The sequence below is a fragment of the Brassica napus genome, chromosome C4, assembly GCF_020379485.1.
Source record: "Brassica napus cultivar Da-Ae chromosome C4, Da-Ae, whole genome shotgun sequence".
Lineage (NCBI taxonomy): Eukaryota > Viridiplantae > Streptophyta > Magnoliopsida > Brassicales > Brassicaceae > Brassica > Brassica napus.
Window position 1 is genome coordinate 41,860,068 of NC_063447.1, and position 263,731 is coordinate 42,123,798.

At 38.1% G+C, this 263,731-nt stretch overlaps 25 protein-coding genes, 3 long non-coding RNA genes, 1 other non-coding gene and 5 pseudogenes across 51 annotated transcripts; 13 read left to right on the forward strand and 21 right to left on the reverse strand.

The window, feature by feature from the left end:
• Nucleotides 1-24,135: 24,135 nt before the first annotated feature.
• On the forward strand, nt 24,136-27,834 carry LOC111205359 (cationic amino acid transporter 3, mitochondrial). Its single transcript, XM_022701050.2, has 15 exons — nt 24,136-24,397; nt 24,687-24,888; nt 24,978-25,062; nt 25,160-25,300; nt 25,390-25,508; nt 25,594-25,690; nt 25,786-25,958; nt 26,042-26,108; nt 26,258-26,416; nt 26,488-26,565; nt 26,660-26,822; nt 26,946-27,054; nt 27,131-27,243; nt 27,326-27,401; nt 27,492-27,834. Exons 1-15 carry the CDS (start codon nt 24,181-24,183, stop codon nt 27,646-27,648), a joined length of 1,956 nt encoding a protein of 651 aa, XP_022556771.2. The 5' UTR covers nt 24,136-24,180; the 3' UTR covers nt 27,649-27,834.
• Nucleotides 27,835-27,847: 13 nt separating this feature from the next.
• LOC111205360 lies at nt 27,848-31,063 on the reverse strand. 5 transcript variants are annotated; one of them, XR_002657904.2, is made up of 6 exons: nt 30,613-31,063; nt 28,957-29,971; nt 28,658-28,865; nt 28,395-28,457; nt 28,161-28,301; nt 27,848-28,056 (listed from the first exon to the last, which is right to left on the reverse strand). XR_002657904.2 is itself a non-coding variant. In XM_022701052.2 (6 exons), exons 1-5 carry the CDS (start codon nt 30,896-30,898, stop codon nt 28,236-28,238), a joined length of 1,638 nt encoding a protein of 545 aa, XP_022556773.1. In that variant the 5' UTR covers nt 30,899-31,063; the 3' UTR covers nt 27,848-28,046; nt 28,200-28,235. The 5 variants fall into 5 exon arrangements, 4 of the variants coding, with proteins under 4 accessions (XP_022556773.1, XP_022556772.1, XP_022556775.1 ...); XM_022701052.2 differs by having other exon boundaries at nt 27,848-28,046; nt 28,200-28,301; XM_022701051.2 differs by having other exon boundaries at nt 28,200-28,301.
• A 549-nt stretch (nt 31,064-31,612) lies between these two features.
• On the reverse strand, nt 31,613-33,457 carry LOC111205227 (polygalacturonase-like). The gene is made up of 3 exons (XM_022700750.2): nt 33,158-33,457; nt 32,346-32,574; nt 31,613-32,016 (listed from the first exon to the last, which is right to left on the reverse strand). The coding sequence occupies exons 1-3, from the start codon at nt 33,454-33,456 to the stop codon at nt 31,798-31,800; spliced, it is 747 nt and encodes a 248-aa protein (XP_022556471.2). The 5' UTR covers nt 33,457; the 3' UTR covers nt 31,613-31,797.
• A 437-nt stretch (nt 33,458-33,894) lies between these two features.
• Nucleotides 33,895-34,362, reverse strand: LOC125585517 (probable polygalacturonase At2g43860). The gene has a single exon (XM_048754748.1). The coding sequence runs from the start codon at nt 34,360-34,362 to the stop codon at nt 33,895-33,897; it is 468 nt and encodes a 155-aa protein (XP_048610705.1).
• Nucleotides 34,363-50,830: 16,468 nt separating this feature from the next.
• Nucleotides 50,831-52,714, forward strand: LOC106360198. 3 transcript variants are annotated; one of them, XR_007322486.1, is made up of 5 exons: nt 50,831-51,209; nt 51,318-51,764; nt 51,841-51,986; nt 52,063-52,111; nt 52,214-52,714. It is a non-coding gene; the product is annotated as an uncharacterized LOC106360198 (long non-coding RNA). The 3 variants fall into 3 exon arrangements; XR_007322484.1 differs by having other exon boundaries at nt 50,833-51,209; nt 52,069-52,111; XR_007322485.1 differs by lacking the exon at nt 52,063-52,111 and having other exon boundaries at nt 50,834-51,209.
• Nucleotides 52,715-56,618: 3,904 nt separating this feature from the next.
• LOC106424834 (protease Do-like 10, mitochondrial) lies at nt 56,619-59,370 on the forward strand. The gene is made up of 8 exons (XM_013865584.3): nt 56,619-57,074; nt 57,164-57,409; nt 57,490-57,685; nt 57,802-58,061; nt 58,152-58,279; nt 58,357-58,560; nt 58,713-58,763; nt 58,973-59,370. Exons 1-8 carry the CDS (start codon nt 56,672-56,674, stop codon nt 59,228-59,230), a joined length of 1,746 nt encoding a protein of 581 aa, XP_013721038.1. The 5' UTR covers nt 56,619-56,671; the 3' UTR covers nt 59,231-59,370.
• A 344-nt stretch (nt 59,371-59,714) lies between these two features.
• BNACNNG25330D lies at nt 59,715-62,084 on the forward strand. Its single transcript, XM_013865620.3, has 2 exons — nt 59,715-59,944; nt 61,752-62,084. Exons 1-2 carry the CDS (start codon nt 59,761-59,763, stop codon nt 61,973-61,975), a joined length of 408 nt encoding a protein of 135 aa, XP_013721074.1. The 5' UTR covers nt 59,715-59,760; the 3' UTR covers nt 61,976-62,084.
• An 87-nt stretch (nt 62,085-62,171) lies between these two features.
• LOC106424873 (NDR1/HIN1-like protein 6) lies at nt 62,172-64,509 on the reverse strand. The gene is made up of 2 exons (XM_013865618.3): nt 63,198-64,509; nt 62,172-62,638 (listed from the first exon to the last, which is right to left on the reverse strand). Exons 1-2 carry the CDS (start codon nt 63,667-63,669, stop codon nt 62,343-62,345), a joined length of 768 nt encoding a protein of 255 aa, XP_013721072.1. The 5' UTR covers nt 63,670-64,509; the 3' UTR covers nt 62,172-62,342.
• On the reverse strand, nt 64,115-65,405 carry LOC106424868. The gene is made up of 2 exons (XM_048755884.1): nt 65,145-65,405; nt 64,115-64,624 (listed from the first exon to the last, which is right to left on the reverse strand). The coding sequence occupies exons 1-2, from the start codon at nt 65,403-65,405 to the stop codon at nt 64,115-64,117; spliced, it is 771 nt and encodes a 256-aa protein (XP_048611841.1).
• A 6,076-nt stretch (nt 65,406-71,481) lies between these two features.
• LOC106424879 lies at nt 71,482-73,239 on the reverse strand (annotated as a pseudogene).
• Nucleotides 73,240-75,322: 2,083 nt separating this feature from the next.
• LOC106406047 (probable glycosyltransferase At5g03795) lies at nt 75,323-77,737 on the forward strand. Its single transcript, XM_048754751.1, has 4 exons — nt 75,323-76,173; nt 76,286-76,416; nt 76,505-76,850; nt 76,937-77,737. Exons 1-4 carry the CDS (start codon nt 75,688-75,690, stop codon nt 77,612-77,614), a joined length of 1,641 nt encoding a protein of 546 aa, XP_048610708.1. The 5' UTR covers nt 75,323-75,687; the 3' UTR covers nt 77,615-77,737.
• A 63-nt stretch (nt 77,738-77,800) lies between these two features.
• Nucleotides 77,801-79,239, reverse strand: LOC111197791 (probable transcription factor At1g66420). The gene has a single exon (XM_022701056.2). It carries the CDS (start codon nt 78,860-78,862, stop codon nt 77,924-77,926), a length of 939 nt encoding a protein of 312 aa, XP_022556777.2. The 5' UTR covers nt 78,863-79,239; the 3' UTR covers nt 77,801-77,923.
• A 41-nt stretch (nt 79,240-79,280) lies between these two features.
• Nucleotides 79,281-80,806, reverse strand: LOC106406045 (annotated as a pseudogene).
• Nucleotides 80,807-82,410: 1,604 nt separating this feature from the next.
• On the reverse strand, nt 82,411-83,913 carry LOC106406046 (probable transcription factor At1g66420). The gene has a single exon (XM_048754752.1). The coding sequence runs from the start codon at nt 83,515-83,517 to the stop codon at nt 82,567-82,569; it is 951 nt and encodes a 316-aa protein (XP_048610709.1). The 5' UTR covers nt 83,518-83,913; the 3' UTR covers nt 82,411-82,566.
• Nucleotides 83,914-87,317: 3,404 nt separating this feature from the next.
• Nucleotides 87,318-88,250, reverse strand: LOC111205362 (probable transcription factor At1g66420). The gene has a single exon (XM_048755885.1). It carries the CDS (start codon nt 88,248-88,250, stop codon nt 87,318-87,320), a length of 933 nt encoding a protein of 310 aa, XP_048611842.1.
• A 799-nt stretch (nt 88,251-89,049) lies between these two features.
• On the forward strand, nt 89,050-90,460 carry LOC106406048 (annotated as a pseudogene).
• A 13-nt stretch (nt 90,461-90,473) lies between these two features.
• On the reverse strand, nt 90,474-92,689 carry LOC106406043 (uncharacterized protein At1g65710-like). Of its 2 annotated transcripts, none has more exons than XM_048754750.1 (2): nt 91,461-92,689; nt 90,474-91,362 (listed from the first exon to the last, which is right to left on the reverse strand). In XM_048754750.1, the coding sequence occupies exons 1-2, from the start codon at nt 92,529-92,531 to the stop codon at nt 90,604-90,606; spliced, it is 1,830 nt and encodes a 609-aa protein (XP_048610707.1). In that variant the 5' UTR covers nt 92,532-92,689; the 3' UTR covers nt 90,474-90,603. The 2 variants fall into 2 exon arrangements, with proteins under 2 accessions (XP_048610707.1, XP_048610706.1); XM_048754749.1 differs by having other exon boundaries at nt 90,474-91,365; nt 91,461-92,669.
• A 4,304-nt stretch (nt 92,690-96,993) lies between these two features.
• LOC106435561 (auxin response factor 8) lies at nt 96,994-101,660 on the reverse strand. 2 transcript variants are annotated; one of them, XM_013876468.3, is made up of 14 exons: nt 101,012-101,651; nt 100,814-100,923; nt 100,561-100,659; nt 100,398-100,454; nt 100,157-100,312; nt 99,989-100,073; nt 99,692-99,782; nt 99,453-99,617; nt 99,259-99,381; nt 99,112-99,187; nt 98,884-99,031; nt 97,811-98,811; nt 97,536-97,726; nt 96,994-97,449 (listed from the first exon to the last, which is right to left on the reverse strand). In XM_013876468.3, exons 1-14 carry the CDS (start codon nt 101,052-101,054, stop codon nt 97,332-97,334), a joined length of 2,463 nt encoding a protein of 820 aa, XP_013731922.2. In that variant the 5' UTR covers nt 101,055-101,651; the 3' UTR covers nt 96,994-97,331. The 2 variants fall into 2 exon arrangements, with proteins under 2 accessions (XP_013731922.2, XP_013731921.2); XM_013876467.3 differs by having other exon boundaries at nt 97,811-99,031; nt 101,012-101,660.
• Nucleotides 101,661-110,976: 9,316 nt separating this feature from the next.
• Nucleotides 110,977-119,008, forward strand: LOC106435554 (annotated as a pseudogene).
• Nucleotides 119,009-123,870: 4,862 nt separating this feature from the next.
• LOC125586663 lies at nt 123,871-123,977 on the reverse strand. The gene has a single exon (XR_007323199.1). It is a non-coding gene; the product is annotated as a small nucleolar RNA R71 (small nucleolar RNA).
• Nucleotides 123,978-140,453: 16,476 nt separating this feature from the next.
• LOC125586083 (meiosis-specific protein ASY2-like) lies at nt 140,454-143,368 on the reverse strand. The gene is made up of 5 exons (XM_048755886.1): nt 142,534-143,368; nt 142,330-142,464; nt 142,123-142,252; nt 141,310-142,030; nt 140,454-141,233 (listed from the first exon to the last, which is right to left on the reverse strand). The coding sequence occupies exons 1-5, from the start codon at nt 143,366-143,368 to the stop codon at nt 140,454-140,456; spliced, it is 2,601 nt and encodes an 866-aa protein (XP_048611843.1).
• A 4,385-nt stretch (nt 143,369-147,753) lies between these two features.
• Nucleotides 147,754-151,140, forward strand: LOC106435498 (helicase sen1). The gene is made up of 5 exons (XM_048754753.1): nt 147,754-147,992; nt 148,095-148,628; nt 148,785-150,071; nt 150,166-150,490; nt 150,564-151,140. The coding sequence occupies exons 1-5, from the start codon at nt 147,870-147,872 to the stop codon at nt 151,031-151,033; spliced, it is 2,739 nt and encodes a 912-aa protein (XP_048610710.1). The 5' UTR covers nt 147,754-147,869; the 3' UTR covers nt 151,034-151,140.
• A 1,364-nt stretch (nt 151,141-152,504) lies between these two features.
• LOC106435496 (microsomal glutathione S-transferase 3-like) lies at nt 152,505-153,784 on the forward strand. The gene is made up of 4 exons (XM_013876393.3): nt 152,505-152,744; nt 152,924-152,999; nt 153,083-153,255; nt 153,573-153,784. The coding sequence occupies exons 1-4, from the start codon at nt 152,632-152,634 to the stop codon at nt 153,646-153,648; spliced, it is 438 nt and encodes a 145-aa protein (XP_013731847.2). The 5' UTR covers nt 152,505-152,631; the 3' UTR covers nt 153,649-153,784.
• Nucleotides 153,785-153,918: 134 nt separating this feature from the next.
• LOC106435495 lies at nt 153,919-155,890 on the reverse strand. The gene is made up of 9 exons (XM_013876392.3): nt 155,588-155,890; nt 155,449-155,508; nt 155,321-155,368; nt 154,987-155,119; nt 154,829-154,905; nt 154,588-154,686; nt 154,422-154,492; nt 154,246-154,336; nt 153,919-154,155 (listed from the first exon to the last, which is right to left on the reverse strand). The coding sequence occupies exons 1-9, from the start codon at nt 155,813-155,815 to the stop codon at nt 154,039-154,041; spliced, it is 924 nt and encodes a 307-aa protein (XP_013731846.2). The 5' UTR covers nt 155,816-155,890; the 3' UTR covers nt 153,919-154,038.
• Nucleotides 155,891-155,903: 13 nt separating this feature from the next.
• LOC106435494 (pre-mRNA splicing factor SR-like 1) lies at nt 155,904-159,043 on the reverse strand. Of its 12 annotated transcripts, none has more exons than XR_002657910.2 (7): nt 158,914-159,043; nt 158,196-158,543; nt 157,866-157,967; nt 157,523-157,575; nt 157,367-157,436; nt 157,120-157,191; nt 156,709-156,858 (listed from the first exon to the last, which is right to left on the reverse strand). XR_002657910.2 is itself a non-coding variant. In XM_013876390.3 (5 exons), the coding sequence occupies exons 2-5, from the start codon at nt 158,484-158,486 to the stop codon at nt 156,136-156,138; spliced, it is 1,167 nt and encodes a 388-aa protein (XP_013731844.2). In that variant the 5' UTR covers nt 158,487-158,543; nt 158,914-159,032; the 3' UTR covers nt 155,904-156,135. The 12 variants fall into 12 exon arrangements, 5 of the variants coding, with proteins under 5 accessions (XP_013731844.2, XP_013731845.2, XP_022556789.2 ...); XR_007322489.1 differs by having other exon boundaries at nt 157,859-157,967; XR_007322488.1 differs by lacking the exon at nt 157,367-157,436 and having other exon boundaries at nt 157,495-157,575; nt 157,859-157,967.
• A 15,315-nt stretch (nt 159,044-174,358) lies between these two features.
• Nucleotides 174,359-176,416, forward strand: LOC106435491. Its single transcript, XM_013876387.3, has one exon. It carries the CDS (start codon nt 174,495-174,497, stop codon nt 176,295-176,297), a length of 1,803 nt encoding a protein of 600 aa, XP_013731841.2. The 5' UTR covers nt 174,359-174,494; the 3' UTR covers nt 176,298-176,416.
• A 223-nt stretch (nt 176,417-176,639) lies between these two features.
• On the reverse strand, nt 176,640-182,255 carry LOC125585518 (annotated as a pseudogene).
• Nucleotides 182,256-182,280: 25 nt separating this feature from the next.
• On the forward strand, nt 182,281-184,723 carry LOC106435488. The gene has a single exon (XM_022702262.2). The coding sequence runs from the start codon at nt 182,701-182,703 to the stop codon at nt 184,558-184,560; it is 1,860 nt and encodes a 619-aa protein (XP_022557983.2). The 5' UTR covers nt 182,281-182,700; the 3' UTR covers nt 184,561-184,723.
• Nucleotides 184,724-189,849: 5,126 nt separating this feature from the next.
• On the forward strand, nt 189,850-197,190 carry LOC106435492. The gene is made up of 4 exons (XR_001286998.3): nt 189,850-192,136; nt 192,423-192,749; nt 192,856-196,577; nt 196,934-197,190. It is a non-coding gene; the product is annotated as an uncharacterized LOC106435492 (long non-coding RNA).
• Nucleotides 197,191-211,726: 14,536 nt separating this feature from the next.
• Nucleotides 211,727-213,300, reverse strand: LOC106435489 (eukaryotic translation initiation factor 3 subunit J). Of its 2 annotated transcripts, none has more exons than XM_013876385.3 (5): nt 213,051-213,300; nt 212,696-212,773; nt 212,435-212,550; nt 212,200-212,342; nt 211,727-212,110 (listed from the first exon to the last, which is right to left on the reverse strand). In XM_013876385.3, the coding sequence occupies exons 2-5, from the start codon at nt 212,706-212,708 to the stop codon at nt 211,960-211,962; spliced, it is 423 nt and encodes a 140-aa protein (XP_013731839.1). In that variant the 5' UTR covers nt 212,709-212,773; nt 213,051-213,300; the 3' UTR covers nt 211,727-211,959. The 2 variants fall into 2 exon arrangements, with proteins under 2 accessions (XP_013731839.1, XP_013731840.1); XM_013876386.3 differs by lacking the exon at nt 213,051-213,300 and adding an exon at nt 212,887-213,010.
• Nucleotides 213,301-214,253: 953 nt separating this feature from the next.
• On the reverse strand, nt 214,254-218,893 carry LOC106435497 (tubulin--tyrosine ligase-like protein 12). Of its 2 annotated transcripts, none has more exons than XM_048754756.1 (15): nt 218,542-218,893; nt 218,055-218,306; nt 217,847-217,971; nt 217,568-217,781; nt 217,287-217,412; nt 216,956-217,212; nt 216,589-216,696; nt 216,234-216,375; nt 215,974-216,139; nt 215,693-215,850; nt 215,253-215,576; nt 215,100-215,174; nt 214,935-215,004; nt 214,686-214,843; nt 214,254-214,590 (listed from the first exon to the last, which is right to left on the reverse strand). In XM_048754756.1, exons 1-15 carry the CDS (start codon nt 218,809-218,811, stop codon nt 214,444-214,446), a joined length of 2,592 nt encoding a protein of 863 aa, XP_048610713.1. In that variant the 5' UTR covers nt 218,812-218,893; the 3' UTR covers nt 214,254-214,443. The 2 variants fall into 2 exon arrangements, with proteins under 2 accessions (XP_048610713.1, XP_048610714.1); XM_048754757.1 differs by having other exon boundaries at nt 218,493-218,861.
• Nucleotides 218,894-225,772: 6,879 nt separating this feature from the next.
• LOC125585519 lies at nt 225,773-228,906 on the forward strand. The gene is made up of 2 exons (XR_007322491.1): nt 225,773-228,470; nt 228,562-228,906. It is a non-coding gene; the product is annotated as an uncharacterized LOC125585519 (long non-coding RNA).
• Nucleotides 228,907-230,424: 1,518 nt separating this feature from the next.
• On the reverse strand, nt 230,425-232,338 carry LOC106435493. The gene is made up of 9 exons (XM_013876388.3): nt 232,208-232,338; nt 231,870-232,132; nt 231,526-231,789; nt 231,292-231,437; nt 231,135-231,215; nt 230,946-231,044; nt 230,820-230,852; nt 230,657-230,740; nt 230,425-230,564 (listed from the first exon to the last, which is right to left on the reverse strand). The coding sequence occupies exons 3-9, from the start codon at nt 231,779-231,781 to the stop codon at nt 230,490-230,492; spliced, it is 774 nt and encodes a 257-aa protein (XP_013731842.1). The 5' UTR covers nt 231,782-231,789; nt 231,870-232,132; nt 232,208-232,338; the 3' UTR covers nt 230,425-230,489.
• Nucleotides 232,339-259,535: 27,197 nt separating this feature from the next.
• On the reverse strand, nt 259,536-261,384 carry LOC106436701. 2 transcript variants are annotated; one of them, XM_013877654.3, is made up of 7 exons: nt 261,152-261,384; nt 260,897-261,035; nt 260,518-260,817; nt 260,404-260,450; nt 260,136-260,189; nt 259,784-259,919; nt 259,536-259,704 (listed from the first exon to the last, which is right to left on the reverse strand). In XM_013877654.3, the coding sequence occupies exons 2-7, from the start codon at nt 260,997-260,999 to the stop codon at nt 259,691-259,693; spliced, it is 654 nt and encodes a 217-aa protein (XP_013733108.1). In that variant the 5' UTR covers nt 261,000-261,035; nt 261,152-261,384; the 3' UTR covers nt 259,536-259,690. The 2 variants fall into 2 exon arrangements, with proteins under 2 accessions (XP_013733108.1, XP_013733107.1); XM_013877653.3 differs by having other exon boundaries at nt 260,518-260,792; nt 260,863-261,035.
• Nucleotides 261,385-263,731: the final 2,347 nt, after the last annotated feature.

A 263,731-nucleotide genomic window follows, 5' to 3' on the forward strand; every position in this document is an offset into this window, starting at 1 on the left:
TATTTAGTAATTGTAATTTTATATTATCAATGGATCAGTGTTTATAAACACATATTATTATATTCTTCTATTGATTTGTGTTTTATTTTGAACCAATTCAATTAAAAATATAAAGCTTAAATTTTTCATACTTAATAATTTATGAATTATCTATATTTTACTGTAGATATTTTGTTACAACTTAATTACATTATTAATTTATGTGCTACCTACAATGCAATTAATAGACACCAGTTCTGAATGATCTTGCAAAGCCATTAGCATGTATGAAAAGCGAATCAAACAGCCGAAATATTATAAATTTTATAAGATTCATGCATTGTACATTTTAAATAAACTATTCAATTTTTATTCTTTGTCATTTTTGTTGAAATAATATTCTTTAACATTTTTTTGTTATTTTGTCTTCTTTGACAAATCGTTAATTCTTGTTGACTTAGGAGGAGGAGGAAGGCGGCATAGTCGCCAAATTCTGCCAGCCGGAAACCAGTGAGAGCTAATATCAGAGAGGGTGGAGTTACTATATGCACGTTAATACCTTGTAGTAATGATAAATGATCCATCTAGTTATCTCATTATTAAAATAAAGTTGGAAATAAAAGTAAACATTACTGCGTAATAATTAATAGTGTATATTATATTTTTGTAAGATGACCATATAATATTTAATTAGGTTTAGTTATATTCTTGAAGATGTTTCAAAAATCTTTCCATATGTAATTTTGTTATGTTGGCTGTCCAATTTAGGTTTCGATGTCTAGAACCACTTCTAGTTTACCTAATAGAATGATGGTTTGATGTCAAAAAATGTTGTGTTGAAAATATATTTGAAAATATTTTCTACAACTAAATTATTCGATGGTTGACGCAAATAGTGAATACGGTTTGTTTCAAGTTTACATTGTTGACTATTTGGGCCATAAAACAACAAAACAAAACCAATGTTGTTTTTTTTTAACGTGTTCATACATGACAAAAACAAAACAAAAACATGTGAAAGTCGTAACGCGGGAACAAAAAATCAAACAAGTGGCAAGTACATCAGTTAGCCGTTGGTTATAAATGTACATCAAATTATGAAAATTTATATATATATTTATAGTTATTTGAAACTAGAAGAGCGCAAGGCAGTTAGCATCAAGAAGTCAGATAGAGAGATGGACTCCACCAATACACGGCTCTATCAAGCGTAATATACATGCTAATTGGAAAAATGCAGTCCTCCATAGTGATGTTGCTTGGATTGCACGGGATAGTGATGGTCGAGTGAGATTCCACTCACGGGAAGCGTTTACGTGTTCGGCCAACAGAATGATCGCCGAATTGCGTTGTATCATTTGGTTATTGCAGAGCGTCAGGGACCTACATTTTGATCATGTCTTCATAGCTTCGGATCATAAAGATACTATCGCTGCCATTTTAGCTCCTAACCATTGGCCAAGGTATAGACATTTGCTTGAGGAAATACATCATCTCAGTTAATCCTTTTCTATGATAAGCTTTGAAGAGGAACGTGTAAGTGCAAACCTAATTGCAAGAGATGTAGCTAAGAGTGTCCTACGAGACGGACGGTTTCATTCATATCTAGCTATGGGTGGTCCGGCTTGGCTGCATGAGAGACTACGCAGAGAAGCTACGAGTGACATTTAGGTATAACGGATGTATGCTCTGAGGGCCAGGGCCTTTCCGTTTGGATTGCATGGAAGCTTGTTCGAGAAGCAGCAGAGTACGACGAAGATAGTCTTTCCCTTAAGATATTCGTTGTGGTTTTTACATTCCTCAGTTATGTTTAAGCAGTTGATACAACTTTCTCTTATGCAACACTTATTTCAGACGATAAAAATAAAAAAAGAGCGCAAGGCAATGAAGACATCAAATGTTCATTTCCTTCGTCTGCTTCTTTGTGTATTCTTTGTGATCGATCTTGCAGGAACAACAATACCAGGTGAGATCACATATGAAAATAATCTAGTTCATACAGTTGCATATTTTTCTCGGTTTTACATATTAGTAAAGTAAAATGAAATATCTCTCGATGTTGTGAATGGAGAGTTAATAAAATAAGTACAAGAGATTTAGGGAAATTTGATGCAGCCATAAAAAAATTATAAAAGTAATGATAGCAAACTGATGATATGATATAATACATATTATTGATATGAATATGATAGACGAAAATACCCTTTTATAAACGATTGACTACTCGCATCTAATACAATTCTCAGACATACTGAAAAAAGCAAATGCATGACGAAGAAAGCATAAGGAAGAGGCACGAGATTTTATTGAAAAATTTGATGGGTTAAAAGAAAATGGTTTATAATATATTTTTTTAGTTAGGGTTAAGTTTGTGTGATCTGGGTAAAGTTACAATCGCTTTTTGAGGGAGTAAGTATTTTGATCGTCGGTATAAAAAAGGAAATAATGATGAACAATTACCATTTTGTGTACTATTTTATTTTATTATGAGAAAAAACAAAAATAAAATTTCACAATAAAAGAATATGAGATATGTACTATGTCATGTACTATTCTATTTTATAATGAAAACATATAATAGATATATGATTTCACACTAATAGAATATGTGTTACTTTTTCTTCATTTACTTCCTTTGTTCTTTTTCATCTAATCTGAAAGTTTTCTATCCGTTAAAAATAATACATTTCCATTGAAAAATATATAAAAACTTATATACCAATTTTTGCATACGTTTATAGTATACTATTCTATTTTATGGTCATAGTATAGAATATTAAAACACTATCCTCCTCTCTTTCCCTCCTTCTCCTCTGTGAACAAAAACATCCTCTCCTCCTTATGTATTATTTTTTTTTTTGTTATATTACTAATGACACCGACATCACCACCACCACTGGCCTTTTCCTTTTCGACTCAATCACTTCTACGTGTAACTTCATCACCACTATCACTACAGGTTGTCCATCGTAACCACCATCTTCTCCTCCACCATTGTGGCCATTCATCGTTTCCTAACCTCCTCCAGTCATCTTATCTTCTCCTTCACCACTTCCCACCACATCCTTACCTCATCTCACCATTATATACTATTTGTACACGTGACAAAAAAAAAAATACTATTTGTACAAGGAGGTAATCTCATCAACTTTTAAGTGTCCTTTCCGAGGACAACAGTATGTTTCTTATAATTTTTCTATCTATTGATGTCATGAAAAAGACGTTAACAAATATCAAACTTTATATTCTATCGTTAAACAAAGGTAAAACAGAAACAGTCTGATGTACAAGTTCTTGTAGTCGTGTGACAACTTCCTCCTCTCTTTTTTCTATTTCATTATAGAACCATAGAAAACAAATAATTCCACGTTAATTTTGTTTATATATTTATGTGAACTAATTGTTTTTATTATTTATTTGATATATTATTCTATTTTACAGTTGAAATTTAAAAGAAACGTGTGCCAATTGTATTATGGTACGTTAATATCACGTCTACTCACGAACAAGGTCAAAAATGCCATTTTTAGATTCATATCACATCCCACCGTATGATCATTACATGGTTATTCTCTTTATTTCTTCTTTCAATATGTAATTCAATAAATTTACCCAAAGATTTAAGGTAGCATCGACTACTAAAAGAAAAGAAAAAATCAAAGAGAACTGCATAACGCCATTTTCTTCCCTACTCCCTAGATCTCTAATTTAGTTAAGAGAACAAGGTTATTTGATGAAGCAAAACTTTACATAACTTAACGATATTCTTGATATATCGGTTTTATATTGTATTCATGTCTATTACTATGATCAAGAAACCAGATTTTCAGATTCTCTGAACTATTGGTTGTCCAATTGAACTTCTAGTTTGATCCATTGAGTATCAAAGAATTAGATCCAGGATAATACTCTTGATATCAATCAAGTTAGGGATGTGAAAATATACCAAACATCTAATTTTGTCACATCTGTAATTGTGGGCATGAAATATATATAGGTGGTAAAATGGTTCCGGAAATAAGCACTCCGCCATCAGGATCATGTGGAGCTGCTATTGCCAAAGACGATTCACCACAAACACTAGCTAGAAGACCACCATGTAGACGTCCTCGATTGCAAAACTCAGAAGATGTAACCCACAGTACACTCCCTTGAACTTTTTTTTTTGATAAGTAACACTCCCTTGAACTATAAGAGAAATACTCGATCTGCATGACTGCATGAATTGTTGTTTAAGAACTCTTGAAGCAATACTTGTCGAACCGCAATTTTAACAATATGACAAAACTGAATAATTGTGTAATATAATAATATAAACAGAATAAAAGTTACAAGAACTGGTACCAAACTTCTTAAGAAGAACTATATGTGTGGTGGTAATTGTCCTTATTGTGACGGTTTTGATCCAGTCAAAATCATGACATACATCCATATTTTGACTATTATACAACACTCAATATAAAGGCTAACAAACAAACAAAAAACAAAGAAGGAGATTGTTTTTGATTTGTTGCAAGTGTGTATGAGAACTGAAGACCTTTTTCCTTACATCAATTAAAGGGAGAATGAGAATCCATTATCATAATAAACTAATAATAATTAACAATTTTCTGTTACAAAATCAAGTTGATAAATCACTTAATCGTTTATTAATTTATATAACCATCATAATTGGAGATATTATATCAACTTTTCAACAATAAAAATCAAAAGAATTTATCTTAAAAAGGTTTTTTATCAGTTGGAATATTTGCCAAATTCCGAAGCCGGAAATCTAAATCTGGGTCAGATATCTCTTCTTCGTAATATACTGATGTGTATTCAAAGGTTTGAGCTTTGTTATAATTCTCAACTTTATATACATGATGATGATAGTTGAAAAGAAAAATTACATGATGCCTTTACCACCCATTTCTAATATGGGACACAAATATTGTATTTTAAATTTTACAAGCAATCTATTTTTTATTTTCATTTTTCATTAAAACGAATTTCGTTTTTGATATATGAATAAACAATCTCAGTGTTCCCAACCAAAAAATCAAAGATCAGGGAATTCCAGCAACTAAGTTGCACGGAAAAACTACCAAATATTGACAAAAATTGTAACGGCCACTTCTCCTAAAAAACAACCAGGGTTCAGAGCGTGGTGTTAGAGACACATGTCTACGCCAAAAGACAAGTCATCGTGTCCCACCAATGGTCTGAGGATCACAGACATGTTTCCTTCTGTTTAAATCCACCAACCCAACTGATATCCAGCTCTTCTATTTACAAGGGAAATGAGGGCATGAGTAAATGTGTTACTCAGTGAGATAGCTTCTAGACCATTCTCCCTCATGAGCAACTATATGGCTCAGTGAAGAACGAGGACTGACTAGTCGTAGAGACAATAAGACTCGGATAAACATTCAACTACGACACTACACACGCACAACAATCACAATCACAATTTCAACTCATCACATTCCACACTTCCGATGTTGTCCCTTTCTAGGCAAACCGCCCGAACACACAACGGCCATTGTTGTCCCCCCAAGGCCGTTGCCCATACACACAGTGCCTCACCCTGCCCGACTGGCATTCACACATCTCTATACCACATTCCTTTTCTCCACCAATCAACACTTCACGACCAAAAACATACAACACATAGTCACGTCCTAGCAGTCGTTCATCTAATAGCTTATTCGTTCAATTCTCTCTATCAGACTAAGTCGCACACAGTTGGTAAACAATCATCACAGCAATCACATAGTCTCATCCTACTATCACAACAGTCACTAGAATTTTTACCTTTCTACTATAGCTTAAGGTAAAATCTAACTTCTGGGTAAGCCTCAGCTCGTGAAATCTCATCTTGTGGAATACAGTGAGCGCATAAAGAGAAAGGTCCTAACCCTAGATCCGCCGCCGGACGGCCTCACGCCGATCTGACGAGAACTCTCCCCCCTCCTCCTTTCTCTGTCTCCTGATAATGGCTCCCAACACTACAAGAAAACAGCGGTATTCTGACGGACATTCCGACGGAAAATGAAATCCTCGGAATATACCGAGGAATTTCTGAGGAAATTCCGAGGAAACAAAAAATTGGGGTTCCTCGGAATTTCCTCGAAATATACCGACGGAATTCCGAGGAAACCTCCGTCCGTCGGAATATTCCGAGGAAATTCCGAGGAACAATGTGTTCCTCGGAAAAAACCGATGAATTCCGAGGAAATATTGTAGCCGTTGGAGAGCCGTTGGGGGATTTTACAAAATTCCGAGGAAATTCCGACGAACTAGCATTTTCCGTCGGAATTCCGTCGGAATTTCCTCGGTATGTCGGCAGGATTTAATCTATATAAACAAGCACTCCTCTTCCTCTTCATTCACTCCATATCTTCATCCTCCCTCTTACTCTATTTACACACGAATTTGATTCATAAAAAATATGTCTTCTTCAAATTATTTTCGTTCTTGGATCGATCGACCTCATTTGGATCCGAACACGAGATTGCTTACGGAAGAATACCAACGAGGTATAACCGAATTCATGGGGTTAGTTCACCGACAACCGGAAGCAAAAACAGGTAAGTTAAGATGTCCTTGCTCTAATTGTAAAAATAGAAAGGTTATTAAAGAGTGGGATGTTTGGACTCATCTATATTTGAGTGGGTTTACACGAAGTTACAAAATTTGGTATCATCATGGGGAAACTGATTATGAACATGGTAGTACTAGCGAACCTCAGCCAGCGGTTAGATTAGAAGAACCAATTAGAACGGATGTAGATTATGGTGTAGGTACTGAGCAGATGGTAAATGATCATTTTAGAGGGGAAGATTTACCCAATGCAGAAGCTAGGAGATTTTATGATATGTTGGATGCTGGAAAGCAACCATTGTACGAAGGTTGCAGAGATGGTCATTCAGCTTTATCATCTGCTACAAGATTGATGGGCATTAAAACAGATTATAATTTGGCTGAAGACTGTGTGGATGCGATTGCTGATTTTGTAAAAGGTATTCTACCCGAGGATAATGTAGCTCCTGGTTCATACTACGAGGTTCAGAAACTCGTAGCTGGTCTTGGTTTATCGTATCAGGTAATAGATGTATGCAGCGACAACTGCATGATTTATTGGAGGGCGGATGAACAGCGGGTTACATGCAAATTTTGTGGAAAGCCTCGTTATAAAGATACGAGTGGAAGAGTTCCAGTGCCATATAAAAGGATGTGGTATTTACCTTTGACGGAAAGGTTGCAGAGGTTGTATCTGTCTGAACGCACAGCGCAACCAATGAGATGGCATGCGGAGCACTCAACAGATGGTGAGATCAGACATCCTTCAGATGCAAAAGCGTGGAAGCATTTCCAATCAAAGTATCCCGACTTTGCGTATGAGAGAAGAAATGTCTACCTTGGATTATGTACTGATGGTTTTAGTCCGTTTGGCAAGAGTGGAAGACAATATTCTCTATGGCCCGTCATTCTTACACCATACAACCTCCCCCCAAACTTGTGCTTGCGACGAGAGTTTTTGTTTCTCTCGATTCTCGTTCCCGGACCAGAGCATCCTAAGAGATCACTTGATGTGTTTCTTCAGCCACTAATATATGAGTTGCAACAACTATGGGCTCAAGGTGCTGAAACATACGATGTTTCGTGTAAAGAAAACTTTCAAATGCGGGCAGTACTAATGTGGACAATAAGTGATTTTCCAGCATATGGTATGTTGTCTGGATGGACAACGCATGGAAGGCTATCATGTCCATATTGTCAAGATAACACTGATGCTTTCCAACTAAAACACGGAAGGAAAACGTGTTGGTTTGACTGTCACAGGAGATTCCTACCACCTGATCATCCATATCGTAGGAGTAGGAATTTGTTTACGAAGAACAAGAGGGTGTTTGACAGTCCACCTCCGGAAATTTGTGGGAAAGATTTGAAGATACAACTAAGAGATTTTGGTGCAGAAAGGACGCCAGAAGTCGGTGGACATGAGCGTTTTCCGGTAGATGCTGTTGGAGAACTACATAACTGGCACAAAAAAAGTATTTTCTGGGATCTGCCATACTGGGAGGATCATCTGCTAAGGCATAATTTAGATGTCATGCATATTGAGAAGAACTTTTTTGACAATCTCATGAACACGATCCTTAATGTTCAAGGTAAAACAAAGGATAATTTGAAGTCAAGACTGGATTTAGTCGATATATGTGCTCGTTCAGAACTTCATGTTGATGAAAATGGTAGGGCTCCTTTTCCCATATACCGACTTGATGCAGCGGGAAAAGATGCGTTATTTGATTGGATTTCAAACGATGTGGAATTTCCAGACGGTTACGCATCAAATTTGCGTAACTGTATCGACAGAAAGGAAGGAAAGTTTACTGGCTTGAAAAGCCACGATTGCCATGTAATGATGCAGCGCCTCCTTCCGTTCGCCTTCAAGGAACTATTACCACGAAATGTTCATGAAGCAATTGCAGGGATAAGTGGTTTCTTCCGCGATTTATGCACGAGATCAGTGACTCTTGAAGGTATTGAAAATTTGAAGACTAACATAGCCGTGATTCAGTGCAACCTTGAGAAGATATTTCCTCCCTCATTTTTTGATGTTATGGAGCATCTTGTTATTCACCTGGCAAGAGAATTGGAACTTGGTGGTCCTGTGCAGTATAGATGGATGTATCTGTATGAGCGGTATATGTTCCATTTGAAGAAGATGGTGAAAAATTTAAGTAGGGTGGAAGGTTCTATAGTCGCACAGATGATCAATGAAGAAACTTCAAACTTTGCCGAGTACTACTTTCCAGCAGAAGTTCAGACCAAAAACAGAAGACCTGCTCGGCATGATGATAGAGGCGAACGGGCAGCATATCATGTTACGGTTCCAGACATTTTCACAGATGTTGGACGACTTAGCGGAAAACCAAAGGACCGTCGACTTACTGAGCAGGAGCGCAGTCATTTGCAAACATATTTGCTCACCAACTGCGAAGACGTTCTTCAATATGAGAGGTAAATAAATGAGCTTACAAATTTTTATTTTAACAAGTTGAAATTTAAATCTTAATTAATTACATTATTGTCATCATATACAGGATTTTCATGGCAGAAAAGCGGTTCGAGTATAGATACGCCACAGAGGACGAACTAGAAGAAATGAAGCAGAGAGAATTTAGTGGATGGATGTTTACTTATGTGAGTGCTTTAAACAAATTAAAATATATTTTATCACATATTTATACTAATTCACATTTATTGATATAATATATATATATGTGCTATTAATAGGTGTCTGCTGGTTTGGCCAGAGGTGAAACATTTGACGATTGGATACGTGAGATGGTCGTTGGACCAAACTTTGTTGTGAAGTCATATCCGAGATTTTGTACTCGAGGATATGCATTCACAACTCAGAAGAGGAGACGTTCGAGTACGACTTATGATGCTGGCGTTTGTTCTGCATCAGGAGATGATGTATACTACGGACACATACATGAGATTTTGGAAATTAAGTATTTGGGCATGGTTGGATTGCGCTGTACTGTTTTCTATTGTGATTGGCACGACAACACCCCAGATCGAGGTGTGAGAACAGATGCATTTGGTGTTACATCAGTAAATTCGAGGCGAAAGCTGCAATATTATGATCCTTTCATTCTTGCTTCTCAGGCCGATCAGGTAATTAAATGTTAATTATTCAGAATGATTCATCATCATGTGTATTAATTTATAATTTTTCTAAATGTTACAGGTTTGTTATATCAAGTACCCCCGGGTAAGAAACAGAGATGATCCATGGGTTACTGTTACAAGACTCAACCCGAGAGGCCGAGTTCAGGGAAGTTCTGAGCTGGAAGACCCACTACAACCAAGCACATCCGGCAACTTAAGTGCAGCAGAAGATTTAGCTGGAGTTGGCCTTGTAGTCGATTTAACCGACTTTGGAGAGGAAGCCGTCGTTCACGTAGAGGATGAACCAGTGATTGGAGAGTTTCACGAAGATCCAGATTCAGATTCATCTGGTGATGATGACTCGGAAACAGACTACCATTGAACTTATTTGTTTTTTTTTTAAAAGAAATACCGAGGAAATTCCGAGGAACACTTGATATAACCTCTTTCCTCGAATAATAGTTATTTGGTTTATCTAGCAAGGCAAAGCTGAATACGAATTAAAAACTACTCAGAACACAACCAAATAAAACGAAGAAACCATGTAAAAGAAATACGAACTCATAATTAAGAAACCCAAAAAAAAACTCAGTTCAAAATTAACAGAAAATAAGACCATAAAACGTTAGAATAGAAAAGAAAATAAAATAGATGGTGATAGCTCCTACTCCTCGTCTCCTGCTCCAGATGTTCCTGCATCGTTGGGTCTCTTGGACCTCTTTCTTACCCTGTGTGTACCACTCGAACCCGAACCAGAGGTGGATGGAGAGTTGTCCCGATGAACTACATCATCCTTTTGGCAACGACACGGCCTGATACGTGAAATGGCAGCCCAGATCTTGTGTAGCATGTCGTTGTTTGTCTTTATGCTCTGATCTCTCCAATGTTGTTGCTGGCGCGAAGTGGCGTTCGGTGGAAGCTCTTGCAGCTTGTACTGGCTGGAGTCTGATGGGAGTAGCTGATGGGGTTGTGAATCATCTGGAATGGCTTGTGCAGCCTCATCTTCTCCTTCTTCATCAACCACGCCCTTGCCTTTGGTCTGATATTTTGGCGTGAAGAAGGATGGCTTGTCTACTAGTGCGGTAGCAGGGGGTAGGAACTCAACTGCAGCCTCTGAAAGTAGAGAAGTGAGACCGATCTGAGGTAGGTGGCAGTAGAGTGTTTTCTTCGCTCGGTCCTGGAATACGTAGACGTAAGGACCATCCCGATGGATCCTCGAGTGGGGACCAGCTATGAACTCCTTACTTACTAGAGAAATGACATCCAGGTAGTTCCAAGCAATGTTGTTCGATCTGTCCAGTGCTACCTCCTGGTTCTTGCAGTCTACACCCACATGTCTAAGGATCCGAGTAATCACTGCACCAAATCCACATGCATTGCTCTTTTTTTTGGTTACTTTCCCCTTGTATCCTGCTAAGTTTGCGGCCAGCACCGCTCCCATGTTGAAGGCAGTAGCAGGTGGGAATGTAGAGTTTCCAAATGCCGGTAGCAAATGCCTCACACCTTGGTACAGGAGGCACAACTCCCATTGCGTGACTGATGCGGCTGTGGTTGTCCCGTATAGCAATGAGCCAATGAGGCGTGTGGCATATCTCAGTACTGGGCTCCGGATAAGTGACTCCTTTGCCTGAGAAGATCTATAAACCCCTGTGCCAATCGTTTCCCAGAAGTTCAACAGCTCTGAAGTCCAATAAAGACCAGATGTCCTCTCCCCTGCACTCAATCCAAATAGTCCGCAGAGGTCTGTGAAAGTTACCTCATAGTATACTTTCTGCACTACGAATGCCAGAAAACCTTCCTGATGCCTATCATCGGGACGGGTGACGTATGCGGATGCTATGAACTGGCGTACCAACTCCGGATAAGTGGGTTCGTTGAGGTTGCATAGTTGGCCTAGACCCATGTTCTGGAACAGTCCTTCAATGTCTGCTTGGATTCCCAATATTGTCATCGTCTCAGGACATGCTAGTTGTGTAGCCGGAACGGCTACCTTCTTCATGTTGTTGTAGTGGGTGGTATCAGACTTATCCCACTTCTTTGGCCTTTGCTTCTCCAGATGAGACGAACCCTCTTCTTGTGGGTTCTTCTTTGCTGACATTTTTGTGCGCTTCATTCTCTACAAAATAGAATCATTGCTCTCAACATGGTTATAATCAATTAAGAACTCAAAGCAACATGAAAATGAAAAGCGAAATCGAGTTGTGATAAAAAAAAACCAAATTCAAAAAAATTGTCAATCCGTAAATCATCTCTAATCCTGTTACAAACTCGTTGATCACAGACAATTGTGTTCTATTCCATGTTTAAACATCTGTTTCATGCATATTTGATCAAGGAATCAACACGGAAATAAGAAATACACAAAACCCAAAAAATTGCTCAAGAACACGATTTCAGAATGTGGAGATTCGCGGAGTATACCTGTCTTAGGGTGAAAACGAGTGTAGGAATCAGGTAGAGCTCGAAAAATCAAGGGGAATAGAGCCCAAAATTGTTCAAATCGGATGATTATAGAGAGAGAAAAAGGGGGGGGGGCGAATTATAGGGGAAATCGGAGGGGATGAGAGTTCTGAGGTTTAGATCCAAAAAGGTCGGGTTTTGCCTTATAATTCTGTTCGCACACCCATCGATCGATGCGTTTTTTCACATAAACGCATCGATCGATGCGTTTATAAAAAAACATACAAGATTTTCCGAGGATATTCCGAGGAAGGCTTCAGATTTTGTTCCATCGATCGATTGCTCATTCCAATCGATCGATCACATTCTTACGGCTTTCGTCCATCTGGTGATCGATCGATGAGTTTTTTCACATAAACGCATCGATCGATGCGTTTATAAAAAAACATACAAGATTTTCCGAGGATATTCCGAGGAAGGCTTCAGATTTGTTCCATCGATCGATTGCTCATTCCAATCGATCGATCACATTCTTACGGCTTTCGTCCATCTGGTGATCGATCGATGCGTTTTTTCACATAAACGCATCGATCGATGCGTTTATAAAAAACATACAAGATTTTCCGAGGATATTCCGAGGAAGGCTTCAGATTTGTTCCATCGATCGATTGTTCAATCCAATCGATCGATCACATTCTTACGGCTTTCGTCCATCTGGTGATCGATCGATGGGTTTATCTAAACAAACGCATCGATCGATGCGTTTATAAAAAAACATACAAGATTTTCCGAGGATATTCCGAGGAAGGCTTCAGATTTGTTCCATCGATCGATTGTTCAATCCAATCGATCGATCACATTCTTACGGCTTTCGTCCATCTGGTGATCGATCGATGCGTTTATAAAAAAACATACAAGATTGAAACCCCAAACACTAGTTCCTCGGAATTTCCTCGGAATATTCCGACGGAATTACGAGGAAGACAAGGGTTTCCTCGGAATAGTCTGAGGAAATTCCGAGGAAATAGGGGTTGTAAACCGAAAAAAACGTTTTGCGGTTTGAATAACACCTAGATAACCCTTATAAAGTGTCTTACGTTACTTATGAAGTCTAAAATTTGTTCCTTACCCCTTAATTAACACTTTTCCGATTGTATGAACGAAATCCCACAACATAAGAGAAACACTTATACGTTTTAATGAATGGTATAGGGAATACTTTCAATTAGTTTTGAAATTTGTTATTTCATGGTTTATGCTAATCTATACAAAGAATCCTCAATGGTATACATTACAATTGTATAACAAATGAAAAACCCCAAAAAAATTGATGTTTTGAAACCCCAAACAATTGTTCCTCGGTATTTCCTCGGAATATTCCGAGGAAATTCCGACGGATACTTTACTATCCGTCGGAATTTCCTCGGCATATATTTTCATTTTACCGGGCAAATATTTCGCGAAAATTGAAATTAAAATTCCGACGGAATTCCGACGGAAAATGTCCGTCGGACCCTAGGTTTTATAACCACGAGCCACTTCTTCTTCCCCATTTCTCTCTTCTTCCTCTGCGCGATTCCTCTCTTTTTTCCGGCGATTTCCCCCTGAAATCCGACGATATCTCCGGCGATCTCCCCCTTTTCTTACACAAATCATGTAAGGACCCTATCCCACTCTCTTAGATTCTATTTGTTAGGTTTTTGTGGAGTTTTGATAGATTTTTGTTAAGGTGATTGGTTAGGATTGTGATTTTTGGTTGTATAATAGGTTTAGAATTGTGATTTAGTTGAATAATTTGTTTTGTTGAATTGATTTATAATTTTTTATTATTTTTTTATTTTTTTGTATTTAGAAAATCGATTTTAGTATATAAAATCGATTTTTGTATTTTACAAAACGATTTTTCTATATAAATTCGATTTTTTGGATTTTACAAAAAAAATTTTGTATATAAATTCGATTTTTTGGATTTTACAAAACATTTTTTAATATCTATACAACTTTTTTTTGATTAAAAACTATTATTTGGGATTTAAAAATATTTTTAATATATATATATATATATTATTAAAACTATTTTTTGTAATTATTGAACTATTTTTTATTTATTAAAACTATTTTTTTATTAGAACTATTTTTATATATTTATTAAATATTTTTAATATCTATAAATATTTTTTTGTGATTAAATTATTTGAGACTTTTAAAAAAAAATAATAATTTATATATTTCTGTATTTATTAAATATATTTTTTTTAATTTACAGGTCTCATGATGATCAGATCCGGCCTCGACAGCGTCGTGGTCGTGGTGGTACGGGGAGCCAGTCTCGGGATTCCACCCATTTTCAGGATTCCCCTTCGCCCCACAGCTCCTACCATACATCTCCCTCTGCTGCACCCGCTCCTGCTCCTCTCGCTCCCGCTGCTGCACCTGCTCCTCTCGCTCCCGCTGCTGCACCCGCTCCTCCTCCTCCGGGTCCTCCAGGAGTGATGAGTGTTGCGGATTTGGTTCAACAGCCCGGTCGTGACCATCTTCCGTATCTCACTCCGTATCCACATGGACATGGTCAAACATGGTAATTAAACATTTTTTTTTCTTTAAATTTTGATTCATTATTAACCGTTTGTTCTTTTTATTAGGTTCAACCGATCCGGGAACGGGATCAGCGCATGGATCAACCGTATGATGTACTCGGCCCTCGACAAGGGACATCCGACTTTCACTCACTTCCCTACCGAAAAGCAGGTTCTGTGGTTTCGTCAGTTTGCGGTAAGTATTCTAATTTTTTACTTATATTTTTAATCTTTAATATTAATTTTTTACTAATTGTGTTTTTTTTTCAGCAAGAGTTCAACTGGAATTCCGATGAGACGCTCTTTATCTATCACCACTTCGTCCATAAAGTTATGGACAACTATGGGAAGCAGATCCACGAGTGGAAGAAAAAGTGGGAAATCAATAAGGTTCGATTTAATTTATTAAACAATTTTTTAATTTATTAAACTATTTTTAAATTTAATAAACTATTTTTTTTTATATTAAAAGGTACCAAAGTCGATGAACGACACGGTCTGGAAGGAGTTGTGTGCGCATTGGGATAAGGAAGAGACGAAAGAAACTTCTTCCACCAACTCCACCAACCGCAGGAGCGACCGTAAAGGGAAGGGCATCTACAAGCATAACTTGGGTGCTCAATCTATTGCCACTCTGGGAGATCGCATGGTAAGTTCAAATGTTTTTTCTTCAATTATTTGAGTTTCAGAAATTTAATTTATTGTGCATTTCTTCTAATTTCTAATGTTTCTTTAATTTATGTTTTTTTTCAAGGCGGAAGAAAATGATGGCGAGCCGGTTGATGATCTCGCCCTAATGAGGAGGGCGTATACCAACAAGAAGACCGGCCAGATTGATGACGGTCTTGTGAGGGACGTGGTCGACCTGGTCCAAACTCAGGTGGTAGACGAAGTGTCTCAGCTTCAAACCGAGGATGACGCTTCGACGGCTTCGACCAACTTGTCTCGGTGTCGAATCAACGAAATCGTTGAATCCGTAAGTTCTTTTTTTTTAAAGTTCAATTCATTTATTTTTTGTTTAAATTTGTAAATTTGGCTATTTTCTATTCAGTCGGTTCCAAAGAAAAAGGGACGTTTGGTCGGTTTGGGTCGTCGCACCCGGTCGGTTCCTCCTTCTTCTGCACCACCGCCCTTTGTTGATCCAGAAGTACTTACGGCTCAGTTGAAGGACAAAGATGATCGTATATCTTTGTTGGAGACCCAGATGGCGGCTCAACAGGCGGGCTATGAGGCACAGAGGAGGCTGAACCAGCAAATGATGGAGATGATGCAGAGGATGTACCCGAACGAGGTGTTCCCAGACGTGCCAGACCCGTAGATTATTTTTTTTTTCCCAAAAACTCGGAATGTTTTATTTTTATTTGTGAAACTTTGAATATTAATTAATATGATTTTAATTTTAATTTTAATTTCATATTTTCGAATTTAAATTTCAGAAATTTTATTTTTTTTAAAAATTAATATTTTTTACATTCCGAGGAAATTAATTATATTTTTCACGCGATCGATCGATGCGTTTTTGGACATAAATCCATCGATCGATCTGTTTAAAAAAAAAGTTCGAAATATACCGAGGGACATGTTCCCTCGGAATATACCGAGGAACTGTTCCCTCGGAATATTCCGAGGAACGTGTTCCTCGGAATATTCCGAGGAACGTGTTCCTCGGTATATTCCGAGGGAACATGTCCCTCGGAATAATCCGAGGGAACAGTTCCGTCGGTATATTCCTATCGATCGATGTATATATGTCTAAAACGCATCGATCGATGAACGTCCGAGGAAATATCCCGACGAAGTTCTCCCTCGGTATATTCCGAGGACATTTCCGACAAAATAATGGTCCTCGGAATATCCTCGGAAATTTGTTTCCTCGGAATTCCGTCGGAAAATTCCGAGGGATTTCCGACGAAAGAAGAAATTCCGAGGAATTATTTCCGACGACTTGTTTCGTCGGTATGTCGTCGGAATAACGGTATTCCGACGAAATTCCGACGATTTTTTCCCTCAGAATCTTTGATGTTTTCTTGTAGTGCAAGAAGAAACGCCGTAATGCCCTCCATGGCTCCTCGAAAATGGCGCGTCTTCAAGCCGTTTCTAAGCCGTCCATCTCCGTTAATTCGTTGAAGAAGAAGTGTCCAATCGCCGGTGCCTTAGGCTCCGTTGCTGAAGCTGTCACGGAAGTGGCTCTTGAGACGGTTCTTCCGACTATTACGGTGGTCGATGCTGGAAACCTTGCCGGCTCTATTTCTCAAAACCTTGATTCGTATGCCCAGTCTTCTGAAATTCAGACGATTGTGGAAGATTTTACTCCTGCTACATGTGGGGAGGAAGGTGTTGCTTGCTTGACACCAAATCATTCAATTTCGAACTCAGCGGAGACACCTACTCTGGTGGTGCCTGAGAAGACGAAAGAGACAAAAAGCTATGCTAGCCTACTGAAAGTGTCAGCTGAGCTAGAGGAGATTGGTACCCCGTCTGAACACGTTTCTGGTGTACCTTTCGTACTAATTCCGGACGAAAACATTGCGGCCGCGAAGGAGGAGTTTAAAGAATTCATATATGCAAGATTCCATGGGGACTGTCCAGCAATGGGTCGTATCATCGGAGTCGTTAATGCTTTATGGGCTAGGAACGGTCCAAGAATCTTTGTTCACAATGTGGGCGAAGGAGAGTTCTTATTGAGGGTTACTAACTCCAAAACTAGGGAGTTCTTACTCTCTAGAACATGCTGGAATGTAGCTGGATTTCCAATGTTCGTGGCTCCTTGGTCTCCAGACTTCACTCCGGATGAAGCCCCTATTACTCAGACGATTGTTCCGGTGGAGCTTAGGAATGTTCCGTATCTACTGTTCAACAAAGAAAGCTTGAGTAGGCTAGCAACGGCAGTGGGAAAACCTATCTCTATGTGTCCAGAAACTGAGAGGAAAGAAAATTTTAAGGTCGCCAAGCTTTATGTTAGGGTGGACCTTACAAAGCCATTACCTAGGAAGATCATCTCTAGTTTTTCTAATGGGAAGGAGACAACTATTGAGGTGTCCTATCCGTGGCTTCCATTGAAATGTGAGCTCTGTTTGAAGTACAGCCACTTGCAGGAAAAATGCAGAACTCATATTGCAAAGGTAAGCCCTCCAAGGAAGAGATCAGCCAGCCCCTCTACTCGCCGTAAGGCTCCAAATAACCCATCGCAAGATCGTGTGTTGGTAGCAGAAAAGGTGTTGCCTTTTTCTGACACAAGAAAATGGGCAGATATTGAGGAAGGGGAATTGGTTGAGGATCTCCCAGTGCCTGTTCAGAATGAAACCGATGTGGCCAAGGATTCTTCAACTAAGGAGGGCGTAGTAGAACCCCCTTGTGGCTTAGCTGGTGATAATGAAGATGCCCAAGAAATTGAGAAGACTAATTCTGCATCCGTAAGGGCTGCAACGCTTGGCAATGAGGCTGCTGGTTCAGAGACACATCCTTCTAACCAGTCGAGGAACAATGACGATCCAAAAAGCTCAGGCCGATATGCGAGGGGTCCTGATAATCCTTTCTTCCTGGTTAACCACGGGAAGAGCGGCCGCAAGGCCAAAAAATCCCAATAGTTATTATGTCAGTGTTTTTTGCGTGGAATGTCAGAGGACTAAACAGTGAGAGACGCCACACTTTTGTTAAAGATTGGATAACAACTCATAGACCCCTTTTTGGTGCTTTTCTTGAAACACATATTCAAAGTACTAATGTGGCAAGGATTCACAGTGCTATTCCAATAGGTTGGAAGTTTTTTGGGAACTATGATCATCACAATTCTGGACGGATAGTTGTTGTTTGGGACCCTTCGGTCTCGGTGTTTATCTACAAGGCTACAGAGCAAGCGGTTACTTGTGGAATTTATATTATGGCTGAGAACGTGAATCTCACCATTACTTTTGTTTACGGATTGAACGACGTTGGGGATAGGCATACCCTCTGGAACGATCTGGCACTAATCCAGAGAACACCAGCTATGATGAATTCTCCATGGGCAGTTGTAGGTGACTTCAATCAAATCATGAGATTATCACATCATTCGGGTTATCCTCAGAGGGTAGTAGACGATACTGGAATGGAGGACATGAATCTGGCACTACAAGACGTTGGTCTGTTTGAAGCTCCAGCGAAAGGGGTTCCTTTCACTTGGATGAATAATAATTATGCAGATCCGGTATCTAAGAGAATTGACCATGCACTCATTAATCAGGGGTGGGCTTCTCGGTTTCCTGACGCCTATGCTGACTTTGTGGAACCAGGGCAGTCTGATCATGCGGCTTGTATCTTTAAGGTTCCCTCTCTTAGAAGACGCTCTCGGAAGCCATTCAAATTTTATCATCACATCATAGATCACCCTGAGTACTCTACTGTGGTTTCGGAAGCTTGGAACCCTGGCGCGATCATTGGCACAAACCAATTCAAGCTTGTCAGGTCGATGAAGTTATTGAAGAAGGAGTTGAGAAAGATTAACACCAGGAACTTTAGTGGTATCTCCACGAGAGTCAAGGAGCAAACAGTCATAGTAGAGGCCCTGCAAAGAGTTCTTCTGACACGTCCTGATGTAGCAACTGCAGTGGAAGAACATAGGGAAAGAGGCAAGCTGAATGTTTTGTTGGATGCTGAGCAGAAGTTCTTTAGGCAAAGATCGCGGGTCAGATGGGCTGATGTGGGAGATAGGAACACTCCTTTCTTTCATAAAACTGTTATCCAACGGAATTCTAGGAATCACATCCATTACCTCAGAGATGAGAATGATACTTTCTTGGGTACTACATCAGCAATCAAGGCTCATGCTGCTGCTTATTTTCAAAATATTCTGGGCGAGACAGAGATGATTGACGCCCCAGTTTCAGTGGAAGCATTAAGGGAGTTGTTGCCTTTTAGGTGCTCAGATATCCAACAAGCTTACTTGAAGCGACAGGTTCTGGCTACTGAAATTAAAGGAACACTTGACACCATGCCTCTGAATAAAAGCCCTGGACCGGATGGGTATTGTGTTGAGTTTTTGCGTGCGTCATGGGACTATGTGGGGTCAGGTGTCATCGCGGCTATAGAAGAATTTTTTCGCAATGGTAGATTGCTAAGAGATCTCAACACTACCACCATCGTCTTAATTCCCAAATCCGATACTGCTACTACGCTTGGTGAGTTCCGCCCTATTAGCTGCTGCAACCTTGTCTACAAGATCATTACGAAAATCATAGCGAATAGGATGAAGCCAATCCTCCAGAAGAGCATATCAAACAATCAAGCGGCTTTCTTGAAAGGCAGGAGTCTTGGGGAGAATGTGCTACTTGCCTCAGAACTGATAAGGAACTATAGATCTTCTTCTTGCCCTAAGAGTTGTATGCTGAAGGTTGATATTCATAAAGCTTTTGATACTTTGTCCTGGGATTTTGTAATCAAGCTGTTGGAGGCTCAGGACTTTCCCCCTCTTTTTGTCACTTGGATAAAGGAGTGTATCACGTCACCAAGGTTCTCGGTTGCCATTAATGGAGAACTAGCGGGATTCTTCGCAGGAAAGAAAGGCCTACGACAAGGGGATTCAATATCCCCCTATCTCTTTATCCTCGCCATGGAAGCTCTAACTCGGTTGCTGGAGGAAGCTGTTGATGCAGGCCTGATCCGCCTACATCCCATGTGCCAGGAACCGAGAATCACACATCTACTCTTTGCAGATGACCTCCTGATATTCTCAGACGGCTCACGCCACTCGCTAACGGGCATTAAGAAGGTTCTGTCTGATTTTAAAGCGTTGACGGGTCTTGACATGAATGCTGCAAAGTCGGAAATTTTCTTTGGGGGTTACACAGAAATTCAGAGCTCTGTCTTGAGTGATATAGCTGGAGTCAAACTTGGAACCTTCCCTACAAGATATCTGGGCCTGCCTCTTAACCCGAGCAGAGTAAGCTATGCCACCTTGCAACCTTTTTTGGAAAGAATAACCTCAAAAATGCACTCTTGGACTGTAAAGAACTTATCTTTTGCTGGAAAGGTAAGAATGGTGGCTTCGGTGATTTATGGAATGGTGAATTTCTGGAGTTCGGTTTTTGCTTTGCCAAAAAGATTCTATGAGAAGGTGGATTCGTTGTGTGGTGCCTTTCTTTGGAAAAACAGGACTTCTTCAGCTGCTGGAACCAGAGTAAGCTGGTCTGACATTTGCAAACCAAAAAAGGAGGGTGGGCTGGGTCTGAGACGTCTGGAGGAATTTCAACAAGTCTTCAACCTTAAGAGGGTGTGGAACTTTTTCTCAGGGTCAGGGTCTTTATGGGTTGCGTGGTTGCATTCTAATGTGTTTTCTAGGCGATGCTATTGGACGACTGCGGACTCTCAAAGGCTCTCTCCGACTGTGCGGAGTATGATTAGAATAAAAGAGACTGTGGCAGAGTTTCTAAGATGTTCGATTGGTGACGGCAGAGCTGCTAGCTTTTGGTATGATTATTGGACACATATGGGACCTTTGATTGAAGGCTTTGGTCAGAGAGGACCGCGGGAACTCAGGATCACTCTTGAATCAGTTGTGGCTGATGCCACTATGAATGGGGAGTGGCAACTTCCACCTGCTAGATCTAATGTTGCCGAAACCTTGCAAATAGTTCTATCTACTATGACTCCTCCTGCTCCAACCCGAGGAGTTGATAGGTTTCTTTGGCGCAATGGGGCTGGTCATTTTGTTCCTAAGTTCTCTACCAAGGCAACATGGCACTCAATCCGTGAGACAGCTCCGACAGTCGAATGGTATTCTATGGTCTGGTTCAAGGAGGAGATACCGAGATGTTCTTTTGTTACATGGATGGCAATACTATCAAGACTCCCTACAAAGGACAGGCTAGCTTCTTGGGGTCTTTCTGTTCCTTTGCAGTGTGTGCTTTGCTCGGCAGGACAAGAGTTCCATCAACACTTGTTCTTCCAATGCTCATTCGTATCAAGGGTCTGGGGCCACTTCTGTGGACAATCCATCCCTTCTGCCCCGTCATCCTTTCTTGAGGTTGCTGGTTTATTATCAAATCATCAGGTTGCTTCTTCTTCAGTTCTATCAGGCGTTATCAAGTTGTTGCTGCAGTGCATCGTCTACTGCGTATGGCGTGAAAGAAATATGCGCATCTTCCAGCAAACATCTACTACCGAAGCCGGGATCTATTCACGTGTCGATCGCCTGATGCGTGATCGACTCATCTCCATTCCACCTTCTACCCCGTCGTCGCCGTCTCCTATGCTCGTCTACTTCCGCCTGCCACCTCCTGATCCGTAACATCTTTTTTAATCTTGTAACTGCTTGCTCTGTTATCTTCTTGTTGTAATAAGTGGTCTTCCACAACTATGTAAAAGAAAAGCCTGGTATAAATCTTTAACATTTACACCAAAAAAAAAAAAAAATCTAACTTCTTTTAATACAATAAAAAAAAAATGATTTACATAAAAAACAGAAGGTTTACGTTTGTAAGAGCATCATTATCCCTGAAACCCCAAATGGGGTTTCTTAATTTTTTATTTTTTTTTTATTTTTTCGAATTTAAAAAAAAAAACGAACCAATCGTGAGCCGCCACGTGTTAGTGGGACCCGCGAACAGTGTAAGAAACCCTTAAGAACCGACTACTATTTAGTAGTTTTTGTAACCGGTTTCTTAAAAAAATGTGGGTCATGCACGGGACCCACACGCTAAGAAACCCTCTAGTATCCCCGGATAAAGATGCTCTAAACTCAAGGAACTTTGCGCCAAATTCTTCTAACCCCCCCCCCCCCCCCCCATGGAAGGAGATCAAATTTTATAGCTCAAAGTAAAATCTTAGCTTCTGCTAACACAATGAAAAAATATTGTATATTAAATACCTTAGATGACAGACATGTTTCCTTCTGTTTAAATCCACAAACCCAACTGATATCCAGCTCTTCTATTTACAAGGGAAATGAGGGCATGAGTAAATGTGTTACTCAGTGAGATAGCTTCTAGACCATTCTCCCTCATGAGCAACTATATGGCTCAGTGAAGAACGAGGACTGACTAGTCGCAGAGACAATAAGACTCGATAACGATAAACATTCAACTACGACACTACACACGCACAACAATCACAATCACAATTTCAACTCATCACATTTCACACTTCCGATGTTGTCCCTTTCTAGGCAAACCGCCCGAACACACAACGGCCATTGTTGTCCCCCCAAGGCCGTTGCCCATACACACAGTGCCTCACCCTGCCCCGACTGGCATTCACACATCTCTATACCACATTCCTTTTCTCCACCAATCAACACTTCACGACCAAAAACTTACAACACATAGTCACGTCCTAGCAGTCGTTCATCTAATAGCTTATTCGTTCAATTCTCTCTATCAGACTAAGTCGCACACAGTTGGTAAACAATCATCACAACAATCACATAGTCTCATCCTACCATCACAACAGTCACTAGAATTTTTACCTTTGTACACTCATGGAGCTTTACGCCTAATTTGTCTAACCCCAACCCCACCCCCTCCCCCCCCCCCTTCCCCCCCCCCCTTACATTGATCGATAAAATCAAATTCTATAGCTCTAAGGTAAAATCTAACTTCTGTTAATACAATGAAAAAAATAAAATAGATGATTTACGTAAAAAACAGAAAGTTTACGTTTGTAAACTCATGGAACTTTGCGCCAAATTCTCCTCTCCCCCCCCCCCCCCCCCCCCCCCTGCAATGAATCGATAAATCAAATCGATAAAATCTTAGTTTCTGCTAGCACAATGAGAAGATAGAAAAAAATAAATGTTATAAGAAAGACTATAAGGTGTGCCTTTGTAAATTGATGAAGCTTTGCATCGAATTAGTGTGATCCCCCTCCCACGCTCTATATAGATTAATAAATCAAATTTTTTAGACTGATAAATCAAATTTTGTAGCTCAAAAGTAAAATCTTAACTTTTGCTATAACAATAGAAAAGAAAATTAAGTGATTTAGATGAAAGATTAGAAGGTTTATCTTTGTATACTTATTTTGCTTTGTGCCTAACCCCCTCCCCTTTACATGGATCGATAAATCAAATTTTTTAGTTCTGGCAAAATCTTAACTTCTACTTGCATAATAAAAAGTAAAATTAAATAATTTAGATGAAAACCTAGAAGGTTTACCTTTTAAAATTCATGGATTGATAAGTCTCAGCTACGGTACAAAATACATGACATCAAATACGTTCACGTCTTATCTCCTGAAAACTTGAAAAGTTGCTCTCCTGAAATAATAATGGACATTTGGCTAAGTTGGTTTTGCATAAATTAATTGATTTAGTGCCAACCACACAGTATTACTATTAAAGTTTATTGGGTGGTAAGCAAAATGTCCTTTTCGCATATAAGTGCTTAAAATATACTATAAAATGTCTTTTTAATCAACTCAGATATAAAAGTTGCCAAAAAAAAAAATCAACTCAAATATAAAACGGTAAGGAGGATATGCAAGTAGAAGACAAACTAGTCTTTTCTTTAAATCCAATATATATAATATACGGTTTAGATTAATTATTGATTTAGCCACTTAGATAAGGTTTACTAAGCAATGTATGTCATCAGCAAGAAAATATCTCCCAAGTGTTGTGTTAGTTATTACGATGGGCTTCATGGTGGACACGCAAAAGGAAGGTGGCGAGCATCAATGGAGTTGTATAAGAAATTTGGTGCGAAGGAAACAAGTCGACTCTTCAAATGGCAAAGCCGAGTCTCATCATAATCACCACCAACTGGCCAAAGCCTTGACCTTTCCTCACTTGATTGCAGTTGGTAACTCTTTTTTCTTTCTTTCTTTCTTTCTTATGAACTGGTGAATCTTCCCAGGGATACTGATTTTAGGAATCTGAGTTTCTTTCCAAGTTGATCTTGTTCTTGTCAATGATTTTAGGATACTGGTTTTATAGATTATTTTAAAAGGTTGAAGCTTTTTTGTTAGCTGTCAAAAGTTTGAAGCTTTCATTCATAATCTAATCTTTATGTAACTATGATATCTTTGAATATCTGAATTTGGTTATGTTCTTCACTAAAACTGAAAGAGTGCTGGTGGTAACAATTGTAGGTGTTGGATCAACAATTGGAGCAGGGGTTTACATTCTTGTGGGAACAGTGGCGAGAGAGCATTCAGGACCTGCACTCGCCTTTTCTTTTCTCATAGCTGGAGTTTCTGCAGCACTTTCGGCGTTTTGCTATGCAGAACTCTCGAGTCGCTTTCCCTCAGCTGGGAGTGCCTATCACTATTCTTACATTTGCATTGGTGAAGGGTAACGCTTCACTTTACTTTTTCAATTACTTACAAGTTTCTTGTGGTTTCACTCTCCACCACCCGTTGGATCTTGGGTTCCTCCTGCAGTGTTGCGTGGTTGATTGGCTGGGCACTGATTCTGGAATACACAATTGGTGGTTCAACGGTTGCTCGTGGCATATCTCCAAATCTTGTATTATATCTTCTTTTGCTTGCATTACATAAGGATGTTTTGTGTTGGTGAAAAAATCTCAGCTAATCATATCTTATTTTTTTTATGTGGTGGATAGGCAATGATTTTCGGTGGTGAAGATTGTCTGCCTGCAATATTAGCTCGTCATCAAATCCCGGGACTAGATATTGTTGTTGACCCATGTGCTGCTGTACTAGTCTTCACTGTTACAGGGCTCTTATGCATTGGAGTAAAGGAGGTTTACCTTTTAAAACGATAAAGATATGATTTTCATGGTTTGGACAAACTCAAACTGTGTTCTGAAAGTGAAATATATTTTGTATGCAGAGTACATTTGCTCAGGGAATTATAACAACAGTAAATGTATTTGTCATGATATTTGTAATCGTAGCTGGTAGCTATCTGTGTTTCAAGACAGGCTGGGCTGGTTATCAACTTCCATCAGGGTAAAATTGAGCATTCAATTATATTCTGCGCCACCATCATACTTTTAAGCTATATATGAAACATAGTATTGTTCGTGTTTCTTAGGTATTTTCCGTACGGTGTTGATGGAATGCTTGCTGGATCTGCTACAGTATTCTTTGCTTATATAGGATTTGATTCAGTTGCAAGTATGGCAGAAGAGGTCAGTCGAATGTAATATACTGTTGTAGTACCATCTCTTCAAAAAGGCTTTTAGTCACCGGTATATACTTACTACATTGATGCTTCATACGGCAGGTGAAAAATCCGCAGCGGGATTTACCGCTCGGAATTGGTCTTTCACTCCTGCTATGTTGTTTGCTGTACATGATGGTGTCTGTAGTTATTGTTGGTTTAGTGCCTTACTATGCTATGGACCCTGACACGCCAATCTCCTCTGCTTTTGCTACTCATGGAATTCAATGGGCTGCGTAAGTTGAGATGCAATAATGTTTTATCAATGACTTGTTCAAGAGAATCCATTTCTTCATTCTAACCTTATTGTCTTTGGTAGGTATTTGATAGCATTAGGCGCTGTCATGGCTCTCTGTTCTACTCTAATGGGCTCCATTCTTCCTCAGGTAAACTATTAAAGAATCAAATGTCAGATCTGTGGATATAACAATGAAATCTTCGTAGAATGTGGAGATGCTTTGTGGATTTCTCTTTCTACTGTACTTCTCGGAAGACCACCTTATTCACAAAAGAGCTTTATTTCATTTTTTTTCAGCCGCGGATTCTGATGGCAATGGCTAGGGATGGTTTGTTGCCTTCATTTTTCTCAGATGTGAATCAGCGCACGCAGGTTCCTGTTAAAGGAACCATTTCAACTGGTTTTTGTGCGGCACTCTTAGCTTTCTTTATGGATGTTTCACAACTGGCGGGAATGGTAACTAGGAGCACACTTAAATTAACCATTTTTGCCTGTAACTGGTATTTGACAAACTCTAGTTGGTGTAGGTGAGTGTTGGAACACTTGTTGCGTTTACGATGGTTGCAATATCAGTGTTGATACTCAGATATGTGCCTCCAGATGAGGTAATTAGTAGGAGAGATTTGATAAAAGAGAGACATCTCCTTTTAGTTTGATAGTTGCAATGCTTATGCACTAGACTAACAAGGGTTTTATCAGGTACCTCTTCCCTCCTCTCTGCAAGAGAGGATTTGTTCTGCTCCCTTTCTACGCTGTGCAGAGAACTCGTCCAGTCACGTCGGCACTTCCTTTAGTACCAAACAACCTTTACTTTGCGAACCTGATGATTCAACTGTGGAGAAGAAAGACGCTCGCTGGGGTTGTAAGTTACTCTTTTCATTCTTTTAGACAAGCTGCAGACCTTATGCTCACTGTTGCATGAACTTTATACATTAGCTGATCATCTCCAGTCTTGGCTATAAGTAAAACTTTCACAATTCTGTAGGGGTTCTTAGTAAAGAAAACAGAAGGAAATTTGCTGGCTGGAGCATTATGTTCATTTGTATTGGGAACTTCCTGATAAGCTATGCAGCGTCCAGCTTGCTCTTGCCAGGGTTAGTTCATCAAATTAGTATATGTACCTGAGGCTGTGTCTTCTACTGAGAATATTAAGTGTTCCATTTTATCCAGACTCCTCCGGTATTCTCTCTGCGGTGTTGGTGGATTGCTACTTCTTTCCGGTTTGATTGTGCTTAGTTGCATTGATCAGGATGATGCCAGACACAGTTTTGGGCATTCTGGAGGTACTTTTAAAACAAACAAAAAATTACCAAAAGCATCATCAGCCTGATGTTTTATTGGAACATGAACTCTCCTTTCTTACAGGTTTCATTTGCCCGCTTGTTCCACTTCTGCCTATTCTCTGCATTCTTATCAACATGTATCTCTTGGTAAACCTTGGGTAAGTATGCCTCATGACACCAGATTTGTGGATAGTACTAACCAGTGAGTTTACTTCATATATGACATTTTTTTCTTGCTGATGTCTTAGAGCTGGGACCTGGGCTCGTGTATCGGTGTGGCTGTTCATAGGAGTGCTTGTTTACGTTTTCTATGGGCGACGACACAGCTCTCTAGCGAATGCATTTTACGTCACCACTGCTCATGCCGACGAGATTGGTCGCAGTTCTGGATATTCTTTGGCTTAATGAAACCATCTGTGGGGGGACTTTGAGCTTCATTTTGTAAGTATGGATTTTCCTTGTTAAAATATGTTATACAATCTGTAAGATATTGTTTACAGTATTCAATAAAACCTGTAAAATATATTGTTTGAGATTGGTGTAAAATTAGTCCACCTTGTAATCAAAAGCTCAGTGTCATTATTCTACTTAGAGCTAATGTGTATAAACTATACAAAAAGGAATATAATTGATGAATCTAATGTTTCCAGAAATATAATGAATCCAACATATTTACAACAAGAAAAATACATAATCAAAACAAATCGGACAGAAAGCTTTAAAGTAAGATGCATTAACCCTTTTGAAGTGTCGAGGTGTTGGAGCTTCGTATAACTCGATACAACAGACGTTATCCCATCAGTCTGAAAGCACCTAAAGAAGAAACCCATCAGTCTTTGATTCTACAGAAACTAATGAGTTTGTTGGTTGCGGAAATGTTAAACCAAGACAAGGTAGGTAAGATATGTGAAAGGTACTTTATGAAAAAGAGCTTGAGTTTGTGGTATCCTACGTACGGGAGTCCCTATAAGGTGAAAAATGGCTTCAATTATTCACTTCTTCGCCTTCTTCTTTGGCGGTCGTTTCTTTCTGGACTTGTTAAATCCGCCTCCAGTCTCCTGTGGTACAAAATACAGTTCTGAGTTAGTTCACAGACAAGGTGTCTGCATAACACCATCAGATATTACAAACCAGCTTCAGTAGATGCTAACCTTTTTGTAGCATCTATATGCGCTTTGACCTGAGAACTCCTGTCCACCTTTAGAGATATAGACCTACAAGAGCAAGAAACAAAATCAGATATTACAATGTTTCAGTGACTTTCAGACGTCTCTTGTCATGTCTGGTTTTCTGTAACATATACTTTACTTCCCAATCCCATGCTTAAAAAACGTGCATGTGTGTTTAACAGCTCAATCCCATTCACATTCACATTTCTATGTAATTTTCTTTAGTTGTGGAAAGAGAAACAGACCTTCCTTCCTTCTGAGGATGTGAACCAGTGACCTGCATTACCAGTGTTGGCTGATACACGTCTTCTGCCAGCATCATTTGGAACTGCAGCAAATCTCGCTTTGGAGCTCTCTTGGTCCTTCGAGACCTTTGACTTTGTTTGCCTTCCTCTGCAGCTTTTACTGCTAGAAACTCCGGTTTTAGAACTCCCGTTGCTGCCAAATTGGTTCCTACAATGGCATTCGGAAATATATGTCAATTCCCTGTTAAAAAGAAGACTGTACGTATGAAAATTAGAAAGGGAATAGAAATATAACGGACATATAATCAATAAGGCACTCCTCTCGCCGGTTCTCTCTATCGTTGAAAATCCCCAAAGGCAAGAAGTTTGGTAACCGCTTCCGGGCTAAATTCTGGATCCTTGGATCACTGTGCAAGAAGAAACGATGAGATGGAGGAGTAGGGTTGGAAGAATCCGAGAAATGCCCATTTTGCTGAAACAATCCACTAGTGCTACTACTTGCCACAGCACTGCTTTGTTTCTGAGCTGTGCTTTTGTTGATCGAGCTAAAATAGTCCTGACAAACATCATCCAAAGCTGGTGTCTGAATCTTAGAAACTGCCGCTGGGGAAAAATCTTTCCACAGATCTCCAAGTTCCTTTCTCTTTGGTTTACTTGCAACAGATGGTTGAACCTTTGAGCATGAACCATTTGTTTTAGTTACTCGGCTTGAATCTCTTCTGGTGGATGGGCAATCATCTTCTGAATCTGAATCTAGTATCTGCAACCTTCGTAGTGGACTACGAGTTGGCATATATCCAGGCTCCTTTCTCTTTGAAGATGGATCATTGGTATTAGTTACTCCGCTTAAATCTCTGCTGCGGGTGGATGGGTGGTCGTCTTCAGAATCTGAATCTAGTAGCTGGAACCTTCGTTGAGCTGGTGTTTGAGTCTTTGAAACTCCCACCGGAGGAAAATCTTTCAACAGATCTCCAGTACATGGCAGAGATCCAGCTTCCTTTCTCTTTGAGGATGAATCATTAGTTTCCGTAACACGGATTGAATCTTTGCTGCGTTTGGATGGGTGGTCATCTTCAGAATCTGATTCCAGTAGCTGGAACCTTCGCAGAGGACTACGATCTGAACTCTGAAACAATGGTGCAACAGAAGTAATCCCAGAGCCAGGGCCAGTAGTTACTGGAACATCATCAAACCGCTTTCTTTTTTCCAGGCTCCGAGAGATAGAAGAAGGCTGGCTAGTAAAAATCCCAGAACCACGAAGTGAGACCCTTGAACTGCAACTAGAGAAATGACTTCTTGTTGATGCAGGTGCATCTGCATGTAAGCGAGCAACACAACTAGTAAATCAGGATGAAACCACAAAACATGGAGACTTTAGAAATATTACAAGGACTAGACTCGAGAGAGAGTTTTGTTAAAGCACTCATCCACAAAAGAAATCCTAAAGAAACAAGTTTGATTTATCAGCCTGAGATCTCCAAACCCACTATCTACCAGAGTTCAACAAATGCAATCATCAAGTTTTCATCTTTGAGCCACAACACATCAATCATCATGTTTTCCTCGTATAATATACCATTTCATTCATCAGGAATCATTATTACATAACATGTTATACAATCAAGCACACAAATTCAAGAACCACGACGTGAAACCCATTTCGATTTATCAGCTAGAAATGCTCCAAAACTAACTCTATCTACCAGAGTTCAACAGATGCAATAATAAAGTTTTCATCTTCTAATCATAACATATCATCGTCATCAAGCATCATCTAACAATCGTATACTATCCTATACCATTATTCACCATGCATCATTATCAAATAACATCTTCTATCATCAAGCACACAACCATCATACAGATCCATTCCAAGACTAAGAATCAACCTTAATCTCTAATAGCTCAGGGAGACTGACGGTTTTGCAACCTTAATCAAAAGAATCGTAAGTTACCTTCTGGAGAAGAGAACTCCTCGATGTCATCGTCATCATCCCGATCCTCCGTGCGACCTAACAACTCACTGGCACCATCTTCCGCAGAACACTTGCTGATATCATTGAATCCGCGTCGCAACCGCTTGAGAGCTGGGCCTGAACTACCAGGTCCAAGCTCCAGATCGGAATCTGAGACCGTAAGTCCCGGCTCAGGCTCGTCGTCTCCGGTTAAACCAGGCTTGGGATCCGATGCGGCGTCAAGGTCAAACCCTAGCGAAAACGAGGGTGCTTCAATCGAATCCATGAGAATGAAATTAGGGATTCTTTGCAGAGAGAAAGAGGAAGAGACTTTTTTATGTGCCAAAGAAGCTTCAAATTGAGATTTCCCTCGCCTCGCGCTCGCGGGACAATCCTCGATTTCAAACAAATTTCAGAGGTGATTTTTGATTTTATTGATATTAAGTTGAGAAAATGAATAGGATACCACTAACAATGTTTTTTTGTCACAAATATACTATTTCTAAGAATAAAAATGATAAAAATAATATTTAAAGTTTTATCAAAATAGATAAATATACACTTATACTATAATGATAAATTATTTTAGACATTAGGATCTAGAGTTAAGGGGTGAAGTTTAAGATTTAGGGTTTATGGTTTAGAGTTTAGGGTTTAGGGTTTAGAGTTTAAGGATGGGGTTTAGGGTTTAGGGTTTAGGGCTTAAAGTTAGAATTTAGGGTTTAGGATTTAGGGTTTAAGGTTTAGGATTTAGGGTTTAGAGTTTAGGTTTTACAGTTTAAAGTTAGTGAATAGGGTTTTGGGATAAGATTTCAAATTTAAAAAAAAAAAAAATTAAATTTTTCAAAAGATAAAATACTATTTTGGTCATTTTAGTTTTTGAGAGCTATTTTTGTGATATAAATTTAAAAATACGCTATTTTGGAGATTTGTGGTTTTAGTCGAAATAGCTTTTAAACTACTATAATAACCTTTTTAATGGTCCGTAAAAATTATCGTAATGGGCCGTTATCAGCATATATGCTGGCCCACCTACAAATATTAACAGAACACAATCAATACTACAAATATGAATTATTATTTTTTACAAATATGAACCTTTTTAAAAAACAAAAAAAAAATGATCTTTTATATACAAATATGCTATTATTTTGTCGCTTTTTTAAGATCTTCATAGAATGATTATCAGAAGCAGGTTTGATGTTTGACCAAACCAAGTGCATCTCCAAGGACATTGACACATGAAGATTGTGCAGCTTCATTAGCATATCTCAGACTAATGTCCTTCATTCTAATACGTGTGCATGGAGCTTTAGCACTGCAATCCAATTTTACCGCAATTTTTGTAGCTGATGTTCCTCTTATGCCTTGATATATCACATCGTTTATCCTCACTCCTGATTCCTATATCATTATTTCAAAATGTAATTAAATCCTTTAGAGCTATATGGCATCAATGTTGTTTCTTTAATTGATATGTATTGGTTATAAATTATGATCAGAGTGAAATTGACTTAAGCATTTCATCTTTATTTATCTATAGTAATTAAAAGTAAATAGTAAATAATACTCAATATACTTTTATATTGTTACTCTTAGTTTTAATGATTTCATAAAACACTTTATATACAGTATATATAGGTAATCCCCAGTCCAAATAAAGTAATGATTTCTAATTGTAATAAAATGTTTTTGATGCACTGACAAAAAAAAAATGTTTTTGATTATGTTACCTGAGAAGGACAGTTTATGTTATGAGGGCAATAGTGTTGGTCAATGATGAGAGGAAACTTGACATTGAACATAAGAGACTCTAAGAATCGAACCCTCTGAACAAAACCGGATGATGGGTTAGCCCATGACTTAATTCTTAATCCATTGTCTGTTCCTACAAAAACTGTTTTCTTCACCGTCACATTTTGTACCCCTTCCTCTTCTCTATCTTTTCCCAAGCTCCCAATGCTGCATCTCAGACAAACCATACTTTAAAGAATTATATATGACACACGATTCATATGCGTGCAAAAAAAAAACAGCGTGTATATACTTCATATCGTTAGCCAAACATATTTGTAAAAATGATTTTAAATAAAACAATAATTTACAATGAAACACATTCTCCAAAGAACCACGATTATATGACCAATAATTGTTGACCAAAAAAAAAATATGACCAATAATTTTATATAAAATTGATTGGTTTTTCCCAAATAATTCTTTTTGAAATCCATTTTTGAAAGGAATAACCTAAGGTTAAATTTTATTTAGATGAATCAAAGTTAATGACTTTAAAAGTAATATTTTTCTCGTGTTTTCCTATATGATTAATCAAACTAGATGTTTGAACTTACCAGTATAGTTAAGCCATTCAATTATTTTCTTACATATATATAGGTAATAGGTGCATATACACGACTTATTACACATATATGTCACGATCATTGGATGAATGTATTCCTCTTCTTTTTTCTAGATGAGTGTATATATATTCACATAGAACTGGAAATAAATAAAAATATTACGCGAAAACAAAACGTTGAATCACCTGATTCCATGACCAGGGCCACATGTGACTCGTTCGACCCACAAGTTCTTGGTTCCGGGGCCAATGGAGATACAGTCGTCACCAGTTTTGATGGAAGCGTTACGAATTTCAACATCAGTTGATAGTTGGACATGAATGCCATCTGTGTTCGGGCTTTTTCCATCCGCCACGATCCGAATATCGTTGATCTTAACATTACGGCATCGATTAATGACGATGTGGAACATTTGGCTGTTCAATGACAATAATCCCTTCACCTTGACTCTACTTGACTCCACAAAACTTATTGTCTGCATCATTACACTCAAAGAAAAACAATTAGAAAGAGATCTAAGGTTTTAGATATCGTTTAATATATTGTTTTGTTAAAAGGGCTTAATTATTTTCTACAAGATATTGTTTAATTCTCATATCACTACTGAAATGATTCCTAATGTAAAATAAAAAGGAAAAACACCATTACATTAATTTTCCATTGATTTTGAAGAAAAATTCTTAAGTTTTCAAAGTTGTTGTGTAGCCTAATTGACCTTTTAATCACTTTCTGGTTAGTAGTAGTTTTTATATCTCCTAAATCTGAAAAGACCATGTTAGAATCCGTAATATGAAATATAAACAATATGAATTATTCCACTTATTTTTAATTGGTTTTGAATTCCAAACATGGTCTAGTAAATGTTTTTGGTTCCGACCAATACGATAGCATATTAGTGATAGTCCTTTTACTAGCTAACTTATCATACCGTAGCACCAGCGGGACAGCTGTTGTTGGAGGAGGCCTTGCAAGCCCACAACGAAGGTCCCTTAGCGTCGAAAGAACCACCGATAACAGAAACTCCAGTGACTCTTTCAAAGCTGAACCATGTTTCTTCTCGCCCAAGAAAGTTATAGTCCCCCGAACCAACAAGAGTCCCATCGATCCTGAAAACAATATCAAGGCTCTTGCAACTTTCACCGCTGAAACGAACAGGGCTAACAAGATATCGTCCTTTGGATACGTATATAACCGCAGCCTCCGTCGAACTACACGCTGCATCCCATGCCTTGGCAAAAGCTGCAGCTGAGTCAACAATACCGTTAGGTTTAGCTCCGAAGCTCAGCACATTGAAGTGTTTTGTCGCGTGAGATTGTATTGGCAAAGACGAGAAGATTGTTGTTGACATAAGTAAATAAGCGAACATAATCGTACATTGGAACTTCTCCATCTTGCTTTTTGTGTTAGTATTTGATGTAACGAAATGAAAGAAACTCCTTATTGGGTACGTAAATTGAAGTTGAAAAGGGAATAAAATTGTGACACCCGTCACCTCCTATATGAAGGACAGCGTGTCACCCCCGACGCGTCATCATACAACAATGTGACACCCGTCTCCCTGACACTAAGGACGACGGGCCACCAACAATATCCCGTAATATAAAAGCCCATAAACCCGACAACTCTCACCCATGCCCAAATAAAATCCGAAAGAAAAGTCCAGTAGCACCAAGTCCGTCCAAATATCACATACTTGTTTGTCTCACCTGAAAGGGGGAAGAGTGAGGGGTGAGCGACAGGGGAATCGCTCAGTGAGGTATGGGATGCCACCCCGAAGTCCATGGACCCGGACATAGCACTCCGAATAAATATAATTTAATTCTAATGCATGTCAAACACAGTACCTAAAGTACTCAAGCAACAAACAATGGTCCTAGCGAGGTGCACACTCGCCGCCCACTAACAGGCCAAAACACTACCGAAAAGGTGCTCGGTTCATACACACACCGAAAAAGTGCTCGGTAACACACGCCCGTAGACGATTTATCGACACTTCCAGTCTACAGCTCAACCGGTCGACTAAAGTTGGCTGTGACCTCCATACAATCCGGCATACAGCAGTCCGACTCTGTATCCGTCTCCAAACAAAAACAATCCTAGCTAAGAATTTACATTAAGTGAAACAATCAATGTTGAATCCTCTAACCCCTAGTTCCGGTTTATGCAAAGAACCTAAAACTAAACAAGCAATGATAGACTCGATTTCACACAGACGGAACACATTAGAAATAAATTATACTTATTCGAGGTCCTAAGCCGAATAAGAGGAGTTCGGGAATAGACCCTCACCTTAGCAATAAGAAGTGGTATCTATGAACTCCAGCTGCTCAAATGGACTCCAAATCTGAAATCAGATCGAAATTTCGAGTCAGAACGCCTTTCGAACGGTTTTAAAACGGATATTTACGGAAAAGTCAACCCGCTGGTCAAAGATTAATTATTTAATTAATTAATTAATTAATTAATTAATCCGGTTTTTCCTAACCGATTTCCAATTGATTTTAACCGACCGGTTTAACCTAACCGAATTGAAATCAATTTAAACCGGCTAACCGATCGGTTAACCGAGTCAACCGAGTTGACTCACTGAGTTGACTCGGCCGAGTTGACCGAGTCGCCGGCGAGTCACCGGTGTCGGTCACCGGCGGCGACGGCGGATATTCCGGCGGCAGGGGACGGTGGTCCGGCGGTGGCAGAGGCGAAACTTCCGGAGGCGCGTGCGGCTTCGTCCGGACTCCGATTGAGGCGTTTTTGGTGGCTATGGATTCGTCTCGACAAGAGGAACACGATGGTGGTCTTTGGTTGCGGATGATGGTGGTGACGAGCTTGACGACGTCCTGGCGTGTGGTGGCTCCGGCGACGAGCTCAGGTGAGTTTTCTCCCCTTTCTTCTCTCTCTCTCTTCTCTCTCTCTCTCTCTCTCTCTCTCTCTCTCTCTCTCTTTCTTAATTTTAAAGAAGATGGAGGTGGTGGGGAAGAAGGTGGAGATGGTGGAGAAGAAGTTGGAAGTGGTGGGGTTGGAGAAAGAAGTGGAGATGGTGGGAGTGGTGGGTCATTACAATTCTCCCCCACTTATAAGGAATTCGTCCCCGAATTCATGTCATAAGCTGACGTGCCCAATGTCATCATAGCAAAACCTCGAATACTAATCTTCGCTCGACCTTTCAGGTCTCCTCCTGGGTCTTATCTCCCTCCCAACGAACTCGGACAAACACAGTCGATATTTCCCGAACTGTCTTCTCATGATGATCCAAAATCTCCTATAGATGATAAGGTTCATAAAATCTTTATGAACTCACTTGATGTCTACTGCAAAATAGTTATAGCGCCTTCTCAACTTTTGCAATGCTGTCATATGAACCAAGTACTAGAAGGCTGATATACTGCTGATAAAGTAACTGCAAGCAATTAATCCAATCCACTCCAGCGAAGGATACAATTCCATGTGTCTCGGTTTAAGCTCCTTTATCTTCTGAGTCTTAGGTCCCTCCTGAAATGTCCTTAATTTCAGGTATATTAGGTGCTCATATGTAGCTCCAAATCCTTACGGTGCTTAGCTGCATAAATTCTCTGACGTCATGGGCTTCCGAAAGCCAATCCTTGAGCATGTCGTTTGCTCTACCGTCTCTTAAACCATTAATATTTCTAACTCATATTGCTACCCCACTTTGGTCCAACAAAGTGGTATACTATAAGGTCTACCATAAATAACCCTCATATAAATTTTTTTTTTTTTTTTTTTTTTTTATTACTCAAAAGATAGCTGTCGATATAGGCAAACTCTGGTATAGGTAGATGGTTTCTGAAATTCCATCTCACGCAATCTCTGAACATATCCTTTAAGTTCTGAGTAGTCCTCTCTAACTGACAATATGTCAACGGGTGATAAGATGTACTCATATGATCTTTGTCCCAAGTGCCTTCCGAAAGGCTCTCTGAAATGTAGATGTGAACTTCGATTCCCAATCCGATACAATGTTGACATCCATGAAACTTCCCGAACTCAATAATGTAGGTTTTCTCCAATTGATTAGCCCTGATTATCTTCTTAATTACTTAGGAAATGGGCTGACTTGGTAAGTCTATCCATGACTACCCATGTGGCATCCTTTCCACATATGGTGATTTAAAATCCAATAACAATGTCCATAATCACCATGCCTCATTTCCATTCCGGCAAAAGCAAGCTCAAAAAATAACATAATAGATAACTGATCCTCTGTCATTGCCCTATAACATGTCTGGCACCGCGACGTAATGTAGTTACAAACATCTTCACACTACACCAATTATAGTTAACTCTTCATATCTTTGTACCCTTTGGTGTTCCCGATGGGTAGAGAAACACGAGTGATATGTTTGTTGTAAGATTCTTTTTCTTAACAACTTATCGTCCAACACACAAACTCGGTTTCGGTACAAGTATATCCTGCTCAAAGCTGTATGATATCCAATACTCTCAATCTCGATCTGTTCAACCAAATCCAATGCTAACTTGTGCTTGCGTATCCTCCATAGCAAAACTGCATGCTCCAATCCTCAAGGACATTTGTCTCTCCATTGATAGTAATGGCACCCAACCTGAGACTAGCAAATCTCCCAGTAAACTCATGAACCTTCTTGGTTCCTGAGATACAGCTCATACGCCTACCCAAGGCATTTATCACCTGGTTGTCCTTACCAGATAGTATGTGATATCCAAACTATAGCTTGCTACAAACTCAATCCAACTGCACTGTCCAAGTACAAGTTTTTAATAAATGAAGATAAATTTCACATTCTAATAATCCCAGAGAATCTGAACTTCCTTCCCGTACAATTACGATCTCCAAAACGATAACGCAAATACCACTACAGAATCTCTGGTGTCATGCATATGAATGACTTAATCCTCATACCTTAATTTAAATCCAATCCAGTATCTGACACATCACAGTAAGCCTCAGCCTCAGTAGAACCCAAAACTGGTGTCTTCATTAGTTGTGCTTCAATTCAGTGAAAATCCTCGAACAAAAATCTATCCAACCACACTTAACGTCTTTGCATGTAGACCGCGTCTTTAACATTACTATACCGGTGAAACCCTTGATGAACTTCCAGTAGTACACTATTAACCCAAAAAGAACGGCAGATCTTTGTAGCGCTCTTAGGTTTCGACCTTCCCGAAACGGTATTAATCTTCTTTGAATCCATCAAAATTCTGCTTCCAAAACCATGTTATCCAAAAATACAACATTCCTCTGCCAGAAGCTACACTTCTTCAACTTAGCGAACAGTTGATGCTCTCCAAGCTTATCCAACACCATCCGCGAAATGCTCACAAATCTCCTTTCTACTCCAAAATAAATCAGGATGTCATCGACGAATACAATCGCACACCTATCCAAATGTTCACGAAAACGTCATTCATATCTTCATGAATGCAACAGTGCCTTTATCGAGCCAAATGGTATCACTGCGTCCCATAATATCCATAATGTATACAAAAATTTACATTCAGTAGATACTCTTCAAATATAGTAATCTGATGGTGTTCTGATGCCATGTCAACCTTCAAGAACTATAAACTTCCTGTAAATAATCCAATAATTCATCAATGCGCGGAAGCGATACTTATCTTTAATGGTCACTTTGTTCAGACCTTTGTAGTCGATACAAAATTGAAACTCCCACCTTTCTTCTTTACAACAACAATGATGATGTTCCCCACGGTAAAGTATCCGGTCTGATAAAACCCTTGTCTGATGAATCTTCAACATGCTCTTTCAGCTTTGTCATCTCTGTTGGTGCTAATCGGTATAAAACTTGTGAAACTGGTGTTGTTTGCTCCAAACAAATCGCAAGAGTTTCTCATGTGTCATGTGGTGACCGTTCCAAAGGTCACAAATATATCCTCATACTCTGCAATAACCGGAAGATCCTGCAGCTCATGTTGTCCATCAGCCTTAACCATCGAGATGGTAGTCAAAAATCTCTATGTCCTTGTATCCCATAAAGTCAAAAATCTCTATGTCCTTGTATCCCATAACTCCTCAGTATGTAGCATGCATGCACTAACAACTTCCATCTGCTCCAGCAATCGGAACTCTTGCCCTCAGGCAATCCAACACTACTTGATGCCGTGACAATCAATCCGTCCCAAGGATAACATCGTAAAAATGTAGCTCCATCTCTGATGAATATCCGAACAAATCGGCCCTCCAAGCATAACTGGTACACTGCGATGGATATAAATAGCTCCCAATGTCCTATGTCAGTTGTCCAAACTGACACATCTCTGAAACGATCAACACTGCCAAAATTGGTAAACATACCAAAGTGTAACTCCAACACCTACACAACGCAAGCTGCTGCACCCCAATTCAAAAGCGATCTCCACGAGTTCACAAAACAAATATATCTCCAAAATAGTCAATATACTCGTACACACAACAACACATGCCAACCAATGGCTCATACCACACACCACATAATCTCCAGTAACAAAACTCGTGGAACGATTGCTTGAAGTGGGCTGGTGGCAGAAACGTCACATATCCACTCCTGGATAGCCTCGAAATCATGACCGAAGAAACTGATAACTCCCGAGAAAACTGACGAACTTGGACTTCACGCAACTGCTGAACATCTGTCGAGAACCTTGATAGTCGAAGGACGAATGACGATGATTTTACTCATCGTCATAGAAAGAGACATTTGAGTTAGTAATTACTGGACAGAATGGTGCTAAAAGAATTTCGAAATGTATAAATAAATATATAGTTTTTTTTTTTTAAGTTGAAAACCGATGAAAACCGAATCCCCTGACCGCCATCCCGGACGGAACCGGGATGGAACCTGGCTCTGATACCAAATTGTGACACCCGTCACCTCCTATATGAAGGACAGCGTGTCACCCCCGACGCGTCATCATACAACAATGTGACACCCGTCTCCCTGACACTAAGGACGACGGGCCACCAACAATATCCCGTAATATAAAAGCCCATAAACCCGACAACTCTCACCCATGCCCAAATAAAATCCGAAAGAAAAGTCCAGTAGCACCAAGTCCGTCCAAATATCACATACTTGTTTGTCTCACCTGAAAGGGGGAAGAGTGAGGGGTGAGCGACAGGGGAATCGCTCAGTGAGGTATGGGATGCCACCCCGAAGTCCATGGACCCGGACATAGCACTCCGAATAAATATAATTTAATTCTAATGCATGTCAAACACAGTACCTAAAGTACTCAAGCAACAAACAATGGTCCTAGCGAGGTGCACACTCGCCGCCCACTAACAGGCCAAAACACTACCGAAAAGGTGCTCGGTTCATACACACACCGAAAAAGTGCTCGGTAACACACGCCCGTAGACGATTTATCGACACTTCCAGTCTACAGCTCAACCGATCGACTAAAGTTGGCTGTGACCTCCATACAATCCGGCATACAGCAGTCCGACTCTGTATCCGTCTCCAAACAAAAACAATCCTAGCTAAGAATTTACATTAAGTGAAACAATCAATGTTGAATCCTCTAACCCCTAGTTCCGGTTTATGCAAAGAACCTAAAACTAAACAAGCAATGATAGACTCGATTTCACACAGACGGAACACATTAGAAATAAATTATACTTATTCGAGGTCCTAAGCCGAATAAGAGGAGTTCGGGAATAGACCCTCACCTTAGCAATAAGAAGTGGTATCTATGAACTCCAGCTGCTCAAATGGACTCCAAATCTGAAATCAGATCGAAATTTCGAGTCAGAACGCCTTTCGAACGGTTTAAAACGGATATTTACGGAAAAGTCAACCCGCTGGTCAAAGATTAATTATTTAATTAATTAATTAATTAATTAATTAATCCGGTTTTTCCTAACCGATTTCCAATTGATTTTAACCGACCGGTTTAACCTAACCGAATTGAAATCAATTTAAACCGGCTAACCGATCGGTTAACCGAGTCAACCGAGTTGACTCACTGAGTTGACTCGGCCGAGTTGACCGAGTCGCCGGCGAGTCACCGGTGTCGGTCACCGGCGGCGACGGCGGATATTCCGGCGGCAGGGGACGGTGGTCCGGCGGTGGCAGAGGCGAAACTTCCGGAGGCGCGTGCGGCTTCGTCCGGACTCCGATTGAGGCGTTTTTGGTGGCTATGGATTCGTCTCGACAAGAGGAACACGATGGTGGTCTTTGGTTGCGGATGATGGTGGTGACGAGCTTGACGACGTCCTGGCGTGTGGTGGCTCCGGCGACGAGCTCAGGTGAGTTTTCTCCCTTCTTCTTCTTCTTCTCTCTCTCTTTCTCTCTCTCTCTCTCTCTCTCTTTCTTAATTTTAAAGAAGATGGAGGTGGTGGGGAAGAAGGTGGAGATGGTGGAGAAGAAGTTGGAAGTGGTGGGGTTGGAGAAAGAAGTGGAGATGGTGGGAGTGGTGGGTCATTACAAAAATACTTGATGGCAATGAGTAGGTGTAGTAAGGTATATGTATATATATACACACACGGTTTAAAAAAAATATATTTTGCATTAGAGTATATTGTAATTATATTCGGATAAAAGGATAAAGGGTGTTGCGTTTAAAGCTCATATCAAATAGGGTGACAAAGACACAGCGCGTCTGCATGGATTACTTAAGTTACAAACTAGGCCAGTGTCGTCTTTACCTTGTTATTATAAGTATATAAATAACGTGTCATCGTTGCTCTTTGTTTTTCGTGTTTTCCCCTTTAGTCTTAAAAGATGATAAAAAATTGTTATTACAATGGTATCGGGATAGTGGGTTCAAATCTCCTTTTACGTTTGTTAACAAGAAAAACGGTAGAATATCGGAAGTTTCAAATAGACTATTGACAACACTTATGCAGACTAAAATTGTTCATTGCTAATATGATTATTTTAGACGAAAGTTGCCTACTATTTAGCAGTTTAAACTAAAATGGATATTTCTTCAAAAGGTATTGCCATCAAAGCAATTTAAACGACTTGAGCAGGCGCAGCTTTCTTTTTCTGGAATCAAACTACATTTTGTTTAGAATTACATTGAATCTTAATAAATCTTCTATTTGAAGATATCAATCGCCTTTTGTCACCTTCATCCTACGCTAGATTAAATCCACATTCATTTGATGACAATAAGCTATCTCATCTTTGACAACAAAAAAATCAACATATAGTCAATAAAGTGCATTTATCGATACACTGAATGTACGAAGTCTGAATATATATATATAATACACACACATATATACACATAAGTTTCTTTTCCTTTTTAACATGAAACAATGATTATATTAATCAAATTAAACGTGAACCGGATAATCAAATCGTACTAAAACAACCAACAAAGTACATATATCTATGAATCTGTGCTAATGAATTTTCTGCTCGGGGATGGTATCCCACTACAAGAAAACAGGGGGATTCTGATGGCCGAAATCGTCGGAAATTCGTCGGAATAGACCGATTCCGACGAATTTCTGACGAACCCGTCCGTCGGTATCGTTTCGTCGGAAAAAAAAATTCGTCGGAATTTCGTCAGAACTTCCGACGACTTTCTGACGAATACCGAGAAACGTCATTCTGACGAACTTCCGACGATATTACGATGCGGATACACGAGACCAGAGTTCATCGGAAAAACTATGTACCGACGGAGAACGTTCCTCGGACACTTCCGTGTTCCTCGGTGCATTCCGACGAACGAGGTTCGTCGGAAATTCCGACGAACAACGGTCGTCGGTAAATTCCGACGGATATATGTCCGTCGGTATATTCCGACGACCACTGTCCGTCGGTATATACCCATTTTTTTTTCAAATTAATTTTGCATTTTTATATATTTTTTGATATTAATAAATTTAAAAAATCAGAAATTTAAAACTAATAATATTATAAAATTTAAATTCATAAAAACCGAAATAGGAAAAAAACATTCATAAAGTTTAAAATTCATACAAACCGAAATAAAAAAAAAACATTCCGAAAGTTTTAAAAAGCCGAAATAAACTAAGATGAACTCGAAGACATCAAACGATCTAGCTTCTGCATAATCTCGGTGTTGAACTTCTTCTGGGATGCCAACTCAGCAAGGATAGTGGCATTCTCCGAACGGATAGTGGCATTCTCGAAAGGATAGTGGTGTTCTGCTCCTCCAATGCCCCAATCCGTTCATCTTTGTCATGTAGCTCCTCGAGAATCATGGGATCGGCATACGGAGCTTGTGAAGAAGATGCCGGATACGAAGAAGCACGACGGGCCAACCCAACTAAACGGCCTCCTTTCCTTTTAGGAACCGCCTACAAAAATATTTAAAGTAAGTAAATAGGGACAAGTAAGTAATCGACATTATAAAAAAATATAATAATAAAAAAAATTACCTTTTCAACCATCTCATTTATTTGCAATAGAGACAGGTTGGTTGAAGCTCCCGTGGAGTCGCCGTCATCAGAGAGAGGCTGAGATTGGGAAACTATTTCAGCTTCCACCAAATCAACTACACCTTTGATCACGGGGTCCTGAATTTGACCCGTCGTCTTGTTAGTGTGAGCCACCTTAATGAGTTGTAGACGATCAACGGGATTACCGTCATTTGCTTCGATCTAAAAAAACCGCCATTATTAGCCAAGAAATATATAAAATATTTATTTAAAAAATATAAAGATAAATAATAATAAAAAACTTACAAGTTCATCCTCCTTAGTAGACATAGAGCAAGCGCCGAGGTTGTGCACATACATACCTTTCCCGCCACGATCGCTCTTCCGGTTCCTGGAGTTCCTAGAAGACGTCTCTGCAGTTTCTTCCTTCTCCCAATGAGCTATCAACTGCTCCCACACCGACCCGTTGATGAACCGTGGCTTCTTGTTCTTCTGCCAAACTGTCTTCCACGAGTTTATCTGCTTTGTGTAAGAGTCCATGGCCTTTTCGTTGAATTTCTTACGGACTGTTTCCGTAAGATCGGAGTGCCAGTTGAACTCTTGCTACAAAACAAACACAATTTAATAAGTAAATATATTTAAAAAAATGTTCAAACTTTAAAAAAATGAAGAGTTACTATACCGCGAACTGACGAAACCACAACTCTCGTTCGTCGGAAGGGATCACACTCCACTTTGGATATCCAAAACGGAGCATGGAGTACATCATCTGGTTGATGCTCCGGCTAATGCCATTTTTCGACTTGGTGAACCTTTAAAAAAAATACAAGTTAGCAAGTTAATTAAAGGAAAAAATATAACGGTACAAATAAAAAAAATACTAACCAAGTGCTATGGCCTCGTCGTGGGTTGGTTTGGAGAAACGGGAGATGCTCTCGACCTGGTTGTTGAACCAATAGATGAACCGGCATGACCCCCGGATCCTGTTGAGCAGCAGCGTGAGGGGCAGCGTGAGGGGCTGAGGGAGCTGGAGCGGGAATATATGCGGGAACCGAGTCATGAGACGATCCCGATGCACGGGAACTGCTCACCGAACTACGTCGAAGACGGGCTGCGGGCGGGCTTCATCCTCGGCCCTAAAAAAAAAAAATTAACCCATCAAACATATTTTCAAATCATTTCTATTTTTAATGTTTTCATTTATATATTTACAAAAGGTTTTATAAACGTTTTAAAAAAAACTATAAAACCTTTTATATATTTTGATAAAAAAAAAAAAAAAAAAACCTTTTATATATATATATATATTATACAAAATTATAAAAAATTTATAAATATAGAAAAATGTTGTTAAAAATTTATAAATGAAGAAAAATGTTGTTAAATATTTATTTTTTTTAAAAAAAATGTTTTATTATACATAGTTTATTAGTAGAAACTTATAAAAAATTATAAAAAATTTTAAAATTTTTATTATACATGATTTACATATATATATATATATGTATACAAAATTATAAAAAAATTATAAATATAGAAAAATGTTGTTAAATATTTTTAAAAAAAATTAAAAACGTTTTATTATATATATTTCATTACTGGAAACTTGAAAAACGTTTTTAAAAATAAAAAAAACGTTTTAAAAAATCACAAAACGTTTTTAAAAATCAAAAAACGTTTTTAAAAATCACAAAACGTTTTAAAAAATCACAAAACGTTTTTAAAAATCAAAAAACGTTTTTAAAAATCAAAAAATGTTCCAAAAAAAACTAAAACAACAATCCAAACAACAATCCTAACTTATATATCCTAAACTATCCATTCAATCCTAAAATTTTCAATCAAACAACCTAAAATCCGAGATCAACTTCCAAAACCCTAAACAATTGATAAAAAAGAAGGTTTGGGATGATTCTTACATGATTTGGGGTTTGGGGAAGAGATATGAGGGTGAGGAGAGGATTCGCCGGTGAAGAGAGGTGGAGAAAGGCCGGAATCGCCAGAGAGGGGGAGAAATCGCCGGGTTGTGAGAGAGAGGCCGCGGAGAGGAGGAAGAAGGAAGAAGAAGGGTTTTTTTTATATCCGAGGATTCCGACGGACACGGGTTCGTCGGTATTCCGTCGGTATAATTAAAATATACCAAATGCCGATTCGCGAAAATTTTCAAGCGGTTTGGTTCTCCCGGGCTAATTGAAATTCCGACGGAATGTGTCCGTCAGTATTTTCCGACGGACACATTCCGTCGGTATATTCCGACGGAATTCCGACGACTTAGTGTTTAGGGTGTTGATTTCAAGTTTCTAAATGCAAAATCCAAATCTTTGATAATATATATAGTATTTGCATAAAGATTTAACAATAAAAATGTTTTATAACACGATTTTACACAACAACATTTTTTGTAGTGTAAGCTTATATAAATATGATTGTATAAGTATATAATGTTAAGATGAGATGTTATGAAAACAATGATATGCATACATAAATATTTTAATGAGTTGTTATATTTGAACGGTTGCGATCTAATACTATACTAAACACTTATTATGTGTTATTTTCATAGTTTTGGCATCTAAATTTATAGATTTTTATGATTGAAACTTTATAGAAAAACATGTCGTCGGTATTTTCCGACGAAAACCGACGAACTTTCCAATTTTCAATGAAACCCGTTGTCGTCGCTATGTCGTCGGTATATTGCGAGGGATTTCCGACGGACCATAAAAAAAAAAAACCATTAATCAGAATCTTCTGAATCTTCATCAAACTCCCCAACCTCGGCTTCCGGCTCTGAATGTACGACAGCATCATGTCCAAACACAGTCAAATTCTCAACGAGTTGAACATTTTCCAAATCTTCAACTGCCTGGGCGTTGCTGGTAGACTCTGGTTGCAATGGTTCATCATCATCAGAAGTTCCATCCACTCGTCCTCTTGGGTTGATTTGCGTTACAGTAACCCATGGATCGTCTCTGTACGTCACCCGAGGGTAACTGATGTAGCACACCTATACATATCAATTATACAAGTATTAGTAAAATATATAACATTAATTAATTATATTGGTAAAAAATTATGAATAGATTGACATACCTGATCAGCTTGCGAACCAAGAATGAAGGGATCATAATATTGAAGTTTCCGCCGCGAATGAACTGATGTAACACCAAACGCATCAATCTTCACTCCTCTATCTGGGGTGGTGTCATACCAATCACAATAGAATACTACACAACGCAATCCAACCATTCCAGGAAATTGGATTTCCAATATTTCTTTTATGTTGCCGTAGTAGACATCGTCACCAGAAGAAGATGAAACACCAGCATCATATGTTGTCTTAGAATGACCTTTCCTTGTGAATGCATATCCTCGCGTACAAAATTTAGGATATGATTTGACCACATAGTTTGGTCCCTGCACAAATTCGCGTATCCAATCATCGAACACAAGACCTCTGGCCAAACCATCATTCACCTATAAATTAAAAACATATATGATTGCAAAATTAATTAGTTTATATATATTAAATTTAAACTAATCATTTGCATAGGGTAATATGATATATGACTCACATAACTACGAAGCCACGCAGCAAATCCTTTATCTCTAAGTTGTCGAAGCTCATCTTCTGTTGCATGCCTGTGAGTCATACGCAACTCCGCCATATATACACTATATACAAAAATATTATCAATATGAAATAAAATTATTGAATATTAATCTAACAATAAATGAATAAATATTTTTACCTCTCATATTGTAGAACATCTTCACAGTTGGTGAGCAAATATGTTTGCAAATGAGCGTGCTCAGTGTCCGTAAGTCTCCGCTTCGTGAATTTTCCACTAAGTCGTCCTATTTCCTTGAACATGCTTGGGACAGTAACATGATATGTTGCTCTCTCCCCTCTATCATCATGCCGAGCAGGTCTTCGGTGTTTTGTATGCACTTCTGGTGGAAAATAATTTTCAGCAAAGATTGCAGTTTCTTCATTGATCACCTGTGCCACTATAGATCCTTCCACCCTGCTTTGATTTTTGACCATCTTCTTCAGATGATGCATATAACGCTCAAAAATATACATCCATCTGTACTGCACAGGACCACCAAGTTCCAATTCTCTTGCGAGATGAATAGCAAGATGTTCCATTACATCAAAGAATGATGGAGGAAATATCTTCTCAAGGTTGCACATGCTGACTGGTGCGTTTGTCTTCAAATTATTAATACCCTCTTCAGTCACTACTCTGCTGCATAAGTCGCGGAAGAAAACACTAATCCCTACATAGATAAAAGACATAATTTTCGTAAGTATTAAGTTTTTATAAGCATAATTGTTAAATATAAAAATAAATTAAATTGTAAAAATATAATATACCTGCAATTGCTTCATGAACATTACGTGGCAATAATGCTGAAAAAGCAAACGGAAGGAGGCGCTGCATAATTACATGACAATCATGACTCTTCAAGCCAGTAAACTTTCCTTCGCTTCTATCAACGCAGTTCCCCAAATTTGATGCATATCCGTCAGGAAATTTCACTTTATCTGTAATCCAATCAAAGAACTCTTCTTTTCTAGCACCATCTAGCCGATAAATGGGAAAAGGGGCCGTACCGTTCTCATCAACGTGAAGTTCAGAACGATCACAAATATCGACTAAATCCAACCTTGACTTCAAATTATCCTTCGTTTTACCTTGGATGTTAAGGACTGTGTTCATCAGATTATCGAAGAAGTTCTTCTCAATATGCATGACATCTAAATTATGCCGCAATAGATGACTCTCCCAATATGGCAGATCCCAGAAAATACTCTTTTTGTGCCAGTTATGTAGCTCTCCAACCGCATTGACTCGAATGTTTTCATGTCCACCTACATCTGGCGTCCTTTCTGCATCAAAATACCTAAACTGCTTCAACAAATCTTTCCCACTAACTTCCTCAGGTGGACCATCAAACACCTGCTTGTTCTTCGTAAACGAAGTCTTACTCCTGCGGTATGGATGATCAGGTGGTAGAAATCGTCTGTGACAGTCAAACCAACACGTTTTCCTTCCGTTCTTTAGTTGGAAAGCATCTGTGTCATCTTGACAATATGGACATGATAGCTTCCCATGTGTTGTCCATCCAGATAACATACCATATGCTGGAAAGTCACTTATTGTCCACATAAGTACTGCCCGCATCTGAAAGTTTTCTTTGCGCGAAACATCGTATGTCTCAAAACCATGCGCCCATAGTTGTTGCAACTCATATATTAGTGGTTGAAGAAACACATCTAGTGATCTTTTAGGATGATCTGGCCCGGGGACGAGAATTGAGAGAAACAAAAACTCTCGTCGCATGCACAAGCTCGGCCGTAAGTTGTACGGTGTCACAATAACTGGCCATAGAGAATACTGCCTTCCATGCTTTCCAAATGGGCTGAAACCATCAGTAGATAATCCAAGATAAACATTTCTTCTCTCTTCCGCAAATTCTGGATATGTTGACTGGAAATGTTTCCAAGCCTTTGCATCTGAAGGATGTCTAATCTCACCATTTGTGGAATGCTCTGCATGCCATCTCATTGCTTTTGCTGTGCGCTCACACTGATACAACCTCTTCAATCTTTCCGTCAAAGGCAAATACCACATTCTTTTGAATGGGATCGGAACTCTTCCCCTCGTCTCCTGATAACGAGGTTTCCCACAAAATTTGCATACATTCCGTGTCTCATCCGCTCTCCAGTAGATCATGCAGTTGTCAATACATACATCTATCACTTCATACGGTAGTTGAAGACCTGCAACAAGTTTCTGAACCTCGTAGTATGAACCCGGTGCAAGGTTATCCTCAGGTAGAATACCTTTGACAAAATCAGTAATCGCATCCATACATTCTTCAGCCAAATTATAGTCTGTCTTAATACCCATTAATCTAGTTGCAGATGATAAGACTGAATGACCATCTCTACAATTTTGATACAAAGGTTGTTTTCCTGCATCCAACATGTCAAAAAATCTCCTAGACTCGGGGTTTGGTTCTTCCCCTCTATAATGATCATGTACCATCTGCTCAGTACCTACACCATAATCTATATCCGTTCTAGATTCTTCTAACCTAATATCAGGCTGAGGTTCACTAACAGGCTGAGGTTCGCTAGTACTACCATATTCATAACCAGTTTCCCCATGAAGGTACCAAACTTTATAATTACGTGAAAACCCTTTCATATACAAATGAGTCCAAACATCAAATTCTTTTATAACCTTATTATTATTGCAAGAAGAGCAGGGACATCTTAACATACCACTTTTTGCATCCGGTTGCTGTTGAACAAGCCTCATGAATTCTCCAATCCCTTGAACGTATTCTTCCGTAAGCAAATTGGTGTTCGGATCCAAATGAGGTTTATCCATCCACGAACGATAATAAACTTCTGAAGACATGATTTTCACGGAATTGTTATGACTAAAGAGAATGAAGAGAGAATGAAGTGTGAATGAGTTGAATGAGGAGGGGTTGTATTTATAGGAAATTGCTTACGGACCTCCGACGACTTTCCGACGAAATTCCGACGGATGTAAAGCAGTCCGTCGGTATTCCGTCGGAATTGTCCAATCTCAAACGGCTATACAACGGTCATATATATTTGTCGGCAACGGTCACATGGTTCGTCGGAATTCCGTCGGAAAATACCGACGGAATTCCGACGACTTTGCTGTTAATCGGAATGTCGTCGGAAATTCGTCGGAATGTACCGACGAACTTCCGACGACTACAACGGTTACATTTTTTATCGGAATGTCGTCGAAAAGTCGTCGGAAAATTTCGACGACCCATGTTTCGTCGGAATTCCGTCGGAAATTGCAGACGAAATTCCGACGACTTAATTTTTTTGGATTTGGTCGGAAATTTGTCAGTATTCCGTCACAAATTTCCGACGATCTTGGTGTCCGTCGGAACCTCCGTCGAAATTCGGTGTGTTTTCTTGTAGTGTCCAAGTTAGAACTCCTAAGATTCTTGTTTCCAAATCGCTAGCTCCTTTAACTTTGTCAAAAATTTTAAACATGTTCTTGAATCTTGAATATTCCAGATCAAGTCTTTATAATCAACTTCAAAACTCTGACAATGTTGAGTGCTGCAATATACAATCTATTGTCCATAATAGTGTTGCTAGTTTTGCATGTAATGACGACAATCATCTCCTCTGATTTCTGGTTAATAGTTGAATCTTCCATGATAATCAATGTTTGTGTAAACACTAAAAAAGTAGAACAAGAACGGAATTACCGACTAAAAGCATTTCATCAGAAATTACCGAGGAATCACCAATGAAATGCCGGAAAATGTAAATAGAGCATTCGTCGGGATTCCGTCTGTAATTACCAACTAATTTTTTATGAAAGAAAAAATCGTTGGGAGTCACTGGCGAAATTCTTTCATATTTTCATACGATAAAATCAAATATTTTCATATCTAATCTAATTATATAAAAAGATGTTGTCTCACTCCTCCTTAGGCCACCTAGGCATCCACCAGGAAAGTCAAGCTTCATCAAGCTGACACGTGTCCAAAAATTGTGAAACTCACCGTTTCATTTATTCCTCATGGACATTGTGTTACACGGATTTTAGAATGCAGTTTTGAAAAAGCCCAACTTAAAATAGGTTAAGACGACTTGAAACGCATCGTTTTCTGCTTCCTGTTCTTCTCCACCATGGCGAAGAAGCTCCAACTCTAGGGTTTCGATTCATCTTCTTCCTCAAAGCCTGATTTTCACCGGTTATGCATTCATCTTCTTAAAGTCCTCCTTGATTTCATCATCCATGATCTCCATTTATTGTCTGTTTTGCTCTTGCAAGGCGGTGGAGAAATCTCAGTATAAAAAGGTTAGATCCATGCTCTCTCGAAATCATCCTGACGACCTATTCAAACATATATATCCCTTTATTTTCTGGAAAATGGCTAGCTCTCAAGTTTTCTTTTCTGATTTGAAGCCCGGCTGATGTTCCTACACGATTGAGGTGATGTCGCTTCGTTTCTGGGAGGCTAGGAATGTTAGGCAGGGTGATGAACTCAAAATGATGAAGATCAAGGCTTAAAATTAGGTGTAATCAGAATTTAGACTTTTAGACTCTCCTCTGTTGATACGGTTCAATGATTCGATCCGTTTTTATGAGAAATACAGTAATGTTCTATGAGTGAAATCAATTAAAACTGTTCGTTGAGAGACAATAATTTAAAAGTTTTACAAGGCTATGGCTTGACTGAGACGACGGCTATCGTTGCTTCTATGTTTACTGAAGAGGAGACTGAGAGGTACAGATCATCTGGTTTGCTTTCTCCAAATGTGGAGGCTAAGATTGTGGATCAGGATACGGGTCGTCTCTTGGGGTTTGATCAAACTGGCGAACTCAGGTTCCGGAGTCCTACTGTGATGAAAGGTGTTTGCTTCTTCTTTAAAACGTAATTCTTTTGTGTTTGGTGTTGGTATGAAACTGTGTTGAGTTGCTTTTAAAGGTTATTTCAAAAACGAAGAAAGCTACTGCTTCTACTATTGATTCAGAAGGATGGTTGAAGACCGGAGATGTGTGTTACAATAACAGTGAAGGTTTTGTCTTTGCTGTTGATAGATTAAAGGAGCTATCAAATGCAACGGTTATCAGGTAAGAAACAAAAAATTACATATAATCAACTTGTGTTTGATCTTCTTAATGTTTTAAGACTTATAAATTTGGTTAGAAGCAGTGTTGCTAGCTCATCCAGAGATTGCTGATGCAGCAGTAATACCGTGAGAACTTGCTTTTAAACATGACCCATCACTAAATTCTTCTCTTTAATGACCTTTTTTGAGGCTTTAGCTCTTACTTTTTTTATCTTATTGTTTTTGAAGTATCCTGACACGAAAGCTTGGCAATATCCAATGGCATATATCATCAGAACAGCTGGAATCAACTTATCCGAAAGTGAAATCATTATCTTAGTTGCAAAGCAGGTGTTTTCAACCATGCAGACCATGTTTTATAACTAATCCAGCCGTGGTTCCTTATATTTATTCTGAGTTTGTTTGGATTACGTAGGTATCTCCATACAAGAGGATATGTAAGGTCAGTCACGGTTTTGTCTTCGATCCCCGAGAATCCCACTGGCAAGATTTTAAGAAGAGAACTTATAAAGCTCACAACCACAAAGCTCTAGCAGGGAGCTGTGTCCACCAGCCTTATCTCAGACTTCACCATTAGTTAACTCATTTATTTGGTTAATTCCTCTATAGAAATCTCAGTCAAAACTGAAATATTGATATACAAACTTATCAATTCTCATACAGAATCTCTGTTTCTCTGTATATACAAACAGAATATATTACATAAATAAATAAAATCAAACGTTATAATAATTAAATAAATATAATATAACAAGATATTATAGGCCAATATTTAGCCAATATAGCTAGCAACCCCCGTACCAGTTGGCTAGGGAGAATCTATGAATTATCAAAACAACATAAATTAGCGGAAGTCTTATAAAATATGGGAAAACACTTGGCGATATTAATCGAATATAACTTGTGACGCAACCACGAAAATGAAACAATACGATAGTGTGTACAATAAATTATTGACACATACACAAAAAATATATAAATCACGCGCATCCGCGGTGCTCAAATTATTGTAGCACAATATAAACCAATATCCTACGCCTGATGTAGCATCCCTCTTAAATCAATACTACATAAAACATCAAACAAACTCATCTCCAAACTGACTAATATTTATATTGGGTTGTTTTTATCAAGATAACCATTAAAGTTATATAACAAGATTTATTTTAAAAACATACAAACTATCGTTACCATCCCAAAACAGAAAAACTACAATTAATCTCACAAAATATGAGGGTAACTATTTTATAGGATAATACATATTAGCAGATTTATGTTCATCACATAAAAAAATAACTCATTTTTATAATAATTCTTTTATGTCCTTTTCTTCAACATATATATATATATATATATATATATATATATATATATAAAAGATGTATTGTAATGTGCACATTTATATAATAATAAATAATGGTAGTATATATTATAAAACTAAACATCTGAAACTAAAATAAATATTAAAAATATAATGCTATTAAAAATATAATGGTATTATAAAATAAATATAAATATTATAGCATTTACTATATGCTAATATTATGATCTCATAATTCTTTCATTATTTGTTTGTTTATAATATTTTTTGATCTATAATAATTTTTAAATACTTTATAAATTAATATAAAATAACTTTTATTATAACTTCCCGCCCGTAGGGCGGGCCGACCCTAGTTTTATATATAAATATGTTAAAAATAGAAAAAATTTTAAATAAGGAAACTTTTGTAAATTAATATCTCTATAAATTAATAAAATTTCAAAGTCTCAATATTATTAATTTATAAAGGTTTTACTATATGTACATTGTCCACCTAGGTGTAATTATTAAAAAGCGTTCTAACTTATTTTCTTAATAAAATATTATTTTTAAAAGTTTTGAAAACGTGGGCAGTTTTCAAATGATAGAATCAAAGGTTCTTTTTTTTAGTGTAAGCTTTTTTAAAAAAAAATAAAACCCTACAAAGTACATAGACCGGATTGAGCCTGCAGGAAAAAAACAGGTCGGGTAAACCAAACCGATGTTTGTTAATCGTAGCAAAGAGACACACTAAAAACAAGGGAAAACCAAATAAACGGACTCTTGTTCTTTCCTAGGTATCCCCGATTCTTGCTAAAGGGTTCAGTTAAAAGTTTTCTACAGAAACCAAATCTCAATTTCTTGAATTTTCCCTAGTTTACTGAAAACCTCTAAGGTACTTGTTGGAGAAAAAAAAACATAACCCACACAAAAACTAGGTTTTAATTAGGATAGTGTGTTTAGATATTGTCAGGTTGAAGATCTAGGGTTGGTTATTTAGGAGTTGGGTTCAGCTAAAGTTTAGGTTCTTAAGAGACGGTTCCTTTGTAATACTGTGGATTTTTAAAGTGGGTATTATTGCAGCTATGGAGGCGCACATGCAGATGAAAATTCGGCTGTTTGATGGAGACGACCATGAGGTTGGATTATAAAGAAGAGGACTCTTTTGATGGCTCGTGACCTATAGGGTGTATTATAGTCTGTATAGTAAACCGTAGATTGATTTATTGGTTTAGTTGGTCAGGTCATGTATATAAACACATTTGTACATCTCATTTCACGGGTGTTATAGAGAGTGGAGTCTCGGAAGAAAACACAAACCACCAAATGATGGATTCTGTTACGAACCAAAAAGATCAGAGAATCAAGGATATGACGGCTCTTCATATACTGCAAATAGGCCTGGGCATAAACTCCAGAACCCGAAATCCAAACCGAACCTGAACCGAAAAACCCGATCCGTTATCCGACCCGAAACGTAAAAATACCCGAACGGGTCTTGTAGGGTGGTACAAAAAATATCCGAACCCGAAGTGTTATTAACCGAACCCGAACGAGTAACCCGAAAAATCCAAAATTAATAGTCAATATAAATATTTCGAAATATATATAAGTATTCCAATTATTAAATTCAATATTTGTGGTAATATTATATATAATAATAAATATTAAAATTTTAATAAATGCTTTAAGTACACAATTAATTATAAATAAGTATTTTATAATTTGCTCATTGAAATAAAAAGTCTACTCTCTATAAGGCAATACATATTGTTTACAAATGATGTTTGTTTTCATGCTTGATTTAACATTTTATTGTTATTTTATCAATTTTATATGTAATAGATTAATTTTTATTTAATTTAGATGTTTTTTCTTTATGTTTTACTTTAAAAAATTTGTTTTTTACTTTGGTTATATCCGAACCGAACCGATATAACCCGAATCTGTACGATATATGATTACTTTATGGATTTTATGATGCAATACAATTTTGAACCGAACCCGAAGTGTTATTATCCGAACCCGACCCGTACTAATAAAATTTTAGTATGGGACCTAGAAATGTAAACCCAAAAATCCGAAAACCCGAAAAACCCGATCAGAATGCCAACGGGTACCCGAACGGCCAAGCCTAACTGCAAATGTCAGTAACAGACTCGATCTTTCTTCGGATAGGTAGAGCAACATCGTCCAAGCAAGCATGGGAGATTCTCGAGGTGGAATTCGGAGAGACCAATGAGATTCATGATTTGAAACTAGCCTACCTTTGAGACCAAATGACGAAATGGTGATGGAGAAGGAAAAAAGCTTTGGGGAATATATTAAAAACCTGATGGAGCTTGTGAACCAGCTTAAATTCTCCGGGTCTAACATGTCTGATCAGGGTCGGCTCGTATGGGAGGACCAGCAGTGCACTCGTCCAGGGCCCACCTAAAATTAAGCAAATTTAATGATGTAAAAGGGCCTAATATTTTTCTTTTTCTCAACAACAATGGTCTAATTTTTTTTTTTGCACTTTCAATTTCATGTTTACATAATATTTTTACAAATATAATAGTCTGAATTTTTTATATTTACAAAATACAAACAAATTAATAAATTTAGATAAGTTTATATATATTATTTAATAATAATATATAATTTAATTAATTATAAGGGCCTAAAAATTATTTTCTGTCCAAAGACCCTTTATATTTTTAAGCCGGGCCTTGTGTCTGATCAACAAGTCATCCTTAAGATTCTTAGCAGCTTGCCCCCAAGGTTTAATGATAATATGAGCAACATGCGTGGTGAGAGGATTGCACTCACAAAAGTTGTTTACCTCTTGCCAGAGAACGAATGTCAACATGGGTTTAAGAAGCATGAAGAAACTTCGCACAACCACAAGAGAGGAAGACAATAGAGAGCTCTTTCTCTACCTATGCTGTTTGTTTCTTCTAATGAAAACATTTTAGGAAGAAGTAAGATTAAAATGTGTTGTTCATTTGATGTTGAACAAAACAACTCACGAAATATTCTATTTTGGTAGTTTTTTTGGCTTTCAAATCATAATATCAAACTTTAGAAAGGTTGTCTTCTTGAGTTATAAAATGTTTGAAATATCAAAACAGTGATTTAGACAGAGACTTGATATCAGTATTCGATTCTTGTAGTTGAGATAATTAAAAAAAAACAGAGAGAGAAAAGTCCCTTCGTTGGGAGTTAAATCACATAAAAGTACTTGTAAGTACAGTACGTAAATTACATATAAATTTAACCAAGATTAAACCGGTCGGTACGAATCGGCTAAACGAATCCTGTTAAAAAGGTATAAACCTAGCAGCTTAAAACCCTTTTCAGAAACCCCAAAGAAAAAAAGAGCATCGGAAAACAAAACAAAAATGCTGCTCCGGTCAATTCGCACCGTCGAGCACCTCCGCAGAATCTCAGCTTCTTCGGTTTCCGCGTACCTCACTTCTCCTTCCTTAGTAACCAGAGTATCACCGACGGAGAGTGCTCTTTCTTCTCCTATCTCTAGATTCTATTACTCGAATCCGCGAAATGAGAATCGACACACGACGACTACATCGTCACCGGTTTCTTCACGGTGGCGTATCAGCATAAGACATATGTCACGGCGGAGAAACGCCGCAAAAGGGTCGGCGGCAACGGCGGGGAGTGCAGCGTATTCTTCAGCGGTGGATTTGGCGATGGACTCGGTGGTGAAGATATTCACAGTTTCGACGAGTCCTAGTTACTTTCTTCCTTGGCAGAATAAGTCCCAGCGAGAATCCATGGGCTCTGGTAATACTCTCTCATTGCTAAAGATCATAACTTTTTGTTTGGTTTGGTTTCTTGTTTGCTGCTTTAACTTTGAATGGTTATGATGTAAGGATTCGTAATATCTGGAAGAAGGATAATAACGAACGCGCACGTGGTGGCTGATCACTCCTTCGTGCTAGTGAGGAAGCATGGGTCGCCTATAAAGCACAGAGCTAAAGTTGAGGCAATCGGACACGAGTGTGATTTAGCCGTTTTGGTGATTGATAGTGAAGTGTTTTGGGAAGGAATGAACTCTTTGGAGCTGGGAGATATACCGCTTCTAAGGGAAGAAGTGTTTGTAGTTGGCTATCCTCAAGGTATGTTTTCTAATTATCAACTGAAAGATTGAGTTGTGTTCTAGCTCCAAGTACAGTGGATAATCATATATCTAGTGCAGGTGGTGACAACATCTCTGTTACGAAAGGTGTTGTGTCTCGAGTTGAACCCACCCAATATGTTCACGGTGCTACCCAGCTAATGGCTATACAAATAGATGCTGCTATCAACCCAGGGAACAGCGGTGGCCCAGCAATCATGGGAAACAAAGTAGCTGGCGTTGCTTTTCAAAATCTTGCAGGTGGTGAGAACATTGGGTGAGTCTAATAAACTTTTGATACAAAGGCTAAGTGATCAGAAAAAGAGTGAAACAGAGTTTGTTTTCCTCACACTTGATTAAAGATTTAAACTAACTGGTGCTTTCAAACTGCAGTTATATCATTCCAACACCGGTAATAAAGCATTTCATAAACGGTGTTGAGGAATCTGGAAAATACACTGGTTTCTGCTCGATGGGTGTATCATGCCAGCCTATGGAGAATGCTCAGATCCGTAGCATCTATCAGATGAGTTCTGAAATGACAGGGGTTCTTATAAGCAAGATTAACCCTCTCTCGGATGCTCATAAAATTCTGAAGAAGGAAGATGTTATTCTCGCATTTGATGGTGTTCCCATTGGAAATGATGGCACCGGTAGATTTTTCTCTTTTATTTTCCATGAACCTCCTCAACGTTCCATTGTTTGCTGGTGAATAAAAAAGTGTGTTTTCATTTACTTTGCAGTTCCTCTCCGGAAGAAGGAGCGGATCACTTTTGATCATATGGTATCTATGAAAAAACCAAATGAAACAGCTCTTGTTAAAGTCTTGAGGGAAGGAAAAGAACATGAGTTTTGTATCACTCTCAGACCTGTAAGTCAATTTGTTACAAACTGTAGAACTGGACAATCTTCTTCTGATCTCAACAAATTTTTATTGCGTGCTTGCAGCTGCAACCGCTGGTTCCAGTGCATCAGTTCGACCAGCTTCCAAGTTATTATATATTTGCGGGCTTTGTATTCGTACCTCTCACTCAGCCATACCTACACGAATATGGAGAAGATTGGTACAACACTTGCCCCCGCAGATTGTGCGAGCGAGCTTTAAGAGATCTACCTGAAAAATCTAATCAACAACTTGTCATTATCTCTCAGGTTTGTGCTTTTCTTTTTCGTCGTACTTCTATTGTTGAGATTAAGAACGATTGACGATCACTTGAGTAACTATGATAGTATTTACAACACATAACAACGACGTCATTTGGTAATTTAGGCACCTGATTGATAATAAAGTATCTGTTTGATAGGTGTTAATGGATGATATCAACACAGGATTTGAGCGTCTTGCAGAGCTGCAAGTAAGTATGAAAACTATATCGTCTCTTTTTTAACCGTGTTTATATGATGATCCTTTTTTCATTCTCTGAATCCAAGCGCATCATGGTTCATTTGTTCATCTCATCATGGCATGCATTTTGTTTGGAATTAGTAATTAAGACAACATAACATCATCATAGGATTCTAATAAGGGCAAATATAAAATGAAACACTTTTTTATTACTACCAGGTGAAGAAAGTAAATGGAGTGGAAGTGGATAATCTGAGACATTTATGCCAGCTCATAGAGAACTGTGACGCAGAAAATCTGAAATTGGATTTAGACGATGGGAGAGTACTCGCCTTGAAGTACCAAGACGCAAGATTAGCCACTTCTCTGATTTTGAAACGGCACAGAATAGCGTCTGCCATGTCCAGCGATCTGCTGATTGAACAAAATAATCTAGCAACTGAGTTGGCTGCTTCTTGTTCTACTGCGGTCGTTTGAGCCAAAACGCCAATCGCATGTTGTATGTACACTTTCACATTCATTCATATTTTCAGACCACTGTGTTGTAATGTTCGTAAACAATTTAGGATTTTTTAAACCGGATTTTTTTCCTTTTATATTTTTCTGTGTTTTGAACATACAGCTCTTCAGACATTTTACTTGATTCGCTATTTAAAAAATATTAATAGAAAACTTAATTAATTTACCCCAAAAGTATTGATCAAATGTGGACACATCTAATGAGAATTCAATCCCAAATCTGGTTAGTGCGTAGGAACTAGAAGCCACAGACTTCTTGTCTTTTTCTCCTTTCATTACTACTTTTATGTTTTTATTTTGTCCATTAAAAGGAACAAAAATACCTTTCCGTGTCTTCTGCGACCTGTCACATCCGTACGTGCACCGTAAAAGACGAAACTACCCTCCGAGTCTTATGAGTGTCTCTCTTAACTGAGGTCTCTATCTCTTTGTTTAACTCACTCAGAATTGAAGAAGCAAAAAGCTTTTCATTATTCGTTTGTGTGAGGATGTCGTCTTCGTGGGAGATTCAACTAATGGAAACAGCTAAGGAGGAACTTGAGATTCTTCAGGCTCAATATCCCAACCGCTTCGCCTACCTCAAGTCCGACCTTCAGTCTTTCATCTCTAACCTCCGTGAAGACCACGCGCCTCCGTCACGTGCCTCCTCCTCCCCCCTCGTCCTCACTCAAGGTACTTGTACAGTCTTTCTCGTTTATGTGTCTCTGTCCCTTCGGCGATTGCTTGTCGTGTGTTTAGTGTATGGACTGCTAATAGAATCTGGTTGAAAAGGAAATGCTTCTTAAATGAGAGAAACAAAAAGCTTTGTTCCTTAATTATTTTTGGTTTTATTCTAAATTGCTAATAATTTCTGAATTATTTACATAACTATTAAGATTGTTTTTACTTTTTAGCCAGATTACTATTTTTTGACACAAACCTTTTCGGTCGTTTATTCATGTAATTATGGTGTTGCAATAAAAACAATTAAGTCGATTGAATTTCCCATGCCAAAATTAAATTTATTTGACAACACGTCTACAAAGATATTCGACAAGACAAAAATAGATTCTGTAAGAATTTTCTGGCCCTTGTATTTGGTTATACTTTCAAAAAATCTACACCCTTTGTTCATGTTGGATAAAAGTTAAAGTTGTACGGCTTTACAATTTCTCACTAGTGCATTGCGATTGAAGAATCTACTATAGCATGAAAATATTGATTTTGATTTTTACAACCGCAATAACGTTCGTTTCTTTTGAAATGATTTTTTTAAAATAAATTGATTTTTAATATAGTTTTAGGCGAGTTGTTAGCCTGATTAATTGACAATTTTTGTTGTGCTCGTTTTACACTATTATAACTACATACTACATATCGATCCGCGCAACCACACGGATTTCTTTTTATTTATTTTTATATAAATATTTTGTTTTCAATTCTAAATTGGTATATATTATAATATATATGTGTCTATCAATTTTTAAAACATAATAAGTTTATGGTATATATTATCAATTTTTAAAACACAATCTAGATTGTTTCAAACTTCCACATGTATTTGTATCTTCTTCTATATATATATTTTCGGATTATTATTTCATTATTAAAATCGTGACTATATATATATAAAGATTAGTAAAATATTGTTTTATTGTCATATTCAAAGATATTGTAACATTTCACAAACTTAGAAAGTTTTTAAAAAATTAAACTTTTCGCTTCATAGATTTATATTATCGAGTAAATAATTAAACATTTAGTTTTTGTTTAATTTTTAAAATAAACTACATAGTTTAAATTTTGTTTTCATTGGTTTAAGGTAGTAAAGATTAATCATTGTTAGATAATATGATTTTTGTTATTTTAAAATTTTTTTTTATAATTTTAAAAGTTAACATCCACAAATATTTAAATATTTAACATATATAGGTATAGTATTACAACATTAAATTATATATATTTAATTTATACTATCTATAAATTCAATGGATCATCTATTGTTTAAATTCAATTATTGATAGCCCAATAAAAATTTCTGTTAGACCCAAAATTTAAATGATAAGATTAGAGATTAAATGTAACATGACTTTCTAGGAATATGTCCATTAGATCCATTTTTAAAAAAATCGCACATGAATCAAGGTTGTGACTTCTGTTTTAATATATAAGATGGTTTGGTTTACCAAAAAAAAAGAAAGTACATATGGTTTCTTGTTTCTCAAATGATGTAAATGAACAAATAAATCAATAGACTCGTTATGGAAATGCATTACTCTCGAGTATAGCAACAAAGATGGCTAAGCAGTAAACGATAAACTATTTGTTACCTTATCATATTAACTATCATGACATTGTCTTCTATTATGTCACGAGTCATGACGCTAATTTTGGATATTAGCGTGGTTAGGAGGGGTCATCAAGTCAATTCTAATCTAGATTTCGTTTACACATGAAACTGTGTTAGCCGCATCTAAGTTGTTGTTAATGCGTTGGACAGAGTCATCAAACTGTAAGAATAAGCAGAAACACAAGAAGAGAAAGTACACAAATGAATTATTTGGAGATCAAGCATCGTCATCAACGGGAAAGATCCACAAGAACAATAATCATAAGATGGCTCAGAGAGTGGTCACAAAGAGAAAAACTAGAGTTGAAATGGTTCTTGAAAGGGCTCAACTTTGTCTCCAGAAGATAAGAGACGTGAAAGCCTCTTTGTGTTAGACTTTTATTTAACAACTTTTTCTTCTTCTTGGGGGTTGAAATGTAAGAATGATGTTATGCGGTCCAAGAAAATGTTTAACAAGCATTGAAAATTCAATGTTTCTAAGAACATCGGTTTAAATAGTTCAGCAGTATATATCAGTCTTTTCTTCTCGGTCAATGATAAGAAAAAAATCAACATTTATGAACAACAAGAGATAAAAATGGATATTTTATTAATTATTCACATGGTGTGAAACAGAATGTATCTTAAAAAAAACAAATAATGATAACGGAGACTCGGCGTAGAGCGGGTGAGGGGGACTCGGAACCCTCAACCCCTCATTATTAATGCAAATTTTGAATTAATAAAAACTTAAAAATGAAATTATAGTTTAAACCTGAATTTGCAGTTACTGTTCCTAACCCTAATAACACTGTTAGCAGCCAAGCTATCAACGAATACACCACACCTCACAAAGAATTTTACTTCCGGCAGCTTTAATTTCCCAAGCTTGATCCGAACCGGTTGGGTAACTCTGATCCGCAACGGTATGCTTCCAGTTAGCTGTTGCTGCTCTAGCAATGTCGCCATTAAACTAGTTGCATTCTGAGTATAACCAGTCATTTCTACGAATATAATGGTCGTATTCTCATGTCCTTGGTAAAATTTCGGCAACGACCCTGTAAATATTACAAAATACGACATCAAAATTTCGTCGAAAGATCTAACTAACTTTGTGAGTGAACAAAAAAAGGTTTTTGTTCGCTAAAAAAAATTAAACCCGGGTCTATTAAATATACAGACCTAATTCCTGGGTAAGAGGTGCAACCTACAGATGGATCCTTTCCCGGGTATTTAAATGGGCTGTAAGCATGGGTCCATATCCGCGTGGCCAGATGTGGAGCTAATAATTTCGCACTAGAAGAGAGTCGATCCCTGGCCTAGACCAACATGGCAACTCCTCTAGTGGAAACCACTAGACCACCACGATGTGGTTCTGAGTGGTTCTGAGTGAACAAAACTTTAAATAGGTAGTTTGGGTGAACCCTACACTAAAACATTAAGAACTCAAATCCAAGTGATCAAATGATCCACGAGGAGTGTTTATACACTGTGAAATGGAACTTGGTCTATAGCGAGTTTAAACCTTTGGTCTTAACTAATACCATCCGAGTTTGGTTTCTTTAGTGGAAAAGAAGGTAAAAGAGCTAGCTAGTTTTTCGAACATTTTTGACGTACCATTGCTAAGTCTAGTTTGCATGTACAAGACGCTAATTTTGCTTCCGTCTTCGTAGTAAATTCCGATCTTCTCGTTGGGGTTTTTGGCCGTAATGGTGACGTTAAACGCGGTCGACAAACTCGAATCTTGGTTATTGAGTATAGACCGCGTGAGCTGTAACCGGTCGATATTGTAATCCGGTAACTTTGGTCTAAAGACAAGGTAGAGTATACCAACGGCCGCTCCTACGACGACAATTAGGAGAAAGAGAACGAGGAGCGTATAACACACACACCTACACCAACAGCTTCTCCTTCCTTTCTTCTTCCTTTGAGGAGAATCCAACTGTGGTGGTTGCGTCACAGATTCTTTGGTTGTGTCACCGTGTTCCGATCTTGAGGAGCCACGTGAGACAAGAGGAACTGTTGGATGCGTCGGAGGTGGTGGAGCTTCCGGATCGCTCACTGGATGGATTTTCTGGTGTTCGGACATGTTTCACGTTTTTGAAGATTGGCTTACGTTTCGGGAATACAACTCAAGTAGTCTCCAACTTTTCGAGGTAAATAAAGATTGTTTTAATGGAAAGGGGATCTTCTTCACGTTTTCTTTTTGGTTAATTGTATTTATAAGCAGTATGTTAGGTGTTTTGTTTAAAAGTAGTGTATTCATGAGGAGAAAAGTAATTAAACATTTAAATTTTCACACAAAACGTGTCCTTTTGAATTACTTGTGCCTTTTTGGACCGTAATAGTTTTGGGTTAACCAAGACTAGTCAGTTGGGCGTCAATTCTGGGTTCCGCAGACGTAAAGATGAGCGTTCGTGCATGGTCCGCATATACAACGGGTCTACCAAGACATTTTAATAAATATATATTTGTTGCAACGATGTCCTTTTCTTAAAGTTTTTTTTTTTTGGGCAAACATTCGTTTATAAAGCTTAAGCTACAAGGTTCTCTCTTTCCAAAGAAGAGTTTGATTCAGAAAACAGAACCTCTTTAGCCAGACGATCAGCGATCGTGTTACAACGCCGAGGTACAAATTTAAAAGAGATAGACGACATGGAATTACTCAACACACTGATGTCATGGAGAATTCCTTGTAGTGCAATCACAGACGTGTTTCCTGTGATCAGATTGATCAAGCCTTTTGAGTCTGAGTGACAGACCAGGTCTTTGATGTTAAGGGAGATAGCGGCTTTGATTACCGCCTTAAGTGCCAACGCTTCTGCAACTAGCGCTGATGCCACTATGGGGCACGGTGAAGATCCTTGCAGGAGAGTAGCACCGGCAGAGTTCGAGCATGTCCAGCCCAATCCTCCTGCACTAGTAGCACTATTCCAAGCTGCATCTGAAAAGCAGAGAAACTCGTTCTCTCGGGGCTGAGATTGAGGCACACTCGCGGAGCAGTCTTTCCTCGAAACAGAGTGAGGCGAGGTGGTTAAGTTCGACTGTTGTAACAATTGTGAGAAGGAACAGATGCGAAAACAGATGAATAAAAGCGATGTAACAACGACACAGAGATTTAACGTGGTTCACCAACTTGGCTACGTCCACGGACAAAGAGAGATCTTATTATTGGAGGCGATATTGAGTTTACAGAGTGCAAGTTTAGAGTTACTTCGAGTACAAGATATATATAGTAACATCTCGCATCTAAAACCCTAGACTAAACGGACTCATGGGCTTAAGCCCACGATCAGATGTAACATCCATAATAACTTGATGCAACGCTCTTGATGCAACCGAGTCGGTATGATGTACATGATGTAACATCCATCGCCTAGATGTAACATCCAGATTCAAGGCATATCAACAATTCTCCACCTTGACTTGAATCCTCTCAATAACAGATGTACCAGATGCACCTTCAAGTGCCAAATGTACCAGATGCGCTTCTCTGCGCTAGATGTACCATCGCTCTCTTTGCCTCAGATGTCCCTTCGGACCAGATGTGCTGCTTAGACGAACCAAACGCCATTTAACGGCCAGATGCTCAACTAGAGCCAGACGTTCGTTATCAGCCAGATGTCCCAATAGACTAGACGTCCTTACGGACCAGATGTCCTTACAGACCAGATGCCCCGACGGGTCAGATGCCCCAACGGGCCAGATGCCCCAACGGGCCAGATGCCCTAACGGGCCAGATGTCCTTGCGGACCAGATGTCCTTGCGGACCAGATGTCCTTGCGGACCAGATGCCCCTTCGGGCCATATGCCCCTTAGGGCCATACTAACAGTTTGAGATGTTTAGCAAGTCTAAGCAATGCTTAAACTTGCTGTGAGGAACCGACTTTGTGAACATGTCAGCAGGATTATCTGCAGTTCCTACTTTCTTCACTTCAATTCGCTTCTCATCTCTCAAGAAGTGATACCTCACATCAATATGCTTCGTTCTCTCATGATGAACCTGATCCTTGGCTAAGCATATAGCGCTCAAACTGTCACAATACACAGTAGCCTGATCTTGATGCAAACCGAGATCATTAACCAATCCTCTAAGCCATATTCCTTCCTTCGCAGCTTCTGTTAGCGCCATATACTCTGCCTCAGTAGTAGACAATGTCACTGTAGACTGTAAAGTCGCCTTCCAGCTAACCACAGAGCCGCCTAAGGTGAACACATAACCGGTCATAGATCTTCTGCTGTCCACATCTCCAGCATAATCAGAATCAGAAAAGCCTGTTACCAATCGCGGATTGTCGCATCCATAGATGAGACCAACATCAGATGTACCCTTCAGATACCGGAAAATCCGCTTCACAGCTGCCCAATGCTCCTTCCTAGGTTGTCCCATAAACCTGCTAACCACACTGACTGCATGTGCCAGATCTGGTCTTGTGCAGACCATTGCATACATCAAGCTTCCTACAACGCTAGCATAAGGAACTCGAGACATATACTTTGTCTCTTCTTCAGACTGAACCTCATACATGGTAAGATGAAGATTTGATGCACACGGAGTACTAATAGGTTTACATGAAGACATTTCGAACCTTGTCAACACCTTATTAATGTAGGTCTTCTGTGACAAGAACAACTTCTTCTTCTCCCTATCTCTAAAGATCTCCATCCCTAGAATCTTCTTTGCTGCACCCAAATCCTTCATCTCAAATTCAGAACTCAGAAGCTCCTTCAGCTTCTTGATGTCACACATCTTCTCTGCAGCTATCAACATGTCATCCACATAGAGCACCAAATAGATGAATGTGTCATCTTTCAATTTTCTCATGTAGACACAACAATCATAAGGACTTTTGATGTAGCCCAACTTGATCATATAGCTGTCGAATCTTTTGTACCATTGTCTGGGAGACTGCTTAAGTCCATAAAGGGACTTCCGAAGTTTACACACATAGTCTTCTTTTCCACGAACTCGGAAACCATCCGGCTGAGTCATGTATATCTCCTCCTCAAGCTCTCCATGAAGAAACGCAGTCTTCACATCGAGTTGCTCAAGCTCCAAGTCCTGATGTGCTACCAGCGCTAGCAACACTCTGATGGAAGTATGTCTGACCACTGGTGAAAATATCTCATTGTAGTCTACTCCCTCTCTCTGACTAAAACCTCTTGCAACAACCCGAGATTTATACTTAACTCCTTCTGTCGGCGATGCTCCATCCTTAATCTTGTAGATCCACTTGCATGTAACAACTCTTCTCCCTGGTGGTAATGTGACCAAATCCCATGTATGATTCGTCTCATGAGACTCCATTTCGTCTCCCATTGCTGCATGCCATTTCTCATACTCGGGACAAGAAACAGCTTCCATGTAAGTGGATGGTTCATACGTATCCACTTCCTCTGCAACCTGAAGTGCATAACCCACCATATCATCAAAACGATATCTTTCTGGTGGCCTGACATCAACCCTTCTTGGTCGATCCTTCGCGATGCTACGCTTCGTAGCATCAGGCGGTTGAGTCTCCGTAGACTCCAACTGAACTTCTTCTACACGCTCCTCTTGATTTTCTGTGTGTTCATGCACATTGATCACGTCATGATCATCTCGCAGCTCCACCTGTTTATCAGTGCTACCTTTCTCTGCTTCAGAACTGGACCATGAGCTTCTAACCATAGATGCTTCATCGAAAACAACATTCCTGCTTAGAATCACTCGGTTTTCTGATGGAGACCAGACCCTGTATCCCTTGACTCCATCGCCGTAGCCCATAAAAACTCCCTTCCTTGCTCTCGGCTCTAGTTTACCTTCACTTACATGATAGTAAACAGTGCAACCGAGCACTCTTAGAAGTGAATAATCAGCAGATCTACCTGACCACACTTCAGAAGGTATCCTGCACTCGATGCCTGTGTGGGGACCGAGATTTATCAAGTAACAAGCCGTGTTGACTGCTTCAGCCTAAAACCGCTTCTCCAGACCAGCATTCGAGAGCATGCACCTTGCTCTCTCTAGCAATTTCTGGTTCATTCGTTCTGCTACACCATTTTGTTGTGGTGTTTCTCTGACTGTAAGATGCCTTGCAATCCCCGCATCCTTACAAAACTGATTGAACTCTGCTGAGCAGAATTCCAGACCGTTATCAGTACGAAGTCGCTTCACCTTCTTCTCTGTTTGATTCTCCACCAATATTTTCCACTCCTTGAAGCTACTGAACGCTTCACTTTTGTGCTTCATAAAAATTATCCAAGTCTTCCTCGAATAATCATCAATCATAGACACAAAATATCTGTGACCTTTCAGTGACTCTACTCTGGATGGACCCCAACAGTCTGAATGGATGTAATCGAGTGTGCCTTTTGTTCTATGAATTGCCTTGCGAAAGCTCTTTCGATGCAGCTTCCCAAATATGCAGTGCTCACAGAACTATAGACTCTTGGTCTTGTGACCACAGAGAAGACCTTGCTTCGACAGAAGTTGCATCCCACGTTCACCCATATGTCCAAGCCTCATATGCCACAACTTAGTCATATCTTCCTCTGATATCTCTGGTGATGCAACATATGCTGAACCTGTAACGGTAGTACCCTTCAGCAAATATAGAGTACCTTTCATGAAACCCTTCAGAACCACATCAGAACCCTTGCAGACATTCAGAACTCCATCACCACCAGAATATTTGAACCCTCTACTGTCCAGAAGACTCATGGATATCAAATTCTTCGTCATTGATGGAACATGCCTAACCTCGTTCAATGTGCAGAATCTACCACCATGTGTCCTGAGCTTGATTGAGCAGATCCCAGCAATCTTGCAGACAAAATCATTTGCCATCTTAATCTTGTCGTCAAGTACCTCTGTGTACTTCGAAAACCACTCTCTCCTTGGTGTCATATGGTAGGATGCTCCTGTATCCAGAACCCACACATCAGAAGAGTGTGTGTGTCCGTGCACAACAAGAGCGATGTCACTATCAGACTTGGCTTCATCCTCAGCTACTGCAGCAGATCCAGACTGTTGCTCCTTCTTCTTCTTGGGACAGTCTGACTTCCAATGTCCCTTCTCTTTGCAATAGTTGCAAGTATCAGTTGGCTTAGGACCTCTTGGAAACGATTTTCTGTCTTTCGACTTCCTTTTGTTCCCATGTTCCTTCACACCACCGACAAACAATCCCGAAGCTTGATTGTCTGTCCCTGAGCTGGATGCCCTATGGCGTAATTCCCGACTGTGAAGCGCCGACCTAACTTCTTCCAGTCTCACTGTATCTTTGCCAACAATGAACGATTGCACGAAGTTCTCGAAAGAGTTCGGCAAAGATACCAACAGGATTAGAGCAGCGTCTTCATCCTCCACCTTAACATCGATGTTACGCAACTCCAGTAATATCGAATTTAACTTGTCAAGATGGTCGCGAAGCTCAATACCTTCTTGCATACGCAAGGCAAAGAGGCGTTGCTTCAGAAGTAGCTTGTTCGTTAGAGATTTTGTCATGTACAAGCTCTCCAACTTCTGCCACAAACTAGCAGCAGTTTTCTCATCCGACACTTCGATGATGATCTCGTCTGCTAGACACAACAAAATTGTTGAGAACGCCTTCTCTTCTAGAGTCTCCAAATCAGCTGCTTCAGATTTCTTCTCTGACAATGGTCCCCAAATGCCTTGTTGCTTCAACAGCGCCTGCATCTTAATCTGCCAAAGACTGAAGCTATTTCTCCCATCAAACTTGTCGATCTTCGCTCTTATTCCAGACATCTTCTCACTAGATCACAACCCGAAGCTCTGATACCAGTTTGTTGTAACAATTGTGAGAAGGAACAGATGCAGAAACAGATGAATAAAAGCGATGTAACAACGACACAGAGATTTAACGTGGTTCACCAACTTGGCTACGTCCACGGGCAAAGAGAGATCTTATTATTGGAGGCGATATTGAGTTTACAGAGTGCAAGTTTAGAGTTACTTCGAATACAAGATATATATAGTAACATCTCGCATCTAAAACCCTAGACTAAACGGACTCATGGGCTTAAGCCCACGATCAGATGTAACATCCATAATAACTTGATGCAACGCTCTTGATGCAACCGAGTCGGTATGATGTACATGATGTAACATCCATCGCCTAGATGTAACATCCAGATTCAAGGCATATCAACATCGAGTTTTGCCACTCTCTTGCATGTTTCAATGCTTTTCCTAAGATCTCTGTTTCCGAGAAAGACTTATCCTCAAACACCAGCTGGTTTTTCTACTTGTCCATAGCACCCACAAGATCCACGGGTATAGAGGCGAAGATAATCCCACTGGGGGAAGATTAATCATCCTGGTACAAGCTTTCAATAAATCTTCCATTGATCTCACTTGCGAAGCACCAGGACTAATTTGATTTTGAACCATGATGTGTAGCAATCAATCCATATATATATTTTTTGTTAATACTTTTGGTAATCAACAAATGAGATTAAAATAGTTGATAGTTTCTTCACAGTAGCAAATGAGATTAAAAAGTAAAAATTGGGAGTTGAGTTTTTCAAAATACCATCCTTAGTCAACTGAGGAATATATATAAAATATACTGTGATAGGAAATATTGTTTGTCAGTAAAGAAATAAGCAGAGGAATTTTAAAAATCTTTAGTTTTTAAGATTACATCAATTTCAAAAGGAGAATTGCAGCGCATATACATAAGAAAAATAGAAATGAAGTTTATACCCATAACACTACTTTGGCTTTGATATTCTGTGTATATTCTGTATTAATTGCATTTTTACCCTTGATACCACACGCGTGCACCACATATTTTCTTCTTCTCTCTGTTTATAATATTGTCTATTTTATCTCTGATCATTTCACTTTCTTCCGCTTCAATCACCTCTGTCTGTAACATCACCACAATCGCTGTTACCAATTATTTCATTCTTCTACACCATCCGCGCTTCCACCATTTTTGCCATCATCTCCACTGTTTTTGCTTCCACTACCGCCGTTGTGGATTGTATGATCCTTCACCACCATCACCTCTTCCACCATTGTTGCCACCATCTCTATCGTTTTCTCTTCTACTACCGTCGCCGCTACTTGTGATCTCTTTACCTTTTCCCACCGTGTCTTTTGAATTAATAGTTGTAGTGGACATATCATCAGTGTCTAAGCAACCCGATCTGTTTGTGTGTTATCTGAAATCAAAACCACCGTTTAGTTTTCAGATCTGGTTAGAAGGGGTTAACGGCAAACGACGAAAAACATACTTTCTGAGAAAAGTTAAGAATAAAAGTTTTATCTCATATACTATATGAGAGCACTAAACAGTATAGTCACACGGAAGACGCACTTGAAGTTGCAGTTAGAACGAATGCAGTTGAAGACTCTACATTTAACCCAAACTAACGCCCGTAGTAACCTAGTTGTTGATTTCCCCTCTGTTTAATTTTGTTCAGCTTGTTTGGATAAAAACACTCAAATCTGATGTTACATACTATATTAAATATAGTATAGTCGTATGCCAGCCTTTTCCCATGCGTGCATATATGTTCTCTTCTTTGGTGAACATGCCAACTTTTTTGTAAACTTGGTTCCTAGTACGGTTGCTATGTATGTTACCACTATTCTTGATCCTCTCCTCCAAATTGGTAAAGTATTGTGGGTATACACAAAATTAACAAGCTTCTATGTTTTTGTCGAGTATTCTAAACTATGTCGTAAACATGTATAGTATAGTTACGTAATAGATGAAACTCAACCTTGTAACTGATTAAATCATTTATGTGCATATACTATATGATATGTAGTATAGTATGACAGCTTTAGCTTTATAGTGTCGATCGCGCACGCGTATGGAGGGAGATTTCGGTCAAATTTGTGTGTAAATTGTCTTATACGTCCTCAATTACTGTAGTATGGACATATTTTTCATTCTTATGCCTCTTATGAATATTCGGCAAATTCTCCTATTTCAAAACCCATAACTTTTTTTTTTCAATCATCATTTTACTTATTACATACATATCTAAAATATTATGTTCGATTTGTCACAACTGAAAAAAAAAACAAAACTGACATATTAAAAAAAAACATAGAACGATCATTCTTATGCGGTGTTTCTTATCAGTCCCTAGGCGTCGGTGACTGCGGCTTCTTGTGATTCAACAGCAGCCGCCTCCGTCTCTGCATTAGCTACTTCCTAAGGAGTCTTGCCATTGGTCACATGTGGCACCAAAGAGTCAAACTTGTCTGATTTCCCCAGCACAATCTCAATCTGCGTAAAACATAATGTAAAAATAAGAAGTCAAAATGTTACACAAAGGGGAGGATGATGCTAAAGTAGTGAAACTTGCCTTTGCTTTCTGAACCATGTTTCCTTTGGCCTCATCATTCATTCCCACAGTGGATGTCAACACTTCTGAACAATAAAAAAAAACAGACTTGAATTAGATTGAAAGCTTTTCTATACCATCATGAAAAAAAAAAAGAACTTACTCTTCTCTGTAGTCAATCCAGTGTTCTTCAAGATCTCAGAGATTGTTACCACCATTGTTATTGCTGTGTGCAAATTAAAACAGTTAAAAGTAAAATACACAAAGAAGAGAGAGACCAGTCCATGCTTTTTCGATAAGATTTTAAGTTATGATGAAAATGTGGTATATACCCGTTCAGAGTGCAGAGAGGTCGACCTCATTGTGTTGCTGAATGTACCTCTGCATCGAACGCAATGCATATCACACAAAATTGATTCAGAAACTTTTTCAAATTGCTCTATTTGGAATACAAACAAACACTTTGGTGGACATATAAAGGCCAGAGATCGTTCAGGAACTAAAACTAAATCAACCAAGCAGATCTCACGCTTCCACAAACGAAATATAAGAAGTAGATGCTCAAAAACCTAGATCCGGTGTGGAATTTTCGTCCCGATCAAAGAGATTTTAAAGTAACAATACCTTGGCGAGATTAACGTAGAAGAACAATGGTTTCTTCATGTTGGAGACTTGAACATGTTCTTCTTGTGAGTCTCCGTCTTTGCCGGCGAGAGGATGATGTTTATCTTCGGGGATGTGATCGGTGCAGGAGCCGGTGTTGCTATTTCCATCGCCATCTTCTTCTTCGATCACTCTCAGTTTCTTTCTGCGTAAACTTTCTCTTCTCTTCTCTTGTTGGTAGCGGGAAAAAAGTTAAATCGGGAATCAAAACCCATAATGTATCATTCATGATTATCACACAGATTTCATCATACGGGATTAAATATTTGATTTTGGCAAATTACATTTAAGTGATATGCGAAAACTCCAATGAAAGAATACAGAGTAGAGAAGATATACCTTTTCTTCGAACTCAGCTTCTTCCATGGCAAGAAAAATCTCTTCGTTCTGAGGCTGAGGCCACTGAATGGGTAGCAGATGCGACGCCGGATCGTCTTCGTCGACGACGGAAACTGGCTCATCAACGTCGATCTATATATATGATAGGATGATTTCGAGAGGAGGGATGCAAGCCTTTTTATACTTGAATTTCCATAGCTTTGCAAGAGCTAACCTCATTGAATGTAGATCGTGGATGATGGATCATGGAGCCATTTAACCGACCTTTTCAGGTTGTGAAAAGAAACACAATCGTCACCGCATCTCCGCCGTACGAAGAGGAGAGACGAAGACGAACCTCGTTTTATCACTTCACCCGTACTCCATCGGTCCAAAAAAATCTTCAATCTTCAGAGCCCAAGTACACAAATAAGCCAGAAAAACCCAACATACCAACGATTAAATGATATGCAGTCATGGGACACGTGACATCTCCTGATTAAACGACTTTCCTAGCTGGATGCTGAGGTGGCAGCACCAGGAGAGAAAAAACTCTTCTTTATATATAAATAGATTTGCCTAGTGCAGTTTTTCTTTTGTGTAAAATGTTGAATAATTTTCAATTTGTGACAGCAATCACAAACGTAATTAGTAATAGAATATGGAAAAAGAAACTAAACAACATATACAAAACGAAAATGATAAGAAACCTAATCAAGAAAGTAAGCCTAGTAACCAGCTAAGCAGCGACACAGGCTAAGACCAAAGCGAGCAGGAAAGACCAGAGAGGAGTAGGCGGCTGCCACAAGTTACCGAAGATAAACATCCTCAAACCTAGAAACTAGCGGTCATGTATCTTCCAATAACTAGTGACAGACCCACTAGAATTATTATTTAAAAATTTATGTAAATTGTACGTAAATTGTATCTTTGCTTAAAAATACATTGATTCTTAGAATAAAATGGTGAAAATTATGTTGAACCCATTAAATTAGTGATAAAATTTTATTCCGACACCGATCAAAAACAATCTTGGGTACGCCGTTGTCAACAACCCAGCCCAACACAAACAGACTCAGATAATCGACCACAAAACTACTTACAAACCCGACAAACAAAACCTTCAACAACATGAGAACCTCCACGCAACGATGCCATTGTTCAAAAAGCAGATCATAAGAATTCCTGGTGCAGTTTTATATCTCAATTCTTTGATATCATGCTGATTTCAATCTTTCCTATAGTTATTTCAAACAAAGTACTTATTAAGCTTGAGCCTAAATCAACAGTGAATCAAATGTTACACTTATAGTTGTGAGTTATTTTCCTCGGATAAGTCAATATCACAGAACATAATGTGATACATGAAATATTTTGCAATAGAAACAAAGGCATATAAAACAGATTATATCTGTTCTTACATTACATTTTGAATGAATCAAATCTTCGCAACTAGGATTATAACTCTAAAAAAATATTAGATACTTTTTATTCATATATGCTCTTGTGTTTTCAACTACACAAGTTTACTCAATTCCAATATTTTAAAATAGGTTGACTTTTTTATTATTAATTTTTACTATTTTATTGAAGAATAGAAATAATATAATAAGTTGGCGTATAAAAATATTTTCACACTAAAATTACGTTGGCCTTCTGATTTATCCATTATATCGGTTTTATGTAACTTAAATATATTAAATTATTTTTAGTGATGATTTACCATATTAAAAATAGTATATATTGATTGTTTTCGTTTCAGCATTAAGCTAAAAAGTACAAATAAAAACTAGTTAATTATAATGTATATAAGAATAATTTAACTATGTTTATTCTTTAAAATTTATTAATTATTTAGTGGAATAAATATAATATTTTATACAACCACCAATGATATTTGAGGCAAAATCACCAAAATAATTGTAACTTATTGTCATTATTTTTATATTTTATATATAAAATAATTATTTTAAATTTTAATTATTTTTACTTATTTTAGTCCAAAAAAATATTTTTACTTATTTATTAATAAATAAAAATAAAAATAGGTATCCCATCGCTTTTCACCTATAAATTACTTCATAATGTGACAATAAATAATTTAGTTAATAGTTTGAAGTTTTGAGTTTTGAACACCAAAATTTAAATTATTACTCTTTTAAACATTAAACAGTTTAAAATGCAATTTTGCTAATCGTGATTATCATTTCTAATACGAATTGAATTTATGAAAATGAACTACTTCATATAAATACTCAAAATATGTTTGAAAATATATTATAGTTAAAAGATATAAATCTATCGAAATTTTATGTTTATCATTGCATTAGTATTAAAAATGTGACAAAATTATTAAAAAAAATGGAATAATAATGTTAGCTAAGACTATGATTAAACCGGGATTCTTAAAGAGAAGTTTTTAAATAAAAAAAACTAGTTATTTAACACGGATGAGATGGGGTTTTATCCGACACTGAATTGAAAAGAAAAGAGTTGACCAAAAAAAGAGTGAAGAAGACGCAGTCGCTTCACTGAAGTTGGGTTTCTTCCACGGAACAGTGTCGGAATCCATTGCTATGTCTCTTCATTTCCAGGTTTTTCCATCTGGGCAAAAAAAGAAAGAAATTTACGATGACATTGTAGTTACAGTTATACTCTCTCCATAGCAAATCTGTAAGCTCCTCAATCCATCGATGCTTCGTCTAAACACCTTCTTGTATCTGTTTCTGGGTTTTGTCTCCATCCATCTAATGGAGACTGCGTCTGTATGAGAGAAAAAAAGTCAGTTCCTTTGCTGTTTTGAGTGATCCGAGCTGCAATGAGAATACTCAGTCGATTGGAGAGATTTGACATCCGCAGATTGCTGTCGGGCATGATCGTTACCGTTGGTTTAATTGTTCTACTTGTTCTGTGTTTCGGTATCCCCTGTCGCAATGCTTTTTGCTCGTCTCCGGTTAAGGTTTCAGGAATTGTAGCTAATCCCAGCGAAGTGGTTAAAACAAAGATGAATCACTCTAGTGAGTATGAAGAGGGGACAAGAAACAATGATTCCTCTAGAGAAAATGTTGTTGCAATCAGCAATGTAAAAGTAGAGCTTAATGCATCTCTTATCCCTTCACCAAATGTATCACTGGGGAAGCCTGAAATGGCGGTTGATAGTTCGGTTTTGGTTAGGAGTAATGATGATAGTAGAGAAAGTAATGTTTTGCCTATTATGAGAAGACATAAGCAAGTGGCTGCTACAGTCTCGATATCTCAGATGAACTCATTGCTGATCCAAAGTCTCCCTTCTTCTCATTCCCCTGTAAGAGTCTTCTTCATTGTTGACTTTTCTCATCTAAGGCTTTGTTTATTAGACAAGGTAAGTAATGTTTTCTCTAATGTGTTGATTTTTTTTTTTTTTTTTGGATATGCAGAAGCCTCGTTGGTCATCTGCTCGAGACTCTGAAATGCTCTCTGCCAAATCCGAGATTGAGAATGCTTCTGTTGTTCATGAGTCTCTTGGACTCGATGCTTCCATTTATCGAAATATCTCCAAGTTCCTAAGGTAAGCTGTTGAGACTTTGGTATGTTTGGAGTAGGATTGGTGATATGTCAAAAGACTCACAGTGTGTTGTTACTTAATACTTATCTAGGAGTTACGACTTGATGGAGAGGAAACTTAGAGTTTATGTGTATAAGGAAGGAAAGAAACCTATATTCCATAGGCCAATGCCTCGAGGAATTTACGCTTCAGAAGGTTGGTTCATGAAACTCATGGAAAGCAACAAGAAGTTTCTCGTAAAAGACCCGAGGAAGGCTCATTTGTTCTACATACCTGTCAGCATTAAAGCTCTCAGGACCTCTCTGGGACAGGACTTTCAGACACCAAAGAGTCTTGCAGACCATCTGAAGGAATATGTGGATTTGATAGCAGCAAAGTACAAGTTCTGGAACCGAACTGCTGGAGCCGATCACTTTCTTGTTGCTTGCCATGATTGGGTACAAATCTTTCTCTTTCTTTTGCCTTATATATTTTATAGCTTATAGTGAGGTCAAGGAACATTGTTTCTTCATTTTATTTTCAGGGCAACAAACTTACAAAGAAGCACATGAGTAACAGTGTCCGAGCACTTTGCAACTCAAATGTTGCACAAGGCTTCAGAATCGGGATCGACACAGCTCTACCGGTCACGTATATACGCTCTGCCGAGTCGCCTATTGAGTACCGAGGAGGCAAAACTCCATCAGAGAGGAAGATTCTTGCATTCTTTGCTGGAAGCATGCATGGATATCTCCGACCGATCCTCGTGCAGCTCTGGGAGAACAAATCACCCGACATGAAGATCCTCGGCCCAATGCCTCGTGACCCTCAAGGCAAGAAACAGTACCGTGAATACATGAAGAGCAGCAGGTACTGTATATGTGCAAGGGGTTATGAAGTGCATACTCCAAGGGTTGTGGAAGCTATAGTCAACGAATGTGTTCCGGTTATCATTGCTGACAACTACGTGCCTCCCTTTTTCGAGGTTCTGAATTGGGAGGAATTCGCGGTGTTTGTAGAGGAGAAAGACATACAGAATCTGAGGAACATTCTGGTGTCTATACCTGAAGAGAGATATATTGGCATGCAAGCTAGGGTAAAGACGGTTCAGCAACATTTCCTGTGGCACAAGAAACCTGTCAAGTTTGATCTCTTTCATATGATTTTGCATTCTGTTTGGCACAGCCGAATTAACAGAATTAAAACCAAGTCAAGGCATTGACTAGAATGTATGTATGCATGTAAGATATCTTGTAAGGGCTTGTTACAACGTTTCTTTTGTAACGTTTTCGAACTTCTAAGTTAGGTAATATTTCAAACTGATGAAGCAAAGCTTTTATAGTAATTGCTCGCTTGGTGTTACTTTCATTTTTTTCATACAAAGTAACAATCCAAAATAGAGTTAGGATAAGCTAATTAATACAATATACACAAAGACACCAGATAGTTAACATCTTAGGTTTTAAAACAACAAAAGGCACTGAATCTATGTTAACGATTACATCTAAAAATAGAAACCAATACATTGGATCTAATCTGCTGCCATGATCAAAGAGGTAACCTCATTCAAGAGCTCTACCTTGTCATGTGCACATTTATCTTTCATAGTCTTCAACATCTTTTCAAACTTTTGACATTCAAGTTCATTCGCATGCAACTTCTTCATCTTCTCTTGTGTTTCCTTCTTAGTCTCAGCTGGAACCTTGGTCCATTTTTCTTTCAAAAAATCCATACCAAGAAAGAAAGAACTTTCATCCCAATCAGATTCTTTCTCTACAAGTGGTGCATTCTTCGTATCTCCTCTTTTACTACCTTCTTGGGCCTTCTTACCCATAAGTGAAGAGACCAAGTCACGCTTCTTTGACACTCTCCCCTCACTCTTCTTTAACTTACCGTTAGCAGATTCAAAAGCTATCCCATCAGCTCCCCAAATAGCCTTTGATAACTGAAAACACTTTTGCTGATGAGGATTCAAAATAGAAGCCTGCTGTTCACCGCTCTTCTCTTTAGCTGTATATTTGTTGTTCATATGACGAATCTTGTCCCTGAACTGATCCAAGGTAACATCAAAGCTAAAAGAACCCTTCATTGATTCGTAGAGTGAACGCTTATCTTCTAATGGATTCTTCCCTTTGTAATCAACTATGCCTTGTAGCAAAACAATCTCATCTTTCTCACTAAACCGTCTATTCTTAGTTCCCATCTTCTCACCTTTCTTGGCTCGTTTCGAACTCACGTTGCTACTTGAGATCCCTTCACTCAGCCGCTTCCTCCCTGACAGCTGAGCCTCGCCGGAACTCCTCGGTGGAGGATCTTCTGGTTCGTCCTCATCAGAAGAAAAGATGGTGTGCTGGCGCCCTTCTTCATCTTCATCTTCTTGAGACGACACGAACTCTATTTCTCTCTCGCCGGCGCTTGAAGATGGGGACGATGGTGGATCTTCGAATGGGTGCTTGAGATTATTTGTCATTGTAGTGTGATTGGCTTTTGCATTCTATGAGTGGTGAAAGCTTTAGTGCTTTTTCTGTACAACAAGTCAAGAACTCACTCTTAACTCTTAAGTTAAAGACTCTTCGGTTTCACAGTGCTTTTTTAACACATTAGAAGATTTTTTTCTTTTTGTCGTGCACGACAAACTTTAGTTTAGAGCAAGCTAATACTTAGTCTGTTATAAAAGGGGAAAATGGCATTTTAAGTAGAGAGAACGTAGTTTTCTACCGCTTTAAACACTAAAGTTTTTTTTATTAACACTTTAGCTTCCAAAATGGTATTTTTATCGTAATAAACCTGCAAATATATTTTTCTGTTCATAGACAATCGTACTGTTCATTTTAAAAGTCAAAATCATGACGTATCGATTTCTTTTTTAAGGCATTGTACCTTTGGTGTAGTGAATACTACGCTTTTTATATTGCTTTGGCAGTTCGAACAGCTCTTCACCTGGTCTGCTCTCCCACACAGGAAGAATCTTTAACTATCACAGTATAGACAGAGCAATATTAAAGCAAATCAGATTAACTGATAAAACAACGTTGTGTCAATAAATATAAATCCAAAGGAAACATTACAAAAAGCAACACACCTTTTATTTTTATTTTTGAATGAAAACACTCACCTTTTATAAAAATCATTGTCGTTTACAGGTCCGATACTCTTGCTAAAAATCAGAAACATGAGTGTACCCATTGATTATATTTACTCAAACGTTTATTTTTTCTAATTTTCACAAAAAGTTTGAACAAAAGAAGGGGAGACCATATTAACAAAGAACTGGTTTTACAGTCTTCAGGTGATAAAAGAGACAATGTAAGAATGTCAGCAAAAACACTGATCTCAGTGATCAAAGATATCTTGTTAATTTGATGAAAAATTAATCTTAGAGCAAACCTTTGCAGCTTGTGTTCACCACAGGATGCTGAGCAAGAGCCATCCCTGCAGCTTAGCCAACAACGCAGTCATTGTTACACCCTTCGGCTTCACCTGTAAAAAAAAAAAAACAGCTCAGTGATTATAATATGCTGATACGACTTCACAACAATGTACATTCACATTCACCTTCTCGTAGGGTGCATCAAGAGCATCAGTGTTCACTGGATAACCAACACGGAACATTGGAACAGAGAGGCTCTCAATCATGTTTTTGGATACGTCAGATTGCATTGCCGTGAAGGGAACAACAGTTGAACCAGGCAACAGAGGAGGCGAGCTTGAGCTTGTTGTGGTAGCTTTCGCAGCAGCAGCAGGAGGGGGAGGAGGCGGTGGTGCCGCCACGGAGGGAGCGATCCCAGCCGCAGCCTCCACGTCAGAAGCAGTGATCCTACCGAACGGTCCTGTTCCCGCAACGGATCTGATATCCATTCTATGCTGCTTTGCTTGCAAGCTTCTTAGCATACGGCGTCGCTACAGTCTTCCTTGTTCCGTCAGACACTGTCGTCACCGGAGCATGCTGAGCGATCGCCGGCGCAGGAGATGAAGCAGTCAGAGGAGGAGGAGACGGAACAACAACGAGAGAGGCAGAGGAAGATTTCGAGGTGGCTTTGCTCTGAGGTTCTTCGATCTAAGCCTCAGTCTCCGCCAGCAAACCGATCGCAGCCCCCACCGGAGCCGTCTCACCTTCTCCGACGACGATCAAATCGCGTAACGAAATGAAAAAGAGGAAGAGCAAAAAGGGTGTCCCGAAAATGAAAAAGAGGAAGAGCAAAAAGGGTGTCCCGAATCGAGAGAGGAAATTAGGGTTTGAAGATTTGAAGAAGGCGAGCTCGAGTAGGCTTGTTCTCGATTTTCTTCTATCAATAACATGGGCTTCATGGTCCAACTCTACCACGACAAACTTTAAAAAAATCGCACAGCCCATCTGACGTGGCTAAACTCTTCAACGTGATTGGTCGATTTAATTGTCCTACGTGGACATGCTGTATGGGGAGTATATCCTCCTTTTAGTATTGTATGATACCAATTCTAACTATTCAAACACTGAACAAAATCGATTATGACTCTGATATCCCTACACCCGAGCCATTTGGGAAAAACTTGGAGGAGTAGGCAACATTTTATAGGTAGATTCGCTAAGATATGATAACTGTCATAATATTTCCTCTTTATAAATGACTCTTTGTAATGAATTTCATCAGATGAAAAAACAAAATGTAGCTAGTTTACCGTGGAGACACAGACGCACTAGCCCAAGTTTGAACGCCTTTCTTCATCTATAAACCTCTCATTTTGAGAGTTTTCAACTTATTTCTAATTGAATCATGGAGACTAGGACGATGACTTGCAGGGGATGCCTTTGAAGAACAGATGACTTTTTTCTACTGCCAACATTGCGGCGTTCGAGGAGACTGACGATATCATCGCAGCCGCCGTCGACAAAGAGGATCATCTACCCGAAGGTACTCGTATTCACAACTCACCATTCACCGTCAATCAACAGCTCCTTCACAAGGTAGATGCTTTACTACTCACAAGAGAAGGTAAGAAGCGGCGGCGTAGCAGAGATACATACCGAGCTTGTGGTAAGTCAGCTTTAAAACTCTCTCCCAATATCGAGCTCTTTAGCTATATCTTTTCATGCTTGTGACCCACGAATATAGTGAGATAGGCACGAGTTTGTATGTCAGATTGGTAATGTCAAGGGGGAGGCTACAACTAGTGAATAAAATGTGCATAAACTGAAACAAAGCTTTATAGTATTTTGCTCATTTGCTGTAACCATTGATCAAAAAGCTCTTCAAACAACATCTTGTTTTGCTTGTGATGCAAAGATATGTTACTTTCAAGTTGTTTTCACACGTAAAAACATCTTCAAAAGAAATTCTATAATTTCAAATATAGAGTTTTGGGCTCTTCAAAAAGGAACTTTAAAACTTCAAATTTGAAGTTTCATCTTCTTATTTGTATTTTGGTCTTTACAATTACAAATCACATATATAATTCTTCAAATATTTTCTTGTTTATCATTTTAATCTTCAAAATTTTTATATTTCATAAATATTTCAAATTAGTTTTTATAAATTAATTGTTTACACATAAAATATAAAGTTTCACAACTCAAAATTTTAATTTTGAAATTTAATCTTTTTATTTGCATTTTGGTCCTTACTATTACAAAACACATTTATAATTCCTAATTATTTTTCTTGTTTATCATTTTAATCCTTAAATTTTATATTTCATAAATATTTGAAATTAGTTTTTATAAATTTATATTTACACATAAAATTAATATTTTATATACATGGATCTAAATTTTAAATTAAGTTTCTTTTGTAATATACTTGTTGTCTAATTCTAGTTTTAAAATATGAATTTATATTAACAATGATAAATATAAAGACAATAGTGCAAAATACAAATAATTTTGAAGTTTGGTTTAAAGTTTTGTTTTTGAAAAAAATACTTTCAAACTTCAAATATAGAGTTTTGAAAACTTCAAAATAATATTTTTTTTTGGAGATGCTTCAAGCAACAATGCTCGGAAAATAGAGAATCATAAGCTAACACACAAACACTCACAAAAGCACAAAAGAAAGATAAAATCTTAGGTTTTTTTAATACAACACTTAAAAGCATTGAATTTAAATAAAATCCATAAACATATATAGACGATGATATTGCTATCATTGAGCCGTTGCAACTAAAAAAAGAGAACCCAATAACTAACTATACATGGATCTAATCAGCTGCCATAATCAAAGAGGTAACCTCATTCAACAGCTCTATCTTGTCATGTGCACATTTATCTTTCATAGTCTTCAGCATCTCTTCATATTTTTGACATTCAAGTTCATTGGCATGCAACTTCTTCATCTTCTCTTGGGTTCCCTTCTTAGTCTCAGAAGGCACCTTGGTCCATTTCTCTTTGAGAAAATCCAAACCAAGAAAGAAAGAACTTTCATCCCAATCAGTAGATTCTTTCTCAACAAGTGGTGACTTGTCCATATCTTCTCTTTTACTACCTTCTTGAGCATTATTCTTACCCTTACGTGGAGTGACCAAGTCAGGCTTCTTTGTCAATCCCCTCTCACTCTCCTTTGATTCAACAGCTATCCCATCAGCTCCCCAAATAGCCTTTGATAACTGAAAGCACTTTTGTTGATGCGGATTCGAAGCAGAAGCTGCTTGTTCACCGCTCTTCTCTTTGGCTTTATATTTTCTTTTCAGATTACGGATTTTGTCCTTGAACTGAACCAAGGTAACATCGAAGCTAAAAGAACCCTTCATTGATTGGTAGAAACTGCGCTTATATTTCAATGGATTCTTCACTTGGGAATCAATTACACCTTGTAACAAAACAATCTCATCTTTCTCACTAAACACTCTCGCAAAAGATGGTGTATTAGTTCCCATCTTCCCACCTTGGGTACAAATTTTCTTGGCTACATTCGAACTCGCGTTGGTTGAGAGACGCTTCTTCCCTGTCAGCTGAGACTCGCTGGAACCACAGACGTCCTTCTTGGAACCAGATCTCGGTGGAGGATCTTCGGGTTCGTCTTCTTCTGAAGAAAATATGGTATGCAGATGCTGCTGGTCTTCTTCTTCAGACTCTATTTCTTCCTCGCCGGCGCTTGAATATGGGGATGATGGTGGATCTTCGAATGGGTGGTGATTGAGATTATTTGCCATTGTACTGTGATTTGGCTTTTGGATTCTAATTAGTGCCGAAGCTTTAGAGCTTTCAGTACAAGAAGTCAAGAACTCACTCTTAGCAAATTTAAGAAAAATTCCGACTTAATTCAGGAAGACTCTTCGGTTTGCTTAATCTCCAATTAAGTTAAACTTATTAAAAGCAATTACGTATTTATCAAAAATGAGGAAGATCTAAGACAAATTAAATTTGGTGATTAAAAAAAAAAGACAAATTAATTGAAATATGAAATGTATTTTAGTTTCTATAGTAAATAATTTTAATTAGAAAAAAAAGTTTCTGGTGTAAACCATGTAGAGTATGGAAATACGACCACAACTACACGATGTATATTATAATACATGCTACATATCCGATCTCAAAACAAACATGGTGGCAACATCCCAATCGGTTTGAATTGATTTTGATAAAATATTTTAGGGTCAATTCGTAATTAAGAAACTTAAAACCGATTAAGGCAAAACCCAACCCGACCCAATACGTAAACCCAACCCGACACAACTCTTTTCCCCCAAATCGATTTTCTTAGGGTTCCAAACCGAAAAAATTGGAGATTTTGAAAAAGAAAGACCGAGAGAGATTTCAGAGACAGAGAGGGAGTTGTAATTGGGTTTGGTGTAACCGATTCAATTTTGGTGAAATCGAATCTGAATGAGCTAATCGAAGAAATAGGGCGACGATGAGGTAAGAACCTGTGAACCCTTGTTTGTTTACTTCGATGATTGGAATCAATCAATGTCTTTACCATGTTCTAATGGTATTTTATTGATAACAGTGATTCACTGTCAGTGAAGATTAATTGTTTCCACTCGGTGTGTTTAAAATCGAAGATGGAAAGTTAAATTATGTCGATAGTCTTTTCGAGCAGTTCGAAGTCGACGGTGCTGCGGTTTATGAAGAAGTTTGGAAGATCATTGTTAAGATAGTTAGAGTGGGGAGAATGTGGTATAAGTTACCATTTGAGGATATACCAGAGAAGAAGGAATTGCTTGAAAATGATGAAAAAAATAAAAAAGAAGATGATTTCTAATGGTCGTTGGTACGAGGAGCTTGATGTCTTCATAGAGAAACCTGAAACTGATGTTCTTACTGGTGATGGTGCCGTGGTGGACGCAGAGACTGGGCACGAACCTGTTGATGACGAGTTTGATGCTGAGCAACAAGATGATAATTCTGATGGTGATCATGAAGCATGAGAAAGTGAAGATGAGTATCAAGCGAGTGATGAATCTGATAAAGAAGAGGATATTGACAAAGATTTTGAAGAGGATCTTGAGATGTTTAAGGATGAGAACTATGAGGATGAGATTGTCGACGAGAATGAGGTATATCCTGACACGGAGCAGCCATCTGATGATGAAGAGGAACAAGCTGAGAGGATGGCTAATAGGGGTGAATTAGATGGTGTTTTTAGTCTTAGGCAGACCTTTTACAGCGGTGAAGATTTCAAGAAGCAAGTGATCAAATATATTCTGAAGACGAGAAGAATTATAGTCTTCAGCAGATGGGAGAAGACAAAGATTGGTGATAAATGCGGTGGTAAAGGCTGTGTGTGGTGTATATACTGCTCAGTAGAGAGACCCATCAAGAAATGGATGGTGAAAGTGTATGTTAACACACATACGTGTCATCCCACAGGGAAGTGTAAACTCATCAAAAGCTTTGCCATTGTTGAAGTTATGTTGGAAAAAAACAGGAAGGAACCTGAAATGAGTTCTCCAATGATTAGAGAAAAGTTTAGGGATCAGTTCAACATCATAATCTCTCTCGAGTAGGCCAAGATTGCGAGCTGTATTGTTCTTGATAAGTTATATGCCGAATGCAATGATCATTTTGCAAGGCTAAGGGACTATGAAATGGAACTATTACGGTAACATTTTTTATTTAAATATACTTATGACTAAATGTTTCTTAATATTGTTTATAGTTAAATGTACTTATGACTAAATGTTTTCATTTTTTTTTCAAATGCAGTTCAAATCCTGATAGCAAAATAGAGATCAATACAACAACAAAACCAAATGGAGCGAAAGCATTCCACTCTATGTATATCTGCTTTCACAAAAATCGAGTGGCATGGAAGGAATATTGCAGGCCGTTATTGGATTAGATGGGACATTCCTCAAGCACATCTCTCTGCAAGGACTGATCTCACTGCGATAGGAAGGGATCCCAATAACCAGATATACCCAATAGCATGGGATGTGGTCAACTCTGAGAGCAATGATAATTGGCAATGGTTTATTCACAGGTTGAAGATAGATTTTGGTTTAGGCATGGGTGATCTTGTGACAATCATATCAGATCAGCATAAGGGATTGATTCATGGAGTTGCTGTTGAGTTGCCAAGAGCTGAACATAGAGCTTGTGCTAGGCACACCTACTCTAATTTGAAGAAGAATCATAATTCTGATACATTGAAGCCACTCTTCTGGTGTATTGCATGTAGATACAACGAGGCTGACTATGAGAAGAGTTTGGACATTTTCAAACAGTTTGATCCACTGGCAGTTGACAATCTTCTGAAGAAGGATCCTTCTACTTGGTGCAGGGCTTTTTTCTGGATAGGTTTGTGTTGTTCTGATACACACAACAACTTCACTGAGTCTTTCAATAGAACTTTGAAGATAGCAAGAAAGAAACCTTTTATTCAGATGTTTGAGTTGATTAGAAGAGATGCAATGCAGAGGATAGCTACTAGATGTAAGACAGCGAAAGATGAGACGGTCTCGTTACAAAGAAGGCGAGGAAGGAGGTTGAAAAGTCTTGTGATGAAGCTAAGCATTGCTATTCTTATCCTAACACATGTGGTGATTATGAGTGTGTTGAATTTGCAAATGGTTACACTGTGAATTTGCCATCTCGTAGCTGCGCTTGTAGGAAATGGGACATGTCTAGAATTCCATGTCGCCATGCTGTATCTGTTATCCGTGAGAACGGTCTCGAGGTTGAAGATTTTATTTCAGATTATTATCTGACATCGCAGTGGCAAGATTTGTACATGAATGGGTTGAGGCCTGTAAATGGTCCAAAGTTTTGGAAGAAATCTGGCGCAGACCGTATTGAAGCAACGTCATACAAGATACTATATGATAACTTGTCAGTGCGATGCTTTGGTCGGGAAATTCAATGTGGCGCCATTTGGTCTTGTCGCACCCATCTGCTTACGATTCTTGGCTCTTTCTCTCTGGTGCCTTCGATGATCGGGTTGGATTTGTGCCTCCTGTGAATTTCTAACTATCTAAAGCGGTTGTCTGTTCTGGAGGATAAGGGGTTCTTGATCTTGTGCGTCTCATTCAAAACTGGTCAATGCCTTCATACATATCCAAGAGCGAGCTCAGGCTTCCTGAGGAGCCTGATCATGATTTCTGTGATGTTATAAACCAAATGGTTTCTGTGTGTGGGAACGAAATTTAGGAGGTTTGGTTTCTGAGGAGCCTGATCATGATGATGAGGTTGATGCAGAGTTACCAGATGTCACGAATGCTTATGCAACTGAAGATCCTCTGAAGAACCTTGAAATGAAATATTATGAGCTTAATGCTGAAACCATTGTTAGAATCTCTTTACAAACACTATCTTCCTGCATGATTTGTTCGTCTTTACAAATACAAACACGCACAAAAGCACTAGAAAGATAAAATCTTAGGTTTTAACACAGCACTTCAAATTAAGGCATTGAATCTAAATAAAACCCATAAACATATATAGAAGATGATATTGCGATCGTAGAGCCATTGCATCTGAAAAGAGAACCCAATAAACTATATATATGGATCTAATCTGCTGCCATGATCAAAGAGGTAACCTCATTCAAGAGCTCTACCTTGTCATGTGCACATTTATCTTTCATAACCTTCAGCATCTCTTCAAATTTTTGACATTCAAGTTCATTAGCATGCAACTTCTTCATCTTCTCTTGTGTTTTCTTCTTAGTCTCAGTGGGGGGCACCTTGGTCCATTTTTCTTTAAGAAAATCCATACCAAGAAAGAAAGAACTTTCATCCCAATCAGATTCTATCTCAACATATGGTGACTTCTCCATATCTCCTCTTTTAATAGCTTCTTGAACATTCTTACCCTTACGTGAAGTGACAAAGTCACGCTTCTTTGTCACTCTCCTCCTCTCACTCTCCTCTGATTTGCTGTTAGAACTAATGGCAGATTCAAAAGCTATCCCATCAGCTCCCCAAATAGCCTTTGACAACTGAAAACACTTTTGTTGATGAGGATTCAAAACAGAAGCCTGTTGTTCACCCCTCATCTCATTCCTTGTATATAGTTTTTGCATATGACGAATCTTGTCGCTGAACTGTCTCAAAGTAACATCAAAGCTAAAAGAGCCCTTCATGGATTGGTAGAAACTGCGCTTATTTTTTAATGGATTCTTCCCCTTGGAATCAATTATACCTTGTAGCAAAACAATCTCATCTTTCTCACTAAACAGTCTCTTGTCAGTTCCCATCTTCCCACCTCGTGTACAAATTCTCTTGGCTACATTCGAGCTCGCGTTGGATGAGAGACGCTTCTTCCCTGTCAGCTGAGACTCGCTGGAACCACATACATCCTTTTTGGAACCAGATCTCGGTGGAGGATCTTCGGGTTCGTCTTCTTCTGAAGAAAAGATGGTCTGCAGATTCTGGTCCTCGCTGGCGCTTGAAGATGGGGATGATGGTGGATCTTCGAATGGGTGCTTGAGGTTATTTGCCATTGTAGTGTGATTGGCTTTTTGATTCTAATTAGTGCTGAAGCTTTGGATGTTCAAGAAGTCAAGAACTCGCTCTTAGCAAGTTTAAGAAAGATTCCGACTTAATTTTGGAACTCATAATTTTGGTTCGGTTTTCAAATGTTTATCCAATAGCGTTATTAACTTTAAGTCAAACTTATTAAAAGCGCTGACCTATTTTTGACAAATTTAATTCTGTTGACAAAAAAAGAGCGACAAATTTAATTCTTGCCAAACTCGAATATGAAATGTATTTTAGTTTTTATAGTTAAATAATTTTAATTATTCTTTAAATATAAGGACAAATCTCTAAAATAGCATCTTTCTAAGTTTATATCACAAAAATAGTACTCAAAAAATAAAATGACCAAAATAGCACATTTCTAAGTTTATCCTTTGAAAATTTTAATTTTTTTTATTTTTCAAAATTTGAAATCTTATCCCCAAAACCTCATTTCTCAACTCTAAACCCTAAACCCTAAACTCTAAACTTTAAACCCTAAACCATAAATCCTAAACCCTAAACCATAAACCCTAAACCCTAAAATCTAAACCCTAAAATCTAAACCCTAAACCCTAAACTCTAAACCCTAAACCCTAAACCCTAAATCCTAAACCCTATCCTTTAACTATAAATCCTAAGTTTGTGACTTTTGATAAAACATTAAGTCTTATTTTTGTGATTTTTGACATTGAATGCTAGTTTGGGAACATAAACTTGATTTAGTGCTATTTTTGTATTTTTCTCAAAATATAATGTATTTAATCTTTGTTTCGGTTCGGTGACTTCTACAAAATCAGCCACCCATATCCCTCATTCTGTACCAGAAGCTTTGAGCTACGAGGATTGTTACCAACCTACAGACAAGAGATAGAGAGAGAAACGCCAGTGGTCTTGTAATGATGATGATAACTTGTCAGTGCGATCCTCTGGTCGAGAAATTCAACGTGACTCCATTTGATCATTGGTCTTGTCGCACCAATCTGCTTACGATTCTTGGCTCTCTCTCTCTCTCTGTTGCTTTCGATGATGATTGGGCCGATAATGCTATTCGTGATTCTGAGCTTCAATCACAAGGTAGATGCTTTTACTAATCACAATTTTTAATTTCCGTACCTGATGTTGCGTCCAATTTGTAGAGACAATTGGACAAGGTAAGAAGAGACGTAACAGAGACAAACAAAAAGGTGGTTGTTTCGAGCATCCATCGTGGTAAAAGAGCAGTAATGAATATGGCTATATCTTTCCTTGCTTGTCACATAGCTGGAGCACCGGTTCATGTTTTCTCAAGATTCAAGAAGAGATGGGTGGAGAGATCAGCTGCTTGTCCTGTTGAAGCACGGACTATGTTTAGTGCTGATGAGATTGTTTCTGCACAGAGGTTAGAAGAATAAGCCGCCTCCAATTGCTGATATGATCGGTTTTGTTTTGCCTCCTGTGAATTTCTAACTATCTGAAGCGGTTGTCTGTTCCGGATGATAAGGTTCTTGATCTTGTGCGTCTCATTCACAACTTGTCAATGATAAGGTTCTTGATCTTGTGCTTCCTACTCGTGTCTGTGTAATGTCTATTGTGATTGTAGCTATAAGGATGCTTTATAACATCAATTGTTTCTGTATGTGGGAACGAAGTTTAGGAGAGGTTTGGTTTCTGAAGAGCCTGATCATGATGAGGTTGATGCAGAGTTACCAGATGTCACGAAAACAACTGAAGATCTTCCGAAGAACCTTGAAATGAAATATTATGAGCCTAATGCTGAAACCACTGTTAGAATCTCTTTAAACACATTTTGTAGGAATCTGAACATTTTATGAAACACTGATGATGTTGGGACTTCATCCAGGAGGGGAAGAGGAAGCGATAAGCAGTAGTAGTTATGCAAGAAAAAGCCTAACCAGGTCCTATGAGACATCATTGGAATGTTCTCCATCAGCAGATCATCATAATCTAGAAGAGGAACTTGTATACGCAGCTCATGCGGATTACTACATTCTTTTACGTGTTTGCGCTCGGGTCGTTGAGAGTGATTGTAGGAAGAGTAACTTGGATTGAGGAAAGGATTTATCATGTTTTGCATCGAACTCAACCTTCTATGACGACATTTTTGTCATAGTCTAGACAATCTTCTTCTTTTTCTGTTTGATTCACACAGAAATTAGTGTGTGAACAAAGACAAAAAAAATCTTGAAATTCAGATCGTGACAGAATCGAAGAAACACCCAAATTATTGAAAATGACCAAATGGTTGCAAAAGAAACGAAACAGAGGTTTGCTACTCTGCAACCATATAAAAAAAGTACATACACAACAACAATCAAGAAACGAACGAATTCGCTATTACACCGAAACTGTAGCAACACGAGTTGTTGTCGCCACTCTTTTGCCTCCAGCTCCAACACCATTCTTCTTTAACGGATCAAACTCTTGCACACCAAATGGACTCCTATCACGTTCTTTGTTGCTTGATCTCCCACCCACTCGATCCGTCGATTCAGCTGAGTTCGGTTCCCACGAAGAGGACGTTGAGTAGCCCTTACGTTGCACCACACAGCTACTTCCCGTAATACTGTTGCTTCCGGAAGATTCTTGATCCTCCATGTCCTCCAGCGAAGAACCACCTCTCTTAACAGTCACGTACTTCTCAAAGCTTGGCTCCATTAGATCCGCTTTCTTCACTGCTGCTGCTGATGTGAAATTGTTGAGCTCGCTTCTTTGGTGTTTATTCGTAGTGGAGTTAAGGTCTGAGACTGCTTCAACGATGGAGCAGGCTTTGGACATAGATGAGCTGATGGTATTGACGTTGACACTCTTCTGATGGAAGTTTTGAATGTCTTCTAGAAGCAAAGCTGCGTAAGATGCTGGTGCATTGTTATTGTTGTTGTTGTCGACGTTGTTTGAGAGCAATGCCTCGGGACTGAAATCGAAATCACGAGACTTCCTCAATGATCTGCTCCTGCTCATAATCTGAGGCTTAGGGATTTCAGTTCCTGACACCACTATCTTACACTCTTCCACTGCCTCTGGCTGCTCCTTGGTGACACGACTCGGGCTTGCGCTTCTGCGGATTGGAGCTTGAGTTCCCGTTTTAGCATTCATCTTCTGTAATACAAACATTACAAAAACACATTCATTCCAATAATACCAAGCACTTGATTGGATTCATTACTACATAAGCTATAGGATTCATTCATTACCTGACCCTCGACATTGGCAGATTCATTGTCTCTGTTCATCGTCTTCTTGTTGCCATGAGGTTGAGGATAAGCCAAAGAGTTGGGATCAATCTCTCCCAAAGGGTTCCTCCTGTAGGGAGAATGTTCAGCTTTCCTCCTGAGCTTCGACGGGGAAGGCTGAGCGTTGCTACTTGTGTTAACCGCAACTCTCACCGGAGACTGAGCTCTAGGAGACGCCGCTCTCGCCGGCGACTGTGACCTCGGAGACGCCACGTTTCTCTTGACAGTAACCCGTTTGATAGACGCCTCTGCGTTGTTGTTGCTCTTCTCCATAACCAAAGAAGCCTTATCCGTTGCAGGAACCGAAACGAACTTGGCAGGTCTATTGTTGTTACTCGAATTTACAGAACTGCCACTGCCGGCGCACGAATTAGGGTTAGGGTTATTTGTCTCCGATCTTCTTCCCGGAGATCTGCTTACTCGTCTACTTCCACTTCCCGATCGGTAGCTCTTCGAATCTTCCCTTTCTCTGCTCGGAGTCCGTCTCCTCCGTTCCCGAGGCGACTCTCCTCCGCCGCGTTGGCGCTGCCGATGAATCCGCCGCTCGGCTTCTTCCTCTCCTCCGTCTTCCGCATCAGCTTCGTCGGCGTCACCGTCGCGGCTCCGCTCGTTCTTGTCGAAATCGAAGCTCCTCTTCGATCCGGAGTATCTCCTGGTTTTCGCGGCGGCTGAGTTGCTCCGGCTTAGTCTCCCGCATTGAATCAGTATAGCATCTACATCGGCTGGAGTCTGATTCGTAGTACCGGTTGATTTCTCCTCGGAAGCAGTTGAATCCTCCGGATCTGTCGTCGTCGTCTTGGATCGCTCATGGCTCCTCCGATGTTTGATCACGAACACTTCTTTCCTCGGGTTGATGTTTTCTTGTATCTCTGCTTCGTTCTTGGGTTTTGATTCTTCTACTTGGAGCTTCTTCGCCTGTGCTTCAGTCTCTGGTTTCAGAGGTTTATCAATTGCCGACTTGTTCGGATCTGGGGATACTCCACTTGGGGAAGATGATGATGGAGAAGCCTTCTTGCTGAGGCAGCAACCCATTTGAGAGAGAGAGTGTGTGAGAAATTGGATTGATGAGAGAGAAGACAGAAACGAAATTCAAAACTTCAAATTCTGAGGAGAAGGAACATTTTAAAATGCTTTTAGTGGCAGATAGATACAGGTCGCTTTACTTTATTAATATGGCTACTTACTTTCTAAAATTACACATAGCTCCCTCAAACACAAAATCGCTCTTCAGTCATGACTAGTGAGTCTTCAGAGCATATCATTAAAAATCTCATGTTCTCAACTCATATATAACTAAGAAAAACATTAAATTTATCAAACTGAGTATTTTAAAATTATAAGATATATTGATATAAGTTTTTAATTATTTGAAGATATCAATTACTAAATATTTATATTTTATGTTCATGCGTAGATTTAAGTTAAACATATGCTCTTATTGAACTATACCCAATCTGTGGACTATATTGAAAGTTTTGGAAATTTTGAGGTGAATTGAAATAAACTTTTTTGGTCAAAGAGAGGTGATATTTGAAATTTTCAACAGTTGGGCTACAAGAGAGCCGTTATGCGTGTAGAGCGAGAGACACAGAGGAGTCGATGATAAGGGTATTTTTCCCACTTTGTCTTTTGAACTCCTTTGTCCAAAGGAAAATCATTTTTTAATATTTCAAAACAATCTTTATTTAATTATGTAAATTTAAATTTTCTAACGGCTAAATGCATGTTATGTGTTTTTTGTCCGATTATGAAAAAGAATCTGGGGATGATTTCTATGGTAATTAAATATCAATGTTATTCAGTGACAATTGTTCTACAAATAGACAATACTGAACAAACACACACATTGACAAAAAAAAAAGAACAAACAACACATTTTTGGTTTATTTCTATTTTTAAATAACAATGCCTGGTTAGGAACTAGCCAAAGAACTATGGTGGTTTGAAATAAACCAAAAACATAAGAGGCAGTGTGGGCATTCTGGTTTAATTTTGGGTTTGGTTTGGTTAATTTATGTTTGATTAAACTGCAACAATCTCACCCAAACTAAATTTGGTTTAGTTCAATTCGGTTTAAGTTGGTATGGTTATACAGTGATTTTGTATTAGTTGTGTTAGAAATAATTTAGTAAAAACTAGAATATGAAAGTCTAGTCGTATGAAATTTATTGTAGCTAAAAATCCATTCATTAAAATCGAACTATTCAACTAAGTAAACACTTATAAGAACTAAGAATTTGAAACATTTATTTATTGTCGTATAAAACATCAGGGTTAGAATTAAAGAATATATATATATATAGAATGTTATACATTTATGATATTAAAATTAAAATTTGAAAGTTAAGAAAAATATAGATAAACATGGCTTTTAGTTAAAGATTCCACAGAATCCTCATTGTATAATACAATTATTAATATAAAATAAATACATTGGTTTGTTCGTTTGGTTTTCAGCGAACCAAATTATTTGGGTTGAGTAAAACTTCAACCGATTGAGTTATGTATAAAGTATGGATTGAGTTGAGTTAAATTTAAGACACTTGTCATTTTTAAGACACTTGAATATTAATTTTTAAAGAAATAAGTTGGTATGTTTCAAAAAAATAATAATAATAATTAGTTGGTCCTCCTGAATATACTTCTGAACATACAGTAATATAGTAGAATTTTCATTGAACTACTTGTAAAACTAATTATTAATGTACACAAATATTCTTATTTTTTTCTTAAATAGAAATTACAGTTACGTAATGTGACTAAAATGTACATAACTTAAGCGGTTGAAGGTTTACTCAACCCAAATAATCAAGTGTCTTAAAAATGACAAGTTTTTTAAAATGTGGTTTTGCAGTTTTTGTTGGGAAAATGCGTTTTTGACAGGAAAATGAGTTTTTGCGTTTTTGGCAGAAAAATGCATTTGTTGTTTTGGCGAAAAATGCATTTTATGGTTTTGGTGGAAATATGATTTTCCAGTTTTGTTATTTTTTGCGAGTGACAAAATGATATTAGGTTTATGAACGTAATTTGTGAATTATATAGGAGTATAATAAACTCATCCATATGAATCATCTAGATAATTTGTAATTTAAAGTGTAAGCAAACAAAACTCTCATCTCCATCCAGATAGTTCATCTGGATGGTGAAACAAAAACCCCCTAGATTAGTTTAAGGTTTAACTAGAGTTTGACTCGCACATTCGTGCCGATATATTTTTCATTTTATAAATGTATACATTTGATATTATCGTAACCATTTTAAATATATGATTTACATATGAGTGTTATATATTGTGTAACTTTATAATCTTATTGTTTAGGTTTTTTGTTCATCATTATTAATATATAGTGATTTGTTTTATACTTTTACTTTATTATTCAGCATTATTAATATATAATAAATTTCTAATGCATTTTAGACATACTAATATATTTTTGAGTACAATACAATAAATTTACAATCTGAAATAATCAAAGAAAAAATCTCTTTTTTAAACACAATATACAGTTTGCATTCAATACATTTTTTAAATTTATTTAGTTATACTATAGAAAGAATATTTATTCAATATAATTCATATTAACATGTTGTGATTAAAAATTAAATATCTATCATTTTAGTATATTACGGGATTTTATAAATAAATATATTGTTTTGTTTAATTAATTTAGCCATATTATATTGTTAAATTTTCTATATAGTAGCATCTATGATATTATTTTATTAAATTGTATCGATATAAGATATTTTTGGATGTTATGGTATTATGTTCTATGATTTTTTTATTAAATTAAGATTTCAAAATATACTACTTTTGATTTTTACAATAGTATTTGTTTTTGTGTTCCATTTCAAATTAGGGAAATTACCAAAATATCACATTCATAGTACCACTTTTCATGTTTACACTAACCACTTTTACCTTCACTTTTAATGAATGGTAAAAAACATTTATTACCCTACGGTTAATTAATCTACAATTATAGTTTACGGTTTAGGGGTGAGGTAGAATTTTTGCAAGGTTAAATGTAAGATCCAAATAAATATATAAATAAATACTTTTAAAAAAATTATTTTTTTAAAAAATAGTTTCAAAAATAATTTTCAATTTTCAAAAAGGAATTTTGAAAAATAAAATCAAAAATAGAAATTGCACCCTATAACCAACAAAAAACAATAATTCACAAAATAACCAAATATCCTTCCTCTCTCTTCCTTTCTCTTTCCATCTCTCTCTACCCTCTCTCTAACAAATTAATTTTAGTTTTTCTTTTGGTTATTTCACCAATTCACCCAAAAAACTAATTCAAAAAAATATTAAAAATTTCGAATTTGAAAAAATATAATTTGAAAACATAATTTGAAATATAATTTTTTTTATTTTATTTATTTAAATAATTATTTATTATTATATATATATAACAATGTCATAAAAATCTTTTACCAATTAATGAAGAAAATATTTTTAAAAATATTTCTGTAGTAGTGGTAAACATGAATAACTGTACCAAGAAAGTGGTAAACATAAAATTTTCCCTTCAAATTATTACACATGGAATCTATGATTTATCTTTTATAAAATTTGGAATATTTTCACTTTGAGTTTAGAATATTTATTTTCAAAATCGTATATTTGGTCAAAAATATTTTGAAAAGTACATAAATATTTTGAGTTTGAATATTAATAAAAAAATATTTAAAATTTTGGTAATATTTTTACATTTTTCTCAACAGGTTTGTTATAATGATTGTATATTTCTTTAATGTTTATGATTTCAGTTTACTCAAAATGCAATAATACAATGTTTTAGGCACCATTGCCGAATGATAAAAAAACACTACTTATAATGAAAAACATAGAAATACCAGTAAATATCACAACATAAAATGTAAAAACAGATAAGCTCACTCTCAATACATTTGTAGTTAAAATCTGATATCTTATTTTGTAAATAACACATGAACTAAAAGTTGGCTATATTATTATATTTTGTATATAATCATTTTAGATAATATATTGCTCTGAGTTTTAAATTAATTAAAATAATATATAGTTGTAGATATAAAATTTTAACATATGCTAATATTTTTTGTGTAAAATATACCTAGTTTATGAATTTTAACCCTTTTTAACGGTGAATGATAGTTTATTTTATTTATTTAAATTAAAACACTTTTAAAATAAAATAGGTTAATTTACCAATTTTATATAGTTTTATTTTATTTAACTCATATAGTACTTTTATTTTAATATAGTATATTATGAAATATTTATAAAAATAACAAAGAATTTTTGTTTTTTGTTTTATAATAAAAATTTAATTAGTATTAATGTATAATAATATTATATTGCTAATTACGAAATTAATTATAGCACTATTTTATAAAAGTATTTAAAATTTTTGATAAGAATTGGTTATAATTTTCCTCAACTGATTTTGTTTAAATTATAATGAAAAGTTAAATCTATATTTCCTCAACAGATTTTTTAGACTAAAACTAATCATTATGTCAATTGAATTTAACGGTATTGACCAAAACCCCGGACTGACCACAAATTAATGTCTCAAAATGTTGACAGACCTAAAATAGGAAGAATGTTTAACGTCCCAAACAGAACAATGATACTAGAAGAGAGCGTAAAGAGGTTCTTATGTTTATGGCCAGTGTCTAATACAAAGCCAAAGTACGCCCTTAAGTTTCGGGACCCATACTGACATATATGATAGATTATGTTTCTTTCTACCAACGTCAAAAGGAGAGAGAGAGAGATGCGACGAATGACAACATATAAAAATCAGTGGAATGAAGCGACTTCAAACGTCGCAGGTTTTAGAGATGGGTCGGGTTTTGGGGGAGAGACCCACCACTGCCTTCACCATGATCCCCCATTTCTTGCACATCTTCCGGGGATAGTATCTTTATGTACCAAACGTTACTCACAAATGACCTGCACCACATTTCCACACATGGCTAGTTCACAAAAAAATATCTTAATAATTGTAAGAAGAAGAATAGAGTAGTTTTTGAACATACTCCCAGGGGTCATCGCCAAGGAGAAGAATATCATTTTCCTTGTCAACGAATACAAGCTGCCAGCCTGATCTAAGGGGGTCTTCCAACAACCCTTCGATAGCAAACATCTTCCCTAACTCTTCTCGCAGCTCATGATAGCTGCTGAATCGGGAGATGTCTAGTGATCGCCCTACCGAACCTGATTTATAAACCTGCATTATTTTTATTTTTTTTGTAAAAACAAACATCAGTATTATTATTGAGACCAGTGGAGAAAGAACCAAAACCAGCCCCACCTTTACAAAGTTCTTGGTTTGGTTGGAGGGGTTTATCTGTCCAACTCCATGCAACAACTCAGGAGTTGTGTCTTGCATGCAGCTGTTGTATAAGGAATTCTCAAACCCTGAATCCGCTAGTGACACTGGGTAAGCTTCCACATCTCCTCCTGATGAAGAAGAAGCAAACCGAGGAACCGTGCTTGGGAGGAATAGTCCAGATCCAGGATCAACACCGAATACAGAAGGATTCACGTTGGCACTTGCAGGTTCTAGAGCAAGGCTTTTCCCAGCGTACGCTTGTGGTGGAAGTGACAACGGTTCAGAAAAAGTGTTGGATGCTTTTGGAGACCAACCCTCTCCTATCAACTGCTCAGGCAGTGCAGACTGACCGGTTATAGAGAAGTTCAAAAGATTGCTGCCATGTCCAGACCCCGGAGAGGCAGAGTTTTGTTGAATCGGACTAGCTGTTGTTGCAAATTTGTCAGTAAAATCAGCTTTCATGAAGGAAGAAGGAGAAGGCATATCAGAGTGCTGCTGCCACTGTTGAAGTTGACCGTTTTGGATTTTAAGAGCATTAAGATATGCATTTTGGTCCACCGATTGCTGCCCACCACCACCAGCTGGTTGCTGCTTACTAACTTCTTGTCGCTGAGGAAGATTCTCACACATAATCTGAGTTTGAGCATGCATGAGATGGTGCTGCTGCTGCTGTTGAAGCATCAAATCAGAATTGTGGGAAGCTGATTGTTGAAGATACTGGTGGTGAGAAGGAGGAGGCTCTTGCAACTGGACAAACTGTTGTCTGAGAGGATCTCCGCCGCCCATGTTCTGTAGTCCAGCGGCCAGCATTGCTTGGTATTGCTGATTATTATCAGTCCCGAGTTGAGCGAGATCCAGCCTTTGTTGCATCCATGGAAACAAACCAACAGATGGATAATTTAGGGGAAGCAAACCTTGCTGCTCTCCTCCACCACCTCCCCTCAGCCATGGTAGCCCACTTCCCAATTCACCCCTTCCATCTGTAACACCACAGTGATTCAAGTTAATAGCTACTAAAAGTTTAGGAGAAGAGACAAATGGTGGATGGATACCATGTAAGGACGAGGTGCCAGCATGCCAAGGACGTTTGAGCCTGAGAGGAAACAGAGATGGATACATGGGGAAGGTAGTAAGAGGCTCAATCTCCCATAAAGAAACCCTTGGCTGTCTCTCCCCTGCTGTCGATTCATCCCAACCAACCTACACCAATAAATGCATTGGGACTAAATCATCATCAGTGTTTCTTAAAATGAAGTCACGTGGCTTGATAATGGTACTACCTTCACAGATCGCCAATGAGAGTTGGACCAACGAACAGAATCCAGATCACTGATACCAGTTATAGTACCCATGTACCTGCAGAGTGTATCTGTCAGAACTACATGATGTTAAAAGTAATGATAATAGTTTTGAAGATCATCAATCACCTGCGGACACTGGACTCTTCAGTCTCAAAGAGCATGCGGAAGCGCATCCCAACTGAGATACGGGTGTGAAAAACGGCTTTAATGTACTTGGAAAGTTGTATCACAAACTCAGATTGGCTAGCCCTGCAACCAAAAACAGAGACAATCAGTATGGTATGGGAGAGAAGAGTATGGGATGGAGGTAGAAGAAGAACCTTGGATGAAAGAAAACAGTAAAACAACTGTTGGTTGCAGAAGCATGTGCAGCAGCAGCTAGGAGTCCAATATGCATGCTATCACTTGATAAAACAGATGATGGTACTATCGTCTGTGGACGAATGGCTCTACGTATTCCCAAAAACAGTTGATTCTTTTCATTCCTGACAAAACAAGTAAGTAAAAATAGGGTTTAAAGATAAATAATAAATGATATAATCCACAAAGAAAATAAAACCTTATGAAAATGACAGAATCTCCAGCTACTAGTCGCTTAGCACTAACAAATACACTCCACCCAGTAGTTAAGAGATGCCGTTTGGGTTGTCCTGCATGGTTAATAAAAAAGAATAAGGATTTAAGTCCAATATAAGAACACAGAGCAGCTCCAGTGTCTCCAACTTCACCAAACAAGTTTAAAAAGCACATTGCTACTTCAGAACATGACAAAATGACAATCCTAGTAAATTTTGTTAAAAACGTACTTTAAAAAAAAATGTCATCCAATGTTTAAACCAACCGAGATAGAACCTACCACGAAAGATGTGCCTAAATTTCCATTCAACATCATGGAGATCTCTTGCGAGCAGTTCTTGCGCTGGTGGCTGCAGTGAGTAATCCTGGAATCAAAAAGGTATTAGATATTATTCACAATTGTTCCGCAGGTTAAGCTAAAGAAAAGAAAAAAGAAGTGTTACACTACCAGTGGAGGAAAAACTTTCTCAGCAGCGCGTCTAGGAACAGAAAATCCGCCATGAGTACTAGTATCACTAGCTGTGAGAGTCTTACAGAAGTAATTGCCAGGTTGCTTGCTCGGTATCCCCAACTCTATCGGTACAAATGTTTCCTTCTGCTCCTCCTATTTACCAAAACACCCAACTCTAACGTTTTAACTTGTAAATTGGAAGCAAAAAAACAGCAACTCTAGGTTATAAAACACATACCGGTGTCAATGGTTGAAGTGTCATTTGAGCATAGACTTCATCCGTCTCCACATCTGCCTGAAAAAATGTAGAAAAACGAAACCCCATACTTACAAAGCACACTTTATAAAAAAAAATGTAAAAATTGAAGTGGAAAGGGACAGGGAACTAATTAACTACGCACATGCATTGTAACGTTATGGAGCTGGCAAATCAATTGCGGTGGTAGGCTTGGGTAATTGGGTATGTGACCATCAACTTCCTTATTAGTTGTAGCAGCTACCTACAAGTACACTTCAATTTTAATGGAAATGCCCCAAAATATAAAACAAGTAAAGAAAAGCAAAGCAAAGCTCCTCCATACTTTTAATCTTCTTTGCAACCAACAACACTCACAAACAAATCTCTAAACCCAACCCAAAAAAAAGTCTAAGAACCTGTTCGCTGTGACCCTGTGGAAAGTAGACAACGCGGCTTCCAGATGATGGAAGAGATACCAGTGGTCCAGCACAAGCATGCCATAGCTCAGAGTTCAGACATTTCTCTCCTATTAAGACACACACACAAGAACTAAGAAACATGTCCAGAAAACAAATAAGTATGAAAAAAATCAGAGACTGAAGTTGAAACAAAACCTTCGTGACTTTGTTGAACCAATCCAGATGTTGACAGCTTCATCGTCGTCGAGAATATTCAAGATAAAAAAAGGTACTACTAGCTTTTGAAATTAGTAAAATTTTTTTTAAAAAACCCTAATTTTTGTCTCCGTACAAATCTAATTTCCTTCACTTCCAGCTACTATAGCAGCTATAATTCTTCAGTTCCAGAAGAAGCACAAACTCGTCTTTCTCCATCTCCTTTGTTCCTCCCCCACAACCATTAGACTTTTAGACAAAGCTTCTTATTACCATAAACCCCAAGAAACCAAGAAACTGAATAAACCCCATTTTTTTTCTTAAAACCAGAGTATGTTGCTTATCATCTTCAAAGCTTGAATACTACACGGAGCACACTAGACGAAACCAAAAGGTAGCTAAAAGACCACCCCTTCTCTCGCGAGATCTTTGTGGAGAACGAAAGACGAAAAAGAAGACAAAAGACAAATCTCTTCTACCACTTAGCTTTCTCTTGGGCATTAGACTAAATCCCTCGAAGCAGTACCATCACTGTCTAAGGAGAGACACTTTGGCTTTCACAACAGAAGAGAGAGAAATATGTGTCAGAGAGAGAGAAAGAAGAGTGCGTGGGGGGTGAAAGTGAGTGGTTTTCCTCTTCTTCTTATAAGGGACCCGACCCGACCCGACCCGGTTCGAACATGAGCACAGTGGAGAAGAAAGATGAAGAGAGAGAGAGAGGGTCCTACTAACGAGAATTATGAGAGGTGGTGTCAGTACCTGAGTGACCTCTTTTCATCGTTGGATTATGCTCTCGAGATCTTGACCGTTGATTAACTACTATTTGTTATTCTATTTTATTTTCTTATTACTTGGATTCGCTGAAAAGGACAATCAATTATACTATAGTTTTAAAGAGAGAGAGATAGACATGTCATAAATGTTAGCTTTCTTATTTTTTTATTTTTTTATTATAACATTTTCTCCATCTATTGATGAATGAAACACCAGATACTCCCATAATTTGTTTTAACTTTTAAGGATATACAATACTTTATATTATCAAAATAATTCAATTTTTTTTTGTTGGAGCTTATTTTGCTAGATCCGCGTTGAAAATATGGTCAAAAGCTGCCCTATTTAACACATTGTAATAACACTTCCAATTTTATTATATCCAAAAATTTAAAAAGTGATAAAATTTTATATGGAGCTTATTTTGCTAGATCCGCGTTGAAAATATGGTCAAAAGCTGCTCTATTTAACAAGTAACCATTGTAATAACACTTCCAATTTTATTATATCCGAGAATTAAAAAAGTGATAAAATTTTATATCCACACAAGTAAAATAACACTGACATAAGATAAATTATTAAAGAACAGATTCTTATAAGGAAGTATAAGAGAAGTTATGGTGCGAGATACAAAACATCTATTTTTTTTTATGATGCATAATGTTATGAATACCAGAGTAGAAAGTGATTTCCCGAAGACGTTAACTGTATTTTCACGTAATCGGACATATCTTATCTCAATCTCTTTATTCTTTTTGAACTTTTGAGTGTATAAAAAAAACTTCAGATGTATATATTTAGTTCTATCGCTTTTGATATTTCTTTCTTTCGTTTGAGCAACGCATGCCGCATTTTCTTCGTATAGAATTACTGATTATGTATTGTCTACGGGAGATAGAATGGCTATGTGAAACACTGGAATTGATGGAAACTGTATACTCTGCCACCAACACCTCGAAGTCATCTTTTCTTTGCGTGTTCTTACTCCTCCATCTTGTGGAAGAAGCTGGCGCAAAATCTCTTGGGGAACCTTATACCACCGAATGGGAGGACATTGTGTACCATCTCACGCATGGAAGAATCTCACTATTTCAAAGATTCCTTATTTGCTACCTGTTCCAGGCTGCTGTCTACACCATTTGGAGAGAACGCAACGGTAGGAAGCATGGTGACCTTTCTCGTTCAGCAGATACTCTATTTCGGCTGATCGACATGCAGGTCAAGAACAGAATAGCAACTCTAAGAATCGACAAAAGGATGGAGACCGCTTATCAAAGTTGGATTGGTTTTGTGGGAACATAAAACATAGATTGTTTACCAAAGTTCATTGTTAGGAACTAAGTCATAAACAAATTAGTTCATGTTGTAAACAAGAATATTTTCTTTTGAATCAAATTTAACATTTTATTAAAAAAAAAAGAACATATGTGTTAGGCTGTTAGCTTATTGATCTTATCCATACACACTCTCTACGTGCTCTGTGGAGTGCGATAAGCTCCGCATAATTGGAAGAGATGGCCACAAGTGTTTGTTTCTGAGAACACCAAGATATAGATGTGCTCGATCCTGAAAATTTATCATGTTTGCGATCGGGCTTTGTGTAGATCTAAAAGATATCCAACGTCTTGAAAACCAACCATTTCACTTTTAAAATTTTAAGAATAAAATAAACCTAAAGATATGTCTTCTTCTTATTTTTAAGACAATTAAAGTGGTCTTGGTTTCCCATTTGAGCTCATGATCCTTGTGATCCTTTCCAAGTTCTATCGCAAGTTTACTTGGGTCGTCCACATTTTCATGATCAATGGTCTAACCGTCTGTATTAACATGTGGGCAGTCCTTGTCATCTTGGTCGATGGTGAAACCGTTCATGATCGTATCACTCATCCACTGCAGAAAGATAGTGGTGTTCATGTCTTACATGTTCATTCAAGTGACAGTTTGGCTATTACTCACTAAGGCATTACATAATGCTACTTTCAGTAAGTTAGTTCACCTTAAATAATTACGTTGTCTGAAATATCTTGAATTATGTACACATGAAGGGAAGTGATACATGACGTTGCACTTTTTCCGTTAACCATAGTTTTCTCATTTGATTTTTCTTGTAATGTTTTTAATGAAGCACCATGTTGTCCATTTTAAAGTACTTTAATATAACGGATACTAAGTAGAAATATTATAAATATTATGTGATGTCCGGAAAGTATTTGATTTGTTCATTTTTTCGATATTTTACTTGTTCTCTAAGTAGAACTTAGTTCTCAAGTAACTGTATTTATATATAAAAAAGCTCATCATTCATGGTATAAGATACACAAATTATTTTTTATTCTCTTCTTACTTACAACAAAACTGAAAAATGTCAAAGAAAAAAACATGAAAATTTTTCAAATTAACAAAATCTTAAAACTTTTATAAATTTTGGTATACCTAAGCATATTTGGAATTGAAGAACTAAATCGAACTGGAAAAAAGGAGATTTGATTCAGATTTGGTTCCAACCAATTACACAATCAGATCATATATCTCTAAAACCAAAGAACTATAACTGAACCGAAATCGAATCAAAACCAAATTGGAACTAAACCAAGAACCGAATAAATACCCAAATTTCTATAATATAATTTATATACTTATAAATACTAACTATATTTAATTTTAAAATAATCAAATAATTTAAAATATTATTTATAAACTGAAATACCCAAAAAATGATTACCATGATACTTCTATCCAAAATATTTTAAATTATCCAAATTATCTAAATTTTTATCTAAAACCCAAAAAAATGATATGTAATCCAAAAATCTTGGATTCTTTACTTTTATCATGAATTAACCAAAAAATTGAACTAACCCCGAAGGATCCAAAATTATCTTGGTTATTAATAGGTTCATAACTTTATTACAGGAACAAAAATGAGAACCCAAAAAACTGAACCGAAACCAAACCAAACCAAATTTTCTAAATTATCGAATATATACTAAACCTCTAGAACCCAAAAACCGAAGAACTGAACTGTAAACAAGAACCGAACCCCCATGGCTAGGCATACCTATTGTCAATTTAGTTTTGTCCACTTTAACCATTACCCAATTTGGTATTCAGCTCATTTAGAGTGCTTTCAACTGAGCGTGATCATAACATGTCCATAACAAATTGGAATGGGCATTGAGAGAAATTAACAGCTATATTTGGAACTTAACCTAAACTAGCTTTCGACGCTCGTAAATGGTTATTTTTGGCGCCATCATAATGAACATGCTTCTCATATTTTCGGCTTAATCTTTATCTGAATATATAGCACATACTTACATAAGAGAGTAATAAACCCCAAGAAGAATATTGAAACGTTTCTAGTACCTATAAGAATATTGAAACCCATATTCCGTTCATTGGTTACTTCATAGTTGCATTTAATTAAATTAAATTAAAAGAAGAATATTGAAACTAATTAACAAGAGTTTGTTGGAAAATGTTGAAAGATATCATTTCCGAAGTTTGTGGACCATTGGCATTCCTCTTTCTTTTAATGTAGACGAAAGTGATATAGTAAGAGTTACACCAGATTTGTTTTCTTCGTTTCTATAAATTCTTCTGCAAAAGTCCTCTAAAGTACTCCATTTGCTTTCTACTTGTCATTCTATTTGCTTGCTTCTTAAAACATTTCTTGTTGGGTCCCTCCTAGATGGAGAGAACCAAGTGGGCATGAGACATAATAATAATTCTCATGACCCTTTGCACTGTAGACTCACAATAATAGAGTTTAGAGAGAGAGACAAAAGAGAGAAAGAAGAGAGAAGGAGGAGAAAACTCGTCAGGCTATTTCAAGACTGGTTTTGGAGGATTAAACGGAACTTGATCGGGCTGATATTTTGTGGGAAGCTTCTTCAGTCAGTGGGTTAGAGATTCACCGAAGGGATTTGGATTTCAACGGTTGGATCTTCTGTTGTCTGGGTTTTAGTGAAGCTGGTCGTCACAGTTCTTCAGCGGGACAGTCTTGGGTGTTTGGTAAATCCAACGGTGAGATCTTCTCTTCTTGAGCTGAAATTTGGCAGAGGTATTGTCGACTTGTTTATCTTGGATTTGTACGGTTGGATTAGTTTCTGGAAGCCGGAATCTTTGTGAGCTGAGGTCGTTTGGTTGCTGCCGGTTTTGAAGCTTTGTGTTGCTCTCTTGTTGTTGTTGTTTGTGTTGGAGATAGCTATTTGTAGCTAGACTCTCTGTTCTGTTCAGGCTGTTGAACAGGGAGGACGTGGTTGTACTCATACCATTTATATAGTGGATTTTTGAGTGGACTACGGTCCCGTGGTTTTTCCTTCTCACATCGAGGAGGTTTTCCACGTAAAAATTGTGTGTCTCATTTAGTTATCGCAACTTTGATATCTTGCCATCGTCGAAGTATTTTCCTCACAGGTTCGCACAAGGTCAGGGGAACACGACCGTGACATTCCGCTGCGCCGTGTGTCTTTCCCCAACAGAGTGGTATCAGAGCTTCTGGTTTTAGAGCTTTGGTTTTGATAACTTTGGGTTGTTATTTGCTTGTGTGAAAGATGGAAAATATGAGCAGGATGATAAGCTTGAATGGTGCTAACTATCATCTATGGAAGGGCAAGATGGAGGATTTGCTCTTTGTTAAAGAATTCCATGTTCCAGTCTTCGAGGAGCAGAAACCTGAGAAGAAGACGGATGAAGAGTGGAAGCTGCAGCATCGCCAAGTGTGTGGGTTGATAAGGCAGTGGGTAGATGATAATGTGTTGCATCATATTGAGACTGAGACGGATGCTCGTTCTTTGTGGAAGAAGCTGGAGCAGTTATATGCTAGGAAGACCGGAAACAACAAGATGTACATGATCAAGAAGTTGATTGAGCTGAGGTATCAGGAGGGGACTCCGATGACAGATCACTTGAATGCGTTTCAGGGATTGCTCAACAAGTTGTCTGATATGGGCATCAAGTTTGATGATGAGATTCACGGTCTGTGGCTTCTCGGTACTTTACCGGACTCTTGGGAGGTTTTCAGGATGTCTCTTTGTAACTCCGCGTCGGAAGGTGTTATTTCGATGGATTCAGTGAAGAACAGTGTTCTTAATGAGGAAGCAAGAAGGCAGTCGAATGCTAGCAGTTCGCGTTCAGATGTTTTTGTTACTGAGTCAAGGGGGAGAAGTACAAGTAGAGATCCCAAGAGAGACAAGAACAGGAGCAGGAGCAAGTCTAATAGATTTGCTAATATGGAGTGCTACTTCTGTCATAAGAAAGGGCACATGAAGAAGGATTGCTGGAAGTTGAAAAACAAGCAGCAAGGAAATCAAGAAGAAAAGGTGGATCGGGTGACTCTCACCGAAGATCAGTTTCTCATTCTTCTTGAGGGTGATGCCATTAATGTCGCATGCCAGGACACCAGTTGGGTGATTGACAGTGGAGCTACTACTCATGCTACATCACAGCGGGATTTGTTTTCTACCTATACTACGGGTAATTATGGTTCTGTGAAGATGGGGAATGATGCGATGGCTCAGGTTGCTGGCATTGGTGATGTTTGCTTGGAGACTAGTCTTGGTACTAGGCTGGTGCTTAAGGATGTTAAGCATGTTCCTGATATTAGGATGAATCTGATATCGACGGGAAGACTTGATGATGAGGGCTATTTCAGTTTGCACGGTGGTGGTAAATGGAAGCTCTCTCGCGGTTCTTTGATTGTGGCTCGAGGTGAGAAGTCTTCATCTTTCTATTGGATGCAGGCTAAGGTCTCCAAAGATGTTGTTAATGCGGTGGAGAATGATAATGCCATGGAGCTATGGCATAAGAGACTCGGTCACATGAGTGAGAAAGGAATGGTTGTGTTGTCTAAGAATGAGGTGATTCCAGGAATCTCTGGTTTGCACCTACAGAAGTGTTCGCATTGCTTTGCGGGAAAACAACACAGGGTATCTTTCAAGTCTTCCGCACCTTCTAGGAAACCCGAGGTACTGGATTTGGTACACTCAGATGTGTGTGGTCCAATGAAGACAAGATCTCTTGGTGGCGCATCATATTATGTGACTTTTATTGATGATCATTCAAGGAAGTCGTGGGTATTTCCTATGAGGACGAAGGATCAGGTGCTGGGATATTTCAAGCACTTTGTGGCATTGGTTGAGAGACAAACGGGGAAGAAGCTGAAGTGTATCCGCAGTGATAATGGTGGAGAGTATCTTGGACCATTTGATGCTTATTGCAAAGAGCATGGAATAAGGCATCAATTCACGCCACCTCATACTCCACAGTTAAATGGGTTGGCTGAAAGGATGAATCGAACGATTGTCGAGAGGATGAGATGTTTGATCTCACAGTCAGGCTTATCGATGACTTTCTGGGCAGAAGCTTTGAACACGGTGGTTCATGTGCTGAATTTGTCACCAAGTGCTCCATTGGATGGTGATGTTCCAGAGAGGGTTTGGACTGGTAAGGATGTTTCTTACAGTCACTTGAGGGTCTTTGGGTGTAAGGCATTTGTTCATATTCCCAAGGTTGATAGATCGAAGCTTGAGATGAAGTCGCGGCAGTGTGTGTTCATCGGTTATGGTCATGATGAGTTCGGGTACAGATTTTATGATCCCGTTGAGAGGAAGCTCGTAAGGAGCAGAGATGTTGTGTTTATGGAAGATCAAACGATTAAGGACATTGACAAGTCCAAAAACCCAACTCAGATTTTTGAGGGTTTGATCGATACAGAGGCTACTCCTTCTACATCGGTTCACGGTGAGGTTGAGGTTGAGGTTCAGGATAATGCACCCAGTGCAGATGCTCCCGCACATGAAGATGGTAGTGGTGATCATGGTGACGATCATGGTGAGACACCAGCTGCTGAGAACCAACCTACTATTGTTAGAAGATCCGAGAGAGGTCTTAAACCGTCGACAAGGTATGATCCTAGTGAGTATGTATTACTTACTGATGGGGGAGAGCCTGAAAGCTATGATGAAGCTTTGGAGGATGAACACAAGGATAAGTGGTTTGGAGCCATGGATGAGGAGATGGATTCTTTTGAGGAGAACCATACTTTTGAGTTGGTGGAATTGCCTAAGGGCAAGAAGGCTCTGCTTAATAAGTGGGTGTACAGAATTAAGCATGAGGATGATAATTTGCCACCTCGACACAAGGCTAGATTGGTTGTGAAAGGCTACAGCCAAAAGAAGGGAATTGATTATGATGAAATCTTTTCTCCTGTTGTGAAGATGTCATCCATTCGGGTTGTACTTGGATTGGCAGCGAGCCTTGATCTAGAGGTTGAGCAAATGGACGTGAAGACTGCTTTCCTTCATGGTAATTTGGAGGAAGAGATCTACATGGAACAACCGGAAGGCTATGTGCAAAAGGGCAAAGAAAATTTGGTTTGCCGCTTGAAGAAAAGCCTTTATGGATTGAAGCAAGCACCAAGGCAGTGGTACATGAAGTTCAAGTCTGTTATGGGGGAGCATGGTTATGCAGAGACTGATTCAGACCATTGTGTATTTGTGAAGGTGTTCGGTGAGGATGATTTTATCATCTTGTTGCTGTATGTCGATGATATGTTGATTGTGGGCAGGAACATGGACAGAATTAAGGAGCTGAAAGAGCAGCTAGGTAGTCCTTTGCCATGAAAGATATGGGTCCAGCGAAACAGATTCTTGGTATGAGAATTGTTCGAGATAGAGGTGAGAAGCTGATTCACTTATCTCAGGAGAAGTACATTGAAAAAGTACTTAAGCGGTTTCACATGGACAAGTCTAAAGTGTTGAGTACTCCTCTTGCTCCACACTTAAGACTGAGCAGTCAACAAAGTCCGAAGACATATGCGGAGAAGGAAGATATGGCGAAGGTTCCATATGCTTCTGCAGTGGGTAGTTTGATGTATGCCATGGTCTGTACAAGACCGGATTTAGCCTACGCCGTTGGAGTTGTCAGCAGGTTTCTCTCCAATCCGGGAAGAGAACATTGGAATGCTGTGAAGTGGATTTTGAGATATCTCAGAGGGACTTCTAATTTGAAGATTACATTTGGAGGTAAGAAGTCATTGCTTGTCAGTTACACTGATTCTGACATGTCGGGAGATGCTGATTCTAGCAAATCTACTTCGGGTTACTTGGTAACATTTGCGGGTGGAGCTGTGGCATGGCAGTCAAGGTTGCAAAAGTGTGTTGCACTATCTACCACTGAGGCAGAGTTCATTGCCGCAACTGAAGCTTGTAAAGAGTTGTTGTGGATGAAGAACTTCTGTGAAGAGATCGGTTTCAAGCAAGAAAAGTATGTGTTGCTTTGTGATAGTCAAAGCGCTATTTGTCTCGGGAAGAATTCTACATTTCATTCGAAGTCAAAACACATTCAGAGGAGGTATCATTGGATACGTGATGTGGTTGCTTCTAAGGAAGTGGAACTTGAGAAAGTTCATACGGATGATAATGGAGCTGATATGATGACGAAGTCATTACCGAGGGGGAAGCTTGAGGTATGCCGAGAGATAGCCGGAATGGCTGTTTCTTCCATCTAGTCGGAGGGGGAGTTTGTTGGGTCCCTCCTAGATGGAGAGAACCAAGTGGGCATGAGACATAATAATAATTCTCATGACCCTTTGCACTGTAGACTCACAATAATAGAGTTTAGAGAGAGAGACAAAAGAGAGAAAGAAGAGAGAAGGAGGAGAAAACTCGTCAGGCTATTTCAAGACTGGTTTTGGAGGATCAAACGGAACTTGATCGGGCTGATATTTTGTGGGAAGCTTCTTCAGTCAGTGGGTTAGAGATTCACCGAAGGGATTTGGATTTCAACGGTTGGATCTTCTGTTGTCTGGGTTTTAGTGAAGCTGGTCGTCACAGTTCTTCAGCGGGACAGTCTTGGGTGTTTGGTAAATCCAACGGTGAGATCTTCTCTTCTTGAGCTGAAATTTGGCAGAGGTATTGTCGACTTGTTTATCTTGGATTTGTACGGTTGGATTAGTTTCTGGAAGCCGGAATCTTTGTGAGCTGAGGTCGTTTGGTTGCTGCCGGTTTTGAAGCTTTGTGTTGCTCTCTTGTTGTTGTTGTTTGTGTTGGAGATAGCTATTTGTAGCTAGACTCTCTGTTCTGTTCAGGCTGTTGAACAGGGAGGACGTGGTTGTACTCATACCATTTATATAGTGGATTTTTGAGTGGACTACGGTCCCGTGGTTTTTCCTTCTCACATCGAGGAGGTTTTCCACGTAAAAATTGTGTGTCTCATTTAGTTATCGCAACTTTGATATCTTGCCATCGTCGAAGTATTTTCCTCACAGGTTCGCACAAGGTCAGGGGAACACGACCGTGACATTCCGCTGCGCCGTGTGTCTTTCCCCAACATTTCTAACCTAACTTAGGTTGATTCTCGCTGTTGCTCTGATGAATAATCTTATAGAAAGACGAAGGGCCATGGAAAAAAACGAGAAAACAACTCTGTTCGACAGAGTATCTTCTTGGTCTATCAAAGATATTCTCAACAGAGACCTCTTCAAGCAAAAGGTTTGTGATCTCTTTCCACCCCTTTGTTCAACAGTGCTTTTATCTTTGTTACTTTTATATCATGTTCCTCATCAGTGGTGTAATTTTTGAACAGAGAAAGACAATACCAGACAGGTTTGGAACTGTCGATGAATACGTTCACTGCTTCATTCCTCACCTACTCGAAGAAACTCGAACCGAGTTGTTCTCGAGCTTAAAATCTTTATCTAGGTCTCCTGTCTTTTTCACACATTCTATGGAGAAAAGGATCAAGGAATCTAGTGGAAGTTCGTCGAACACATTGCTCTACGACATAACATTAAGCAATGAAGATAATTTTAGTGCCAAGTACCAGCCAAAATGTGGAGATCTCATTGCTCTGACCAAGACAAGGCCAAGAAGAATTGATGACTTGGATCCTTTACTTCTTGCCTACGTATTCAAGATGGATGGTGATCTTATCATCTCTGTGCATGTGTCTAGATCGTTATCTCCTGGTGAGAAACATTCAATTCGTTTTGGTGTTTCTCTCACGACTTTAACAACAAACACAAGAATTTGGAATGCTTTGCACAACGAAGCTGCTAATTCGACCCTGATCCAGAGTGTTCTTCGGGGAAATAATCAGGTACGTGTTAGGAAACAATCTTGTGTATAAATTTTACGTGATATATTTATGCTAATAGATTTTATAGGTCTAGTTTATAAGACTCATATCAGTGATTATAACTTAATATATCACTAGGATTATATATTATCACTATAATGTTTATTGTATAGCATCATGGTTAACAACCTGATTAGCATGTGCATTAAAACAAATTTGAAATGCTTTATTTTTGCTGATAGATTAATTAACTTTTTTTTCTCTATCCATCTTAAAATAGTGGTTTATTTTATGCTTCAGTTTGGTGATTAGTTGTTTTGCTTGTGTCACAGGCTACAGAAGAGTGTTTTTGTTTTGGTAATGACGATGACGATTCTGACCGTGTTTTGGATATAATCCGTTCAACCAAATTGAACACATCCCAAGAAGCTGCAATCTTGAGCTGCGTGAAGACAACAAACTGTAGTCACAAGAACACTGTCAAACTAATATGGGGACCTCCGGGTACAGGCAAAACGAAGACCGTTGCGACTCTTCTCTTTGCTCTTCTCAAGCTACGGTGCAAAACAGTTGTGTGTGCTTTTACAAACACAGCTATTGTAGAGGTAACACAGAGACTTTTGGCTCTATTTAAGGAAAACTGCTCGTCAGAACTTGCTACTTATGGGCTGGGGAGTATTGCCTTATCCGGAAACCGAGAGAGAATGGGAATAGACAAGAAGGATGATCTTCTCAATGTGTTTCTTGATGAGCGCATTGCGAAACTTGGTAACCTGTTCTCGCCATCATCTTCTGGATGGGACCACATATTGGAGACACTGATACTTTTTCTTCAGAACACAGAGTCTATGTACAGTGATTATGTAGATCGATTTGAGGAGGAAGAAGAGAGAGAGTTTACTTATGGAGAGTTTGTAAGAAAGGTTTTTAATGGGTTAAGTGAAGAGCTGGAGACGGATATGGATGATCTTTGCACTCATTTGCCAAAGTCTTTCATTTCACCTGGAGTTGTGAGGAAAATGATGGCAGCCCGTCAAGCGCTTTAACGCGTCAGATACTTCTTGAAGGAGAATGGCTCCGGAGATCAATTGATAGAAGGAAGCTTTAAAATGGACTGCTTCAAGAGACTCGTCACTGTTGACTGTCTTCAGGCTCTAAGTTCGCTACCAAAACGTTTTGAGGAGATTCCAGACTTGTTGGAAACTGAAGATATCAAGAAATTTTGTCTCCAAAACGCGGATATAATCTTCTGCACAGCCTCAGGTGCTGCGGAACTGAATCCAGTAAGAACAGGAAGTATAGAGCTCCTCGTGGTCGATGAGGCGGCTCAGCTTAAAGAATGTGAATCAGTTGCTGCACTGCAGCTTCCTGGTTTGCGTCACGCTGTTCTAATAGGAGATGAGTACCAGTTACCTGCAATGGTTCATAATGAGGAATGCGAGAGGGCGAAGTTCGGAAGAAGTTTGTTTGAGAGGTTGGTTCTGCTTGGTCACAACAAGCATTTGCTCAACGTTCAGTACCGGATGCATCCTTCCATCAGCCGTTTCCCCAACAAGGAGTTTTATGGCGGGAGGATCACAGATGCTGAGGTTGTTCAAGAAAGCATTTATCAGAAGAGGTTTTAAAATATTGTACGCGGAATCGTCCGTCTTATTGATTCAGCCAAGGCAAGGTTATATACAACATAATCATCCTAATCTACCCCGTATTAGGAACCCGTAGATTACACCAAATCCCTTAGATATAGTAATATATCCTTATCTCTTTACTCTCCCTCAAGTTGGCAATGACATCTCTTGAATGCCTAACTTGGACAACAAGAAATGAAAAGTTGGAGCTGGTAATGCCTTGGTTAATAAATCCGCAGGTTGATGCTTGGTAGGAATGTACTTAGTGGTGATAAGCTTCCCCTGAACTGCATCACGCACTGTATGACAATCATTCTCCACGTGTTTCGTTTGTTCATGGAAAACTGGGTTTTTAGCTATGTGTATTGCCGATTGACTGTCACAAAATAAACGCATAGGTCGAGCATGAGAGAAACCAAACTGTTGTAGAAGACGCTTGAGCCACTTGAGCTCACACGTTGCATCCGCCATTGAGCGATACTCTGCTTCAGCTGACGACCTCGAGACAGTCTTCTGCTTCTTAGTCTTCCACGAGACCAAAGAATCGCCGAGCATAACCACATACGCAGACAACGACCTCCGTGTAAGCGGACACGCTGACCAGTCAGAGTCACAATATGCTGTAAGGTTCAGATTAGATGTAGAAGAGAGCATTATCCCCTGATCCGGACAGCCCTTTAAGTATCGTACCACACGAAGTGCAGCTAACCAATGTTCAGCCAGAGGTTTCTTCATAAATTGAGATAGAAGATGAACTATATAACTTAACTCTGGCTGAGTAAAAGTCAAGTAGATTAATCTACCCACAAGCCTGCGATAAGGGCTCGGGTCTGTGAGAGGAGCCCCATTAGCGAGAGCAAGTTTATGATTCACCTCTGTTGGAACCGGGGACGGTTTAGCCCCCAAGAGACCACACTCTGTGATGATATCTAATGCATACTTCCTTTGAGAAAGAAAGATTCCTTCAGGTCCACGAGCCACTTCAAGACCGAGGAAGTATTTGAGCTTGCCTAAGTCCTTCATCTTGAAGCACTTACTGAGGTAGTTTTTGAATCTGTGAATTGTAGAAATATCATTGCCGACGATCAGAAAATCATCCACATAAACCAAGATATGTAAGCAGATGTTTCCCTCAATAAATGAGAACAACGAGTAATCTTCATAACTCTGTTGGAAACCGAACGCCAAGAGGGTCTTACTGAGCTTTGAGAACCAACACCTTGGTGACTGCTTAAGGCCATAGAGCGACTTGCGAAGGCGACAGACTTTAGATGGATCATCAGTTCTGAAGCCAGGAGGTAACTGCATATAGATCTCCTCTTCAAGATCTCCATGTAAAAATGCATTGTGAACATCCATCTGATGGATTTCCCATCGCTTGACTGCCGCGAGTTTAAGTAGAAATCGAACTGTGTTCATTTTCGCCACTGGAGCAAAAGTATCCTTGTAATCTCTCCCAGCTCGCTGACGGTTTCCATGTGCCACCAGGCGCGCCTTTGGACGTTCAATTGTCCCATCAGCTCGGTATTTATTAGAATATATCCAGCCACAGCCAATGGCCTTCTTCCCAGGAGGCAATGAGGTCACGTCCCACGTATGGTTCGCTTCGAGAGCTGTAACCTCTGTTCGCATGGCGCCTTTAAACCGTTCATTAAGAACCGCCTCTTTGTACGAAGTAGGGACCTCCTCCGTCGTAATCGTTGCGAGAAAGGCCTGGTGTTGAGCTGAAAACGCAGACACAGACAAGTAATCACTGATAGGGTACGGAGTCTTACCTGGAGCCGTAGTCGTAGGACCCTTATCAGGTGCAGAAGTCGCATGAGAGGGGGGTGTAGAAGATACCGCATGTGTCACAAAATTCTTTAGTAGAACAGAAGGTTTCCTATTCCTCTGACCCCGACCAAGAAGTTCAAGTAAACCAGGAGAGTCAGACGGTGATGGTGGCACCGCTGGAAACACAGTCTGAGGAGTATAAGGGCTTGTAGAAGTGGTCGCCGGTGGTGATGCCGTAGGCGTAGATGGAGGAGACATATTTTGGGGAACTGTTGCAATAGGTGAGCCAGGCGTATCTGTGGCAGTAGTAGATGGAAGTGGGACTGGTGCAGGGGTAGTAGCGGGAGTAGGTAACATGCTCCCCCTGGATTGAGAAGTAGGGAGAAGCCAGTCATCCAACGAGTTATCTTGCATAACCGGAGGTGTAACATACTCTGTGTTCTTGATACCTGGAAACTGATCTTCCAAGAAAACGACATCACGGCTCACAAAAAATTCATTAGTCTCCAAATCATATAACCTCCATGCCTTCTTACCAAACGGATATCCAACAAAAAGCCACTTGCGGCTCCGTTCACCAAACTTATCCTTGTCACGAGCTCTCCTATGTGCATACGCAAGACAACCAAACACGCGCAGGAGCGTGTAGACAGGAGCAGTACCGTGCAGAACCTCATACGGTGTCTTACCATCCAAGACTTGAGAAGGTGTCCGATTTATTATGTGAGCTGCAGCCAGAATACTCTCCCCCCAGAAGGTAACCGGCAGCTTAGACTGGAACAAACAGGCGCGTGCAACATTGAGAATGTGACGATGCTTGCGTTCCACTCTTCCATTTTGTTGAGGTGTATCAACACAAGAAGTCTGATGAATGATCCCATTTTTCTGAAAATATTTCTTGAGAACCAAGAACTCTGTTCCATTATCTGATCGGACAGTTTGGACCGGATGATTGAATTGTCTGATACTCATGGCGCAGAAGTTTTGTAGAAGGTCAGAAACTTCAGACTTTTCGAGCATCAAATATGTCCAAACAGCGCGAGAAAAATTATCGACAATAGTAAGAAAATAAACTGCACCACAAGACGCTGGTGTACGATACGGACCCCAAACATCGCAGTGAATTAAAGCAAAAGGTCTAGAAGCTTTATTAATACTTTCAGGAAAAATCTTTCGAGTCTGTTTCGCTCGAAAACAAATATCACACTTGCTGGAATCAGAAAAATCTATTTTAAGAGAATCAAACACCGGTAGACTAGATAAAACTTTGTAGGAAGGATGTCCGAGGCGACGGTGCCACAAATCAGAAGAAGCCGAAGTAGACTTAGTAGCTCCATGAACCCGTGCAACCTTGACACCCGTAAAATAGTAAACCCCCTCTCGTACTTCACCTGCTCCAATCAGAGTCCTCGAAAAACGGTCCTGTAAAACACACAACGTATCAGTAAAAATTGCAATGCATCCCGTTTGCTTTAGTAACTTAGAAACCGATATAAGAGTGCAGTTAAAATCCGGGACATAAAGAACTTCTCGTAGAGAGTAGTCACTGCTGAGCACCAACGTGCCCTGTTTTGTTGCGTGTGATACTCGACCATTCGGAAAAGTAACTGAGGAGCTATCAATGTCTTGGACATCACGTAACAATGCTAGATCACCAGTCATATGGTGAGAGGTACCTGTATCGATAATCACATCAGTAAGAGTTGTTTTACCAGAGAGTCGTTCAGAAGACAAATTGCTTTGTTGATTTTGGAGCAGAGTAATCAAGGATACGAGTTGATCCGAATTGATGGGAGACGTCGACTGTGCCGCATTCGCACGGCCTCGTCCTCGACCCCTGCCTCCTGTAGAACGACCACCACGTCCACCACGGTTGCTAGAGTAGTTGTTCTGCCTCTGTTGATCATTATACCACTCCGGAAAGCCATGCACAAGAAAACATTCTGAGAGATCATGACCTTGGCGGCCACAATGTGTGCATGATCGAGTAGGATCCCGAGGGCGAGACAGGGCTACGTCTGTTGATGTTGATGTTGAAGAAGAATTCTTGTAGGTATCGGTTTTGACTGAGAACCCAAGAGCATCTGAACGCTGTTCCTTCGCTTTTGTTGTATCCAAGTTTTGCTCCTCTCGGATGACACGTGAGTAAACAACATTGAGGTCTGGTAATGGTTCTTCATCAGTAATCCGAGACCGAATAGATAGAAAACGTGAATCGTCAAGACCAAAAAGGAACTTGTGAACTTTTGCATCCTCTTTTTCCTTGTCGATATCAGCGGCTGCTGCACACGTGCAAGAACGTGTTGTTTTAAGATTTTGGAGTTCTTCCCATAGTTTGGTTAGTCTTCCATAGTACTCCAGAACTGATTGACCATCTTGTTGCAATTAGTAATAGAATCTTGAAGTTGATGTACGCGAGTTCCGTTCTTGACAGAAAAGCGAAACCGCAAATTATCCCATAGCTTATACGCGTCCGGGACATGGGTGACCGTTGATCGAATTTTTGAGTCAATAGAAGTACGAATCCAACCTACAATCATTGAGTTCGCAGGAAGCCAACGATTTAGGTCAGGATGATCATCAGCTGGTTTAGTAATTGTTCCATCAATGAAAACAGTTTTCTGTTTTGCTTGTAAAGAGTTACGAAGCTTCGTCGACCATTCTGGATAATTATCATGTGTAAGAAGAACTGACGTAATCAGAGCTCCTGGATTATCAGAATGGTTAAGGTGATACGGTGATTGATCCGTAAGAGCTCCAGAAGACGTCATAGAAGCAGTCGGCGAAGTTGAAGAAGTGATTGACATATTTGTTTGTAGAAGGATCAAACGTTTTGTGTTCGATCAATTAGAAAAAGAAAGTAGAAGAAAATTTTGGTGAGATCTTAGCTCTGATACCATAAAATATTGTACGCGGAATCGTCCGTCTTATTGATTCAGCCAAGGCAAGGTTATATACAACATAATCATCCTAATCTACCCCGTATTAGGAACCCGTAGATTACACCAAATCCCTTAGATATAGTAATATATCCTTATCTCTTTAGGTTTCTTCAAGGAAACATGTTTGGTTCCTTCTCTTTTATCAACGTTGGTCGCGGAAAAGAAGAGTTCGGTGATGGAAATAGCCCTAAGAACATGGTTGAAGTTGCTATGATTGCTGAGATCATATCTAATCTTTCCAAAGGTATTTTGATTAGTAATTTAAGAATATATGAATCTGTTTGTCTTTATTCTTACTATATGATTAATCTTGTAACAGTTTCAAGGGAAAGAAGGATGAATGTGAATGTTGGAGTGATTTCACCTTACAAAGGACAAGTCAGAGCCATCCAAGAGAGAGTCGGTTCCTTATCATCAGGTCAGCTTTTGACTTTGAATGTTCGATCGGTCGATGGGTTTCAAGGAGGAGAGGAGGACATTATTATCATCTCAACGGTTAGAAGTAACGGTAACGGCAAAGTGGGGTTTCTCAGTAACCGTCAGAGAGCAAACGTGGCACTGACTAGAGCAAGGCATTGTTTGTGGGTGGTTGGGAACGAGACGACTTTGGCTTTGAGTGGTTCGATATGGGGGAAGCTGATAAGCGAGTCAAGGTCACGTGGATGTTTCTTTGAAGCTGCTGATGAGAAGAATCTGAGAGATGCCATGAATGAGGCTTTGCTGGAAGATGTGTCTTCGAGTTTTGGAACTCTTTCTATTGGGAGGAATAGGGGAAGAGGTGGTTGGTAGTTTTTTTTTTTTTTTAATTGTCTCATTTTTGAGCTTTTTTTTCCTATGAAAACTTTGTGTGGGATTTATGATTTTATTATGGTATTTTCTATTTTGGTTTCCAAATTTCACATATAGAATTGGAATTTTCTTATTTTAAAAACAAAAAGAATTAATGTAGGAGATGGATTACATCCTCCACAAGGCTCATTGTATAACAGGCCCTAATCCAGCAAGTCGGATCGATTTGGTCGGTTCGGTGGCTAAACTTATCGGTTTGACCTTAGAGTTCTTTTAGCCGGTCGAGTAAGTCGGCTAAAAGTGGCCGGCTTGGAGGGAGCCTTGTTCGGGCCCTTATACTCGGCCTCTCGCATCAAGGCCCAAAGGGGCACGAAATTAGGGCATCAGGGGCATGAGTCCTATAAGAAGGGAAAAGGAAGCAACAAGAAAGGGACTTTTGGACCATTGAACACACTCAGTGGCTAGATCTAGGGTTTTAGACTATCTCTTTGATCTTGTTACTTTTCGATCTTGTTGCTCTTGAATCTTCTTGTCACTCTTGTAACCCTTCAAACCAAATCTAAATAAAACGTCTTTAGCCATCCCATTTCTGACTTCTTCCATCTTAGTCGACTGAATCCCGTTCAAACAATTGCCGCCCACCGTGGGGCTGACTAAAGTAACGTTCTAGATCTACATGGTTCAAGACGACGCCACCTTCGGCGCTCCGGGCGGAGAACCGACACCAACGCCCAAAGCCGCGCCACCCATCGCCGTAGATTTTATGAGCTCTATCATGGCTCGACTTGCTCGTCAAGACGAAGTCCAAAAGACGACCAACGACCAGCTAGCTGCTTTGGTCGCGGCACTCACAGATCCCGACGGCTAAACAAGCCATCCCCAGCAGATACGCCGTCGCCTCTTTAACACCAACCCGACGGTGACCGGAGGCGACCATATCTCAGACGACTCCGAGCCTAATGAAACCCTTCTTGCCGACCACCCCCCAGTAAGTTCTGATCTCGCAACCATACGCGAGCTCGCCGAGCTCAAACTCAGTTTCCAACAAATGAGCGAGAAGATCCATCAAGTAACCAGCGCGGCCCCGCAAATCGAGAGCGTCCTCGCCGCAACATCACGCACTCCGTTTACTAGCGCTCTGACCAGTGTGCAACTTGGAAAGATAGAGAAGCTGTGCCTACCCGAGTACAAACCCGGCGGAGACCCAGTGGAACACATGACAGCTTTCAACATTGCGATGGCACGGGCTCGACTCCCCGACGAAGAAAGGGACGCAGGCTACTGCCAACTGTTCGTCGAAACTCTCCACGAGCAAGCCCTAACCTGGTTTTCCAGTTAGAAGAAAACTCCATCGGAAGCTTCCGTGACTTGTCAGCAGCTTTTCTCAAGACTTACATTATGTTCACCAAGCGCAGCGCTACTGCATCTAGCTTGTGGAACCTCAACCAAACCAAAGACTAGAGCCTCCGCGACAACATGGAGAAGTTCAAAGCTGTAGTCTCGAGGATTGAAATTCCAGACGGTATTGCCATCGACGCCTTGCAGAACACGTTGTGGGTTCGTTCTAAATTCCGAGAGGATTTATACCAAAACCCAACTACGTCGCTCCAGGATGCTATCGCGCGATCTGACAATTTCATCCGAATGGAAGAAGATACTAATGCCATTCTCAGCAAGATGAACGCACCCAAAGCTCTAGAGGCTAAAAACGCCAACACGCGACAAGAACCGCGCCAGCATGCTCCAACCGACAAAAATGACCGCAAAGACGGATACATGTATGTCGTCAACGAGAACAACGTGCCGGTTTCAACTCTCGTAGTCCGCGGAGAGGGATGGAACAAGTGGGTAAGGGAGCTTGATTCGTCCGACAAACCAGTCGACGCCGTTTGCTCGACCCAGACTACAACAGCAGCAGGTTCAGCGGCAGGACCTTCCAGAACCGTTGATCTCACCAAACACTGCAAGTATCACGATGTCAAAGGGCACGATACAACAGAGTGCAATTCACTCTATGCGCACTACCTCTCCTCCTTAGCAAGTGGCGACTTCAAGTTCGAACCACTAAAGGCTAAGCCGAAGAACGGCAAGAGCTGGAGCAAGAATAAAGAAAGGAGAGCCCAGCGCAAAGCTACAGGCAAAAGTCGACATAGCGAAACCCAACAATGAGATGACGAGGAGGATGCCCTGAAGAGTAATGGTGAGGCAGACTCCTCGGCTGACGAAGAGCAACCACCTAACCGCAGACGCATTGAGGTCATACCTTCCCAGCAAAACTTGTCGTCGGACGATGAGAACGATGACACACATGTACTCGAAGATTTGAGAGATGTTTTGAAACAGAAGTTTAAATCCGAAAACAGCAACAGCTCCACGCGCAATGATCTCCAAACAATGTTGAATGCACGGAAGTCGCGGCGTATCTCGGCAGTTGACCATGATCCCAAAGAACGCTCGAACGGAGACCTTAGGGATAAACTCAACGCAGGAGCATGCGATCTCCGAATCTGCCTTAATCGTTCTAAGCCCACTGATATCTTGCATATTTCTATTGTTTTATCCATTCATCCATGTGCATTTTGATCATATAGATTAGGATTTAGCCATGTTTAGGTTGCATTTTGCATACATGAGTCCTTATCAGGTATTGGAGTACCACATGGAGTACTTGGAGGCATTTGGAGCTCAAAAAGGAGTGTTTAGAGTGGTCATTGGGCGAGCAAGGGATGGGAGCGACCAGTCCGGAGCGACACCACCAAGTCGCTCTGATCACCAGTCTGGAGCGACCAGTCCGGAGCGACACCACCAAGTCGCTCTGGTCACCAGTCTGGAGCGACCTCACTAGAGCGACAGGGAAGAGTCGCTCGCGTATTGATCACCCGGAGACAACGAATCCGGAGCGACCTCTCGCAGCGACACAGCGAGGTCGCTCCCGAATCCGGAGAGTGAAAGATGAACACGGATGAAAGCCTTAAAGATCTTTTCTGAAGCTCAAAATTGGTGGAGACACTGGAAATTGAGTTAGCTTTCCAATGGAAGTGGTTTCAAGTCATTTGGAGCTGTATTGGATAAGTTATAATCGATTTACTACAGGTGTATCAACCCTTGCCGGGGACCACTGGAAAGTTGATGGGATTAACCAACTTCCCACTTTCTTCCACCCACCTTACCTTTGCACGATTTTTCTACTTTTATGTATAATATCTGCTTTCTTTTTATCATAAGAGTGGGCAAGAAACATCATTATCCAACTTTGTAATAATTTAACTTGTCAAAACTCTCTCTCTTTGAAATATCATTGTTCTTAGTGTTCTTGAGCTGTTCTTCAATTGTTCATCATCTGTTCTTGAGTTTTAATTTCGTTTTGCTTATTTAATCCTTGTTTATCTTTATTCTCTGTTGTATCTACTTGAATATGCTTCAATCTATTATGAGATTAAGTGTTTTCATGAAGATTAGTGAGTAGTTTCCTTAAGAATTCATGGGTTAGGGAGATTAGAGTAACTTAGTGAAGATCTATGGTGTTATTGTATTAGATCCTTGTATGAACTTGCTTGTTGAGTATTTTTAATGCTTGTTTAGTCTTGATCACTCTAAACCTGATTTCTAAACACTTCTCATCAGACATGATTAGATGAAGTGTTTGAATCAACTCAACTAAGCTCTAGTGAGATTAGCCAAGGACACTTGATGTTAAAATTGCTAGATAGTTATTAAACTTGAACTTAAAGATTGCTTGATTGAATTAAGCCAAAGACATTTGATGTTTAATGATTTCTAAGCAAATGGACATTTACCTAGACATAGGACTTGTCTAAAATTGTGTTTAGACTTAAGAGATTACTTTGATTGAAAGCTTGTCACCTAGATTGGATCTTAGTTACTTGAAGTCAATTCCCAATACCCATGGATTCACTTGTCTAAATTGATTAAAACCTTGTTGTATTGCTCTGTTTGCTATTGTTACTTGTCACACACTCACAACTATTGAATCTGCTTAGCTTAAGAAATGACTTGTATTCTCACTGATTCACATCACTAGGACTGGTTCGACATTCACCCCCCTACACTACAACATTTGCAATAGGCAGAAAAACCTATTATCAATTTGGCGCCGTTGCCAATCCTAGTCTGATTGTGACATTGCGTTTGAGTCTTTGCTTGAGACTGAGTTTTACTTTGTTTTTAAGTTACTAATTATCTATCTTCATATATATTTGGATGACAGGTGCATGAACTTGAGAAGCAAAGGATCAACAAATCTTGCACCAAGAGTGGAAACATCAAAGCCTTAGAAAGAGAGTTGGGAAGACAGAGAAGAGAAAGAGAAAAGCAAGCCCACTTACATAGATTGGGGCTTGAGATGGAGAGAAACCCGAATCAACCGGAAGGTGTCTATGAAGTTGATGATCATAGACAAAATGTCCAAGAAGTTCCTCCTGGAGCTGCTCAAGAGGGCAATGGTCAAGGAGCTGCCAACCTTCGACCTAGACAACCACAACGCCAAGCTAGGGCCATCGGTACATATGATCAACCTAACATAAATGGGAATAGGTTGGGCATTAGGGGACCGCCAGTTGCCAACAACAATTTCGAGATCAAGTCCAGCCTCATCAACATGATTGAAAACAACAAGTACCATGGACTTGCCTTGGAAGACCCACTAGATCACCTTGACAGATTTGATAAATACTGTGGCTTGTCAAAAACAAATGGAGTTTCAGAGGATGCTTTCAAGCTCAGATTGTTTCCCTTCTCTTTGGGAGACAAGGCTCACACTTGGGAGAAAAACATCTCAAGTGATACTATCACAACTTGGGATGAATGCAAGAAGGCCTTCCTCAACAAGTTCTTCTCTGCTACAAGGACTGCAAACCTTAGAAATCAGATCTCTGGTTTTCAACAAAAAGGACTTGAAGGATTTTCAGAGGCATGGGAGAGATTCAGAACCTACTTGTCTCAATGTCCCCACCATGGCTTCAACAATGAGAGCTTGCTAAGCACATTCTACAGAGGAGTCTTGCCTAAATTCAAAAGCCAGCTTGACACTGCAAGCAATGGAAACTACTTGGGGAGGACTGTCGAAGATGCATTAGAACTCTTGGAGAACATGGCACAGAGTGATTCTGTCTACAATGATGAATATGACAGAAGAGACAGAAGTGGGGGAGGAGAAGATATGACCACAAAAAGAGAACTGAAAGCAATACAAGAAAAGATTGACATGCTACTATCAGAAAAGAACAAGAAGGAGGAGTTACATATGGTTTCTGAAGCTGATGGAGTAGAATGCCAAGAAGATATGTACTATGTCAATGCTCAGGGTACATGGTACAAGAAGGAACATGACTATCAAAACCAGAACAACTACCAACAGAAACCCTTCTACAACAACCAACAGAAGCCATTCAACAACTACCAGCCAAAACCATTCTACAACAATCAGCCTAAGCCATTCTACAACAACAACCAAGGTGGTTACCAACCAAAACAGAACTTCCCTCCTGGATTCTCACCAAAACCAAATCTACCAGCACAAGAACAAGCTGGATCATCAACACAACCTCCACAAGAGAGTAGTACTGAAGCGATGCTAAAACAATTATTGGAGGGACAAGCAAGAAGTGAGAAACAATTAGGGTATGAGCTGAAAAATCTACACAACAAGATTGATGGGAATTACCATGATCTAAACAACAAGTTCAAAAACTTGGAGAACCAGTTTGTCTCTATGACAGCCAGCTCAAGTCGCCAACAAGGTACACTACCTGGAAAGCCTGAACAAAACCCAAAGGAGACAATGAAGGCAATCACCCTAAGGAGTGGAAGAGAGTTGCCTCCTAAAGTTCTCATTAAGGATAATGAGAAACAAGGTGGGGAGGTGGTCATCAATGTAGATGATGATGTGGTGATTGTGGATGAGAAAACTAATGAGGAAATATTGGAGAAGATAGTTGAAGCTAAGGGCAAGAGAAAGATTGGAGAGGAGAAATTTGAGAACAAAAATGAGGAGGTTACATCAACAAAGGAGAAATTGTTCACTCCTCCTCCCTATGAGCCAAAACTTCCCTTTCCTGGAAGATTCAAAAAGCAACTCCTAGAGAAATACAAAGCCTTGTTTGACAAGCAAATGAGTGAAGTTCAGCTCACCATGCCCATAATTGATGCATTTATGCTGGTTCCACAATACAGCAAGTTCTTGAAAGATGCTGTAGAACAAAAGAAGAAAGAGATGGAAGGGATGGTGATTCTTACTCACGAGTGCAGTGCCATTATTCAGAGAATGACTGTCCCAAGGAAGCTAGAAGACCCTGGTAGTTTCACCCTGCCATGCGCCATTGGACCTTTGACATTTGAGAAATGTCTATGTGACTTGGGAGCAAGTGTCAGCCTCATGCCACTATCCATTGCCAAGAAGCTTGGGTTTACACAATATAAAAAGTGCAAGATCTCTTTGGTGCTTGCTGATCGATCTGTCAAGCTCCCCATTGGCATCCTAGAAGATCTTCCTGTAAAGATAGGAAATTGTGAAGTGCCTACTGACTTTGTAGTGCTTGAGATGGATGAAGAGCCTAGAGATCCTTTGATCTTTGGGAGACCTTTCTTGGCGACTGCTGGAGCAATGGTGAATGTGAGAGATGGCACAATTGATCTCCACCTTGGAAAAGATCACATTCTCCATTTTGATATCAAGGAGATGATGAAGAAGCCCACAACTCAAGGAGAAATATTCTACATTGATGAGATGGATGCCTTGGCTGATGATTTCCTTGAAGAGTTAGCGATTGAGGACTCTCTCCAACAGGCCCTGACCATTGAAAGAGAGACCCAAATGATTGAAAACAAAGAGAGTGATGAGCTAGTAAGAAGGCTAGATGTTCACCTTCAGGAGGATGGAGAAGATGAGTTCATGGAGTTGCCACAAATGACACAACATGCTGCCTCAGCAGACATTCAAGAGAACCTCCATCAAGCTGATTGGAGTGAGCTCAAGGCACCAAAAGTGGAGCTTAAACCTCTTCCCCATGGTGTAAGGTACGCTTTCCTTGGACCTAATGAGACATATCCTGTCATTGTGAGTAGTGAGCTGACTGAGAATGAATTGTCTATGCTTTTAAATGAACTTAAAAAGTATAGAAAAGCACTAGGATACTCACTTGATGACATTAAAGGAATCTCACCATCTTTGTGCATGCATAGGATACATCTAGAGGATGAATCTAAAACTTCAATTGAACACCAAAGAAGATTAAATCCTAATTTGAAAGATGTTGTTAAAAAGAGATAATCAAATTGTTAGATGCTGGTGTGATCTATCCTATCTCTGATAGCAATTGGGTTTCACCTGTGCATGTAGTTCCTAAAAAAGGTGGCATAACAGTTGTTAAGAACGAAAATGATGAGTTAATACCAACAAGAACAATAACTGGACATAGGATGTGCATTGACTATCGAAAACTGAATGCAGCCTCTAGAAAGGATCATTTCCCTTTACCATTCATTGATCAGATGTTAGAGAGGCTAGCTAACCATCCTTATTATTGTTTCCTTGATGGATACTCTGGATTTTTCCAAATCCCTATACACCCAAATGACCAAGAGAAAACGACATTCACTTGTCCTTATGGTACCTTTGCATATCGAAGGATGCCATTTGGACTGTGCAATGCACCAGCAACATTCCAAAGAGCAATGATGTCAATTTTCTCTGATTTTATTGAGGATGTAATGGAGGTGTTTATGGATGATTTTTCTGTATATGGTTCTTCGTTTGCTACTTGTTTGTCAAATCTTTGCAGGGTATTACAGAGATGTGAGGACACTAACCTGGTGCTCAATTGGGAGAAGTGTCACTTCATGGTCAATGAAGGGATTGTTCTTGGACACAAAGTTTCTGAGAAAGGAATTGAAGTGGACAAAGCCAAGATAGATGTCATGGTTGGTCTAGCTCCACCAAGAACAGTGAAGGATATAAGAAGCTTTCTGGGTCATGCCGGTTTCTATAGAAGATTCATCATGGATTTCTCTAAGATAGCTAGACCATTGACCAGGCTGTTATGCAAAGAAGCTGCATTTCACTTCGATGAGGAGTGTATGGAAGCTTTCAAAAACCTGAAGAATGCACTCATCAGTACACCCATAGTTCAGCCGCCAGATTGGGATCTCCCCTTTGAGATCATGTGTGATGCAAGTGACTTTGCTGTAGGAGCAGTCTTAGGCCAGAAGAGAGACAAGAAGTCACATGTGATCTACTATGCAAGTAGAACACTTGATGAAGCTCAAGCTAAATACTCTACAACTGAGAAGGAGCTATTGGCCATTGTCTTTGCATTTGAGAAGTTCAGAAGCTACTTGGTTGGGTCAAAGGTGACTGTCTACACTGATCATGCTGCATTGAGACACCTCTTAGCCAAGAAAGATGCAAAACCAAGACTGTTGAGATGGATTCTGCTGCTACAAGAGTTTGATCTTGAGATCAAGGACAGGCCTGGAGTTGAGAATGGAGTAGCTGATCACCTGTCCAGGTTGAAGGTGGAGTGTGGAATCCCTATTGATGACAGACTTCCAGAAGAGCAAATGATGGCTATTCATGCAGTGGTAGCTGTTTGTGAGACGGGAAAGAAACTTGAAGAGGTGAAGGCAACTGATGAGAAGGGTCCTTGGTATGCTGATATAGTCAACTACTTAGCTACTGGAAAAGAACCATTGAACCTTGAAGGTTATGCCAAGAAGAAGTTCTATAAGGATGTGAAGAGATATTATTGGGATGAGCCTTACCTCTACATACTTTGTAGAGATCAACTCTATAGAAGGGCAGTGGCTGAAGAAGAAATTGATGGGATCCTTACACATTGTCATGGATCATCCTATGGAGGCCACTTTGCTACCTTTAAGACAGTTGCAAAAGTCCTACAAGCTGGATTTTGGTGGCCTCACATGTTTAAAGACACCCAAGACTTTGTCTCAAGGTGTGACTCTTGTCAAAGAAGAGGAAACATCACCAAGAGGAATGAAATGCCTCAAAACCCCATCCTAGAAGTTGAAGTGTTTGATGTCTGGGGTATTGACTTCATGGGGCCTTTTCCTTCCTCTTATAGCAACAAGTACATACTGGTGGCTGTAGATTATGTCTCTAAGTGGGTGGAAGCAATTGCAAGTCCAACCAATGATGCAAAGGTGGTTCTAAAAATGTTCAAGAGCATAATCTTTCCAAGGTTTGGGATTCCAAGAGTTGTGATCAGTGATGGAGGGTCTCACTTCATCAACAGACTGTTTGCAAACCTCCTTAAGAAGAATGGTGTGAAGCACAAGGTTGCAACTCCTTACCACCCCCAAACAAGTGGTCAAGTTGAGATTTCCAACAGGGAGATCAAGTCCATTCTGGAGAAGATTGTGGGGGTTACACGGAAAGATTGGTCCATCAAGCTTGATGATGCATTGTGGGCTTATAGGACAGCTTACAAGACACCTTTGGGGACTACACCTTTCAACCTTCTCTATGGAAAATCTTGCCATCTACCAGTTGAGCTTGAGTACAAGGCACTATGGGCAGTCAAGTTGCTGAACTTTGACATCAAGAGCGCCAAGGAGAAGAGATTGATCCAGCTGAATGAACTTGATGAGATAAGACTTGAAGCTTTTGAAAGTTCAAAGATCTACAAAGAGAAAACAAAGGCTCTCCATGACAAACATATCCTGAAAAGAGACTTTAAAGAAGGAGATCAAGTTCTTCTATACAACTCCAGACTGAAACTGTTTCCAGGCAAGCTCAAGTCAAGGTGGTCTGGTCCTTTCAAGATTAAAGAGGTTAAACCTTATGGAGCAATAGTTTTGTGGACTTCTGATGGAAGAGAGTTCACCATCAATGGACAAAGGGCGAAGCTTTACTTGGGAACCAAATCGGAAGACCTGGGAGCTTCAATTCCACTGTCTGATCCTACCCCGGCCTAATCTAAAAGGAAGCAAAGTCAAGCTCGGGACTTAAAACAAGCTCACTTGGGAGGAAGTCCCATGGGTATCCTTGTAAATATTGCATTGGTATTTTCATTTTTCATCTTAGTGTTAAAAAAAAAAAAAAAAAAAATGGGAGAGAAGATGTGTGCAGGTGCTTGATCGGTTCAGTTTTGAGCAGGAGTTGTGCATGAGAGCGAGGTCTCACAGCGACACCTCAAGGTCGCTCCACCTGGGAGCGAGGTTTCGAGAGCGACACTACAAGGTCGCTCGCGATTTCGTTGCCGGATCAAGAAAAACCGCGCCAGAGCGAGGTCTCGGAGCGAGGTGGAAAGGTCGCTCCATCTGGGAGCGACGTTATGGGAGAGACACCTCGTAGTCGCTCGCGTATTGATAAACCGGAGCGACACACTAGAGCGACACCTTGACGTCGCTCCAACTCAGAGCGAGGTTTCTAGAGCGATACTCCAAGGTCGCTCGCGGTTTAGTAGAAGCACGACGCAGGGAAACTACTCGGGAGCGACCTCTCCCAGCGACACCCTCACGTCGCTCCCGCACCGGTCCAGGTAAGTTTCCTAACTCTAAACCCCGGTTTAACTCAAGTAAACCGACCCTAACCACCCTAGACTGAACCGGACGACCCTAAACCTACCCCAACCCCCGCGACTCCATCTCTATCACTCTCCCTTCCTCTCAAAAACTCACAAACTCTCTCAAACTCACCCACACCAAAATTCCCAAAACCTTCTCAATTCTCACCCAAATCAACTAGTTCTTGTTTCTAAATCCAAGCTTTCGCCCCTGTAGTCTATTCTTCACTACCCATTCACCATTTCCTTTCATCCAGAGCAAGGTATTGAGTTTTTAAATTCAAATTCGTAGGTCCATGAACCCTAGAATTTGAAAGTCGAAATTTGGTTCTTTTCTTGCTAGATTGTGGTGAAATAGACTAGGGAAAGTTTATCTATCAAGTTGGGTTGTTGAATTAATGGTGAAATTGAGTTTAAATCGCACTTAGGCAAAATTAGGATTCATGGATTTGGGGGTTTTTCGAATTTGATCTTAATTGGGTATGTTTGTGGGTGGACTAGATGCGTTAAGATGTTACATTGTTGCATTGTGTTGAACTTGAGTTTAAACTGAAAAATTCACCTGTTAAGTTCACTTTTGCAAAAATTTGATGCTGAAATTCTTGCTTTTCTTTACTTCCATCTACTTATCCCTTTCCAAGTTTGTAATTTTTCAGGTTAAAATGGTTAAGAAGACAAAGGGAAGGTTGGAAGCTGAGAGGCAAGAAGCCGAAAGTCAAGAGTTTGCACTAAGAGGAAAAGCTTTAACCAGCGAGCCAACTGGCTCAGGGACGCAGAGGACTGTGAGACAGCAGACGTTGGCTGCAAAGAAATCGAAAGAACACGAGAAGAGGGCAGGAAAAAGCGTACCAGTTCCCACCCATGAGGAAGGTGAAACTGAGAGTGAAGATGAGCCGGCACCTACGAAGAAAGCCAAAATGTCAAAGGGCAAAGGGGTTGCTGTTGATCGAGACAGAACGAAAACTCCATCTGTGGAGGAGCTATATGACCATTTGAAGAATGGAGTCACTTGGGCTCCAACCAGGTTTGCCGACCTCGGTTTGCTGAAGGAGTTGGGTCTAGAGTCTGATATTGAGACGATGCTGGGACATTTGAAGATGCCAAAACTCCTCACCATGGCTTATCCTTTCTACAAGGATGTCACTTGTCAGTTCCTATCCTCTCTTGTGGTCACTTACCATGACACGGCGCACGTGAGACAAGGATGGGGAAAAATCAGGTTCAAGGTCAATGGAAGAGAATTCAACATGAACTTCAAGGACATTGGGAGGGTCATGGGGTTCCAAGACCTAGAAGACCACTCACTTCCCAAGTGTGAGAACCTCCCCACAGAGCTCTGGAAGTTGATTACTGGAAACAAACACTCTACCGGGGCAGACAAGAACTCACACATCCGACACCCGTCTGTACGCTACCTCCACAGATTGCTAGTCCATGCTTTTTACCCACGGAAGCAAGCTGGTACGGTTACTGAGGAAGACATGAGACTGCTCTGTCCGGCTATCCGTCCCTACGCTCAACCTGGAGTGTTACCCCTTCCCAGCACTGACATCTATGCTACTTTTGGGATGGTCAGTTTCTTTGTGGGCCGTCTCGAGCACTATAGAGATTGGGCGTGGTACACCACTGATTCGCGCCCAAAGATGGGGATAGGCGGAATGATCACACCACTGCTCCAATTTCTGAATGTTCCCTTGGGAAAGGACGCAGCGGGGCCTAGGTTCATTGATGGCACCTACTTGAGGATTGCCACATATTTCAGTGGGATGTATGGGAAGGACTACGTCTACCACTACTACTTGCAGGGCAAGCCAGTCGAGGTGGTTCTTCCAAACCGGAACGTGACGAGTTTAGAGATACCTGGAGCTGTCAGCTTCAACATTCCCCAGGAGTACTTTCTCGGAGAACACGGGCCTCTCGATCCAATTCAAGCAGCTCCATCAAGGAAAAGGAGTGTCCCTACGCAACCTGACTCGCCTGTTGCAGACACATCTGAGCATATCTATGGACCTCCGCGCTACTACTTCAAGCCCCATGACGGAGTCCTTCCACCTGGAGCTCTCCGTGATGCTCACGACCACATTGGTCGTCTCCAGAGGTGGAACAAAGCTCAGGACAGAACGATAGAAAAGCTGAAGGATAAATGCAAGGCGCTAAGCAAGACTGTGAAGAAGCAGGCAAAGACTTCAGCCAAGTTCATGAAGAAAGTAGCTGATGTCTTAACTAGGGGAGGAATAGCTGGATGTAGCTCAGCCGATTTCGCTTTTGCGAACACCTCAAACCCCAGCCTCCACCACCGCCTGATGCTCTTGGTTTCCCCCTCACTGCTGCGCAGCTTCAGCGTAAGTGGAGGAACCCACCCACTCAACCTTCCACTTCAGGCAACAAATCCCCATCCCTCGCTTCTTCAGACAGTGAGGACGAGATTCACGAGGTTGAGAGCCAACCATGGTATGGAGGCTCCGGTTCAGCATCCGGTGGTTACTACACCACCTTCCCTCCTGACGACGACGATGCTGGGGCATCTGCCCCCACATACTATCCATAGGAGGTACTTCTTTCTCTCCCTTGTACATACCATTTCATTTTTGCAAATTAGTTTTCTTCTCGGTATCTCTCTCTTTCCTTGAACACAGAGACTGTGTATCTAAAGTTTGGGGGAGGTACCAAGCATTTGATCATGTTTGCTTTCATTGTGTTACATTTGAGTCATGCATTGAACACCTATTTGCATAAAAAAAAAAAAAAAAAAAAAAAAAAAAAAGATTTTTCATTTAGATTGCATCATTTGCACCATTAGGAGAGTCTAGAGCATATAGGTTGCATTCACTTGCATTGGGAGCAATGATTTTAAATACCTTGTAAAGAACACTACGTTGCACCTGAGTATCCATGCACCTCTCGAAAAGACTTGTATGTTTCGAGCCTTGAAAACTCTTCTCGAAACTTATTGATTGTAGAAACTCAGTCTTTGAAGCCAGCTACAACCTTATTTGAACTGAATGAACTTAATGCTTCTTGCTTAGGGTCTCTTGTGTACTGAGTCATGGCTATACACACTTGAGTTGTCACATCTTTTATGCCATTCTTTTTGACAAACTCTAGTGGTAGACCACTCCCAAAACCTTTCCTTCCTTTTAAGCTTTCATTGTTTGATGAGTGAGGCCTTCTTCGGAAAGTTTTACATGTGCATAATGTTGAGAGTATCGGGAACGACAATGCTTGATCTTCATTTTTGCTGGATTGGACACTCTATTGTCTAGCTATAGGTGGGAGGGTGAGCGTTGTAATCATGATTTGGGAGAAATAAAAAAGATAGATTCTTGTGCTCAAGTGAATTGATTTATTGGGATAAGTAGAGAACCTCCAGCTCTAGTTTTGAAAAGTCTTGGCCCCCAACCAAAAAAAAAAAAAAAAAAAAAAAAAAAAAAAGAGAAAAAGGGGGCTAGCAAAGTTGTTAGGAGCTGAGAGACATTTTCAGATTGTGAAAAATCCCTTATAGATTTCAAGGAAAAAGAGCTGATGTTTTTAGAATCTTTTGGTGAGAGGTGTGAGTTGGGTTTGACATTTGAGAGTGAATGTGTAACTTATATGTTTGGGAAAAGGGTAGAACAATGGAGATTGAGCATTGTATGCATGAGTTGGTCCCTTTCTTAGATATATTATGTGCAATGTCAAGGCTACTTGTTTTGAGAGTAAACCACCTTAAAGATCATATGTTTTGAACCTCTTGAATCACTTGAATAAAAGCCTTCCCTTACCCAACCAAATGACTTGGACCAACTGACCATTTGCAAGAATTCACTTGATATCTTATGCTTAATGAATGTGAGAGTTGGCAGATCTGAATGTGTGGATGCTTGATGATGAGTGTAGGGACAAAAGGAGTTGAGATAGGCCTAGAGAAGCTAGAGTGTAATAAGAGAGTGTGCTAATTGTGTTTGCTAGTGGTGTTTCTTTTGGTTATGAGCTCCCACCTTCAACCTCTCTCCCTATGAGTTCTAGAAAGTTCACTTGTGGACAAGTAAAGAACAAGTTTGGGGGAGTTGATATCTTGCATATTTCTATTGTTTTATCCATTCATCCATGTGCATTTTGATCATATAGATTAGGATTTAGCCATGTTTAGGTTGCATTTTGCATACATGAGTCCTTATCAGGTATTGGAGTACCACATGGAGTACTTGGAGGCATTTGGAGCTCAAAAAGGAGTGTTTAGAGTGGTCATTGGGCGAGCAAGGGATGGGAGCGACCAGTCCGGAGCGACACCACCAAGTCGCTCTGATCACCAGTCTGGAGCGACCAGTCCGGAGCGACACCACCAAGTCGCTCTGATCACCAGTCTGGAGCGACCTCACTAGAGCGACAGGGAAGAGTCGCTCGCGTATTGATCACCCGGAGACAACGAATCCGGAGCGACCTCTCGCAGCGACACAGCGAGGTCGCTCCCGAATCCGGAGAGTGAAAGATGAACACGGATGAAAGCCTTAAAGATCTTTTCTGAAGCTCAAAATTGGTGGAGACACTGGAAATTGAGTTAGCTTTCCAATGGAAGTGGTTTCAAGTCATTTGGAGCTGTATTGGATAAGTTATAATCGATTTACTACAGGTGTATCAACCCTTGCCGGGGACCACTGGAAAGTTGATGGGATTAACCAACTTCCCACTTTCTTCCACCCACCTTACCTTTGCACGATTTTTCTTACTTTTATGTATAATATCTGCTTTCTTTTTATCATAAGAGTGGGCAAGAAACATCATTATCCAACTTTGTAATAATTTAACTTGTCAAAACTCTCTCTCTTTGAAATATCATTGTTCTTAGTGTTCTTGAGCTGTTCTTCAATTGTTCATCATCTGTTCTTGAGTTTTAATTTCGTTTTGCTTATTTAATCCTTGTTTATCTTTATTCTCTGTTGTATCTACTTGAATATGCTTCAATCTATTATGAGATTAAGTGTTTTCATGAAGATTAGTGAGTAGTTTCCTTAAGAATTCATGGGTTAGGGAGATTAGAGTAACTTAGTGAAGATCTATGGTGTTATTGTATTAGATCCTTGTATGAACTTGCTTGTTGAGTATTTTTAATGCTTGTTTAGTCTTGATCACTCTAAACCTGATTTCTAAACACTTCTCATCAGACATGATTAGATGAAGTGTTTGAATCAACTCAACTAAGCTCTAGTGAGATTAGCCAAGGACACTTGATGTTAAAATTGCTAGATAGTTATTAAACTTGAACTTAAAGATTGCTTGATTGAATTAAGCCAAAGACATTTGATGTTTAATGATTTCTAAGCAAATGGACATTTACCTAGACATAGGACTTGTCTAAAATTGTGTTTAGACTTAAGAGATTACTTTGATTGAAAGCTTGTCACCTAGATTGGATCTTAGTTACTTGAAGTCAATTCCCTTAGGCCCATGGATTCACTTGTCTAAATTGATTAAAACCTTGTTGTATTGCTCTGTTTGCTATTGTTACTTGTCACACACTCACAACTATTGAATCTGCTTAGCTTAAGAAATGACTTGTATTCTCACTGATTCACATCACTAGGACTGGTTCGACATTCACCCCCCCCTACACTACAACATTTGCAATAGGCAGAAAATCCTATTATCACCCACTGACCTCCGGAGGCGTTTGGAGCAAACTAAGATGTCAAGCAACGACACTCCATCATCAAAAAACGATAACAGCGTACCAACCGTTTTACGCGCCTTCTTAGACTCCAAGCAGGTCCAAACGCGACGTCAACTAAATGTCATCATGGGCTGTTCTCCTCCTTGCGGCAACTCTGTTCGCTTCGTCATGGATTACCGTCGGCAGGTCGCGACTTCGCAGAGATGGCCGACTACGCCGTGAAATTACCCTCCGATAACCTTTTCACCGGATGACGCTGAGGGGATTCACGTACCCTACAATGATCCTCTTCTTGTAGTTCTTGGAATTGGGGAGTACGACGTCACCAAGGTCCTCATCGATACAGGAAGTTCCGTCGACCTCATTTTCCGAGGAACCCTGCAGAAGATGGGAATCGATCTCGACGACATCAAACCATCCTCCAGAACATTAACCGGCTTCAACGGATCCTCCGAAACAATACTGGGAACAATCTGCCTTCCGGTACGCGCATGTGGAGTCACTCGGACTGTCAAGTTTGCCGTCGTAAGCACGAAGGCTCCTTACCACACCATACTTGGAACCCCCTGGATACACTCAATACAGGCCATTCCATCTACTTATCACCAGTGCGTCAAGTTGCCCGGTACGGACGGAAAAATCAAAACTCTGCGAGGAGATTAAAAGGCCGCTAGGGAACTCCTAGTCGCCACAGTTAAACTCCAACGATCGTCTTTATCGGTTAACTCTGTCACTCCTCCAACCTATAAAGTCTACTCCCAGGAAGGTGAAATTCTCAAGTTACCTATTGACGATACAGATCCAAGCTGGACAGCAAGGGTTGGTGCGTATCTGTCTGAAGAAATGCAGCGGTCAGTTCTCGACTTTCTCAAGGCAAATGTGTCCACATTCGCGTGGTCCATGTCAGACATGAAAGGAATTGATCCGGCCATAACAACTCATGAACTAAACGTCGATCCGACAGTCAAGCCCATCCGACAGAAGCGACACAAGCTCGGTCCAGATAGGTCAAAGGCTGTAAACGAAGAGGTCGACCGGTTGCTCGGCGCTGGTTCAATTGCTGAAGTGCGCTACCCTGAGTGGTTAGCAAATCCAGTAGTCGTCGAAAAGAAGAACGGGAAGTGGCGCGTCTGCGTCGACTTCACAGACTTGAATAAAGCCTGCCCAAAGGACATCTATCCTCTTCCCAACATCGACCGTTTAGTCGAGTCCACAGCTGGAAACGATATGCTCACCTTCATGGACGCTTTCTCTGGGTACAACCAAATCATGATGCACCCCGACGATCGCGAAAAAACAGCATTTATCACGGATAGAAGAACCTACTGCTATAAGGTCATGCCATTCGGTTTGAAGAACGCGGGAGCAACCTACCAACGGCTTGTGAACAAAATGTTCGTTGACAAGCTGGGCGTCACCATGGAAGTATACATCAACGATATGCTTGTCAAGTCGCTACACGCTGCTGATCACCTCTGTCACTTGAGAGATTGCTTCGAAACTCTCAACAAATACGGCATGAAACTGAACCCAGCAAAGTGCACATTTGGGGTTTCCTCAGGCGAGTTCCTTGGATACATAGTCACGCAGCGGGGAATCGAAGCCAACCCGAAGCAGATCTCCGTGGTCCTGAACCTTCCGAGCCCAAAAAACAGTAGAGAAGTGCAACGGCTTACGGGTAGGATAGCTGCACTCAACCGGTTCATCTCCAGATCCACCGAAAAATGCTTACCATTCTACGACCTCCTCCGAGGTAACAAAAGGTTTATCTGAGATGAGAAATGCGAGGACGCATTTATCCAACTCAAGCATTATCTGACAACTCCAACCGTTCTCGCCAAGCCAGACGTCGGCGACGTTCTATCTCTTTACGTCGCAGTATCACAAGCAGCAGTCAGTAGCGTTCTAATAAAAGAGGATCGCGGTGAGCAAAAGCCAATCTTCTACACGAGTAGGCGCATGACCGGACCAGAAACGCGATACCCAACTCTGGAGAAGATGGCACTGGCAGTCGTCGAAGCGGCGAGAAAACTTTGCCCCTACTTTCAGTCACATTCGGTTGAAGTATTAACCGACCAGCCCCTCCGAACGATACTTCAAAATACAAACAGGTCCGGAAGACTAACGAAGTGGGCTATCGAACTCGGTGAGCTTGATATCACTTACAAAAACATAACTGCAGCGAAATCTCAGGTCCTCGCAGACTTCTTAATCGAATTGGCCACAGAGTTAGAGCAAGATCTCACGCTCCCAAACCCAAACTGAACACTGCATGTCGACGGATCTTCGACTAACAGGGGCGCAGGTGCTGGAGTTCAACTGCAATCCCCGACCGGCGAACTGATCAGGCAGTCTTTTAGCTTTGGCTTTCCAGCCTCGAACAACAAAGCTGAATACGAATCTTTGATCGCTGGACTCCGTTTAGCAAAAGCTGTCAAGGCCAAACGTTTAAGCGCCTACTGTGACTCGCAGTTAGTCGCCAGTCAGTTTAGCGGCGATTACGACGCCCGCAACGATCAGATGGATGCCTACCTCAAGATAGTACAGGGATTAGCCGCAGAGTTCGAATTCTTCGAACTCGTCAAAGTTCCCAGAGGAGAAAATGTCTGCGCGGACGCCCTTGCAGCCCTTGGAAGCAAGCTTCATGACCAAGTTAAACGAACTATTCCAATACACCGCATTGAGAAGTCGAGCATCGATATCTCGATGGACCAAACCGCCATCATAGCCCCAGTCACCGAAACCGACACCCTCGTTACGGATGAGTTCCGTCCCGACTGGTGAACTGAGTTCATCGACTATCTCTCAAAGGGGGAACTTCCAACCGAGAAATGGGCAGCCCGCCGACTAAAAACGCGCAGTGCCCATTATATCGTCCTAGACAACAAACTCCATCGATGGACTGCGAGTAAAGTACTACTCAAATGTATCCATGGTGAAGAAACGGTCAAGGTTATGGCCGAAACACACAAAGGCGCTGGAGGAAACCATTCGGGCGGACGAGCATTAGCAATCAAAGTGAGAAGCCTAGGCTTCTTCTGGCCGACGATGAACGCATATTGTGAGTCCTACGCCAGAAGCTGCGACAAGTGCCAACGGCATGCACCAGGCATTCATTGTCCAACTGAAATGTTACGAACGACAGTCGCACCGTACCCATTCAAGCGATGGGCAATGGATATCATAGGACCTCTTCCATGCTCCCGCCAGCGGCGTTTCATTCTCGTCCTCATTGATTACTTCACCAAATGGATCGAAGCTGAAGCCTACGCTCAAGTCACCGACAAAGAAGTCCGCGGGTTCGTCTGGAAAAACATCATCTGCCGCCACGGTCTACCGTATGAAATCGTTACCGATAATGGATCACAGTTCATGTCGGGCAACTTCAAGGAGTTTTGTAGCAGATGGAACATTCGTTTGAGCCCCTCAACCCCTCGTTACCCACAGGGAAACGTCCAAGCGGAGTCCTCCAACATGCTCATCATCGACGGCATTAAAAAATGATTAGACCTAAAAAAGGGTCATTGGGCCGACGAACTCGACGGAGTTCTATGGAGCCACCGCACAACACCACGAGGGTCGACCAAATCGACACCTTTCTCTCTTGCATACGGTGTTGAGGCTATGTCTCCCGCAAAAGTTAACGTTTCAAGCCTCCGACGCTCGAAAATGCCCCAGTATGTCGAACTCAACAAGGAGATGCTGCTTGATGCCCTCGATGAAATTGAAGAACGACGGGACCAGGCTTTGCTGCGAATCCAAAACTATCAACATCAGATAGAGAGTTACTACAACAAAAAGGTCCGAGCCAGACCCCTTGAACTCGGCGAATTCGTCATGCGCAAAGTGTTCGAGAACACTAAGAGCTGAACGCCGGCAAGCTCGGCGCTAGGTGGGAAGGACCTTACAAAATCATCAAAGTGGTGAAACCTGGAGTCTACCGACTTCAAACATCAAGCGGAGAAGAAGTGCCCAGAGCATGGAACTCAATGCATCTAAGACGCTTCTACCCTTAAAAAAAAAAAAAAAAAACCGAGTAGATGCACCTCCGCGGTCACTTCTAGTCGACCGAGTAATTGCGCTTCCAACGGCCACTTTCACTCGGGAAAAACGAACTACGAATGGCTTGATCCTCAACTGAGGTACGTAGGCAGCCTTAACCGGTCCAGCTGTAACAAAACCAAAGTCAAAATCTTGTTCCTTGTTCCGACTCCGATCGAGTAAATACCGATTGTCGAACCCAACGGCTCCCATACCTCCAGCAGGAGGTACGCAGACACTCTAGTTCCATCTCTTAGATATGTTCTGATCAGACACTTAGCCTAAGGGCCAAACGGCCGCGAGTCACCTGCGCCCAAAAAGCACTGACCGACCAAACGGAGTGAATCTTTGACATTTTCTCGACTAAACGCGTAACGGATTAGCTACCCATTTACTCGATAGTCTTTGAGAATACGCGTAAAAGGAACCTTCTACTCTTAGACTCAGTCTTTTGTTTTCAAAGTAGAAAACGCGTCTAGACGTTATCTCAATCGAAACACCACAAGAACTGAGCAAAGTCTCTTAGCGGGTTGTGTCGTTATCTATTTGCAAAAGCTAAAGGTCAAGGATTTATTGTCTCTAGGCGAACATATCGCGAGACTCTAAAGATAACTGAAATTCACTTAGAAAAATTGCAAGTACAGATTGGAAACACAACAACCCGCAAATCTAAAAGTCTGCTTGAAAACAACGACTTGCCGATAAAATAAGAGTACGCCTAGTAATACAACAATAGGGACTATCAAGACCACAAACACAAAAAGAAAAGAGAAGACACAGATAAAGCTTCAAGGTGCAGTATCTTGACCGACCTCCTCTGGCGTCCCAAGAGAAGAAGGACCAACTGGGTCTTCGGTAGCAGCAACAGTCGGGTCTTCCACCGAAGTAGAGACAAGAGAGTCCACAGCAGGAGGCGGAGGAACATCTCTCTTCATCGACGGGCTGCAACGACGACGTCTCCTCGACTCTATTGTCTTCCTCCTCTTTGCCTTCTCGTCCTTCAGAAGAAGAATCCGAGACAAGGACCGGTTCCTCGATGCCCACGTTCCCGGTCTCTTCCTCTCGAATCGGAGTGTTTCCTATCTCAGGTTTGTCCTTCCCGGGGACCTCCTCTAGGTTCTCGTTCTCTGGCCGTTTACCAGGGTCACCTCCCTCCGGGACCCCGACATGCTCAGCCGGGACCGACGTGACATCGACCAATGGCTCCTCCGATGGCTCCTCAGTAATTTATAGCGAGGTGATGAGCTGAGAAACCGTCCCTGGTCCGAACAAATCTACGTTCGATCCATAAGGATCAAACGACGCTCTATACCTGTCCTCGACGAAACGAGAAGGGAGAACCAGCAGAGAAAGAGTGAGGTCGATATCAGACAGCAGACCTACACAGAATCTCGTAGCCTCCGCCTCGTAGAGTTTCTCCTGCTCGGCAAAAACGTCGATCATTTCTTGTGGAATCTCCGTCCCACTTGCCTTTATCATCTCGAGGCACTTCCTCGTCCCCGAAGCTTGACCGTACAGATTCTTCGCTTTCCCAAAGGCATCCAAGCGAGTTAAATGGTCGCGCACGTGACCAAAGCAGCGGTTTGCCTTCTCGGTCATAGCAGCTTTGACCCTTTCCCTCTCACGAGTAACCTCGAGTCCCCGGAAGTCTCTCAAGCGTTGCCTCTCCCTGATCAATTTCTCAACCGCAGCGTTCCTTTCCTCAAGCACCTCAGTCTTCTCCTTTTCAAGGATCGCAGTCGCTTGCTCCAGGCGAGTGTTCTCTCGGGCAAACTCTTTCTTGGCTGTGCAGGCGGATTTGAGCTTACCCTCCAGCTCTTCGAACCTCACCCGAAGAACTTCTTTCTCCTTCGCAGCCTTCTCGTTAGCCTTCTTATGCTCGGCCCTTACCCTCTCAATGGCCTTCAATCTTGCTTGAGCGAGCTTCTCCGAAGATCCCAACTGGATCATCGTCTGCTTCAGGGCGCTGTCGTATTTCTCGACAAGGAAGTTCATGCTTCCGTCACTCTGTAAAACAACAAACACGGACCCATCACCCAATAAATCAAAGAAGGAGATGAAAGGTGAAAGGTAGCGCAGATACCCGCGCTCTCGAGGAAGCAACATCGATGTATTCATTCCTGAAGTAAAGGTCTTCCAGTTGCGGCATCTCCTTCGTCCCACCACGAATATGACGCGTCAGCTCCGCGCACCTAAGGGGATTAAGGATCAGGGGAGTCGTCTCGTTGTAAGAGAACTCGACGTGATCAGGGAATTCAATCCTCTTTCTCTTCGCTACGGAACTTTCAGATCCAGACCTTTTTCTCGCAGAAGAGTCTGGAGTAGACCTCGCGAGCTCACCACCAGAACCTCCTTCTCGCGAGCAGGTTTTCCTCCTTTCCTCTGACAGTTTTCCAGGAGTACCACTGGCCTCCCCAACAGTGTCAACTATGGCCACGTCAGCAGCATTCGCGTCGGAGGTAGAAGGACGGGGCTCTGCCTCAACAGACCTCTTAGTCCTCTTCCTCGGGTGACCATCTGATGTCGCCCTGACTAAAACGGCCTCTTGCCCTTCTGCCCCGCCACGAGACCTTTTTCTCCCATCCATCTTCTTTTTGGACTTCGAACCTTCGGAAGTCGCATCAAGGGGAGCAGACTCTTTGGGAGGAACCTCGTCAGTCGCTCTCACCTTAGTCCTTTTGGTCTTTTTCTTCTTCTTGGGACTAGAAGCAGAAGTCTCTGCCGTCCCCCCTGATCGGTTGCAATAGGGCCCTCCTCTCTGGAGGCTCCTTCTCTGGAGGCCCCTTCTGGGGAGGTTCCACCACCTTCAGAAGTGACGTCAACTCCAGAGTTAGACGGTCCCTGAGGATCGACTGAAGTCGACTTCTTCGTGAGCAATTGCAGCTTTCCTTTTAACAGAGCGCTTAGATCCGGAACCCCGTCCATTTCTCTGGCTTTGTCGAGAAGTTTCTGTTGTTTGCGAGTAAACAAAGGGAGGCGCGATTTACGGGGACCGAGAACGCAAGGAAGCCTTGACCCCCAATCAACTGCAAAAGGGGAGAATCAACGTGAAAAATCACAAAAAGAAACTCGAGTAGGCCCTAAAAAAAATCAGCAGGCTTACCTCTAGCGATCCTAGCTTGCTGGCGACGTATCCACTCCCGACTAAGATCCGGCCAACGAAGATGACTATGCGCCGCGATCGCTTGAGCACTTTCGAAAAACTTCTCGGGATAGGCGATCGTATTCGGATGACGAACTGCAAATACAAGGATAAGAAAAGTTAAAACTAACGACTAAAACAAAACTCCAACAGGCGAGTCTCTACCGAGTTGCCGGTTCCACAGAACGCGGTAGTCGTCCCCCGACGGCTCTTCGAAAGCATGTTCAGCAGACTCCACGAAGAAATACGCGCGTTGCCAATCATGCGTCTTATTTGGATGACCGGTCAAGACATTGTAGTTCGAACACATTTTCACCGAGAAGATTCCGTTCGGCTCCGCCTTCGTGAAAGTCAACCCCTCGAAGACCCTCACGCTCATCGAGATGTCCATCTCAGCTGCCATTACCATTAGCATGATGGCTATTCGCAGCGACCCGTTCAAAAGTTGAGAGATGGCGAAGTCTCGGCGGAATGCGTAGGACATCACTAACCGGGGAATCAGGAACCATAGCTTCGTATGATCCCCAAAATAGGACTCATACACACATTGGTAACCGACCGGAGGCGACCAGGGACACTGCTTGGCAGACGGGATGATGTAAGTAACGCCGGCACCACCGCTCGCCCTTAACAGATCCCTCACGGTATGATGAGAAGCAGAAGATCCAAACACGTTCCCCCACGACTGAGCCCGCGGGTCCCGTAGCATTCCGGGTGGCAGCGGAGCAAGCTCTTCGAAGATCCCACCAGGATGGTAAACAGTTGGGCGACAGTCTATCTGGTCGAAACAAACTCTCTCGCGGACCTGTCTCGAAGGAGTCGGAGACCGATCAGACTCATCAGTGTCGCCACGTTCGGAGCCAGTCGCGGTATCGCCTTGATCTCTCCCTCTATCCTCGCTTCCGCTCACATCACTGCTCCCGACTTCAACACGATCAGCATCTTCATCACGAGTCACCCTATGAGCATCATCGACCAAAAGACGCTGAGATAGAGTCATGTTTTCTGTGTCCCGAAGAGCATCGCGATGAATCGAGTCGAAATCGTCCAGAGGACTGCCAGGCGCTGACACATCTTTGGTCGGACTCGGAGAATCTGCGATGTCCTTCCCTTTCTCTTATCGCGACAATCGACTTCTCGGAGGCATATTCCTTATTTCAGGGGACGACTACAACCGCCGAACGATACCAACGAGTCTATACGAAGAAAAACCTATCTAGAGAGAGAAAGAAAAAGTAGAGAGAAGGGAGAGAAAACGGGATACCTGAATCTGCAGAGAAGAATGACGAAAGCAAAGGAAAGAGGTCTATTTATAGCAAAAACGAAGGCACGTTCTCTGAGCACAATCATTAGATCTACACAGGCCTAAATGGGCCTCAAAAGGCCGCCTAAATGCCCAGAAACCTACTCGCGACGGTTCGGTTTCTCGCTCGAACCGATTTTCAATTAGGTTGTCTGGCCGGAATCAATTCCTGGTCTTGATTTAAACCGATCCCCGGCTAACCAACAAAACCGATCCCCGTCGCTTTATCCAAAATGATGTATCGCCCGAGTAAACTGCATCTCATCGTAAAGATTGAGAAGCGAAAGCACGCATCAACGACTCAACATTACTCGAAGCGACTAGAGACGCTCACAGGATGTCATGCGACTAAAAGCACATACCGACGACTAAACGGGAAGGGCTATCCTTTGCATTAGAGCCTGTTATCCGAATAAACCTGACCCACAAATTCACTGAGACCGCCATGTCGCTCACAAGTGAACTGGGGTGGGGGGACTTATTGTAGTAGATGGATTACATCCCTCCACAAGGCCCATCGAATAACAGGCCCTAATCCAGCAAGTCGGATCGATTTGGTCGGCTCGGTGGCTAAACTTGTCGGCTTGACCTTAGAGTACTTTTAGCCGGTCGAGTAAGTCGGCTAAAAGTGCCCGGCTTGGAGGGAGACTTGTTCAGGCCCGTATACTCGGCCTCTCGCATCAAGGCCCAAAGGGGCACGAAATTAGGGCATCAGGGGCAGGAGTCCTATAAGAAGGGAAAAGGAAGCGACAAAAAGGATAACTGATCATCTATTCCTCATTCGTTTCATCTCACTAACCAATTATTGATGAAGTCATCACGGGTGCTCCTGAGATCAATCTCCAGTCAAGATTAGACTGTTCGACAATCTTTAAGTGATTGCGAACACAAACCTAGAACTCCCAGGTATATTATCATATTGCATATGGGTTTATATTATGTTTCGATATCATAACTGATATTTAAACTCGCAGATGTGGTTGGACAAATCCGTTTTGTCCAGGGCTCTGACCTCACCAAAGAAACAACTCGAGTAGTTATCCGTCTCCTCATTGATCCGTAAAAACAATCAAAACATAAGTCCCTTTATATTATTGTCTATATTGTGCTAACATCAATAATCAAAAATAGTTCCTACCCAAGATTTGTGGTCGACTATTTATCTCCCTTACATATCAATCTAATTTTACACAAATCTTTATTTTACAGCTTAAAAGAAACCACAATAACCCAAACAATCAAAACACCAAAAACTAGAATCCCAAAAAAGACGAATCATTAATGATCACCTCTCTTTTTGTCTAATCTTACAAATAAACTTCAAAACAAATATACCAAACCAATCAACTCAACTAAAACTCAACGATACATACATTGAGCCAGCTAAACAACTACAAACTACACAGCTAGCTATTTAACAATTTACAAACTTACTTTCGCAGATCCTTACGAAGAAGACGAAGACGACAACCAAGATCAGTGAAATTACCTAAACAAAAAAGCAGAGTAAGTTACAAACTATGATAAATACAACTAACAATGATTTTTGTTTACATATTACCGATCAAATAAAAGAGAAACAAACACAGCCACACCAGGAGATACAAGAGACAATCCCAACAAACACAAAGGCGGCAACAACATCTCCACCTGCTCACTCCTCTTGTCTTATGAAAATAGCTTACATGCTCAATGTCAACGTGCCAATGCTATTATCTTCTTATGAGAAATACATATATTCATTTAAAACTCATTAATGCCCAAATACGAATTGTCACTTATTTTATAGTTATTTTTACAAGTCTTCATATATTTGTTTTAAAAGTCCGGTAAAAGCAACAAATTTAAAAATAAAAAAAAACATATAACCAACATAATAAGAATAAAAAAAATTATTACTTAATACACACAACTTACACAACTAAACCGAAGAAAAAAATATCCAGAAACAAAAGGTACTCTCAGAACATCTCCAAGGGAGACGTGAAAACGCTATTATAGTGTAAAATTTTGACTTTTCTTCTCCAACGTGACGGCAAACTCAACGGCATTATAGTGTTATGCTGTTTTATGCAACAATGTTACACTATATTTAGTGTGACACTGTAGCGACGGGATAATTTTTTTTTTTGAATTTCTTTTATTGTTTAACTAGTTTAATTGATTATGTTTATTTTCACCAAATTACAAATAAAACTCACTGTTATGTAATTATGATATTAAATTTACTTATCATAAAGCTTCATGTATTTTTAAAGTTTTAGTTAATATAAATGATTAATTAGTGTAATACATAAAACAGATTTAAAATACATAAAATTTATTTTAAATACATAAAATTATCCAAATAAACACCAAACAGACATAAAAGGTGCATACAAGAAAATAAATTTGCAAAAAAAAAAATTGAAAACATCAGATAAGCTAACACAATAGTCTAATAGCCCGGAAAATTATTATCAGCTCCATCAAGATAGTTATAATACGGGGTATAATCTTCTTGATCATTTGGTGACATTTGATTTTCACCTTGAACTTGTTCTCTTTGAGATGGTTCTCCTCCGGCTTGATCTCCTTGATATTGTGATGTTCGATATTGTGATCCATGATATTGGTATTGGTCACCTTCTCCTTGTTCATCAGATTGACTTGCTTGAGCTCGTTTTCTTAAAATTTCTCTTTTTTTTTTACTTTCGATGTAGGCACGAGACGCATGATCAGTTATAGAATTCAAATATGCGAATAATATTTTATTCTCTTCTTTCCTTTTTGAACGTACATTTGGAGTATTGCAGTCAAGATTTGCAATTGTGGCAGGACCATCACGCATGTGGAACAAAAAGGTATTACATGATATAATGACAACTTGTATCATAATGCATAATATGATCATAGAGGATGAACGTGATATCAATGCAACAATTGAAGAACAAAGTGAAGTTCCAAATGCAGAAGTTGAGATGACAAGTGTTGATGATGCTTTTCAAGAATTCTTAGCTCGGCACAATAAAACCAAAGACCGAGATGCTCATTTTGAACTTCGAGATGCACTAATTGAACATTTGTGGGGTGAATATGGTAATTCCAATAATTAGTAGGATGTAATGTATTTTTTTATGCAATGTATTTTCGTTTGTATGTTTTTAGTTATTTTAATTTTATATGTATTTTCATTTGTATGTTTTTAGTTATTTTAATTTCATATGTATTTCTAAAGTATTATTCAATAATTATAATTATTGTTTTAAAATTGTTAATCTAGTTCTTATTAAAAATAGTTACTTGTATGTTATAAGAATAATGAGTATTGAAATATTAAATAGTTAAGAGAATCTTTTATATAATAATATAATAATAAAGAATATTTTTTTAGCGTGATATTTGGTGTTGTGGTTGGAGATGAAAAGAAATTTGGTGCTAAAACTACACTAAAATGGTGTAGTTTTAACACTAAAATAGTGTAGTGGTTGGAGATGGCCTCAACAACAATAAGTCTCAGTAACAAAACAATCAACACCACAAATTATATCATTCACATTAATAACACAGTTTAGTCATTCATTAGTGGTGAACAGTGCATACACAGTTCATCATCACAACTCTAACTCTATAACAATAAAAAACTTGAAAAACAATGATCAACCCAAAACGTAAAATTCACGGCTACAATAACCCTAACAAATATTGAAATGAAACAAGAACTATGTCCACAACTCCACGCTTGCGCGGAGGAAATGCCCCTAGTCGTAAATCGAGATTACAGTTAAATAATCTCTCGTAAACCAAAACAAAGTTAAATGTAATTTTGTACGTAGATTTTTCGCATGCTAGATAATTGAATCCCATTAACAAATATATTTTGGCAAATATTGAAATTATGTTTGGACCTTTGGCCTTCGTCTTCCCTTTAAGAGCACCATTATCTTAAGGGTTTTTAAATTTTTAAATTTTTTATTTTTTTTGTCTGACTAAAAAAAAATTAAAAGACGCACAAATCGCGGACCATCACGTGTGGGTGGAGCCTGCGACACCCACAAAGAGTCCTTATTTCATGACTGGGGCCATACATTGCTTTTTTTTGTTGAAAGATACCCTGGTGCTATTAGAGTTCACACAAGATTTTCTCTCTTTCGTCTCTTTTTGATTCTTATTCACTAAGTCTTCTAGCAAAATCAGGTTCTCTCTCATCGTTGCTTTGATGAACAATCTTCTTATAGAAAGACGAAGGGACATGGAAAAGAAGGAGAAAAGCAGTCTTGCCGAGAGATTATTTTCTTTGTCTATCAAAGATATTCTCAATAGAGATCTCTACAAGCATCAGGTTTTCATATCTGTTAACTCTTCTCTTCAACGCTTGAATCCTTGGTAGTTGGTACTTTACTAATACATTATCAATAAAATGGGCGTGTTTTTTTTGTAACAGATAAAGCCAATACCGGACAGGTTTAGATCCGCTGAAGAGTACCGTCGGTGTTTCGTTCCTCATCTACTCGAGGAAACGCGAACTGAGTTATCATCCAGCTTCAAATCCTTATCAAGATCTCCTGTTTTTGAAATTCATTCTGTGGAAATAAAGGAAGGAAGTGGAAGTTCATCAAACAGTGTTTACGAAATAACACTCAAGAACACAGGTACTATTAATGCAACGTACCAGCCAAAATGTGGAGATGTTATCGCTCTCACAAAGGAAAGGCCAAGACGAATTGATGACTTGAATCCTCTACACCTCGCCTACGTGTTCTTTTCTGATGGTGATCTTACCGTCTTTGTCCGTTCGGCTAGAGCTATACCTTCTCTCCATGAATACCCAATTCTCCCATACAAACAAAACGGCCACTTGATTCGTTTCGGCGTTTTTCTCATGAACACAACTACAAACATAAGAATTTGGAATGCTTTGCACAACGAAGATCCCAGTTCGACTCTAATCCAGAGTGTGTTGCAAGAAAATTCTTTGGTACGTCTCCGGAAATTAATCTTTTTTTTTGCCTTTCCAATTTTTTTTTAGTATTTCTATGTATTCATGATATTTTATTCTTTAAACTGCAATTATTATTTTTTTTTTTGCTAAAACTCTATTTATTTATATATTTTGACATTTCTTTTGTTGCAGGCTTCTACAGAACAATGTCTTTGTAATCGAACTGATGTTGCTAGTTCTGATTATGCCCGTGTTTCGCCTGTAATCCGTTCAGCGACATTGAACCGTTCCCAAGAAGACGCAGTTTTGGGTTGCATCAAGTCAAGGAACTGTAGTCACGAAACGAGTGCGAAATTGATATGGGGACCTCCTGGTACAGGCAAAACAAAGACGGTCGCAACTCTTCTCTTTTCCCTTCTCAAGCTTACGTGCAGAACAGTTGTGTGTGCTCCTACAAACACAGCTATTGTAGAAGTAGCCTCAAGGCTCTTGTCCTTGTTCAAGGAAACTTCTTCATCAGAGCATCCAACTTACGGGCTGGGGAATGTTGTTTTATCTGGAAACCGAGACAGAATGGGGATAAAAAAGAATCATCCTCTTCTCGATGTGTTTCTTGATGAGCGCGTTGTTAAACTTGGTCACCTGTTTCCGCCATCATTTTCTGGATGGAAGCATAGACTAGAATCGCTGATCAATTTTCTTGAGAACACAGAGACCAAGTACGAGCGACATGTACATGAGTTGAAAGAAGCTGAACGAATGAAGGAAGAAACTGAAAAGAAGAAGAAGCAAGAAGTTGAAAGAATGAAGGAAGAAACTGAAAAGAAAACGAAGCAAGAAGTTGAAAGAATGAAGGAAGAAACTGAAAAGAAGACGACGAAGCAAGAAGTTGAAAGAATGAAGGAAGAAACTGAAAAGAAGAAGAAACAAGAAGCTGTACACATTCCTACGTTTGGTGAGTTTGTAAGGGAGAAGTTTAATGCCTCAAGTGAAGAACTGAAGACGGATATGGTTGATTTGTACACGCATCTTCCCAAGTCGTACATTTCATCTGAGCAAGTGAAGTATATGATCGCAGCCCAGCAAGCTCTTGACCGTGTTCGTGACTTCTTGCAAGAGAATTCTTCTAAATCTGATTTCAACAAGGGAAGTTTCAAATTCGATTACTTCAACAGGCTCATCAGTGCTGATTGCCTTCAGGCTCTACGTTTACTTCCAGCACGTTTTGAGATTCCTTACTTGTTGGAAAGTAAAAACATTGGGGCATTTTGCCTGCAGAGCGCGCATATCATCTTCTGCACAGCGTCTGGTGCGGCGGAAATGAGTGCTGAGAGGACAGGGTCTGTAGACCTTCTTGTGGTTGACGAGGCAGCTCAGCTTAAAGAATGTGAATCTGTTGCTGCATTGCAACTTTCTGGTCTGCGTCACGCTGTTCTCATAGGAGATGAGCTTCAGTTACCGGCAATGGTTCAAAGCGAGGTACTCTCTCTCCCTCTCTCTTTGTCATACATCAATTACTATATTTCTTTTTTCAACTAGCTAGTGTTCATTATGGTATTGTAATCTCTGGCAGATTTGTGAAAAGGCAAAATTCGGAAGAAGCTTGTTTGAGAGGTTGGTTCTGCTTGGTCACAACAAGCATTTGCTTAACGTTCAGTACCGGATGCATCCTTCCATTAGCCGTTTCCCCAACAATGAGTTTTATGGTGGGATGATCACAGATGCTGAGGTTGTTCAAGAAATCATATATCAGAAGAGATTTCTTCTAGGAAACATGTTTGGTTCCTTCTCTTTTATCAACGTTGGTCGCGGTAAAGAAGAGTTCGGTGATGGACATAGCCCTAAGAACATGGTTGAAGTTGCTGTGATTGCTGAGATCATATCTAGTCTCTTCAAAGGTATTTTGATTAGTAATTAATAATATATGAATCTGTTTGTTTTATTCTTACTATGCTTTTAAACTTGTAACAGTTTCAAGTGAAAGAAGGATGAAGGTGAATGTTGGGGTGATTTCACCTTACAAGGGACAAGTCAGAGCCATCCAAGAGAGAGTCAGTTCCTTACCATCAGGTCAGCTTTTGACTCTGAATGTTCGATCTGTGGACGGGTTTCAAGGAGGAGAGGAAGACATCATCATCATCTCAACCGTTAGAAGTAACGGTAACGGCAAAGTGGGGTTTCTCAGCAACCGTCAGAGAGCAAACGTGGCACTGACTAGAGCAAGGCATTGTTTGTGGGTGGTTGGGAACGAGACGACTTTGGCACTAAGTGATTCGATATGGGGGAAGCTGATAAGCGAGTCAAGGTCACGTGGATGTTTCTTTGAAGCTGCTGATGAGAAGAATCTGAGAGATGCCATGAATGAGGCTTTGCTGGAAGATGTGTCTTCGAGTTTTGGAACTCTATCTATTGGGAGGAATAGGGGAAGAGGTGGTTGGTAGTTTTTTTTATAAAAAAATTGTCTCATTTTCTGTTTTGTGTTTTTTTTTTCCTATGAAAACTTTGTGTGGGATTTATGATTTTTATTATGGTATTTTCTATTTTGGTTTCCAAATTTCACATAGAGAATTAGAATCTATATTATTAAAAGAGAATATTATTAAAAGAGACGTACCCATTTGAAAATGTTCTTACTTCATTAATTAAACTCCCTATTTTTTTTTTGCTTGTCTTTTTCAGTTGCATTTATGAAATATCCTGAAATGAATAAAACTGTCTAATTTATTACTTGTCTTTTCAGTTACATTAATGAAATATGCTTAAATGAATTTAAACTTCCTATTTTATTGTTTGTCTTTTTCAGTTACCTTAATGAAATATCCTTAAATAAATTTGGACATAATGTCATTTAATCAACAAAAAAAACTCATGAATTATCTTTATGTGCATAATTTTAATAATAAATATTTTTAAAAACGTGCATCATTAAAATGTTACCTAAAATATGCAGCACTAATATATAACATGCATCAATAAAATTAGAATTTGACTCACACAATTGTACGGATATTATTTTCAGTTGATTAAATTTAAAAATAATTATTTATTCAAAAAATATTTAAGAATGACTATGTTTTTAAAAATTATATGGTATTATTTGCTCATAACTCATTTGTAATTTGATAAATTGTTAGAAAGAAAATTTTAGCATAATATAACTCAGTTGTCATTTGCTAAATTTATGGTTTTTATTTATATTTTTATTATTTAATTATAATATTTTCATTTTATATTTGAAAGATAAATGAATTTTCTTTCAAACAATATTTTTGTAAAAGTGTTTTTTAAAAAATAATCAATTAAAATTGTTATTATCATTGAATATCATTATTTTTGACATCATTTGAGTTTTCGTTTACATCAAAACTTATCATATTTTAGGATAATTTTAATTTAAAATGTAATTTTCATATTTTTCAAACAAATTCTAAAAATATTTTTAAATATTTTGTTATAATTGTTTAAAAAATATTGTGTTGCATTTCAAATAAAAAGGTAAAGGTATTAAAAATATTCTAATTAAAATATGTAAAATTTAATATAGTTTTAAGGAAATGGTCAAAATAAAAACAATTACACATAAAATAATCATGATTTTTGTTAACTGAGCGGATCATTATTTATATGATATCGCACACGAAATTTTTTTTCTGTTTTTAAAATTATCTAATTAACTCTATACTCATTTTTTATATTTTTTATATGATATTACACATTCGTAAAAAAATAGATAGTTTAAGATGTGAAAAAAAATACTTACTTAATGAATATAATATGAACGAATATTACAAATACATCATTTAATAAAATAAATAATTAAAAAGTGAAAATTCATATCCGCGCTGGATCTAGTTGTTTTTAAATAAAACAATTAAACATACTGAATTAAGAATTAATAACCTTTTTATAAATGTTTTTGACGTGAAAGAAGAAAGTTCAATTAAACTGGATCATTTTCACCGTTACTTATTTTCTTCTTCCACAAACAATCGGTGTTCAACTTTGACGATCTGAGAAAAAAACAAAGAAGGTAGCATCAATGGCGATTGGCGATGTTCTTCCGAAAGAGTACGGATATGTGGTCATCGTCGTCGTCCTCTACTGTGTACTCAATTTCTGGATGGCATTCCAAGTCGATGGAGCTCGCAAGAGGTTTCCACAACATTCTTATCCACTTTTCTTGCTTTTCCCGCCTTCAGTTTTAGTTGAGATTTATCTATGTATTGCGTCTGAGCTTTTCTCTATATTCAATCTTCGATTTTGGATCTCGCGTTGACTTTTTCACTGGATTCGATATTGGGATGACAAATGATGTATAAATAAAACTGCAGGTACAAAGTTGCGTATCCAACACTATACGCAACCGAGTCTGAAAACAAAGATGCTAAGCTCTTCAACTGTGTTCAGGTTTCAAACACTTTCCTTCCCTCAGTGTTTTTTTCATTCAAGATGTGAGACGTAATTGGGTGTTTTTTTTTTTTGAATTGCAGAGAGGTCACCAGAACTCACTAGAGATGATGCCGATGTACTTCTTACTCATGATCCTTGGTGGGATGAAGCACCCTTGCATCTGTGCAGCCCTTGGCTTGCTCTACAACGTTAGCAGATTCTTCTACTTCAAAGGCTATTCCACTGGTGATCCTATGAAGCGCCTCACCATCGGGTTTGTGTTCTTCTTCCTCTTCCTTTTTTTTTTTATGCTTTAACAAGTTATAGCTTCCTAATTTTCAACTCGAAAGACTAACTACTCCTTATGGTCGAAACATAACTATAATAAAGGCACCTAAACTGATTTTTTTTTTTTTTTTGCATTGTTGATTCTCGCACTGTGGCATGATTAGTTAATAAGTGTATTTTCACTTTCATTGCTTAAATGTTTTGGTTCTCTTAGCTTTTACGTTTTTGGTCATGGAACAATACCATTATGTCTTCATGCAAACATTAAATTTAGTAATCTAGCTCGGTTCCTCTGTTGTGCAGGAAATATGGCTTCTTGGCAATGCTAGGTCTTGCCGTCTGCACAATCTCGTTTGCCATTACACTGCTTCGCGCCTGAGCTTAACGTTTAAATGCTTTTGGTTATTGCTAGACTCTTTTGGTTTCTCTACAAGTTTTGTAACATTGTGATTACTCTCTCAGAGTTAAACTGCTCAGTGTTGTTTTAGCTGTAATAAAGCCAACTTTCTGGTCAATCAGGTGAAAAGAATATTGATTAATGGCTCACTTACGTTAAGGTGCTAACAAACTGATTACAACATTAGCATATGTATATTTATCCTAAAACATCAACCTCTCTAATTATTGGTTGATCAACTTCAATCACTCATATCAAAGAGACTTCATTTGCTCTAAAACAAAACCCATTCCACAGTTTAATAGACGGAATTAAAGGTTGTAGTAGATACAATAATAAACATTATTAATATTAGAGATCATCCCGGAGTGATTATGATGAGTCTTTCTCTGATGAAAGCTGCTTAGCGAGAAGGAGGAGCCCAGCTGTTGTGAAGCCTGACAAGACGGCTGACGCATAAAACGTAGCTAGAAGAGTCCCTCTTAGAGACTGCCCAGAAGAACAACCAAAAAATACATTACACAAATGTGTTTAATTTACAAACCCTCAAAACAAGAGAATGCAGTATATTCCACAAACCTTTGCGAGTAGCAACGCATTGTCATTAGCATACTGCAATGAGCTCTCTGGTGTGCTTTGGATTCCCTGACTGATTTGCCATGAAAGTATCCTGTTCAATCCAAGAATGAACTGTTTTACAATGTTGTCAAGAGACACTTCTAAAAAAGTAACAAACAAAGCTTCCACACAAATACCCAAACACAAATGCAATGGCAGCTCCAGCGTATGCTTTCTCTGGACTCACAGCAACCTGAAGCTCCCCAAACTGCAATTTTAAACAGAAAAAATCTTCTCTGTAAAAATTAGATTCAGTGAACGTAGAGGAGAAATCATATTATCATTATTATTAAAGCATTACACCTTAAACATCCTCGTGTTTGACTTGGATTCATTACCAACTGAGGCAGGTGATGCGTTTGCAGATAGAACCTCTCCAATTGTAATCATCGCTTTAGCAATCTGCGGGTTCTCAGCAACGTTAGTTCTTGTAGGCATGGATGATCCATACAGATTAAGTTAGATGAGTTAAGACTGGTAATCATTATGATAATCATCAAACAATCAGTAGAAGAAACCACACCTACTACGTCTCATGCTATACCTTCTGTAATTCACCTTGACCATACTGTCCCATTCCCCTGAACCTTCTTCCCGCAGATATCAGACGCCTCCCAAAGGCTGAAGCAATAAAGAAAAAACAAAACGAGAATGAGTAGATGTAGGAAGACATACTATAGAGCTAACTTTCTTTCTAGTTACCTGATTTGGCACCATTTGTCAATGAAGATTCCAATTCGGGAAGTATCTTCACTAAAGTACGAGAGGTTGATGTGTCAGCTTGTTCCCAAGCACGGGACAGATTCAGTAACGTCTCCCCAAGCTCTTGACCACACTACCAAAATAGATTTCAGAGGTAAGTCCCTCGAGGAAGAGATGCAAAGATGTTAGCTTTTTTACAAAAAACACTACAATAGCAAATATGAAGTGAAAAGAGAAACAGCTTCTGCTACAATAAGGATGAAACTTTCTAATCATTAAGCAATGAACAAGTTTCAGATGATTTGGTGGTCAATGGAAGTGAGCAGGAACTAACCTCATCGATGATGGGTCCATTGGAGAGATCAAAAGCAGCATCATTTAACTGGGACGATAAAATTAAAAGAAGGCGTTGCATATCACTAAAGTTGTAAGCTTTGGAGCAGTGAGGAAGAAGGGGCTTACATCGAGACGAAGATCACTTGGTAGCTGCTGGAAGTAATCTGATGGAAGATCGAAACACTTCTGCAACAACACAACACAACAACAAAGTTTCAGTTTTTTTTACTTATCGTTTATCAGAAAACAGAGTTTTGTCACTTACAGAGAGTTGTAGGAGAAGAGTTTTCGAGCTTGTTTCTAAAGGTTTAGGAGAATCTGATTCAGCAAGAGCAAATGTGAGGGTAGAGGGTTTCGAAAGATTGACTCTTTTCGAGGGTAACGGTTTCAGGGAGGATGAGAAAGGAATCACACGAGGACTTCTTCGCTGCCGTGAAAAGAAGATGGTGGATGAGAGTTTGTGGAGAGGCTGAACCAGACCAAGAGAATCCATCTTGATAAAAAATGGATACACTTAGTTTTTAGATTTTATGGATATAAATTGTTTTCGAGAAAAGACGAATCCTTTTGCTTGCATCCACTAACAACCAAAGTTAAATTTATATATGTTTTTAGCAGAATAAACAAAGTTGTAGAGTAAGAAAATCAAGACACAGTACAAAGTCGAAGCAATTCAAGATAAAAAAAGATGAATTCTGTAACAAATAGGTTGCTGGAAGTTTGAAACAGTAAAAGTAAAACAACATTGCATCATCCTACAACATAGAAGAAGCATTTCAAGTCCAGAGTTTTTTTTTCTTTTTGGTTTTGTTTTCACCTCCAAGAGGAACCACCAAGCTTGATCACTTCTTCTGAACTTGAATCCCTCCTTGTTCCATATCCTTCTTCCCCTCCTTTATGATTACTCGCGTCTCCATATAAATCTTTTAGCTTTGCGAGGTTGCTGTTAACAGTCGCAGCTGCTTTCTCCTTGTTGCCATGGTCTCTTTTAGGAGTTGGTTCACGCTCAATTTGCACACTCCTGCTCCTACTCCTGCTTCTGCTCCTGCTTCTACGGTCGTGTCTGCTTCTATCATCCTCGTAATCACTGCGTCTGCTTCTGCTTTCATAGTCACGCCTTGATCTCCTATCATTACCATAATCCCTCTCCCTTTCTCTGTATCTGTCCCTCTCTCTGTCCTTCCCTCTCTCCCGCTGTCTATCTGAGTCCCTGTCCGAATAATAGTCTCGGCTCTGGCTCCTCCGTGGGGACCGACGCTGCGGTTCATCCCTTTCGTTTCTGTCATAACCAGAAGGTGGAGGACGGCGAACAGGAGAGGAGCCTCTGGTGGAGGCACGGTGAGGTGCACGCTGCCCAAATGAAACAGAGAGGGATGCTTTTACTGATGGTGGACGACGGGCAGTGTCTTCAGAGCCACGGGACATGTCTCCCGTTGAACCAGATGGTTTTGTTGGTAAATTCAACTTCTCTAGGTTTGATACTATCTGACGCATCACAGGAACCGGAATACGTGGAAACAATGTATCAAAGTAATACTGCCAAAAAAACAAACAAAATCAGATTCAGGTTGTATAAATAACTCTAAAACACCTTATATATGGTCAAATTCTAATGAAAATTTACTAAAGCAAACAGAAAATACATAAAATAAACTTCCAATACATCTTCACATTCTTACTAACTTAGATGATTTTCGAGATACAGATGCAAAACTTGAACAAGCAACTACGTCCTCAATAACAAAGATAGCAAAACCAAAATGCTTTTTTTATTTATTTATATGATTTGGTACTTACCAGGCCAAGCAGCAAATCACGTACGTAAACACCCATGGTCGTCGTCCGTCCATTTGATCCTGGTGCAAACTCCTGAAGCAAAGTAAGATGCGTTATAACTGTAGCCATTCTGATTCAGGTCACAAAACATTCTACTATATGGATCCAAGCTCTAATTCATAACCACCTCATTAATACTAACAAGAGCTTCTACATTCTAAAGAAACATATTTTGAGGAACTATAGAAAAATAAGATGCTAAACTCACACACAAACTACAAGAATCCAGGTGTATGAACAGGCAAATGCGTAGGATATATTTCTTGAGAGCTTGATATCTGTAAAATGTTATCCATAATCGTATGTTACTCTTAAGAACATGATAAAGAAGGTTACCTCATCATCTTTAATGTATGGTTCATACCATGTCCACAACGTCTTTGCATCTGCAACATATCTTAAATATAAGAATCCCACCTGCACATATAGTAACACGAGGTCAGATCAAAAGCAATTAACATATAAAAACAGATGACACAAGTTGTTATGACATGGAGGAACATAGATACGAAATGCAAGGAAGCTCACGATTAAAAGAGAAAAAACTTCACACAGATCCTAGAACTTTAAATGGACCATCGGTGCCCAACTAAGAGTGAAGTACGCTAGACAGATTATTATCACAGTCGCCTGTTTCTATACTGTTAAATGGGCAGTGAGGTGATCCTAGAGAAGAGAGAATCCAAAATAGAAAAGACACCTCAAACCTTGATCTGCAGATACAGCTAGCAAAGAAAGGTCTTATTAATAATGGTGGGAGAAACACTCAGCAACACAAAGAACCCAACTTTGTTTCTGGTTGTGAAAATCTGTTATGAAAACACAAAAAAAAAATTACGTGTAGGCTCATGCCTTGAACACGGGATGAGAAAAGATTAGTTTAAGATGGAACCCAGAGATTAGGAATGATGTTAGAGGCTCTCTAATTATTAACATAGACTAACAACTCAGCTGGTATCAAAGTAACTGGAGGAACAGGTATTGAAACAAACAGCACACAAATATGCACAAGAAAATGGTTAAGAAGATTCACTTACCGCTCTGATATAAGGAGAATCAGTGTGCTTCAACAGGCCATGCATCTGCTTGACTGTGAGTTTCATGGTGAAGAATTTGTACAGAAGACAGTAAGCTGTGGAAGGACCACGGCAGTTTCCACCCATCCACGGCTCCACATGGCTAACTTGGTTGTAGATTTCATCAATGACCTCATGATAAGTCTTGAGACCATAAAGCTCTTTGAAATAGTCAGAAGAGACAATGTTCATCGAAAGAACCTTCTCCAAGAGTGACTCGTATGCTCTTCCATTAGTCTGTATCTCCGCCATGAAATGCTCACAAGCCTACTACGACTCTCTCCCCCCCCCCCCCCCGAAACCTGAAATCTAAAAGCTTGAAACTTTATAGTCAAGGGACGAATGATAAACAATTTAAAGACATATAGAAACAAAGAACAAATCGTTAGTCTTAAAATTGAAAATCCTAGATTCATCCGAAACCCTAGAAATCGCTTGTCGATGCTCTCATGTAAAATTAAACCGTAAAGGAGTTGAATTTCGTGAAACCCAGAAAATAGAAAGTGAAATTCGATATCAATTTCTGACGGAACTTGAAAAACCATACCGATTAGGGTTAGAAGAGACAACTCGGAGCTGTGTATGTCAGCGGCGGTTAAAACAATTTCTCAGAGTAATTGAACTTATATTTCAATTGAAATCGCAAGGAGTAAACGAGAGAGAGAGAGAGCGAGAAAACCTAAATTTGGAGCTAGTGTGATGGAGATTATAGGGCTTCTTCGTTCAAGAGGAAGAGGAAACCAATCAACCGCAAACGGCGATCTCGTAATAAAAAAAGCCTCAACTTATAATTATTGGCTAACTTTCAAATATGACCTCATATTATTCGATATTTTATATTTCACCCTTCTGCTAAAATATATTTCTATTCTTATGCTGAGAAACAATTAAGAGAATTTTACATTAAGACACAGTTGAAAGTACTAATTACACACCAAAACACAACCGACTTGAAACACAAGTGATTTTTCTTTATTTTGAGTATCACTACCTCCATTCTCAACAGTGTTGATCATGACTCCGGGAAAAAAAAGTGCGTTTGGGTTATATGCAACAATTGAAAACTCACAACATCTCTTCTGATTTTGATTAAGGCTTAGTGTTAACCAACCCTCGTCATTGTGCTGGTTATTTTATGTTTGTAATCAGCTTATAATGCTCTAAAAAAGAAGAAGATTAGTGTTATTAATCATTCTATGGGAGGGACGTTGGTCAACAAATGTTTCATGCGTCTGTACAGTGATGTATGTAGATACTCTTTTATGTATTCGTAAGTCATCTTCTAGTGTTATTTTATTTTGTTTGATCTGATTTTTTGGGTGCCTTCATATTCACATAATCACATCCACTCCTACTCGTCCACACTTTCAGCAACCACCATCATCAAATACCACTCTAAAACCAGAATCTTCGTTAAGAAAAAACAAGCAATAAAAAACAAAAGCCATATATTTATTTATGTGAAGTCTTATATAAAACACCAATTTGAAAACTAAAAACAAGAAAACAACATTTTCCATATGTAGGGAACATTGGCTACATGTAAAAATGATCAGAAATAATGGTAGTTAGACGATAACCAGATAGTAAATGTGTTAGTTTTAGTATAATAGTTATTTTTTAAAGATTTTTCATGAAATATGCAGACCACTGATTAATGTTTGCTAGTACAGATCTACCATAGCCATCATTAGTTCTTGCATAAATTTGGTTCCTTACCACATACTAAATTCTTCCTTGCGAAAACTCTTTCCATTTACAAGTTTTTCGATGTCACCACCGTACTATACATAGTGAACCATTAGATCCAAGGTAGATCTACCATCGTCGTCACCAGATCTGACATAGATCTGGTCTATTTCCGCTGCCTAATTTTTCCCATCATTTTTGTGTTATTCTCAACAACAATAACAAAAATTGAGAAACATAAAAAAAGAGGACAAAATATAACCTTTGCGAACTGTGCACTTGATTGATCTCAAAAACTCTAAGATGACATAAAGATTGAATGAATACAGAAAAAAAAAAATTGGAAAAAAAAGACACTTTCAACTTGAGTTTGTCACTCTAATATTTTTTCTAAATTTTTGTTCCTTTAGAATTTTAATTTCTGTAAATATAATTATACCCTTAAATTAAATGCTAAAATATATAATATTCTAATTATTTTCTTAATACAATTTATAAAGTAAAAAAAAAGAGATTCATCGGTTCGCTAAACACAATCCATCGGTTCATTCTAAACTCCTAAATTTTAGATAAACACAATCCACTACCCTCAGAAAATTGAGATAAACACAATCTATCTCTTTGCTAAAACAAAATGCAAGGGTTCGATTTCAAAGAGATTCAGGAGAAGATCTCCAACAGCTTTCGTCCATGGCCACGATCCTTTCAATTCTGGGTTCGAGCTACCAATATCTACACTGGTTACACGGTCCCAACTGTGTATCGACTCGAGCTCCGTCGTTGCAGCCACCGTCGCTTCACCGTGCTTTTGGTCGCCATCAACTTCTCTCACCGGAACCACCACTGCCGTGTCATCTCCGGCGCTGCACAGGCTCGTCTTCTCCGTTCAAGCAGTCACAGCCCGAGAGCATTGAATCGAGCAGGCCACACTTTCACGCATCGCTCGATTGGTTCTCTCGGATGTCACTAGAAGAAAACATAATCTTAACGAGGGCGGTTTTCCTCGCTAATTCGTCGTAAAAGAGGCTTTACGACGAATTAGCGAGGAAACGCGTTTGCTCGTTACACGTCTGTCATAACACATATTTCCTCGCTAATTCGTCGTAACTTAGCGAGGAATATATTTTGTCGTAGAGACAAAGTAGGACGATTCATCGTAAAGACCACGTCAATATTCCACGTAAGGACGTCGCTATAATTCCTCGTAAATACCTCGAAAATAGTTCCTCGTAACCTACACGTAAATACCTTGAAAATGTTTCCTCGCAAAATACACGTAACAACCACGAAATGATTTCTTCGTAAAATGGTCGTAAACTTTTCCTCGTTATTTCCTCGTAAATGATTCCTCGTAAAATACTCGTTAAATGTTTCTCGTCATTTCCTCGTAAGGTTTCCACGTAAAGAGGTTGTACATTGGCTACGAATTTACTTCGTTTTTATTATTTTACAGAATTTAAAAATATAATTAAAAAATAATTAAAATTATTTAATTTAATAATAAATTAAAATTCAAAATAAAAATAAATCAATATGAAAATATTTTATATATAAATAAGTTTTGAATTTATATAATACAACAACCAAAAAAAAAAACTAAGGGTCGTTCATCGTCCGGTAGAATTCATCACTCCTCCTCGTAACATCCGCCTCGTTATGTACGTCGGATGACTCGCCTTGAATGGGATGTTGTTGTCGCATGTTCCTCAACATGGACTCCCATTCCGGATTTGTGGCCGCAATAACGTCCAAGAAGCCCTCGACTCCACCCATACGAGATTTTGTCGCGGTCAACTCGTTACGCAGCTGAGCGGACTCTCTACGCAGCTCCGTGACTTCATCATCCCGTCGCTGACCATAAGACGATGTCGCTCTCGGAACATCGTTGACGGAACCAATACCCAACGTCCGTCCCTTTTTTTTAGGGACAACCTTAAAAACAAAAAATAAATATTGTAAGTAAAAATTTAAAGTTAAATTAAATGAATAATTAAAAATTATTTTTTTTGAAAATTTACCTCCTCGTAAATCTTATCCACTTCAAGTGTGGATAAGGTGACGGGTAATCCGTCGGTAGACTGCTGGGTCAGCTGAGTCTGGCGGTCTTCAACCCGAGCAACTACGTCGTTGTAGATTTGCTCGGACTTGCCATCTACAAATACGCCCGCCTTGTTCTTGTGGGTCCTCTCGTAAAGTTCCATAAGAGACGGGAGATGTCCCGTCTCTTTGGCCTAAAAAACAGTTAAGAAAGTTAGAATAAATTAATATATGTATTAAAAAAATTATTTAATAAAATATTTAATTACCATTTCCAAACGGACACCGGCGTGGGGTTTTTGGCCCGTAGTGTGAAGCATCGGCCCGTTCCCGTGCTCATCGACCGTGTTACGGGAGTTAGAACAAGCCTGGGCGATTCTAATGGAATCAGGAAGGCGCCAATAACGGATGAGGCCATCCCACACATCCGTGGTGAGCTCAGCGGGTTTGCCACGCTCATACACCTTCACGATCCAGTCACCCTTCCAGTTGGAGACCGTGTCCAACAAGCGAACTTTCGCTTTCGCGTTAAACTTCTTCATCACCCTCTCAGTGATCCCCAAGGCCCAATTATATTTTTGCTGTTGGAAAAAATAAATTAACAATTAGTTTTTTAGAAAGTATATATATAAATCATGAAAAAATTATAAAATATATAATTAATTAATAGAAACTTACAGCGTAAATTTTGAACCACGTCTTTCTGACGTAGTGAGGCGTCTTACTCCAGTTTGGATGTGCCATGGAGAAGTAACCCTTGATCGTGTCGGTTACGTCCGATGCAAGACATCCGTCAACCCTCCACCTGGAAAATACAAATTTAAAATATAAATTATTTTTTAATGTTATAAAAGAAATTTAAACGAATTAAAAAAAATTAATGCAACATACCACAACGTTCCGTCCGGTCGGTCTGGGTCGATGACTAGTAAACCTTCTCTGCCTGACAGACTGAGAATGTCCTCTACAGTGTACTGCGAGTAAGGAGCACTCGGAGGCACCATCAGATCAGGATGAATATCGGCGACCATCGGAGGTGCCATCGGAGGAGGCACAGGAGGAGGCATCGGAGGAGGCACATGAGGAGCCGATAGTGCACTAGAAGAAGTAGACCCAGAGACTCTCTGAGTGTACTGAGTCTCGGGGACAGTCTCCTGGCCCGAAGAACTGGGAGCGGAAGAAGAGGCCGGGTCTAAACGACTACCCGGCTCACCGAAGATCTCTCTGTAAAGGGCAGTAAGTCTTCCTTTTCGAACCTGGGAAAAAAATGAAAATTTTAAAATTAACATCAACAATATATTTCCCAACATTATCCACCTAATCAACACTAAATAACATAAAATCCGCAAACCTATCTAAATTCCCTATACTAACCACCTAATCTATCCTAAACTAACCAAATTAGAGAGGAATCAGAGAGGCTTACCATTGCTACGAAATGGAGAGGAAGTAGAGATGAAAGAAAGAGTGAGCTCTCGGGTGTATATATAAGATTACATATCGTCGCAAATTCGTCGTAAGTTTACGACGAAATAGCGAGCAGTTACAAAGGCCCGTGTTTTTTTTTACGAGGAAGTTGCGAGGAATCACAAAGGCACGTGTTTTTGTTTACGAGGTATTAACGACGATTTTGCCTACGTGGAATTAACGAGGCTTGCTTTCCTATAAATTTACCCACAACTCTCATTCTTAAACCACACATAAACTCCCAAATCACACACCTATCTGAATTCACATTCCTCAGCAAAATCATATTCAAATTATAAATATTTTTAAAAAATAGGAAAAGGATAAGATATTAGAATTCATGTGGGCGAGACTTACGTATTATAATTGCTGGAAGTCTTGCCACATGTTATTCTGGTATTTTTATCCTTTTCCCTTTTTTCTAGTTTTTACACTACGAGGTATTTACGACGATTTATGCTTACGTGGAATTAACGTGTTTTATGTTTAAATCTTTTTACTTGGTCTTTACGACGATTTCTGTTTACGTGGTCTTTACGACGATTTCTGGTTACGTGGTCTTTACGACGATTTATGCTTACGTGGTATTTACGACGATTTCATCCTACGTGGAATTAACGAGTGTTATGTTTAAATCCCTAGAATCCGAAACCCGAAACCCCATACCCGAAACCCCATACCCGAAACCCCAAACCCCAACCCCCAAACCCGAAACCCGAAAACCCGAACCCGAAACCCAAAACCCAAACCCCCATCTTTAATTTTCTACTTCATATATTCCAAACCCCATATTTAATTTTAAGTTTCGTCGTTATTCCTAAACCCCAACCCCCAAACCCGAAACCCGAAAGCCCAAACCCGAAACCCGAAACCCCAACCCCGAAACCCGAAACCCGAAACCTAATACCCGAAACCCGAAACCCCAACCCCCAAACCCAAAATCCGAAAGCCCAAACCCGAAACCCGAAACCCAAACCCCCATCTTTAACGAGTGTTATGGTTAAATCCCTAGAACCCCAAACCCGAAAAACGAAACCCGAAACCCGAAATCCAAAACCTGAAACCCCAAAACCCCTAAACCCGAAACCCCAAACTCGAAACCCCAAACCCGAAACCCGAAACCCGAAATCCAAAACCCAAAACCCGAACCCCTAAACCCGAAACCCCAAACTCCGAACCCCTAAACCCCGAACCCCAAACCCCAAACCCCGAACCCCTAAACCCGAAACCCGAAACCAAAAACCCGAAACCCCAAACCCCAAACCCCAAACCCGAAACCCGAAACCCCAAACCCCAAACCCCAAACCCCTTATTCCTTATTTTCTACTTCATATATTCCAAACCCCATCTTTATTTTTAGGTTTCGTCGTTATTTCCTCGTTGTCTTACGTTGTATTTACGACGATTTCATCCTACGTGGTTTTTACGACGAATTCATCGTACGTGGTATTTACGACGATTTTGTCCTACGTGGAATTAACGAGTCCCGCGTTCTTTATTTTTATATTTCCTCGTTATTTCCTCGTTGACCTACGAGTCCTTTACGACGATTTTTTGTTACGTGGAATTAACGAGTGTTATGTTTAAATCCCTTGAATCCGAAACCCCAAACCCCATATTCCTTATTTTCTACTTCATATACTCCAAACCCCATCTTTATTTCCATTCCAAACCACAATTCCCACATTTGCTTATTCATAAAACAAACTCCCGGCATTACCTTATTCATAAAACAAACCCCACATTATCTTATTCATAAAACAAACTCCCTCATCTTATTCATAAAACAAATACATCAATCGGATACATCGACATTCTCGTCATCACTAGAAACATCATCATTTTCATTAAACTCGTCTTCAACAGCTTCGTCTGTGGCATCATCGGTAAGATCTTCGTACTCGTGATTATGCGGATCAATGAGAAGGATGTCATCAATTTCTTGTTCAGGTTCCTCAACTTCATTTATCTGTTCTTCTTGCAATGGTGGTTCTTCTCCACTGATGATTCGTCCTCGAGGTGTAACTTTGATCACTGCTAACCAATTTATACCTGAATCTCTCATCCGAGGGTATGGAAGGAAGCTAACTTGGTCTGCTTGTGAAGCTAAGATGAAAGGCTCGAATTTGTTGTACCTTCGTCCACCGTTGACATCAACTACACCGAATTTGTTAGACCGAACACCTCTGTTGACGACGGGGTCGAACCATTCACATTTGAAGAGGACGCATTTCAGCTTCAGTATCCCTGGAAATTCGACTTCAATAATCTCCGTCAAGATCCCGTAGAAATCTGTTTCCCCTTTCACACATATTCCATAGTTACTGGTCGCCCGCTGTCTACCATAGTCATATGTATGAAAAGTATAGCCTCGTGTGAAATACATCTGTGATGTGGTGACCTTTACAAGTGGAGATTGAATTACTTCGTGTAACCACTTAGGATAATCTGCATCGTCGTCGTCATAATCAACCTGCAAAAATAAAGAGAATGTTAATGAAATACAGATAATGTATGAAAAAAAGTTTTAGTTAATACCTGATTCCGCAACCACTTAATGAAGTGTTGATCTTTCCTTTTGTCTACGTCACTTGTGGATATACCAGAAAATGTTTCTTCGACTTGAGAAACAAATAGGCTGTAAAATCACATTTTATAGGAATGAATCTCTCGCAATTATACAATTAATTATACTTATATGTGTTTCGAAGTGTCAATATATGTTACCTTTCAAAATAACGCATCAATGGATCTTCGCAATTGAGTAGAATATAGGTGTGTGCACTATGAGCGTCTTCTTCACTCGACCACCAAACCTCTTTAGACTTCCCACCGAGTCGCCCAATCTGGCTAAAGATGTCTGGAACACCAGCAACTGCATATGTTGGCGCAACACCACCATCATCATATCTTCTTGGAGCTCTTCTCCGTGTACGTACTTTTGACGCAAAGTAGTACGATGTGAAGTGAGAAACTTCTTCCGTCAAACTTCCAGCAATTATAGAACCTTCAACTTTGGCGAGGTTCTTTGCTTTTCCCTTCAAATATTTCATGGCTCGCTCATACTGATACATCCATCCGTAATGTACAGGTCCACGAAGCAATGCCTCATATGGGAGGTGGACAGCTAGATGCTCCATGACGTCAAAAAATCCGGGAGGAAATATCTTCTCCAAGTTGCACAATAAGATGGGAATGTTCTCCTGAAGCTGTTCCACAACTTCTTCTTTAAGAGTGCGTGTGCTCAGATCCCTGAAAAATGCTCCAATGCCTTTTATATTCAAAAAAAAATTAAACACATTGTTAGTCATATATTATTTTGTAAATTATTGTGATATAATACACTACGTACCTGCAAGTGCTTCATGTACGTTTGTTGGAAGTAGCTCCGCAAATGCAAAGGGCAGTAGTCGTTGCATAAATACATGACAATCATGACTCTTCATCCCGGAGAACTTTTGACCCTTTTCAACACATCTAGAGAGATTCGAAACATACCCATCGGGGAACTTCACTTCTGATGCCACCCAGTTGAACAACACCGACTTTTTTTCTGAAGATAATCTGAATATCGGAACGGGAACTTGTCCATTGCTTTTAATATGTAACTCGCTTCTTGAGCAAATATCCGGCAAGTCCAACCTCGATTTTATGTTGTCTTTTGTCTTCCCTGGGACATTCAATATTGTATTCATGATGTTCTCAAAGAAATTCTTCTCTATATGCATCACATCGAGGTTGTGGCGCAGAAGAAGATCCTTCCAATATGGCAACTCCCAAAATATACTCTTCTTGTGCCAGTTGTGATGAACACCGTAAGAATCTGGCATATTACGAGGGACATGCCAATTACCACCCCAACGAACTGTTTCGTTAGCTCCGTAGTAGTCGATTTGCGCTTCAATTTGTTCTCCAGTTAGATATGGAGGAGGAGTGTCTCTCACAACCCTTTTGTGCCTAAACAAATTCTTGTTTCTTCGGTAAGGATGGCCAATGGGAAGAAATCGACGGTGACAATCAAACCAACTTGTCTTCCTACCATTCTTCAGTTGAAACGCATCTGTCGTTCCATTACAATATGGACAAGCTAATCTCCCATGTGTAGTCCATCCAGACAACATCCCATAGGCAGGAAAATCACTTATGGTCCACAAAAGCATCGCTCGCATCGTAAAATTCGTCTTCGTTGAACAGTCATACGTCCTCACCCCTGTTGACCACAAATCCTTCAACTCTTTTATCAGTGGTTGTAGGAAAACATCCAGGGACCTTTTTGGATGGTTCGGACCAGGTATTAATATGGTCAAGAATAGTAACTCCCGTTGCATGCACATCTCCGGTGGCAGGTTGTATGGAGTAAGAAAGACTGGCCACAATGAATATTGTCTCCCTGACATTCCGAACGGACTAAATCCATCTGTGCATAATCCGAGATACACATTCCGGATATTGCTAGCGAAATCTGGATGTACTTTGTTGAAATGTTTCCAGGCTCTTGCATCTGATGGATGAGTCATCTCACCATCCGTCTGAGTATGCTCGGCATGCCATCTCATCTTTCCAGCAGTCTGCTCTGATTGATACAATCTTTTCAATCTGTCTGTAATTGGTAGGTACCACATCCTTTGGTACGGTACCCTATTACGTCCCCGTCCTTGCGGCTTGAATCGTGGCTTCTTGCAGAATCGACATTCTTCTAGCTTCTCATCATCTCCCCAATAGATCATGCAGTTGTCGATGCAAACATCTATCATCTCCGAAGGCAACCCAAGACTATAAACCAGTTTCTGAATCTCATAATAAGAATCAGCAGACACATTGTCTTCCGGCAAATACTCTTTAAACAAGTCCGCCCATTCGTTCATGCAACTTTCAGGTAGATTGTGATCAGTTTTAATATTCATCATTCTAGCAGCTAACGACAATTTAGAGAGACCTTCTCTACAACCACTGTAAAGTGGTTGATTCGCCGCGTTTAACATTTCGTAAAACTTTTTTGCATCTATATTAGGTTCTTCATCTTCATCATGAGCTACGAATGCATCAGCTACCATATCATGAACCCTATCATAATCTACCATCTCCTCCTGATGGTAACTATGTTCATTATGCAAATGATGATCAACCGGTTCTTTTTCCTGAAAATTGCTATTACTACTACTAGCTTCATTCTGATCATAATTAAAACCTTCTCCATGTTGAAACCAGATATAGTAATTTGGCGTGAAACCTCTATTTATTAAATGCTTCCAAACATTTCACGGTTTGCCAGTTTCGAATTGTTGCATTTCCGACAAGGACTAAACATCTTACCACTTTCTTGGGCGAGCGGTGTTGAATCTGCTTGATGCATAAATGTCTCCAGACCCGCAAGGTATTCTTTCGTCACTCTCCCGTTAGCATCTCTATGCATATACATCCACTTCCGCAACTCGTAAATAGTCCCGGAGCCAGCCATTTTTTTTCTTTCACGTTTTTTGTTGTTGGTGTGTTTAAAATGATGTTCAAACATCCATATTTATAGGAAAATTCGAATCTGGTAGTTGTAATTTTGCTATGAATTTACGACGAAAATTAATTAGGTGGGCAAAAAAAACGTGTAACACCTATGAAGTTGGTGGATTCAAAAATTTCCTCGCTAAATACACGTAAACTATTCCCTCGTAAATACCACGCAAAGTTTACGTCGTATTTACGAGGAAATAGTTTTTCCTCGTAAAATACTCGTAAAATTACATCCACTTTACGACAAAACAGTTTTGTCGTTACGTTACGAGGAAATAACGATGACTTTAGTTTTTCACGTAAATTCGTCGTAAACTCGACGCAAATTTACGAGGATTGTTTTTCCTCGTTAATTTTCGTCGTTAAGCATGTGTTTTCTTGTAGTGTGTTCAGTTCGTCGTTTGGACCAAGCCAAATGGATCGAGCATTTGTCTTCCACATCGAACGTTCCAAACCACGAAACAGACATGGCTAAATTTTAATATATTACACTCTTGTCCCCTGAGATTAGTTCCTTTCTTATTTTTTCCCCGGAAATTTTATTTTTGAAAATTAGTCCTCGATTTCGCCCCAAAACTCTTGGTTCAAGGAAATATCTTTAATGTTCGCCCCAGTACTTTTAAATTTACGGAAATATCTTTATGATTTCGCCTTCAACTTTAAACGTTCACTTTTAACTCTATTATATGAAAATACGATATATACAAAACTCAGAAATTAATCGTGGAGCAATCCAGGATTAATTTTAAATTTTTTATTATACTTTCTAGTATATAAGCTAGTATACGTATCAAAATAGCGTGAATCATATGTGGTATAGTGGTTTGTATGTATAATTTTCTCTTGAATAACTCGGGTTCGAGTGGAGGAAAGAACAATTTTGATGATTTTTTTGACTTAGGAAAGAATATACTCTGCGAGATTTAGATTAGATTTCGTGTAGAATTAGGAAAGTACATCTTTAACCGAATATGGAAGTTTCCATATTTTCCGGATTTGCCTAGAATATGAATATTACCTTACGCAGAATACAGTAGAGTAGGTGAGAAACATATTATTCCTTTAGGCGTCACATAAGGTAAAAGGAAGAACATGTTATGGCACATAATCTAGATAAGGTATATTATTGAGTTGTGGCTATATATCGTTATCAAGCTGTAGGTATACTGAAGACATCTTTCTTGATTATAACGTTTCGAAATATAGCATGGTTAGAATATATAAGAAAGGCTAGTTTACGTTGTATACCCAAGATATATCTATGTATAAAACTTAGTATCTGATTTCTAGACTAAGTAGATGACCAGAATGAATATTCTAACTGTAGCTAGAAGATAAAATAAAATATGATTCCACTTTTAAAAAAAAAACTTTTAAACATATATATTGTCATACTTATGTTTCCAATAGTTTTCATATTTTTTAACATTTTTAAAATTCAGTTTACTATTTTAACAATAAAAAAAAGGTAAAAGGTGTCCAGAATTGCCCAAAATATCAGAAGTTCTATTGTGACAAATAAAAATTCAAAATGTCTCATTTTTTCAATTTTCCCAAAAAAACAATCTATATTATTAAGAGAGAATCATCCCAAAAAAACTATTTAAACAAATTTGTTGCACCTATTAATTAACTAATTATTATTTTTGGTTCTACCCCAATTTAATCTAACTATACGATAATCTAAATATTTTAAATGATCTCATTTAAACTCTAACCTATCATTTGATACAACCCGTATTATACATGGTTCCCTTTTATTAAAACACTTCTTATCAAAACGTGATTTATTAATCTCAATACCGAAACGTGAATGATTAATCATAATACCGAAACATAGTCTTCAGTGGTGCCACCAACCCTACAACAGTTCATTCATTTTTTGGAACACTAACCCCGCAACAGTTCAATCCATCATTTCCACTGATGAACTGTCTCAGAAAATGGAAAAATCTCCTTGAATGTACTCAGCCATCTCTTTTGCAACATCCGTTTCATAGCTTCTCCTTAATAATTTAGAATGTAAATGTACATTTGCCATCACTTACTGGCTCCTGCTTAGTCAAAGATACAATAGGTTGATATGAAGTAAGATTGGTGTATAACATTCTTTAGCTTAAAAGTATACAACATGTTGATATAAAGTAAGATTGGGAAACAGTCATTTCTTTGAGCTTATGAAATCAGTGGTGTTTACACATCAATGTCGCTTGGATGAGTTTGATATTAAAAAATTCTAACCAACTTACATATATCATATCCATCACAATATTATATCAAAGTTACGTGTTTTATTTTGACTATATTTATACCTTTTTTTAACCTTGGATTGTATTATTAAGCGTTCTAGGCCCTGTTCGAAACTACGCTATGCGCTAGTCGGGCGGACGATATGAGCCTAGCGAGTTAACAATTAATCGGTGACTAATCGGGGCCTAGTTTTAAATTTTTTTTTTATAAATATATTATGCATCATTAGTCAGTTTGCATGACAATAGAAAATTAGTCGAAGTAGCCTGGTGGTTTCATAATCTTTGCTCAGCGTAAGAACCCGGGTTCGACCCTGGATCCATGCGTTTTTCTTCTTTTTAATTTTTTTTGCCTTTAATGAAGGGTACTATCGTCATTTCGTCTTCATCTTCCCCATATGTCTTTAGGGTTTTCAATTTTACAGTTTTCCATGGCTGTAAAACGTTTATAATCACACATATCATTAGATTTTGGTGTGTTTTCATGTTTTTATACTTACAACCTATAGATCTGTCATAAAAATACAAGATTTTAAGCATTCAAAACCCAAAAAGAAAAAAAAAATTGTCGTTGCCGATTAATTGGCCGACGACAGCCAACTCGCCACGGCCAAGCACCGCCGAGCGCCTCCTCGCCGACTAATCGCCCGTAGTACCCGCGTTTTCGAACAGGGGTTCTAGGTAAAGAGTTTTAAGCAATGAGAACTAACAAAACAAAAGTAGAAAAGAGATACACCCGTAGGGATCCAAGGTAAACTAATAAACATTTATTTTGTAACTAAAGATTTTTCATATAAAAGCTATATATTTGCTTTTGGAATAATTGAATCTCAAGGGAGATAATCTTCGTATTAATCCAAAAACATCAAGTTTTAGACTGAATTAAGAACGATTGTCTCTCTCTTTTTAATACTACAGTAGGAGCCACCGAGACAAAACAACTTTTTATAATTGATCTATTGATAATAATAGAGTCAAAGAAATTACCGTTCCATAGAATTTGATGCTGATTTTTGAAGTAACTATAGTTTGTAGCAAAATTTCCATCGCATGAAGAACCATCTACGAACTCCACAACCAGCTATACTTTTATTATAAGAGAGATGGGGTTTTTGATCATTAACATATGGTAGTATTGGAAACATTTTTTTTTTGTAACTGTATTGGAAACATTTCATTCAAATAAAATATTGAAATGTGGTTGTTAAAATTCACAACATTAATGCTGATGTTGCGTAAATTGTAACAATCAACTGGAAACCAAATAAAATATATTATGGATATGCTATTTAAATTCATTAACTTGATTAACTATATTATGGATATATGCTATTTAAAATATATTATGGAAACCAAATAAAATATATTAACACTTTTATTGATTTCGAATTCACTTTAAAGGATGATTTAGCGTGTTTTGTTATAACAAAATATTTTGAAAATATTTTTAGAATATATTGTACTTTATTAAAAAATATTATATATACAATTTTCGTGGTCTACAAGTTTATTTCAATTAATTAACTTAACATAAACAAATTTGCTTTTTAAATAACACGAGATATTGCATATATATTTTTTTTATCATTTTCCTTATAATTTCTAACAACCAAAATATCAAAACAACTATAGACAAATTTTTTTGTAACCTACAACGATTCCAGATCTCTCTTATTAAAAATATACCATTCCTTCTTAGACACCTTATACCTCAAAAGAAAAATTGATAAACAAAAACCATGGTTCCAAAGTAAATCTTAAGTCTCACAACTTAACAAATGTAACTTTTATAAAATTCACACAAAATTAATAAAAGAAATTAGGTTTGGATAGTCGTGCCTTCGGGTATAAATCGGTTCCTTTCAAGTCCGATTTCTCCAGGTCCTCAATATTTGGATCCAACTAGGTATTTGAAAAAAATCGGTTCGGATTCGGGCCGGTTCTTTTTGGATCCGTGTCAGTCTGAGTCCATAATTCAATTACCTTTAACATATATGTAATTTGGATACCTAATGAGACCAACTCGGTTTGGGTATTTAGGACCAAAAGAGACTCAAATTACCAAAAAAAACCGAAAAGCCAAAACACGAAAAATGCCATAAAATCAAACAATTACCCAAAAATATTCAAATATCCAAAAGATACAAAATTTTACGCGATGAACTAAAATACCCAAAATTTTATCCAAATACCCGAAATATTTTTTTTAAAAAAAATTGAAATTTCACCTGAAACCTGAAATTATGACCGAAAACGCGAACCAAAACTTAAAAAATAATAATTGCATACTGAAAACATATGTGAAATACCCAATATACATAATATACACGAAAATTGAGTATTTTGGTTACCCGGACTCGAACAGAGACCCGCGGTCCAAAAAATTCAATAGGTACTTTTCTCCGATCACAGACCCGGCCATGTATTGAGTATTCATGCTTAAGAGAGAGCTAATAAGAATGCACATGCAAAATTTCAAATAAAGGAGGTACAGCTGTACTGCCCGCCACCCGGGTTCGAGCCTTGGCCACAACGGATTTAACATCCCTTCCGTTGGGGCGCTGGACCCCCTACTGAGGATAGTTGGGAATGTGGCTGCCCAGATACCAGAGTTACCAAAAAAAAAAAAAAATTCAAATAAAATAATGCATAAATTATATAATCTTAAACAAATTGCCTTATTCGATATACTGCAACTTTATAAAATAATAATATAAAATAAGACCAAAATACTAATTTATATCTAATTTTGTTTATAACCAAAAAAATTCGCACTTTCGAAGCCTAGGTAAAAATCTAGTACATAATTGAAAAAAATGAGAGTGAAGACGCAGATGAGACTGAGTGCTAGAGAAAATATACAGCAAATCTGAGTATATCAACAACAAATGCACATGCAATATGATGCGTAATGGTCCGGAAGATCATGGCCCAATGGTAAGGACGGGCTCATTCCTGCATCCAGGTAGCGAGTTCGAACCCTGTCGGAGGGAACTACCTCATAATGTCTGTGGACACCCCACACGGATATGGGTCCATGCTTTAAGGCCCATTTGAATACCCGGAGAGAGGGTCTATCCGTGGGCTGCACCACCACTTGGAGATTAGTCTGGGCTCTCTTTGGGTCTGGAATACCTCCAGGTTAATCAAAAAAAAAAAAAAATATGATGCATAACGACTAACATATATCCATGTGATAAAATAATTTAAAATACAATGGGACTGGATATTTATCCAAAAAAAAATTAACTCTTACTTATACTGATCACCTCCATCTTGAACGAAGAGAAGAAAAGCTCTCGGAAAAGGTGCAATGGGGCGTGTAATGGCGGAACCTCCGAATCTCATGCTGCAAGCAAGAGAACTCCTTGCGACTCCAAGCCACGAACTGTTAGAGAGTCTCGTCATCCATCTCTCAACGCGTCAAGAAACCACCGAATATCAAACTGCGATTGCTCTGTTAAAATTCTGCATCGTTAACTTCGCCAACTGCTTAACCCTAAAGCTTCTGCAGATGTATCGCTCTTCTTCCGACGCCCTCCTCAGATCCAAATCGATCGTTGTCCTTTCCCAAACCCTAGCCGCTTATAAAGCCCGCAGGTTCGAACTATCTCTCGTCGCTCTCAACGAGATCAAACCACTTGTGATCTCTTGCCTTAGGATGCAAGAAACCGAAATCAAACTCTTCAGAAGAATCGTCTCTTTCATCGCTCACGACGTTGTGATGCTTGATAACGGCGGGTGGGACGAGCTCAGCGATTGTATCGTCCAGCTCTCGAGTACCGTACCTCTCAAGGCATTACACGTCTTCGTGGATTTGCCTCCGGTGTACGGGAGATTCATCTACAGCTGTTTCGGGAAGATTGCTGAGAGAGCGGAGAAGGTGTTGCTTATGCCTGATCAAGACCGGGTCGAAGATTGGAGTTTAGGTTTACAAGCTGTTGTGAAACTTGGGATTCAAGTCTTAGATTCCGAGCTGAGATTCGATATGGTGAAGGGTCTTCTTACACTTCTTGTCAAGGCAGCGAGTGATCTTGTGGACAAGGGTATGGAAGAGTTTCTTGTACGAGGGCTTGCAGATCTCGAGATGTTCTTGTCACGAGATAAGAAGTTGTATAGTTACAATAAGGAGCAATGTCATTTTGTGTCTTGCTTCTTGTACAAGATCAAAGACTTGGGACCACTAACCAAACAGGCTACGGGGAAGATCCATCGTTTGGTTAAGTCTACCCCATCTCTCGTACAACAGCAACAACAACAACAGCAAGGTCATGGAGCATGTTCTGAAGGTGAATGGCTTGATCGTCTGAACAACTTAAAGCCACTTGAGATGTTAAGAATCTTTGCGTCCACTGATGTTGAAGAGAGGTTCAGAGAATTGGCAATCAGACGGCTGAACGTGTTACTCTCTGATCGCGTTTCAAGAGAAAAGTCAGCAGACATGAAAGAACTTCAGCCACTGCTCCTCTCTTGCCTTTCGAGTAAAGAAGGAATCTCTGAGAGCATGTTCAAAGTCCTTGGTGAGGTTGTCTACCATGTTGCCTTTGAGATGACCAACTTCCACTTTGAGACATGGTACGATCTTTCCGACTGTATTGCATCGACCAGCGAAACGGAGTTCGAGAGAGCGGTTTATATCTTCCAGTGCTTAACAATGTGGCTTGATGATGAATTTATGGTTCCTATAGTGAAGTTTCTTCTCCCAGAGATAAACAAAAGGCTCAACCCACCGAGAGAGGTGTTGGTGGATAACAGTTGCTGGGTCTTGGCGTTTTTGGGTGCCTTCTGTGTCATCATTCAATTGGTAGAGATGGAAACTTCTGCTGTGGAGGAGATTGCAGATAAGATGGTAGATTCTGTGAGAGAGCTTGTGGAAAGGAAAATGGAAGGTGGGCTTGTGAGGAGAGCTTTCAGAGATTTGGAAAGCATTGTGAAGAAGCAAAAGGAATGGTTTGGTGATAACGAATACGAATTGATTAAGGCTCTGCTTCAGAGACTCTACGTAATCAAAGGCATGACAATGGAAAGTAAGATGGTGTTGTGGAGAATCAACGTGTTTGTGGAGAGAGGATTGGCTGATCTGGCTGAAGTGGAACCAGACGGTGAGATTGATTGACCTGTGGCCGCTTAAGGGTTGTATAACCTGATGGTTTGTCTGAAATTCTATAGATAGACGTTAATGTCAAATTGTAATCATTCTTTCATTGAATAAAAATTCTCTCTTTGGCTATGTTCTATCAATGTGTTTTTCTCTCTGTTTGATCATTACTTTCTTGATCACGTCTTGAGATTTTTTTTTATAGAAAAGCAATGTCTCGAGTTGAAAATTCACTTTCATTCAATAAAGTTTATTTGTTGAGGTTTTTTGGCTCTATTTAACAATCTGATACTGCTGCCAAGGCCAGTGATTGATGGGCATGATTAATGTGTCTTTTAAGTAAGTAATATAAAAGGTGTGTAAGGATTAGATAAAAAAAATAGATTATTCATACTCCATTATCTCTCAGTTTGTAAACATTGTTCTATCTCAATATAATTGTTGTACTCTGTAGTTATGAGACATATCAAATAGTACCAGAATGAGGCTGTGTCATGGGTATGATATAGCATTCGATTATCCGGGTGTCGTGGATTGAAGCGTTTGTTTCTCATTAAGGTTTCTCCGATTTTTAGTAGAGGATGTAGAGGATACTGCACAAAAGGGCAAGATAGAATGAACTCATCGATGTCCACAATCTCTAACTACTCTCTCCTCCTAATGTTTCACCCACTTCTTTTATTATACTTCTTTCCATGAGCTCTTTAGTTCTAATACCATTTATAATGGTTTCAACAATCTTTCCATATTCAACACCCTCTTTTTCTCTTTTTAACATTCGACATCATCTTCTCTTTCTTCTACCTCATTTTTTCAACACCTACTTTAATCTACACTTCTACAATGGTTTGTTTTACAAAATTCAATACCTTATCCCACAATTCTTAATTCATATTTTTGTTTTTTACAATTAACTTAAAAACTAAAATAACATAATTTTTAATAATATTTATTTTGAATTATTATACTTAGCTTAATTTTTAAATAATACCAAAATCTGTATTAATAAAACAATCAAAATTAAGAACTTGTTTATTTTTTAAGTAAGATATTTACCAAATTTTATTTTCAAAAATACGAAATTTATTACTATTAAAACAACTAAAATTAGGAAACTTTAAATACACACGATACAAACACATATTATTAAGAAATTTTAAACACACACGATACAAAGCACACAAAATAAACATACATTAAAACTCTTAAAGCACATACATATATATATTTTTTAAATTAACCATGAAACATTCCAAATTTTGCCCATATGTGTTTAACTAGACTTGATTGCAATTCATGATGTATAGTTGAATCACGTAATTTAGATCTAGTACGCACATGATTTGCAAATGCTGGTAGCACCTCAGTAGAAAATGGTTGTGGTGTAGTCGAACCACTTGCCTCAGATTGATCATAATCGGTCCAATTCTGAGCATATGTATCTCGTTCATCCTCAACAATCATATTATGCAATATGATACATGACCGCATGATGATAGCAAGATCCGATATCTCCCACATGCGAGCTGGTTCACGAATGATTTTAAACCGAGCCTGTAATACCCCAAATGCGCGCTCGATGTCCTTCCGATAACCTTCTTGATATTTTGCAAATAACTTGTCTGGTTCACTTTGAGGAAGTCGGATTGATTTAACGAAAGTTGGATAAGAAGGATAGATACCATCAGCTAGATAGTATGCCATGTCATATGGACGTTGGTTTACAAAAAACTTTACTCTTGGATTATTACCTTGTTCAACATCATCAAACACCGGCGAACGATCTAGAACATTTATATCATTTAATGTTCCCGGACATCCAAAAAAGGCATGCCAAATCCATAGATCATGAGATGCAACTGCTTCAAGTATAACAGTGGTGGTTCCCTTATCTCCCCGAGTAAACTGACCTTCCCATGCTGTTGGACAATTTTTCCATTCCCAATGCATGCAATCAATACTCCCTATCATCCCTGGAAACCCCCTCATCTCACTGACATGCAAATTTTTTTGCAAGTCATCTTGAGTTGGAGCTCTGAGTACTCTTGCTCATACAACCGTATGATTCCTTTATAGAAACGACGCACACACTCCAATGCTGTAGTACTTCCTATTTTGATATATTCGTCAATCACATCGGAAGCAACACCATACGCTAACATTCGCATGGCAGTAGTGCATTTTGCTAATGGAGAAATACCTTCCTTATTTGCTGCGTCATCTCGTTGGGTGAAATAGTTGTCACTGCTTGATAGGTCTCCAACGATCCGAAGAAAAACATGTTTTCGCATCCGGAATCGCCGACGAAACATTTGTTCATCATATGTAGGTTGATTGGCAAAGTAGTCATCAATCAACCTTTGATTCGCTGCTACATGATCTCTCTTGAAGTATTTTCTCTTGCTATGAGACGTATGGTCTTCCTCAATTTTTTTCGACGCTCTGTAAACCGGTGTACGATATACCTCTCTTCAAGCTCACATTGTTTTGTGTACACTTTGATATCGAAAGGAAACTCTGATGGATCCATTGATATTTTTTTTGTAAAATGAAATTGTGTTATTGATACATTTATGGGAAAATGTGTTTCCATTTATAAAAAACTGAGTGGATGAGAATTTTGGACTCCAAACAAATATTAAATTGGCATAAATAATATATAACGATTGGATTCTCTTACAAAATCGAAAGTCACGGATTGCATGCAAACAAAAATTATTAAAGTGAAAAAGGACACGCATTATTAAAGTCGAAAAAACAAAATCACATTTTTAAAAAGAAAAATACAAACAAACATTATTAAAGAAGAAAAAACAAACACGCATTATTAAAAGAAAAAAAAACATACATTATAAAGTAGAAAAATACAAACACACATTATTAAAAGAAAAATACAAAAATACATTACTAATTTCCAAATAGATTGTTGCTCAACTTCTCTAACAGCTGTTTGTTCTTGTCATCGAGATGTTCTTGTTCACTTAGCTTCAAGAACATCTTCATTTTTTTTGTTTTAGTCTTTTCTTTCATCAATCGATTTGCCTCCTCTTGTGTCTTGGCTATTTTGTCCAATCGTTCCAATTCTTGCTCTTTGAATTGTTTGTATTCATTCCACTCTTCGTTGACGGTTTCCAAAGCTGGGCCTTTGCTTTTCTTTTTGCCTTTTTTTTTGCTGCCTCTCTCCCCATTGGACGAGTACTTGATCCTACAGAGTACGAATCACTGACATCACTCTCTCGGGATATCTTAGATCCACTACTTGTAGAGCCAGTATTTCCTCCTACTTGACTACCATAGCGCGGTTGATCACGAACATCAAGCCACTCCGACATTAAATTGAAATGTTCATTCTTACCACTTGAATATAATTAGTTCGCTTTTGCCATTACATCATTCTCCGACCATCCACTTTGTTGCATACGCCTAGCGTTATCGTAAGTGCCACTCCATTTGCTCAACTTTTTATTCATATAGTTGAAATGATTTCTGCATGAAGCTCCATCACGGGAAGGATCAAATGAGCAATGCTCATTATAGTACTCAGAAATTTTACTCCAGTATGCTTTGCTTTTCTAGTTCCTGCCAACAATGTTGTATGTTCCATATTTAATCCATCCACTAAGTAGCACCAAGTTTTGATCGGTAGTCCACTTAGGGCTTCTACGGCGAGCTTGAGCGGATTCATTTGCATTTGCGTCGGGAATGGGTTCGCTAGCACCACTCATGCCACCAAGAGCTATTTGGGTAGAAAATTCGGAAAATTCAGTTGCTCTCGGAACATTTGCATCACCCGTTGGAGTAGAAGAAAGTGGAGGTGTTTGAGAAAAGTATTGCATCATTGATCCGTAATTTGGTGGACAATTCTGAACAGATGATGACATGAAGAAATTTGGTGAAAAACCATAATTTGGTATATTTTGGGGCTGGTTTGAAGGTTGGTTTTGAAATTGATAATTGTTGGGATTTTGGAAGTTAAACGGAAAATTAGAAGAGCTTTGAGTGTTAAAAGGATTATTATTGGGATCCATTTAACCAAAAAAAAATTGAAACACTAAAATAGTTGATTATAATGAAAAAATGATGTTTTTTTTCTGTATCCAAACGAAATGAGGGTAGTCTCTATTTATAGATTAAAAAATCTTGAATTTTGATATAACTTTTATCTTTTTAAAAATAGTTATATTATAAAATAAATGAGTTTGAATTATTGGGTGAGGATAAATATCAAAGGAAATCTGTACAGCCAATGAGAAAAAAGCATTTAAATATTATCCTGAATTAAAAAAAAAAGAAAAGCTTGTAATCCTGCGCGTGTGCGTGTACGCTCCACCCCTTTCCACCTATTCACGGCATGACACGTGGTTGTCACGGCCCACAAATTTTTTTTCAACACCGTTGAATCTTTCCAACACATGTTTAATCCACGTAGACAAACACACAAATTTAACACCCTCAGTGCTTTATCTTCAACTGTTGAAATTGGGTTTCAACACCCTCATTGTAAATGGCCTAAGAAATACAACTTTCTTTTCTAGTTTCACTCTTCACAAAGACCTTTTCAATGTTTTTTCCAATATTTTGGTGTGAAGAGTGAACCAATGCCTTTGTCATTACTCTTGCTGGTATTTGTCAACTTTTCCATGTTTCCTATCCCTCGTTGCAGCTTGGACGTTGATCCAATTCTCTAAACGTTTTTTTTAATTATAAACGGGTATCCTAATCTCACAGGAGTGGTTCAGACTAGTCACGTGTTAACACGTGTCGGTCTTGTTTCTGACGATGCCGAAATGTTAATTCCCCAGTGGCCGAGACTCGAACTCTGGTGGCTTCACCGTATTGGTTTTTTACCTTCAAATTAATCACCACCGGGCCACAAGTTCTGGTTCTCTCTAAACTTTGCATATAAGACAATGGAAACAAAAGTGGACGAGTTCTGAAAAAAGTTAGGGTTCAGAGTGGGTACTAGCTAAAATTGAGATAGCCATTAGTTAACATCAAGAGTGGTAAAATGAAATGAGGATATACGTACATAAGCTGAAAGTATAAAATTTCACTCTTAAGTTGGGTGAACTCCTAAAATTCCGCTTTGAAGTTGGGCCAATCTACAGGTTCTTCAGTCATCTTGAATAAGTCCGCACAATCTGTGTCAAAGATAGCTGAATGAATATTCCTCTCTCTTAGGCATGGCATAGCCAAAATGAAACTCTCGATCTATGCATGTAACGCGGATAGGCTTTTCTGGCATCCCTTCCAACCAAAAATATTATCATCCATGTTATCCCTTAGATACCATAAAAATTCACGGAATTGGAGATGTAGCGGGGGGAATATATATTCTTCCTCTTGAATATAGCACTCCACATCTTCCACAACCTCTTTGTGATCAGCAATTCTCAAACTTTCTTCTTCAAGGAAAACAAGTTAGACAGTATCCATCCGTGAATTTTCTTTCCATTAATTCATTTCTACCCTTCCAAATATACTATAGAATTCATGGATAGTTAAGACATATTATGGACGACCTACTTTCTTATTCTTCCAAAAACAAAAAAAAAAATCATATTCTGGTTTAAAGATATTTTTAGGAAGGACGCCGAAAGAGATGTAATCCTCTTTTAAAATAACCATTCTTGAAACCTTAACAATGCAATGTATCCTAGAATAATCATATCTTTGCCTAGTCTATGGGAACTTTCTTCGAGATGTTTGGAGTATCCTTCCATCTGCTCTTTTAAGGTTTAAACCTCTAAGATGAATTCCGGGTCGCCCGGTTGGGTGTTTCGGTTTCTCCTAGATGACTTCATCTCCTTGAGTTGCTTTGTCAAGGCTTCGAGCCGAGCTTCCAAGTCGGCATTCGTTGTGGCAACCATGGTTTGATCATCTTTGCTTCAGCATACAACGTATTTGGTAAAAACCTAGCTATAGTTTAGTTTATGTCTAGACTCACCTCTTAGAGTTTTAACCTTGGTTATATAGTAGATAACCAGGAATAATTAGGTAGATTTGACCACATCATAAGATAAAAAAATTTCTTTTAAGTTAAAAGTTTGTTTTCTATTACTCAAAGGTCAGAAGATGGAGATTCGGACGCCTGAGATCATGTCGTATCCATCAAGGTTACTCATAGATTAATTTTTACCTAACAATTCATAAGATTAATTATAATTTAAATTTTATCGAAACTTATTTAGTTTTCATTTTAAATTCAATAAAACTATCCAAATTTATGTAAAATCATTCTGTTTTCTATAAATTATATATTACTTGAAATTTTCTAAAAGTTTAACGATAACTAATACTAAGTGAAATAAAAGAACAACTTATACTTTAATTTTTTTAAGAATATAAGAAAGTATTTGTAGTTTGTTTTTTTTTTTGAGGAAATGAAAGTACTTGTAGTTGCATGCTTTAAGCTGGGTATATGCTTGTGGACTTACTAAGATCACACGGAGAAGAGGGAGCCATTTTCTCCAGAAAACTACAGGATCCGCGCAAAGGTGCATTGGGGCGTGTAATGGCGGAACCACCACCAAATCTCATGGTGAAAGCGAGAGACGTTCTTGCGACTCCAAGCCACCAAGGTTTAGAGAGCGTTGTCAGCCATCTCTTCTTTACGCGTCAAGAAACCACCGAATATCAAACGGCGAATGCTCTCTTCAACTTCCTCACCCTTTACTTCGCCAACTGCTTAACCCTAAAGCTTCTACACATGTACCGATCATCTTCCATCGGCGTCCACAGATCTCACTTGATCAATCTCCTCTTCGAAACCCTACACGAGTACAAGAACCGCAGGTTCGAACTATCTCTCGTCGCTCTCAACGAGATCAAACCACTTGTGATCTCTTGCTTGAGGATGCAAGAACCCGAGATCATAAACCTCAGGCGGATCGTGTCTTTCATCGCTCACGATGTTATGATACTCGACAACGGCGGATGGGACGAGCTCAGCGAATGTATCTACGAGATATCGTGTCACGATCCTCTAAAGGCTTTGCACGTCTTCGCGGACTTGCCTCCAGTGTACGAGAGGTTCATACACAATTGCGGAGGGATGGTTGTTGAGAAGGCAGAGAAGGTGCTGCTTGTTCCTTACCAAGATCAAGTTGATGATTGGAGTTTAGGTTTACAAGCTGTTGTGAAACTTGGGATTCAAGTCTTGGATTCTGAAATGAAAGTCGATATGGTGAAGCGTCTTCTTACTCTTCTTGTCAAGGCAGCGAATGATCTTGTGGCGAAGGGTATGGAACAGTTTCTGGTACGAGGGCTTGCGGATCTCGAGAGGTTCTTGGAACGAGAGAAGAGCTTGTATAATTACAATAAGGATCAATGCGAATTTGTGTCTTGTTTCTTGTCCAAGATCAGAGACTTGGGACCACTAACCAAGGAGGCTACGGAGAGGATCCATCGTATGGTTATCTCTAGCCCATCAAAAGTTCATGGAGCATGTTCTGAAGGTGAATGGTTTGATCGTTTGAACAACTTACCGCCTCTTGAGATTTTAAGAATCTTTGCGTCTACTGATGTTGAAGAGAGGTTCAGAGATATGGCAATCAGACGGCTCAACGTGTTACTCTCTGACTACATTTCAAGGGAAGAAGTGTCAACAGACGCTTCATTGTTGAGAGAACTTCAGCCACTGCTCATCTCTTGCCTTTGGGAAAAAGAAGGAATCTCTGAGAGCATGTTCAGAGTCCTTGGTGAGGTTGTCTACCACGTTGCGTTTGAGATGATGACCTCCCATGTTGAGTTATGGGATGATCTCGGCTACTATATTACATCACACATCGAAACAGATTTTCAGAGAGCGGTTTATGTCTTCCAGTGCTTAACAATGTGGCTTCATGAGGAATTTATTGATCCTATAGTGGAGCATCTGCTCCCAGAGATAAACAAAAGGCTAAACCCACCGAGTGATGTTTTGGTAGATAACAGTTGCTGGGTCTTGGCGTTTTTGGGTGCCTTCTGTGCCATCAGTCAATTGGTAGCGATGAAAGATTATGCTGAAACTGTGATGGAGATGGCTGATAAGATGGTAGATTCAGTGAGAGAGCTTGTGGAAAGAAAATTGGAAGTTGGGTTTGTGAGGAGAGCTTTCAGAGATTTTGAAATCATTGTGAAGAAGCAAATGGAATGGTATCGTATGAACGAATACAAGTTGACCAAGTCTCTGCTTCATAGACTCTACGTAATCAAAGGCATGACAATGGACAGCAAGATGGTGTTGTGGAGAATCAACGTGTTTGTGGAAAGAGGAATGGCTGATCATGTGGCCGCTTAAGGGTTGTATAATCTGATGGTTAGTCTAATATTTTGTATATACGTTAGTGCCAATCATTCTTTCATATAGTTAGAGATGATTCTCTTTAGTGTTTCCTCTTTGGTTATGTCTCGAGTTGAACAATCATTCTTTCATTCAATAAAAAACTTATCTCTTGAGGGTTTTTGTCTCTGTATTACAATCATTCCAAAGTATATTTTGCTTTGGTTAAAAAAAAAAAAAAAAAAAATATTTTGCTTTGGTTTAATCAAAAGTCAATTACAAACTTGTTTATCTTTTAAGCTCCTTTGGGCTTGTTAAAAAAACAAGATTTTGATACGCGCTGCAATAAAAAAAAGAAGTAAAGCGTCGATCAACTTTGGGTTTATATTTTGATATAATAACTTTATGCATTTGTTCAAAGTGTGAGCTCAAATTTTGAACTTAATTTTTTTGCAATTAAAAATGACTAAACTTGAGAGTTTAGACATTTCCAAGTATTTTACTATGGATTAGTAATGTTTATAATGCACTATTAATTTTTAAAGCGAGATTCTGATCTGAGATCTAAACTTAAATATTTGGGGTTCGATGTCTACAATTTAAAGTGTATAAAATACAGTATATTTTATTACAAATTAATAATTTTGTAATGCAGTATGTTTTAACGTATTAGCAATTTCATATTTTCAATTGATATTTTAAAGGAAAATATCCTACTATAGCACTAGAAAAGTTTCTATAGACTCTAAGAATCAAAATGACTAAAATATTTCATTAAATAGGTAAATATACACTTATAACTCTAGAGTTATCCAAACCTTAGGGTTTAGAATTAAGGGGTGGAGATTTGGGTTTGATGTTTAAAATTTTATAAAATATAAAATAAATATTAAAAATTTGAAAATAAAAATTTTAAAAATAGTTTCAAAAAGTATTTTCGAATTACAAAAAGAAAATTTCAAAAAAAAATTAAAAAAAAAATTCAAAAAAAATTATAAAAAAGTTCGAATTTGAAAACATATAATCTAAAACTATAAAAAAAAATTTATTTATTTTTTAATTTTTTAATTTTTTTATATATCTAGGGTATTAGTGTTCTTTTACCTATAAAATGAAATAATTTGGTCATTTTCCTCCTTGTGGTCTATTTTTGTAACCAAAACTTGAAAATGGTCTATTTATGAGAATTACCCTATTTTAAACTCATAATAAGTTAGTAGTAAAATATAAATAAATTAAAAAACTAATATAGCTTACTACAAATTTTGATTTTTTTTCAGAAAATAAGTTTGGTAGGATGAGACCCATTTTGTAGTGGTCTAAATATGTGCTTATTTGATAAAATAATGATCTCACTCAAATTACTCTAATGAGTGAATTACTCTTTCAAATAAGAGGTTTAGTTGTAGTACTTAGGGATCGAATCCACAAGGAGGTAGGAAACCTAATAAATCTAATCAGGGTGATTAAGTTAGGTTGATATGTTTAAATGTAAATAGCAGGTTGTGAGCAAGGTAGTTGTTCGGTTGATTTGATTGGGTTTTTGACACTTAAATGAAATAGCAGACTTAGGGTTTCTATTCATGTAATCAGAATTATAATCCTACATATGCTTAACATATGTATGCATGATATTATAGAGCTCAATCGCTTATGAACAAACCGATCGGCGTTCGCTTTCTATGTTTGTCTATTGACGAGATCTAATGGTCACAACAGTAGGTCGGACCTATTAGAAAGTGTCGATTGATGATTCTAGAAGAATATCGATCGATACAACTTTTGCACCGTCGATCGATCATTCTATAGGAATATCGATCGACGCGCTCTTAATCAAGCTTTACGCGCAGGTTGAATAATGCTCATTAGTCTTACTAGATCAGCTATCGCCTTACTCTAACAATCCTAGCTCAATTAGGACGGGTTCATGGTGAGATTCAAGTGTTAACTTGTGCCTACAACTCCTAGGTCAAGGTTCTAGTTAGCTAAAATAGAAACATGCATTAATGACAATCTTATTGATGAATATCACAACTTAGCAATCTATAGTTGGAGTTAATCCCTTATAACCTATTTAAATCCTAAACCTAACAGTAGAAATACTCAGACATAGCTAAGCAATTCATAACAACAATAAGGTATAAAAACTGCATAGATATATCATAGATAATAATGGAGGTCCAACTACAAACATCTTACATCTTTGGATCTTCTCTCCAATTCTACTAAAATCCTAGAAAACCTTTTGTTGTGAAAACTAGAAAACAAGAAAGCACACTTTACCTAAAACACTTTGGCAAGCTATAAATAATATGTTAAAAACTCGTCAGGGGCAATCTTGTAATTTGGTGAAGTCTTGGGCTCTAAGTCGTCTGGAAACAAACGGGCTTCTGCACGCTTCGCTATCGATCGATGTCACAAAGTGTGCATCAATCGATTATTTTTTTTTCTGAATGTCGACCTCTGGTCTTGCTCGATGGTCAGCTCGGATGTTCTCTCCTTTTATCTTCAAAAATGCTCCAAAATCACAAGTTTCTTCCAAATCACTCCTGAACCTATAAATATACTAAATAGACTCTAAAATATAATAATTAGTTATTAAAACACTTATAAACCATGATTAAAAGTAGGTAAAATCCATGGCTATCAAATAACCTGCAAAAATTTGTAACTGTATAAAAATAAATCTTAACCTCCTTCACCATATACAACAGAATAATATAAACATTGACTAACGATTAATATTTTACCAATATATTTTTTTTAATATATATATATATATATATCTAATTTTCAATATTCTAACTTAAACAATTTTCATTTTATATATTAGCTTTCAATCCCAACTTGTATCACCATATAATGAAATAATACAAATCTTGATTAATTTTTAATATATTTATTAATTTAAAATGTATAAATATAATTTTAGGGAAATCTACCAAAAACAGCTTAAATAGTGATTTGAAATGTAAAAGTATATCACATATTCAATCAAATCAAAACTGACATAAAGAGGTGGTAAAATTACTATTTAATTTTTATGACCAAACAAAACATTAGAAAATTATTTTACGGTTCTGTCATTCAAAAGTCTACACGTAACAAAAGAATTCTACATATATGTAGATCCCCTAAAAAGTATACTATGTAGAATTATTATGTAGTCTATATCATAATTTTATCTAATAATTTAATTTTAAAAATGTATAAAGATAATGTTTGTAAAAATTTTAATTAGTCATCAATATAAAGGTTAATATGATGTATATAAATTAATATTTTGTATAATTGAACAATTTAAAAGAATATATATTGATTTGGTAACCATCTGTTAGAGAATTCTTATGGTTTATCAATAAAAGGTTCATGTAAAGTCTTTTAGAGTTAGATTCTTAGGGTTAGATTTTAGATTTATAATTTTTTTGATTTGTTGACCTATATTTACATATCAATGCTGAGTAGTTTATATTTTACATATTTTGATATTTGTTACAATGATTAAATGAGACTTTTTTGTTATCAAGTATACATTTAGGATTTGGAGATTGTGGTTTAAGGTATTGTAGATGTATAATGGAGTCTACTCAGTTTCAGGGAACAATAGACGTCTTTTGTAGTCTATTAGGATCTGTGAGTACAAAAAAATAGTTCTAAACTAAATTAATTTTTTATGAAAAATTTGAAATCATAAGTTAAAATTATTAGAAGAATAAAGAACAAATTGTTTAAAAATTTATATATTATTTTTTATAATAAAGAACAAAAAAATCGTAGTAGACTAATTTGTAAGTCTACCAAACCGGAAACAATTTGAGATTACAAAAACAAATTAATTTTGATTTATTTTAGTTTTTGTATGAAAAAAATAAATGATAATCTTCAAGCTAATATTCAAAAAATGTAAGATCATATTAAAATTAATAAAAAACAAAGAATAAACAACAATAATGAAATTATCATAGTAGACTTTAGGCCTGAGACTTTTATCCGAGATCCGGATTCGATCCGAGATTCGATCCGGATCCGATCCGAAAATCCGGATATCCGGAGGGGCCGAATCCGGATCCGAATAATAAAATGTTGGATCCGTCAAAGCCGGATCCGGATCCGGATATCTTGATTTTTTAGTCCGGATATCCGGATCCGTAAGTTTTATTAATAACTATTTCAAAAATAGTAATATCTATATATAAAAACTAACTTTATTTAATATATTTTCATTTTTATAATAGTATATGTAAATTTTATGTAAATTTTGTAATATTATACATAGAAATAATTAAAAACATTATATATTTTTTATTTTTAAATTATTTTTAATATTTTATATATATTATTATTATTATTTTATTTATTTTAAGGATCCAATTCTGGATCCGGATATCCGCCGGATATTACAATTTTAGAAGGATATCCGACACCCGGATATCCAAGAACCCCGGATCCGGATAAGGATAATAAAATTATGGATCCGCCGGATAAGGATCCGGATCCGGATACCTTAAAATTACCCGGATATCCGATCCGTCCCAGGCCTAGTAGACTTCCAAACAAATCTACTTAGTAGACTTATAATAAGATATACTCCAAAATTTTAATTGTAGCAGACTTCAAAAGAAGATTTCAGTGTCGTAAATTTAACTTAGTTAGAAATTTTGTCTCCTTATATAAATGGAATTAACATAATCTCTCACTAAAATGGATGCACACGTTTATAAAACTCTCTCATTTCTTTCTAAATTTTTTTGAATGTAAACGGAAAGTTTTGTTTAATTTGTTAATTTTTTCATGTCTTTCTCACAATATTATCTTGTTTTTGTAGGTATTATCATTCATGGTTTTTATATTTTCCTTACAAAATGTAAGTTTTAGATCTATAGATTTTAAATGTGTTCGTTTATTTTTATATTCAAATAAAGTTATAGATTCAAACTATATGCATTTACTTTACAATTATTTTATCTTATATATATATATTCTATTTTTGAAGTTTTCTCAGATCTAAAACTATTTTTCATATTTTTAAATATACATATTTTTCAGATCTGAAAATTATCTGATAGAGTAGATTTCTAATGAAGTCTGTTTAAGAGTTAAAGCTAAATAGACTTTAAATGAAATCTACTAAACCAAAAATTTTAAGCAAATTTCATCAGAAGTCTACAAAAGTATGACTTTAATTTTTCTTATAATTTTATCTTATATTGAAGATATTTGAGTAATTGGCATCAATGCACCCAAATGGATCACATATTTGCCATATAACTTCAAGCATATAGTCCATTTTTCTATGACCGTTTTACCCCTATGAGCTACTTTTCCCTATGACCCATAGACTCTGGGGCGTGACAGAGGGGAGCGTTTTACACATTGGACAGTTCAATGTCTCGCAGCTTTTCTAAAGAAAACAAAACAGAGCTCACTGCGTATAGATGTTTCCGTCCAGAGCATCGAAGAGACGCATTTATTTTTATTTCCGCACCCACCCTAGTTTGATATTTCTATCAATATTCTTCAATCGTTTCATTCCAACATTTCTAAACCCAAAATCCTCTCGTTTTCCATTTTCGATAAATTCTCTAAATCTTTGATTTCTGTTGTTTCCTTCTGCCATAATCGCGTTCAATGGAGGAAATTCTTCTTTTCCCTAGATGATGTTCGCCGTTGGCGAAGAGCTTTGGGTGAGCGAGTGAACTCGTATCACAAAATCAAGAAAATAGAGACCCTTGAACCTAAAGAGATGGATGGAGTTCTTACACAATTCGACTTTTGGGAAGATTATGGCCGTTGAAGAGAATCTGCAATTCTCGGGTACGTTTAGACAACATGTCGTTGCGATTAACAAGATTGGTAGAATGTAGAGGTGATAATTCATGCATATACTGGTTCAAGGTAAAAACAACATAGATATGCTAACTTTGTTTAATTATGGCTAATTGCCTTTTTAGCGGTTAACAAGATTGATAAAACATAGAGGTGATAGAGTATGCGCATACTTTGTTTATGTTAAATACAACTTGTAGCCGGTAATCTGTCCGTTGATGGATATGTATCTGTCTAGAATTTAACAAGATTGATAGAATAGAGAGGTGATAGTATACGATGTAGTGGTCTAGGGTTAATAAATTATTTATCCGCTAAGTTTTTGACATATGGCTACTTATAATTTTAACCGCTAAGATTTTTTATTATTCATCGACTTTCCTATTGATTGAAGCTCATGCAACATTCGGTGTCGATGGATGTAAGGCTATCACTCCTTGCATTCTCCCAGACGCCGCAAAGCAACTGGTTCTTAAATTTCATGAAGACCTCTTAAGTAGTGGTTACTACTACAGACTTTGTTTAAGATTTTAAGGATTGTTAGTTTCTTTATGCACACTATCGACTGTTTTCGTTTTAACGGATAATTCATGTTTACTAGTGCGCCATTATATTTTAGTCGTTAACTCAAATCGTTAGGCTTTAAAATAGTGCTAGATCGTTTAGCCAAACTCAAATCGTTAAGCGGTAATAAGATGTCTTCCCAAAATGATCAATACAAATAACAGATTATTAGATGTATTAACATGGAAGTTAGGTGATCAATACACCATATTTCTGTCGCTAAATCAGCTCAATACACCCATCATAATGCTTGTTCGCTTAACCGTTAACTCAAATCATTAGGCGGTAACAATATGTCTTACCATAACACAACTCAAAATTTTAACCTATCTTAGTAATATTAAATCATTAACACTCATCTATGAAATCAGATCTAAATTGATTAATACACTTAACCGCTATCCAAGAGACTTTACGGTTAAAATTTGGTTGGAAGCCCATTTTGCATTTAGTTAGCATCGATTGGCCCCGTAAATCTTAGTTAACTGCTAACGATATACATTACCAAGCAACATATAATGTAACACAATAACATAGAAGTTAGGTTTCGAAATCATTACAAGTACAAAACCCGTCCTTTACCCAAAGGACCTTCGTCTGATCCTACTGCTCTGAATCCGCAGACTGACATATACGACCACTGTCTCCCTTTCTCTAAAAGCAAGGTTAGTTTCGTCCATTACTGGTTAAAAGGTTATTCACTTTTACCATTTGAAAATTCATAGACATTTAACAAATTTTGGACCTTAATTGGATATATTCAACACATTGTCCCAAGATATTTTCTTATGGTGCTAATGTATATGGTGCTCAAATGTCTAACACTCCTTTTATTTAATGTGCTGCCAGTTTTGCTCAACGTCCGCCGAATCTGTTATTGGTCAATGCTAGAGAGTTATCTGTTTAAGCAAGTCTCCATGATTAAAAGAGAATGCCGACGTTCTTCTATTGTTTAACCATTTTCCGATCTTAGGTTTATGGTTTTCATCTACTTCCGGGTAAAAGGAAAAAATCTATATTATAATAGGGGAGTTTTTGCTCTCTCCTAAACATATCCACGTGGCATGTTGTGGGACCCATATATTTTTTTTATTTTTTATTTTATTCGCTTTTGGCTTCGTTTCTCTTTCGTCTTCCTTCGCTCTTTGCCGTCATTCATCCTCTGTCGACGCCTCAACACAGGATCCGATTAAACTCATATTAGGTTTCTTCCTTCTCTCTGTTTTTTTCCTCTGTTTCACGTTTCTTGATTCTCTGTAATGTAATATTGGTTATGGGTTTACCATTTTGGATTAAAAGCTTTGTTTTTTTTTAAAAAAGTTTTCCATTATCTGTGATCTGTTGTTAAGTAGATGTTCCAGTTCGTGTGTCAAAGTCATTGTCTTTGGGCTAGATTATCAATCAGAGCTTGAAACTTTTGATTGATAATTTTTTTTTTGTTGGGTCGCGAGATGACAATTCTGATCATGTGAAATTTTTCTTTACCATAGGATCACCTAATATTGGATCATGGAAAGGAGCAATCTCAGCAGCTTTCATTAGCACCAGGACCTGATTTCTCTGATTACCTTGTCTTGGCAGCTCACAGAACCAAGAGACCTAACATTCTCAGGGCCTTTAAGCCTTACCGTGGAGGCTGGATCATCACCAACAATCACCAATAATATAGATTTATGATTGAATCTGCAGAATTCTGTGATCCGCAGTTTCATAGATATCATGAAGATTCAGTTCATAAATGTGTGGACCTGTGTTTTTTTTTTTTTTTTTTTTTTTTTGCGTTTTGAGATAACTGGGGCGCATCACATACTACTAAGGTATCTTCTTCTCGCTGAATTCTCCCTCCTTCGACTGTGTGAATAACAAAGTAATCACATAAAATTCGACTTTTTTTTCTCCTTTGTGTTGTATATAAATCCATAGGCTGAAGGAAAAAGCTAGCGTGTAATCACAACCCTCAAATCCGAGAAGGAAGAATTGGAGGCATGACTCAGCAAGGAGAAGATATAAACTCTCCAACTGAAGGAAGAGTTAACAGAGACTGATACGAGAAACATGCCTTCAACTTGGTTCTTATTTAGTCTAGCATTTTACCATAAGCGAGTAGAAAGCAAGAGACATGAGTTTGATAGAATTTCTTCAGAGATTGTTTTGTCACAGCAACCATTGTTTTGTATTTGATTTATAGAAACTTCAATATGTGTGGAGTTAACTTGCAGCGGAACAGTCGAGGTGTTTCAAATTAGAGGTATGTAGGATATTATTTCTCTTTCCATTTTGAAAGCGTAGTGTAAGTTCTGGTTTGATATCTGAACATCCCTATGAAGTTATGTTTTTTTCTGGCACTTCTCTTTTTCCATTACCAGTCTCATCTTTTATATCAGTATTTACTTTTAGAAAAGAAATAACGAGATAAGCATCATACATAAATTTTGTTAGTGTCAGTTCTTGATAAAAATAAGGTGTAAATGGTTGTATCTACAATCGTTTGATATTTTTGATACACACTATTTTAGATTATATGCTCTGAATCATTTTGTATGTAGTCAAATCCTTAGTGCTAATTGTATTCAATTTTGAAATACCAGATTATATTAACTGCTTGAAAGTTCTTTTATTAATATATTAAAAGATAATTATTATTACCTCACTTTTTATGAACATATGGGCATATGGTTCAAGCTGTTTCCAACACTGGAGCCCGAGTGGAAAGGGCACATAAACAACCAATTGGACCAGGTTCGCTTTGGTGCCATATTCTAAATTCTTAAAACCTTATAATTTTAAAAAGAAAAATACGAGTAACCAATGTCCTAAACTGTTCTCTGATGCGTTGGGATGCGTACCGTTTAGCTCTTCTCACAAATATTGTGCTAAGTTGCGGTGAGCTGTATAAATTTTTCCATTTTTTCTTATAACCATAGAAAGCCTCATTTCAAAAAAAAAAATATATATATATATATGAGTAGGATTAGACTCCAAAACGACTAAACCCTATATATAGCAAAGCTTTCTAAGGTTTTCAAGGGATTTATGGATTGTTTTAGAATCAGACTTGAGTAAATCTAACTAAGTATTTTTTTATTGTTAATTACCCGTTTACATTCTTGAAATATTTTGAGCCTAATAATTAAGCTAATTTGTTATTTAATGAGCAGAAAAACTAAAAGTCCAAAACTTTACAGATTCTTTCGATTTTGTAAGTTACAGATTTGATTTGAGGATTTAAAGTTTTGATTTAAAATTTTAGGAGTGCGGCGAGGGACAAAAGAGAACGATTACACCAAGTTATAGCCACCTGTGTTATTTCCTGTTAAACATAACGAAGACAGCTGAGTCTGTTGGATATGTGATCTGAACACAGTACCAATATTATGGAATGTTGCTGTTTTGTCAGCGATTTATTGTCAGAATATGAATATAAAGGCTAGAACAAAATTGTCTTAAATTTAAGTTCAAGTGCAATACCATACAACATAAATTGCATCGCCGACACCGCATCATGTATGTGTAAGTGAAAAAAAACATCATGTACACAAAATTATCCCATATAGCAACAATATACATACAACAACAACGTTTCCGGTCCGGCGCTTGCGCGGAGACTATGCCCCTAGTTATATTAAAGAGAGACTTTTTTTCATCTTTCAAGATATGGAAGAATCTAATCTACATTTTGACTATAAATACCTATTAAAAGGACTTATAAATATTAGGAAAAGCGAATCACCTACTAATTATTTTCGACTATAAAACCAAACAACTAAAACTAAGGTTTATGAACCAATATACATTGTACTTATGCTATAATTATCAATAAAACACTACATTTGATCCATTCTTGTTGCTTTATTGTTTTACTCCTTGTTTATGTAGTGTCACGAAGAACTCTTTTCTTTTTTTTACTCTTACTTCAAAACAGTTAGAGCAAAGTGTTCATAAATTGTCGCAACTTGAAGCCGAGAATCTAGCTCTCCGAGAAGATAACTAAGCCTTAAATACAACAAGTAGGACAGGCCGAAGATTCTGAACCTCGCCACACATCCACACATCAAGCACTATGAACTCTAACTCAGCCACTTGGAACTTTAAATCATCAAACTAATGGAATTAAAAATGTCAAGAAATGTAAGTGAGAAGAAGGCATACATGATTCCCACAAGAGGTTTAGTTTATATTTTGGTTTATATGATTCCAGTTCAAATTAATTTTGGCCTAGGTGGTTTCATTTCCAATGAATTTAAAATTTGATTGATAAAATAATTTTGAGATTAAACACATTTTATCACGGTTTTTTATAACTATTTTGGTTTTGTGGCATGAAGTAAATATGTGATAAAAACTAAAAAAATAACCAGATCATAATTAAATATGCGGCTAAAACATAAAAAAATCTACCAATTCTTCATTAAATCTGTCAAAATTTTAAAAATATGTGGTCAAATAGTAAATAAATCTATTATATTTTAATTAAATCTGTCAAATTAAGTAAATATGTCACCTGAGAAATTTTTTTTTAGTGAATGCTATTTAAGTATCAAAACTAAGTAAATATCTGGTTAGAAATAAAAATAATAAATTAATCTGTACAATTTAAGTAGATTTATGACTGAACATAAATAAATATGTTAAAATAACTTTGTGACTACATAAGATATTCATAAAATAAATATGTTCATTGGCATAATCGTAATGATTTATTTTTCTACTGTTAAAATGTAGTAATTTCATTTTTGTAATTACTCTTTTATAGTTAAAGATAGGTTTATAAACATCAAATTAGTAATGAAATAAAATTAGAGTTAATCTAATAACAAACTAATAAATAAAAAGTAAACTAACTTTTTCTATTAAATTTAATAGGGTATGAAAGATGATGTTTGTCCACGAAACCACACAGAGAGACTATTAACAAAAATGTGTGGAATATTTTGCACATCAGATGAGTGTTAAAGAAATCACTAGTCGGTGATTAGGCATTTGGCTGAGGACGACCGCATAGGCGGATTATCCGGGGCATATTCGTTAAAGAATCATTGATTTATTTTATATGCATTTTAAATTTATACAAGATATTTAGTATTTGGGTTTAATTATAAAATTATTTTGATGAATTATCAAAATTAAATATACAAAACAATTAAACAAATTTGTGAATTTTTACTAACATTATTAATTAATTTAACAGATTTATACTACTTTAGATCGATTTAAACCATGTTAAAAGTGTTTTAAATTGGATTTAAAAAAACCTTTTCAGTTAAAGGGGAGTTGCCGCCTAGGTGCTGCCTTGGGCGATTTAGTTATAAGTGTTTTAAGTTGAATAAAATTTAGATGAAAGTACATCAAAATCTCTCTTCAATAGATGATAAATTTTCTCTATTTAAAAAGGTAAGATATCTTTAAATACTGTACCAAAATAGTTGTAAATATATAGTCAAGCAGATATAATCAAATACTTCAAAAACTAGTGATTATATTTCTATAATTTCTCACCTCATAATTGTATATAAAGCTTCTTACTAGTCTCCAACTTTGTTAGATCTATCTACAATCAACATACACAAATATTAAAAAAAAAATGGCTAAGGCAGCTTCTTCTTCACTTGCTCTCGCCATAATCATCCTTGTTTTGTTTTCCTTTGGTACACATTTTGTTAATATTTATTCATAAAAGTTGTATTCAATAACATTTTCACAATACAGTTACTTTATGGTGCTGGTTCTCTTCATAGGTATATACCCCATATTTTGTTGTTGTTTGTGTTCATAGCCTTCAGTATACTTTTTTTTTGTAACACATATAGGCCCTTCTGAATTTATTGATCTTTATAACTGATCCATACTAATATTATTTAAAATTAACTATTACTTTCTATAATTTTTAGATTCAGCCCACTATTCATTGCCACGTATAACATATATTGTAGTTTCATATATTGATTTAAGTATTATTAATTTTTTGGTTATCTAGATTTAATGTAGTTTTTTTCTTATATAGGCGAACAGAATATGGGATCTATATGGTGCGACAAATTTATTGGACCATGCGTTAAATTTCCAGATTGTGATCAATCTTGCAGAGATAAACTTGGACCAGATTCAAATGGATTTTGCGACATAAAAGCCAAAAATTATTGCCATTGCAAATATGATTGTTGGAACGGTAAAACTCCAGTGTGAGCTGCAATGCTATGAAATGTCAACTGTTTCCAATGTATACGGAAAAATCAAGGCACAAAATAATGTTAAATCATATTGGATAAGGTTTTCGTATTATTTCTAAAGCATTACCCATGATATATGGTATCAATTTGGCACGAGTGTTTGGGGTCACTTTCAGGTTCGGTACCATACGTATTAATATAAGTCTAATTCAAATTTTTAGTTGTCGTTTGAGGCTCGGTTCCTAACATATTCGTGTTAAGTCAGATTGTAACACTACAAGAAAACAGACGCATAACACTGACATATATGGTCGTTAGAACGAAAAGTAAATCATTGTAAAACGCACGTCGTAACGTACATTTCATCGTAATTACGTCATAAATTATATGATGAAAAATATTTGTAGTTGTTTCGTCGTAACATAATTCCTCGTAAAATAGACGTAACGTTACACTGTATATGAGGTTGTAAAAGGGTCGTAATATGTCGTCATTGTTACATAGTTGCAATATAGATGTTAATGAGTGTCAAACTTTTGGACCAATTAACAGCAACAGTTTTAGTAAATTTACGACCAATTAACATCGAATATGAAAAACGTAATAAAACTATGAGAATCAATTTTTAAAATATTAATAAATTGAGAAATTAAAATTAAAATGTATTGCATAAAATATTATAACACCAGAAATATTTTGCAAACCAAAAATAAAATATTTTAATCTAATATTAACGGCTAAGGTCGTCAAAAAAACGCTGAACAATGGTCATCGGTCCGGCTCCATTTTCGCATGCTCCTCTGAAGTGGGTTCCCGGTGGATGGATTGATGTACAGTGTCCCACGCACACCGAGTTTCTGGGTTTCCGGATGCAATGACATCGAACATCCCCTCCATGGCCCTCAACCGAGCTTGAGTGTCTTCTTAGTCATCTCAGAGCGTTGCAATGATGGTCTTGGCCTCCTTCAGATCCGCACGGAGCTGAGAAGCTTCTTACCTGGCAGCGTAGGCTGATGTCTCCCTCGGAACATCGTTAACAAAACCGATACCAATCATCCGTCCCCTTTTCTTTAGAAAAACCTTCAGTTGAATGTAACAATTTAATTAGAAAATAGTAAAAATTTAGATGTATGTACGTATAAAAAAACAATTATTACCTCTTCAAATATTGTCCATATCTTACGTGGACAATTGGACGGGTGTGCCATCCGGAGTTTGTTGCGTCAACTGTGTCAGACGCTCTTCATTCCGCACCGCAACATCATTGTGGATCTTTTCTGATCTACGATCCACAAACATCCCATCCTGGTACTGGTGTGTCTCCTTAAAAAGTCAAGAAATAGATGGTGCTTCTCCTTCCCGAGCAGTCTAAAAATATAAGAAATCAGACTTGAATTAAAATGAAATTCATAATAATAATAATAAATAAATAAGGCAAAAATTCAATACTTACGGTCTGTAGGGGCCAATACAGCATGTGGAGTCTTTCCAGATTGTGGACCATCGGTAAATTCCCTTCGGGATCAGGCGTCATCTGGGCCGCCGAGCCCGAAGCGGCCACTCTAATCGAGCGAGGAGCAATCCAATATGCCTTCAGGCCAGTCCAAATGAGATCGCTGATGTAGCTGGTTTTTGTATTTTGTACTATGTCCAACCACTGCTCCTTCCAGTCGGCGATGTTGTTTTTCAGGCGAAACTTCGCCTTATCGTTGAGCGCCTTCTTCATTTGCTTGTTGACGCCAATAGACCAATGCTATCTTTGCTGCAAAAAATTCATTAACACACAAATAAAGAAATTTGAAAGATATTTTTAAAAAATATATAAATTACCGCAAAAAAAAACTCGAACGAAGGTGTCCGAACGTACTCCGGTAAGAGACCATTTCGGATGCGCTTCGTGGAAGTACCCTTTGATGGTATCCAAAACTTTCGGCCTACAACATTGCCCGTCGCGAACCTGCAAAAAGTGAAGTAAAAACTTTTTTTTAAAAAATTTTAAACTTACCAATAAGTGTTAGGCGGTCGATCAAGGTCAATGATGCCTAAACCTTTTTTGTCGGGCTGGTAGAGGAGATCTTCGACGATGTACCGAGCATACGGAGCATCGGGTGGTACCATCAAATCCGGATGTGTAACTCTGGTAGCAGCAGGTGCTGGAGCAGTCTCAGGAGCTGGAGGAGGCTGAGGATGTGGTGGAGGAGGAGGAGGCACAGCCTGACTCTGCAGTGAAATTCCCTAAGACTGTCTCTTAGGGAAACTCTTGCGCAGATTCAGTAACAGAACTAGAAGCGCCTAATGGATCCCCAGCACCGAGAAATGTAGCTCCATATGTGGTATGTTCCAGTTTTCCTTCCTACCAACCTTCAGTCAAAAAAAAAAAGAAGTAAATTAGTGATATGAATCAATGGTAATCTATAAAATAATTATATTCATAAACTTGTTAAATTTATAAACTAATAATATTTGTAATCTAATTTTATTCTTAAACTTATTCATACCTAAGCTAATTCAATACCCAAACTAATTTGATACATAACTAACCTCCTAAACTAAATGAAAAAATACCTTAGAGAGAGAGGAGGGTTTGAGACAAATGAGCAACCACAATGGGATCGATGGGCTCGGGTTTATATAGGGATTTTGGATTCACGTTTTTCTGTTATGACGAATTAGGGACGCCCTGCATTTTTGTGTAACGATGAATTAGGGTCGACCCGTGTTCTCCTATTACGACGAATTAGGGATGAACCGTGCATTTTAACGACTCAGTTACAACAAATAGAGTTTATACCCTAAATCAGAACTCTAAACCCCTAAACCCTGATTTCATAAGTTATATATATACTTCTTTAACTCCTAAACCTTTAGTACAACATTGCATTTCATTTTGTGACATTGAATTTTATTTCTAACATAGATTTGTTACATAATTAGAAATATAATGAAAACATAAAGTTGATACATTACAATGAAACATAGCGTTGTTACATGATTAAACAATATGAACTAATGAAATTCAATCGTCATTAGAACCATCACTCAGGTCATCACTTTCTTCAAATTCAGCTTCATTGCCTTCGTCCGTCATATCATCTGGAAGATCTTCATATTCACGGTTTTGATTCAACAAGTAAGATTTCATCTGTAGGTTTTTCATGTATTTCCACTTCATGTAAAGAATCTTGTTGCAGTGGCGTTTTTTCACCACCAATTATTCATTCCCGAGCTGTAACTTTTATAGCGGATAACCAAAATATTTCAGATTCTTTGATCTTCATATATGGAATAAAACAAACTTGCTCTGCTTGAGATGCCAATATTAAGGGTCAAATTTGTTGTACCTCCGTGTAGCATTGATATCCACAACTCTAAACTTATTCTACCGAACAAACCTATTGACGATGGGGTCGAACCAGTCATATTTGAAGAAGCCACATTTCATCTTCATTAAACCGGGGAATTCCACTTCAATAATCTCTTACAAGATCCCATAGAATTTTGTTTCACCTTTCACACATATTCTATAGTTGATTTTTGCCCGGCGACTTCCACTCGTAAGCATGAAAAGTAAAACCTCATGTAAAATACATAGGTGTTGTGGTGACCATAGAAATCGGGACTTGAATCAATTCGTGAAACCATGGAGGATATAGTGGGTCATCATAATCAACCTATTATTAAAATAAGAACACGTATTTGCCTTTCAAAAGACTTCATCTCCTCACAATTTAGGATTATATATGTGTGGGCATTGTGACAGTTTTTTCGACTCGACCACTAAACTTTTTTTAGTTTCCCACCTAGACGTCTAATCTGGCAGAAAATGTATGGAACACCTTCTACAACATATTTCGGCATAACACCACTATCATCAAATTTTCTCAGAGCTCTTTTTCGTGTCCGGACTTGTGACCCAAAGTAGACTAAGTGAAGTGAGATGTTTTCTCTGTTAAACACCCAGGAACTTTTGAACCTTCCACCTTTGCAAGATTTTTTGTTTTTCCTTTAAGTGTTTCATGGAGCGCCCATACGGAAACATCAATCCATAGTGAATAGGTTCACGAAGCAATGCCTCATGCGAGAGGTGGACTACTAGATCTTCCATGATGTTAAAAATAACGGAAGGAAAATATTCTCCAATTAAGATTGGGATATTCTCATCAAGTTGTCTGATAACATCTTTAGTTAAGGTATGTGTGCTAAAATCCCATAAAAAATCTCCAATGCCTGCAAATATTGTATAAGAATTAACTACATATATGTATTTGTATATAAATAATTCATTAAATTTAGTCACTTCTAAAAATTAAATCAGTACATGCAAGTGCTTCATGAACATTTTTGAGAAGCAGTTCTACCAATGCAAATAGTAGTAGTCGTTGCATAAACACATGACAGTCATGACTCTTCATCCTTTAAAAATTTTGCCCATGTTCAACACATCTTGAGAGATTTGAAACATACCTATTAAATACCAATTTGCTTTGTCATAATTGTTGATATTTTTTTCCCTGGACAGTCCCACCATTATTTGTTAGCAATGAGATATGATTTTTGAAAAGCTACAAAAATAAAATAGAGATCCTAAAAGAGTAACATTGTGTTAAAAAATTTCTAAAAGAGTAACATATATAGGAAAGAAAATCAGAGAATAACTAAGGATACCACTTGTTTTCATATTTGTTTCCTTGTACTATGTTTGTTGCAGAGAAGGCTGATCTCCCTTTTGTTTTGTTTGTCTAGTTTCTTCTTCCTTCTCCGTTTCTGTTTTTAATTTTAATGCAAACCAAGGCAAGTAGTGTCATAAATATAGAAAATATAAAGAACGTATTTGTAAATACTCATTTTGTCGACAATAGAGTTGAGATGCATGTAGTTTTTTTTTTTAACGCTGATATATTATGATATTACAATTATGAGAATGATTACATAGACGATCCGATAACCGACAATACTACATGCCTTATAAGGATCTACGCCTAACTGCATCACCTGAGCCGTCCTACGAAGATCGCACCTGACCGAGTTTACTTGCACCATGTTGGAGATCCTTTGTAAGCATTTCTTCCGTAGCCTGCATAATTGTTTAATAAATCGCTTTCTCCGGGAATTGAAACCTGAACCTGCCGGTGTAGAAGCATTAATGAACCCTTAGTCAAACCATTGGACTAAGGGGGCTTCCACAAGATGCTTGTCGTTTCTTTTGCAAAAAATTGTCGTTACCTTAGCTGCTGCAAACCTTTTATCTTTATTGAAAATTTAAGCTTTGTAACAGAGACACACTCAAATGTCATCTTTAACCTGAAATGAACAATTAAAAGACTATCAACTGAGAATAAGAAGAAACTGAGTGTAAATCAAAAGTAACTATTTAGAAAAATATGAAAAAGAGTAATTATAAACTTGTATGAATTTTTTTTCTGATCAGAGGAAGAACTCAACAGAAGAAGAATCAAGCTATGAAGAAGAGAGTAAAATAAATAAGAAGATAAATAGAAGATAAAACAGTTTCCGATCGTGATTTTTATCTTGAACGTAGTGGTGATAATTGAGAAAATATAGGGATTTATTTTTTTTGGGAGTTTTACAACATCGATACCAAACTTAATTTTATTATAATAAAAATTGTCCACCTGTCAGATTTTGATTCGTCAGGTGACTTGCGCTTTATTATATAAGAGATTAATAAATTTAATTAACTTTGGATATTTTTGGATAGTAATTTGGATTTTGGTTTAGTTAAATTATAATCGATATCCAAATCTCCTAGCTCTTAGGCTCCACTAGGGTGTTTCTTATAAATGACTTGGATCAAATTCGGTTTGGATCCAAATTCAGTTAAAACATTCGGGTCTAATACCAAAAAAAATTATAATTTTTTTTTAATTATAAGGTTCGGGCCGATGCTCTAATCTCTATATACCCTAAACCCTAGTCCCCTAGACTCAAAATCACGATATGTAATATTAGTTTCATCCCAACGGTCACTCGAACCGGAGACCTCTGATACAACCGTCAAAATTCTCCAATTGAACTAATGACCTCTGGCTATACGCAAAAAAAAAAAATTATCAGAAAATAAACCAAATCAACTATAAAATAAAAGTCTTAAGTTTTGTAAACTGTATCCAACACTAAATACTCATACGATATTTGAGCAGTTAATTTCTTTTATATGAAAAACACGAGTTTCTCAATTAAGAACCACTCAGTAACTCTTATGATATAGTTCCTACTAAGTGGCTTAGATTATCAGAAAAATCATTTTCTTCGTCCTTGTTTCTCTCCTCAAAAACTCTAGCCGCCAAACTCGACTTCGTCTTCTCAATATTTTTCTTTATGTTATTTTATTTTATTTTTGGGTTGTATTTGTTTTAGAAAAATATCCGCCACGAAAATGTTGTCACAAATATAATTTTTAAGAATCAAAATGACCAAATATTTTACTAAAAATGTAAGTATACATTTATACCCCTTAGTGTAACTAATCTATATTTAGAGTTTAGAGTTAAATGTGGGGTTTTGGAAGTGAGGTTTAAATTAAAAAATAAAATAAATAAATATTAAAAATTTAATTTTTTTTCTTAAAAAAATAGTTATGAAAATCATTTTAATTTTCAAAAATAAAATTTGAAAAGTATTTTCGAAAACAATTTGAAAAAAGAATTCAAAAATTACTTTTTTATAAAAAAATTTAATTTGAAAACATGTAATTTGAAACTATAAAAAGATTATTTTCTTTAAATTTTTTATTTTTAATTTATTTATTTATATTTATATATTTAAGATATAAAAATATTTTGCTTTTTGATAAAATCTATTTTGATCATTTTTTTCTTAGAATAAAAAAAACAGTGTCATGTTGAGCTCTTGCCAAGGCAGAGCCTGATCTCTCCTCTATTTCAGTCACGGGTTATTGTCCTGTGTTTTATTTTGGTCGCTCATGTAGGGATTGGGTTTTTGATTGGTTCGAGTGATTATTAGTTTTTTGATTGGTTTGAGTGGTTATTGGTTTTTGATCGCTGCTATTTTAGGGCGTTGGTGCGAGTTTAATAATCCCCATGAGTTTTATGTGTTGGACCAAAAGGCGACGGGTTGTTCCAGATTGGAAGGTTAACTAAATGACTTCTTTTTTTTGAAAAACGGTTAACTATATGACTTCTCAATTGCCAATTTCTCTCTTTATTCTTTCTAGGTATTGTCAAAGCTATTTTTGTGAAAATAAATTTAAAAGAACCATTTTGTTATAAATCCATGATATGGATATGTGGATTGCCATTAACCATCAAGGAGGTTTACATCCGTCCAGACTATCCGGTCCGTCTACACCCGTCTCCGGTTCGTCTCATCCGTCCAAGACTAGTCAAGATGAAGACTCATTCAACCGGAGCATTTATGAGCTTTGACCAAGTCTAGATATTTGTGGTCAATATGTAATAAATGTGTAGATACTCTCCTTGTTGTAAACCCTTGGAACCTCCACTATATATTGATAGTGAGAGCTAATGAGAAAGACACAACTTTCACAACAACACTTCTCTCATATTTCTAACACGTTATCAGCACGATTGTGCTCTCCACCTGAGAAATCTCTCTCAGCCGGCGATCCTCTTTCCGGCCAGCTCCTCCGGTGCTCAGCCTTTGCTCCACCGGCGCTCAGCCTCCTCTCCAGCAGGCCACCTCTCTCTCTCCGCCGGAAAACTCCCCTCTCTCTCAAATTCCGGCCAACTCTCACGGTGGTCCTCTCAGATTCTTGTGGTGAAAAATGTAAACAAATCAAAACCTTGAAATCTAAAGAACACCATTATATCTGAAAGAAATCTAGGATCTATATGAATCCATAACTTATAAACAATCTATGGATTTAAAATATTGATCTTGTTTCTATGATCCATATGATCCATATGAAACTTGATTCTAAAAGTATCTTGAATCCATAAAACTTAAAATTCTCTAAAGGTTCTATGTTTCTCTAAAAATTTATAAACTTATCAAAATACCTAAAGATCTACATGAATCTTGTTTATAAAAACTTATGAATCATAAAATTATTAGAGAAAGCTTAAACCTTTTTGATTCAATCCTTTTGTTTGGCCATTTTACCAGATGTGATAAACATAAGTGTATAATCTGGCCAAAACAAAATTCCATCAATCCCTTGCTGTGCCATTTTCGGCCAGATCTCCTAAAATCAGTCAACCCATCAATAAAATCGAAATTAAAATCATTCATTGCATATCCTTGACTATTAATATTTATTTTGTAACTATCAAAGTTTTAAAAACCTTTTATGATTTTATAAATGTATAATCGATTTTATAAATGCTTGTTTGATTTTATTAAAAGCATATCTTTGACTGAAAATTATTTCTAAAGTTTTATAAGCCATAGTCTTTATATGTCATAAGGTAGAATAAAATCTGGTTGAAATCATTTGATCATATTGTTAATTAAACCAACCATGAACCGATTTTATATCATACTGAATTTTGATCACATAAGTTTGCTAGTTAAAATAAAACTTGATCTAGTTTCATCCTTGAACTTGATTCTATGATTAAATTATGTACTGATCATTTGCATACCTGATAGCATCATTTAGTAAATCATTAGATCGAACTTGAATCATCCATGAACTGACCTTTGCATGCATCCAACTATCATATTGTTAAAACTGGACATAGGTATCACATAATTGAAACCAAACATACATGTTCGCATAGCTTTAGCAATGATGATACTAGTGCGTCCAAGTGGTTCATGTTGTTTGCATCTAAATGATTCACACTGTTTGCATATAGTTAGACAAAATCGGTTTCCATTTAAAATTTAGTACATTTGCTTTATTCAAAATTTATAAACCAAGTTTTAACCGATTTTGAAAATCTACTTTGGTTTACAAATATCTTGAACATTATAAAAGTTATTTGTCTTGTCCATGATGCATTTTTTAAATCCATCCACATTGATTGACAAAATTTTTATCTTAATACATATAAAATATTTTCTGAAAATAAAATGCATAATAAATCATCAATCTCCTTGGCATATAAATTCAAGTCCTGAATTATATTATGAATCCTTACTCCTTTATGGATATTTGATTCAGATGTCGAAAATCAACAACCTTGAATATGCTTCCCTCAATCTCTCCGGAGATAATTACCTCCAATGGGAGCTTGATACCAAAATCCTCTTAAGGTCCAGAAACCTTGGTGATACTATCACTGAAGGCACTGAGCCATCAGACAAGGATAATTACAAGGCACTTGTTGTCATTCGCCATCACCTTGCTGAAGGTCTCAAGGACCAGTATCTCACAATTGAGAATCCTCTGGAACTTTGGACAGAGTTGAAAACCAGATTTAATCATCAGAAAACTGTGATATTGCCAAAAGCCCTTTATGATTGGAGAAACCTGAGAATCCAAGACTATAAGTCTGTGGAAGAGTATAACTCGGCTTTGTTCAAAATAGTCTCAAAGTTGAAACTTTGTGGTGAGACTATTACTGATGCTGATATGTTGGAGAAAACATTCTCCACATTCCACACCAGCAATGTTGTGCTTCAGCAACAGTACCGAGAGAAGGGTTTCTCCACTTATGCTGCCTTAATCTCTTGTTTGTTGCTAGCTGAGCAAAACAATGAGTTGCTCATGATGAACAGTGAGCTAAGGCCTCCTGGTGCTAAAGCATTGCCTGAGGCACATGCGGCCGTAGAGCCAAAGGATGAGACTCCAAGAGAGTCATACCATGGTCGCATGAGAGGCCGTGGTAGATGGCAAGGTCGTAACCGTGGATTTCAACCACGTGGCCGTGGATTTCAACCACGAGACCATCTTGGTCGCAGCCGAGGCCGAGGCTACAGCCGAGGTCATCAAGCTAACCGTGGGTATAAGTCCGACTTCAAAACCCATGGCTCGAGCTCGACCAAATCTGCTTGCCATCGTTGTGGGATGACCAATCATTGGGCTAATAAATGCAAAACTCCCCAACACCTTGTTAAGCTCTACCAGGAGAGCATAAAGGGCAAGAACATTGAGGCAAATTTGGTCCATTATGATAATGAGAATGATCTGGATCATGAGGATGATCAAGCCCATGACAAAGATGATCATGAGGACTTTGAGACTTCAGACCTCCTTACAAGTGGCTGAATATGAAGATTTCGATATCATTTTGCTTTTGTCTTTGCATTTTGAATTCTTTATTTGGCTTTATGTTCTATGACTTTGGCAATTCTATTTATGAAATAAAGTTTTTACTTTATATATATGCCTTATACAAAGTCGAAAGCCATTAAAACATACTCTAAACCTTAAGTAATATCTAAGGTGTTGACTCTTGTCTATTTTTCAGAAATGAAAGAAGACAAGAACCAGCTAGTAGTGGATAGTGGATCAAGTCATACTATATTAAAAGACAAAAGATATTTTGTTAACCTCATTTTAAAGAGTGCCAATATCAATACTATAGCAGGCACGGCCAGCCTTATTGAAGGCCATGGCCCGGCTCACTTAGTGATGCCTAAAGGCACGCATTTAGAAATTTCTAATGCATTATATTCTCCAAAATCAAAGAGAAATCTGTTAAGTTTCAAAGACATTCGCATGAATGATCTACATGTTGAAACTAGGGGCGAGGGAAAGAAAGAATTCCTCTTGATTTATGAAAATGCCCAAGGCCATAAGAAAGTCCTAGAGACTATCCCTGCTATATCAATAGGCCTCTATTGTGCCAATATAAAATCGAGTGAGGCTAACACTTCAATTCCTAATGAGTTCAGAGAAGCCTTTAAACAATGGCATGAAAGGCTTGGCCATCCTGGCAGATCCATGATGCGCAAAATAATCTCGAGCTCAACTGGCCATTCCTTGAAAGATAGGATAACTATCCCTATGAGCATTACATGTATTCCATGCTCACAAGGAAAATTAATAATAAGGCCATCACCTGGAAAGGTGAGTAAGGAAACATTAAACTTTCTGGAAAGAATACATGGTGATATATGTGGACCAATACACCCACCTTGTGGGACATTTCGATATTTTATGGTCCTCATTGACGCATCGACCAGATGGTCGCATGTTTGTCTATTATCATCTAGAAACTTAGCATTGGCAAGACTATTGGCACAGATCATAAGACTGCGAGCCCATTTTCCAGATTTTCCACTAAAGACTATACGTCTTGACAATGCAAGTGAATTCAGTTCCCAAGCTTTTAATGATTACTGTATGTCCATGGGGGTAAGTGTGGAACACTCCGTGGCACATGTACATACACAGAATGGATTGGCCGAATCCTTCATTAAAAGAATCCAGTTGATTGCTCGACCATTACTCATGAGGTCGAAGCTACCAGTATCAGCTTGGGGACATGCGGTATTACATGCTGCTGAATTAATACGCATAAGGCCATCCAGTGAACATAAATATTCTCCATCCCAATTACTCTCGGGTCATGAGCCAGACGTATCCCATATCAAAATATTTGGATGTTCTGTGTACATCCCTATTGCACCACCACAGAGAACAAAAATGGGACCTCAAAGGAGGATGGGAATATATGTTGGTTTTGATTCTCCAACCATTATTAAATATCTTGAGCCTACTACTGGAGATTTATTTAAGGCCAGATATGCTGATTGTCATTTTGATGAATCAGAGTACCCAACATTAGGGGGAGAAAATAACAAGCTGGGAAAAGAAATTGTATGGAATCAAACATCCTTATCATGGCAAGATCCTCGGACTCAATCATGTGATTTAGAGGTCCAGAAAATAATTCATATGCAAAAGCTAGCTAATCAATTGCCTGATTCCTTTGCTGACCCGAAAAGAGTGACTAAGTCCTATATACCAGCTTGTAATGCACCAATAAGTATTGATGTCCAAGATGGACACAATCAAGTGGCTACAGAGTCTAAAGCACGTCTTAAGCGTGGTAGACCAATTGGTTCCAAAGATAAAAGACCTCGGAAACTAAAGAAAGGTGCAAAAGAAACCGAGGTCATAGATTGTCCAGACAAGGCCGAAATGGCCATGCCTAAGGTACCAACCAATGAGACTCGGGACGCCGAGCCTCATGGTACTGAAGGTGCTAATGATGAGATCTCAATTAATTATTTAATGTCTGGGACAAGATGGAACCGGAATGATGTCGACATCAATGATATATTTGCATACCAAGTAGCCCTTGATGTTATGGACTTAGATGAGGATCATGAACCCACGTCTATACTAGAGTGCACTCAAAGATCAGATTGGCTCAAATGGAAAGAAGCCATAAACGTGGAGTTAGAATCTTTTAAGAAAAGGAATGTCTTTGGATCGATTATCCGGACACCTTATAATGTTAAACCAGTGGGATATAAGTGGGTATTTGTGAGGAAAAGAAATGAACATGGTGAAATTGTAAGATACAAAGCACGGCTTGTTGCACAAGGATTCTCACAAATACCAGGCATCGATTATGAGGAGACATACTCCCCTGTGGTGGATGCAACTACATTTCGATTTTTAATAAGTCTGGCCATCAAAGAAAATTTGGATATGCGGTTAATGGATGTTGTAACCGCATACCTTTATGGTCCACTGGATAACGAAATATATATGAGATTACCAGAGGGTGTTGAGCTCAAAGCTAATAAAGGTTCTCGAGAAGAACACTGCATAAGGCTGAACAAATCCTTATATGGACTTAAGCAAAGTGGTCGAATGTGGTATAATCGCTTAAGCGAATACCTTGCCAAAGTTGGCTATAAGAACGACCCTATCAGTCCATGTATCTTTATAAAGAAGTTTGCAAACAAAGGATTTGTTATCATAGCAGTGTATGTTGATGATTTGAACATCATTGGAACCCCTGGGGAAATCGCCCAAACAGTTGAATATCTCAAGAAAGAGTTTGAAATGAAAGACCTAGGTAAAACTAAAGTCTGTTTGGGGTTACAACTTGAGTACATAAAAGGAGGAATCCTTGTGCATCAAAAGGCATATACAGAAAAAGTACTCAAGAGATTTAACATGGACCAGGCTCACCCATTGACCAGCCCAATGGTCGTGAGGTCCCTTGGAGTGGACACTGACCCATTTCGTCCTAAGGACGAGAATGAGAATGTCCTGGGTCCAGAAGTGCCTTACCTCAGTGCCATAGGAGCGTTACTGTATTTGGCTAGCCACACTAGACCAGATATATGTTTTGCCGTGAGTCTCCTAGCCCGTTTTAGTTCATGTCCGACCCAAAGGCACTGGAATGGAATTAAACATATCCTACGTTACCTTCAAGGAACTAAGGATTTGGGTCTATTTTATACCAATGAAACCAAAGATGGTTTAGTAGGCTTTGCTGATGCAGGCTACTTATCTGATCCACACCATGCTCGGTCCCAAACCGGATATGTGTTCACTCATGGTGGTACTGCAATATCATGGCGTTCCATGAAACAAACTATAGCAGCCACATCATCAAATCACTCAGAAATCTTAGCCATGCATGAGGCAAGTCGTGAGTGTGTATGGTTGAGGTCTATGACTCAACACATCCGATCAGATAGTGGAATGGTCGAGGACAATGGTCCGACCATCATATATGAGGATAATGCAGCCTGCATTGCTCAACTCAAAGATGGGTATATCAAAGGTGACCGAACCAAACATATACTACCCAAGTTCTTCCACACATGAGTTGCAGAAAGCCAAGGAGGTCAGCGTCACTCAAATCCGGTCAAGTGAGAACTCAGCCGACCTCTTCACCAAGTCACTTCCCACCAGCACATTCAGGAAGCTTACGCAGCAGATTGGCATGCGAAGACTCAAGGACCTTCAGTGATGTCCAAATCAGGGGGAGTAATGTGTGTTGTACTCTTTTTCCTGTCCTTGGTTTCCCTTTTTACCACATTGGGTTTTGGGTTTTCCGGGAGAGGTTTTAATGAGGCAACGTTAGCACATTACAAGTCCGATATGGTTATGGCATCCAAGGGTGAGTGTTATAAATCCATGATATGGATATGTGGATTGCCATTAACCATCAAGGAGGTTTACATCCGTCCAGACTATCCGGTCCGTCTACACCCGTCTCCGGTTCGTCTCATCCGTCCAAGACTAGTCAAGATGAAGACTCATTCAACCGGAGCATTTATGAGCTTTGACCAAGTCTAGATATTTGTGGTCAATATGTAATAAATGTGTAGATACTCTCCTTGTTGTAAACCCTTGGAACCTCCACTATATATTGATAGTGAGAGCTAATGAGAAAGACACAACTTTCACAACAACACTTCTCTCATATTTCTAACACATTTTAGGAAATTTTTCTTTTAGATATGTTTTTAGAAAGATATTCATGAATATATATTTACGAATACTTCACTGAATTTAAATTATATGTATATTAGTAAAATATTTTTAAATATGTAAAACATCTTTCTAAAATTTTGAAAAACCTTCCTGAAATTTGATATATATATATATATATATATTTTAATAATATTATACTGAATTGTCATGAATTCTTCCACACTACCGGATTAATCAAGTTAAAGGAGATACAGTTTAATGGAGTTAACCAATATAGTTCTAAATTTCTAATATTGAACTTTTAGAATATTGCACTAGAGGTTATGTATAACGTGAACATGTGAATTCTTCATGTTAGTTTGAAATTAAACTCAATGATACAAATGACAATCGCTGTACCATACTTCTAATTAAATAAAGTAAAAAATGTTTGCCGAAAAAAGAAAATATTAATACATAATTTCAAAACAAACCAAGCAAAGAAAACTGAGAAAAGACAGAGTTTTATAGTTTTACCAAACTGTTAGTTTAATAGATATGTATTAAAAAACCGCCGATGATTTAAATCTCTTCTCCATATTCCAAGAAATAGCTTTCAGCATATTCCAAGAAATCGCTTTCAGACTTGGGAATAAAAATATCGATGTTTTGTTCTTGAGTCTTTGCTCCAAAGAGTTCAGCAGTTGCCTGGTAATCAGCTTCCTCCACTAGCCTAAGAGAAGAATAATACGAACCATTAGAAACTGACAGTAGTAGAATGAAGAAAGCAAATATAGGAGTGAAAAGTTTCCAATATTACACCTCTGCATGCGAAGTTTCTCAGCAAAAGGATCTAAAGGTTCTTCCTTTGAAGCTTCAACAGTTTTAGCCTTCTTCTCCACACCCTTTGCTGCTGCTGCTGCTTTCTTTGGAGCCTTCTCAGTAGCAGGCTTTACTGCAGGTGCCTACGAATAAATAAATAAATAAAAAAGATTGTTTACCTGTAATTTCAACCAAATTATGCAAACAAAACAAATAATGTAAAAGTAAAATATACAGGAGGAACAGGCTCATCCTCCCAGGAGTCCTTGATATCATTCTCATCCACATCCTCGTCATCCCAGTTACTCTTGAGTACAACTTTTGCAGGAAGTGGTTGAAAATCCTCAGCCTCTGAAATCAGAAAGAAAAATGAGAACTCCTGACATATGAATATATTAAACAATCTTAGAGAGCATAACTTAAATACACAGCAGCAAGTACTAATCTTTTACAAAACCAAAAGTAATGAAAACAATGGTTGATGTATAAATCTTACCCCAATCATCCATCTTTGTTGCCAGTTATCTAGACAAAAAAAAAAGTATCTGCTGTTCTGAAGTGCCCAACTGAAAACCTGCACAAGCAGACACAAGGGCTCTCGAAGTTAAGATTTTTAAGCAAAAGAGAGAGTAATGTTAGCCAAATTAATGATATATTACACAAAACTTTTAGGATGAATGAACAAACCCAATCTAACAGTGAAACAACTGACTACTAATTAAGCTCTATGAATCGTAGGTTAAATCACAGGATTGAGAAGAAAGAACATTGGCAATGGACACAATTCGAGATAATAATTTTGACATTAATCAAACTGAGAACCCGAGGGATGGAGGCGGAAGAGAAATTACCTGAAACTCTAGAGGGTAGAGAGGGTAAATCGCCACGAAGAAAACAAAAGAAGAAGATGAGAGTTCGATGCGTCGGTGAAACGTTAAGGAAAGAAGACAGAAACGACAGCGAGGAGACAAGTGTTTTGATGGCTTTTTAGGGTTTTCTCTGTCTCTCAAGACTCAAGAGAGAGAGAGAGAGTTTCCAGAACGTGCTCGCTTAATTTTTTTTAGGAAATGTTTTTTTTTAAGAAAAGCGTTAGACCAAAAGTCCGATAACAGAAATTATTCCATTTATTCTGTGATTTTAATTATCGAATTGAATTCTCAATTTTTTTTTTTGGTGGAAGTGAATGAAGAGAAACCGAAAAAAAGTAAATTAAGTGTAGCCATTAAAATTTTATTCCATTAATCCGTTACTTTTTCTAACTGTTTTGATATATTTTTCAGTTTTTCGTATTCCAATGATCATAATTTTTATGTACATGTAATTTGACGATGTTTTACATAAAACATATACTGTCGAATTTTTTTTTCTTCTAGCATATATTAGAAATTAGGTGTTTTCCTGCATAATATGCACCAAATAAAAGTTTCAAATTAAAATATATTTAAAAATAATTTTTTATTGATTTTAAAATTTATTATTTTCTACCAATATTTAATTTTGAATTGATTATATATAAACATTAAGATAAAATAAATATTTTTTATTTAATAATATATATTTAAAATTATAGTTTTGAAAAGATATTTTTGTACCTGTTTCATTTGATTAAAATATATTAAATCAAATACTATAAATTAAGAAATTTTTTGTTAAGTATATAATTATCAAAACGTAAAATTAAATAATATTTTAAAAAGAAACTAATGGTATTGTGATTAGAAAATTACAGTATTTAAAAAACAAAACTGCTTGAATTTTTGAAGATTTATTTTAGTATTAAAAGCAATATAATTATAAAAATAGAATTAAATAATATTTTGAAAATTGTAAAATATTATTATACTTCTATTTCTACAATTATATTTCTATTTCAAAACCAAAGAATTTCTAGAAAACTTTCAGACTACTGATTTTCGACTTTAAATTCAGAATTATTTGTATGTGATGTAATTTTCTTTGGAGGGCTAAAACTAATGGTTGTAAACTCTTATATGTAATGAAGTTATGTAACCTTATTTTATCATATTAAGATTTTATCAAAAGAAATAACTAAATTAGTTGCAAAAAGAAACCCCTGAATATTAAGATTTCAATCACCGACCACACAAAAGGAAAAAGGTTTTGGAAATGATTCCCATGGTGCATATAGAAAACACTACAAAAACAAAAAGAAAAGACATGGTTCCAAACCAAAACAGTTCAATAGTTCCCAACCAAACCACCCATCATCGTAAGCTGCCGAGCTCACAAGGGAGTCACGTGAGAAGTCTCGCCCAAGAAGAGACACCCAAAAACATAGTTGAAAAATTCTTTGGCTTTCACGATTCCTTTTCCGTTTATGGTTTCCATGTCGTAGGTGCAAGCCCTCATGCAGTCAGGACAGTATGTAACCTGTGTAGCATTAGACAATCATTGATAAGGCAAGTTGCGTTTCCAAAAAGCTTTTCTTGTTTACGTATCAAAAGGAAAAGGCAGGTGAGACGTACCTCCAAGATTTTTGGCTGGAAGGAGCTATCGAGCATCACATCTACTCCGTACATGGCCCTTGATTTGTCAGATTTCATTTCCGGATGCACAAGAGCCGCCGCCTCAAACACTTGACGTATCACTTGCTTCACCTTCTCATGAATATCCATCCATTTAACTATTAAGAGTAGAATTGTGTTATTTGATAGAAACAAAAGAACAAAGACATATATATATGTGGAGGAAGGAAATACAAATACAGTGTGTACCGTTATGTTCTTGTTCAAACTCTCTCACAAACTCTGCTGTGGGCTTGTGATTCAACTTCCGTCCATAGTTCTGGAACACATAAGAAAATGGGAAACATGAGTTGTTGTTATATAGGATGATGCAATCTTTATCAGAACTGAACTTTTAAGTGGAATGAACATTACCATGACAGTGAAGTGGGTTTCATATTCAAAGAAACTGTGCTTCTCCAATGAATATGGGTTATTCGACAACCTAACCTGAAATCAAACAAGTAGGATTGGTGGCATATATGCTCCTTAATTCAATATTAGTGGCTGCTATGAATGAGCATTTACCCAAAAGATATCTGTCAGGTAAATCTCCAGCGGGTCAATGCTCCGCAGCAGGACAACGTATCGCAGATCAAATTTCTTCCCCTTGAACAAAGCAGGGTGCTCTATGTACTTCTGGCAGATCTTTGGACCAGTTTCCATCATGCGGATGATAGCTGATAAATTGTCGGTTATACTTGTGTCGATTGTCCTTGCCATATTCCATGGTTTCAAGATCCACAAATTGTCCAAACCATCACGTTTGCGTACGCAATAGTCCCCGATAAACTGGGTCAGCTCTGTTTCAAGATTGTATGTAGGCTGTAACCATTCTGGAGATCCATAAGCCTGTATAGCAGAACATCAAAAGTTATATCAGCTGATATGTACCGTCTTAGTTATATTTTGTGACCACAAAACAAACAGATGTAATCTAATATACAAGTTTTCCTAATGGAATTTACCTTTTGAATAGTCTCCGCAAGATGATGCTTCATAACAAGACAAGCCTCAAAGGGAAACTGATTTATGTATTGGTCATCTGTTAGTCCCACCGCTTTCTTCACCTCCTCGTCTACCTGCATACTCGTCCATATAATGTCTGCATCTTTTGGTTCATTTGCTGCAAACAGGTGGTTGACACAACTTAGAAAACAACAAAGATATTTGACGAAAGATAATTCAAAAAGCTGGGACTTATGGTGGGTAAGTTCAAAGTCGTATTGAATATATCATGAGAACTTACTGAGCACAAATTCTGAACGTGTCAGAAACTCTTCAACTTGAGGTAGATCCGTATGCACCAGTAAAGGAGACCCATCACTATGGCGAATGCTTTGGGAAATTGAAGGTGTCAAAGGTAGAGACTTGAAAGCTTTCGCATGCTGATTTTGTTGGTATTTCTCAAACTCCTACAGAATCAACAACAGGGAATACTCTTTTAATGAACAGAAATATTCCAAGGAGACGATAACAGCAAGCTAAAAGGGGGCACAGGGGATGTACATGAATAAAATAGTTCTCAGGAGTGTGAAACCAAGCTGTGAGCCTGGCAGACCGATGCTTGTCCTCCCCAATACCAGATAGAAAATCACGAGTGCACTCATCACCTTTATGACAACTTTTGATAGGCCACATTATTGAATAGCTGGAACATTGAACCAAAATAAACATGGGCGTATGTCAGATACACAGAAAATAACAATGTAACATTGTGGAGATATTTTGCTTATATAGTGTATGAGACCTCATCAATCACATACATTTTTAAACTGCAAACATAAGAAGTGTTTGCAGCACCAGGGAAAGAAATGAAAAAAGCTAACACGAGTGAGCAGAAGAAAAATCGGAAAATTTATACCTCACAGCAGAGTCTAGATTCCCGGAAGGCATGAAAAGAAAAGGAGCCACTTTGAAATTGGGTTCATCGCTATGCCCCAAAGCTGAACCCAGTTCATCCATCACATACCTGCAAAAGGAGTAAACCAACATACAAAACATCACAAAAAGTATTGAGAAGCATTGATGTGTACTCCAAAAGCTCCTACAGCTTTTGGTGATTGGGTTGAATCGTCTCAACATTATAGCAATCTCACTAAATATGTTTTGCATTAGATTATATTTCTGAGTTTTTCAAATTTTTCTTTTTAAATGATAAATGTTAGAACATTTTAAACAAGCAGCACAAGAGAATAGTAATATAGCAGAAAATGAAAAACATTGCATACCACAAGGAAGTTTCATCAATCTTTTCCTCATCCGCAAGACGATAATTCATCACATACAACCACATTGCACCAAGAACACGGTCAATGAGACTATCCTCGGGTTTCGGCTCGGGAAGCCATGGTTGAATAATCGAGTCAACAACATGCTTTCCATTTTCAAATATTTTAGCTGTGTCAACGCCATTTAACAAAGAAAGGTTCGGGAGAGATTCAATAATCTCTACAGCACTGTTTCCAAGAGGTCCAGGTATGTCAACCTACAAACAAAACAAAACGTTATGGTAACTACTAACTTTTATCCAAATATGAAAAGACAGCTTCCAAGAATTACCTCTAAGGAAGACAGCGAAGGGAAGAGCTTCAAGACTTGAAACAGTTCTCCAACAGAATTCTGATCCAATGGGTTTCCACGGATATTAAGATGAGAGAGTAAGGGCAACTCATGCACAGAGAATGCCTGAAAAAATGAAGAAAGCAAAGGTATACAAATCAGACACCTAAGAAAGAGAGAGTCTATAGGACACAAAAATTCCAACAGATATGTTTATTGTTCATCAATACAATCTAGTCTCTATCTATCTTAGAAGAAGTAAGGGCACACAAAAAAAGAACCTTATTTGCTAGATTGTGTATTGACCGGTTTGAAAGGTCAAGTGAGGTGACATTGCGCAAGGGTTGATCCTGCTGAACATAATCAGGACTATCCTTCCCAAATACATCTCCACAGAAACCAAGTGCCCACAGCCCGTAGTTAGGGGTAAAACACGAGTTGTAGATTTCCAGACTAGGACAGCTTTTCAATATTTCGTCAGCCAACCGACCTTCACTGAAACAAATAAAAATACATGAGAGAAATCTGTTATCGTATTCCTTTTCTAACTTCACAGTCACCTTTTGTGAAGAACAGGATTGTCATTCAGCCACAAAGCCTTGAGATTCTTAAGCTTTGTAACCTCTTGTATAACCACATCCGCACTCTCAAGCTTGTTCCCGAAAAGACTCAGCGCCAGCAAATCCTACCAAAATTGGCAGTTAGAAGCTTCGTATTTTTGACAAACTCTCATGCATATTCTTTTTGAGGAAAGATGTAAAGGCGTACCTGAAACTTACTAGGGAAATGAAGGGACAGGAATGTGTCGTCATCTATTCCAAGACCCTCCAACTCCAGCCATCTTAAAGAGTCATATCCTTTATCCGCAGCAGAACGAATTTCACTCTCTAGTGCCTGATGAACAGAGAGTTGCTCATAATTCTCTGTGTCTTCTTCTTCTTCTCCAGCTTTTCCTTCTAAATCAGTATCAACACACATCAAAGAACCCATCCTCTCGGCCAAACCGGGAATTTCCTGAAGCTGAAGTAGCCAAAAAAAACCAAGAAACAATCATTGAACCAATCTGTCAGAATCCTATAAATTAAGGGAAAATGCAAATATTAAGCTTACAAAAACGAATTTGCAAATTTATGTACAAATAGACAGAAATTTCTCATATTGAATCAAAAAAAATATGAAGATATCATTGCTCAAACAAACTTGTACCATGAAATGAAAGTTGGATTCCTAGAATCAGTGTCAAGTTCGTTCACACCTGTTTATAGGCATCGGGAAGACGAAAAGTCCAGGCGTGGTCGATAAGGAAGACGTCAGAGTCTTTAGGCATAGATTCGGAAGTGAGCACAAGCCTCCGTCTCCGACCATCGTCGCAGGGTTCGATCTGGAAGTGAGCGCCGCCATCTAAAGTATCCGAAGCAAGTTTGTGGAAGAGGCGTGCGTACAGTTTCTGCGGCAAACCAGAAGCCGCCAAGAGGATTCCATGTACCTTCACGAAATCTTCCAAACTCGAGATTTTGTTCGCCATTTTTTGCTTTGCTCTGCTCTCTCTTGAAGGTTTTCTTGAGGTTTTGTTTCATGTGGTCTTCTGGCGGCCCATGGTGTGTTATTTTACAAATACTAATCTAAGTTCGGTTTTGCGAACTGGTTTGGTTTTCGGTTGCGTCCTAAACCCTAACCTCCCCTCTTTTTTCTTCTTTTTATAACATTTTTACATTTCTACTACATTTTTTTTTGAGTTGATTACACTAAGACACTTTTTGACTTTCTATTACACCTAAAGACACTTCTTACACGTGACATACTTTGTTGTGGGCCAGCAACAGATTGTGGATAGCCCGGTATCAGAACTGTCAGCTGGTTAAGGCGGAACGCGAAGTCTCGCGAGGACTGCTGCAAGAGCTACCTCTACCCCAATGGAAATGGGATATGGTAACAATGGATTTCGTCACGGGTTTACCGCGGACCACGGGGAACAGGGACGCCATATGGGTTATAGTAGATCGTCTAACAAAGACGGTTCATTTCCTGCCTCTACGAACTACTGATAAGACCGAAAAATTAGCTCGGGAATACATGCGCACGATAGTGAAGCTGCACGGAGTACCTGTAAGCATAGTATCTGACCGGGACCCGAAATTTACCTCAACCTTTTGGCAGGCTTTTCAAAGGGCTTTGGGAACAAAGGTTCGCCTTAGCACCACCTACCACCCCCAGACGGATGGACAATCCGAGAAGACCATCCAAACACTCGAGGATATGTTGAGGTCGAGCGTCCTGGAATGGGGGGGGGGTAAATGGAGCGAGTATCTACCATTGGTGGAGTTCTCTTATAACAACAGCTACCATGCGAGCATTGAAATGTCTCCGTACGAAGCATTGTATGGGCGGCCCTGTAGGACCCCCTTATGTTGGACCGAAGTGGGGGAGAAACGGGATATGACTCCAGAACTAGTCGGAGAAACGATCAAGCAAGTAGAACTCCTCAAGGAAAGATTGAAAATAGCACACGACCGCCAGAAGAGCTACGCCGACAAACACAGGAAGAAGCTAGAGTTTGCAGTAGGGGACGAAGTGTATTTGAAAATGAGGACCTTCCGAGGGAGTGATTCAAACCGGAAGTTGAAGAAGTTGAGACCCAGGTACATGGGCCCATACGTGATAAAGGAAAAGATCGGCGCAGTCGCGTACCGGCTGGCACTACCGCCGGAATTATCTGATTTCCATGACGTGTTCCACATCTCAGTGCTATGGAAGATTATACGAGAGCCCGAGTTGATCCTGCCGCATCCACCTACAGATGCGCAACGTAACCTGTCGTTGGTTAGCAAACCAGTGAAGATTGTGGATGAAAAAGAGGTGGATAACCGTGGACGGAAGGAAAGGATGGTTCTCGTACGCTGGGAGTGTTGAGATGAGATCAATATATGGGAAGATAAAGACATGAGGAGTTGAGTATGATGAAGAGGCCGTACATGGCGTAGTAATACTAGTTACCCGAGTAACTTCCAAGGGTTAAACCAAAGTTACCCTAGTTATCCTAGTATACTAGTTATACTAGTTACCCGGGTAACTTTGGATGAAGAAGAGAAGCTTTATTCCCTTTGCTAAGGCATCAGACCATTGCAAGGGAAGAGGAGGCACATGTGACAGGCTGGAGAAGAGCTGGATAAAGCAAAAGGAGCTTTATGCACAAGGAAGAAGCTCATTGGATGGTTTGAATTAAAGCAAACTTTATCTCTTGTAATAGTGCCTCTTTATGAAACCCTCATCCTAGTGTTGCTTCCTCATATATATTGTAAACTCTGATCAGATTAATAATTAATAAGTTTGGGATTATCTCTCTAGACTCTCTCTTGTTCATGATGATTCTTAAATACTCTTAAACATGATTACTACCTAATCTCTCTACAAATCTCCCATTAATCTCCTCTAATCTTCCTTTAATCTCTCAATACCTACTCTGTTCTCTAAAATCATATGGTATCAGAGCCAGGTTGGCTTTGATATTGAGAAACCTCGTTCCATTTCTTTCTTTCTCCAGCTCTTGTGTTCTTGTGTTCTTGCTCTTGTGTTTTTGAGTGTTCCGTGAAGCTGTGTGATAAAGTTGAGTCCTGTGGTGCTGTGCTTTGAGTTCGTGTGTTCTTGAAGTCTGGTACTGTGTGTTCTTCAGTTGAGTTGCAAGTTTGAAGCTTTCTGGTCATTTATGGTTCTAGCAAGAGAAGATGGAGGGAAACAACTTCAGCAAGCTAGCTACTGTCCCGGTTGCGTAGAAAGGTGGTTCAAACTACCTCTTGTGGTCTCGATTGGTGAAGACTACTATTGGAAGGCTAGGGCTGTGGAGCCACATCACTGATGATGGTCCGAAGCCAGTGGCCAACGAAACTGAAGAAGGTGAAGAGGAAAAGACTCTCACCAAAGCTGAAGCAAAGAAGTGGGTGCAAGAAGACTTGATGGTGCTCTCTGTGCTGCAAGGATCTCTTGATGTCCCTCTTCTTGAATCTTACAGCTACTGTGAGACTCCCAAACACTTGTGGGAGACCCTCTTAAAGACGTTTGGAAACGTCTCTAACATCAGTCGTGTGTTTGAGCTGAAGAGAGCCATTAACTCCATGAAGCAAGATGGAGGAGAGCTCACCAAACACATGGGAAAGTTTGGATCATTATGGTGTGAACTTGAAAGTCTAAGACCTAACACCACTGATCAAGCACACGGGTAAGGAGGGATGCTTCCGAGTGTTTGGGTTGTTGATGACATTGGATCCTTGCTACAAGGATGTCATCAAACACATCTTGAGATCGCCTAACCTACCATCCATGGAGGAAGTATGCGCGCAACTTCAGAAGGAGGAGGGATCTCTTGGCCTGTTTGGAGGCAAGGGTGAGCTCACTATGGCTCATCAAGCTGAAGGAATGCAAGCAAACAAGGCTGCATACATAAGCTCAGGAAGGAAGTATGAAAAGTATGAGGGAAGCTGTGAGCATTGCAAGAGGACCGGTCATAAAAAGAGTGAGTGTTGGATCCTACATCCTCACCTCAGGCCACGTGGGTCCAACAGGGATAGGGAATCAAAAGCTCATCTTTCTGCTGAAGCAAATGGTGCTGGTTCATCCGGAGCTAGCTCAGGCGCTAAGGTGGGTGAAAGTGAAGGTAGAGCCTTGGCATCTCATCAACTAATTGGAAAGGGTATGGATCAGGAGGTATTCAAGAGAGCTGACCTTGAAGCCTTCTTCAAAGCTCTTAAGGAGTCTGGTAACACTCTCGGAAACACCCTTGGATACTCATATGCTGCTCATACATTGCCTAGTACTACTGATAAGTTACTATACATTTTTAAAAGCTCTTACACTACTGATGGTAATCCTAGTAATACTGATAAGTTACTAGACATGTTTAAAAGCACTTACACTGCTACTAGTGAGCCGAGTATAACTAGTAAGATGTTAGGATTACTAGGAAACCTGATAAAACAAAATGAACCATCAAGGACTGAGATTACTAGAAACATGCATAAACCTTTGATCATTGATTCCGGTGCATCTCATCATATGATTAGTGATAATAACCTGATTAAAGACATAGAACTGGCTCATGGACATGTTATGATTGCTAATGGAGATAGAATTCCTATTAGAGGAATTGGTAAACTGAAACTGTTTGATAAGGACTTTAAAGCATTTTTCATGCCTGAGTTTACTTCTAATATTTTATCTGTCAAAAGATGCACCACTGATCTTCAATGCAATGTTATTTTTAGTCCTGATGATGTTAAGTTTCATGATATTAAGAGCAGTAAGTTGATTGGGCAAGGAGCAACCAAAGGAGACCTTTATATGCTTGAAGATCTTAGTCCCATCTCTAGTTATTGCTTCTCATTTTGTTCTGTTTCTTCCTTAAGTAAAGATGCATTGTGGCATACTAGACTTGGGCATCCACATGTTAGGGCTTTAAGCATTATGTTACCAAGTGTCATGTTTAAAAATAATGATTGTGAGGCATGTATTTTGGGCAAACATTGTAGGATTGTGTTTCAAAGATCATCCACTATTTATGAGAATTGCTTTGATTTGATTCACTCTGATGTTTGGACTGTACCATGTTTATCTAGGGATGATTATAAGTATTATGTCACATTCATTGATGAAAAATTCAAATACACCTGGTTAACACTCATTAAAACAAAAGATATGGTTCTTGATGCATTTAAAATTTTTCAAAGCTATGTTATTAACCATTATCATGCCAAGATTAAGAGTTTCAGGTCAGATAATGGTGGGGAATACATAGGCCACGCATTCAAAGATCACCTAGCTCAACATGGGATTCTACATCAGACTAGATGTCCTTACACTCCACAACATAATGAAGTTGCTGAAAGGAAGAACAGACACCTCATGGAAGTGGCCCGTTCAATGATGTTCCACAAGAGTGTCCCTAAGAAATTTTGGAGTGATGCTGTGATGACTGCTTGCTATCTGATCAACAGGATACCAACCAGAATCCTAGAGGATCAGTCTCCATTTGAGGTAATCAACAAGATTCGACCAGTTCTGGATCACTTGAGGACATTTGGGTGTGTGTGCTATGTACTGGTGCCAGGAGAGATGAGAAACAAACTTGAAGCAAAGAGCACCAAGGCTATGCTTATTGGATATTCCACATCTCAAAAGGGATACAAGTGCTTTGATCCCACTGTTAGAAGAGTCTTGGTGTCTAGGGATGTGAAGTTCATGGAAGATAAAGGGTATTATGAAGAGAAGAATTGGGAGGAGCTTGAAGAACTTTCTCAACCATTAGATAGAGCTGCTAGTTTGAGAAACATACTAGAAGAACTCGGTATTGGCGTGTCCCAGGATCAGAGCAGGCGTGAAAAGCCTACTCAAGTGGCCGCTGAAGAACCATCTCACTTTGAACATGAGGGGGAAAGTGAATCTGAAGCTGAAGGGTTAAAAGATCAAGGTTCAGAAGAAGTTGGAGGTCTAGAAGATCAAGGCTCAGATTCTCCTGTCCAAAGTGAAGATGAATTAGTAAGAGAAGTTCATAATGAAGGTCAGGAAGCTGGAGAAGAAATCCAGATACAAGAGGAAGCTGTTGAAGAAGAAGTAGAAGTTCCTTTGAGAAGAAGCACACGGGTAAGGAGGGATGCTTCCGAGTGGGCAGACACAAGAAAATGGGTAAACATGGGAGTGTTATACAATGCCCAGACTGTGGAACATCCTTCCCAAGCTGTGTGCTCCTTTGCTGAGTTTCCGGAAGAGCACTACTCTTTTATGGTAAGTTTAGATGAAAGCTATGTGCAAAGAAGCTATGAAGAAGCAATGTTGATTCAAGAGTGGAGGGATTCAGTCAATGATGAGGCTGATGCCATGATTAGAAATGATACATGGTATGAGAGTGAGTTGCCTAAGGGGAAGAGATCTGTGTCATGCAAGTGGATCTTCACCATAAAGTATTTACCTAATGGGAAGATTAATAGGCGCAAGACAAGGCTGGTAGCAAGAGGTTTCACACAAACCTATGGAGAGGATTACATTGATACTTTTGCACCTTTTGCAAAGCTCCATACCATTAGGATTGTACTATCAGTTGCAACCAACGTTGGGTGGGATCTTTGGCAAATGGATGTGAAGAATGCTTTCCTCCAAGGAGAGCTAGAAGATGAAGTCTATATGCTACCACCTCCGTGTATTGAAGGAATGATGAAGCCAGGAAATGTTCTTAGGCTGAAGAAAGCCATCCATGGATTGAAACAATCACCTAGAGCATGGTACAATAAACTAAGCACAACACTGAATGGTAGAGGCTTCAGGAAGTCCGAGCTTGATCACACTCTCTTTACTCTCAATACTCCCTCATGCATCATTGTTTTGCTTGTGTATGTGGATGACATCATCATAACAGGCAGTGATAAGGAAGGAATCCGAGCCATCAAGGAGTTTCTGAAATCAATATTTGATATAAAGGATTTGGGAGAGATGAAGTACTTTCTTGGGATTGAGCTGTGCAGATCCAAGGAAGGGTTGTTTATCTCTCAAAGGAAGTATGCATTGGATCTCTTGAAGGATGCTGGTGTGTATGGAGGAAGAACAACCAAGATGCCCATGGAGGATGGGTACAAGGTTCCACGTGAGGGGGATATTGAAGACATCAAGTTGTTCCATGATCCAAAGTTGTATAGGAAGCTTGTGGGGAAGCTGATATACTTGACCATCACTAGGCCAGACATTTGTTTTGCTGTGAATCAAGTGAGCCAGCATATGCAAGCTCCAAAAGAGCATCACTGGCGCATGGTGAAGAGGGTTCTCGTGTACCTGAATGGAACTCAAGGGCTTGGTATATGGATGGGCTGCAATAAAAGCACTGAAGTTGTGGATTATTGTGATGCTGATTGGGCAGGTGATAGAGCAGACAAAAGGTCTACAACAGGCTACTGCACTTTCATTGGAGTAAACATGGTTACTTGGAAGAGTAAGAAGCATAAGGTTGTATCATGCTCTAGTGCTGAAGCTGAGTATAGAGCTATGCTAAAGCTTACCAACGAGTTGGTATGGATCAAAGGGATTCTTAGGCACTTGGAGATTGAGCAAGCAACACCAATGACTATGCATTGTGACAATCAGGCGGCTATTCACATTGCTACAAACTCAGTGTTTCATGAGAGGACAAAGCACATTGAAGTAGATTGCCACAAGGTGAGGCAGATGATAGTCTTGGGAGTGATCTTGCCATGTTATACTAGAAGTGAAGATCAGTTGGCAGATGTGTCACCAAGGCAGCAAGACAAAAGACTATGGAGTCCATCCACATCAGATTGGGACTCATAGATCTTGGGAAGAGAAGGAGCTGATCCCCTAAGTCATGAGGTCTTTACTCTTTTTCCCTCATCTTGTCCCAATGGGTTTTCCTTGGTGAGGTTTTTAATGAGGAAGATCTCATGGCTATCCAAGCTTAGACTTTCACAAATCTAAGCTTGAGGGGGAATGTTAAGATGAGATCAATATATGGGAAGAGAAAGACATGAGGAGTTGAGTATGATGAAGAGGCTGTACATGGCGTAGTAATACTATTTACCCGAGTAACTTCCAAGGGTTAAACCAAAGTTACCCTAGTTATCCTAGTATACTAGTTATACTAGTTACCCGGGTAACTTTGGATGAAGAAGAGAAGTCCTATTCCCTTTGCTAAGGCATCAGACCGTTGCAAGGGAAGAGGAGACACGTGTGACAGGCTGGAGAAGAGCTGGATAAAGCAAAAGGAGCTTTATGCACAAGGAAGAAGCTCATTGGATGGTTTGAATTACAGCAAACCTTATCTCTTGTAATAGTGCCTCTTTATGAAACCCTCATCCTAGTGTTGCCTCCTCATATATATTGTAAACTCTGATCAGATTAATAATTAAGAAGTTTGGGATTATCTCTCTAGACTCTTTCTCTCTTGTTCATGATGATTCTTAAATACTCTTAAACATGATTACTACCTAATCTTTCGACAAATCTCCCATTAATCTCCTCTAATCTTCCTTTAATCTCTCAATACCTACTCTATTCTCTAAAATCATAGGGAGAGGGATGGAATCCACGAGGATGTGTGGGAACCTGAGTTTCACTTGAAGGGTAACTACCCCGGGATATTCGGAAACGTTGAACGGAATCGGGAAGATGTCCAGAATTCGGGGACGAATCCCTTTCTAGTGGGGGAGAATTGTAACATCCCGGGCCTGGCCCAAAAGGAAATTCAAGTGCTGGAGGCCCAAGAAGGAGAAACCCTAGACATGACCCCTTCCACTTCTTATAAAAGGAGAAGCTCCCTTAGGGTTTAGCCACAAGAGAGACAGCAAGCGAAGCCCTGCCCGAGCAGAACCCCGCCGCCGCCGCCTCTAGCCGCCGCCACCCCGCCTCCATCGAAGCCGGCCACCAGCCACCACCTGCGAAGCCCTAGTCGCCGCACCCGAGCCCCTAGCCGTCGCCTCCTTGATTCGGTTTCGTGCAAACAGTTGAGATCTGAACTACAAGGTAAGACCGTGATCTCTAGTTCTATGTCATTGGAAATGACGGATCCTAAACCCTCCTCTCTCTTGTGAACCCTTCTTATGAACCAGATTCCGGGAAGTGATCATCTCTCCCATTCTAGATCCAGATCTACCACTGCGATAAGCTAAGGTGAGGACTTGGCTTTGAACTTGCCTCATGTTGAGTAACCAATGGGACTTAGTCCTTTGTTAATCAGATCTAGACTTGTGATGTGTATTGATGTGATATGTGGTAGATCTAGATGTTATGAAATGTGTATGTGTTGTTGTGATGAGGTTGTATGCATACTAGGGTTGTTAAGGAAGTGATGATAAGATGTTGAGACGTGATGTGAATGATAAGATGTTGAGACGTGATGTAAATGGATAAGTGAGTGACGTTAAGGATAAGTATGAGGTTGGGGAATCATATAGGGTAGAGGGCGTACGTGGATAGTAGCTCTACGCTAGGCACCCATAGGAGCTGTGGGGTAGTGTCCCGTTGGAGCACCCACAGGAATATGGGGTAGTGGTCTAGCGAGAGCTACCCACGGAGAATGAGGAGACGATCCAACCGCGAGAGGCGGGATATAAAAACGTGCATTGTAGGTTTCTTAGCTCATGGTCGGGTATTTTGGTTTTCTGTATAATAGATCTTATTAGCTCATGACTTGTGATTGCTTGCTCTTCCTGAGTTGAGTTCGTGAGTTCCCAGAACCTGTCCTCACTGAGTATTCCGTACTCACCCCTCTTCCTGCAGGTACGGCCGAGAGGGAGCGGGAGTAGAAGTCCGTATGGTGCAAGTGTTTTCTTGAGTTTTTCCTTTATTTTCAAACCCTTTTTCTTTAAGTTTTCGTTGGATATTTTGGCCTTTAAGTTGAGTTCGGATTTGTGTAAGACTATTTGAATTTTAAAAAGATTTATTGGATGAAATGAGTTGTATTACTGTAGTTGATGAGGATCACCGGGCTAGGGCCGTTACAGATTCTGTCAACAAAGAATTCTCAACAAGCTACCACCAGCAGCAGAGAATCCTCAAGCTGATCTAGAAAATGTGAAACAAGGCTTGAGAAAAATACATAATTATGTTGTTGAGAATTCTGTTCAACCTTAACCGGTTCCACAAAAGGAGATTGAGTAGCCAAATCCGGCTTGAAGAGAAAAAGGATGAAATCAGACTGTGTGTGGAACATCCTCATCCTGAGGAATTTTAAAAAATTGATGGTAACCATAATAGTAGTTCGGGAGTACTAAGCTATATGCAAGCTACTAAATCTGCGAAAGCAAAGCTGAGGCTACATGACACTTCTTCCCCCGGGCAACAAGGGTCTGACAAAACCATTAGACGTTACTCGCTACCATCTTCAAGTAATAATGCAAGAGTCACATCCGATTTTCCTGAAACAACAAGAGGCTCAAACTTGGGTGGCAAAACCGGGAAAAGACCAAAAAAACTCAATGGTTAGTGTCCCAAGCAATACAAACAAGATTCTCTCTCACAAGAAGGTCTATGCTGTGATTCTACGTTTTCTATCAACTAATTATTTATTGAATTGTTTTTGGGTTTTGTAGGGAAGACAGCTCCTGTATAGCGCTTGAAAAATTGTAAGGCCTTTGATGTTTCTCTATATAAGTTTGAAAACGAAAAAAAGCGTGAGGATTTCTTGCGATAGCCAAGGTAAATTATGTTATGTATTTGTTAGTTTGTGATTCTGTCAGAAATCGATCAAAGTAGGCGTTCAAGAACCAAAGTCAATTATGGTACTCAGGTTTCAGATCCAAACATGGCGTTGAAAATATGGGACATGGCTATTCAAGTTCATGGAGCAGCTGGTGTATGCTCGGATACATTTTAAGCACATTCGAAGCTTTAGATATTTTTCGGATGTGCGAGTTGGATTCCTTGGACACAAAAGAATCAGAGTTGCCATCACAATCGCTATAGCTTCTATCTTAAAGTATTATAGTAGTATTTCATTACGGAGTTAATTCTGACCATTCGTGACAATGGTGGAATTCTCTTACATGACCTTCTGTGCAACACTCGGTGTCTGTAAACCGATATGTTAACAAGCTATATTACAAATAAATAAATTAAACAGTAGTATTGAATACGTCCCCACGTTCCACGCCTTCCTATATTATAGGATAGCAAAAAAAACAATAAAGATAAAATTCTCACCGCGACAGATAATCAATAGTCATTAGTCAGACATTTATGAGCTTGATTGTTTTCAGTTTCTGAAATGGTTTCTGGCTTTTGTTTTTGAAAAACTATTTTTTTTTGCCAATCAAAATTTTGGAAAAAATGATTTCCTAAAATCTAGGAAAACTAGTTTTTCAAATAACCACCTATTTCTACACAAAAACCAAAAGCTATGTTTTTTAGATTGTGGCCAACGTAAGTTCTTTTATTCATTATTTTCTTTTACAATCTTTTATTTTTAAACTTTTTTTTATAGTTATTCCATGTTTATCTCCTTTCTCAATTCCCACAGATTTGTTTTACCATTATGTTATCAATTAAACTATCCAATAAATCATTAAAATGAAAAAAAATGAAAAATAAAATTATAATTTATTTAGAATGAAAAATGGTGGATGATTATATTCATGTAGTTTCGAGTTCCACAAAAATATTTTTTTAAAATTAAGTTATTGGAGTTTTGTTTAGCTAAATTAGTTTTATAATTATGTAAATAATATTTCATACTATTAAATTAATTATAACAGCTAATTATAAGAATTATACATTTATTAAATAGTCATTCTATTTTTACCATATTTTAAATTTTAAATATTTTTATTTTGTTTTACTATATTAGCTATTAATTGTTTATTGTTTTGAAGATATATAATTAAAGTTATTTTAAATATAGCTATTAGTTTTTATTCGATAATATATTTTAAAAACTTTTTAATATAAGTTTATTTATTTTAGTGATAATAAAAAATTTTGTTTTTAATGGTGTTTAGAAGAAAAAATTTATATTTATAATATATTTTAGTTCAAAAAACAAAAACCAAAATCTAATATCACCAATCAAGCTTTTTGAAAAACTAAAATCTACAAAAAATTCAAAAACTAAAAACTAAAATCAAAATCTAAAAACTAAAAACCAAAATCCAAAAACCAAAATCTAAAAACCATGCAAACAATCATCACCTTAAGGTTTGAAAACGCCGACAGAGGTAGATATATAAGCAGTACATACCATTTAGGGTTTCTTAAAACTTAACTTTATATAAACTTTCTATGGGCTTATTATCTTTTTTTTATAAGCAGTATACGTACCATTTACGGTTCAACCGCCAATCCGGATCAGGTATGCAAACATTGTTATCACCTCTTCTTATAGCTTCAGAGGCGGATACGGAGGTTAGATATATATATATATATATATCGCAACCATGTTGTTGGCTGAAAGTTCGTCGGCTTGTATGGTCTGTTTTTAGTTCATTGACCCCACCTTTTCTCTGGTTCGAAGCTCTTCCATACAATTTTTTGACCATTATTCTTTAATTTACTGTATTATGTCGGGCAAAAGCCCAATTCGCGAACCCATTAAAATTTTATAAATGGAAGCAAATAAACAATGCAGTAATACGGATGGATGAAATTTAACAAGGAGTTGATAAAAGTATTTAGCTAGCATAAAGTTAAAAACAACAACAAAGAGACAAGGCAGGAAAATGTTTAAGAGGACATGGTAGTAGCAGCATTCTTTGGAAGGGAACACTCGGCTTCTTCTGCAATAGCCAACCTTTTTGACTGCAAACAACCAAGGGAAAAGAGAGATGTAAAATGTCTTTGCTAGTCAAAGTCGTTAATGAGAAATCGGTAGATTTGTTAGAAAAACTTGCCTTTGATGGCTTCTTGGGCTTGGCAGTAGCCTTCTTCTTAAGAGAGGAAGCCTTGCAAAGAAGGACGGCCTTGAATTTTTTCCCCTGCAACCATACAGTTGTTAATGAGAAATCAGGTTTTGATTAAGAAAGTAAATAATGTTTGGTTAAAAAAAAAACTTGCCAAGTTAGGCTTCGTCAAGCTGCTCCTTTTGGACTGTACAAAATAATGAGTAGAGCTGACGAGTTGTTTTATGGAGAAAAAGATTTATATTTATGTATTAAAAAAAAAAAAGAAACGCTAACTTGCCTTCTGAGGCTTGGGAGTATCATCCTCATCATCAGAATCATCCCAGCCGAACCACCTTACAAACTCTCGCCTTTTTGCCTCCACTTTTGCAAGATAAGACTGAAACAGTAGGAGTCAGAGATTAGATATTATCTCTATGTGAAAAAACAACTCTGGTATTATAATAAGAAGAAAAGAAGAAAAACTTGCCTCTTGAAGCCTAACGGCGGACTCAAAATTTTCTAAGACCCGATAAAACCTCCCCGCAAGGTAACTAAGATACTCATGCATCTAGAATGAAAAGGAAAACGGGAGATAAGAGGATGAAAAATTGTACTTAAATTTAGAGGAGGCAAGGATGCTTTACCTTAACTGCATGTTGGGGACTGTCGAGGTGGGCTTTGAAATCATCAAAGCTGTCGGAAGAAAAATCGTCGCATAATCCGCAACAATGCGATTCACAGCCTGTGTCCTGTCTTCTGGTATCATAGTTGGCAGACCCTAGATCTGGATCTGTAGGGGAGAAACAACAACAGCATAACTAATAATAATTTGGTGGTGTAGAGGTAGAGAGAGATAGAGAGGGAGAAGACAAAACAACCTTTCAGTAAGCCAAGCCTATCCCAGACCCACTCTCCACCAAAGTTGTCGACTAGTAGGGTTGGAGGCTCTGGGTCTGCATGTTCGGTAACGGCTGGAAAAGCCAGCAGAAGATTGTAACGGGGGCCACGATTAAAAAACACGCAAATGACATCTTCCAATAGATCGGCATGGACGGCAGTTATGAGCATCATTGACAAGGGAGGTTCAAAACGAGGTTCTCTCGAAAACAAAGCACGGCGCACACAGCTCATCATGTCGGATCCTGAATGCCAGTTGAGAATCTAAACCTCTGATTTTTTATTTTTTTTGCTACAAAAAAAATTTGAGATAAAGATTTTTTACCTAGTGGAAGCTGTTTAATAACGACTCCACCGGAAGAGAGCGCTTTCAGAAAGTCATGAGGGACTCCTTCCAGGTTACCAATGCCAATTATTGTGAGCGGACCATTGTAACCTTGATTCTTCAACTCCGTGTCTATTCTCGGACCGACTCGACTTGGCTGAGCGGACAGCTGTCCATGTCCCACCACACGATCGTTTTAGAGGTCGCCAACTCTGGCGTCGCCTTCTTCACCTTCTTCATCATCATCTCTTTCTCTTCTAAGCCTAACACAGTTAATTAATCGATCGGATTAGTTCAACACTGAGGCAAACAAATTAAACAGACTGAAAATCACCCACCTCCGGTCTGCATAAGAGGTATAGATAAAATAAAAGCCACGACTTCCCCTCACTATTTTAGGGTTTTCTTTTATAACTGCACTTCATGGGCCATTTTTATGGGATAGCCTGCCCTGGTCCAGGTCAATCAGACGCTTGCAAATCCATTATCCTTTTAGAGTTTCATTCCTCCTCTCAACCGAAAATTAATATATAATATATATATATATATATATTTTTTTTATCGTTATGTATAGAATTTTTAGCTTAGTCAGTTTTAGTTTACAATTTTTGAAACCATTATTTACGCGTGATGTTTACGATACTGAGAAGCAAAATCGTTATATGCTTGACTCAAACAATAACATTAGACTAGGATAAGACCAGTGCCTTGCAGAAATTTGATGTTTAAAAATATTTACATGATCCATTATAAATGAATGAAATGTACATATGTGTTTTTCTTCTCAAAAGCATTGAATCATTTAATTTTATAAAGTTTCATTTGTTATGGACTTGCAACAATTGTTAAAACCGGGAAAAGACCGAGAAAACTCTAAGTAAAAATATTTACATGATCCATTATAAATGAATGAAATGTACATGTGTGTTTTTCTTCTCAAAAGCATTGAATCATTTCTCACTACCATTAGACGTTACTCGCTACCATTTTCAGGTAATAATGCAAGAGTCACATCCGATTTCCCTGAAACAACAAGAGGCTCAAACTTGGGTGGTAAAACCGGGAAAAGACCGAGAAAACTCTAAGTAATGGTTAGTGTCCCAAGCAATACAAACAAGATTCTCTCTCACAAGAAGGTCTATGCTGTGATTCTACGTTTTCTATCAACTAATTATTTATTGAATTGTTTTTGGGTTTTGTAGGGAAGACAGCTCCAGTATAGCGCTTGAAAAATTGTAAGGCCTTTGATGTATCTCTATATAAGTTTGAAAACGAAAAAAAGCGTGAGGATTTCTTGCGATAGCCAAGGTAAATTATGTTATGTAATTGTTAGTTTGTGATTCTGTCAGAAATCGATCAAAGTAGACGTTCAAGAACCAAAGTCAATTATGGTACTCAGGTTTCAGATCCAAACATGGCGTTGAAAATATGGGACATGGCTATTCAAGTTCATGGAGCAGCTGGTGTATGCTCGGATACAGTTTAAGCACATTCGAAGTTTTAGATATTTTTCGGATGTGCGAGTTGGATTCCTTGGACACAAAAGAATCAGAGTTGCCATCACAATCGCTATAGCTTCTATCTTAAGTATTATAGTAGTATTTCATTACGGAGTTAATTCTGACCATTCGTGAGAATGGTGGAATTCTCTTACATGACCTTCTGTGCAACAGTCGGTGTCTGTAAACCGATATGTTAACAAGCTATATTACAAATAAATAAATTAAACAGTAGTATTGAATACGTCCCCACGTTCCACGCCTTCCTATATTATAGGATAGCAAAAAAAGCAATAAAGATAAAATTCTCACCGTCACAGAGAATCAATAGTCATTAGTCGGACATATAGTCTTGATGTGGTTAATCGTACGTTCATTTCCATCCATTGTTTTGATCTGTCTAATGTCATTTAGGTTTTACGTCTGAACATCACCTTCCACCCACCTACGTAATTCCGTCATATGACAGAGTAAATCCGAAGTCGCACACGTCCACATAATATAAATAATACAATAAACTTTTGTTAATATATCAGGTTTTTGTTTTTTAGGCTTTTGTTTTGAATTAGACCATTTTGTTCAATTCTAACTTGTAAGCTAAACTTGAATTCTCGATTTCGTGTGGATGTAAAGTATATAAATTTGCAACCTTTGTCAATTTTATTTCTATTACGAAACTGTTCAATTTTGTATTAGAACTCAATGATTCTAAAGTTAAAACAAAGTTTAAATCAGTTGTAAAATTTAAAATTTGTTTTATAAAAAACCGAAAAAATTAAAAAAAAAAGCATTTAAATCATAATTAGGTTTAATTAGTTTTTACTCATCTTACTTATCATTCTATATTTGATATTCAGTAATAAAAACAACAAATTGTGGGTTTAAATTATTTTAAATTTGTTAGATATATGAATGAATTCAAACAAATTTTAAAATTTCTACCAACTTAATTGTTTAAAATCAGTTGTAATATATATACACAATTTATGTTCATATATAAGTGTAGTTTTTAAAAATTAACTAAATATTATTCAAATACCCCGGGTGTAGCTCGGGAAAATCTCTAGTCTTTATATATAAAAGAAGGTTTGGATCCCTCCCAGGTATGCCACATGTGCATCCACGTCACAAATTGGTCTTTCCTGCGTGCGACACGTGTCCTCTACGCTAGTTTATAATGTTTCGGGCTTGGAGCCGGGTTTGTTGACAGTATATGTGCATGTATCAGTATCAGGGAGTTTATGTTGCTTATAGAGAATATAGAAGTCGTCGGAAATAATTATGTTTTACCATTTTTATGTTAGGCTGAAGTTATGGTGTGTGATTATGATTTTGAAATCAATTGTCAGGCAAAATAGAGATTTAAGCGACAATGGTTCCTAAGCTCACACGGTCACACCAATGACGTTCAATAGACCTTTCTTCTCAGTCTCTTTGCTTATTCATCTCATTATCTCTTGTCCTCATTGTATCGCAGCTATCGCTTATCCTCTTCTTAAATTCTTTTATATCCATCCTAAATCCGAAGATTTGATGATGAAAATCAACTTTTAGTCAGTGTTGTAGTTGGAAATTTTACCCATTGAAAGACTAAGAGAAAAAATGATTCAATTTTTTTTTGTAAGGGTATGTTTTGAGCTGATTCATATGAGAATAGATCTTTTAATATAATACAGTGAAATCATGTTGGATTTATGTTCTACCACTTCTGTTTCGTTTGACCAAAAAAAAAAGAACTTTGTTTCGTTTGACTTTGGTTTGATTAGTCGAACACGACGACACAATGAGGAGGCAGGCAGATTGATGAAAATTAATGTTCTTTCCCTCAGTTTTTTTTTAATAAATAAGATTAAATGTTGACGTATAATAAGTTTGTGTCATGCAAAATCTATAATATAATGAGGCAGTTGCCTCATTCCTGTGCCGCCACGTCAGGTCTGTGAATCCCACTTTTAAAAAGTGTGAAAAAGTGTCAAGTCTGTGGTCCGAATCCGGGTTATTGAGATATAAACACTAACATTTATACCACTAAACTAAATGATACTTTATACATTGATGACCGAAACTAATATATATTTATGATAGGAGAGTTTACTCTCTCCTTAAGGTGTACACGTATACATTTTATAAAGACTGGGGTCCATGATTCTCGGTTTGGTTTAGTAATTTTGTTCTCGCGTTTGGTTTTTAAATTATATGGTATGATTTGAGTTTTTCCGTTCAATTAATGTTTTATTATGTTATGAAACACAACGTTTTGTCGATTAGGGCTTTTTTAATTGTTCTTCGTCTCTTTACATTTGTCGTCTCGGTTCAGCTTCTCTGCAAACACCAAACATTAATCTTCCCTATTGTTCAACGTATGTCTCTTGATTTACCAATTAATGTTTTCGTCATTTAATTCAGATGTCGACTTCTCCGTTCCTTCACGCCAAACCTATAAATTATAGATGAATCTTCAGAACCTCTGTTAGTTAATCTTCTTTATCAAGCGTTCATTGTTGTTCGACTTCCCCCATTTTTGGAACTCGAAAAACATCAAGAAGCATGGTGAATTCATGGGAACCACTCTACTTATCGACAAAAAATTAAGAGATTATTTACTTTCATTTTTCTTGGTTGCTATATGTTTCAGATTGTCTCTCATCACACTGCAGGGAATTATATGAAGTCAAAGAAGGCAAATAAGAAGTTTGATTTCAAGGTGTTCACCGAGACCGGTCCAAAAACAAGTCTGATTACGGGTGGTACACAACAAAGTAAGCGTACAAGTCTGATTTCTTTTTATGAATTAGAATTTCAAGAAGAAAACATCAAAAAGAAACATAAGAATTTTATCTGATTAATTTTCTGTATTATAGGTTCAAGATAGATGACAATGACCTTAAGAATAAAGGAGGCAAGCTTACTGTTAGAGTTTCTAACGTTGGCCACGTTGGCCACGCATTGCATGTCTGGCTCAATGGAGAATACCATGGTAAGATTGAGAAGCTACAACATTTAGATATTATGTTTAGAGAACTGAAATAATTAATAAATTTGTTTAGGAAACGGACATGGTAGCCATGATGAGAAGAGCTCATGGTCATTGTCCATTGTCAGGACCCTGCTTCTGTTACTTTCTCTGTGCTAAGCCTAGCGATGCATTTCCATGGCTGGTTCTCCTTCTTCATTAAACTATACTATAAGTTGCCTCTCAAAAAAGATAGGACGGGTTACTATGAATATGTTGGTTTTTGTCCATGAACTCTTGGTTCTGGAGTGCAGTTTTCCACACTCAGTAATCATCTACACATTACTTTTATCATCCACAATCTTCTGGTGATCTGTCTCTATGGTTTCTCAGGGATGTTGACATCACAAAGAGGCTGGACTACTCATCTGCAATAGTCGTTCTCGGATTCTCACTCATTGTATCCTTCCTAAGAACCTTTGATATTCGGGTGGAGGCTGCAAGATCATGGTATCCGCTCCAGTACTAGCTTTAGTCACCACCCACGTACTGTACATTAACTTCTACAAACTTGACTATGGTATACAGAGAACTCTTTCCCCTATCTGAAACCAGTTCCATTTTTTTTCTCCACAGTCTCTGTGAGTTCAATGTTGTTTACAGGTTGGAACATAATTGTGTGTGTGGCCATGGGAGTCGCTCAGCTTTTCCTATGGGCAAGATGGGCAGCTGTTTCTAGGCATCCTTCTAATTGGAAAATGTGGGTGGTTGTGATAGCTTCAGGTTTAGCTATGCTTTTAGAGATATATGTGATAGACCATGGATTTTACATACTTTTAGCCATGGTCTATAAGTGTTTTAATATAGATTTACTACTATATAGAGTCTATTTAGAGTATTTGCAGGTTCAAGTACATTCTGGAGAAATATGGTGATTTTGGAGTCTTTTGGAGTCTTTTGAGTGCAGGACTCCACAGATGCGTCAGATGTTTAGCTATGGATGGATACCTTTCCACCGTTAGATTGCGCTCATATTTTGACAAAAGATAGAGATTTGAGTTAGCTTTCCAATGCCACAAGCTTGAGGTCAATCAGCATCCTATAACAGAAGTTATTCCTGGTTTACTGACGAGTAGTCAGTCTGCCACGCGAGAGGAAGTTATCGAGAACATAAAGGAGTGTCGATCGATGCAACACTGTGCATATCGATCGATAGGGATCTCAGAATGTGGGCCGAGCATATTTGAAAATCGACTGAAGCCCAGAAGTAAACCCAAATTACCAGAATACCCTTGGATGACCAGAAACCCTATTTATGTTATTTCTAAGCCATTGTTGACGGCTACGCATTATTTTTCATTGTTCTTAGTTTGGAGTGAAGATCAATTCTCCTTCAGAGATTGATTGGAACTCTATTGGTTTTACCATTGATTTATTTATTATATTATTCAGACAATGATATGTGTTATTGCTTGCATGTCTGAGTAATTCATCTTGTTCGGTTAGGGATTTCATGAGCTTAATGTCAAACTGATAATCAATTAGGATTGCTAGGTTATCTATAGATCTCTACACTAGGGTGATTTGTAATACTAGGATCTGGAATAGTTAGAATAGCACGACAGTGTGACTAATTGTTTGAACCTAGAATCATAGGATAGTTGAGAGGCACGAAAGTGCAATCAATTAACGGAACCCGAACTCTGCTGGATTAGATACCTAGGTGCATACGAGAGTTAGTCTAGCAATCTAGTTGAACATAATTGATCAGATCGATGATGCTTGCCTAAGACAGCATCGAGCGACGCTTATACCATAGCATTGATCGACGCTTGTACCGTAGTATCGATCGACACTCAAACCATAGATCGATCGATGCTCGATCAGTGTTGACATGCGAATGCTGAAACACTGAACTTAGTCAATAGATTAGACTCAGAGCGAGAGCTGGTTGTCTTTTATATTAGATATCGAGTTCTAGAATTAATCTATAAGCCATTAGCATCCTTGAATTTTAGTTTTGAATCTCTTGATTGATAAATCCCTAGGTCTAGCTATTTATCCTAATTGTTTACAACCTCAATCAACCAATCGAACAAATACTTTGTTCACCTTGCTTTGCAATAATTATTTACTACTTTATAAACTATTAGCCTAGCTTAATCATATAACTATTAGATCTAATTGGTTCCCTAGCTCCCTGTGAATTCGATCCTTAAGTACTACAACTCGACCTCTTATTTGAGAGAGTATAAATCACTCCTTAGGGTAATTTGAGTGGTATCAAATTTGGCGCCGTTGCCGGGTAGCTTTGATCGGCATTAGATCTTGTCTAGCTAGATTTAGTCTAGGTTTTACTATTGTTCTAAAAAACTGATAAAAAATTTTCTTCTGTTTCAGGTACATACATCTTAGTACCAGGAACAACAATGAAGAGAGGATTTCTGGGTTCTTCAAAGAAGAAGCCTGCTGATTCACGCACAATCTGTAAGTCTACGAGGGAAGAATCGATCGACACCCTCCAAGCAGCATCGATCGACAGCGTACACCAGAAATCGATCGACAACGTACACCATCAATCGATCGACAAACTACAAGCAGCAGTGATCGACAGTGCCAACAAATCGTCAAACAACACTATTCATCGAGGTACTATTCATTGAGGTACTATTCATCTAGGTACTGTTCATCACACTACTATTCATCCCGGTCCTGTTTATCGTATTACTGTTCATCGCGACACTGTTTATCGTGACACTGTTCATCTTCCGTCGATCGACATTGTTCATCTCCCGTCGGTTGACACTATTCATCCTGCATCGGTCGACACTGTTCCTCACGCGTCGATCGACAATGTTCATCCCGACACTGTTCACTGCGATACTGTTCATCTAAACACTGTTCATCCCGACACTATTCATCCGGTGAAAAACGATACCACTTGCGGGGAGACAGAGAAAATCGAAGTGCTAATACTTAAACTTGACGAGAATGTGATGCTAAGAGACGAAGAAGGTCGCACTTGCAACAACGCATGACAGTTGATTAATGCTCATGGTGCTGTGATCCCTGATGTGATTGATGTTGTTGAGATGAATGACTTTGACCTGAGCCGAGAGTGGTATGATGGGGTGGGTCAAGATCCCTTCCAGGGTATTCCTCACTAAGATCCCAGAAAACACATCGAAGAGCTGGATGATCTCGTGTCAAGGAGTGAGCAGAATGAAGTGTCTGAATACCATATGCTCTGCAAAATCTTCCTTTATTCTATCTCTGAGGATGCATTCAGATGGTTCAGTAAACTGCAACCAGGATCTCTAACCAGCTGAGATGACAATGAAAGAGCCTTCCTTTACAAATTTCTTGATGATGCTGAAGCAACTCGAGAAAAGGAGAAAAATGATAGATGGGACATGTTCTTGGCATCGTTAGATGATGAGTATATGATTCCAGTAAAGCTGCTCGACGACTTTTTGGCAAAAAGGGATGAACAACATATATCTGGAGAGCTGAGCAGAGTAGAGGAAGCTGGTACTGAAGACGCGACCTCAACGTCGACCAACATCACGACCTCAACGTCGATCGATGGTACGACCTCAGAATTGATCGCCCACACAATCCCAACATCAATCGACGGAGATTCCTCTTTCCGATCGAGACCACTTGAAATCCCTGAAAGTTTGAGTTGTCCTCAGGACATCGTAGACTCGGCACAGAAGAACACGGATGTATCAAGTTGTCATCCTGACCTAGATGTAGACAGAGAAATCACCATGGAAGATTTCTTGGAGCTAGAAGAGTTCTTGGAATTGGAGGATGGAGAAAAGCTTGAAGACTTGGATTCAAGTAGGGAAGTCACTATGGAAGACTTCTTAGAGTTGGAGGAATGGCTTGAAAATATGGATCAAAATTCAAAGAAGAAGCTTGATGACGATCAGCATACTTCGAGAGGAGATCTGGAAACTTCAAAGGCTAGCATCGATCGACACCAACCTGATGAGATCAATCGACAATCACCCCACATCATCGATATACACCGACCCGACATCGATCGACACCGCCAACCACTTATCGATCGACACCACCCACCTAATATCGATCGATTCCCATTGTTAAACGTTCCGCCCGGTTGCATAGTTGAGATGAAACCGATTGAGGAGAGGATGTACATGTCTTAGGCCTCACACCTTGATGTCCCTAAACATCAGAGACCACCTTTCTGGACAGAAGAAGCTGTTGGGTTTCACAAAAGAGTGAAGAGGATACATGATCCTATGAAGATTGTGGTTCCATGCACTGTGGTCGAAGTTGAATTCCCTATCCCACAAGATAGATGTATGCAGTTAAGTCCTTACATTGGGGTACTGGATGATCATCAGCACATAGAAACTTCTCAGAGAGGGTTGCTGTTTAGAGATGAAGTCGATAAAGGCCCATCAGAAGCAGCATCGATCGACACCGACCGGATACCATCGATCGACACCAACAAACCGGCATCGATTGACACTACCGCATCACCATCGATCAACACTACCGCATCACCATCGATCGATACTACCGCATCACCATCGATCAATACTACCACATCACCATCGATTGACACTACCACTTCATCGTCGATCGACACTGGACGCGTATCAGAGCATAAGGAGTTCGATGTGTGTGGAAATCTTAGGGATGTAGATACCACCATGCGATCAGACAAGTCTGGGGTAAAGAAGAGGAGGAATTGGAAGAAGAGAAAAAGGATCAAGGATGGTCCTCAGGTATCATTGACCCCTCACTTCTCAGATTGTGTCAGGAAATCCAGAGTGCGCAGCAGATGCTTCTCACATCCATTTGCAAAGCTTCGAGTACTCCTTCTTGCTGAGATGATAGACAAAGGAGAGAAGTCTATGGAGGAGGCTTTCACACAAGAATGATAAAGCTTCAGAGAGTAGACATTGAGACTTGTTTGGAGCATGTTCTCATTCTCATCCGGACTAAATCAGAACTTCAAAGTCAAGCTAAATGATTATAACAAAACGTTGAGTGGGAGGCAACCAACTATTAGGTTTGTTTTAAATTTAGTTTTATTTTCATTTATTATTAATTCTTTGTTTTCTAATGATTTCAGGTTAAAAAAAAAAACGGATGAAAAGTAATGACGGTACTGTAGCACCAACACTGTAGCAGCGATCGACACTGTAGCAAACAAATTGATCGACATTGTAGCAGAAAATCGGGAGCTACTGTAGTAGTCACTGTTCATGGAAATTTTTTTTTGAATTGTTTTTATTAGTTATCTATTACTAACTTGTAGTGTTTTATTTTTGTTAGGTAAAAGGAAAAGATCTGAGGAAGACGAGTTTGCAAGAGGATCGACGATGTCTGCGCAACATCGATCGACAGAGTATAACTAGCATCGATCGATCGCCACTTAAATGTGTCGATCGATAGAGCTTCAAGAGTATTGATCGCCGCTTAACTGTGTTTGTCGACACTCACATCAAAAGCAGGTATACCGTTTTTCCGTGTTACATATTGTCCTTATGATTTATTTCCCCACCAATCTTAGATTGTATAACATTGGTCACTGTTTAAGTCTGGGGGAGGTTCTACAAATATTGTGTTTTAGTTAGCTATTTAAAAAAAAAAATGAAGATCCAAGTTTACGATTCCTCAGCATATCGACCGATGGGACCAGCTCGATATCGATTGACATCACTTCAGATCCGACAATCGATTGTCACTTCATGGTGTCGAATGATTGCTCTAGCCATCGACCGATGAGACCATGTCGCTATCAGTCGACAGCACTTCATCAACAACGATCGATTGTCACTTCATTGTGTCGATCGACACTGAGCAGGTCATCGTTCTTACTTGTTAAAATATGTACTTATGATTAATTCTTACCATAACTCCGACTAGATATACACTGGGGACAATGTAATTTAAGTCTGGGAGATGTTTACTGATATTAGTGTGTTCATGAGTCTTATCAAAATATTTTGAAAAGAGTTTTATTGAGTCAAGAATGAGATAATGAACTTATTAGATTTTTGTTTGTTATCTAACCACTATTTAGCACCATTCTAGACTTACTGATTCCAGAGAGTACTAAAGATGCTAAAGTGGATCAACATGTCAACTATTCACACTTGTTGAGATTGTTTGAAGAAACCAAAGCTGACCTCCAACACTAAACCTGACACAACTGCTTGTCTTGGGGCTTGGTATACATGGGATCAAATTCTTCAAACAAGTCTAGAAGGTAAAGCCTTGTGTAGATTTATCACATTTTCTCTCTCTATTTCGACCCTAGATTTATAGGTAGAGATATTTATTTTCAAAAAAAAAAATGAATTCTTGGATGTATGTCAAAAAAAAATATGAATTCTTGGATATATATATAATAGGTGTTAGTTAGGTGGAATCCGAGCAGGACTTGGTGGCTACAACCATTAAAGCTTGCTTCATAAGGATTCCAACAAAAAGAATTCGAACGGGACTTGGTGGCGGCAATCATCAAGGTTCGATTCATATGAATTTTTGGATATATGTCAAAAAGAAGTGAACAGAACTTGGTGGCAACCACCATTAAGGCTTGATTCATGGAAGTCTGTCCAATCTTGGTCAATGATCTTGCAATATAAGCAGACTTTGACTAAAGAGAAAAAATTAGTAGAGAGAAAAGATAGGAACTAACTTTTACCTGCAGATCCAGATACTTGTTTGAAAATCCTTGCATCCTGTGATCGATACTCCCAAGGTAAATCCTGCATTTTTATTTATGTTAAGAAATGAGGTTGGTAGAGGGGAAAGTCAAACAAGATTTGCAAAGTTGTAGGCTAGGTGAATATGGTTGCTAAGCTAGGATATGGTATAATGTGCTTTTGTGATTAGGATTCCTTAGATGTGGATTGCAATATTATAGAGGTGATGATTCTAAGTTTTAAATCATGTGAGTCCCTGCTGTTTTCAAACCTCTTTCAGAGAGACTGTCCGTTTGTTTTGCTTGAGGACAAGCAAAAGGGTAAGTCTGGGAGAGTTGATAGACCATGGATTTTACCTACTTTTAGCCATGGTCTATAAGTGTTTTAAAATATATTTACTACTATATAGAGTCTATTTAGAGTATTTATAGGTTCAGGTACGTTCTGGAGAAATATGGTGATTTTGGAGTCTTTTGGAGTCTTTTGAGTGTAGGACTGCACAGACGCGTCATATGTTTAGCTATGGATGGATACCTTCCCACCGTTAGATTGAGCTCATATTGTTACACAAGATAGAGCTTTCAGTTAGCTTTCCAATGCCACCGGTTTGAGGTCAATCAGCATCCTATTACAGAATTTATTCCTGTTGTACTGACGAGTGGTCAGTCTGCCTCGCGAGAGGAAGCTGTCGAAAACATAAAGGGGTGTCAATCGATGCAGCACTGTGCATATCGATCGACAGGGATCCCAGAATGTGGGCCGACCATATTTGAAATGTGGGCCGATCCCAGAATGTGGGCCGATCGACTGAAGCCCAGAAGTAATCCCAAATTACAAAAATACCCTTGGACGACCAGAAACCCTATTTATGTTATTGCTAAGCCATTGTTGACGGCTACACATTATTTTTCATTGTTATTAGTTTGAGAGAAGATCAATTCTCCTTCAAAGATTGATTGGAACTCCATTGGTTTTACCATTGATTTATTTATTATATTATTCAGACAATGATTTGTGTTATTGCTTGCATGTCTGAGTAATTCATCTTGTTAGGTTAGGGATTTCATTAGCTTAATGTCAAACTGATAATCAATTAGGATTGCTAGGTTATCTATAGATCTCTACACCAGGGTGATTTGTAATACTAGGATGTGGAATAGTTTGAATAGCACGACAGTGTGACTAATTGTTTGAACCTAGAATCATAGGATAGTTGAGAGGCACGAAAGTGCAATCAATTAATGGAACCCGAACTCTGCTGGATTAGATACCTAGGAGCATACGAGAGTTACTCTAGGAATCTAGTTGAACATAGTCGATCAGATCGATAACGCTTGCCTAAGACGGCATCGATCGACGCTTATACCATAGCATCGATCGACGCTTGTACCGTAGTATCGATCGACGCTCAAACCATAGATCGATCGATGCTCGATCAGTGTTGGCATGCGAATGCTGAAACACTGAACTTAGTCAATAGATTAGACTCACAGCGAGAGCTGGTTGTCTTTTATATTAGATATTGAGTTCTAGAATTAATCTATAAACGATTAGCATCCTTGAATTGTAGTTTTGAATCTCTTGATTGATAAATCCCTAGGTCTAGCTATTTTTCCTAATTGTTTACAACCTCAATCAACCAATCGAACAAATACTTTGTTCACCTTCCTTTGCAATAATTATTTACTACTTTATAAACTATTAGCCTAGCTTAATCATATAACTATTAGATCTAATTGGTTCCCTAGCTCCCTGTGAATTTGATCCCTAAGTACTACAACTCGACCTCTTATTTGAGAGAGTATAAATCACTCCTTAGGGTAATTTGAGTGGTATCAATATGACTTCCCTCCGTATGGAGGCTACTTCGATGCTCACTCTATTTGGCACCTCGCCACAGTTCCTCTTACCATTCTCTGGTGGAGTTTTATTAGAGACTATGCCGAGTTCAGAACTTCCAGTCTTCTCAAGAAATCTAAGACAAAGGCGAAGTAAGTTTACTTACAGATGCAGAGGTTTCTTGAGCTTTTTCATTGTTTTTTATTCAGAGATTTAACTTGACCTTGCTTTTGGTCAATTAGTCTTAAGACTTTTGTCAATCTTTTTGGAGTCTTAAGACTTTTGTTAATATTATGAGAAAATCTTGTGATCTATATATGATTGTGTTAATAAAATTTGATTTTACATAAATTGTGTGAGTTGTAGGGTTTAATTTTATTAAACAAAATTATCTTTAATGACCATTCATACAAAATCTAAAGTATTTCAATAATTTCATGACACCATATTAACCATTGCGCAAAGTCACTTAAAACAATTGCAGCAAGGAACCACAATTCGAAAGCCTTGATCAGTTTATTTACATTTACTCATGTTTGATACAATAATGTTCCATATTAAAAAAAAAATACTTTCGGAAGCGCGGGACTGCGCTCCTAGATGCCTTTGGCAAGGTGGACAATCATTGGGTTGAATTAATAACTAGAAACCTAGAAACTCTTCCGATGATGAAAAATAAAACGACCTAACGGTTGAGTTAGAAGCAGAGAAAACTAATGTTCCAAGGCCTACCAAATTTCAAACCTAAACAATTTAAACCCATTTTATTTTCTTGAAACATAAAGCTATACCAATTTCTTTTTTTGGTCTGCGATTGATTTTTTTTAAAAACCACAAAACCATTTTGATTAAAAAAAAATCGCTAAACCTCTATACTAAATAGTTATATAACAATATAAATATATAAATATCTTCACTTATTACTTTAATTTTACAAAAAGATTACATTTGAGAAGTTTCACAATAAAATCTGTGTAAACTAAAAATCTATTTTATTTACTGTACATATACATTTAAAAATTTTAAAATCAAAATTTAAACCCTTTTCCTTACACTATTTTAACCGTAACTTAACAACTACAAAAGTTCTGTTATCTTTGATCATTTTTACGCTAGAGGTCAATCAAATCTATACCAATATAAGATTAAAAAAAATAACAACGAAATGAATAGTATGGTCATTGTTAGATCTACCTAATCAACATGTATAACTTTCAATCCTCCATTCGTAGACAATTATAGACAACATGACAAAATTAACTTTTATCAAAAAACAAACAATACAATTACATGCACAAAACAACACAATGCATCGACAACATACTCAGCTCCGCGCTTGCGCGGAGGATAAACACCTAGTGTTAAAGAACGATATGGTATAGCAAATCCGGGGAAGTCAAACCAATTTTAATGTTATGGTGTGTGATTATGATTGTGAAATCGGTTGTCAGGCCTTGTGTTATGAAGATATTGGGTGAAATCGATTGTCAGGCATCTACTACTTTTTTGTGTGTGCACAACATCTTTATTACATCTTTATTCTTTATATATAAAGAAGAGTTCTTTCTCTCCTTAGAAAAACACATCAGATTCCAGGTCACAAATTCGTGCACCGTGGTGGCGACACGTGTCCCAAACATTAAAACGCATCACTTCATTAAATGGACATCTGCTGGGCTTTTGCACCACTTCGCAAATATGCTGGGTTTCGTAATTGATATGGGTGTGTTAATGTTATTGGGCTTTCATCTGGTGTGTTGTTCGGTCCACGAACCATCGCGAAAGTTCTTCTCTCCACTGCGTTGTACAGCGCCGGTGATGGTTGAGCTCCTTCGCGATTTCTAAAACGGCGTGCATTATGAAATCTTCGTGTTAACTCTCATTAATTCAGATGCCCACGGCGATGTCTTCAATTCGTTGATCGAATCGGCGAGGCGGTGTGCTTTCTGTATAAATATGTATGTATTTCCCTTCCAAAATTCGCACTCTCTTCATCTCTCCAATCTCTCTCATAGTATAACGATTGGAGTTCCTGTCGGATCAATCAATGCCGACTGGAGTTCCTGTCAATCAATCTTCTAAACTCCGATTAGGCCGGATTGGCGAATGGCATCTCGATTGGCTCAAAAGTCTATCTGAATTGATCCAAGAATTTCTGGAACTAGGTCATCGGGATCATCACTGTTGAATTAAGCTTGAAACTAAAGATAGCTTGAGGAGTAAGCTAAGGAAACCTAATCCTACCGAGATATGGAAAAGGAAACATAATGAGTTTAGGAGTTATCTAAAGTTGTGTTACCAAATAGGATTAGGAATAAATAAGCTCTATATAAGTAGATATTGAGTTGTGATATTACATATAGAGTTTAGAGATTGAGAGATTGAGAGCTTGAGTTTTGAGTTATTTTCTCAAGTTAATAATAAGAGAGCAATTCTTATTTGAATCTTTAAGTTCTATATTTGGTATCAGAGCCATCCAAAGCAGAGACATTCATACAAAGCAATGGGTGACTTATCAATTGTGACGACGGTGAAACCGAAGGAGGGTGGATCCACGATCAAGTGCCCCATGTTAACTTCATCCAACTACATCGTGTGGGCCATCAGAATGAAGAACGTACTTAAAGTACATAAGGTTTGGAGCATCGTTGAAACAGAAACATAGGAAGAAGATAAGAATGATTTGGCGATTGGTTTAATGTTTCAAGCGATACCCGAAAGTCTGATTCTACAGGTTGGGGAGCTAAGCACGGCAAAGAAGGTGTGGGAGGCTGTTAAGATGCGACATGTTGGTGCAGAACGAGTCAAAGAAGCCAGACTTCAGACCTTAATGTCTGAATTCGACAGACACGTGATGAAAGACGCTGAAAAGATAGATGAATTTGCTGGAAAGTTATCTGAAATATCATCAAAATCTGCTGCACTAGGAGAAGAAATTGAAGAACCAAAACTGGTTAAGAAATTTCTTAAGAGCCTTCCACGCAAGAAATACATACATATAGTAGCATCATTGGAGCAAGTGCTTGATCTTAAGACCACCAGTTTCGAAGATATTGTTGGACGTCTAAAAGCTTATGAAGAGAGAGTAACCGAAGAAGAAGAGAATCACGAAGATCAAGGGAAACTCATGTACACAAACACAGATTATCACTCTGTGCAACATGACCATGACGACTACAGAGGAAACAAAGGACGAGGCGGTAGATCGTATAGAGGAAGAGGTCGCGGACGTGGCTATGGAGGCAGAGATACCTCGAAGGTAATGTGCTATAGATGTGACAAGATGGGTCACTACGCCTCAACATGCCCCGATCGTCTACTAAAGTTACAGGAGGCGCAAGAAGTGGAGAAAGATGATACGCAAAACGCAGACGAGCTCATGTTGAATGAGATAGTGTATTTGAATGAAGATAAAGTCGTCCCAAGCAAGTTCGATACGCATGATGAGAAAGAAAATATATGGTACTTGGATAACGGAGCTAGCAACCACATGACGGGAGATCGAAGATACTTCACAAAGATCAACGAATCCATAACCGGAAAGGTGAAGTTTGGAGATGATTCTCGGATCGACATTAAAGGGAAAGGATCCATAGAGTTTACTGATATAAATGGAGAACCAAGAATCATGTGCGATGTGTATTACATTCCGGATCTGAAAAGTAACATCATCAGTCTCGGACAAGCCACTGAAGCGGGGTGCGATATAAGACTAAAGGGAGAATGCTTGATTATGCACGATCGAGATGGAAAGTTACTAGTAAACGCCACAAGATCCAGGAACCGTTTGTACAAGGTTCATATGGGTATAAAAGACAAGACATGTTTATTAACAACGGCAAGCAACGAGTTTATACGGTGGCATGAGAGGTTAGGTCACGTCAACTGGGAGACAATTGAGTCGATGGTACAGAGAGAACTTGTGATCGGAATACCGCGAGTTACTAGTGATAAAAGGGTGTGTAGCTCATGTATGCTTGGGAAGCAAACAAGGAAGAGTTTTCCTCAAGCCACGACATATCGAGCTAGTAGAATACTCGAACTTGTTCATGGTGACTTGTGTGGACCCATAACACCAAGCACACGTCCTGGGAACAAGTACGTGTTCGTACTCATCGACGATCATACACGATACATGTGGACTACTTTGCTAAAGGAGAAAAGTGAGGTCTTTGAGAAATTTAAAAGGTTCAAAGTAATGGTAGAACAAGAGTCAAAACAGAAGGTTCAAACGTTCAGAACGGACAGAGGGAGAGAGTTCACCTCTCAAGAATTCAACGAGTTATTTGCTCAAGAAGGAATACAACGTCACTTAACAGCGCCATACACGCCTCAGCAAAACGGGGTCGTTGAGAGACGTAACAGAACGTTAATGGAGATGACTCGAAGTATTCTAAAGCACTTCGGACTTCCAAACTACCTATGGGGGGAGGCAGTAATGCATTCTACATACATATTGAACCGTGTATCTACCAGAGTGTTAAAAGACGTGACTCCCTATGAGGCTTTTCGCGCAAGAAAGCCTAACCTAGCTCACATAAAGACGTTTGGATGCATAGGATATTCAAAAGTGGTGAAGCCGCATCTAAAGAAACTAGAGGGCCGATCTCGTATACTCATACATCTAGGGACCGAGCCAGGATCAAAGGCATACATGATGCTTGATCCACAGACGAAGAAGATCGTAGTGAGCCGAGATGTAGTTTTTGACGAGAGCAAAGGATGGAATTGGAAAAACGAGGACACAGGAGAGAATGCAGTAAACGATTTCAAGATTTGTTTAGGAAACTTTGGGAATCATGGAATACTAAACGAGACTTCTAACGACTTGAGTAAGGACTCTTTGGAACAGCAACCCGAGAAGAATGATGAGATGAAGAGTGAAACAGTAACACTTGATAACGAAGAGGATGAGGAAGAAGAAACAGAGTCTGAAACAGAGCCAGTACTAAGAAGATCTTCTCGACAAAGCCTGATGCCGAAGTATTTGGATGATTATGTGCTGCTACTCGCAGAAGCTGAGGAAGAAGGAGAATATCTTCTCATGAGCATAAACAGCGAGCCAAGAGACTTCAATGAAGCAAAGGATTCAAAGGAGTGGAGAGACGCGTGTGTAGATGAGCTAAAATCAATTGAGAAGAATGGAACATGGACACTCATTGATCTTCCTGTCGGAGTCAAACCAATTGGTCTAAAGTGGATATTCAAGATTAAAAGAAACTCTGATGGAAGCATCAATAAGTACAAAGCAAGACTTGTCGCAAAGGGCTATGTACAGAGGCATGGAATAGATTTTGATGAGGTTTTCGCTCCTGTTGCACGAATAGAAACGATCAGGCTACTCATAAACCTTGCAGCCGCACACAACTGGGAGATACATCACCTCGATGTCAAGACGGCATTCTTACACGGAGACTTGAAGGAAGTAGTATACGTCACGCAGCCGGAAGGGTTTGAAGTAAGAGGGTTTGAGAGTAAAGTATACAAGCTATATAAAGCTTTATACGGCTTACGACAAGCTCCTAGAGCATGGAACCATAAACTTAACTCAATTTTGCGGGAGCTTCAGTTCATCAAATGCGCAAAGGAACCATCAGTCTATCGAAGACTTGCTCAAGGAAATTTACTGGTCGTTGCAGTTTATGTCGATGACCTATTTATTACAGGTTCAAACGTGCAACATATAATTGATTTCAAGAAGGAGATGTCAGCACAGTTCGAGTTGAGTGACCTTGGGAGACTAACGTATTATCTCGGTATAGAAGTCACACAACATCAAGGAGGGATCACACTAAGTCAGAAGAGCTATGCAGAGAAGATATTAGAAGAAGCGGGAATGAAAGACTGCAACCTAGCGCACACACCCATGGACTCCGGGTTAAGGTTATCAAAACCGGAAGAAGAGAGGTCTATTGATGCAACAAATTATCGAAGAAATATTGGTTGTTTGCGCTATCTACTGCATACACGTCCGGACTTATCTTATTGTGTAGGAGTTCTTAGCCGGTATATGCAAGATCCGAAAGAGTCTCATGGAGCAGCCATGAAACAATGTCTGAGGTATCTAAGAGGCACCACGAGCTATGGACTGGCGTTTGAGAATACAAAGGCGAGGACAACACGACTTGTTGGCTATAGTGACTCAAGCCATAATGTAGATCAGGATGATGGCAAGAGCACAACAGGTCATGTTTTCTACTTAGGTGATAGTCCAATAACCTGGTGTTCCTCAAAGCAAGAGACCGTAGCTCTCTCATCTTGCGAGGCGGAATTCATGGCCGGTACAGAAGCAGCTCGTCAGGCGATTTGGTTACAAGACCTACTCGGTGAGATAAGTGAGAATTTATGCAAGAAGACTGTTATACGGATAGACAATCAATCAGCCATTGCACTCACAAGAAACCCTGTCTTTCATGGTCGATCAAAACACATACACACTCATTACCATTTTATCAGGGAGTGCGTAGAGAAAGGGTTATTAGAGGTTGAGCATGTTCCAGGAAACGAGCAGAAGGCGGATATATTGACTAAAACTCTTGGGAGAATCAAGTTTAAAGAAGTGAGAGATTTGATTGGAGTTCAAGATCTATCGAAAATAGAGTTCAAGCTTAAGGGGGAGAATGTTGAATTAAGCTTGAAACTAAAGATAGCTTGAGGAGTAAGCTAAGGAAACCTAATCCTACCGAGATATGGAAAAGGAAACATAATGAGTTTAGGAGTTATCTAAAGTTGTGTTACCAAATAGGATTAGGAATAAATAAGCTCTATATAAGTAGATATTGAGTTGTGATATTACATATAGAGTTTAGAGATTGAGAGCTTGAGTTTTGAGTTATTTTCTCAAGTTAATAATAAGAGAGCAATTCTTATTTGAATCTTTAAGTTCTATAATCACTGACTGTTTCGGTTCCTCTCGAGTCATAAGAAACCACATGCAAATCCTTTCCTTGGATTTTTTTTTTCATTTGTGCTCCGACTGCGAGGTTTCACGTTTGTAGCCCAATGTTTCAAAATACTCAACTTAAAATTTGTTCTTCACCGGAGAACTTGTGAGAAGTTGGTGTTACCTCCTAATGTTGCTCAACTCTCTACTATTTTTGGTTCTATATATAAGAAAGTTGTGTACTTTATGAATCAAAAGCCTCTTTTTGTAAAATTATGATTCTTAAGACTACAAGATCTCTGATTTTTTTTTTTTTAATTATTGGTAGTAGCTCAGATACGAAGAACACATGGATCTGAACAAAAGTTTCCATGGCCACCGCTTCTGTCATTATGACGTCTCCACCTTATCTGTGAAACTTTACACACCTTCCACCTATAGCTTCGTCTCCTTCGATATCGTTTCATGTCATTGAACACAACAGCAACATACACCGATGACATTCTGTCAGGGAGACAGATCAATGGCTCCCATTGGTGAGGTGGATGAGACGAAGATAAAGGTTGCTTCAAGGTGTGAATGTTTTCTGAACTGATTTGTTTTTAAAATCGGTTATTCAGCAGAATATGATTTTTCCGTGGGATGTTGATACAACAGGATATAATTTTCTGTTTGTTCTATTTATTGTATAACATTTGTTTTTCTCTAAATAATTAGGTTTTATATTATGGGTAAATCATTCTTTTTGGAGTTGATTCTTATTCTTTTATGTTAACTTTGTTTGTCGTAAAAAATTGTCTCCCGTTACAGTTAACTAATTTTTTGATATAATTATTAAATTTTTGGCAGCTTTGTGATGCTCTTCACCATAAGCGTTACAAAAACTTGAATCACTTGAAAAAATATTAAAGAAGACGAATTAAGTAAAGGGAGGATTCAATGCTGTAAAATGTATCAGCTGCAGTCACCATTTGGATTTGTTTTACACGACAAATCCTCAGATTTTGGCCTTGCTGAACAGTTTGTTCATCATAAAGATCAGTTGGATTTATTAAACAAAGAGGATACTAAAGCCGTCAAAAAAAAAAAACAAGTTGCAAGCAAGTGTTGAGATCGGAGGACAAAATGACTTAAAACTATACGACTCTTACAAATAATACTAGGTCTGATACAATTTATATATAATAAAAAAAACAGGAGAGGAGCTTGATTTTGTAAACAATTGAGTATTGGGGATGGTCTTTCAAGTAACTTCTGGAACTACACAGTCTCAAAGATTACTGTGAATTTAGCCAAGGTGTGTTAGTCTTGGACGATGCTTCAGTTGGACCGTCCTGTAACAACAACGGAGAAAGGCAAATATAGTCCAGAAACAACAGAATGTTTTTTTTTTTCAAAAAAAAACAACAGAATGTTTTGCTAGAGTAAAACAGGGTAGCTATGGATTATGGATTCAACTCTGATAAAAAAGTCAAACATGTCTCTTTCACCAAAGGACAACGATTTTGTTTTCAAGGAAGACAAGTGTATTACGATTTATTTGGTTTGTTTTCATTTAGTTTGGGGATTTGGCGTGCTTCTGGGGTTTGTACAAATTAGTGCAATATCAATTTCTCACGGAACAACAAAAGATTTACAATGTAAAAAACATATTCAAATTGACCTCAAATGCATAGTAAATAGCATGTAACACGAGACTTACAAAGTAGCTTTGTGTAGTTTTGAATCAAAGTTATATATTTCTATTTTCTAAACATAATAAAATATACATAAGCCAAAATAAATATATATATATATATATATATATATAACATAAATTGTTTTTTCTTTAATTATTGTATAGTCAATTCAAAAATAAATATTAAAAAGGGAATTTGCCAAAACTAACCCACAACTTGATTTTAACCCCAAACCTATACTCAAACTTGAATCAAATGCAAAACTAACCTAAAAGCCTTGTGAAATTACAGCCCAGCCCCTTGTGACCAAACAAAAAAATAGAAGCCATTTTTACGAACATAGCCCTAGTAAGTCGTCTGAGTCGTCTAAGATGTTGGAAGTCGTCTGGACGACTTTAAAGTAAGTCTTCTGGTGTAGCTGATCTTAAAAATAATTTTTAATTTTTTTAAAAAATATTTTGATAAGCGAAAAATTAAAATCATGTAATTATAAACAGTTTTAAGTGATATAAATTAAAATATAACAAAATTGAATTGTTTTCAACATAGATGAGTGTAGGTAGTGAATCATGGTATTCTTTGGTCTAGGGTTTGGCAACATATGTTGTAGTATTGTATGTATACTTAGGGTTAGATTTTGGAAAGGTTGAATGTTTTTTGAAAAATTAATTTTTTACCTATACATATTTATTTTTGTGTATAGTAAACACTTTTGAAGTTTAATTTGATTTTATGAAGTGTTTAGTTAGTTAATTAAGTTTAGGGGTTATGTTTAGGGTCTAGACGACTTACATTTCAGTCGTCTGGTGAAGAAATTAAAACAGACGACTTACATGTAAGTCGTCCAAATATCCCCGCCTAAAATTTAAAATAAAATTATTTTCCCGCTTAAATAATTTAAACCAGACGACTTACTTGTAACTCGTCTGAGAAGTCTTCTATTTTAGTTTCCCACTAAAAATATTTTAATTCCCACTAAAAATATTTTAATTTCCCGCTAAAAATATTAAAGTGTTCTGGACGACTTACTTGTAAGTCGTCTGAATCAAAAATATTTAACCTAATTGGATTTTTTGTCTCCCTATATAAAGAAAAATTTACACATTATCTCTCCTCCTCTCAAATGGCTGCAACAAAAATGTAATGTCCATCACTCTAAAACTCTTCAACCTCTCTCTAATCCCTTTGACTTGAAAACACCAAACTTTATATGAATTTTTCAGTTTTGTCTCATGTCTTTCTTACTAATCTATCTTTCTTTGCACGTTTTTAATCAGATGGTACTCATCTTCCACTCATTTAAAGGTAGATCTATTAATTTTAGATATGTATTTTTGTGTGTTCTATAAAGGTAGATTTATCTAATCTTCCACTCATTTTCTCTGTTTTTAAGTCATTTGAATGTTTTTGGATATGCAGGTTTTTCAGATCTGGATTTGATATGCAGGATTTTCAGATTTGGAAGACTTTTGGGACGACTTACATGTTAGTCGTCTAAAATATAATGCACTAGACGACTTCCAGGAAGTCTTCCAGGCGACTTCCATTTCAGTCGTCTGGACTTCCTGGAAGTCGTCTGGACTTCCTGGAAGTCATCTGGACTTCATGTAAATCTTCTGACGAAGTCTCCCTTTCATAATAGATCTGAGTGTTTTGGTAAGTTTTTATGTCTGATTTTTCTTCATTTGGTAACTTCTTGTTGTATAAAGTTCTTACTTTTTTCCCAAACTAAAACTCTCCAAACCCACTCTAATCTCTTTGACTTGAAAACACCAAACTTTATATGAATTTTTCAGTTTTGTCTCATGTTTTTCTTACTAATCTATCTTTTTTGCAGGTTTTTAATCAAATGGTACTCATCTTCCACTCATTTAAAAGTAGATCTATTAATTTTAGATATGTATTTTTGTGTGTTCTACAAAGGTAGATTTATCTAATCTTCCACTCATTTTTTCTGTTTTTAAGTCATTTGAACGTTTTTGGATATGCATGTTTTTCAGATCTGGATTTGATATGCATGTTTTTCAAATCTGGAAGACTTCTGGGACGACTTACCTGTTATACATCTAAAATATAATGCACTAGACGACTTCCAGGAAGTCTTCCAGATGACTTCCATTTCAGTCGGCTAGACTTCCTGAAAGTCGTCTAGACTTCCTGGAAGTCGTCTGGACTTCCTGGAAGTCTTCTGACAAAGTTTTCTTACATATCAAGTGGAGTCCAAGCTTGTCTTTGTAGAAGAATGATCTATAATAGTTTTGTTTGTGGTCTGTTTTGTGAATTGCATGTCTACTCTTTTAGTTGTGATTTTTTTGTAAAATCAGTAATAATGTTTCCCAAGATGTAATACATGTGCTAACAATGTGTTTACACATTTACAAATCAATGAAATAATAAACTTCAGTAGCCTTTTTTTATCAATAATAAACAAATCAATGAAATAATAAACTTCAGTAGCCCGTCTTCCGCTGATCCTCTCACCATTTCTTGCGCATATAACAATGCTCTGTATGAAGTGGCGTAATCAAGTGTCATGCCAAACATGTCTATCACTTGTAACCTGAATAGGAGGAAGGTCTGGAGCCATATGTTGTAATGAGTAGGTTAACTCCACAGACTCTGTGTTCATGTCCAAGTTATAATTTTCTTGAGCCATTGCAACAAGATCAGCATGTGTCGAACCTTCACTCAAAAATAACATTCTCGCTCCTTTGAAATGATCAACCACAAAATTCCACCATTCATCTTTCAACAACCATTCTCCATACACTGCATGTACATGTAACTGACACATCATCTGAAAAAGTCAAAATAAAACACATTAGCAAACTTAGAACAAAGAAAACGAAAGTTTATTAAAGATCAACGCGGACGACTTCAATGTAAGTACTCCTGACGACTAAACTATACGTCGTCTGGTCAACGCAGAGGTTATTTTTGCAATTGACTTTGAAATCTGTTATTTCAGACGACTGAAAAATAAGGTGTCTACTTTTGTTTGGTTAAAAAAAACTCCAAAAAAGCTAGACGACTTACATTTCAGTCGTCATAGGTTAGTTTTACATTTGACTGGATTATTTTAGAAGTTTGACTTTCCTGGACGACTTACATTTCAGTCGTCTCGTGAAAATTAAAATAATTATATTTTTTTAAAAACTAGACGACTTACAATTAAGTCGTCATAGGTTAGTTTTGCAATTGAAAAAAACAACTTCAATATTTAATTATATATTGACGAGTTACAATTCAGTCGTCCGTGAGACGACTTACATGTAAGTCGTCCATGATTTACGAGGTTTGACCAGAATCTCGGAATAAAATCCTGGACGACTTACATATAAGTCGTTGGGCGGATGACTGAATTGTAAGTCGTCTGGGTATGATTAAATATTGAAGTTTTTTTTCAATTGCAAAACTAACCTATGACGACTTAATTGTAAGTCGTCTAGTGTTAATAAAATATTGATATTTCAATTTTCACCAGACGACTGGAATGTAAGTCGTCTGGGAAAGTCAAACTTCTGAAATAATCCAGTCAAATGCAAAACTAACCTATGACGACTGAAATGTAAGTAGTCTAGGTTCTTTGGAGATTTTTTTGTAACCAAACAAAATCAGACGACTTAACTTTCAGTCGTCTCATAAAACAGATTTCAATGTCAATTGAAAAAATAACCTCTGCGTTGACCAGACGACTTCCAGGTAAGTCATCTACAGCCAGACGACTTCCCATGTAAGTCGTCTGACGAACAGATCTGAAAAAAAAACTCGATTTCATACCTTAAATTGGTGAGATAACTTCCTTAGCACACATAAGACTTCTCCAAGCACACAAAATCTCAAACGAAAGTGACCCACCCAGAATCGTTAGCTTCTATGACTCTATGAACCATAAAAATGTAGAATCAAAATCTTGGATTTTTTTAGCTCATTGTGGAGAGAAAGTGAGAGATATGTTGTTTTTAGTTCACAAGAATGGAAACGGAAGAAGGGTAACTCGATTTTGGGAGCATTAAGAGCTTCAAATTGGGTGTTCATGGTGGTTGGGGTATTGATGACAATGACAATCTTGTAATTACTTGAAGATGATGAGGGTGAGAGAGTAAAAATGTCATTTTCGAAAAAAAAATAATAAAAAAATTGATGGCATTTTCGTGAATTATATGAACTTGTGGGGTGAATAGGGCAAAACCAATTTCCAAAAAAAAAGAAGGTTAGTTTTGTGTTTGACTTTAATTTGTATGTCAATTCTGCAAAAATCCCTATTAAAAATTATTTTTGTTACAAAACCTTCCAAAATAAAGTTTATTTCATGTTTATATGACAAAATTTAAATATTAATGAATTTGTGTAGGATTTTCTGGGTGCATATGCGAAATACATAAGTGTATATGTATATAAGATTAAAATAAACATTTGTAAAAACATGTTCTGCCCAAATAGTATAAACAAGATATATTTGATTTCTTTCTCGCGATTATAAAGCATCACTTTGATGATATTAGTCAATTTTAAATTCTTTATATATGTTTTTCATTAATTACATTTTGCCAAAATACACAATGTTTGCTCTGTGTTCTTTGGTCTAAAATTATAAAGCATCCACTTGACTAATATTAAAGTATATTAGATCACTTTAATAGATCACTTTAATTCAAACCAAAAATATTTATTGAAAATAATAATATGATCTTAGAATTCTTTTCATTATTTGTTGTCTATAATATCATTTTCTATAATGATTTTAAATGCTTCATAAATTAATAAAAAATCATATAAAATAGTTTTTGTTATAACTTCCCGTCCGTAGGACGGGCCGACCCAAGTAAAACATATATGTTGTTAAAAAAACTTTTAATAGAGATAGCAGTAACACATTCGTAGAAAAAAACTGATTCGCTAGCTCTTTTCCACATCGTTTTTGGTCTTGTAAGATTTTTTTGGGACTCTCAATTCTTGTGAACTTGTTTTTTCTTTTTTAATTTATCACTAAATTTGATGCAAAAAAAAAAAATAATAATTGTCACTAAATTCTTACCGCGCTTAAAAAACACAGGAAATACATTTAGCAAAATTTAATTTACAAAATTAATATATTTTAACATTTTAATAAGTAAAGTTTAACATTTTAATTTTAGTATATTTGAAAACTATATAATTATTAGAGAAATTCCCTAGGATAGTCTTTTTTTAAGTTTTTGTCACAAAAATAGTATCTCAATAAAGAAAATGACCAAAATAAGTTTTATTAAAGAGTAAAAATGTATTTTTACCCAAGGGTTAATTAATCTAGACTTAGGGTTTAGAGTGAATGAGTGGAGTTTTGGGGATATGGTTTCAAATTTTAAAAAATAAAAAAGAAATATTAAAATTTTCAAAATAAAAAGGGCTATCATGATTATTTTATTTCTTGGAAACTATTTTTTTGACAAAAACTTAAAAATGACTATTTGAGAAAAAAAAATTGCCCTAATTATTATTCGTAATTATATTAAATATAAAAATTATGTATTACTTAATTTTATTTTTAAATGATTTCAACCTGTTTGTCATAAATATTTAATAAAAATATCTCGTTATGTACCATATGGATCAAACTAGAAGTTTGATAACATTATCAGTGTCATCAAACGCAAGGATTCCTTCATATCATTCAAATCAGTAAAATCGATGCTCCTCAACGAAGAAACACGTCTTAAGCATAGCCACAAGACTCTGCCTATTTCCCACAATGCATCTTCGTTGACTGTTTAAACCGTCTCCAACAGAGAAACACCAACAATCGATGAACAAAAGGCGCAATCGTGGACGTGGATGAGGCTGACACAATGTAAAACCTACCAATCACCATGAACACATCCCAACACATGTTCGACCAAACCCTTAGATTTTTCTTTGTTTTCGGTTTTGTTGTTTATGTGCCATTTGCCTAGGCTCTGTCGTTGATTGAATAGTTTCAACTATGATAATAAATTGCGGATTTATTAATACTCAAGAAAAGGTTTATTAAGTGGAGCAATGTTGTTCTTTTTTTTTTAATCCACACCAGACATTAGCTGTTTTTTTTCCTACAGATGAAGATTATAGAATAGTTAGATAAAAGAGAGGAAACAACTGGTCTTGAACACAATTTGGTAAATTAAAAGGCAGAATTTTCATATATATACCAACATAACAAATATCTTTTATGGAATCTGAATAGACATGCACAGCAACATTAGCTTAGACTACATGAGAACCAGCAAGTTTCTGCCCCTTTTGAAGCAATCTTCAACTGTCTTCTTCTGCAGAACCAAATAATTCCACATAAGAACAAATATTTTGCAGCAAGAACTGGTGAGGGAGTGTTATCTAGTAGCATACCATTAATAGCTCCCATGTTGTCATCTTCTTTATAGACACCCAAAGGAGAGCCATGTACAGAAAGCATTATCTCTCCAGGTTTTGGTTGCCTCCGAGTCTTTGGTGTCATTCCAAAAGAGAGCCTCTGCCCATTTACCTGCAAAATAATTTAACAACGTATCATTCTAAAGTCTCTGCTTGTCTGCGGAAAATCCAAATCACTGAAACAAAGGTTACTCATTCTAGAACAGAGAATATGAATGATAAGTTTCGAAACCATAAACTGGTTCCTTTCTTTTCTCTCTGGATCAAACATTCCAAAGAAGCTAGACTAGAGGTGCATTCTTAGAGAAACCTTTTGCAAAAGACTTACCACGGGAGTCCGAAGAGCATCATGGCTTGCGAGCATTTGACTCGTAGATGTCCCCTGAAAGAACAAACAACAAGGGGACAAAAATTAGCAAACTATAGTTTTCTACCGATTCTCTTGAAGTAACTCTGGATGGCAGAAAAAAACAAACGGTTCCACTAGAGGTTTTCTACAAAAGTTGAACCCACTCTTTCAAAACTGTGCATCAATCCTTAGTTAAGCACAAGAAAATGGAGGAAGAACAAGATATATATATATACAATAAACTTACAAGATTCTGGAGGTGTGTGTTACCAGTTCCTAACATGCTTCCTTCCACTACCAAAGAAAAAAAGCCAAATGTTTAAAACAAAAGATCAATCACTAATCCATCAATCAATCATACCGTTATTGTAGCCGCCAAGAGAAGGCCTAGAGCTGTATAAATCAGGAAAACCCATGGACAAGCGCTTCAATATAGAATCATTCACGTCAACACCATCCGAATCATTCCACTTTAACTCAATCTCCCCACTTTCTTCGTCTCTAGCTATGGACAGATCAGGGAGATTGTCTTTAAAGAAGCCCAAGACAGGAGTCTGAATCTGTTCCTCGGTAAAATAGGAGCAGAGCAAGTCCAGTGCGGTTAAAGTGTGTTCAATCTCCACATCACGAATCGCCCTAATTGCAGCAGCTTGTCTTTCAGCTAACACAAAAATAATAATAATCCTAAGTTCGAATTTGACATTACCGATTTCGAGAAATGTACACGATTTGAATGATACCTTCTTCGTCAACGAAGTCCTCTTTCTTCTCTTCTCTTGGAATCTCCTTCTTATCCTCTTCAGTGCGTTTGACACCCTTCTTTGCTTTTCTCCTCGGTGGCATTATTGATCGGATAAATTGGGGGTGGTCTTTTAGTTACTGAATGAGAGATTTTGTAACAAAAGTAAGAAACTTTTGATTCGAAAAATGACAAAACGTTGCAATTGTAGCAAAATTGAAGCCAATTTTTATAACAACCGAAGAAGAAAAATTACCTGAGAAAGGCTGAATCCCAAAAGGAAAAGGAGATTACAATTCGATTCGTCGGTGAAAACTTTGGGCGAAACGACAGTGAACAATGTTTGTTCGGTTTGCCGTCCTTCTGGTTGATTTAGGGTTTTTCTCCGACTCTTGGAATTTCTCTCACTCTAAAGAAAAACACTCGCACTTAAGTGGATATTAATTTTTTTTTTTAAATACAGGAAAAAGGGTTACAGAAAAGAAGAAATAGTCTCAGATAATATTAGAACTACCTGTTTTGTCCTCACATGCGAAAAAATCATCTCACGAATGTTTATATTCAAATGTTTTATCAAATATAAAATTATTTATATATGAGAAAGCTTTTAATCAAATATATATGCTTATTATTGAGTCAGAGATTTTTAACACTCACATATTAAAAATATATTTGTACAAATGATTTTAGTTAATTAATATTTAACTATAAAATGTTTTTATCTTAATTTTAAATTTATAATAGAAAATATCATTTCCAAATAATAACATAATATATATAAGAATTATCTTTATTTTATGATTTAAAATATATAAATAAATGTACCAATGTTCTCAAAATATTATCTCTTATGTTTTAAGATATTCATCTTTTATTCTTTGTAAGTTTTTTTTTAAATGTTTTTAGGACATATAATCATGTACTATTTTTGTATCGGTAGAACACAAACATAAACTTTTGTGGTTACCGGTTGGTGGTAATACATATTAGTAAAATTTACAATTGTTAGAAATCTATTTTTTAACTAAACACTAACAAATTAAAATAATAAACTGTATATGTTATTGATGAATTTATATTAACAAAGTCCAAAAATATATAACCTTTTAATACCAAAAATATAGATAATTATCATATTTTTATATGAGAAGAATATTTTTAAAATGGGAAGAATATTTTTATATAATAGTATTTTTGTTGATGATAATTATCATACTTTTTAAAAAAACCTGTTCATTATCTAATATAAATATTATTAAAATTATTTATTAAAATTACTGACTCACCTAAAAATAATATCAAATATTTGTATAGATGAAATATTGTAATTATTATGTTTTCAGAACTGTTTATTATTAAAAGATATAATAAAATATTTATGAAAAAAACTATGGAATAAGTCTAAAATCATGGAGAAGATGACTAGTTAGCAAATTTACTTTTCAAATAAAAATATAGATAGCTTAAAATAAAAAATAAAAATTATTTGAAGTAAAAAATAAAAAATATGTTGATAACTTTATAACTAATTATATATATTAAAGATAAAACAAAATTATAAATTAAATATATATAGTTAATCAAGTGTATATATATATATATTTGACATCATATATAAATATATCTTTTATCTTTGATTTTATGATTTATGGTTTAGTATCTAAAAGATGGGGTTAAGAGTTGCATTTTTTGTCAACAAAAGTTGACGAATCTAAAACTTAATTACAGTGAGACATGAAGTAACGTAAACAATTAATAAATGTATTAAAATAATTCTTCTAATAATTATCTAACTAATTTATGTAAATGTTATTAGAAAATATGAAAATACAAAATAATAAAACAGTGGGTGCATGTGTGCACCCAATCTTCTCTTTTTAATTTTACCTAGTTAAGATTAAGGTTCATGATTTATGTTTATTTAGTTTTTTATTTAACTATTGTTTGGAAGATTTTTCCTTTTATATGCTTTAATAATAAATTATTTTAGTGTTGATATATTTGTTATAATAAACTATTTTACCCGATATTCGAACCCGTATCCGAACCTGACCCGAAAAACTCGAGCCGAAATCTGAACCGAAGTAGTAAAATATTCGAAAAGGATACTGAATTAGGAGATATTGGATATCCGAACCCGAACGGGTAATATCTGAACCCGAATGGATATTCTAAGATAACCGAACATATGAATACTTGATTCTATATTTTTAGTTTACTTCTCTAATTTTATTCAAAATATTTATATTGATGTTGCACGGCTCAAAATCAGATAGTATACATATAATTATGAAAAAAAATCATTTGTTACTCACTTAAAATATATATTAAGATCTTGTTTCTTACATTAGCAAAAGTTGCATCCAAAATTTTAAAATAACAGTTTTATCTTCAAACCTATTAATAGTTTAATCTATTAAAAATTAAAAAACCAGTTAAAGTAAAAGTATATATTTTAAATACAAATAAACTTAAACGATGAAAACTTTAATTTTTTCCCCTCAAAATCTAAATATCCGAACCCAAACTTAAAATACCCGATCCGAACCCGAATGGGTATCCGAACGCCCGCCCCTATAAAACAGTAAAATATTGTAAGATATGTTTTTCATAATTGTGATGGTTGTTTATTTGCTTTTATAGGACAATTTAAATTAGCCAAACATAATTTTTAGATATTTTATGAGAATTTGATATATTTATTAGATTTGGATATTTGTGATAGTTTATACTTAATATTTATAAGATTATTAATTATGTTTATATGATAAATTGTACCAACAATTATATTTTACTAATATACAACATGAAGTTCTATACACTATAAGCATATAAC

Coding starts and splice junctions, on each gene's coding strand:
- LOC111197791 (XM_022701056.2), bottom strand. CDS start 78,862: ATGACAAATAATCTCAAGCACCCATTCGAAGATCCACCATCGTCCCCA.
- LOC111205362 (XM_048755885.1), bottom strand. CDS start 88,250: ATGGCAAATAACCTCAAGCACCCATTCGAAGATCCACCATCATCCCCA.
- LOC106435488 (XM_022702262.2), top strand. CDS start 182,701: ATGCTTGTGGACTTACTAAGATCACACGGAGAAGAGGGAGCCATTTTC.
- LOC106435493 (XM_013876388.3), bottom strand. CDS start 231,781: ATGATGAGCTGTGTGCGCCGTGCTTTGTTTTCGAGAGAACCTCGTTTT. Junction 231,438..231,525: donor TAGGCTTGGCTTACTGAAAG/GTTGTTTTGTCT, acceptor TCTCCCCTACAG/ATCCAGATCTAGGGTCTGCC. Junction 231,216..231,291: donor GTCCCCAACATGCAGTTAAG/GTAAAGCATCCT, acceptor TTTTCATTCTAG/ATGCATGAGTATCTTAGTTA.
- LOC111205227 (XM_022700750.2), bottom strand. CDS start 33,456: ATGATGCAGACAATAAGTTTTGTGGAGTCAAGTAGAGTCAAGGTGAAG. Junction 32,575..33,157: donor GGCCCTGGTCATGGAATCAG/GTGATTCAACGT, acceptor TCTGAGATGCAG/CATTGGGAGCTTGGGAAAAG. Junction 32,017..32,345: donor ACATAAACTGTCCTTCTCAG/GTAACATAATCA, acceptor ATAATGATATAG/GAATCAGGAGTGAGGATAAA.
- LOC125585517 (XM_048754748.1), bottom strand. CDS start 34,362: ATGGAGAAGTTCCAATGTACGATTATGTTCGCTTATTTACTTATGTCA.
- LOC106435495 (XM_013876392.3), bottom strand. CDS start 155,815: ATGGATTCTCTTGGTCTGGTTCAGCCTCTCCACAAACTCTCATCCACC. Junction 155,509..155,587: donor CTCTTCTCCTACAACTCTCT/GTAAGTGACAAA, acceptor GTGTTGTTGCAG/AAGTGTTTCGATCTTCCATC. Junction 155,369..155,448: donor CAAGTGATCTTCGTCTCGAT/GTAAGCCCCTTC, acceptor TTATCGTCCCAG/TTAAATGATGCTGCTTTTGA.
- LOC111205360 (XM_022701052.2), bottom strand. CDS start 30,898: ATGGATTCGATTGAAGCACCCTCGTTTTCGCTAGGGTTTGACCTTGAC. Junction 29,972..30,612: donor GGAGTTCTCTTCTCCAGAAG/GTAACTTACGAT, acceptor GCTTACATGCAG/ATGCACCTGCATCAACAAGA. Junction 28,302..28,394: donor CATATAGATGCTACAAAAAG/GTTAGCATCTAC, acceptor TTTGTACCACAG/GAGACTGGAGGCGGATTTAA.
- LOC106424868 (XM_048755884.1), bottom strand. CDS start 65,405: ATGGCCCTAAGGGGCATATGGCCCGAAGGGGCATCTGGTCCGCAAGGA. Junction 64,625..65,144: donor TGGCCGTTAAATGGCGTTTG/GTTCGTCTAAGC, acceptor TTGTTACAACAG/TCGAACTTAACCACCTCGCC.
- LOC106435494 (XM_013876390.3), bottom strand. CDS start 158,486: ATGGCGGAGATACAGACTAATGGAAGAGCATACGAGTCACTCTTGGAG. Junction 157,576..158,195: donor ATTCTCCTTATATCAGAGCG/GTAAGTGAATCT, acceptor CTATATGTGCAG/GTGGGATTCTTATATTTAAG. Junction 157,192..157,494: donor CATACATTAAAGATGATGAG/GTAACCTTCTTT, acceptor ACTTTGCTTCAG/GAGTTTGCACCAGGATCAAA.
- LOC106435561 (XM_013876467.3), bottom strand. CDS start 101,054: ATGAAGCTGTCAACATCTGGATTGGTTCAACAAAGTCACGAAG. Junction 97,727..97,810: donor AAACCAAGAACTTTGTAAAG/GTGGGGCTGGTT, acceptor AAAATAATGCAG/GTTTATAAATCAGGTTCGGT. Junction 97,450..97,535: donor CTTGGCGATGACCCCTGGGA/GTATGTTCAAAA, acceptor AATGTGGTGCAG/GTCATTTGTGAGTAACGTTT.
- LOC106435498 (XM_048754753.1), top strand. CDS start 147,870: ATGAACAATCTTCTTATAGAAAGACGAAGGGACATGGAAAAGAAGGAG. Junction 147,993..148,094: donor GAGATCTCTACAAGCATCAG/GTTTTCATATCT, acceptor TTTTTGTAACAG/ATAAAGCCAATACCGGACAG. Junction 150,491..150,563: donor CATATCTAGTCTCTTCAAAG/GTATTTTGATTA, acceptor AACTTGTAACAG/TTTCAAGTGAAAGAAGGATG.
- LOC106424834 (XM_013865584.3), top strand. CDS start 56,672: ATGCTGCTCCGGTCAATTCGCACCGTCGAGCACCTCCGCAGAATCTCA. Junction 57,410..57,489: donor TGTAGTTGGCTATCCTCAAG/GTATGTTTTCTA, acceptor TATCTAGTGCAG/GTGGTGACAACATCTCTGTT. Junction 58,561..58,712: donor AACTTGTCATTATCTCTCAG/GTTTGTGCTTTT, acceptor TCTGTTTGATAG/GTGTTAATGGATGATATCAA.
- LOC106424873 (XM_013865618.3), bottom strand. CDS start 63,669: ATGTCCGAACACCAGAAAATCCATCCAGTGAGCGATCCGGAAGCTCCA. Junction 62,639..63,197: donor GCAAACTAGACTTAGCAATG/GTACGTCAAAAA, acceptor TAATATTTACAG/GGTCGTTGCCGAAATTTTAC.
- LOC106435496 (XM_013876393.3), top strand. CDS start 152,632: ATGGCGATTGGCGATGTTCTTCCGAAAGAGTACGGATATGTGGTCATC. Junction 153,000..153,082: donor AGCTCTTCAACTGTGTTCAG/GTTTCAAACACT, acceptor TTTGAATTGCAG/AGAGGTCACCAGAACTCACT. Junction 153,256..153,572: donor ATGAAGCGCCTCACCATCGG/GTTTGTGTTCTT, acceptor TCTGTTGTGCAG/GAAATATGGCTTCTTGGCAA.
- LOC111205359 (XM_022701050.2), top strand. CDS start 24,181: ATGTCATCAGCAAGAAAATATCTCCCAAGTGTTGTGTTAGTTATTACG. Junction 25,691..25,785: donor TTGCAAGTATGGCAGAAGAG/GTCAGTCGAATG, acceptor TTCATACGGCAG/GTGAAAAATCCGCAGCGGGA. Junction 26,823..26,945: donor GAAAGACGCTCGCTGGGGTT/GTAAGTTACTCT, acceptor ACAATTCTGTAG/GGGTTCTTAGTAAAGAAAAC.
- LOC106436701 (XM_013877653.3), bottom strand. CDS start 260,999: ATGCCACCGAGGAGAAAAGCAAAGAAGGGTGTCAAACGCACTGAAGAG. Junction 260,451..260,517: donor TCTTGGCGGCTACAATAACG/GTATGATTGATT, acceptor TTTCTTTGGTAG/TGGAAGGAAGCATGTTAGGA. Junction 259,920..260,135: donor ATGCTCTTCGGACTCCCGTG/GTAAGTCTTTTG, acceptor ATTATTTTGCAG/GTAAATGGGCAGAGGCTCTC.
- LOC106406047 (XM_048754751.1), top strand. CDS start 75,688: ATGAGAATACTCAGTCGATTGGAGAGATTTGACATCCGCAGATTGCTG. Junction 76,174..76,285: donor TCCCTTCTTCTCATTCCCCT/GTAAGAGTCTTC, acceptor TTGGATATGCAG/AAGCCTCGTTGGTCATCTGC. Junction 76,417..76,504: donor AATATCTCCAAGTTCCTAAG/GTAAGCTGTTGA, acceptor ATACTTATCTAG/GAGTTACGACTTGATGGAGA.
- LOC106435489 (XM_013876385.3), bottom strand. Junction 212,343..212,434: donor AGGATGAGCCTGTTCCTCCT/GTATATTTTACT, acceptor ATTTATTCGTAG/GCACCTGCAGTAAAGCCTGC. Junction 212,111..212,199: donor GAGAAACTTCGCATGCAGAG/GTGTAATATTGG, acceptor TTCTTCTCTTAG/GCTAGTGGAGGAAGCTGATT.
- LOC106406046 (XM_048754752.1), bottom strand. CDS start 83,517: ATGGCAAATAATCTCAATCACCACCCATTCGAAGATCCACCATCATCC.
- LOC106435497 (XM_048754756.1), bottom strand. CDS start 218,811: ATGGCGAACAAAATCTCGAGTTTGGAAGATTTCGTGAAGGTACATGGA. Junction 216,376..216,588: donor AATCTAGACTCTGCTGTGAG/GTATAAATTTTC, acceptor TCAATGTTCCAG/CTATTCAATAATGTGGCCTA. Junction 215,851..215,973: donor ACGTTCAGAATTTGTGCTCA/GTAAGTTCTCAT, acceptor ACCTGTTTGCAG/CAAATGAACCAAAAGATGCA.
- BNACNNG25330D (XM_013865620.3), top strand. CDS start 59,761: ATGTCGTCTTCGTGGGAGATTCAACTAATGGAAACAGCTAAGGAGGAA. Junction 59,945..61,751: donor CCCCCTCGTCCTCACTCAAG/GTACTTGTACAG, acceptor TGCGTTGGACAG/AGTCATCAAACTGTAAGAAT.
- LOC106435491 (XM_013876387.3), top strand. CDS start 174,495: ATGGGGCGTGTAATGGCGGAACCTCCGAATCTCATGCTGCAAGCAAGA.
- LOC125586083 (XM_048755886.1), bottom strand. CDS start 143,368: ATGACTCTATCTCAGCGTCTTTTGGTCGATGATGCTCATAGGGTGACT. Junction 142,465..142,533: donor TCTGTGGAACCGGCAACTCG/GTAGAGACTCGC, acceptor TTGTATTTGCAG/TTCGTCATCCGAATACGATC. Junction 142,253..142,329: donor GCAAGCTAGGATCGCTAGAG/GTAAGCCTGCTG, acceptor CCCCTTTTGCAG/TTGATTGGGGGTCAAGGCTT.
- LOC106406043 (XM_048754749.1), bottom strand. CDS start 92,531: ATGGGTTGCTGCCTCAGCAAGAAGGCTTCTCCATCATCATCTTCCCCA. Junction 91,366..91,460: donor CTGCCAATGTCGAGGGTCAG/GTAATGAATGAA, acceptor TTTGTATTACAG/AAGATGAATGCTAAAACGGG.